The sequence below is a fragment of the Pelodiscus sinensis genome, chromosome 6 (genome assembly GCF_049634645.1).
Source record: "Pelodiscus sinensis isolate JC-2024 chromosome 6, ASM4963464v1, whole genome shotgun sequence".
Lineage (NCBI taxonomy): Eukaryota > Metazoa > Chordata > Testudines > Trionychidae > Pelodiscus > Pelodiscus sinensis.
The window spans coordinates 30,315,488-30,529,840 of NC_134716.1; the positions used below are offsets into that span (position 1 = coordinate 30,315,488).

At 43.4% G+C, this 214,353-nt stretch overlaps 1 protein-coding gene and 2 long non-coding RNA genes across 12 annotated transcripts; 1 reads left to right on the forward strand and 2 right to left on the reverse strand.

Annotated features, from left to right (window-relative positions):
* Positions 1-3,935: 3,935 nt before the first annotated feature.
* LOC142829831 (uncharacterized) lies at positions 3,936-35,749 on the reverse strand. The gene is made up of 3 exons (XR_012904650.1): positions 32,489-35,749; positions 27,075-27,202; positions 3,936-4,003 (listed from the first exon to the last, which is right to left on the reverse strand). It is a non-coding gene; the product is annotated as an uncharacterized LOC142829831 (long non-coding RNA).
* Positions 35,750-42,337: 6,588 nt separating this feature from the next.
* Positions 42,338-63,972, reverse strand: VLDLR (very low density lipoprotein receptor). 2 transcript variants are annotated; one of them, XM_075931658.1, is made up of 19 exons: positions 63,754-63,972; positions 55,707-55,826; positions 53,214-53,336; positions 52,300-52,422; positions 50,878-51,249; positions 50,595-50,717; positions 50,378-50,500; positions 49,811-49,930; positions 49,613-49,738; positions 49,099-49,270; positions 48,474-48,698; positions 48,084-48,202; positions 47,352-47,491; positions 46,885-47,026; positions 46,385-46,531; positions 45,019-45,108; positions 44,339-44,416; positions 43,670-43,842; positions 42,338-42,932 (listed from the first exon to the last, which is right to left on the reverse strand). In XM_075931658.1, exons 1-19 carry the CDS (start codon positions 63,830-63,832, stop codon positions 42,897-42,899), a joined length of 2,631 nt encoding a protein of 876 aa, XP_075787773.1. In that variant the 5' UTR covers positions 63,833-63,972; the 3' UTR covers positions 42,338-42,896. The 2 variants fall into 2 exon arrangements, with proteins under 2 accessions (XP_075787773.1, XP_075787774.1); XM_075931659.1 differs by lacking the exon at positions 45,019-45,108.
* Positions 63,973-64,127: 155 nt separating this feature from the next.
* LOC112546919 (uncharacterized) lies at positions 64,128-119,880 on the forward strand. 9 transcript variants are annotated; one of them, XR_012904656.1, is made up of 11 exons: positions 64,130-64,269; positions 65,949-66,029; positions 68,613-77,225; positions 77,332-77,369; positions 85,755-85,842; positions 93,476-93,529; positions 95,203-95,267; positions 95,584-95,770; positions 114,349-114,402; positions 114,798-114,864; positions 119,192-119,880. It is a non-coding gene; the product is annotated as an uncharacterized LOC112546919 (long non-coding RNA). The 9 variants fall into 9 exon arrangements; XR_012904657.1 differs by lacking the exons at positions 114,798-114,864; positions 119,192-119,880 and adding an exon at positions 115,100-115,284; XR_012904659.1 differs by lacking the exons at positions 114,349-114,402; positions 114,798-114,864; positions 119,192-119,880 and adding an exon at positions 100,128-102,786 and having other exon boundaries at positions 93,476-93,580.
* Positions 119,881-214,353: the final 94,473 nt, after the last annotated feature.

Consider the following 214,353-nt stretch of genomic DNA (forward strand, 5'->3'; position numbering starts at 1 on the left):
CTTATAAAATTTCTGTTCCCCTAGCAGGTACTGTGATTAACTGTGATTATATAACCCTGTAGCCTTCTCTTTGTATAACTGAATAGACTGAGCTCCTTGAATCTATCACTAGAAAGTATGTTTTCTCTCTATATATGGAGATATAGATATAGATATAGTTTTTATAATTATGTAGCAGTAAAGCAGAAAGGAGGGAGACTAGGGAATATACTAACTAGGGTAAAGTGAGATGATGGGGCAGAGAGAATAGTGTTAAGAGTGGCACTGTTTTCCTTATTCAAATAAAGATCCTCATTCAGTGTTAGAAAGAAAATAACTTTCAGAGATGCTTTACCACAGTCATATGACATAAACATGCAGGGTTTTAACTACTCAGCTATTTGCTGGGCAACGTAGTCAACAAAACTGTTAGAAAAGAAACAGGCAGATGGAGTAACAGGGCACCTTTATTGCTGATACTCATTACGTCTCAGATCCCTCCTACTTGGGATGCGAGTGAGCCACGAATTTACCCAAGTAGGCCTTTTATCTTTTTAACTATGTAAATACATCTAGCAAGTACATCACTCTCTAGGCCCTAATTTAGTAGTGTGAACGCCCATGTAATGCATAATCATAACTATGTGGTGAATATAATTGTATCTTCCCCTGTTTGCAGCTTTTTAGGTGTTGTCTACAGGTTTTACACCATAAAACTCCTAGCATTAGCAACTTACAAAGGGTATAGGCAGGGGCAGATGATGGTTTTACGGGGCCCCGGGCAGCATACTTCTGCGGGGCCCCCCCTTTGCCACGGCGCATACGCAGTGATGCCACGGCGCATGCACAGCGGCGCCACGGCGCATGCGCGGGGCTTTCTGAAGCGCGGGGCCCGGGGCAGCCGCCCCGTTCGCCCTGCCGTATATCCGCCCCTGGGTATAGGATATGTGTCCCTGAATGTATAATTCACAGTGGATAAGGGGTAGGGAAGATAGAATTGTTAACACATTCATTCATTAAAAAGTTACATCTTGAGTACAGCTGCATTCTATCTATCTGAAGCAAGCAGGGAAAAAAAAACCCTCAAGCAAGGCTATAAATCAGTAGAAACATTGTCTGCCCATTTCATGCCCCCTACCATAGTCATAGTTAACCAGATCCCTTGTTTAACCATTACATACCTCAACAAAAACATCGACTAGAGGGAGAAACTTTATAATCTGAGAAGTAGAGAGCAAAGTCACAAAACAAGCCTTCTGTGGTCTACTTCCTTCTTGATAGGGTCCAGAAGTTTAATGTGGATAAGTGTAAAGTAATGCACATCGGGAAAAATAACCCCAACTATGCGTACAGTATGATGGGGGCTAATTTGGCTACGACAAATCAGGAAAGAGATCTTGGAGTTATCGTGGACAGTTCTCTGAAAACGTCCACACACTGTGCTGCGGCGGTCAAAAAGGCAAATAGAATGTTAGGAATTATTAAGAAAGGGATAGAAAATAACACACAGACTATCTTACTGCCCCTGTATAAAACTACGGTACGCCCATATCTTGAGTACTATGTACAGATGTGGTCTCCTCACCTCAAAAAAGTTATCTTGGCCTTGGAAAGTGTTCAGAAAAGGGCAACTAAAATGATCAGGGGTTTGGAACAGGTCCCACGTGATAGAGGTATATAAAATCATGAGTGGCATGGAGAGGGTGAATAAAGAAAAATTATTCATTAGTTCCCATAATGTAAGGACTAGAGGACACCAAATTAAATTAATGGGTAGCAGGTTTAAAACCAATAAGCGAAAGTTCTTCTTCACATAGCGCATAGTCAACCTGTGGAACTCCTTGCTAGAGGAGGCTGTGAAGGCTAGAACTATAACAGAGTTTAAAGAGAAGCTAGATAAATTCATGGAGGTTAGGTCCATAAAAGGCTATTAGACAGGGGGTAGGAATGGTGTCCCTCGCCTCTGTTTGTCAGAGCTGGAGATGGATGGCATGAAGCAAATCGCATGATCATTGTCTTCGGTCCATTCCCTCTGGGGCACCTAGCGTTGGGACTGTCTGTAGACAGGCTACTGGGCTAGGTGGGCCTTTGGTCTGACCCAGTACGGCCATTCTTATGTTCAGTAGGCTACAAAGAATAGGGAAACCTGGAACCAGACTGTGAACGACTTGTATTCAGTATAGTTGGGAATTTGTTTACAAAATGTAACAATACAAGAGTTCCAGAGTTCAGGAAAGCAGACAAAGAATTAAAGAACTGTTGAATATGAAGTAATGGGAGGAAGTATTGAAGTCAGTTTGTGTCAAAGGAGGTTGGGCAATACTAAAAATGACTATAATAAGGCACCAACCCAGAAGAGAGTATTATCTATGTTTGAGACAGGTAGATAGGACAAACCAATGGGCAAAGCACAAGGTAACAATGTAATAATTGTGAACACCCTGTTAAGCAGCAGTCGGAGCTCACCAGCTGCCTAAACACTGATGTTTTTTTGTAGACATTACAGAAGAGGTGGGTTTTAAAGAGAAGCACACAGTTCAAAAAACAATGATGTAATATAGCAATCAGATACTCATTTCTACTGCCCCATTCTCAGAAATAGAAAATTCATCTGTTATCCTCTGAAAGTTCTTTATCACCAAAATCTGGAAAACATTTCAACAAATATTGTGTTGTTCACCCTACCCTTCTGAGCACAGCAAGTCTGTGTCTACACTGGCGCGTTCTTGTGTGAAAAAGGCCGTTCTTGCGCAAGTAAACTGACGTTGTACTGTAGAAAATCAGGGCTTCTTGCGCGAGAACTCTGACGCTCCCTCTCAGGAAGAAGCCCTCTTCCTGTGCAAGAGCTCTTCCAGAAGAGGCCACTGTAGACAGGCAACATGAATTTCTTGTGCAAGAAGCTCCTATGGATAAAATAGCCATCAGAGCTTTCTTGTGGAAGAGAGCATCTACACTGCCATGGATGCTCTTGCGCAAAAGCACATATCAGTGTAGACGCTCTCTTATGGAAGAGTTTTTGCACAAGAACTCTTCCGCAAAAGAGTTCTTGTGCAAGAAGCGGCCAGTGTAGATGTAGCCTTGCAAGTATATAGAATTCCCTCTTACATATTCTCTACTTCATTAGACCACCTTGATTTGCACAATTGAAGACTGGTGATTAAGACTTCATTAATTACTGGTACGCTGATCATATGTATATTCGTGTGTGCACATGTGTTTATATATTATATACACCAAAGGACATCTAACAGTTGGCTGAAAAAAACAAAATTAAAAGGTTACTGATGAACAGCTCCCAATTAATATCTTCTGAGCTTGCACAATTGTCAGTGCAAGGGCAGGAATTCACATACATGATTTTCACTGTAAAATTGGCTTTCAGACTGGCAGAATTCTCTGTTTACCACTAATGCTGTTTTCTGAAAACTTTCTTCATTCTTTCAACTTGAAAGAATATAGGTCAGCCATTTTCACTTTTGGCCCTAGTCATTATAATTTTCAGACTGCCCAAAATTCTGCAATGTCTGTGTTGCAAAGTATGTAGGGCTAGCTGCACCTCTTCCCTGTCAGGTTTCCCTTAACAAGCCCCTATAGGTGTCAGAACTTGTGCCTTGTGCTCTCAACACAGATTTTCACAATGTTCTTACTCTTAGACTAGGCCCTGGGCCTGAACTAAAGTATCCAGTGCATCAGTTGTACTTATCCTGCAAGTCTGAGTTTAGGCTTTTGTGGCTTTTCCTTTGGAGAACTTGTAGCCAATGGTATTCAGTGATCAGACAGCCTACTCAAAACAACAGGAACAAAGGATGAGAGAAAACATCTTTAAAGATTGTACCATCCACACATACATCTTACCTAAAACCTTGCTATCCTTTGAGGGTACCCTTGGCAGGTCTTGCTTCTCCAGACATTCCTAACAGGTTATTGAATCTTCCTCTGATTTTCCCTGAAAGGCGGTCTTGAGAATGTTCCACTTCAGATATGGCTATCGTTATTGTTCTGTGTTTGTTGGCTTTTTCTATTCCTGATGTAAAGTAAGTTTGTAGATTTAGTTGGGGGGAGAGGGAGGAAGTGTCTGTCTCCAGCCAATCATCAAAGCTAATACTTCTGGCATTGTTTCTTAACAACCCCTGAGAGAACACCCTAATATCCAGGCCAACATACAATATTCAGAAATTGTTACAGAAGAGCTCCAATTCTGTCTCACAAGCATTACAACCAAATATTTGTTCATTTTAAAAAAATCCATAATTATTGGAATGACATTATTCAAAGACACAATTCTATTGACCTTAGAATTTTTTTTTGAAACTATGCTGTTACAAAAGCTAAGTTTTGATCTTAAATTGACCTGACACTGTCAGCTTCACTTAGAAATGTATTTATTTGTGGTTCCTTTTTTCATAATTATATTTTCAGAAAATGCAATATGAACAAATAAATACCCATCCTATAAAGGCATGACCACGTACAGATTAAATGGCAATGATTCTTTGTGAGACGTTATAATCTACTGGTTACTACAGAATACTTGTGACTTGACTGCAGTCTAATTTATAAAGGTATAATTGAAGAAACTTATTTTCTATCAACTCTCCCTGATTGCAATAACAGTACTTGGTACTTTTCAAGTCTGTGTCTCCTCATTTAAACTAGTGTCAATCATTATGCTATTATATGTTACCAAAATAGCATAGATTTCAATAGAACTACTACAGTTTACATCAGTTGAGGCTCTGGATCAATATATTTGTAGCCCCTATTTAAATAAAAATGGAGGCATTATACTTGCACACTATATATTTATAATAGATGAGTATTATTGACAATAAAGATAAATAATTATGAATCAGATCCCTTTTAGCTTTTTTTCCTCTGGCAAGATCCCATGGGAGTGTTTCCCCAAATAAAATAAAGTCCCTCAGGTCTTGACTCTTCATTTATCATTATTATGAGCCAACTCCTGCTCACGTAAGTCACAGAAGTAGCCCAATTGAAGCCATTGGGACTATTGCATTTGAATGGGCACTGTAAGCATTATCTGCCCCTGCAAGTGAACGATGGCCCTATGTATGTATCTACTCACTGACAAAAAGAGGTTTTCATTGGGACAAGATACCAGGATGACTGGGTGCAGAAAAAGACGGGTTAACACAATAGTGGCTTTCTATAGCATAAAGCGTCAGTTCCGCTAACAGCTCCCCTTTCCCTCTCCACTTTGCTAGCGAGCACCAGTACAGCATGTCCATTTCACTGGCAAGACATTGGAATTTTTATTTTTAATCAATTGGACCTGGCCTCCTGCCAACAAGCCTTGCCTGAGGGTTCTCAGTGGAAAGGCCATAAAAACATACCTGGACTATGACATATGGGAAAAAAGGTTCCTAATGAGATCCACGGAGAGGGGGATCTTTCTCTAAGCAGTTTGGAAGGAAGTGTGTAATGATTTGGGATTTGCTGATGGAAACTCAGCGCTTATTGGATGGAAATGTTACACTTGTCAGTTTTCATAAGTAACGCCCTGAAGGGAAGTTCCAGCTATCAGGCCTACTGGCAGGATAGTTTATGCCCTAGCCTATGAACTGAAAAAAATAGATTTGTTTCCGTATTTTAATTTGCAGTGTTGGCTGGAAAGTTAAATTATATTAATGGATTACTGTGCTTTTGAGAGCTGAAGTACTTAGGTAATTAATCACCCTGGAGTTAATATGCTGTGCACAGTGTGATTAGGTTAATATTTAGTATGTTGATGAGACCAGACAGAGTCTCACCTCTTCCCTGAATGAATATTGTGAGATGGTTAAGGAAAGAGACCTCACAATTTCCCTATCTGAGAGCAACATGTTAAGTAGTGAGTATAAGCATGGCTACATTTGAGATAGCTGTGTAGTAGCATTCCCAAGGAAATACAGGTTGAACTGCCTACACCGGGACTCTTTGGTCAGGCAACGTTCATGGTCTGGCAGCATCCATGCTCCAGCAGGACCACAGATGTTGCTGGACAAGTGAACCCTGGTGCCTGGGAGTGCAAGCGGGTCAGGACCCCAGCGGCAGGAAGCCCCACCATTGGGGCTGGCAGCCAGGGAGCTTTATCCCAAAAGAGCTGCAGCCGGGCAGGGCAGTAATGGGAATGGTGAGCCCCAGTCCTGGGGAGCTCCGCCCTGGCGGGGCAGTAGCGGGACCGGCGAACCCCAGACCTGGGAAGCCCCGGACAGGCAGGGCAGCAGCGGGACTGGTGAGCCCTATCCCAGCAGCGGGACTGGTGAGCCCTATCCCCAGGGAGTCCTGGCGGGATGCGGTAGAAGCTGGGCAGCCAGCAGCCAGTGGGCTCCGTCCCCAGGGAGCCACAGCTGGGCAGGACAGAATTGGGCCGCGGTGGCTGGAGAGCTCCATCCCCAGGGAGTGCCAGCCGACTGGCAGCAGCTGGCCAGAGCCCAAGCCTAAGCCCTGTGGCAGCAAGGCTGGAATCCAGTGGCAGTGGGGCCACAGCGGAGCCAGCCACAGGGAGGGCAGTGTCCTGGGAGGCCGGTGGCAGGGGACCTCCCCAGAGCTGGCAAATTCCCTCATTCAGGATAGGTAGGGTCCTGAGAGTGCTGGTCCAGGGAGATCCAACATGTGCTAGAAATTTCATAGCTCAAAAAGCACGAGTGATAATATGGTCTCAAATGCATAGTCAATTACTGACTACACCCACGGGCATCGTACAGTTCTGTTCTGGCTGCCGGACTCCTGGTCCTAGTGCCTTGCATCTTCTTGTTCTCTGCTGCTTCTAGTGGCTCTTCCTGCAGTAGTTTGAATATATATGGCTGCTCAGCTAGCTGTGACAAATAGGCCTGTAGGTACTCCCATGGGTGGAGGGCGAAGGGGAGACCAGCCACCAAACCCTGCCCTTTGTGCCTGAGACTCTACCCATTCCACACCCATTGGAGCTGGCCTTTGTCCCATTGTGCTGGAGAGCATGAGCGGGGGCACACCATGCCTACAATACCACCCCACATCAGTACTCCTGTGACTCCCACTGTCTCTGTTGGGTTTTGAGTACCTGCAGGAATATGGCCTGGAGCCACCCTTGCTGCTTTTAAGCATTCTTTCCACAGGGGCACCGACTCTGGAGCCCAGGATGGGAAGACTTATGAGCTCTCAGCAAAACATGCCTCCACTTATTGCAGCTCCATTGTCTCTTTCCCTGCATTCTGCAGTTTTTCCTCGGCCCCTCCTCTCAACCTTCTCTTGGATCGTGGCACTTGTCTTTCACCCTCCCTTGCGTCAGGGGTGATTGTATGCCTGCAGTCTCCACCACGATGTCATGGGGCGTGTCACGCACTGCTTCTTCCAGTGTCTCTTCCTGGTTATTGTGGGGATTAGCTAGAAGCCAACATCCTCCTCACCACGGTTTCCATGCCATTGCCCTGTCCCTGTTGTCTGCCTGCAGCCCATTTCGCAGCCTCAGGAACGGCAGCATCCTCTTCATGACTTAATTCCTCCAGCTGTGTCACCGTGTTCTCCCTTCCCCTTCCAGGGGCTAGAGTCTTAGTCCAATAATCATACCACTTCCATACTGGTGGGTGGGAGAGGACCTGGGCCCACCCACTATTTTGGGGCCCAGACCAGGGATCCTGTGGACAGCAGTTTCCTGCTGTGTCTCCGGTTCTTCTCACCACTGCTACAGTCCCCTGCACCTCTTCACCATGTCCTGAGCACCTTCTTTGTCCTTGCTTCAGGGCATTCAGCTGCTCAATCCCTGAAGCCCACCAGGGGCTCTCTTTCACTCCCCTCTTCCCGCCAACAACTGACCTGACCATGGGACTAACTTGCTTTCAACTTGCTAGGGACACACCATAGCCTCCCAGCAGCAACTAACTTTGACTCTGTCTGGCAGCTCCTCTTATGTAAACCTGGAGGACAAATTTAGGCTGCAAGGTAAGAGATTGAAATCCAGCATCTATACGGTAGCATTCTCTAAAATGCTTCCAGTTCCACAAACAGGATCAGTTAGCCAGGCAGAACTGCAGGGTCTCAATGCATGGATGAGACAATGGTGTAGAGAGGAGGGGCTTAGATTTATTAGGAACTGGGGAAGCTTTTTTGGACAGGGGGAGCGTAAACAGGAAGAATGGGCTCTATTTAAATCAGGCCTGGGAAAAATATGGCCCACAGGCCAGATCTGGTCCACCAAGCTACTGGATCCAGCCTGTGGATAGGGAGCCCCAGGCAGGCCCCTGCTTGCCTCACCCGCATGCCACTCAGAAATGTGGCTACAGGATGATTTTCCTTTAAAAACTGTGAGTCTGGAGGGGAGGGGAGAAAGCTTTAGAAGCTGCTCCTGCCCCCAGCACAATCTCTTTGGCCATCTTCTGGCCAGAAAGTGGCCAGTGGGAACTGCCTGTTTCAATAATAGGCAGCCACAAAGCACAAGGGGCTCCAAAGCACATGGCTGCAGTCTGTGCGTGGAGGGGCAGGCAGGGAGGCCGATTCAGGAACAGCTGATGGTTGGTAAATCTCCTGGCCAGAACCTGCCTCTAGCACCCCAGTCCCTCTCTTCCCCAACCCACTTTCTCCCCACTCCACATAGCCAAATCATCTGCCTCCCTCCTGTACCCATATCCCCTCCCAGCTCCCACACCCCAATCCCCCGCCCCAGATCAGTCCCCTTCTGCCCTAGTTCACAACCCAAATCCCTGCACCCCTCCTGTAGCCCAATTCCCTGCCCTAGGTCACAATCCAGCCCCCCTGCATTCCAGTCCAGTTCTCCAGGTCACAACTGCCTCCTTCACCCTCCCTTACCCCATGCTCCCTTCTGCACCCAACCTCCGTCCCAGATCCCGCATCTCCTCCATTAATATCATGGAAGACTGCGGCCCTTGACCCTTTACCAAATTCTTGGAGTGGCCCTACATCAAAAATTATTGCCCACCCCAATCTAAACCAAAATGGATCCAGGATTTCCATTTTCCAGATTTCTGGCTCTTTAAAATTAAAAAGTTTGCAGAGCAGTTTTTAAACTCAGAGCTGGGAAAAGCCAACAAATGCAGAAGAGCACATGATTCAGACAGAGCTATTCCTAAACAAAGGATCTATTAATGAAAATGCTGTATGTCCTAGTAAGGAGGTAAGGATGGAAAATGATAAAATACAGGTAGGGTCTGATCAGAAACATTCAAATGAAAAAGAGTCCCATTCAGTTATTTCATGTAGTGGCAGACAGCCAAAAAGTGACAAGTTTTAAAAGTTCTTGTATACCACTGCTAGATGTCTAAATAATAAGATGGATGAACTAGAGTCCTTCATATTGAATGAGGATATTGATATAATAGGCATCACAGAAACTTGGTGGAATTAGGATAACCAATGGAATACAGTAATATATTTCACCATCGTATATCAGAAGGACAGAACAGGTCATGCTGGTGAGGAAGTAGCACTAGATGTGAAACAAATCATAGGCCTATTCTGTCATTCCGATATAGTCTGTACAAACAGAATGGTGGGAATCCTAAAGAGAGATAGATAAGACAGAAAATACCATATTGCCCCTCTATAAATCTGCGATATATCCACATCTTGAAAATTATGCGCAGATGTGGTTGCCCAATCCCAAAAAAGAGATATCGGAATTGGAAAAGAGCAATACAATTATTAGGGGTTTGGAACAGGTGCCTGAAGAGAAATGAGTAAGACTGAAACTTATCAGCTTGGAAAAGAGATGACAAAGGAGGGGATCTGATTGAGATATATAAAATCATGACAGGAATAGAGAAAGTAGGTAAGAAAGTGCTTCATACTCTTCACAACACAAGTAGGGGCCACCATATGAAATTAATAGGCAGCAGGATTAAAGAAAATAAAAGGAAGCATTTCTTTACACAATGCACAGTCAGCCTGTAGAACTCTTTGCCAGGAGATGTTGTAAAGGCCAAGACTATATAACAGGGTTAAAAAAAAACCCTAGAGAAACTAATGGAGGATCATCAAAGCTATTAGCTAGGATGGGCAGGGATGGTGTCCTAGAAGCTGGGAATGAGTGATAGGAAATGAATCATTTGATGTTTACCTGTTCTGTTCATTCTCTCTGGGGCACCTGGCACTGGCCACTGTCAGAAGACAGGATACTGGGCTAGTTCTTATGTTTGCTGTCAGACTGAAAGGACATATCCCGTGGGTTTAACAAGGTTAGCCCTGGTTTTGGAACTAGTCAATATTTTCATCAATGGCTTGGATAAAGGAGTGGAGATTATGCTTATAAATTGCATTGATGACATTACAATAAGAGGAGTTGCAAGAAGGCAAGTCTTAGAATTTAGAATTATCTTGACAAATCGGAGAATGGGCCTGCAATCAAGAAGATGAAATTCAATATCGACAAGTGGAAAGTATGACACACAGAAAGGAAAAAAAATCAAATGCACAACTTCAAAGGGGGGAATAACTGGTGGTGCTCCTGCTGAAAAGAACGGGAGGTTAGAATGGATCACAAATTCAATATGAGTCAACAATGTGATGCAGTTGCAAAAACCACTAATATTATTTTGTGCTTTATTAACAGTAATGTCTATGTATCACATGGGAAGTAATTGTCTTATTCTACTCAGCACCGGTGAGGTCTCAGCTGGAGTATGTCTGGCACCCAGAATGAAACACATTTAGAAAAGATGTGAATAAATTGGAGAGAGACCAGAGACTGGGCATGTTTAGTCTTTAGAAAAGGAGGCTGAAGGGGGATTTAATAACAATCTTCAAATCTGCTGAAGGCTGTTCTCCATCTCAAGGTAGGACGTGAAGTAATGAGCTTAATCTGCACCAAGGGAGATTGAAGGTCAGAAGGCTGGAGTGGATTACCTCTCAAGGTCTCTTTCAGCCTTACATTTCTGTGATTCTAGGCATGAAGAATGTCATTACCTGAGCTGGGATTTGGCCAGTACGTATTGTGATTCAATCCCTTTTTTTAAAAAACAAAACTCCACAATGTACTTTAATCATTCTCTCTCCCCCTCCCCACAATCTGAAAACTGACATTTCCAAAGCATTGAATCTCATGTCACCATGCTGAAGCACCAATTCAGTACTGACTGCCACCTACTGTATCACTAACAGAACGTCCCATAGCATAGCTATTCTTGTCAAGTCTCCATACAAGTACTAACACGAGTTCTCTGCTGCATAGCTTGCGAAATTTCATTGCATCTCAGCTCAAGATACCATGGATCTGAATAAGAGTAAAATGCTACCTTTCATAAATATAAATAGAAGACATTGCACTAAGGAAAAACAGAATATTTGAAACTTACACTGAATGAGTCATGCAGAGTTTAATGGCCTTTGAGTTCTGCATAATTTTAAATACTACTTTCTTACATAGATTCATAATATAGTGATACCTATTCTCAGCAGAAGGGGGACCAGGCAGTTAAGCAATATTGATCTGACAATGCAAAGTCACTTCGTCATATGATTAGAATCCAGCTGAACAAGTCAGCAAAACCATAATCTGTACAAGACAGGTTTAAGACATGAAATAATATAACTGTCATGGATTGAGTCACAGGGGACCCTCTGGGACGGTCACTTGATGTGCAGATCATACCAATGAGCCCAGCCTACCTGACCTCTGGTGCACCCCGCCACCCTGTCCTGCTGGGACAGAAGCCCTGGTCTCGCCTAGCAAAGGCACAAATGTGGGGTAACAACCATCCAGCAGAGTAATGCAGATGCTGAAATAGCTCAGTTCTGGAAGGGCTCAGCTATAGGGCTTTGACAGGAACACGGTCCCAAAGAGGACCAAAACCCAATTACATCCATCTTCACTAGTATGGAAGTTTTATACAGAGAAGTATAAAAATGGGATGTAAGTGATTCCAAGGGAAAACAGACAGATGAAAGTAAATTACTAAGCCAAAATAAACATAACACACCAATTAAGCCTAATACACTAAGCAAAATTGTTTCAAGGTACATTCCTCACTCTTGTCCGTAAAATGCTTCAAGACAGAGTTGATTTTTTTCTCTCGCCTAAGCCTACAGATCTTTGTCTTTAGAGTTCTTCATTTTCACGTTTCTTCATGTGTATCTTCTCAGGGTGGGGAGGCAAGTTCAAAAGCCAGCTGAAGACAAAAGACTGACTACTTTCCATTCCTTAAATAGACTTTGGCAGGGTGGGAAACCTTTGTTTAGCTCCCCATGTTCATGGAAAAACAACAGATTTAAGACGGATTCCAGGACTGGGTGGCATGGTCACATTCCTTTCTAGGACCAGCCAGAGTTTGGGCATATAGGAAAGCAAACCCATTAATAGATCATTGTCTTGAGCACTGGGCATTAAGTTTCCTTAAATTTCCTAATGGCTTTCACTGGTAGACTTAGATTAATAAAACAGGTTTACACGTATTTCTAACTTTGCATAAAAGAATGATACATGCACAGAAATAAAATATGCACATTCAGCAGACTATAACTTTTAAAATGATATATCACATGATGCGATTGCCTAAAGCATCTGCAAGTTATGCACATTGAAATGGGGTGTCACAAGGAGGAGGGAGAAAAATTGTTCATCTTGGCCTCTGGGGATAAGACAAGAAACAATGGGCTTCAACTACAGTAAGGGAGGTTTAGGCTGGTGGTTAAACACTGGAATAAATTGCCCAGGGAGGTTCTGGAATCTCCATCTCTGGAGGTATTAAGAGCAGGTTAGATAGATGTCTATCAGGGATGGTCTAGATGGTACTTGGTCCCGTCGTGAGGGCAGGGGACTGGACTCAATGATCTCTCGAGGTCCCTTCCAGTTCTAGTGTTCTATGATTCATATTCATAAGCCAATTTTCATAAAGCATGAGGGGGCTGTCGCAATAATTATTGAGGCCATTCATAAATAAAAAGCCTCACTACAGTCTGTTTAAAAATCTTTAATGTAAAATGAGATTGGGGAATGACTGTCCAAAGCCATCTTTTAATTTGTGTGTTTTGTCTTTATCTAAATCTAAACTAGTATATATGCCTTTATGTCATGCTCATCACCGCTAACAAAACTATACATTTGACATTTCACATTTAATTTGTCTTGTCTAGACTCTTAGCCTAACACATAAACTCAGCAGCCTGAAAATCACATCTTGCCATATTTCTATATCATTCAGTACTAGGGATGCAAGTGAGTAGTTGTGTTGACTACTTGACTACTTGCATTTTCCCCTTGCTGCCTCTGTATCAGAGGCAGCAAGGGGGGCAGGAACTGGTGTTGGGAGGAACTGGCAGGCCCAGGCTCACTGAGAGCAGGGGCTGCTCTGCATCCCATGGAGCAGCCCGTGTTCATGGCCAGTCCCAGATAGGGACCCTCCCCATGGACAGGGGCTACTGGACCCGGCCCGAGCCAGGACTGAGCAAGCCCAGCTCAGTCCCTGTTTGCACTAGATCCAGGAGCTACTCCTGCTGTGTGTCTGCATTTTAAGTGTAATAAGAGCCAGTCCAGTCCCTAGTGGTCCTGGACTTGGCGCGAGCTGAGACTGAACCAAATTTGATCAGTCCGGATTTGCACCGGGCTAGGGACCTACTCCCACTGTAGGGAACCTGGCTCCTACTACATTTAAATTGCAAAGCTGCAGAAGGGGTAGTTCCTGGACCCAGCACGAGCCAGGACTGAGTGTCCTCCCTTCTTGACTAATCGTGCAGTCAATACAAATCAACTGCATGATTAGCCAATTACCCACCTCTTAACATCCTTACTCAGTACAATGAAGCGTTGATTTTTATAAAGGCCTTTGATCTATATCATAATATTAATAACAATTAATAATAATAGAATAATAGAATACTAGAACTGTAAGGACCCTTAAGAGGTCATCAAGTCCAGGCCTCTGCACTCACAGCAGGATCAAGCACCACCTAGATAATCCCTGGCAGATATTTGTCTAACCTGCTCTTAAATATCTCTAATGATGGAGATTCTACTACTTCTCTAGGCAACTTATTCCAGTGCTTAACCACCCGGACAGGAAGTTTTTCCTAATGTCCAACCTAAACCTCCCATACTGCAATTTAAGCCCATTGCTTCTTATCCTATCATCAGAGGGTAAGGAGAACTATAATAATTAATAATAATAATAATAATAATAATAATAATACAGAGGTTATTCATCATACCTTTGTCATACTTAGGGCCACAAGGAAGAAGCACAGGAACAAATCTTCAAAGACACACCCCAGAGTCCAAACCAGATATATTCTATCTGCTGCCTAAGATCTATAAACCTGGAAATCTTGGCTGGCCCACTCTCTCCTCGGGCCCTACACTACCAGCACTCTGCACTACCTTCAAGACACTATCTTCAACTTTCTGAAGAATCCATCGGTGATTTTCCAGAAAACACTATCCTTGCCACTCTGGATGTAGAAGCTCTCTACACCAACATTCCACACAAAGATGGACTAACACGCTCTCAGGAGCGTATCCCCAGTGAGGTAATGAGCTTTGTGACTTTGTTCTCACTTGCAATCATTTCAGATTTGAGGATGATTTATACCTTCAAGTCAGCAGCACTGCTATGGGTATCCATATGATCCCACACAATGTGTCATCATTTTTTATGGCTGATTTAGAACAACACTTCCCCAAGTGCCCCTCCTCTGCTTGTGCTACATTGATGACATCTTCATTTGGACCCATGAGAAGGAGAACCTTGAAGAATTCCACAGGGATTCAACAATTTATACACACACACACCCTCAATCTTAGCCTGGGCACTCCACACAAGAGATTCACTTCCTAGGCACTACAGTGTAAATAAGTGATGATCACATAAATACCAGTCTATACCAGAAACCTACTGACCTCTATACTTATCTACATGCCACCAACTTTCATCCAGAACATATTGCACAATCCGTTGTCTACAGCCAAGCCCTAAGATATAACCACGTTTGTTCCAATCCCTCAGAGACAAACGCCTACAGGATCAAGCATTTTTAAAACTGCAATATCTACCCGGAGAAGTGAAGAAACAGATTGACAAAGCCAGGTGGGTACCAAGAAGTCACCTACTATAGGACAGACCAAACAAAGAAAGCAAAAGAACGCCTCTGGCCATTACTAATAGCCGTCAACTAAATCTCTCCAATACATCAAGGATCTACAACTTATTCTAGATGATGATCCCTTGCTCTCATGGACCTTAGATGTCAGGCCAGTCCTTGCTTACAGACTGTCCCCCAATCTGAAACACATTCTCACCAACCACACACCCCATACCAGAAACACTAACCCAGTAACCAATTCCTGCAACAAATGCCACTGCCAACTCTGTCTAGACAGCTACCCGAGTGACACCATTATAGGACAAATCCACATTAGCTATACCATCAGAGGCTCATTCACCTGCACATCTATTAATGTGATATATGCCATCATGTGCCAGCAACTTACCCTGCATCTAGACTGCTGCCGCGTTCTTTCAAAAGTAAATCGAAAGAACGTGGCAGTTTTTTCGACCACGGAAAACCTCGTATTACAAGGAATAATGCCTATTTTCAAAAGTGCTCTTTTGAAAAAAGGTGCTATATATAATGCATACTGTGCTTTTTCAAAAGAGAGCATCCAGACTGCCTGAGTGCTCTCTTTCAAAAAAGTGGCTTGCTTTTTTGAAAATACTGGTTGTAGTCTAGACGCTTTTTTTCGAAAGAGGCTTGCAGTCTAGACGTAGCCACAGTTACAGACTTGAAAGTTGCCATCCTCAAGAAAAAAACAAAAACCTTCAAAAAGAGGTCACAATGTGAAACTGCTGAGCTGTAATTCAGATGTAAATTTGACATCAGAATGGATCTGAATAGGGACTGGGAATGGCTCTCATTACAGTAAGTCATTTTCCACTTTAGATATTCTCACCTTCTTATCCACATCCACTCTGGATGAATTAGCTCCAATGTAAGGGTGGGTCTACCCAGCAGGGCTTAACTCAAAATACGCTACACAAATTGAGCTACGTCAATTGCTTATTTTATTTCAAATTAGCTTATTTCAAATTAGGGAGCGTCTACACAGCACTTACTTTGAAATAGATCATTCTTCCTCTGACTTCCCTTACTCCTGGTCCAATGAGGGTTATAGGAGTCAGAGTAAGAAGTCCTCAAGCTTGACAGTATTTTGACACTATTTCAAAATAACTGCCTATTGTGTAGATGCAGATGAAGTTACTTTGGAATAATGCTACTTATTTCAAAATAGTCTTGTAGTGTAGATGTACCGATACACTCATCTCTCTATCACTACTATCTGTTTATTTTTCTTTCACTTCATGCATCTGATGAAGTGAGTTGCAACTCAGGAAAGCTTATGCCATAGTAAAATTGTTAGCCTTTAAGGTGCTATTGGACTCGTTGTTTTTGCCTAAACAGACTAATATGGCTACCTAAGAAACCTATACATAAACTCCCTACTAACAAGGATATTACATTAGCAGCCTGTCATATAGACATAATTATTGTTTATTGCATCATAGAATTATAAAGTATAAATATTCCCTAAACACCAGCTTGTTGCATCCCATGGGATGCAATAATGCATTCAATGCCAGGAAGTAAGGAAGAACACGCAACCAATTAAAGAAACAATGGGATTTATTTAGGTGGATTGTAATTACTCATCTTGAATTGGCTGAGACAGCTATTCCTATTTATTTGAAAAGTTTTATGGGATAGTTAATGAACAGTTCAACCACAGGAGTCTTTCAGCTCCACACAGTGCCTCTTCTCACTGTATGTGGTATTCTGGATAAATGCTGACCCTCAACGCAGGGATGGCATTCTGTTGAACCACTTCCTTCAGGAATGCACATTTTTTTCCCTTTGAGTTCCTGTTTTGTCCTGTGTAATTTCTGTCTGAGGAGCGAACAGCTAGAGTGGCAGAGAGGGAAAGAGAGCATTCACTTCCAGTTCTCCACTCCAGAGGAAAAGGGAAATTGTGCCATCAGCATCTGCTTCACTAGCCAGAATCCAAAGGAAACAGCATGGCCGTGTCAGATTCCTCTCTCCTCCTGGTAGCTCATAATAGGACATATAAACTTAATTCTTTATATAGTTCTAGACTCTATACTTGCATCTCCATGCACAGATGCACCCCCTTCCTCCCCACTATATGCACGCACCCTTTTTTGACTGGCTCATGGCCTGCTTAAAAACATAAACTCCTTTCAGATATGAACATTCTCTTGTGTACAGTCTCCTCCCTGTACTGTATTGCATCATATACAATAATGCAATGTCACTGCAGCACATGACACCCCCACCTCAGATGTCCCACAACCACCCAAATTGTACTTCCATTCCTACATTTAAAGGGACAGCACTCTTTATACAGATTTTGCAACATGTGTTTCTGAACTTTCTGGAGTGAACGGACTTTTCATGGTGTACAGCTTTGTGTTCATTGTTATAAGTGTATAAAATAAACTATAACACAGTTTTGAATATATAACTCTACACAAAGTCAAGTAGATTTTTTTGACCACTACAGTGCTTAGTTATAACGTGTTCATATAAATCAAAGGAATACAATGAAAAAAGTGGTCATGCCAATTCTCTTCCAGAATATGATCTGAGGAAGTGGGTCTGGCCCACGAATGCTCATTACCTATTAAACCAACTTGTTAGTCTTTAAAGTGCTACATAGTTTTTCCTTTTGTTTTAGCTATTGACATAGCAGTTCTACACATACACTGTATATTGTATCCTGCAGAACACCTAGCTGCTTAATAGCTTGTAAAATAAAGAAATACCAGGGCAGTATAAATATTTGTTTATTTTCTTTGGCAACCACAGACTATGACCTTTAAATTGATTGATGGTTAAACTGTAGAACTGTAAAATGAGGTTGCAGGATTACCTGAGGAAAAACAAGATTCACACCTGTCATTATATTTGTCTCATGCTGAATTACAGGTACTATTCTAACTTTCTGGAGGTGGGGTTGTGACGTAGTGGGGGTACCAGGCTGGTTTCTATGCTGCTGGCTCTGGGGTAACCCCCACTGGCTGCCGTGGGTACCACGACCCTGCAAAACAGGATGAGTCACAATGCAAAGGGACCTCTCAACCGGTATGGCCAGACAACCCCCATGGAGAGGAACAAAGGAAGGTGGAATGCTGCCCTGGCTGGGGGGCAGGGCTGGAAGAGGGTGAGTTAGTGGCTGTCTGGGAGCATGGAGGAGACAGCCTAGGGAAAGGGGCTGGAGTTTAGGGGCCCAGTCTCCCCCCATCTGAAGGGGGCCTGAGGCATCCTAGCCCAGCTCTGTGACCAGATTACATCTGTGCTGAGCTGCATCCTGGAGAGGCAATAAACTTCCTCTATTCCACCGGCTGGTGCAGTCTGTTTGTGCCATTTTGGGGTGCAGGAGACGGGGGAACCCCAATGCGCCATCACAGGGGTCATGTGGGCTGACATTGGGAAAGTATGTGCGGGATGTCGGTGATTACTCCGTGATTAAGTTGCTTGCAAGAGATCTCTTTATTTTATGTCCAACTGGCTCAGCATAACAATGATGAGACAGTGCCGGGTTCAGACTCACTGTGGGTATATCTACACTGCCACCCTAGTTCGAACTAGGGTGGCTAATGTAGTCATTTGAACTTGCAAATGAAGCCTGGGATTAAACTTTCCCGGGCTTTATTTGCATGTTCCCGGGCATCGCCATTTTTTAATACCCGGTAGTTCGAACTCCCTGCCCATGGCTACACGCAGCACAGGCTAGGTAGTTTGAACTAAAGCCCCTAATTTGGACTACCGTTTCTCCTCATTGCAGAGGAGTTGTCATAAAATTAATATTTCTCTAATTAGTGATGGATCAATAAACATGGGGGCAATTTCCACATGGGGATCTCTGTAGGATTATAACCTATAGGAAATGGAATAGTTCAGAGGAATACAACAGGAATTCAGGATGAGACTGGATTAATGCTTCAGACTCAGCTCTAGAGATGACCGACAGGCATTATTATTTGCTGGTTTATTGGTGATCCACGTGAAACTATTAGATGCCTTAGTCTGAAGTCTAGTGGTCTGGTATCTATAGTAAAAAAACCCACTAATTGGCATTGTTAGAAGAGATGACAAAGGCGGAAGGATCACTGAGACCAAACAACCGTGCTGCTAATGGGATGAAGCACACAGGCAGCCTGTGGGTGTATGAAGGACTCCTGTTTTTGGAAGATCAAGTCAGCAACTTTCCCCCTGCACTAAGTCTACTTTTACAGAAGTTGAAAACAATCTCCCTAATTAAAAGTGTAGCCTACAGAGTCTGAGGAGTTGCTTAACTAGAGATTGGATTCCCTGAAAGCAACTTTTATATCAGTCAAGCTAAAAATGAGATAATATAGAGAAGGGGCTGCCTGAGAGAGAGAAGTGTCCCCTGGACAGGAGTTGACAATGGAAGGACATTAAGTGTTCATTATAGAGATAATTAATGACCATAGGCAAAGTGTGGCAGGGGAAGAAAGGGGGGGGGCACTAGCCCTGACTTGCTTGGCCTTTGCTCCACCCCCTTCCCAACTGCTTCTTTTCAGCACTCCCCAAAGAGGCGAGTCCTGGGAGTAGCTCCTTGCAGGCTGGAGAGAGCTGCCCAGCCTGTGTCTTCCCCTCTGGACTCCTGCTGCCGGCGCTGGCAATGCTGCTGGTTGGACCTTCCCACCTTGGGGGTGCATGTGGACCCTACATGCACCCCTCCACGTCACCTATCTTAATGACAAAAAATTTCTGCAAAATAACAAGGAACATACAGAAAATCTGAATTTAAAAACAGGAGGGTAACTACAGGCTCAGTACTACTAATAAATTTCACCATCACAATTATTTTCATAAAGGAATAACTATTTTTATAATTACCCAGGGCCTAACCTCAATGAGCTTGTCAGATTTTCTATATATTTTTTCCCTCCACTAGATTACTTTCCAGGCAGGACAATGGAAGACCTACCTCTTCCCATATACAGGCATGTGGGTTATGTAGCCTGTAAATCTGTATATACTTTCTGAAACTTCTCACTGTCTTATCCTATTCTAGCAGTAATACAAGGACCTACAGGAATCTTATCCTGTAAGAAGTTGGCTTTAGCAGAAGCATAGATTGGTTATGATGGGGGCTCATTTGTCTATGACAAATCAGGAAAGAGATCTTGGAGTTATCGTGGACAGTTCTCTGAAAACGTCCACACAGAGTGCAGCGGCGGTCAAAAAGGCAAATAGAATGTTAGGAATTATTAAGAAAGGGATAGAAAATAAGACCCAGAATATCTTACTGCCCCTGTATAAAACTATGGTACGCCCACATCTTGAGCACTGTGTACAGATGTGGTCTCCTCACCTCAAAAAAAGATATTTTGGCCTTGGAAAGGGTTCAGAAAAGGGCAACTAAAATGATTAGGGGTTTGGAATGGGTGCCATATGAAGACAGGCTAAAGCAACTGGGACCTTTCAGTTTGGAAGAGGAGACTGAGGGGGGACACGATAGAGGTATATAAAATCATGAGTGGCATGGAGAGGGTGAATAAAGAAAAGTTATTCACTTGTTCCCATAATATAAGGACTAGAGGACACCAAATGAAATTAATGGGCAGCAGGTTTAAAACTAATAAGCAAAAGTTCTTCTTCACATAGCGCATAGTCAACCTGTGGAACTCCTTGCCAGAGGAGGCTGTGAAGGCTAGAACTATAACAGAGTTTAAAGAGAAGCTAGATAATTTCATGGAGATTAGGTCCATAAAAGGCTATTAGACAGGGGGTAGGAATGGCATCCCTGGCCTCTGTCAGAGGCTGGAGAAGGATGGCATGAGACAAATCGCTTGATCATTGTCTCGATTCCCCCCCCCCCCCCCCCGGGGCACCTGGTGCTGGCCACTGTTGGCAGACAGGCTACTGGGCTAGATGGACCTTTGGTCTGACCCAGTACAGCCATTCTTATGTTATAAATAAGAGGTGTGTATACACACACACACACGATTTATGAAAAGGAATTATAGTGTGTGGAAATTTCCAGCTAGGCCAGAGGTCAAACCACAAAAAGCCAGTGCTGTCACAGAATGAGTCATTATCTTGTGTGGTATCAAGAAGTCTCAAAATACAATCATCCTGCCAGACTGAACATCCTGATTTACCAAGAAAACAGGGACTTGTGGTATTTTTTGTAGCTCTGGGTATGTCTACACTAGCTTGTTAGTTCGAGCTAGGTAGGCAAATGAGGGCAACCGGAGTTGCAAATGAAGCCTGGGATTTAAATATCCCGGGCTTCAATTGCATGTTCCCAGGCGCTGCCATTTTTAAATCCCCCTTAGTCCGAACTAACTGCCCGTGGCTAGACACGGCAGTTGAGTTAGTTCAAATTAATGTTTAACTGCCGCAGGCAGTTAGTTCGGACTAAGGGGGATTTAAAAATGGTGGCACCTGGGAATATGCAAATGAAGCCCGGGATATTTAAATCCCAGGCTTCATTTGCAACTCCGGTTGCCCTCATTTGCCTACCTAGCTCGAACTAACGAGCTAGTGTAGACATATCCTAAGCTACAAATTCCCATTTTTGGAACTTGTCTACGAGAGCCTAATGTGATATTTCATGCATATTTAAAAGGATGTCTTAGTTTAATTCTCCAATCACATGGGAGTACCCTCAAATCTTAGAGAAAGCTGTTTTGGCCTTAAGAAGTTTGGCTATAGGTGATGCAAGAAGGCCTATAAGACCCCCATAGCAGCTGCTGTGCAGCAGGACTTTCTTCCTCAAACTCTCTCCCTTCATTTTCCTTTACATTACTAGTACTCTTTTAAGTTTATTCTGTTAAATTTCCTCCTCTACAATACTCTCTTCTCTCTCACTGGGCCCCCTCGCTCTACCAGCGGAGTGAAGCTGATCCTCCAACTCCTCAGGCTCTTCAGGAGGCTGTGTACATTTGGTGTTATACTAGGCAATTGCAACTGTATACTCAGGCTGCATTCATGATACCACCTGTGGTGATCGAATCAATTTATGCAGACATAACCATGGACATTTTTTTGCTTGGAATCTTAATACCTATTATAAGAACAATTGCTTTGATTTGGTACTACCCAAAGTGTAAGTGTGATTGCTGCAGTTCCTGAGACCTGTGTCTGAACATGGAGAGCTCTAGCTTTAACTTCTATGAGCATGGGTAGAGGACAAATCTAGAAACTTTCTGGTCAGATTATTGGCAACCCAAGCCATATTTCTAACCCCGGGCTACACTTGAAATATCCCTTTGTGCTAATCAAAAGATGACAAAGCAGCAGTGGTAAATCATGCATGCTTATAGTCCTCTGGCCTGGCATTGCCCCCTCATGGCTCTCTCCCCACTCTGGAATGATATATGCAGGAGTGGGGGCCAGCAAGTGTACCCCAAAACCTTGTCTACCAGGCTTTGGTATAAAACTCCCCCCCCCCCCAAATCTTAAAACCCTAGATTTTGGAGATTGAATTGCTGCTGCCACCACCCAAATTAATAAAGAAACCAGGGGAGAGACCATTTAGGGAAATCTCACCCCTAAAGTAAAAGCCCTAGGACACAAGTAACCAGTACCAGGTTAATAAAAAAAAATAAAAAAAAAAAAAAGAGAGAAAACTTTTATTATCACCGCAATCTTCCTGTTGCAAGCATAATGGCTAGATGGAAAAGTAACAAATAATATACTCATGGAGAAACTCCATGGGCCTAGAACTTAATTACAAAGAAAAACCAAAACAGCTTTTAAAAAGTGCACAGACAGCAGATCCCATACCCAAATCATAAAACAATGAAACCTAACGGATTCATTTAAACTTTACCCTACTTACAGAAAGTGGAGAAAGTCTTTTCTTGGAGGGAGACAGTGTCTGTCCCCCTCAATAGCTGGAGAGAACAAAGGAGGGAAAAAACAAAAATTCCTTTGTCCCAGTTTGAAATTCCTACCTACATTCCTATTGGCCACTCTACCTGGCTAGGTGCAGTTAACCCCTTAGTCCCCAGGCTGCTGGCTAACCCTCATAATCATGACACCCCCTCTCTCCCAGTTGCTAGGTGGGAGAGTGCAGAGCCCGGGGAGAGTGTGGGGCCTGGGCCCCACTCCCCTTCCCTTCCAGTGACTGGGTTGGGGGAGAAAGTGTGGAGCCTGGGGTTGGACCTGGAGAAAGCACACTAGGGGGAGAAATTAGGGCTTTTTGGGCTGGAAACATTCAGTGATGATTTTATGTTTACTTCCACGTTAGTACAGTAAAACTCCAATAGTCCAGCATCCAATAGTCCAGCACTCCTAATAGTCCGGCATCAAAATGGCAAGAGCCTAGTGAGTGAGCTTTGGCAAAAAATAAGTCACAAGGTAACAGTGGCAGCAGCTGAACTGAGCAAAAATGATAAAAAAGACTTAAAAAAACTAAAACATTACAGTATACTGTATACAGTATGTACAATAAAAAGGGTTAAGAACACTTTATACACAGTATATATAACCTGCTTATAGTACCTCCTGATAGTCCGGCATATTTGATAATCCGGCACCACCTAAGTCCCATAGGTTCTGGATTATCAGAAGTCTACTGTAATAATCATATTAAATAGTGCCAGGTAAAGAACTGATTTCTGTGGGACTCCACTAGAAATGTACCATTTGATGATGATTCCTGGTTTACAATTACATTTTGAGATCAGTTAAACAGCTTTTAATCCATTTAATGTGGGCCATGTTAATGTACGTCTTCCTAGCCTTTTAATCAAAATGTCATTTCATACCAAGTCTAAACATATCTCATCCAAAACTTTAGTGTCATGGGATCTATTTTCCATAAACCCATATTGATTTGTATTACCCTCCTTTAAATGTTGATTAATCAAGCTCACAGTCTGCTGTTCCATTATCTTGCTCGGGATTGACATCAGATGGTGAGGCCTGCAATTATCTTGGGCCATCCAATTTACCCTTTTAAATATTGGCAGAACATTAGCTTTTGTCTAGTCTTCTAGAATTTCCCTAGTGTTCCGAGTCTGATTGAAAATCAATACTAATGGTTCAGCAAGCTCCTCGGCCAGGTCTTTTAAAACTCTTGGATGCAAGTTATCTGGACCTGCTGATTTAAATTGTCTAACTTTATTAGCTGCTATTTTAACATCCTCTTGAGATACAAGTGAAGCCCCTTTGATATTGGAACCAGATGTGAGGGGTTCATAAAGAAGCACAAAAACCAAACAAAATATTTCTTTCAATCACTGAGATGATATACTAATTATCTGAGTCATCCATAGTATATTAGTGGGGCAAAATATTCCTTAGGAGGTACAGAGACCATAGGGGTCAAAAATGCTTTTTAGAACACTGACAAGAGCACCCACAGCTCCCCTTGGCTGCAAACCGTGAAACAAACTGGTGTCCTATTAGAAGTTCTCAAAGTGGGCCCACTTTGAGAAACATAGTGTTAGACTGTAGCTAAGGTTGCAGAAGAACTTCCTTTACAACCCTTCCCCTTACATTATTATGAAAATATTTCAAAACATTTCCATTTTGGGTCGAGAGCTTCCATTTTTGATTGATGCCACAAGGTGACTATTTCTATACAATTTGAGGAAAAACTTATTCAACCATATATGAGTTTAGAAAGGGTGAAAAACTATTTGAAACTTGCCCCAGTCATTGCTCTCACTGAGGACTAATGTATTTTCATGATTTGAGAAAAGTTTTTTTAATTTAAATACCAGAAAATCAAATAACGTGCAGTAGAATATTTCCACACAGGCTACGTCGACACTGCAGGATTCTTGTGCAAGAAGCTTTTTGCTCAAGATCTTCCGCAAAAGCGTCTTGCACAACAGTGCATCCACACTGCAAAAGCGCATTGGAAAAGCAATGCACTTTTGTGCAAGAGAGTGAGTGTCCAGACTGCATGGATGCTTTCTTGCAAGAAAGCTCTGATTGTCATTCACAGAATGGACACTAGGGCACCTGTACGCCTTCTGACATGCTGTTTTTGTGCAAAAAAAACCCCGTTTCCTGTCCCCACACACCTTTTTGCGCAAGAGCTCTTGAGCACAAAGGAGTTATTCCTCGTAGAAAGGGAATACCTATACTGCATTTTTTTGCTTGTAATCTTAATAACTATTGTAAGAACAATTGCTGAACACCTCTGTTCTGTTGATTCACTGTAAATTCACCTCAAGCAAAAATGCACTTGAGGTGAAGACGCTCTGCGGGTTTTTGTGCAAAAACCCTGTGGTGTAGAAGTAGCCTAAGTGTGCCCCAGAGCCAAAGTTTGTATATCTGGCTCAAACAATTAAGTCCTAAACATAGGCATGGGAAGTAGGTGCCAGGAATGCTGCTTTTGCCAGTCCTGGGTCCTGGCCTTTGGGTGGCCCCTGCAGGGTCCTGCCAGCCACACTGGTTTCACTGTTGCCCACCACCCTCATACGCTCTCCTGGCCCTTGAGTCCTTGCGGGATCCACAGCCCACTGGCCCTGCCTGCACGAGGGTTGAAATTTGCAATGGCACCACTTTGATTGTCCCGAGTCCTTTATAATAGGATTTTACTACCAGAAACTCAAGCATGTGATCCCCTATGCAGCAGAATGTCCGTGAAACAGAGGATGCTAACAATAGGTTGCTAAACCTATAAAACCAGTCAGACACTAAGATATTACCTCACCTACCCTGTTGCTCACATTTTTAATAATTCACTTTATTAGTAAGAGAACTCAAGCTATTGTGTGTGTCTTGGAAATTCAGCTCATAACATGTATTCCACTGGACTTCATTTAATTATTATACAGCAATTGTTTGTATTGTTTAGCAGCCATATTGTCCTAGATGTTTAAACAAAGTAGTGGCCCCATTATTCTAGACACTATACAAACATACAAGAAATGGCAGTACCTGGCCCAATATGACTGATTTGGTTTCATCTATGTTGCTACAAAAACATATGCCCCATTGTGTTGGAATTTACACCACACACATTACTATAATAATCTTACTACAAAATATGCCTTGTGAAGAAGTATGATTTGAAAACTAATAACTCTTTGGGACAGGAATTGTCATTTTTTGTATGTTTGCATAGTGCTTGCAATAATGGGGATGCTACTTTGTTGAAGTTTCTAGGTGCCTTGGTCAATAGCATCATGGTGAAATAATCAAAATCATACCCTCAACATTATAGCCCCCACTCAGGTAGAACTGGTTAAGCAAGCCTGTCTTAAACAAAGGAAAGTGTGTTTACCTCATTTTGCAGAGTCTTCAGAGAACAGGGCTGCTTTGCCAGACTATTTGCATTTCAGAAAACACAGGTGAAAAGCAAGAGCATAACACCTTGTTTCTACCCTACACTACGTCTCTTTGCTCTCAGCTGGAAAGAACTTTATCGAGGGGTCACTGTCAGGAAAATGTATTTCAAAGGGTGATCAAACTATAAGTGTGATTTGCAAAACACCACTTGAAGTTCTCTCCCTCAACCAGGCCTTTTTTTGCCACCTCAGATGACAAAGGAAAAGGCCTGCAGCTGGGGTTAATTAAGCACCTGCTGCCAATTAAGGCAGGGTGGGGGGGTCGGGGATGGGGGGGTGTTCTTATAAAAGGATTCCAGGGGAGGTGAGGGGTTGGCAGGTTCACAGAGCAAGGAAATGCTGAATCCTAAGGACTGGTCTGTGATATGAGTGACTAAGCAGGGACAGTTGCCTCTAGGGAAATCCTGGGGCAACAAAGGGGGCTCCATGAGTCTGAGGCACTCAAGTAACTGCCAAGAAGTGCAGAACCCCCAGGGAGCTACCAAGGGACTTTGTCATAACAGCCACAAATAGTCAGATTTTTCCTGTTAAAAAAATGAAAAATGTGTGGTTTTCCATGAAAATGTGTAGGCATTTTTTAAATTTTGCTTCCTCCTCCCCCACCCCCAATATTCCTTGAAAATACCATTTTCTCCCCACCTACTACAGAGGTGCTCCCTCCCTCTGTTCTGTCTGGTTAGACTTGTGCAAAGACTTTCTACTAGAAGTGTGAGTCTTTAATTTTCTCAATTATTGGGGGCTATTGCAGTAATTTTTGTATTAGTGTTCTTTTTTTTAAAAGTTCCCTTTCAGTTAAGTATTTACTGTACTTACTAGATTGGAATATGGAGGGTTGGAGCAATTGTAATCTTGTATATCCGGCACTGTCAGGCCCTTACACACCATGTTAGGATACACGTCCCCCCCATCTTGCCTTGTGCACCATCTATAGCCACTTTCACCTGTACAAAGCAAATGCGAAAGGTGAATTCTACTTAAATGACTACTGAAAGTTTAAGACAGTGGAGAACCAGGCCGCCAATTCTGTATTTTGGCTGCATAACTGCATCTTGAAGTTTGAAAACAACCCAACAAATCCCAATAAGTTATCTGGATTCCTGGGGAACTGGAATCCACAGCCCCACTTAGGTGGGGATGAACATAGCAGCATTGATCCTTGGGACTAGCTGGGCTGTGCCTGGCATGTGACCCAACTGTGGAGAAAGCAAACATGACCTTTATGCTCCCTGACTTCTGGGGACTAGTTATTCCTCCATTGGCTTTCCCTAAACTGGTGATGCCCCAAATTTGGCTTTGGCCATATGTTCCCCAGCCACATGATCTTCTATGCATGCCTTTAATACTGAGGATGCCTCCACTACCCCGTCAGTGCAGCAGATGTGTCTCTTTTGCATAACTGGAGCAGGGCAGTGAGACCTAGGCCAGAACCTGGCTCGCTGTTTGCAAGGGGGCAATTAATTGTAAACCTTTTGTTTCCAAAATATGATTTAACCTAAATAACCAAAACCACCGGAAAGCCCATGGTTGGTTTCATTATACAAAGTTCGCTGGTTTCAGCAATTTTTGGCTATTTTAAGCAGTGCATGCTTGACCTACCATCTGATAGGAGGTTGCTTTCTGTTTCATAAAAAGTTAATTATCCCGGAATGTGCACTATTGTGAATGATTTAAGAGGCCTGTTGAGAGGTGAAGTGGCACTCGGGAAATTAAAAATGAAAGAGCCATGGAAGCAATGCAAACACCAGAGCAAACACATTTGAAAGGAAACCATTCCATTGGACTTTTTTAAAGATTATCAATTAGTGCCCAAATCCTGCTTGACCTTAGTGGGATGCTAACTGTGGGAGTAAGTTAGTGATAGATTTGGCCTGTGCCTGGTAAAGTGAAAATTAAAGCCTTCTTAAATCGGGAAGCCAGGCATCTATTCAACATTAGCCAGGGTATAGCAAATTGCTGGTGGTTTTAAAATACCCAATAGTTTTCTGACATAAGATTTTACTCTAGTTGCACTTTTAATGTAGCAACAGATGGTCAGGCAGGTACGGTTTATTCAGTTTCAGTACCTGTGTCTTTGTTAATATGACAAAACAGTTTAGCAATTGTAGTGGAAATGTGGAAGATGATTGTGAGGTCGAGGAAATTAGGTGGTGTACCACAATCGTTCCTTTTGTGCCTGTGTTTTCTTACAGGCCTGGATACTCTAGGCAGCCATTTGTGCTTTTTGCTTCTTCTTTTGTTATTCTCAAAGGCTGTGTCTAGACTGGCCCGTTTTTCCAGAAAATCAGCCGCTTTTCCAGGAAAAACTTGCCAGCTGTCTACACTGGCCGTTTGAATTTTTGCAAAAGCACTGACTTCCTACTGTAAGAAATCAGTGCTTTTTGCGGAAATACTATGCTGCTCCCATTCAGGCAAAAGTCCCTTTTGTGCAAAGCTTTTGTGCAAAAGGGCCAATGTAGACAGCTGAGACTTGTTTTGCGCAAAAAAGCTCCGATCACGAAAATGGCGATCGGGGCTTTTTTGCGGAAAAGTGCATCTAGATTGGCATGGATGCTTTTCCGCAAAAAGTGCTTTTGCGGGAAAGCGTCCATGCCAATCTAGACACTCTGTTCCGAAAATGCTTTTAACGGAAAACTTTTCCGTTAAAAGCATTTCTGGAAAATCATGCCAGTCTAGACGTAGCCAAAGAGTATAGCCGTTTGCTCAAGACGGTACAGCGTAGGAATGCACTGTTGACTTTCAACCAGTTCTGGGACAGGTCTGTTGAAGCAAAAGCCTCACTCAGTTTACGTGGCTAAACAGACAGCTTTATTGATCAGTAAAGCAAAGTGAGCCAAACGTGGCCCCAGCAGAGCCAGGCGCAGTAAGGCTGCTAATACAATCAATCCTAGTATCTTTATACCCTTAGCCAAACAGTCTGACGTCAGGGCATTCAATTACAGAAATCCTCAATTAAACTTGGAAAAACAAAGCCTTATCAGCAAGATGGCGGACAGGTAGGAGGGAGTACATCTCCTGTCCCAACCAGCCCAATTAACACATTCCAATAGCCCATTCTGTAGGCCTCTTCTCACGGGGTGACAGAAAGTTCACTCTGGTCTACGTGCCAAAGAGAAAAGCTGAAATGGTTTCTGTTATACAAGATGGCTTCTAGCTAAATATGAAATGGCTTCTACAGGTCCCAAGGACATGCACCTGGTATAGGAGTGCAGGAGGGCTTGGGAAGATCACAACTATTTTTGCTGAATGTTTCCCACCTGATAATGCTAATTATTTGGCCTGGGAAAATATGCACTGTATCAACGATCTTGTTAGGTTCTCAAAACAGGGGGTGATTACTGTAGATCCAACTGTATACAAGTGCCAGGGATATTCCTAACATTGGAACCTTGGTGTAGATCAAAGCCGCAGGAGGTGCTGCCCACTGGGGTCCGTCTGCTATCCTTCAGGGGGTTCCCGGCAGCAGAAGGGATGTAGGCATTGCATTTTATTCTGAGGTTTGCTTAGGCTTAATGAGTATTGTATTTTCTTAATAAGTATTGTATTTTATTCTAAGATTTGTTTCAGTGTACTGTACTCTAATAAGCATTGTATTTTACCTTAATATTTGCTTAGTAAAATCTTTAAGCCTTCACCCAATGTGTGCGCTTATTGCCTCCGAATCCCTTAAGGGAAGAACCATTGCCTCTTGGCAATACAGAAATTCAAGCCATAATCATTTAATTTCACTAACTGGTGAATAAGCTCATTAGCCCATCACACATTTCCTTTTTCCATTGTCTCCTACAGTTTTTCAAAGTTCTTTTCTCTGTTTCTCTTTCCCTTTAGTCCTTAAAGACAAGAGATTTTTGCAATGTGATCAGTTAGTCATGACCCCAAGGCTGTATTGTTTTGCTGTTTTAAATTTCTCAGTGCCAAAGACTAGAACACGAATATCCAGAGATCAGCAGCTTTACTGTTTTATATCATTCTTGGCTGGCTGCTTTGGGAATTGCTCTGAAGCAGTAAGAGATCAATCTATAATAAATCAAGTATGGGTATGTATGAGTGACTTGCAGACAACACAAGGAAAGTCTGTATTATTTTTGAGCTTCCTACTTATCCTGAGCAAATTTAACAAGCCATTCCAGGGCCAATTCAGCAAAGCACTCAAGTCAATGGGATTTATGCATATGCTACAGTAGTTTACTGAATAGGGACTAACTGAAGCATATACTTAAGAATTTTGGTCCTGAAGTATTATTTACAATGTTAAAAACCTAAAGTCAGCAGCCAAAATATATATTAAAAATAAATCAAGAGACTGCCTCATTTTAATTAATGACTTACCACTCTAGACACATCCTAAGTTTTGAAAAGGATGATTTAAAAACTAATTTAACAGCATAATCCTATGCTTTTATGGTATTTTAAATACTGTATACAGAGAATGCTAATATTTGCACATGGGGAAAAGATTTTCATTTGAGTTTAAAAGAAGGCAAATTAAAAATTACATTCTCAAAAATATTTATTTTAGACAGAAAAACAATCTTATAAAATATGCTTTTGTGTAATTGATAGATTCTCTTGAAAGTAAGCAGATGAGATAATAAAGCTGTACAATGTAGGTATTTGTAAGCTATAAAGTACTGAGGTAGAACCACTGAAAGACTTGAGTTTGAGGGAACATATGCAATTTTTATACATTTGTTTTTAGTTCAGAGATTATGCTCCAGAAGTTTTCACCAGAATTCTTGTAAATTTCAGTTTTCTTCCATTTATCCCTTAGTTTGTGTGTCAGCCTTGGGTCTACACTATAGCTTTTTCCAATTGCTTTTCTGGAAGAGCCTTCTCTTTCAGCAGAGCCCTTATTCCTTGTATAACGAGGTACACAGGGCTCACTGAGAGCACGCATTTGCTCTTGCACCTCCCCCCCCCCAAAAAAGTGAACGAGCAAACACTTCCTGGACATGGCAGTTTTTCCGGGATACCTCTGGGATCCTGGAAACCCCCCTGCATTGTAGATGTACTTTCAGGCTACATCTACACTGGTGTAAACTTACACAAAAACTCTTTAGCGCAAGAGTTCTTGCGTTAAAGTAGTTGCGCAAGAGAGCATCTACACTGGTGTGTGCTTTTGCACAAGAGCATCCTTGCCAGTGTAGATGCTCTCTTGCGCAAGAAAGCTCTGATGGCCATTTTAACCACAGGACTATCGTGCGCAAGAAATTCATGTTGCCTGTCTACACTGGCCTCTTGCGCAAGAACAGTTGCGCAAAAGGGCTTATTCCTGTGCGGGTGTGTCAGTTCTGGAGCAAGAAGCTCTGATTTCGTACATTAGAACGTCAGCGTATTTGCACAAGAATTCACGGCCAGTGTAGACAGGAAGCAAGTTTTTGCTCAAGAGCAGCCGCATGGGCGCAAAAATCACGCCAATATAGATGTAGCCTTAGAGTGGCAAAATGCCATTTCTGAGGAGTCGAGGGGTTAAAAAAAGTCCTGGATACAGAGTCCTAGCACTGGGATAAAATAACCGGACACTTTTCAATTTATTAATTTCTCTCTTCTTCAAAACCTAATGCCATGAACAGTCTGTTTCTTCTCCTCCTCTTAACCCACATCACCATCTTCTCCCAGAAACTAACAGCAATGACCCCCTGAAAGCTTTCAAATGTGCCTGAAACCGCCCTTTCTCCCCAAGAACAAATGGAACTGAATCTGCCAACAAGAGAAGCAAGGTCCTTCTTTGATTCAAGCTTTGAAAAAAAAAAAAAAAAAAAAGTGCAAAATCCAGTAGCCAGAAAAAAAATGAAGAGAAAGGAATGATAGAATCCTTGTCTCCCAGAGACACCAATAGAGTAACTTTATGTCCTTATATGAATAAATATCAATTTTTAAAATCATCTAAGTATTTTGTGTCTCATTCTTGTTTATACTAAGGCCAGTTTACATCACATTGGCCGTATAAAGGGCCTTAATGTGAGTAAGGCCTATGACAGTGTCTAAGTAGTATACTGCATTAGTGTAAATAAGAATTAGGACATCTATTTTTGATTGATTATGACTGACTGTGGTTCATAAAAAAAGATTCAAAGGAAGATAAAAAAAATCTGTTGCTCTAAGTCTGAACTGATTTAAATAAAACCCATGCTGAATTCAACTCTATATAGACCAATTAATGCGAGCCAAAGGTTAGCTATGCATTTTGCATATCTGGATAATATATTGTAGCGGGTTGACTCACTTACAGCATGGCTTCTTCCCTCAGGGTGGCTTGTGGGGAAGTAACTGGCTGCTCCAACACCAACACCTTTGGGTGAGGTGATATTCTTCAGGGCACTGCCCTCTGGCAGTGACCACTCCAGTCTTGGTCCACACCCCCTTCTGGGGAATCATTGTTCTTCCTCCACTCCTCCTCCAGGGTCCTCCCTAGGTCCCCTAGTTCTTCTCCCACTCTGCCTGCCCAGTTGCCTCCAGCAACCCCGCCTTGCAAACTTATGGCCTGGGGCTTCCCTGGCTCAAACTCCCCCAGCCTACCACAACTGCCTCCTTGCAGCCCAGACTTTTAGGGCCACCTCCATGTGAGCCTTGCCCTCCATGACTGCCTCTTTGTAGCCCTAGGCCTCAGGTTAGGTAGCCTGGGTTTGCTAGGCCAAAGCCTCTCTCACTGTAGGCAGGCAGGTCTCTCTCCTCTGCCTTCCAGGAGCTGCTCTTATATGGCCTCCAACTGGACCCTCATTAGCTGCCTCAGCTGGGATTCCTCCTGACTCCAGGTCTCAGCCCCTTAAAGGGCCAGTACAGGGCAACACCCTGCCACACCATCTTAAGCCAGCCTGCCTGGTCTACTATAGACCAGGCCTCAGAGATAAGTGCCTAAGTGTAGGTCACACAGAGATGCTTTGCTCTGTTTAGGCTTCTCAACAGCAAACCCTCTCATGGCATTTTTTTTGTGATGGGAAAATCCACAGGACGGGGTACTCAGCTGAGCCATGGGAGACCCTTGAATTTGAGTCCCCCTACGCCAGAGGGGAGAAGAGATTTGAACAGAGCTCTGCCACCTCTCAGATGAGTGCCCCGGTGTCCTATAAACACTGGGCTATAGGATAGTCTGATGTGGGGCTCCCTCAGTCTGCCCTGTTCAAGCTGTTGCACTGTGGATACATAACCAAAAATGCACTGTAAGAGGGTCCTGGTCTCCCACCTCTAGGGAAGTGCTCTAACCATCTGTCCCCGCCCCCACCCCAACACCTTTTCTGTTAAAAGCATTTCTGGAAAATCATGCCAGTCTAGACGTAGCCAAGAAGTCATTCTTCCACTCTATGCTGATTAGGCCTCAATTGGAGTACTGTGTCCAGTTCTGGGTATCGCATTTCAAGAAAGATGTGGAGAAATTGGAGAATGTCCAGAGAAGAACAACAAGAATGATTAAAGGTTTAGAGAACATGAGCTGTGAGGGAATACTGAAAGAACTGGATTTGTTTAGTTTGGAAAGGAGAAGATTGAGAGGGGACGTGATAGCAGTTTTCAAGTATCTAAAAGGGTGTCACAAGAAAGAGGGAGAAAAGTTGTTCTTCTGGGGCTCTGAGGATCGGACAAGAAGCAATGGGCTTAAATTAAAGCAAGGGAGGTTTAGGTTGGACATTAGAACAGACTTCCTAATTGTCAGGATGGTTAAACACTGGAATAAGTTGCCTAGGGAGGTTGTGGAATCTCCATCTCTGGAGATATTTAAGAGCAGGTTAGATAGATGTCTATCAGGGAGGGTCTAGACCAAGGCTACTCAACTTTGGAAGCACTGGGAGCCACAATGATACTCACAGCACATGCTTAAGTGTGGTTGCATATACATGCAAATATATATGTGAATACATGCAAATAGTTTCTTTCACATTGATGGGCATGAATTACAAAGATTAAGGCAAGACTACACAACACACAAGCCCCATTTAAGTCAGTTCTGCTAATATTAATAAAATGCAATATTTACCCATTTCCACCCGTATGACAGCACTGTGCAATGACAGTCCAGGAATTTAACTACTGAAATGCATATCAACAGAAGACCATTATACTAACTACTTTTTTGGTTTGGCTCCCACCCGCGGGCTGTGTGTTGAGCCCCGCGTAAACCCAAACTGCACTGTGGGGCCGCAAACAAATGGGCCGAAGACCAAGTGTTGAGTAGCCCTGATGTAGACAGTGCTTGGTCCCTGCCATGAGGGCAGCGGACTGGACTCGATGACCTTTTGAGGTCCCTTCCAGTTCTAGTGTTCTATGATTCAGCAACTACTGAGTGGGAGCTTTGTGAATTCCAATGGCGGCTGATTCTGGGATTTATAGTGGCAGCAAGGCACCTAAGTGTTTTCACGAATCTATCCCAAAATCTTTACTATGAAGTAGTCAGGATATGCCCAGTATGCCCAAGCTAAAAAACAAAGAGTTAGTACTCTGAACTTTCAAATGTACTGATCAATAAAAATAACTGTGTAATCTTCAATTTTGTATTTAAGATTTTGCTGCTGCTGTACGTAAAGGTTTCCCCCCCCCCCCCAAAAAAAGCTGTATTGCTCAATTTTTTGACAATGGAAAAAGATGGCAACTAACCAGTCTAACACAAAACAGAGCATTCTCTCAGCTTGGTGGAACATTAGACAGAGGAGAAGGCATTACACTTTAGCAATCCTTAGGGATTGGGCAAGATATGGCCCACAGGCCAGATCTGTTCTGCCACGCCATTTGATCCAGTTTGCAGCCCACCCTGCTGCACCCCCGCCACCAGGCCAATCAAGACCCAGGAGTAGGGGAGCGTGTGAAGTCTCCTCCCCCTGCCAGGGGTCCACAGTACCAGAGAGAACCACTAGCTGTTCAAAACAACTGGCAGTTCCCTCTAGATGTCGCACACCCTGGCAGGGTGAGGGTGGGAGACTTTGTGCGCTCCTCCACCCCCCGGCCAAGTAGAACAGCCAGGAGTGTGCGGTGCCAGAAAGGCTGGTGTTTCCCTCTGGGTGCTGTACGCCCTGGGTGGGTTGTGGGGGCAAAGAGACCACCCATGCTCTCCCACCCCATGGAGGAGTGTGCAAAGGCTCCTCTCTCCTGCACACAGTGCCTAAAGGGAACCGCTCCTTGAGCCCAAGGCCCCACCCCTTTGGAGGCTGGCCCGTGACCACTACCAACATTGAAGTGGCCCCCCAACAAAAAATTATTGCTCACCCTTGCCTTAGCTGATGGAATGGCCCCTTGGAGACTACTGCAGTTGGTACAACTTAATTAGGGGAGGAGGGATAACTCAGTGGTTTGAGCATTGGCCTGCTAAACCCAGGATTATGAGTTCAATCCTTGCAGAAGGGAGTTGGGGCAAAACTTGTCAGGGATAGTACTTGGTCCTGCTGTGAAGGCAGGGGACTGGACTTGATGACCGTCAAGGTCCCTTCCAGTTCTAGGAGATAGGCAATCTCCATTTTATATATACAGGCAGTCCCCGAGTTACACAGATCCGCACTTACAAAAGGGGCTCTCTCGCCCTGGAGCTCGCAGGCAGTGGGACCGCCCAGAGCGCAGCAGTCCCGCCACCTCGACCTCTGGGGCGAGAAAAGCTGCTCCAGGTGCCCCTGGTCTGCTGGGGACCGTCTCCAGCAGACCAGGGACACCTGGAGCAAAGCTGGGGAGGCGGAGGGGTCCCGCGCCTCTGAGGCTTTGCTCTGGCTCCCGGTGTCCCTGGCTCTGAGGCTTTGCTCCCGGTGTCCCTGGTCTGCTGGAGACGGTCCCCAGCAAAGCCTCAGAGGCGTGGGACCCCTCCGCCTCCCTGGCTTTGCTGGCTATGTCTACACTTGAGGGTTCTTGCACAAGAACATCTTGTGGAGGGTTCTTGTGCAAGAATTCTTGTGCAAGAACACGTCCACACAGCCATGTGCTTTTGCGCAAGAGAATCCGTGGCAGTGTGGATGCTGTCTTGCGCAAGAAAGCTTTGATGGCCATTTTAGCCATAGGGCTTTCTTGCACAAGAAACCCCTGCCGTGTGTCCACACTGCCCTCTTGCGCAAGAGAGCTTACATATGTTAGAAAAGAGCGTAGCTCTTGTGCAAGAAGCCCTCTCTTCCCACGCTTTACTGTAAATCTTCTTGCGCAAGAGCTGGCGGGCAGTGTGGACACTCTGTGGAAGAACAGCCGTTCTTGCACAAGAACCCGCCAGTGTATACATAGCCTCTTTGTGCTGTGCTTTCTAGATTGAGAGGCATGAAACCCGTCGAAAACACAGAATGCCCTTATAGACTAGCACTACAAGAAATAAGCATACCTCTAATTATTACCCAAGGGAATGTGAGGGAATTGCAACAGACTAAACTGAACTAGTGCCAGCCAAGAAAACAATTGAGAAATGGAGAATCATAGGTTTTGGAACACTGGACAACATGGAACATGGGCTTTTGGCTTAGCTAGCCTCTGTTTGAGGGCTAGCATGGGGGCTGAACAGTGTTGCAGAAAGGCCATGAAAATGTGCCAATCCATTAACAGAGTCAGTTCTTACTCACTTGCGAAAAAAGGCAGTCACTGCATCCAGTGGGGAGAATTGACTTTTGCAAAGCTGGATCAAACCCTTATGGGCTCAAGTTTTGAAGCCCAGATGACAAATCTCACCTTGAATGCTTAAATCAGCACTTAGCCACTTAAGTTCCCCATGCAAGTTCCAAAGTTCCCCATGCAAGTTCCAAAGTGCCAGTGTGTTCCTATACCAGCTTCCTGTTTAGACAGACATTTTACATTGGGCTCATAGGCTGAGGTTTTCAGCCCTGGTGAAGGGATATGAATGCCTAGTTCACATTCAAATTAATGGGACTCAGGTGTCCAAATCCCCTAAATGGCTTTGAAAATCTCATCCACAGCATGTATGTGATGGCTGCCAAATCATTGGATAACTTTCTTGTATTAGAAAAGAAAGACATACAAGAACTCACCTGTTAACACATAAGGAAGGAAACAGTGTGTGTGTGGGGTGCGCACGCGCAGTGGAAGGCCAATCAATCAGAAATGTGTTTGCAGCGTGATACCAGACTTACACCAATTCCCATCAGCCAAGGATAAACCCAACAAAATATACTCAGGATTTAAAAAAAAAAAAAAAACACACACACACACCACACCCTCAGATATATTTTACTAAACTTTGTGAGCAATTCAGAACTAGGCGTTGATTATATAAATGACATTTGCCACACTGGCATTGAGATGTGTGCACGGACAGCACAAATGAGATTTCAATCTACCAAATGAACATCCCATGCACATTGTGCAGTACTGAAATTTTAACTGAATTCCCTTTTCCCAGGACCACTGATGATTCAAGTTAGGAACAGGTAAGCAGGGTACTCCAAAATAAGAGCTTGCACTAACACCCAATATCATTTCTGCACAATAAAGTCCTTTTTTCAAGAACCTAGATTTTTCTCAGCATCCTGAACCTTTGCACCATTAACATATGTGTCTGTGGTCCACCAAGCCTTACAAAATGAACAAAGAAGTGGCCTTTTCAGTTCATACACTCCCAATACTTTGCTGACCACGAGGGATATGGGTGCCACCGCTGGCTTCTGTAACATTCAGAATCAACTCCCTCTCAAATCTAGCTGTTATTTCTGGACCTTTTCATATTGCAACCACCCATAGCTAATCAGCATTCACTGACAGACAAGCCAGCACAACCAGAACCCTGTCCATGGACTTACCCACTCCTAAGTGGCTTGGAATGGATATTATAAAAACTAATGACTTAAGCTTCATTGTGTTTCAAAAAGGCATTAGGTGGAAGAAAATGGAGTTCTACCCTACCCGTAGATAAATGTTATTCTAAATCTGAGGGATGTGAAAAAAAGGAAGTTAACTTAAAATCCCTTTACATATTTTGCACTTTTTAAAATGTTTCTATATCAGCAGGATTTTTGCTTTAGCTTAATGAAGAGAAAAACCAGAAGGCAGCATCTGTTCCTGGCAACCAGCCTGAATGCTCTTAGAGTGAGAAATTGAAACAGAGGGAGAGAAATCAGAGTGGTGAGATGTGTATTTATAGTATACTGGTGAAATAACCAATGGTTATGCAAACCTGTGTATTCTCATTGGCTTAGTTGTCAGTATATAGGGATTTGTAATCACACAGGAGCAGAAATTACACAAATAATCATTCAGAATCAGAAAGCTCAGACTGTAAAAGGGGGAAAAAAATAGTTAATTCTATATATCCCTGCACTGGCTGGTTGAAATCGATCCACCTCTGTATAACAAATGAACATGAAATCAAAAAGGATGAGGAAAGTAACATTTGCAAGGCGTTACTAAGTGAGAAGTAACTTCTTGCTGCTGAGGAAGTATATGCTATAAGTAGGGAATGAGGGAACTGATGAATGATAATCAGAATGCTGCTAGATTCCAATTATTCCAAAAAAATTCTAACCCAGCTGGCTGTACTTTTTTTGCAACCCTTTTACCTTTGCTCTGCTACTACAACTCTTAGCAACAGCATACAGTAGACTTACTGACTGTTTTAAAACCAGTTTAGCTAAGATTGCATAGATGCGATCAGGATGAAAGTGTTAAGGACCTTAACATTCTTGCCATGGGCAATAGCAGCACTTCTATGGTAGATTTTCAGGAGGTTCTGTATTTTAGCAAATATAACCCATGGGGTATATTTGTTTTTACAAACCTCGCACACTTTTTTTTTAAAGTCACGTGGTGGTGAGCACTCCCCCCCCCTTCTGCTGCTGCACAGCCACCAGCCTCCAGGCAGGGGAGCACTTATCTCCCGGTTCCTGTGCAGAAGCACTCCCCCTGCCCCTTCCTGAGGCTGCGCAGGAACCAGATGAGCGCTTCCCTGCCTGGAGGCTAGAGGATGTACAGCTGCAGAAAGGGGTGGGGAAGCACTCTCATTTCACTGCCCAGAAGTTGTATAGCTGCACAGGACCCAGGCAGGCTGAGTGCTCCCATGTCCTGGATGTGGCTAATTCCCCATCCTCCCTTGCACCCTTTGGAAAAAAAAAGGTTGTATACCCTGTGCACAAGTATAAGCTGCAGGGTATACAAGTTTTTTTTTTATTATTCAAACTGCAAAAACCATAGAGTATATTTAGGTGTGGAGTATATTTGCTAAAAGACAGTAGGCCATTTTGAAGCATTGTGCTACAGGTGCACAAGGTTCCAGAGCTATTTTTCAACTTCCCTGCCTTCTGAGTACAGGCAGTCCCTGGGTTACATACAAGATAGGGACTGTAGGTTTGTTAAGCTGAATTTGTTTGTAAGTCGGAACTGGCATCCAGATTCAGCTGCTGCTGAAACTGACCAGTGGCTGACTACAGGAAGCCTGAGGCAGAGTTTCAGGAAGCCTGGGGCCCCCCCAGCAGACCAGGGAGACATGGAGCAAAGCTGTGGAGGATGCAGGCGGGGGGAGGGGGGGGGAAGAGGACCGGGGCACATCTGGGCAGTCCTGCTGCTTGTGTCCTCCAGGGTGAGAAGCCCTGTTCGTAAGTACGGATCCGCCTAACCTGGATCTGCATAACCTGGGGACTGCCTGTACTTAATTTTTCAAAAATTGCCATTATCAGATTTCTAGAAGATAGTTTGTAACTAATTTAACTGGCATGGGATTTTGCAAGGGGTTTACATAAGCATGTTGTTTCTGCCAACACTCTGGTGAACAATCTTGGCCAGGGGGCTCTATGTATCGTTCAAGTGACTTACCAATTAAAAACCTGTTCCTTGAATGGAAGGCAAATACTGTCAGATTCTGCAGCCTAATAACACTGGTATTTTTTTGTGTGAAAGGAAGTTAAAAAAGAAACAATACTTGGTCTTGTTATAAAAAAGGCAGTTTTTTCTAGTAGAGGAATCTTGGGCTACATGCTGGTCTTTCAAAGAAGTGATAGTACAGTCAAAGGGAAAGTTGCAGAATCAAAATAAAGTTGAATAGATTGTTAGTCTAGTTTCTTGATGCCTGAAGAGAGATGTAAAATATCAGGGCCTAATGAGCAACAGGAACCAATACTCCAACTGTTGATCTCCAACTTCAATGGAAAAATATGGATTAACTGGGATGCTTCCCTGGTAGAAGTGGGGAATTCTGCAGCTGCTGACCAGGACACATGGAGAACTTACCCAAAACTAAGTAATTCTTGCATTCCAGTATTGCCCTCTGCCATTCCCCCTCCCTGAGATCAAGTTAACATCTAATCCAGGGATTAGCCTGCTTATCTGAGTGGCCCATGCTTCCTGTGAAGGTTCCTCCCCTCCCCCCCATACACACACCCTTCTAAAATGAGTGGTTAATGAGCCTTACTCATCAACAATTTGAGTTACATACATTCCTCTACTAGACAATGTTATTTGGTTGCAACTATCCACTTTGAGTCTGAGCCTGTGGATGACAAGACCTGCCTGGCCCCTGCTAATTCCTTTCCCAAGCATTTAAACTGATTTAGCAATATAGTATTCTGAAGGGGCAGAGTGTTAAGTGCCTGAAGATGAAGAAATCTGACCTTTTACTTGGCCTAAGGAATGTAGTAGTGCAAGCTTAGCACAAACTAAGTTTGCTAGTGACAAGTGACTAAGGCCAAGTCTCAGGCAGGCAAGTGACAAATCCACCTCAAACTTTCTAGGCAGTCTGAGCAATACTTATGGCTAGATAAGATTGCTGAATTTCACCTCCAGAAGAAGGTGAAGCTGATGTAGCACTTCCAGTGAAGATACTCTAGCAACTTTGCCACTGGAAGAGGGTAGTCCTGAACTACCCTGAAAACAGTCATTCACCTTTGAATTTAATATTAAGGCCAGTTTGACATTTCAAAAGAGGGTGGTGAGACATCTACAGTCAGAATGGCCTCTTGTGGCCTATGATGCTATAGTGGCAGGGAATATGGGAGCACAATTAAGTAGTTCCATGCAGGGTTCTACAAAGACTTCCATTCAGTTAGTGGAACATAACGCTCCCATTTCAGGGCCAGTTCTGAGTAGAGCACTTTAAAAAAAGCTTGGTCTAGACACAGGCTTTTGAGTAAGAGCCCTGACCAAAGCTGTACAATCTTACTGGAAAGAGTCAGTCCAAGACTAGTACAGGAAGTCATTCAGCTCCATGCCATAGGTCTTAGGCATCTAGATGCCATCCTTAATCTAGAAGGGCAGCCTACTGAATATGTTCTGAAACTAGGGCTATCACTGAAGTTACACTTGCACCAGTGTGCAAGACACCCCTTATAGGCTAGGTTCCAAGCTCAGTTACTTAGTGAAGCTAGATTTAAATTGAGCCTGGCTGAACTATTGTGGCAAGAAAGCCAGTTTTAAGGGATGCTACTCAGTGCCTTACGGAGGTCAGACTACTGAAGCAAAAGTTTCAGGTTGACCTTCACATCAGATTTGCCCATGTTTCCAGCTGCTCTTAGACCAAATCATTTTAAATGATTAGGGACTCTCAATGCTACTTTTAGATACTTCTACTGCTATAGGAAAACTTCCCTATCAGTAGGGAAAGGCATGGCAGCACCTCATTTAAATAGCTTTAATCTGAAGTTGTAAGATAGTAAATTAAAATTGATGCTCTGCCTACCAAAAATAAAGCTCAGTCTTGCACTATTTATATCAAGTGTTCATTTTTTCCCCCCTCAAGGTTATCAAGCACAGTGAGTGTTTCTGGTACAAGCCTCACCTGTACCATAGGACCTTTTACATCTCAGACCAAGTGTAATTTGAATGCACTAGCTGCAAGACAAGTGTGCTACCATCTGCAATGCTAGGCTACTAATGAAAGCTCTTAACATGATCTCTAGATTTGTTGGAGCTAGTAGAACTGACTTCTGGGAAACTTAACTGTGTCCTTTCAATCCATGCTTACATTGCAATCAATTCCATACATCTAGGAGGTGCCCCAGATGTTTGGGGTACTGCCAAACAGATTAGATGTTTTCTAGTACATTACTAGATCTGTCACTTGGATCTTGGCATCTGCCTTGGGATCCTCAGGCAAGAAAGTCTTAATTTTCTACCCTTAACTCAAGTTGTAAGTCAGACTGCCAAAACCACACCACTTCCATTGTTAGAAAAAAAAAAAAGGAGTTCACTGATCACTTAAGACTGTTTAATTTTAGCATTAAACTTTACAGTGGTTTGATAGAGCATTCATCCTCTGAATACCACTAAAGGTATCACAGCAAAAGAGTCAAATTCATCCATACAAAATTACTTGTTTACAAATATTTGGCAATTTATCTGAATAACCCGTTTTCTCCTATTGCCATTGACCCAACCATTGAAAAAAGACAGTGTACAATTATTTACATTGAACTATTTCAAAGTGCTTAATAGTGATTTCTCAGGAATATTTACAAGTGGCCTATACAAATATGTACAGGTGGTACACTATAGCACAAGTTGTTCCTGAAATATGGCTTTCTATGGAAAGTGCTTTAAATAGTTGGTCAGTGGTAGTACTGACAGTCAAGGGTTACAGATAACTAGTAACCACCAAAAAGCTGAATTGGACAGATTTACAAGATTCAGTAAGCTGTATAAGATATTTACACAAGCTTGCTCCACAGGTTTCTTCATTCTTCTGACTGAAGGATCTTCAGCCACTTGCCAGTTACCATCCAAAAGAGTGTAGAACAAGTAGATTGTCAGTATTCAAGCTAGGTCGTCATCTGTGCTTACAACAGATATCTGCATAGAAGGAGCAAATGTGTTAAGTCTTGAAATGCAAGAAAAGTCTAGTCACAGTGCAAGAGCATCTGCTCACATGCCATCATTTGCAAAATATGATCTGTCTAGAGACTTGTTCAAGTTGTGCCTTTTGGAAAAGGCAAGACAGCTGCATTACATACCAAAAAACATTCCTACAGCTGATCTAAAGCTTACTGTAGTGCTAGTACACAAGTGTTATGAAAGTGATGAAACCAGACTTGTAGCTCTCCATGTTGCTAGAACCACTGAATCACTTGCCTTTCCATACCCTTAACTGTAAGGTACTGGCCTTGCTTCACCTGCCAATAAATAGTACAAGACATTTTGGAGGCTGCCCCAGCTTATAGCAACTAGTTTAAGCCATTCAAATGTATGGCAAAGATCCCAGTTGCCACCTTAGATTTGAGTCTCATCTGGAAGCCAGCCCAGTGCCCCAAGTATCTGTTAGGAACTCTACATGCCATCTGGCCATGGGGGCTCCAAGGGGAGTCATCTGTCTTATTCAGCCCAATGCTTGGGCATTCCTTTCATCACCTATTTGATTACAGAAAGGAGATGGTCTGAGTGTGCAGATTGTGCCTTTTGACCTGTTACAGTTGAGTTGACCAAGTTTGTCAAGAGCTGCCACTTCAGAAGCCAAGCTGATTTTAGCATCTTGAAACCAACACTAAACATGACCCCCAACTGCCACTTTAAAACCAAGTATTTGTACTTACTGCAGGGTAAGTGTGTCCTACTGAACTGCTGTGTCTCCCAATATCAAGATTGATGTCTTCTTCAGTGGTTTTCAAGTAGACAGGATTGTCAAAATTCATGCTTTTCATGTTCTTGTTTTGCCAGTTACGCCACATGAAGTAACCACCTGCCATCGCTGCCACTGCCAGTAACACTTCAATAGAGAAGGAGAGATCCAAGCTGTTGGACTTAAAGCCTGACAACCTATGGAAGCAGCCACTCCCAGCCAGAAGCTAGCTTGACTCAGATTTAGGCCAGATGATATCCATCTGTCCTAGCTGCATCCCTTCCCTATAATTGGGTCATGCAACTGTTAGTGCTGATGGAATAAGGCCACAGCACATAAAATAGGTGGAGGCCACCACTGATGAAGACTACACTGGAGTCTTCAGAATGCTCTTGTCATTAATGCTCACATGGTTCCTTTGCATAAGCTGTCAGAACAGGGAAGATTAGTTTTAGGTTGCCTTAGTTTCAAACACCAGCAGAGTTAGTGCTGATCTTAGGACAGTACCTCCCAGTGTGTTAGGTCCTGCTTGAGACCTTCTGTTTTTATGGTTGCTTTACTCAGCCTGGTCAATCCCTTGGAAAGAGGCATTGTTCCCAGCCACTGAGATAAGGCCTTACTCTGGGCACCTTAATGTACTTACACAGAGGAAGAACAGCCCATGCAGCTGAAGTTCCTTTGGCAGAACTGACTTCTGATACCGCACTGCTGAAGTTGTGTCCTAGAAGGATAAAGTGACAATCCCATTTATTATTTACAGCTAGGGTGGCAGAGAGCTTTAGTCAGAGCCTAGAGTTCTCCCCTCCACCCGATCAGAGCTAAAAGGTCATTTCTCTTCATTGTTTTAAGCTAAGTAACAGAGGTAGCTGTGTTTAGTCTGATCTTGGTAAAAGAAAAAAAGCAGTCATGTAGCACTTTAAAGACTAACAAGATGGTTTATTAGGTGATGAGCTTGTGGGGCAGACCCACTTCAAATCATATTCTGAAAGTCTTAAGTTAAAGCTAGAGAGAGTGCATACTAGAGCATGTAGCCCTCCAGGTACTCTTCCTTCCAATTCCTGCAGTTGGAAGAGTGGTTTCCTTGGGGAAAGTCTGAACTTCCAGGGCCAATATGAGCTGCTAGGCCATATGCTATGGATTAATTCTCTTAAAGCATCACAGCACATGTAACCCTATTTGCCATCTGAGATGTGAAAGATGGCCAATGATGTCCCCTGGCTGCATGCACAAGTTTGGCATGTTGTACTAGGTGTCTGAGGCCAGTTTGCGTGCACTGGTCCGTCTTTGTAATGCACGTTTGAAGTGTGTTACGGGGACCAATACCTCCAGGACCTGGTCCAACAGTTGGTGGTTTTTCTGTTGTGCTTGTATCTTTTGTCTCAATGTAAGCCACAGTAGTTTCAGCACCTGAAACTAATTATAAAGCAAGAACCCAGTTACTCCTGAAGTTCTGCAGTAGCAGGCTATTAAGCTGTGGTTGGTGAGCATTTAGCAGATGGTAGAATGGTCATGCAGCTTTTAGCTTCTACTGGACCTAGTTCCTGGCCGCTTAGGTTTACTCTGCTAGCAAGTTGTGATCTCAGCAGCTAGGTTTATTGCTCAGAAGTCTGGTACTTCCCAAATCACGTTTAAACTGTCTGAACTGTTTTTACAGTTGCCTGTGTGTAATGAGTTTCAAATGCTAAGTTTTCAGAAGCCATCATTTTCACTTAAGTCTTTAATGCAAGTGAAACAAATTTCTGGTGTTGCACTAAACACAACAAGTTTGTTTCTGGGGCCTGCTGGTCACTATCCAGACTTGTAAGAGGTAAAGCAAGTTAGTCCTGTCAAACTCAGTGCCATTGCATTTGTTATGCCTCGTGATTCCTGTTTAGCCATCTTATGCAAAGATGGCTTTGGAGCTCCTGATCACGAACTCCAGTGGAGTGTTAGAGTAGCCATGCTCACATTTTACAGTGTAAGCGTCAAGCTAGTTTGAGTTCCTCTGGTCATTTAAGATGTTCTGCAGGAATTCCTGTAGGAGAGCTTTGCCTGGCATGTATCTTCAGTCTGAGGGCCAAATGAATTACTGCTAGCAGGAGATTAAGCCATTTAACTTTGGCACCAGTCCCCACTGTCCCCTCCCAAAAAAAGAATCATCTCTACTTAAGATATGCTGGATCTCCAGCCAAGTCAATATCCATAGAGTACTTCTAGAAGTTAGAAGTTAAGTCAGTGGTTCTCAAAGCATACAAGTACTCTGTGGAAGACCCTGCCATAGCCCCACGGGCACATCAGCTCATCTAGACCACTGACTACCTAAGAGCACTAGCAGAGTCAGTACAAGCTAAAATTTTAGAGAAAATGAGAAAGCAAGCAATTTTAGTAGTGCTATGCTTTTGGGTCTGGTTTTGTAAGCAAGCAGTTTAAAGAGATGTGAAACATGCAGCATACAACACAAGTTACTCTTGGAAGGGGGTACAGTAATCTGGAAAGTTAAAGCTCAGATTCCCCACCTCCCCATAGACTGATCTTGTAACCTGCACAGTGGGTATGAGGATGAACATGCAGAAGCCAGGTAGATACACTAGTTCTTGCTATATTTGCACTTGTTAGAATGCCAGTTTCAATCCTACTCATATAGCAACAGTGGAGCTGCAAGTCTGACAGCATGAGACCCCACTATTGTAAGTTAGTTGTGTCACTATACCTTTACACCTGAAGCCATCCTCTTGTAGGCTGTATCCAGTAGGACATGTGCAGGCATACTTTGGAGAGTTCTCATTCATCTGGGGAGCAGGTAGGCAGAGATACTCACAGCCACCATTGTTCATGGTCTCATCACACCAGTTCGTGCCTGTTGGCACAATTCAAACAGCGCGTTAGTCTTGCAGACTGAGAAATATGACTATCCATATACGACCAGGGAGTCCCTAGGCCACAGAAAGGAAGCCTTGTTGCAAGAGCAGTTTAGTATACTAGCTCTTTACTGAGACCTCTAAAATAGAAGTAGCTGCCCTAAGCAGTCCCCAGCACCACCACCAAAAAAATTTTAAAAAAATTTGAGAGCTCTACAGTTAAGTGGACAGATTTGAGCTCTCCCACCTAGGGAAGAGATTTTCTAGGGTTCTCCCAATACCTGATTTAATACTGGCAAGGCAGAGGCTTACAATAAACCTGGACTGTGTAGCAGAGTTAGATATCTGGTACCTGATGGCTGAACAAGCTCGTGATACACAATGATATCCTGAGCATCATTCAGGTTGTTCACTAGTGTAGCCAATTCAGATCCTGTAAATTTATTGGCACCATAGATTGCCTCATTCTCTCCATCAATCCAGTAGACACGGTCCTAGGAGATAAAGTTATTGCATCCCATTATGACTGGGCTAGTGTAGTTTGTCCATAGCCATGGATTAAGTCGCCCCATATGGACATCTGATTTAAGTACAAAAACTGATGCTAATCTAGCAGAACTGCACTGATGCAGCAAGGAGATTGATAGTTTAAGGCTGACAGCTAAGTGTTCAATACCCAATTGCTCTGCTCACTATATGGAGGGTACAGTAATCCCTTTGTGGTAACATCTTGCATGTAAATTTTACATAAGTTTCCTTTTTGTACCTTCTCCCTCCAAGCTGGCTTTGCTACAGTTCTGGAAGTTTGAGAAAACTCACCTCAAATATTGTGAGCGCAAGAGGATGAGGAAGGAACTCCTGAGACTTCAACACAATCCTACGATCCTGGCCATTCAGATCCACACTGGACAGCGTATGCAGCTTTGAATCAACCCAGTAGAGTCGGCTTTTTATAAGATCTAGGAGGGATGTTGCATTTTAGCACACTGAATCTGATTAGAAGCACTTGTTACCTTAAGCGCCTCACCATTTCCATTGGCTTTGGTATATCACCATTTAAAAGCTGGCCATCTAGAATGCAGGTGCACTTTGCTTCCCTCACGAAGTGAGTGCACTAGCTTACATATTAGGGCAGCTGCAGCACCTGACTGATGTTTCCCAATTAGAAACTGTAGGACAGACCAGTCTGTCACCAGTACTCCAGGTGTTGGAGCTACCTCAGGAGTAGTGTAGCATGTTGCCTGCCATCTATTATGATCAAATGGTCATTAATAGGAGAGGAAACCCCTTACTAAGAAGGGCCAATGCTTTGGGTAAGAACAGGTCATTTTAGAGTTGAAGCTTGAATGCTCAGTGCTTTTAGGTCATAGACCTTGTGCAGCTTGGCCTCCTGTTGACACCTTTGCATAGTTACCAAATTAAGCCACTGTACTAGTTAGGTTCTCCCCACACCCCCCATGATGTCCTTTAGAGGGAATCTTAGTTTGCAGGTTTAGTGACCTAAGCATTTTGGGCTTGCAGGGAGGTTAGCCTTGTAAGAACATTAGATACCTAGTGCAATTCCATTAGGCCACTGGATCTCTGTTGTCACCAGCTGCTGTCTACCAAGTCCATTCATTCCTGCCTTTTCTATTTTGGCTGGTTCACCCCAGTCAGACCAGTACATAAAGCTGAAAAAGAGTCAAGTTGTTAGGCATCCTGTAGTTTAGTGTACTTTACATAAACAGCCATACTAGCTTGAGTTGCAGTTACAGGAAGGCCTCAAATGAATCTATACACTGGCTTGATAGAAGACTGAGCCCACTGGCTCAAAGCATCACCTCTGAAGGGATAGCAGGCTTGCAGAACTGAACCAATAGCTTACTCTACTCAACCTAGACACTTTCTAGGTTTTGTACCAAGGTGACTTGGCATGCATCTGTTCTACTGTATAATGCTCACCCAGAGAGAGGATCCACAGCTATGGAGGCTGGTTCTCTTAAGTCTGTATTAAACAAAGTCTTCCTTTTGGCACCATCAAGGCTAGCCACCGAGATACTCTTTAAAGCTGAATCAGTCCAGTAGATGTTCTTGTACACCCAGTCAACAGCAATTGCTGCAGGACTGTGTACATTGCTTATGGTTTTTATGTGTTTGCCCACCTTGTCACGAGTATCAAGTGAGGCACTGGAATAGAGAAGTGAAAATTTAGTCTTTGTTGCAAACACTGAGGAGCTGCTGGAGTTGAGCTAGTTGCTGTCTGAGGTATGTACAGTGTACAAAATCCTTGCCACAAGTCTTGTAGAGTTAGATTTGAGGCTAAGCTAAAGCCAAGAGTCAGTCATTTGTCCAAAGTTCTAGTTTGACTCTAGCCATCAGTGCAGTTGGCCTCACACTTTACTTAAGGTTTGAGTTGGTCTTAAGAGTAACCCACTATGTGGCTGCAAGGCTTTGGCTAAGGAAGTTAGGCATTAGATTAAATCTGTATACAAGCTACTTGTCTGCCTTCAGCTAGTAATTCTATTGCCTAGAGTTAAGACTCAACTTAGAGTTATGGATGCTGAAAGTTTGAAGCAGGCATATTTACCTGAAAATTGCTTTTAAGCTGAAGTCAGCCCAAAAGAGTCTTTGCTCAGCAATGTCAGCATCTAAAGCTACGGTGTTTCTTAACTGTTCTACTAACTGGATGTATTCTTTCCTTTCAAGGCCAATCTTCCTGATGTCCCGACGATTAGTGAAAATCAGACATGGTTCCTTCCCTGCAGGAGGATTTAGAGGTTAGTCATCTTGCATTTCTAGTAGACAAGTCATTCCTATCATCCTGTGTCATCTCAGGAGTCAACTTTCCATCTCATTTGTATGGTACACCTGATCTGTTGCAATGGTCTGTGCCCTCATGACCATGCAGGCCAAGTTTAACAAATCTTGGAATTCAATTTGTTGGGCAAAGTTTAATTGGTCCCTCCAATGTAACTGTCATTGAGAGTTATCCTGTAAGTCACTGGCCCAGTACAATTGCGGGGGTGTACTTTTGTCAGCCTCTGTGAGGCTCTTATCTCCCCCCCCCCCAATAATATTGAGAAATTGCTAGTTGTGCTTACCTACTGCCTTGCATACTCCAGTAGCTAGATCCATTTGATAGCCACGGCTGCATTCACATTTGTAGCCTCCTTTTAAGTTAATACAGATTTGACTGCAGATCCCAGGATTCTGACACTCGTCAATATCTAGGAGAAGACTGTAAAATAAGTTGCATGGTCCCCTAGATGAGGGGGAATACTGAAAAATGAGATACTTGCCTCCACATGTTTTCCTGTCTATCAATTCAAATCCAGCTGGGCAGTCACATTCATACCCAATAATTAGGTCTCTGCAGATATGAGAGCATCCACCATTGTTCACCAGGCATTCATTCACATCTGGAATAAAGTTAAGACCCAGAAACAGTTGAGGCAACTAAACCAAGCATGAAAATTCAGTTAATTCAGAAGGCTACCAGATACTTTGAAGTATTGGACAAGCTTCCCTTTACAAAACACAATTGTTATGGTCTATAGGATAGGTTGGGGTTGCTCAGGTTGACATTTGGGTAGTTGAATACATTAAGTGAACCACCTACAGCTAGCATGCTTGGCAATATCTAGGGTTAGAGTTTGTACTGGTTTTATAGTTCTTAGGAATCTGGTCATGAAACTGCATACATGTACAAGCTTATGGAGTTTGATTCAGGCATGCCACTGTTGGAACGAATCTTCAACTGGAGTCCCCTAAGCTCCTAGCCATGGAAAGTTAGACTATAAGTCACTTGCAGACAAGACCCCATCTCAAGCCTGTTGAGTGACATGTCAAGCAGGTAGCTCACTTACTGCATTCCCTGAGGGGTTCATCACTCCAGTCCGGGCAGTCCTGCTGCTGATTACAGACTTTGCTGATGTCTATGCATTCCCCACTCCTGCACTTGAATTTGCCAGATCCAGAGCACTGATTTACTGTTAAGAAAGATTGGGGGAGGGTAAAGGGTCATTAGGGCTTGCTAGACTCTCAATTAGAGAAAACATTTCACAACTTAAGTTGTTTACTTGCCATTTTTACAGTTGACTTCATCAGTTCCATCTAGACAGTCTCTGACACCATTACATTGCCTGCTACCATGGATACAATTCCCATCTTCACATTTAAACTGGTCTGGCCTACAAGTTCGGGAAGCTGAAGAGAAAGGTACTACAGAGTTAGAATCCGGAAGGCCTTGGCGATTGTTACAGAAGTAAACCAAAACCTATTACGGCTTTGAGAGATCGCCCTCAATCACTGGTGGAGGTAAGGAGTTGGAATCCCTACCCCCGTAGGGATTGTAAGAGTTACTTACGGCAGTTTATTTCATCACTTCCATCCTTGCAGTCTGAATCTCCATCACATCTCCACCTCTTGTGAATACATTCTCCTGAGCCACACTGTATTTCACTACGAGAACACTTCACAGGAGGGGGAGGCTGGCGGCCACATTGCTCTAGAGATTCATCTGACTGGTCTGAACAGTCTGCATCATCATCACATACCCAGTTAATAGGGATGCAGGTAGAACTTTTACACTGAAATTCATGTGCTCCACAAGTAGGTGGTGTGCAATCCAGTTCGTCACTACCATCACTGCAGTCATCTTGGCCATTACAGACAAAGTTTTTGGAGATGCATTGGCCATTGGAGCAAGTGAACTCTGCTGGGCTACAAGTTACATTGCCTGGTAATAGAGTAAGATTCAGTTAGTGTAATGATTAGAACTAGGAATTAGTGCACCATATGGCAGGTCTAGCATTTGACCAGGGTCAATGAAGTTAACCCTTTTGTAGCAGGCCAGATCACTTATGGAAATATTTACAACTGCAGTCCATACAATGCCAATGGCCATAATGTTAGAATATTCATCTATACCTTCACAAGCCCTTTCAAAATTTAGATGCTATATCCCCTATATTGAAATATCCCCTATATTGAAATTGGTTAGAGACTCTGGATCAATTCATGACATTTTTTAGAAGGAACTGTTGATTCTTGTTCATTTATTTCCACTGTGTGCATTTTGTTGCATTCTGCATGTGCTGGAGAGACACTAGGTTAGACCAGGAAGTTCTGCTCAGCACAGTTTTTGGAAAGTGCAGTCTATGGGAAAGCTAGATTTTAGTACTCTTTGGTAAGCTGCTGTTTAAAAATCTAGCAATATATCCATTTTAGGAGGTGGGGGGGATTTGTAGATGGCTTTGCCATGCTAACAAAGACTCTGTAAGAACAGCAGCTTTACGGAAGTCCAAATGACAGGATGAGCCACATAGTGGTGGTCCACTCAGTGGTGTAATACTCCTAAGCAAGTGAGTTCTGCTCTAATGAGCTGTGTAACGGAATGGACCAACAAGTCCTCAAGGCTCAAAAGCAGAACTTGTTTTGCTTGAGAGAACAGTTACAGCTTAGGCTCCCCCTGCAAACATCAAATCTGAACTATCGTTAAGTGCCCCTAAACAAGGACACCGCCTCTTAGCAGTATTTACACAAGTTTAATGCTATAGGTCCAATAAGTGTAGTACTCACCATGGAAACTCAAGGTCACTTATGACCAGTTTACCTGGACAGAACCAGGAAGAGCAGAGTTTGATTGTACTGACTACTATTAGATGCTCTAGTTGAGTTGACAGAAGTCACTGTCAAGAGCACCAGTTGGGCTATTCCACACAGCCCAACAGTGAGCTAGCTGAGTGAATTTAAGAGCTGAACAGGCATCATTTGTTTCTTCCCTTACCACAATTCTCTTCATCTTCACCACTGTCACAGTCCTTTTCACCATCACATTTCCAGGATGCAGGAATACACTGAGCTGATCGAGGACCACAGCTGATGTCATTGACACGGCATGTTCTCATGTCTATTGTGAAGTGAATTAGGGAGAGATCAGTTTGAGTACTATTAATTCTAGAGAAGGTTTGAGAACTTGTCTTAATCCTGTTTTCAATAAGTGTTTAAATCCAGATTTCTGCAAAAGTGTCTTGTATGAATGAATACCTAAAGTGTCAAACACTTTGATACAGTATTACTAAGGGCTGAACAGTGTGCACAAGCCAACTCAGTGCAGCCAGAGCCATGTAGTACCCTTGAGAACAGTGTTCACTGTCAAGAGGGTGAGAAACTGGGTCAGTTTTCTACTCTGGTTCCCATAACTAGACTGGAGTCTACAGAAGGCTAAGGCAGGAGGATGAGGCAATTCCAGGACATGCTCAAACATCTTAAGATATCATTCTAGATATCCTGGTCATGTTTCCACATGAAAAGGGAATGTGATCAGCCTCAAAAGCCCATAGGTTGGGCTAGGACTGCAAAGGTCACTTCAATATCTTCATGAAGTCCCAATTAATTTCAGACAGAAGTTCCTCCTCTGTTCTTGAGAAGCCTTCAAAGTTAGATTTTGATGGGGCTTGCAAGGTGAAACTGAGAATAGCCTCATGACTTGAAGATTCTAGACCATTACAGTAACTTTGAGTGGGGGAGGGGAGGGTTAAACTTGAATAGCAGGTATATGTAACCAATCACTTATACCAGGGCTAGTTTTAAGCCTTGCTGCTTGGTATTATTGACAAGATTGAAATCTCTTAACTGAAATGTGTTGTGTCCTGCTCAGAGGAGTTTAATTTGACTGCCAGCACAGTGATAGTCACTTACGGCACAGTTCAGGGCTTTCATCAGATTCGTCTTCACAGTCTGGGTCCCCATCACACTGCCACCTGCTGGGGACACACTGACCACTATTGCACACAAAGTCAGACTCAGCACATGTCTTCTTCTCTGCAAGAGGAAAAATGCCAGTAGCTTTAATTGCAAACTAGGTCTTGCAACAATTGGCAGCTGCTAGAGGGGAAAAAAAACAACTTCTTAACAGCTGATCTAAGACTAGCATGAACCCAAGTTCTTAAATGCTAGACGTGTTCTCTACTGCAAGCCTCAGGGGATGTTTTAGGTCACTCATCTATGTCAGTGAACTTCTGGACAGTTGCATCAATACACACTTGGGCTGTGATCAGAGATATTATGGCTGTCAAAACTTCACTTAACTCCAGAGGCATTATAAATCACTAGCAGTCTGATTATACAGGATGCAAAGCAAGTCATCTTTTCCAAGTCTAAGCTACTAAAATCAACATTGGGTTCAGGCAGATGTTTGCCTTAGTGTATCTGCCTTCTGTAGCCAAGAATTCATGAGATCTGAGTTGGTTGCTAGTGCACATCTTGGCCATGTCTAGACTACAGGGTTTTCACAAAAGAGTGGCTTAAGAAAGTGTCACCTGTGTCTACACTACCGCTGAGTTTTTGAAATTAAAGAATGCAGTGGTTGACAGCAGTAGACCTCATTTTGAGGAAGAATGTCTTTTCAAAAGAGCTCTTTCCAAAAAAGAAAAAAGCATTCTTGACTGCAATAGGGCTTCTTTGAAAGTTCATCCAGATTGCCTGGGTGCTCTTTCAAAAGAGCAGGTTGCTTTTTTTTTTTTTAAAGCAGTGTCTAGAGGATCTTTTGAAAGAAGCTTTTTCAAAAGAAGTGTAGTCTAGATGTACCCTTTAGGTTTATGTCTGAAGTTTTAGTCTTAACAGGCAAGTCATCCAAGTTGCACACAAGGGAGACCTCCTCAATAAGGTCTGACTAAATTAGAGCAAGGTCCACCTCCACATATACACAAACCACTCTCAAACTAAGTGAGTAGTAGCTTGGGTAGAAAGGAACAGCTCTTCGCTTTAACAGCAAAAGCTGACAAGAGGTCAGTTTCATTCCGGTAAGTATACAGTTTAAGTGAAGCAGTTGCCTTTGAACATCAGTTCTCAAAGATGAGGGAAGGGGAAGTTACAATGTGCTATTCAGATGTATCCTCTCACTTGAGACACTATTGAGGATAATCCATTTACAATGATTGTTACCTGCTGTTTGTAGCAGAGCTACATCCAATGTTGGTTACATGTTTGCTGTCAGATAGTACCACACGAGGTAGAATGACTGACTTACTGTCAACACTTCCTTTGGAATAACTAGGCCCAATAGATTACTGTTCCTGTTTTTGCACAGGAAATTCAATTCAGTGTTTTAACAAATGTGAATATTGTATTTGTTAGCCAATATCTAAGTTCCACCATGTCTTAGTGACCAAGGGAATTTCCTACCACCTGATGTAGTATAGGAAGGAAGGGAGGCTGTAATCCATAACTCACCAATACTAATCTGCTATATTCTTTAGCAGAGTTATATTTAACATTTAAGCATGTTGCACTACAGTGGTAAAAACTATTATCATTCCTGCTTAAAACAAGTAACTGTTGGACTTGAGGTCCTGCTAAGCCACACTAAGGTCCTGCCCAGCCTGTCAGCTCCTCCATGGATGGGCTGTTCTCTCCCAGTAACCAGCCATGCTGTGCCAGTTCACCAGAATGGGCTGATTACTAGTTAAGCATGCATTTTAAGCAAAACTATATAGCTAGATTCTGCAGAGTCCCTCTGAACAAGCAAGAAAAACTAGCTAGAAAGCTGCTATCTCCACATGCAAGAAGGGGATTGTGAAACACCTGTCTAGGACTGACCAGACAGCTGGCAAGGAGTTCAGTACAGAAGAAAGCTAACTAATTTTCCTTGTACAATCCTCTTCTCTAGAGGAGGATGTCCCTGGATAAAACATGAATGCTATGGACTTCCACTGCAGACAGCATTGGGAGTCATACACCTCTTTCCAAATGAGGCCTCAGAGCAGCTAGTGAAGTACTTTGCTGGTTGATTTTAGTTGTTCAGTTATCTAGGTTGTTGAGTTTCAACTTGGATAAGGCTATTATGTTTTTCTATCTTACGTGATGCCTTTATAGGCATAGGAGGGGTCAGGTAACGGACTACAAAGAACAGGCTGCTTGAAATTGGGCTGGAGGGGAGTCTAGTTGCCTGGACTCAGTCCTGCAGAAGCCTCAATGCAAGCTTTAAAGCTACCTGTGTGAGAATGCACAATTCTTGACTAAGACCCAGAGATGGCATTTGATATCAATCTAAAGCCAGGGATTTGAGAGCCTACTCCCTGGCTCCCCACAGGCCAGATATTGCTTTGGAGAAGAATTCCATTAATGCTATACTTTGTTATTCCCACCAATGGGGTGGTTACTTGAAGACTTTGCATTTGTTCAAGGGCTTACCACAGGAGCTTTCATCACTGCCATCAGAACAATCTTCATCTCCATCACACTTCCATAACAGAGTTATACAGCGTCCATTACTGCACTGGAATTGAGATTCTTCACATTTTGCTCTTGCACCTTGAATTAAGTGAGTTTAATAAATTAGTAAGATGTTGCTATAGTAATTGGACTACTTAGATTAAGATAGAAGATTTTGATCAAGCCATATTGGACAAGCACTGGCTGCTTTGTTTCAGAGATACAGCATTTTAGGCCTTCATATGATATTATTAGAGATCAGTGGTTCTAGCAGGGCACCTGTACCCTGGGGCAAAGGTCTTCTGGGGGTACATTTAGTTATTTGCCTATTTTACATTAGCCAACTCAGTACAAGCTAAAATTTTAGACAGAATACAATCTCTTTTCCAATTGATTTTATAATTAAAAGGGGAAGCAAACTATTGTCAGTAATAGTGTGCTGTGACATTATGTTGGATTTTGTAATTCGTGAGGTGACGTTTGGCATAGCAAGACTCCTGAAAGGCACAGTAGACTGAAAAAATGTTGAACCACTGATTCATCACCAATAGTGCACTTGTGTCTGTTGCTAGTTATGGTTCAGGCTACTGAAGAGTCATGACAAGGTTGACACATTTTGAGTTAGGAATTCAATGGAGAAGTTCATTGTGTCAGTGTTGTCAAAAGGCCAGATTTACAGTGGTGCAGAGGCTAAACGACTGAAGTCTTTGTCTTGACATTTGGAAGTAATATCAAAAAGTTGTTCTTATGTACAGCTTTAGCAATGGGATAAGGACAATTTGAAAGGATAGCTTCTGAACTAATGCAGTCATTTGACTGTCAGGGCAAAACAAAACAAAAAAAAACAAAGACAACTTGACCATTAAGAAAAACCTTCCTAGTTAAACCCCTGGTAAATCTTAAAGGTAGCCTTTCCAGTTAAGTGTTCACTTTGAACCTGTGTAATAGTAGCTTGAATTGTTCTGGCACCTGAAATACTACAATCTGATTCCCTATAGAGTGGAAATGTTGTCAGTGTCATTTTTAGAAAGCCCAAAACAGTTATCCAAGTAGCATCCAAATTTGTGGATTACAGCATCTTTGCCAATCTACAAGACCTACATTGATAAGCTTTACTGTCTTGCCAGGTGCCTTTAAGACCTATGGTCTTAGTTTTCTTCATTAATATTGAGGCCAATTACAACTTCAATATTGAAGTTTCACTGTGGCATGCAGCTAGGTTACATCAAGTTAGTTACAATAACTAAGACAGTAAGTGGCTGACAGATGGTTTTGGAATGCATGACATACAGGACACTTCTGTAGAATTAGAGTCTGTATATATTACAGTGACAAAAGTAAGCCTCTTTTTACGTGCCTTTTCTACTTAGAAGCAAAGTTAAGAGTGTGAGAAACTGTACCCCCTGACTTCAGATGCAAGTATTTCTGCATCACTGAACTATAAAGATTTGACAGTTCTGGATAATATTTATTAAGTCTGTTTGTTGGCATGTGATTAGTTGTACTCCATTAAGCTCAAGAAGCTACAAGGATGACTTGTCACATCCAGTTATATTCTCCATGCCAGTTCTCATGTTACCTCATTCTGAGGCAGAAATAGACACTGTCGACACCACACTGGCCCTTGCAGTGAGACTGACAGCTGTGGCAATTCAAGAACTGGTGTACAAGTTAGTTGGAGCTGGGCTCTTTCTAGAGCACTTATTTGAAAGCTAGTTCATGGGGGAAGGTTTGCTTTCAGATCTGTTGTGGAAGCTTTAAGGGTTTCTACTCTAGGGAAGAAAGTCTGGCAATATAGTAGCATACAGCTTACATTCGGCTAGTCAAAAGCGCTTCAAATTGAGGAGACAATGTCCCTAGCTCACCCAACTGGTGAGCCAGAGGTACCACCACAATGCTTTACGTAAAGCCAGATAAGGTGTTGACAGCAATTAGAGAGGTGACCTTCTTTACCAGGGCCCTATAAGTTACAGGGCATTTGCCTAACAACCTCACTATGTTAATAGCATTCCCATATCTAGTACTAAATCCCTGAAGACCCAAGTTCAGTTTTGCATGCATTTGTTACCAAGGAACCAGTTCAAGTCCTTCTGCCAAGACTACTCAGTGCTTAAGGTTGAGATGGGAACTTAAGACTGCTGTAACCCAGTATAACCATAAGCATAGTTCAGGATTAAAGGATTCTTGTTGTGCCTCATGTATACTTTACCTCAGTGTACCAGAGGAAAAAACATTTAGGATTGTTTTAAGATGCTTGTATTTATCAATAGACTTGAAGGCAGCACTTGAAAAAAGCCACTGAGAGGCCACTACAGTTATTTTATGTACTTAAGTTGTTTGCCAAGTAACTGGTCTATAGGAAACAGATTCAAGTGTCTCAGATTGGTACAAATGTTTACAGCTGTTGCACTATGAATACATTAAAGATTGTATTGTTGGCAAGCTGGAGTCAACTACCGCTTTCTATACAAGTACATGTGCTTTCCAAGACAAGTTGTTCTTTCTTGTTAAGCTCAGTGACCTTATTCCTTATAGAAGGGTCACCTCCAGAGGATACCACACCAGTATCAGCTTCAGTACAGCAGCTGTCTGACTTGTCCTGTGCTTACACGACCAGTGTTTGTTGTAAGGTGTAGCAGAGTTAGCTATAGCATGATGCAAGATTCCTGCTTCTCCTTTGTTTGTTGCATCATTTGATTAGTTACTTCTCAGCATTACAGCATCTATTTTTAGCTTTTACAAATAGCACCATCTACTCTAGTAAGTCTCACACAAGCTAGCATGTCAAGTCTCTTCAGACTAAGTCACCAGTAAGTTGACTGTGCCCTTATGACTGGAGTAAGTCTTCTGCCTAACAAATTGGGTTGCCATCTATTTGCCACCAGATGGTCCCAGAAGTACTGGCAGAATAAATTGGACAAAGGTCAGTGCCATCTTGACTATGTTAGATCTTCCACAGGTTACATATGCTGTGCTGCCCAATGCCAGTCTACTTTAAGTAGCAACTGTATTTCAGGTTTTATATGCAAGTTGTCTAACATTTTAAAGATTATCACTGCTACCATGTCTGACAAGCAGACAAAACAGCTCGATTACTGTTTGACTAAATCTGTCAAGACAAACATCTCATTTTATAGCAGATCAGTGAGATACTAGTTAAAATGAACCTACTTAATATACAGATCTTGTTATGATTATCTACTCCAAGCTTGTATGTTCTGCAGAAAGTTCAGTCATGTATATTCACTCCGTCTCATGGTGACCATTAAGGATATTTAACTCAGTTTGCCAGGAACCTAAAGTGTTTCTTTTGCAAGGTTCACCTATTTTATTAGGTCAAAACTATCACTTTAGTCAGTCAAATGCTATCTTTAAAGTACATTTAGAGGCAGTCAGAATTCTGCCAGCAGTCTTGTGATAGTCAGTACTAAATTACCAGAAAGTATTCCTTATTGCTAGTGTTTTAGCTTTTTGAAGCCTTTTCCTTGGCCTGCATCAGGCCATTCTTAAATTTGAAGACCCTCATCCCTCCACTATCATTTAGACAGGAGGTTTTATATACACAGTGAGAATCAGTTTCCTTGCACATGCCAATATTGCTTTTAAGTGTAGAGAAGGTGCAGCCTTTATATGTAGAGAGGAAAAAGATTGCCAACATGCTTATTTTGCTAGGGAGAACTGGTATTGTCTATACTGGTGAAAGGCCTTTGGGAGGCGATACCAGCATAATGTATTTGAGAATGTCAGAACCTTCCCTTTGCACCCCCACCTCAAAAAGGAAATGCTATACTGACCAGCCTTATACTTGTTCTAAATTCACAAGACATCCAGAATCAGTGTATAACAAAGATCACGCCAAAGAAGTTTAGACTGATAGTTTTAGATGTCTAGCATGACTACTTAGATTTTGGTAACATTCAGTTACTGGCAGAAGAATGCCAGCTGTGAAGCTGCTTTCCAGTTACTGCAATATTCATCTAATTTTAGTTTGATATTTCAGACTGTCTCAATATCATCTTCAGCCCTGGTTTATCACCTGCAGGGTAGAAAGGGCAGGTAGTCAGAAAATGACTTGCTATTGTTTAGGGTAGATAAGGATGAGTGACAAGTCTAATCTAGCATGATAGGGCCATAATTTTGGGACCTGTTCCCATGCCAAAGAACAGCAAGCTTTTAGTACAGGTGCCACATTCAGAAGGCATGCCTAGTTGTCATTTATGTAGCTGTTACACCTATATCATTGCAATTCAAGATACAAATAAGTTATTCTACATAAGGCTGCATTTAAGTATTAAGTCCATGGAAATTTAATCATGGGATACTTCAGTTTAATCAGTGCTTTAGGAATGGAGTTCAGGGTTGCAAGAGCATCCTTAAACAGCACTACTATTCTGTAGGAAGAAGTTAAAAATAGTGAAGGCTTAAGTGTTTTGTTCCACAGGACTATTACTTTAGGCTCGGAAAGAGTTAAGCATCAAGTAATTTAGTCTAGCAATTTTTAAACCAATAAAATAGGAATGACTACACTGCACAGGAGCTGGTGATGGGTGGAGCCAGCTTAAAGCTGGTTCCCTGCAGCACTGTCTCTGCACTGCAGGGGAAGGCGACAGAGGCAGCCAAGGTACAGTTGTCCAAGACCCAGTGGAAGCTGGAACTGCCCAGTCCCAGCTAACGCTGGGTCCCAGACCAATCCCTGCTGCAGCTCTGCAGTTTAAGTGTATAAGAGCCAGGATATCTGTGCACCCAGGATACCTGTGTCCAGTTTCTACTACAGCTGCTCCCCAAGCTCTGAACAGTTGAGTTACAACCAGTCGCACTTACAACCAGAGCTCCCATGGAGCAGTTGTGAAGGCTGCCTGAGTTACGAAAGTGACCCACACTTCTGAACAGGGTGGTTGCGTGTAACTCAACAGGGTCCAAGTTACAAACAGAGCAAGTTACAGCCAAGTGTTTGGTTCGTAACTCAGAGGCTGTACAATTAGTCAAGAAGGGGCACTGCTGCAGTTGATACAAATTGTAGCAACTACATGATTAGTCAATTACCTGCTTCTTAACATAGGTAGTGTTACAAGTAGATAGCAGTAGCCTAGAAGCAGAAGTCAGTGATTATTTTGGGACATATGGGTATCAGAGGGTTAGGCCACCTCTTTAGTGTTTTGAGCACTTACAAAGATTACTACCATGACTGAATCTGGATGCATGTGTCCCTTTCTGCAGATCTACACTGACTATATTCCTGTACCTCCTGTTTCCATGAATCAAAACTACATCTCTTCAGCAGCACAGTTTCTCACTAGCTTCATGCTACAAGGATGATCTGCCTGTTATGTACAAACCATGCAAGTAAGTCTCTATTGCATCTTATACATACAAGACATCATGGTTAGACTGTTGGCAATATCTAATCCTATACTCCAAGACTATATGTATTGCTAGTATCACAAGCTGAAATAGCTATAAATTGTTCTGTGCAAGTTGCTTTTTCTGTTCCCGCTTAAGGGGCTGTATGACCAGAGACTATGTCATTGGTAAAAGCTATGTTGGAAAAGCAGAGCCAGTTTCATCTGAGGCTAAGATGTCGCTGATAGTATACGAGTGACTGACCAGTGCAGTAAATACTGCAGATTGCTGTGGAGAATGGAGCTCAAAAGCAGGAGCTTGTTGACCTTCAAGGACACAGGAAAGTTGTCACTAAGTAGTGACAATCAAGGGCCACAGATTACAGAAAGAGTTAGAACTGGAGGACCTACTAAAGTAGGCTTAAAGTCAGGGGTTCTCAAACTTTGAGATACCACAACTCCTCCTCCCCACAAGCTGCTTGCAACCCCCAGTTTGAGAAATGCAGCTTTAAGTAATGGATAATTCCTGTCAGGGCAGTTCTTAAATACATACATAGTTTCAGTTATACATAGCTAAGCCCCTTCTTTTTTATAGAAAGTTACCAGTTCTCCAAACAGGAGTTGGAGTTGAACAGAAATGCCACTTAAGGTTGAGACTGTCCGCAACAGCAAGCCTGCAACCATTGAATGCTGACCATCTGCCCCTACCCAAAAGGGGACAGTCTACTCCTGAACCCAGCCCTTCAGCAGGGGAAGCTGAGAGGTCCGAGCTGAAGGATTTCCACACAAAATTTGGCTCTAACCCATCAAACACATTCCTATTTGCTTCCTCTGCAGTGGGCCAGGAAGACTTCCAGAACCTCCTTCCCACCCCAAAGCCTGTTGCTGTAGCAATAGGAAGTCCAGAGTGTGGATGGATTCTATTATATTGCATTCCCCTCCCCCCACCCCCAAGATTGTCAGGCATGGCTGTCCGCCTCCCCCACTCCCTTTTGGGGGTAAACTATGACCCAATCCCAACAGCCTGCTAAAAACAGAGGGAAGACAATGCTTTTGATAGGGCTATGCCATGTTGTAGCACTGGCTACACCACTACCCCTGCCCCAAGATTGCTTCTTTCCACCACTTGGTAGTTTGCATGTGGTGGAGAGAACATTATAGGCTCTTGTCTTCATCTATCCCTGGATACTGAGAGCAGATGTAGCTATTGAGTGTATTCTCAAGTGCACAGACTGATTAAAGAGATCAGAAGAGGGGCATAATCTATACCCCCAAGCAGAGGTAAGGAGTAGTTAACTGTCAGAGGCCTTGTTACATTTGTAATTCTTGCTCTCCTTCAATTGAGGCACCATTTCCAGATCCTAGAAGTCCTAGCTAGTAAGTGCAGCAGTTACCAGACAGTAACAAATGCTGTCATCATAAAGAGGTCTGGAGAACCCTAGTGGCCAGTTAGCATCTTGACCTGTAAGCAATTGGTCAGTCAACTAGAAAAAGGTGCAAGTGTTAGCTTTTTTGGCTTAGGCAAAATGAGGTTTGGCAGCTGTAGGTGGAACAGTTGGGGGGTTTATTTAAGCCAGAGAGGCTTATCCACATGTCCTGAATGTTTAAGCCCATCATTAAACATAAGCTGTTCTTTGATGTTTGTGATTAGAACGATGAAGTTCACCCCATCTTTCCCCTTCCCCCCCCCCCCCCCAGCCTAACTGAAAGAGCCATTACACACAGAAAAAACCAGAAGCAGCAGTTACCTGGGCTAGAGTCACTGACTGCAGGAGACAACTCCTAAAAGTTAGGTAGGCCATATTGGACTGTCTTACCTGACACCCCACTCCTCCCAACACCCCACATTGTGCAAGCCATTCAGCCTCTCCCCCCCACCCCAACAGCCTCCTATGACTGGAATTAGGAGGCATCCAAGTATAATTGGCCCCAATTTAGACACGGCACTTATTAGTTTTAGCATGCTGCTTGCAGGGATTGCAAGGAGGAGGAAATATTGTAGGAGACTTACTGAAACGCGAGCTATTTCCCTCCACATCTATTGGCTTGCCCTCCGAACAATAAAACGCGTGTAATCGATAGGGATTGATTCCCCCTCCCCTCCTCTCTCGCACACCTGAGCCACTGCAAGGCGAGCAGGCACACGCTTGCAGGCCCCGGTCTGCCAAGCTAGCATTCCTCACCCAGGTAGTGCAGGAGGGCGCCTCCCTCAGCGAGCGCTCGTTGTGTCTTCAGGCCACAGGCAGGACCCCGCGTTTCCCAGGCGCTGCATGCTCAGGGAGCGAGCCGAGCCGCGTGCTGGCTGCTCAGATAAGGAGGCGCCGCTCCTCCCCCACACGCCTTCCCCTGCGCGGGGGGCGGGGGGGACGGACCCCGAGAAGGCGCCTCACACAAGCCTGCCCGAGAAGCGCTCGCGCCCCTCCCGGGGGGACCCCGCTGCACGTAGCTGCTCAGGCGCCTGCTGGCGGCTCGGTTGCAGGAGCGATTCCCCAGCACACGCGGGGGGGGGGGGGGGGGCGCAGGGGGAGGGGAAATAAATGCCTATTGTCCCCCCGCAGAGATGCCTGGCGTGGAACCAGGCTCGGCTAATTCCCCCTCCCCCCCCACCCCACCCCTACCGAGGGAGTGGGGGGGGGAGAGAAGGACACGACCTGCTGGCGGCCCCCCCCGCCAAGTAGGCTACTCACCGCGCACAGAGCCGCGCTCGGCCAGCAGGCAGCAGAGCGCCGCAAGCAGGCAGAGCCCGCGCAGCGCGGACGTGCCCATCGTGCGGCAACACAACAAGTTGGCAGGCTCCCCGCGGGGAGAAGGCTGGCGGGAGGGAGGGAGGGGCTCCCCTCGTCCGGCACCTGGAAGGCAGGAGGGCGCGCACGGGCTGGGGCGCAGCCAGCCGGAGACATGCACAGGGGGAGGGTGTCCCCGCGTCGCTCTTATACGAACCGCCCAGCTCCTCTGTGCGGCGGCGGCAGCCGCCGGTGACTCACGGGGGCCCCCGCCGGCCGCTGGTTGGCTCGCGAGCGCCTCCAATCCCTGCCGCCTGCCCTAATTTCCTGATCCACGCAACCTGCCGAGTGCAGCTGGGCGCGCTCCTCCGTCTCGCCCGCCGGCCGGGCGCCCGGGCCCCACCGACCGGCCACACAGGTGAAGCCGCTAATGGCTCCGGGGCGCGCGGAAGCAGTACCTGTGGCACCTGTGGCTGGACAGTAAGTAGTCACCTCCTGTCAGGGATCTCCTCCAGGGGGCGGGGGCGAGCCCCGGGGGTACCTGTACTGCTGCCTGATAGACTACACTGGATGGAAAGTGATAGGCACGGAATGTATCCCCCTTGGACTCTGTGTGCATGCCTGTGCCTTGCCTTGCCTTGCCTTCTACGCTCGTTAGCAATACACAGCGCTAGTGATCGCTCATCCACGTTTCTAGTTGGTGTATGCAAAGCTTGCATGGAAGCATATGCTCTAGTGAAACTGTCTTCTGAACATGCACGTCGCTTAGTGTGTGTGTGTGTTTGCATCCATGTAATTCATCCCCTGCAACCGAAAGCCGCCCAAAATAACAGATATCAGAGGGAAAATGCTGCTTCTGCATTCTCTCATCCACCATTTTCATTGGCATATTAAGATGGCATATCGGAATTCACTTTGCAAACCGATTTTTCTCAAATAATTGTTTTTTACACTTCTGTCCATGCATGTATGTGTGCATGCATGTGATTTTCCTTCTGTGACAGGCTATGACTTAAAATAGCACGGCCCTGCTATTGGGCAAGAAAATTGCTACTTCGGCATTCCCTCATCAAGGATTATAGTTAATTGCTAATTATACAAAATTATATGTTGAGGTCCTAGAATTAAAATCTTACCCTTTTATTTAAGGGGGAAGAATTGGTGGGTTTATTCTTCTTTGGTAGACTTTCTAACATTCAGTCTTTGTGAAAGAAAAGATCCTTGTAAAACGTATTTGTTTTTATGCTACTTTTAGGATTTATAATTGTTAGTGCTGCTTTGTTTTCTCATCCACGTATTTTAGTATATGTTATTTTATGTTAATATTACATACCAGGCTATTAATACATTGTTGTAGGCAGAAAGTTTCTCAGCTGCTGAATCCTAAAAACAATGGAAAGAGGTAGTTGCTGTTTCAGTCTTTTGACATTAAATGCCATGCTAAACCATTCTTAGGTTTAGCATGGCATTTAAAAATAGCATCCAAATGCATGTGTTTAGAGGTGTACCTATGAGTCCACTGGTGAACCAGTATCTCTTAGTTTCTAGATATTTTGGATATTGTAACATTTCCCTGTCTGCTGTTCTCAGAGTAATGCTCTTCTTGGATCATATCAAGTTGTGGCATCTTACACGATGCTATGAATGATATACTGTACTAACACATTGGAATGGACCCTGTTCTTTCAATTGATATAGTGAACATATCTAGGCACATAGTCATTAGGCTGGGTACCTTCTGCAAGAGGCAAAGTTTAATTTCCCATATCGGAATGAATCTAGCAATCACATCTCTAATAGCAATGTGTGTATAAGGCATGAATGCCCACTGTCCATCACTACCGAACACCCATGCCTTTTGGGGTTCAGAACTCCCAACACAGCCCATGTGCTATAGCAACAGATACTACAGAACAATCTAATCTCTTGGATACAAATACATTTTATTGGGGTTTTCATAAGACTTTACTGGCAAATTCTCACCACTTCAAAACAGATGTATGCATTGGACGGGTGGTTGACATTGTCAGGAGGATGGATAAATCACAGTCTAAGTGCCTAGATTTTAAGTATAAAGTATTTCCTTGGGTTATATGCATGATGGTAAATGGTCTGCTTTATTTAAATTGAACAGCCTTGTAAATCTTTTCTCTTTATAGACATATCTTACATGTAAACTCACTGCAGCAACACATCATTCGATCCTGCAAAGACTCAAGAATGCACATACTTTTATTTATGTGAGTAGTCCCTTTGAAGTCAATGGGCTTGCTCAAATGTATACATTTAAGCAGCCTTGGAGTCCAGAATGTATCTTCAGTTTAAACAAAGAAACAAAACAACAGCAATTCACCTAACCTAAGCCACAGAAAACAATTGCAGTACTATTAGCCTAGATCCATGGGCTGTGTCTACACTGGCATGAATTTCCGGAAATGCTTAAAACGGAATACTATTCCGATTTTAGTTTTTCCGGAAAAGGAGCGTCTACATTGGCAGGCTGCTTTTCTGGAAAAGCCCTTTTTCTGGAAAAGCATCTGTGGCCAATGTAGACGTGCTTTTCCGGAAAATAGCCCCGATCGCCATTTTTGTGATCGGGGCTTTTTTCCGGAAAGGACTACTGGGCTGTCTACACTGGCCCTTTTCCGGAACAGTGTTCCGGAATAAGGACTTATGCCCGAGTGGGAGCAGAATAGTTTTTCCAGAATAGTGGCTGATTTTGTACAGTAGAGCATTGTTGCTTTTCCGGAAATTCAAGGGCCAGTGTAGACAGCTCGCAGCTTATTACGGAAAAGCGGCTGATTTTCCGGAATAAGTGCCCAGTGTAGACACAGCCAGGGTGTCCAACATGCTAGCCACTAGCTGGATGTGGCTATTGGCTGGTCGAGTATGGCTATTTGGCTTGAAGAATGTGGCTATTTGGCTGGTTGAGGGTGTCTAATTTGTTATACTATAGTGTCTACTGCTTCAGAACCGGTTGGACACCATGGGTCTAGATCATCCCCTCCTAGACTGATACCCAAAAGGAGTTTAGGGGGAGATAAAACCTTAATGAGGACATCCTAGTGAAGAGCCCTCCATCACCCACACATCATCCTGTTTGGTTTTGTGCTTTATGAGAAAAAGGTTGTGTGGCCTGCCCCCAAAATTGGAATCCTTGGAGGTCTATGGGAATCCACGGTCATCTGCATGAGATTCTTGTGCCTTTGCACCAGTTTTGGTCTCTGTTGGCCGCATTTCATATGGAAGTGGAGAGATTCACTGGCAAAGGGGAATGCAGAAGTAGGGATTCTGATCTGAACCATGTATCTTCTGAATTAAAATATTAATGTTAATTGTAAACTATCAAGTATACAGAATATGTGTTAGAGCTGAGCTGCTTTTTTGTAGCATGTGGGCATTAACCTTGCTTGATTTCTGAGATCTCACAAGATCTGATACCTGGGAAAAAAGTCTAATCCTGGTTCTTTTGATGAGGTAACAACTTGACTGTAGTTACAGCAGGTACAAATTTGACTTTTAGATTCCTTATTTGTAAACTGGGTCTGAAAATACTTACCTTGCTCATATGGCTGTTGTGATGATTAATTAGTGTACAAAGTAGGAATGTTAAATATTGTTGAATAGTCAATTAACCTCATGAATTCTTTACTGGTTACGTGACTATTTTAAAGGCCCTTGGGGTGGGGCCAGTAGCCTGTGCACTCTGGCCCCACTCCCAGGATGTCCCCTGCTACTCTCAGCAACACGGGGTGCCAGGTGGGAGCTCGTCTGCAAGGGGAGCGAGTTTAAAAACCAGCTCCCATCGCAGTCCGGCTGCCTGTCACCCCACACTGCTGCCTCTGAGCTCCCAGACCCGGTGCAAAGCAGAACAGAGTAAGGCTGCCTGGCTGCCTGGTTCCTAATACACTTTAAATGCAGAGCTGCAGCAGGGGGAGGTCTTGGATCCGACATCAGCCAGGACTGAGGTGGGCCTATTTGAAATCATGGGATGGTGGGCGGGCGAAGCCCGCCCACCTTCTAAAAGCCCCTCCCCAACCTTATGGGAGGGACACTGGACCCATGTTCAATTGATTGCTTGGGACAAATAATGACTAAAGGATCAAGAAGTGCGGGCTAGAGGTTCAAAATAAGGGAGCCGGATGGGGACACCGAGCAGAGAACCCCGGACAGCGCCCACTGCTCCTCAGGACTGAGGTGGGCTGCTGGCCAGCCTAATAAAAATTTACTGGTGGGAGGGAAGGGGAGGAAGTGCATGTAGTCTACAGCATTAACCTATAAGCTTTTGCTTATCGGTTAATTGGTTAATTGACTACACCAGGGTGGCCACATGCGGCTCTTCAAAGGAAAAATTGCAGCTCCCGCACCCATGGCTGTTCTGCGTTCCTCTGCTTTGACCTTTTTTCCTTTTCTGGTCAGAGTGCCTTTTGGGGCAGTGAGATCTGACGCTGCGGCTGACAGAAGCCTTTTTGGGCCACATGCAGCTCTTAAAGGGGCAGCTCTTTTTTTTTTCCTCAACAATTTCTTTCCCTCTGCTCTTTGCGCTGTATCTACCACTACTTTGGCTCTTTGTCTGTAATTGGCTGGCCACCCTTGGACTACATTATTACATTTCTAGTACAAAGTGCTACACTATTACATCTCTAGTACAAAGTGCTTTCAAATCTGAAGTGCTACGTGGTGCAAAATATGAAACAACTAGTACTATAATTATGTATTATTTATTTTTATTATTAGTGAACTCTCCAAGGAAAATCCTGTTTTACATATGTTTTCACCCCTAACTGAAACCCTATATTTGGGTTTTTGTCTTGAATATTTAGTGAAATTCTATTGAAGAAGCTGCAAGAGATGGAAGTTCCAAAAATCAAGATGAACCTGCCAACCACAGTCCTGGTCGTGGAAAGTAACTTGGGGAAAAACAAACAGCATCCCCAGGGAACATACGCTCATCACTAACTTCGCCATCTTCTGGATTTGTGGTGGATCCTGGGCTGAAGAGGCTTTCAGAGGGCCTCTGACCCAGCAATGAAGATTTTAACAATTTACCTGAACAAAAGTTTAAGACTGTTACTCTCAGAGTTTCTGTTTTGGAGGATAAAGTCTCAGCATTAGAGGCTTGTTGTAGTACTTAGTGAAGTTACGAAAGAAAATAAAGAAGTAAAGAACAGGATGGACCTCTTGGAATACATGCAGTGTGCAAGAAATCTAAGTAGAGTTGGTGTTCCTGTGTTCTTTTGGCTTGAAAGATCCTACAGCATCCTTTTCCAAACGGGTGCCTGCAACACTGGGATTGACTTCCCTTGAGATTTTTCTTCTAAAATCAGTGAGATTTTTGATTCTCTTATACCTCTGGGTGCTTGCTGTAAGGATAATTCTCATTACACATTCTACGCCTAACAGAGGAAGTAGGATTTTGAAAGCTTCCTTGACCTTGGGTGAAGTAAGGCATCAAGGAAAGCAAGCAAGGTTATATTCACAGTGAAGATAACAAATGCTTTTGTGGATGTGAAGAAAAAACTGCACAGCATGGAATAGCACTTTGCCTTACTGTCACCTGCAAAACTGAGGAGTCCCTGTGGCTGCAATAAATGCTTATTTTCACTTGTGGCTGATATTAACCATTTCATCGGTCAGCGTGTGGCTGAACTAACAGATTCAGATGCTGTCCATTGAATGTTTAGGGCCATCTTCTGCTCTATCTTAACCAAGTGAAATGTCATTGACATACAGTAGAATTTCACAATACGAGTCAGAACAGAATTTGTCCTTTTAGAATAATTACAGATGTGTGCTATTTATCAGTGGTGTGTTTATGGGTGTCTGAGGGATTAATCTGCCCCATAGGCTTTTTGGCTCTGAAAAATCAGTGAATTGCTTTTAAAGCGCCTCCCTGCAGATTGTTTGGAAGTTTCTATATTGAAGCACAGAGCATGATTCACACATTCATGCTGCCGTGATTTGCTTTCTAGACATCTTTTAGCACCCCAGTGGGTTACATATGGTCTCCAGGTTGACCGTTAGTGGTCTAGATGTGCTGGGCCAAACTACCATGTGAAGATTGTGGATTGTGCTTGTTTTGGCCACCACCCCTGCAGTCACGGCTGCAGTTTGATTACATGTCACTGCCTATTTGAGATAGAGATGGAATGTCTGTGTCCCAGGATAGTTCCGCCAAGTTGTTAAGCTCACATCCAGTTTACTTGGTCTTTTCTTTTCCAGTATTTTGCTCAATGAAGGTCTGCTCTAAAAGAATTTGTCAGAGGAATCATCAAGGTGATGTTTTGAAATAAACAGGCAGATTTAAAGACCTAGATAACAGCACTTCTTTTAACTTTTAAAAGACATTAAAATTGATCAGTGCTGATGTCTTTAAATATGTATGGGAATTACTCTTTTTTTATGGGTGATATACTGAAGTGCTGTTATGCTTTGATTACCAAGGGATTCCTGTGGGTAGGATAAAATAATCTCATTACATTCAATTCCTTTATCTGTTTTCATGTACATAAAAACACAGCCATTTATTTAACCTAACCACATAGCTCCAACATTTTATTTTTCTGGTATATAAAATAAGCTTGTATAAGGGGCTAGAATGTGTTGGACTATATATATATGCTATAGATATAAATATGATTGTGTTCTGAGTGCGGCAGTATTTTTTCTCTGAGTTTTCACAGAGAAGGGTTTTGTGTAGCACTTAATATTACTTGTTTAACTGCTTATACAGCACCTTGAGGCAAACAGATAAATCTAATTTGTACATTATGAGTAATGCTGTAAATTCTACAAATCTACCTGCAGCTATAACAGTTTGCATTTTAAACAGACAAGTACTATGTCTTCATGTGAAAGGATGGTCTTGTGGTAGGGAAAGATGGTCTTACATTTAAGATACTGTATAAAGATGCAGGAGATCTAGGTTCAGTTCATGACTCTGCTAGTGACTTTCTGTGCATTCTTGGGCACATCACTAAATTTTTCTATGCTTCAGTTCCATGTCCAATCAGTGTAATACAGGTGGTACCTCCCTAAACTGGGACTCTCTCTGGCAACATCTGTGATCTGGCAGGACCATGGATGTTGATGAACAAGAGAGCCCCTCGGCAGGAGGGCCAGCAGCTGAGAGCCTCGTGAAAGGTGAGGCTGGTGGTAGTGGGGCCCCGGCCTCAGCAGCCCGGCAGCGGTAGCAGGGCCATAGTAGTGGGGCAGGGGCAGCCTGGCATCCCAGATGGGGCTGGAGCAGTGCATGCGTGCTGGCCTGATAGCGGGGCTGTGCCACAGCAGCCTGAGTGGGGGCTGCGTGCCAGCCTGGCAGTGAGAACAGAGCTACGGGAGTCTGGCTGGCAGTAAGGCCAGGCTGCAGCAGCTTAGCAGAGGAAGCCTTAGCAGAGGGACCACGGCAGCTGAGCTGGGACCATGACAACCGAGCCAGGGCTGCAGCAGGTCGGCAGTCTGATGGGGGCTGTGTACTGGCTGGCAGTGGGGCTGGTGCCGTGGCAGTGTGGCCAGTGCTGCGTGCTACTGTGCCAGCAGTTGGGCTAGAGCAGAAGTTATGGCAGAGGGGCTGAGGCAGCTGTGTTGGCTGGCGGGCAGCATGGTCCAAGGAGCCGGTGGTGGGACGGGGTGGCAGGCTGAGGGGGCCAGTAGCAGGGCACTTTCCCTGGTCTGGCAAATTCCCTCATCTGGGGCAGCTCAGGTCCTGAGGGTGCCGGTGTAATGCCATCCCTCCTAATTTGCAACCCCTGGACCAGATAGCAAGTACTGAGCAGTAGCCCAGAAGGTCATGTTTGCCTGGCGGAAACCGCAATTAGCAGCAAAAAAGGAGGGTTTCTTTTTCTGTCGTTACACCTGTAACCTGACCAGTGAGGTCAAACCTGTATTATTTCTCTGCTTTATATTTCTCAATGACTATTAAATGCACAAATACTTCAGTAGTGGGCATTGTACAACTACATAGAAAGTCTGTAGCCTGTAATTAGATTTGGTCCAATTAAAAACACATTGACACACTTTGAGCTTTATATTATTGTCAATAATTCACAAACAAATGCTAACATTATACGAACAAATTTCATGCTATGGAATAACTTAAAAAACATCTGAAGTTGGTTGTGCCCACAAAAGCTCGTGATACCATCAACAGTTTTTGTTAGTCTCTCAGGTGCTGCAGAACTATTAGTTGTTTTTTAAGTTATTCCAGTTACTAAATACAGCGGCTATCCCTCTGAAACTTTTGGACATGCTATGGGTTGTTTGCAAATTATCCACTGTCCCTTTTTCTTGGAGAATTTCTGGCTGTGAATTCAGTTCTTAGATGTTACAATAATACAAATAAATAATAATAATCTATGATAATAGAATTAAATTATTAGTTTCTGTTACCACATTACTCAAGATTTAGAACTAGTAGTAATCCTACTTTCTTACATTTTTATTCAGCGATTGGAAGAGAAACAGTTTCTCTTCTGTCCCCCACCCTCCAAAACTCCCAATCAGTAACTTAACGTGGAATTAGCGGTAGTCATTGTACTGACCTAGATGTATAAACTTAAACAAATAAAAATTATTGTCTGTTCCTTCAGAAAAGCAACCGTAATCAAAAGTTAGTGTAGCACTTCAACAGCTCTGGTTCCAGGTGCTTAGCCAGTGTCTTCCAGTGGTTTGAATATCGTTAAAACTTTGGCAGAAAACATATATTGCTTAATGTTAGTTTTAGTCTAATTTCAAGTATTTTGATAGATTATAGTAACTTTAGATCTCAAAATTTGTCCCGTTTTTAAAAAGAAAAGTGTAACTAAGAAATTAATTTTAAATCCGTTTTTATTCACCTGGCAGTAATTCTGCTTTGTGTAGCCCTGATGCAGCCACATATGGACAATTGCATGCAGTTAAGGGTGGTATAAGAAGACAAGAAATGGTATAAAACTGGCAACCGATAGTGAACCACGACAAAGAGATATGGTATGAAGAGACACCAGAGGTAACAGTATTAAAGAGAAGACAGAGGATTTATGATAATAGAGTATATCCTTTCAAGATAATGGTATGAAATAAGGGAATTATTCACACTCTTGGAAGATGGAAGAACAAAGTGCAATGGCCTGAAGCTAAAGAAGGAAAATGTTAGTCGTTAGAAATGGGTTCTTAACAATCAGAGCAATTGGGCAGTGAAACAGATAGTTGAATAACAGTCACTGCAGATGTAATGTTAATGAGAATAATGTAGTTCAGTTTTTTTGCAGAGTGCAGTTGGTCAGGTTAGATGGCCTATGTGGCCTCTTCCATCTGTCTACATGTGAACTTACAAATGCCACTTCAACCAAGGCTCAGTGCATCATCCTTATTATATGCTCCCTCAACAGTTGGTCATATTTGGAAATCATCTTGGAATCAGTCCTACTCTCAGAAGCAGAATTCCCAGTGACTTCAGTAGTGATTTCTCTTTGTGTTTTCTATTTACACATTTTTTTTAATCTTAGACTACATCTAGACTGAAGGCTTTTTTCAGAAGAAGCTTTTCCAGAAGAGATCTTCCGAAAAAAATTATTCTGAAAGAGATCGTTCACACTGCCAAAGTGCATCGAAAAAGCGTTCTGCTTTTTCGAAAGATAGCATCTCGCATTTACGCTGTGATTATTATGGATGGAGTGGCTACCAGGGCACCTGTGTTTTTTCTGCTTTCCTCTTCTTTCAAAAGAACTCCCTCTTCCCTGTCCACATATGTCTTTTTCTGAAAAACCTCTTTCGGAAAAAGGCTTCTTCCTCATAGAAAGAGGATTACTGCTGCCAGAAAAACTCCTCTGTTCCTTCGATTTTTTTTTTTTAAAAAAAAATGTGATTGCGGTGTGGACATAAGTGAAGTTTTTTCAGAAAAATAGCCATTTTTCTGAAAAAGCTCTGTAGCGTAGACATAGCCTTAGAGAGATAATTTGCCCAGTAGTGCTTAGAAATGACTGAATAGTAACAGCTAGTCTCTCCTCTGGATTTTCCAGTATATCCTGTCTTCTTTCTCTGCTTTTGGTAAACTCTCTGGTGACAGGGTTTCCGTGTTTTATACAACACCAGGTGCATTGTTAGTGCTTATCTATAGAGCCCTACAAATCTGTGGATATGCACTTTCTATCCATGAATGTTAATGTTGCGGAGGCTCATTTTTGCGGATACAAATTTTGTATTTGTTCAGGGCTCTACTTCTTTATACAATAAAATGGAGTATATAGAGAGCAAGATATTAGAGATGTAGCAAAACTAATATTTAATTGACGTGCTGTATACTAAAGACTGCTCGTGGCATAATATTAGTTATTTCAGAAAAAATACCATTATTTTTTGTCCTATAAATGTTATACTTTATAACAGTTAGGTATGTTTCTCAACTTATTTTTCATAACCAGATATGCAACTGTAATGTGTATTCTTTTATAAATGGCATTTTAATTATATTGGCATTACTGTAATTTACTACTAGACTTCACTGATAATGGAAACTGTCTGTTTAACTACAGAATAGGCACATCACAAGCAGTGACATTGCATACTTCCCCATACTGTACTACTGTACTTTCTATAAGAACCCCTACCAGGGGTGTAGGGTAGTGCATTGCCGCTCAGTCTTCCGGCGCCTTGCTGAGAAGGATGGCAGTTAGTGTCCATTGGATGCTAGTGTTATTAATCTGATGTGGTGACATTTTGGTGGTGCCCATGACCAAATCACCAACATCAGTGAATTAAGCCTCACAAGTCTCTTGTGTCTAGATAGGGAACTGAGCAACGGACATCCCTGAAGGTGTGTTGGTTCTGAGGGAACAGGGTCTTGGTGCTAGCCTGGGGTGAAAGGTGGTCCCTTTCTGCTGCATCACTGCTGTTCAAATCTCTTCAGGTTGATATTGGAGCAGCTGCTGGCACAAACTCCTTAGGGAGCAGGCCTGGGAAGCTGAATGAAGAAATGGGTCTTTCTACAATGCCCCAAGTTGCAATGGATGCCCTGAAATGTGTGATGCTACCCTGCCAATCACAGGGTATCTGTGAATGTTGAGGACCATGCCCAGTGCCTGCTTGTGAGGTGGTCAGAGGAAACTCAGACTTAATCCCCTATGTTGCCACCATGTTAAGAAACCTTGCTGTACACAGCCAACAGCTTGATTTTTGCTGCTGAAACATTTAACAAACATAAAACCAAAACACAGTAGCATTTTGACAGGCGTGAGGCAAAGGTGGGAGCAAGGTGAGAGACACTGTGGTCAGAAAGTCAGTTTGCTGTGGCTAAAGCCTAAGATCTGGGTCTGTGAAAGAATTTTGGGGTAGATTTTGGGAGATGCTAGGAGGAAAACAGTATCACTGGGGGTGGGCAAGCATCTAAACTTCCTTAGTCATGAAAGGAAGCTGCAAATTTTGCAATTACCGATGTTTACCTGGAATTTGCATTAATTTCTGAGTTTGATTGGGTCACAAGAATAACTTGGTCAACAATAATAACTTTTCTAACCCCGGTTCTGAATTTCTGCTTCCTTTGTATGCCTGAAATCAGGAAGCACACAAACACACACAGTATTTTTTAAAAAGCTACTGAAACTTTTTGACCCTAAAAAACCATTCATTTTAGAAGAGGGATGTTGTTACAAATTAGGGTGAAGATTCAGATTTTAGTAGCACCAGTTTGTTCATCGTTTGTATGAATCAGATGTAGAGTACAGGAAACATTTGCCCATCCCTTTTCTGAATCAAATATAGAGAATAGGAAACATTCTGAGGTCCTCACTCCACTGTTAGTCAACTCCAGTCAACTTGTCGGTACATTTGGATTCTTCTCTCAGTGCAGCCTGAGGTGAGCTCTTTGGGATACAGACTCTTATCTTCCCATGTGTGGACACATTGCCCTGGTCTACACTAGGGCTTTATTTCAAAATAACTCCCCCCTTCCAGGTCAAATTTGTAAGCAGAGTGTCCCTACTACCAAGCCCGTTATTTCGAAATCTGTATTCCGGCTTTTCTTGGGGAATAATGCTAATTTTGAAATAGTTGTTTCAAAATAGCAGTAGTGCGGATGCTCCAGTGCTGCTATTTTGAAATAACTACTCCCCAGAGTAATTCGAACTAATTACTCCCCAGTGCTTCCTGGGGCTCTAGGTTGAGGTAGCGTCTCCACATTAACAGAGCCTGCCTCGGACTAATTTCGAGGCTTCCTCGTAGTGAGGACATGTTATTTTGATTTTGTAAAATCAGGAGTTATTAAGTTAAATTTAGTTATTTCGAAATAGTTTCCTAGTGTAGACATGGCTACAGCAGGCTCTGTGTGAATTAACATGTGGTAGATAGGGATGTGAAAGGTTAACTGGTAAACATCTTTGTGGGGGCTGTTTGTGACAGTCCTGGGCATCCTGCAGGCAAGGGGGCTGCAGGCAGAGGCTGCTCGGGCTGGTCTGGAGGAACCCCTGCCTGCAGCGGGAGGGGCTCTGCTCCAGCGCATCAGTGGATGGGGCAGCCCCTCTGCCCACCCCCCTTTTAATCAGCCAATTAAACAGAATTATATCCCTAGTGGTAGATACTGTGTTGTTGTATCAGTTGTGTAACCATAAGGTAAATCCTGGATAGGATGCACTGGGTGTAGTTTGCAAGTTTAAATTACATTCCTGTTCATGGTTAAATATGCCTGCTGCTGCTTAAAGCCCTTATCTTTGTGTATGGAAAATTTTCAAGGACACTTTAACAGAGTTCAAATCTTCAGCCCTAGCTGTTGTGTGAGGCAGAAGAATATAAGGCTTCCACACAGTTTCCTTTTATGCATTAAAGTGCATTTCTTCTCTGAAAAGTGACTGCAAAAAATGTCATATTTTAATTCTACAGATTTACTCCCACTGCATTATGCTGGTAAAATGCACAGAAGGCATAGGGGTGAGAAATCTACCACCCACACACAGCCTGGGGCCAGGTTGCTGTGCAGTGTGTTGGAATAGCAATCTGCCTGCCTGTGCGTGTGTACTATTATGCATGTGTGTGTACTATTATGCATGTAACACCTGTAGTGTGTGCATGGTATTAGGGGCCTCTCTGCACTTGTGTCACCTGCAGCGAGTGAGCTGAATTGTATTCATTGTTAGCAGATTTCAGTTACAGGGTAGAATTTGCCATTCCATTACACCCGTGCCATTGTAGCAGCAGCAGCAACAAAGTCACGTGCCAGTTGCTGTTGCAGGAAACTTGCCAGCTGCTATATCACCATTTTTGAAGAGCAGGGTGGCACCTACATAGTCACAGATATATTGCCCACATCCAACGCCACCACAAATCTCCTGCTGCACAGGACACCTCCCAGGTGAGGTGCAGACCTCTTTGACATTCCCCAAATCCCTTCTTTCCACAAGCAGTAAACTGCCTCAGTGCCAGTGGGTTCAAGGTCCTCGTGGGGAGAGGATTCCTGAACTTGCTCAAATGTGAGTATCCAAAATTGCATGAGCAGCTGTTTGGCTGCATGGGTTTAAAGGCTCCATTCCAAGGTCTCTAAGATGTAGTCCAATATGTTTTCTTTTTTTTTTCCAGAACGACTCGTGAGTCTTTACTTTGGATGGCTAGTTGTGGTAAGTTAGGTCCTAGAAATCCATATGCCTGCCCAAAGTTTTGCTTCCCAAATTCATCCCTTAATTGTAGATTTCACAGTTACTATGAATATTTTCATACTAGAAGGGAAATATTTCTCTCAGCACTTGACATTTTAAAAATATGTGTTGTGTTTACACTTTCCTTTATGAGATAATTAGATGTAACAGTATTGCATTCTCTTTCAACCTGAATTCCACAGACTGCATTATCAGTAGTAGAATTGCACTGGAATGTACATGGTATCAGAACAATAGCTCCATTATGATCTACTAACATGCTAATCTAGTTTGAGTTAAAAAGAAAGCTTGTATATGCAGCACACTGAAATAGCTGAATTGGAGTTGAATTAGTTTCTGTAATACTGTACCAATAACTGTGATCCATTTTTTTCCTTTAAAGTCACTGAATTCCAAAGTATATCTATTGCCATTTCTAATTAGTACAGATTTTCAGTATATGACTTATTTTTACATGCATTGCTTAGCTATCACTTTTAAAAATAGCCCGTTCAAGAATATTCCCTCCCCCCCCCAAACATTGAGGACAATTGTTATGATATACTAGTACCACCCTATTTATGTTTAGGAAATTTATTGCAAATACAGTAATTCCTCATTTAACACTATAGATGTGTTTCTAAAAATGTTCGTGCTAAGTGAAAACGTGCTTAGCGGGGTCACTTTTCCCATTAAAAATAATGGAAAAGGTGGGGGTTGCGTTTCAGGTGGTGATGGCAAAGTCAATTTTTTGTTGTGCTGGGTCGTCAACGACAACATTAGATATCTAGCAACACAAGATAACTAGCAACACAAGTCACTGCGAATTGTTAAAACAAAGATAAACACATGAATGAGAGGAGGAGTGCTGTGACCACGTGTATGCATCTGCTCATGCATATTAGAACTGTTTTCACCAACTTACACCGCCGCACAAAGTAGTCCACCACTTGATAATTTTTGTGTTATTTCGGGGACAGTCGTGTTACTCGAAAGACTTTCCCTAAAAAAAAATCGTGCTATTGCAAAAATGTGTTAAGGGGACACGTGTTAAACAAGTAATTACTGTACATGGATCTGTGGGTCCTGATCACTGGGGAATCAGAGCACATCATAATTTTTAATGCATTTATCCTATCCTCTAAGGTAGGAAAATGCTATCATTCAGGTTTCACAGCTGGGGAACTGACTAACTTGCCCAAGATCATCTGTAGCAGAGCAAGGTTTTACACCTGGATCTCTTTCTGCTGAATTACTGCCGTTCAAATCTCTTCAGGTTAAAATTGGGGCAGCTGCTGGCACAAACTCCTTAAGGCAGGCAAGGGAAGCTGAGTAAAGAAATGAGCCTTTCTACAGTGTGACAGGTTGCAATGGATTCACTGAAATTTTTGATGCTTCCCCGCCAATCACAGGGTATCTGTGAGTGTTGAGGACCAAGTCCAGTACCTGCTTGTGAGGTGGTCAGAGGAAATTCAGACTTAATCCCCCATGTAATTTTTCCCCCCAAATCTATGTTACAACCATGTTAAGAAACCTTGCTGTACACAGTCAACAGCTTAATTTTTGCTGCTGATACAAAAAGCAAAACACGCAAGCCAAAACCCCAGACTGGTCAAAATTTTCAAAGCTAGGTACTTAGTTAGGCTTCACATTTCTTAATTACCATTCCCAGGAAAAGTGTCCTGTGGTTCACAATGAAGGCTAACTAGGTTTAGGAAGCTAACACTTTGACAAATGTGTCCATATTCCCTATCCACCCTGATAGTAACTCAGCTCGCTACAACTCTGTTCACAATTGTCTGTCATACTATTTTTCCAGGCTCATGCTTGACAACTGAACGTAGCTAGCAAGCAGGGTTCTGCTCCAAGTTTGGTCAAGGCTTAAGTGGCTGAAGGCTTTCTTCTTTGGGAAGCTTCAGTTATTTGCCAAAGGAATGTTCATCATCATCATGGCTTGACTTCGCGAACGAAGATTTAGGAAGGGGTTTGTCCACGTCTGATGCAAGCTCGCTGGTGACTGACGAGTCCAATGCGGGACAGGCAGATTCGGCCACAGTGGCAGCAAGGGAAATTCTGTTCTGAGTTTAGTGCTGCAGTGTCACGATTCTTCCTCCATGTCCTTTTGTCCTCAAGACCAGCCCTATGTGTATTATTGAAGGAGGAGACAGCCTGGTGAATGGTGCGTCTCCAGGCCTCTCATTCCGAGGCTAAAGCAGACCAATGGCAGTGGTCAATATGACAGACGCCAAGGGATTTCTTCAGAGAGTCCTTGTACCTCTTCTTCGGTGCTCCTCTGTCACAGTGGCCAATGGCGAGTTCGCCATACAGCACAATCTTGGGCAGGCGATGATCCTCCATCCTACAGATGTGCCCTGCCCAACGCAGCTGTGTCTTCAATAGGATGGCCTCGATGCTGGTAACCTCCGCCTGTTCGAGGACTTCAATGTTGGTGATGAAGTCATTCCAGTGGATGTTAAGGATGGTGCGGAGGCAGCGTTGATGGAAGCACTCAAGGAGACACAGGTGATGCCGGTAGGTGACCCATGACTCAGAACTGTACAAGAGGCTACTCAGTACAACAGCTCTGTACACACCAATCTTCGTGCCTTTCTTCAAATGCTTGTTGTTCCAGACTCTTTTATACAGCCTACTGAATGCACAGTTTGCTGTTGCCAGTCTGTTATCAATCTCTTTATCGACCTTGGCATCCGAGGAGATGATACACCCCAAGTAGCTGAACTGATGAACTGTCTTCAGCTCTGACTCGCCAATGGTGATGCAGGGAGGGCGGTAATCTTCCCGAGGCGCGGGCTGATAAAGAACTTCCGTTTTCTTCAAGCTGATTTCTAGTCCAAAGAGTTCGGCAGCCTCTGCAAAGCAGGATGTTATGCGCTGCAGCGCTGTCACCGTGTGAGAAACAAGGGCAGCATCATCAGCGAAGAGTAATTCTCGGATGAGTTGCCGCACTGTCTTAGTATGGGCCTTTAGTCGCCTCAGGTTGAACAGACTGTCATCAGTACGGTATCGGATATACACACCGTCACCGTCTTCATCATCAAGTTCTACTGCGGCTCTTTGGAAGATCGTGAAGAGAGTCAGCGTGAGGACACAGCCTTGCTTTACACCGTTGCATATTGAGAAGGGCTCTGAGAAGTCAGTGACATGTCTGACTTGGCCCGCTGGTCTTTATGTAGCTGGATAATCATGTTGAGGAACTTTGGGGAACACCCTACTCACTCCATGATTAGCCACAGACTTTTTCTGCTCACAGTGTCGAACGCTTTGGTAAGGTCGACAAAAGTCATGTACAATCCCTTGTTCTGTTTTCTATATTTCTCTTGTAGCTGTCTAAGAACGAATACCATATCGATGGTGCTCCTATTAGCTCTGAAGCCACATTGGCTCTCTGGAAGGAGTTCTTCTACAATGGTGGGCACCAATCTGTTGAGAAGTACTCTTGCAAGAATTTTTCCCGCGACAGAGAGCAGAGTTATCCCCCTTGTTATCCCAGAGTCTGACTTATCCCCCTTGTTTTTGTACAGAGTGACGATGACTGAGTCATGGAGGTCCTGTGGTAGTTTGCCTTGTTCCCAGCAACAGACAAAGAGCTCGTGGAGTTTGGCGTGCAGCGCTGGGCCCCCATTCTTCCAATCCTCTGGTGGAATTCCATCAACTCCTGCTGCCTTGCCACTTTCAGCTGTTTAATGGCCTTGACAGTCTCCTCGGGTATGTCTACACTACCCTCCTAGTTCGAACTAGGAGGGTAATGTATGCATACCGCACTTGCTAATGAAGCCCGGGATTTGAATTTCCCGGGCTTCATTAGCATAAGCGGGGAGCCGCCATTTTTAAATCCCCGCTGCTTCGAACCCCGTGTAGCGCGGCTACACGGGGCTCGAACTAGGTAGTTCGGACTAGGGTCCTATTCCGAACTACCGTTACTCCTCGTGAAACGAGGTGTACCGGTAGTTCGGAATAGGCACCCTAGTCCGAACTACCTAGTTCGAGCCCCGTGTAGCCGCGCTACACGGGGTTCGAAGCAGCGGGGATTTAAAAATGGCGGCTCCCCGCTTATGCTAATGAAGCCCGGGAAATTCAAATCCCGGGCTTCATTAGCAAGTGCGGTATGCATACATTACCCCGCTAGTTCGAACTAGCGGGGTAGTGTAGACATACCCCTCTAGAGTAGGAATCTCATCCAGGTCTATTTTCTCTGGCAGTTGTGGGATATGATGGATTGCTGAGTCTTGGACCATGCGGTTAGTGCTAAAGAGAGTCTGGAAATGTTCTGACCACCGGTTCAGGACAGACACCTTGTCTGTGAAGAGCACTTGGCCATCTGCAGAGCGCAAGGGACTCTTGATGTAATGCGAAGGGCCGTACACCGCCTTCAGGGCTTCATAAAACCCTCTGTAGTCACCAGTATCCGCACAAAGCTGAGTTCTCTCTGCAAGTTTGGTCCACCATTTGTTTTGAATCTCTCGAAGCTTGCACTGGAGATTGCTGCATATAAGGCGGAAGGCTGCCTTCTTATCAGGACAGGACGGCTGAGCAAGATGCACTCGATGGGCGGATCTCTTCCTCGTCAGCAATTCTTGAATTTCCTGATTGTTTTCATCAAACCAGTCTTTGTTCTTCTTAGAGAAAAACCCTAGGACATCTTCAGAGGTCTGCAAGATGGTGGTTTTGAGGTGTTTCCAAAGAGCTTCTGAAGAGGGGTTTGCGGGACAGCTGGGATCCTCAAGCCTCGATTGAAGATTCGCCTGGAAGTTAGCTTTCACTTCAATTGATTGGAGTTTGCCAACATGGAACTTCTTCCTTGGGGTGCTTTCCCTTTTTGGCTTGGCTTTGAAATGGAGACGGAGTTTACAGCGCACAAGGCGATGGTCCATATGACACTCTGCAGTGGGCATTACTCGGGTGAGTAAAACATCTTGAAGATCTCTCTGGTGCACCAAGATATAGTCTATGAGATGCCAACGCTTAGACCGAGGGTGCATCCAGGTTGTCTTCAGGCTGTCTTTCTGTTGGAACATGGTGTTGGTGATGGCAAGTTGCTGCTCCGCACAGAATTCTAACAGGAGGCACCCATTGTCATTACAGTTTCTGACACCATGCTTGCCAGCACTCCTTTCCAGGCTTTTGAATCTTTGCCAACTCGGGCATTGAAGTCACCAAGGACGATGACCTTGTCGTCTACGGAAGCGTTCTGAATGAGGTTGCGCCGATCACTATAGAACTTGTCCTTTTCTGCTGGATCCGTTTGAAGAGTTGGGGCATACACGCTGAACGGTGTGGCATGCTGCTTGTTTCTAAGTGGGAGGCGCATGGAGATGATGCAATCTGAATGGCCCATTGGCAAGTTTGCAAGTTTGGATGCAATGGAGTTCCTGACCATAAAGCCAATGCCAGAAAGGCGTTTATCGGACTCTGGCTTGCCTGACCAGTAGAGGATGTAACCTGTACCATGTTATTGAAGGCTGCCTTCCTCGGAGAGGTGGACTTCACTAAGAGCAGCAAAGTCGACATTCAGTCTTGAAAGTTCGTGGGCAACTAGAGCGGAGCGCCGTTCTGAGCGATCACTATCTGTTGTATCAATCATGGTTCAAATGTTCCAGCAAGCAAGCTTCAGTCTTGTCACACCTTGTGAGGCAGGTGTGTACCTTATCTTTCTCTTTGTAGTTTAACCGCTTTTGAAGATGCCCGTTGACCGCGGCTAACCAACTGGGGGAAATGAAAACGAGCTTTGGTTGGGCCACCTTTTCTAGGCCCCTCTCCGTCTGGAGCAAGCCGTGCTATCCCTAGAGAAGGCTGCTTGGTCGTTCAGGATACTGCTGAATTATGTCGTCATTTCCAGGGTCAACATCAGATGACCCTTACACCTGAACCTCCTGCATGCAAGATCGGAACTGCGGCTTCCAGTGTCATCTTCCACCTGCCATTTCGCCCCTTTCCCATTGCTGCAGGGCTTGATGATGGTGTTGTTGTCGCTCGTAGACATGAGCGTGCCCTTCGAACCTGCGCAATGGAGTTTTTAGGTGGAGTGCAGTGTGCACAGTACTGGTCCCACCCTTTACACCTGGGGTTCATCTGCCATGGCCTAGCAAGCAGGGACAATGACAGCGAGGTCCCTGGGTCGTAGGTGTTATGTCGGAGTGTCCTTCTCCTAGATGAGTGGCCTGACAGGGCTAACGAGCTCCATCTGCCCGGGTTTGAAATCAGAGTTTTCCTTCTCTTAGGCTGGCTGCCACCAAGGCTAACAAGCCCAACCTGCTCTGTACACACCAATCGTCGTGCCTTTCTTCAAATGCTTGTTGTTCCAGACTCTTTCATACAGCCAAAGGAATGTTAGTAAGAGGAGAAATAATCAAGCTGTCATTTTGTTAGCTGATTACAATTTTACAGTAAACTTTAAAGATGGTTAGTGGTTAACTTTAAAAACGTTTTTCAGTAAACTTTAAAGGAGGCTATCAATGGCTCCAGACTATTATTTAAACAACAAACTTGTAAGTATCAGTAACTTTGAATTTTTGTCTAGGAGTACAGCAATTACAGTGGGTCGTACCATTCTCATCAAATGATATAATATCAACTATGTAGTTTGATCAGGAGATGGAGCAGCTAGAATGACTCCATCTTTGAAGGGGATACTTCTAGTTATTACTTTGTAATATCTTTTTCTTCATTGTTTATAGTATTTTCTGAGAGTTTACATCCCCATATTAATTATATTTTTTTGCAATTGGAAAACATTATTTCCTGTGTTTCAGTGGAGCTCAGAAACAAATATGCAAATGAGACTTATGTTACAGGCAGTCCCCGGGTTATGTACAAGATAGGGACTGTAGGTTTGTTCTTAAGTTGAATCTGTATGTAAGTCGGAACTGGCGTCCAGATTCAGCCGCTGCTGAAACTGATCAGTTTCAACAGCGGCTGAATCTGGACGCCAGTTCTTACTTACATACAGATTCAACTTAAGAACCCCAGGCATCCCCAAGTCAGCTGCTGCTGAAACTGATCAGCGGCTGATTCCAGGAAGCCCGGGGTAGGGGCTTCCTGTAGTCAGCCACTGGTCAGTTTCAGCAGCGGCTGACTTGGGGACGCCTGGGGCAGAGCAGCTGGGGTGCTGCTGGGTTGGTCCAGTAGCGCTGCCGCTCCTCGGCGCTACTGGACCAACCCAGCAGCACCCAAGCTGCTCTGCCCCAGGTGTCCTGATTCAGCCGCTGCTGAAACTGACCAGCAGTGGCTGAATCAGGACGCCTGGGGCAGAGCAGCTGGGGTGCTGCAGGGTTGGTCCAGTAGCGACCAGAGCGGCGCTACGGGACCAACCGGCAGCGCCCCAGCTGCTGGAACACAGGCGTCCGGAGCAAAGCCGCAGAGCACGGGGGCAGCGGGACAGCCCAGACGCGCCGTGGCTGTCCTGCTGCCCTCGGGCTCCGCGGCTTTGCTCTGCTTTGCTCCCCCTCTCCCTGGTCTGCAGACCAGGGGGATGGGGAGCAAAGCCGCAGAACACGCAGGCAGCGGACAGCCCAGATGCGTCTGGGCTGTCCGCTGCCCGCGTGCTCCTTGGCTTTGCTCTGCTTTGCTCCCCGTCTCCCTGGTCTGCAGACCAGGGAGACGGGGAGCAAAGCAGAGCAAAGCTGCGGAGCACGCGGGCAGCGGACAGCCCAGACACGTCTGGGCTGTCCGCTGCCCGCGTGTTCCGTCGCTTTGCTCCCCGTTCCCCGGTCTGCAGACCAGGGAGATGGGGAGCAAAGCAGAGCAAAGCCGCGGAGCACGCGGGCAGCGGACAGCCCACACGCGTCTGGGCTGTCCGCTGCCCGCGTGCTCCGCTGCTTTGCTTCCTCTCTCTGGTCTGCTGGAGACTAGGGAGACGGCCCCGTTCGTAACTGCGGATCCGACTTAAGTCAGATCCGCGTAACTCGGGGACTGCCTGTATTTGTTTTTACTTGCTTATTTATTTGTTGTCTCTGTGGTGACAAAGCACAAAATATACAGGTTCAAAAGTGAAACTCAGATGTCTCTGCATAAAAATAAATATTCTTATAAACAATGCAGTTTTGCACACATTGTTTAGTTGCACCAGATGTTATTAGTAAGGAATCTGAATACCATTTTTGTTACCATATCCTGGGTTTTGAGGGGGTCTTTGCTTCTCATAACTGGTTTTCCTTAATTTGCTCTCCATCAGGGGAATTCTTGGACTTGGCTCTAATTTGAACTTGTCCTCTAAATTGAGGACAATTGTTATGACATACTAGTAACACCCTATTTATTTTAAGGAAATGTATTGTAAATAAGTGGGTCCCCATCACTGAGGAATCAGAGCACGTCACAATTTTTAATGCTTTTATCCTATCCTCTCAGGTAGGAAAATGCTATCATTCACGTTTCATAGCTGAGGAATTGAAACACCGAAAGACTGACTTGTCCAAGTTATCTGTGGAAAAGCAAGGTATTGCACTTGGGTCTACAAAGTTTCAGGCTAGTACCCTAACCACTGGACTACCTTTCCTTTGTCAAGAAGGTTGCTAAAATGGCACCCAAAAGATTTACATCGGAGCAGTTTATTTTGGCATGTTAGCAGATGAACTACACTTCCATAAATCCTGTTTGTGCTAATGCAGTGTATCTACATTAGGGATTGGCACAGGTGTAACTATATTGGTGTACTTGCACTGACCTGAATTTCCTTACTGTAGACAAGGCCTAAGAATGCCTCTAACTTAAAAAAGCAATGGGACCATGTGAACCTTGCAAGCAATTTAAAGGAGTTGGCATAACATACATGCACACTCAGGATCTGATTTGCAGTCCATTGACTTAAGTGGGGCTTAGATGAAGTCCACGCTGTCCTAAGGCTTGATCCTTTTCCCACTGAAGTCATTTGCCCCTTTATCATAAACGTTTCAAAGGTATTTCCGTGCCTAATGATGCAGATAGGTGTGTAGTAGGGGTATCAAAAGCATCTTAGCAGATTAGCTTGGCTCTCTGAAGTCACTTAAACAGTTTTAAAAATTTACCCCTTGTCTGTTTTAGTGAAAACTTAATGTCTTTTCTTGCTAATTTAGTGTAAACAGTTTTTCAGTAGTACATCTAATGCGTCAGCTGCTGCTATCTAATATGTTATTTCCACTGTCAGAGAGAAAAAGATATTGATTGTTTCCTTTCCTTTCCTGGATCCTGTGTAACCGAGCTGTCTCCTTCACTGCATGGAAACCTCATTTACTCATTAAGTTGAGCTGCTTAATTAAATCAGTAGAAGGTTGCTAATTTCATTGTGTCCATTCAAATGCTTAAGTACATTTATTGTGCCAGTAGAATTGTTCCAGTTGTTTAAGGAGACATTAGTACAGGCATCTCTTTAAAGGAGCTTTTGCTTAGTACATCTAGTTTGTCACACTTTCCAACTCAATTAAAAATAATCAGCATCATGTTAAAAAAGTAAGCATCTCTTAATATTGTACTGGCACTGTAGAGTTAAGGCTGTGAGTCATTCACAGAAGGCATGGGTTCTATGACTTTTGGGGTATGTCTAGACTGCATCCCTCTGTCGGCAAAAGGATGCAGACTAGGCAGATCGACATTGCAAATGAGGCAGGAATTTAAATATCCTGTGTCTAATTTGCATAAAAATGGCCACCGCGTTTTGCCGACTCAGCACTTTGTCTGCAAAAAGTGGCAGTCTAGAGGGGGATCTGTCGAGAAAGAAAGCCTTTTTCGACAGATCCTGTAAACCTCCTTGCAGGAGGCATAAGGGATCTATCGAAAAAGGCTTTCTTTCTCGACAGATCCCTCTCTAGACTGCCACCTTTTGCCGACAAAGTGCTGAGTTGGCAAAACGGGGTGGCCATTTTTATGCAAATAAGGCACGGGATATTTAAATCTCTGCCTCATTTGCAATGTCGACCAGCCTAATCTGCATCCCTCTGCCGACAGAGGGATGCAATCTAGACATACCCTTGGGAATTTCTGTGAGTTCTGCAGTGGCCTGTGTGCTGTGCATAGGGCCACCTGAGCAGCTAGGTACCAGGCTGCCTAGTAGCTGGGATCCAGGAGCAGCAGTGGTGGCCTGGACTGCCCCCACCTGGAGAGGCAGTGTCAGAGCCCTGGAGCAGCAGCAGTGACAGCAGGGTCCTACCTCACCCTCAAGTGGAGTGGCAGCAGTGGGATCTTGGGGCAACACCCTCCCACCCCCGCCTTTAGCAGTGGTGGGGCCCAGGACACTGCCCACTCTCTGCAGAAGCAGGACCCCAAACCTCTCCCAGTCCCAGCCAAGAGCAGCAGTACCTATGAGAGTGACCTACCCCAGAACCTAAGATTTAGTTTTATGTTTTACTTAAAGCCCTGGACAGGTCAGTCTGTGACTTTTTTGTTTATTGCCCTTGATCTACTTTTACTAAACTTTTACTAAAAATATCCATGACTAAATTGTAGCCTTGATAATACTATATGTATAGTGTGGATCCATAAATCCAGTGGAAAGGTTTTTGAATATCATGAGGATATACCTGACAGGTATCTGATAAATATACTTTGCACTCAAGAACAAAGATATTATCATAGGAGTGTCAAGAAAAACACAAGATCATAAGAACTGTAAGATACTGTATCAAACAGATGCTACAGGTTTGTACCAGCCTATAAAAACAATGGCCCTTGTTTATCACTGCCTTGCATCTTCTGTACGCATGTAAGTTCCGTGCACAGGAGATGCTTTCAACATATGTTGCTCTCTCAGTTTGCACAAGCACAAATGTCTGCACAGATGTTGAAGAATAAGACCTTATCAGCTGAGCTGGGAAGTAGAGAGACAGGGAGGTTTTCAATCATACATAAAAAAATATAAATAATAAAAATACCCTTAGTCTTGAACACCAAGAATGCTAGATTAACAATAAAGTGTTAAAATATATACTAGAAAGTATGGTAATGCATGTTTAAAATTCTTCTCATCTTCCATGTACTCCATAGGACAGTCATAGATTGTCAAAGATTTTTTAAAATTACCCATCTCCACTTTTCTAAAATGTGCTCAGCAGAGAATGTAAGTCATCTCTCAAAATACCTGAAAAAACTAAACTTGAAGTTGACCAATTCATTTTGACATGACATTCTAAAAAAAAGTTAGAAGCATTTAACGTCAGTCAAAATTCTCTAACTTTCCTAACGCTCATATCTCATGAATGCCTTTTCTTATAATCCGTAGACTTCCCACCCACACCCAGATTCCTTTGGCAGAAGACCAAGTATGAGAAATATCGGTCAGCTGCATTTTGCTCCTAGGAAAAAGGGATTGTATGTCAAAATCAGTTAACATAGTTCATGGGTATGCAAAGTGATATGCCAACCAGGCACCATATACTGTTACAATTACTATTACAATTAATGTGCTAGAATTTAGTTCAATAAAAAAACTCCTTGAGAAGTAGAAGATGAAGCAAAGCTAGAATTTGTGGAGACTTTAGCTATATTTTTTTTGTAAATTGACTAATGATTAAAATGGAAAAAGCACATATTAAAGCTGCCATTCATGTCAGTGGGAACATAAATGGATCAAGTTCTGTATAAATTCAAAAGGGAATGACATTTGCAACACATAGTAGCATCAGCAGAATGCCCAAGAATCCACATCAGGCTCTTTTTCTAACTAGGTTTGAAGTTCTACAATTCTCAATCTATCATCATGTATATTTATGAAACAGAGAAGCAAAAAAGCATAATTGTGTATATGGATATTGATTTGTCTCAAGTAGCAAATCTGTTTGACTCCAACAACCCACGACATGACCATATACAAAGAAATGCATGGGCCTGATTTTCATTTACATTAAGGTTAAGTCTCCACTGCAAAGAAAAATCTGTGTCGCAAAGTCTCAGAGTCTAGGTCAACTGACTTGGGTTGATGTGTGTCCGGCCCACTAAATTCACAGCCATGAAAAATGCATCACAGATTGTGAAATCTGGTCTTTTGTGTGCTTTTACCCTATGCTATACAGATTTCATAGCAGAGACCAGAATTTCTCAAATCGGGGGTTCTGACTCAAAAGGTAGTTGCATGGGGAGTGTGGTATTGCCACCCTTACTTTTGCACATCCTTTAGAGCTGGGTGGCTGGAGAAAAGCAGCTGTTGGCTAGGTGCCCAGGTTGAAGGCAGCATCTCACCATCAGCAGCACAGAAGTAAGGGTGGCAATACCATACTATGCCATACTTACTTCTGGGTTGCTGCTGGCGGTGGTTCTGCCTTCAGAGCTGGGTTCCCAGCCAGCAGTCACCATTCTCCAGCTGCCCAGCTCTGAAGTCTGAGCCTCCTACAAGCAACAGCACAGAAGTAAGGGTAGCAATATTGCAGCCTCTTCCCCCCACTGCAGCCCCCTCTTTACAACTCCTTTTTGGATCTGGGCCCCTATAATTGCAACACAATGATATTTCAGACTGAAATAACTGAAATCCTGACATTTATTGTTTTTTAAATCCTATGACTGTGAAATTGACCAAAATGTGCTGAGAATTTGGTAGGGCCTCACTCATGCAGCTCGGGCTGTGGGGCTAAAAATAGCAATGTAGATATGCTTGCTCAGGCTGGAGCCCTGACTCTGAGACTCGGTGCTGCGGATTTTTCTTTGTCATGTAGACATACATGAACCACTGTGGCAGTGTAAAGGAAGTGTACATTACAGTTAAAGTTAATTAAATTACATTTACACCCATTTTAAGATACATTTATGATTCCACAGCAGTGTAAAGAGGTCTTGGAGTGAAGAAGAGTAAGGTCTCACGGAGGCCTTGTCTATACTAGGTGCTGGATTGATGCTGCAGCAATCGTTCCACTGCCTGTCAATTTATCATGTCTACTGTAGACATGATATATCAATCTCCGAGAGTACTCCTGTCAATGCTGGTACTCCACTAAGATGAGAAGAGTAGCTAGCGTAGCTGAAGTATTTGCATAACTGAAGTAGATCGACAGTGCAGGTAAAGGTAGACAAGGGCTGAGAAGAAATAAAATGCCCCAAAAGAAGAGGAGTAGAATGGGAGGCATATTAATAATTCCCCATAGCAACTACAATACTAATTAACTTAGCAATTAGGCATTTGATCAACACCTGAAATATGGACTGCCTTGAAGTGCATACTGACCAATAGTGAGTTCATTATCAAGGTAAACTTTTATTTGTAAATAGACATAGAAAGTTATTACCACAAACAGTAAACGTTAATTCTAGTATCAAACTCTATTGAAAAATCAGAAAGGAGAAGGCAGAAGACTTTTTTAAATTGAAGTGTTTTTATCACAACATTTTGTCCCAGTATAGATTAATCAGAAAATATTTTGTGCCAACCTAAAGTGCAGGTTATGTTTCCTACACAAACAAATCAGCACTGAAATTATGTCTAGCCTGCATATTCTATTAGGACAAAATGACTAAAGTCCAAAATGCTGACGTTCTCTGCTGGTTGAACATTTTTATTAAGATTAATGTGAGTTATGAAAGGCCATCGTGAATGATGATGAGGTAGTAAATATACGCAGAACTCCAGAGATCACTGGGGATACCTTCAGACTGCATCCCTCTGCCGACAGAGGGATGCAAATCAAGCACTTCAAAAGTGCAAATGAGCCCAGGATTTAAATATCCCGGGCTTCATTTGCATACTCACGTTCGGGCGCTGTATAGGATGAGGAGTATAGAATCTGCCGAAAAAGCTCTCCACTGTCAGAAGAGCTGAAGCTAGACTTTACTTTAACTTTCGAAAGGATGTGTGCTCAGCCAGAGCCCGAATGTGAATATGCAAATGAAGCCCAGGATATTTAAATCCCAGTCTCATTTGCATTTTCGAAGCGCTTTATTTGCATCCCTCTGTTTGCAGAGGGATGCAGTCTGGAGGAAGCCTGGTTGTCATGACTGCAAGGCAGGAAAAGGCACCTGTAAATAAACTCAAAGAATGCACAACATCAAAGAAAGCTTGGAAAATAACTATTTAGAATAAGCATGTATGATATAATGTTACTAGCCTGTATGTAGGCATGTCACTCAATGATGCCTGATTTGATGTTCCACATTAGAATATTGGTTCAAATCTAGGGCCCAGCATTCAGCAATGCTCAATGGCTGTTCTAACCATATTGGCCTGCCAAAATGCATCTAGTTAATTGGGCAATATGTGTATGTAGGAGGAAATATTAATTAATTTTCACAATTAATTATGTGAAGCAAAGGATTTTTATCACCCTCATCATCATTTTAGCTTGCACAAACAAGTTAGATATTACAATTTGGTTTTATCTCTGGATGGGTGAGACAGCTTAATTCCCTGGAAAGGAGAAATAAGCCAAAGTAGCTTTATTACTATTCTTTAGTATCCACATAGGAATAGAAAATACCTCACTAAATAAGGAGCCTAATTCAAGCTGAGTTAAAGTTTGTCTTTCCATCAAAATATCACATTAGATGTTCTAACAGGAGGTGCTAAATGGTCCACCATCTCTGGCAATTAGATTGAGCTTCATAACTAAAATAATTATGACTATTTTAATAGACAAATATAAAATACATTATTTTTGTGCTTAAGAATTCCATGCAATCTACCCACCTCTCATCTTCACACAGGAAAAATACAGAGCATATCAATTGTTTTTAATTCATGATCCCTTTTTTCTAAGTTGACTCCATATTAGTTTTTAACTGTTCAAGATTTAGGGAAAGTAATAAAGAGAATGTATTCAATAGATAATTTTCCCCAGTTGTGGATGGTTTGAATAATGAAAATATACCAGGGCAAGGAAACACTACAAAAATGTAGAATGATTACTAAACTAGAAAACAGAGGAGTGAAAGCAAACACTGTTTTCGTTACTTTGGACTGGCAATATGGTGACCATCTTGCTACAAGGAACCCACAATTAGTCAGGAGATTGGCTTAGTGACCTAAGCATCAAGTTTGAAATACTTGCATTTAAAGAAACTCCAGATTTGAATGTTCCATAATCTTTCATTCTCTCAAGGTGATAGAATCACAAAGTTTACTTTGTTGAATCTTTTGGAAGGGATGTTATAAAACAGATTTTTACTTGCTGTCTTCTTGGACATTAAAAATCCAAGGTATTCTTAGTAAAAGCAGTAGCTTATCCTCATATCCTTGTTCAAGAAGTTCACTTTCTACTTATTGTCCGCTTGTCTTGGTGGGCATTGGATGTCCACCTATCTGCCTTTCTCTGTCCCAATGGTGACTTCCTCGTAGTGATGTAGTGCTTCCACCCTGTTCACATTCTGTCAGTTTGCTTGAAAATCCATGTATGTTGGGAGAGAATTAGGGTAAAAGTATCCATCCCATTTCTGACTCTCATCAAAACCTACAAAGAGGCTGCTCCAAAGGTCATCTACCACAGGGACTGAGAGAGAATATGTCTGGTAGGATTCTAAGACTTAAAGGGTGTTGTCCACATGTTTGTATATGCACTTCTCTGGGAATAGAACTGATGCATGCTGCCACTCAAGCTGATGTTTCATGTCCTGAGAAGGAGTCATGTACCTAGTGACCTATCTGAATTCCTTCACATTATATACATTCACATCTTCTGGTTACTTTTGCAGTCTCTGGTGGCACTAATGCATTAGGCTGACACTTGGTTCATGCTTGTTATTTTTACACCAATGTTTCTCAGATTGGTCCATGAACCCACCCTGAGAAAGCTGCTACTCGACCACTCCAGCTTGTTTACTTACTGGCTCCACCGCCCCAGAGCCTTGTGACTCCATTAGTTTGCTGTTTACAGCCAGAGGGAGCCGTGGGAAGTAGCATGACCCAGGCCGCTGCTTCCTACAGTGCCCATTGACTGCAAACGGCATACTACATCCAATGGGAGCTGCAAGGCTCCATGGCTGTGTAGCCGGCAAGTAAACAAACTGGAGTGGCCCAGGAGCAGCCTTCTCAGAGTGGATCTGTGGACCACTCTGAGAAACACTGTTTTAGGGTAAAGGATGCTATGTACATTTAAGATTCTATCAGTACTGTTTATTACATGGAGCTTGAATTCTTGGTATTTTTTTTCTTATGCCAGTTCTCTCTTTTCACCATGTCTCAGGGATCCAGAAGCTGTCAAAGTAGCTGACACCAAAAAAGAGGGAGAGTAATTCAGGTGAGAATTACCAGAGTCATTCAGGTGAGAAATTCAGAGCTCTCATTGCAGGTGAGTAATAATAGTTTCTGTCACTAGCTGCACTAAGCACAGTGCATGACAAAGCAAGATAAAATACGGGTGCATGCTATGAATACATGTGACTCTCTACTCAACCCTTTAGTGAAGTATACCAAACTGGATCATTCAGCAACATAAAATTATAATTTACTCATGTCTCTGAGTCACTGAAGGGGCAATGAATATACTCTCCACTAGCAGACTTTGGAGCCATTATGGTCTATAAAGTGAATACTAGTATGAAAATCAAAGTTTTCCTGATGTCAGACTATGGCAAGATGAAAATCTTGGCGCTAAATTCAGCCCAGATCTATGAAATTTGAAAGTAAATGCACATAACTTAAATGTAGTTCTCCAATGGCAGTGTACGTGACTTTTGGGTGAATAAAGGTTTGTTCAGAAATATTTATGCATGGGCTGAAAGACATAGGGTGAAATCCTGGCCCCCAAAAGCTCAATGGGAGCTTTGCTATCAAATTCAATAGGGCCAGGATTTCACCTTTGATCACATAGAAAAGGGGAATAATTGTCCTAAAAATGACCAGCAGACACATGCAAGTTGCTGTGAGAGAAGCTGCAGGGACTAGCATTGTGATGAGTGATGTGATGAGCCAGCCCAACTCATGTGATCTTAGCCTATGACAACAGAATTTCTACTGCCCTGAATATAGCTAATAAAAAATCAAAGTACATGTTGCTACCTGCACCAAACAGGCTTTAAGAGATATTGCCAGGATTTGGTGAGTAGCTGAGAGAGTTGCATATTTAGTAGGGACTTTAGGAAGGTACTTGGTGCTCACATCTCCCTCATTTAGGCCCAATCCATTTAAGTGCTTAAGCACAAACTTAACTTTTATCTTTGTTGAATAGGGATGAGACTACTCAAGTGCTTTAAGTCATGCAGATGCCCTACTTAGGGTACGTCTAGACTACAGACTTTTGTCGACAGAAGTTTTGTCGACAGATACTGTCGACAAAGCTTCTGTCGACAAAGAGCGTCTAGACTACATTCAGTTCTGTCGACGAAGAGCGTCTAGACTACATTCAGTTCTGTCGACAAAGCAAGCTGCTTTGTCAACATGGCAGTGTAGATGCAAAGGACAGTTTAGATGCAATAATGCCTTCTGTTGACAGAACTCTGTCGACAAAAGGCATTATTCCTTGTAAAATGAGGTTTACCAGTGTCGACAAAACTGCTGAGTTCTGTCGACGTTATGTCGACAGAACTCAGCGGTAGTGTAGACGCAGGTTTAGCTTTGTCGATAAAAGTCCACTTTTGTTGACAAAACCCTGTAGTCTAGACACACCCTCTGTCAATAAGGTCTTCGGGGCAGGAATTGTCTTTTTGTCCTGTGTTTGTACAGTACCTAACACAGTGGAGTCCGGGGCCAGGACTAGGGTTTCTAGGCACTAAGGTAATAAAATAATAAAGAATAACAAGTGCTTTCTCAGGGCCCTATGCAGCTCTAGCTGAAGCATTCCATGGGGATAGAATTCCCAGGCAACAGGTCCCTACAGCAAGGGATAGGAGAGTCATCAGCATTGCCATAATTGAAATTAACTGTGTGTTGTTTCAATTAATTGTTCCAATTAGTCTCTCCGTTTCTTTTCAGTTATGCCTTTCTACAACAATGCCACCCGGGATGCTGCTGGAAATTGAAAATACTCTAATGGCCAGGTGCTCTTCAATTAAAAAGCTTTACTATTTCTAATTAGCTTTCTGCCATGTTTTCATTGTAATAGTGAGAAGTTTCATCGGTGGAATGGATGGGGAGTTGTCATTACAAGAATGGCGTTGCATTAGAGATTCCATTATTAGAGTGTGTGTGGGGTGGGGGGAGGAAATAATAGAAAAAAAAAGAACTAAACTGGTGTGTTTTTAGCTGGTGAAACTTTCTAGTTCACTTTTATTAACTCAGCACAATGGTATGATATATGGGTTGCAAACGATAAGGAAGAACTTTAAACTCTTGTTCCCTCTACCAAACAACCAGCCAAACAAACCAAGTCCAAACACTCATCTCGGTAGGCCAGATCCTGATCCAGGAAGGAGGACAGCTTAGAAGAGATGGTGTCCATCTCACCAAGAAAGAGGGGAGCATCTTTACATACTGACTCACCAACCTAATGAGGACTGTTTTCAACTAGGATCAATGAGGGGCAGATGATAAAAATCCACAGGTAAGCATAAAAACAGTGACCCGAAGAGAGTGCTAAATATTGGAGAGGACATGGAAAATTCCAGTGAGGTCAAAGGAACAACAAGAGAAAAATCAGTGGGAGAATCTGCTCAAATGCAGATGTCTATGCACAAGTGCAAGAAGTATGGGGAACAAACTGGAAGTACAAATACATGAGCTAAACTGGTGACTTAACTGGTATTACAAAGATTTGGTGGGATAAATCTCCTGACTGTAATATTGGTGTAGGAGGGTATAGCTTGTTCAGGAAGACAGGCAGGGAAAAGAAGAGGTGTGTATAGTAAAAGCTATGTTATCCAGCATGTTGGGTAAATGGAGGGAGGGAGTTTCAGTTAATCAAATATGCTGGTTAACTGAGAGTTGTATGTTCCCGATGGAATACTAATGTTCAAAGCACTAGCATACAATAAAATGAATAAAATATAAAATAGTATACAGGCACTTCATTTGCACTTTTTAAGTGCTTCATTTACATCCTTCTGCTGACAGAGGGGTGCAGTCTAGACACACTCTAGGGCTACGTCTACACTGGCCCCTTCTCCGGAAGAGGCATGCTAATTTCGAACTTTGGAATAGGGAAATCCGCGGGGGATTTAAATATCCCCCACGGGATTTAATTAAACATGGCCGCCGCTTTTTTCCCGGCTTGGGGAAAAGCCGGAAAAGAGCGTCTAGACTGGCGCGATCCTCCGGAATAAAGCCCTTTTCCAGAGGATCTCTTATTCCTACTTGAAAGTAGGATCTCTTGAAAGTAGGAATAAGAGATCCTCCGGAAAAGGGCTTTATTCCGGAGGATCGCGCCAGTCTAGACGCTCTTTTCCGGCTTTTCCCCAAGCCGGGAAAAAAGCGGCGGCCATGTTTATTTAAATCCCGCGGGGGATATTTAAATCCCCCGCAGATTTCCCTATTCCAAAGTTCGAAATTAGCATGCCTCTTCCGGAGAAGGGGCCAGTGTAGACGTAGCCTAGTGGTGTGCACTGCACTGCAGAGTGTTTGGGTTTTCTGAAGAACTTAAGTGTATACAGGTAATGTTTTCTATGCAGTAGGTTATCATCATTTTATACACATGGGGTGCATCTAGACTGGCAAGATTTTGCGCAAAAGCAGCTGCTTTTGCGCAAAAACTTGCCAGCTGTCTACACTGGCCGCTTGAATTTGTGCAAGAGCACTGACTTTGTAATGTACAAAATCAGTGCTTCTTGCGCAAATACTTTCACGCTCCTGCTCAAGAAAAAGCCCTCTTGCACAAGAATACTTGCTCAAGAGGGCCAGTGTAGACAGGGAAGAACTGTTTTGCGCAAAAAAGCTCCAATGGCTAAAATGGCAATCAGGGCTTTCTTGCACAAAATTGTGTCTCAAAAAAAATTGCACTTTTTGCGCAAAAGCATCCATGCCAATCTAGACGCGCTTTTGCGGAAATACTTTTAACAGAAAAACTTTTCTGTTAAAAGTATTTCCGTAAAATCATGCCAGTCTAGATGCAGCCATGGTGTACACCCCAATCACTAAAAATACACAACACTAAAACTATACTGAACTTAACGTAATCTTTCTTTGATGACTCGTAAAGCACTTTAGGATCTTGAAGTGCCTCAGGGTCATTGTTATCAACATAAGTTATCATTATAGATGTAGAAGATTTAGGAGATTGGTCTGAATTTGTAATGACTTTATGACACAGCCTGGAAGCTGCTTTTTTAAATAAATCTTGGATTTGAAGCTTGTTTCTTTGTCTTCTGCCTCTTTTGCAGTAGAATGCAGAGTGTGCAGTTGCACAATGTGCTGAGCAGTATACTAGCCTTGGTTAATAGACCAAAGATTTGTATGGGGAGGTCTCAGGAATTCCGGGTAACTGGTTAACTGATTGCTGGATAACACAGCTTTTACTGTAATATATTCTTGATCTATAACACATCTTATTCTGAGGTCCAGCAGGAGGTGAGAGGCAGGCTAATTGAAAATTTCTACGTAAAGACAAAAGGGGGGAAAGTAGGTGTTATATAATGGTAAAGCTCTACTATAGACCATTAAATCAGAAAAAGGAGGTGGCTGGGGTATTTCTAGAACAAATAACAGAAATTTCAAGAATAGACCTGGTAGTAATGTGAAACCTTAACCAGACATCAGTTAGAAAAGGAATATGTCAAAATATAATGTCACCAACACATTCCAAACATTTAATAGACAGTGTTTTGTGTCAGAAAGTGGAGGCGGTAACCAAGGGGACAGCCATTTTAGACTTGATTCAGACTAGAAGGGAGGCATGCTAATCTGAAGGTAATTTGGGTGAATGTGATCATGAAATTATAGATCTCATGATTCTAAGAAAAAGGAAGGGAGAGCAACAAAATATAGAGTACAGAAAATTAAAAAAAAGACTTTAACAAATCCAAAAAACTAAAGGAAAACATTAGGAGGCTGATATGGCAGCATTAGGAGCTGATCTGTAAATCAAAAAGGAATCCTACAATATGTGGAAACATGGACGAGTTACTAAGGAGGTGTACAAATGAATAGCATAAGTATGTAGGGACAGAATCAGAAAGGTCAAGGCACAAAGCTGAGTTACATAAAGGGGACATAAAAAAAGAGATTCTTTAAATGCATTAGATGACAAATGAAGGAAAATATAGAGCTACTTAGTGAGGAAGGAGAACTAATAACCAATGACATCAAGAAGGTGTTGAATGCTTATTTTTGCTTCAGTTTTCACTGAAAAAGTTAATGGTCACAGGATACTCAACACAATATTAAAAAGAGGGAAGGAATAGGTTAAAGACTATTTAAGTAAGTTTGATGTTTTCAAGTCAGCAGGCCTTGATGAAATTCATCCTAGTTTCCTTTGGAACAGGTAGCAATTCTCTTTGGGCACATCTAAACTGCGGCATTATTTTGAAATAACAGGGTGTAAGTCCACACATCAAGCCTGTTATTTCGAAATAATGGGCTTCTTATTCTGATTTCCGTAACCCTCATTTCAGGAGGAGTAAGGGAAGTTGAAGGAAGAGTGTTCTTCCTTTGACTTTCTGCCATGTAGACAGGACCAAAAGCTGAGTTTAGCTACTTCGATTTCAGCTTTGCAATTAACGTAACTGAAGTTGTGTGTCTTAATTTGATGTTAGCCCTCAGTTTAGATGTACCCTGAGGTCCTGGAAGAATGGAGAAGGGAAAACATAGACCTATCTTTTAAAAAGGGAACATAGAGGATGTAGGGAATTATGGACCCATCAGCCTAACTTCACTACCTGTCAAGATATTGGAACAGATTATTAAACAATCAATTTGAATGCACCTAAAAGATAAAATGATTATCAGGAATAGCCAGCATGGAATTGTCATGAACAAATCATGCCAAGCCAACCTAATTTCCTTCCTTTCTTGACTTTTAGTAAAGGCTTATCTGCACTTTACACCTCTACAGAAATATAGCTGCATGCACTGCTGTAGCTCTTCAGTGTAGACACTGTCTATGTCAATGAGAGGAGTTCTCTCATCAGTGTAGGTAATACACCTCCCTGACATACAAGGGTACTGAAACAATTTGTATAGTGGGGGTGCTGAGAGCCATTGAAACAAACTGTACACTCTGTGTATGGTGAAAACCACTTCAAGCCAGGGGGTTCTGCTACACCCCCTATCAGTCCTAGTTCCAGCATCTATGCTGAGAGGCAGTAGCACCGTCAGTTCGAGGATTTAGGTTGGCTTAACTACACTGCACAGGATGTGGACTTTTCACACTGCTGACCAACTGAGGTAATTTTCTAGGGACGAGGCCTTAGACTTAGTATTTATTTAGGTTTAGACACAGTGCCTCAAGACATTTTCGTAAGTGAACTAGGACAATATGGCACAGATTAAATTACTACGAAGTGGACACACACCTACTTGAAAGACCATACTCAGAGAGTAGGAATTATTGGTTCTCTGTCAAGCCGAGGATGTATCTTGTGGGATCTTGCAGTGGTAAGCCCTGGGTCCAGAACTATTCAATATTTTCATTATTGACTTGGATAATGGACTGGAGAGTCTGCTTAAAGAATCTGCTGATGTCATCACGTGGGGGGAAGGTGTTGCAGACACTTTGGAGGACAATGTGAGAATTCAAAATGACCTAGACAAATTAGATAATTGGTCTGAAATCGACAACAGGGAATGAAATAAAGATAAGTGCAAAGTGCTAAGGAAAGAAAAATGCATACCTATAACATGGGGGATAACTGGGTAGGTGGTAGTACTGCTGACACGGAATTTAGGATTATTGTGTGACACAATCTGAGTATGAGCCAACAATGTGATGCAGTTCTCTAAAAGGCTAATGGTCTGTCGTGTGTTAACAGGAGTGTTATATGTAAGACCTCAGAGATAATTGTCCTGTCCTGCTTGGCACTGATGAGGCCTCAGGTGGAGTACTGTCTTCAATTCTGGCTGCCACACTTCAGGGAAGAGGAGGCTATTGGAAAGAGTACAAAGCAGAGCAACAAAAAATAATAAAAGTTTAGAAAATCTAATCTCTGAACAAAGGTTAAACACACTGGGCATGTTGCATCTTGAAAAAAGACAGAGGGTGGAGATGAAAACAACTGTCAAATGTCAAGGGCTTTTATAAAGAGGACTGATCAGTGATTCTCCATGCCCACTGTATGCAAGACAAGTAACAATGGACTTTATCGGCAGCAAAGGAGATTTACAGTGATATTAGGAAAAGCTTTCTAACTATTATGCCAGTAAAGCTCTGGAATAGGTTTACAAGGGATTTGTGGAATCCCTATCATTGAAGGTTTATCAAAGAGATGGGACAAACACCTGTTGGAAGTATTCTGTGTTTATTTCATGCCACCTCAGTGTAGTAGTTGAGCTAGATGACCTTTTGAGGCCCCTCCCAGCTGTGTATTTGTATTATTTACTAGTTACTCATTTATGAATTAAACTAGAATTTGTACTGACATTGTTCATTCACCACATGCACTGTTAAAAATGTCCCTCCTGAGAAGGACTACCTCTGATTCCAAGGAGGAGTGACATGATTTTGAAGTCAGGGCATGGCCATGTGGATTTCACACCCTTAGATTGAAGTATACCACTCCAGTCAGCAAAACTCTTTCTGGAGATGGAGTCACCACCTTGCACTTCACTCAAGGCCAGTGGGCTGCTTGCAAGTTGTGGAGCAGGGCAGGGCTTGTGATCTCTCCCACTCAGTAGCTGTTTATGTGACTCACTGCAGGCTGGGATGCTCAGGTATGCTGTTGTGCAGATCTTCAGAAATGATAGGAACAGGACCCTTTGTTATCCTTTCTTCTCATTCTCTGGTCATCGATGCCAACAACAGCCAAAACATATTGAAACCCAAAGGAAGAACAACATTGGTTAAATAGGCATATTATTTTAATTAAAACAGAGAAAGTTTCTCTCTGAGTCATTGCTTATGCTACTGTATCATAGCAACATTGTTTTGGTGTTTATATAAATCCCAGTTAATCAACCTTTAATTAGCCCAAATTCCCGGTGAACTAAGGATCAATCATGCTTCTCTATCCTAAACCTTATTTTCCTAAAGGGTTCTTAAGTCTCTGAAACTCTTAAGAAAAACAGGCTTATACGTTGCTTGAAATAAACAATTTTTGCAGTGGATCAGACATCTGATCTTTGCCTTGGTGTTTAATGAGCTTCAAGTACTGTTTATTGTTCTGTTTGTTTCAGTGCGATCCAAGAAATGGCATCAATCACTGATAAAATAGGAAGATCAAAAAGCACCTTTTTGGTGTATTATCACAGTAAACAAGACTCCTTTTTTATCTTGTTCATATTTCCAACACACTGCCAAAATATTTTGTTTCTTTCATCCACTGAGATAAAAAGAGCCTGTAGACAAAAATGCTCCAAAGATTGAATGCCATAATGGGAATTTCCTGAGAGGAGGAGCTCTCCTGTTGGTGAGGATATTTTTAGGGGGATACCTCTTGAGTCATGTAGAAGACAACCCCTTCACCCACTGGTCCAACATATACACGCATCACTTAATAATTTTCTTGTCTTTGAGGGAAAAGGCTGCCCAGGAAAAGGCAATATTTGATAAATTATATATGCTACCTGTACTCAAAAACATTGTCAGGACCCTATCCATTTGCTTACTCCTACATGACTCCTGGAAATCCAGTACAGTGGTCCCATCAATAATTAGTGATAAAGATTAACAAAATGAAAACCTACCAGCAGATAGAGCCCACTCTTTACTCATCTTCTGTATTTGTACTGTTTTCCATTCTCCCACCATGCTGGAGAGTAGATATTGAAAAAAAAAAAAAAAAAAGCTCTGTACACAGGGGTTCTGATGTCCTTCCCATTCCATTTCCTTCCCTAACAATTCCTCATTGGATCCCATTGCCAGTGCTACTCCCACTGTGTGCAGAGATTCTTTAACTGATCTTGCCGTCTGTTTCCTCTATGGCATTCTGTCCACATACTAAAGCTCTGATGGCTTCAGTTACTCCAGGCTTCCCTCGTTTCCTTCCTTCCTGGCCCGGAAATGTCTTTGCTTCCTACTCCATCTACAGCTTGCATCCTAAACGGAACCTATTGCATGAAGTGGGATGTGCCCAACAGTCATCGTCCGCAATGGAGAAAAGGTGGGGTAAAACTTTTACAAAACAGCATTCTGTGTTCAGGTGGGGGATGGGAAACAAAGGTTTCATGTAATGCTGAACTTCAAAACCTTAGCTCTGCAAGTATTATAGATGAATATCCAAAGTGAATACTAGGACATGAGTGAAAGGGCAGAGATAACATCATTTACAACAATAGTTTCTAGATACTTTGTTAAATTTATTTAACATTGGGGGTCTCCTTAAATGTTTGTGTATGCCTCGTTTAGAGAGTTCAAAGAATTAAAAATAAGATATTTCTCAAGGTAAAGCTGTTTGTTCTGTTTTGTACATGAGCTAGAGACCTTGCAATGTGTACATTTTAAGAAGTCATTAAATAAATACTATTTCAAAAACATTCATTGCTCATTTCTGGCAAAACTTTCAGTATGGTGTGTCGTGATCCAAAACACTGTAAACGAAAGCTCAGATCCTCAGTGATATTTAGATACCTAACTCCTATTTAAATCATTGGGAGTTAGGTGCCTGAATATTTTTCATGATCCTGGCCTAAACTTTCAAAGGACTCTCCAAACTCCACACTCATAGAACAGTTCAGTGTTTGGATAATGCTTGTTTGTGTTCACTGAGGAGATCTTTGCGTGTACAAATGCAATACCATCCATGCCTTTCTCATGGTTCTTTGTCCCAGGTTGCTGGTGATTTTGGTGTGCTAGGACACACTCCTTACTTTTAAAATTCAAGGATATTTGGTTTCCCTTTGAGGCTCTGCATTGAGTAAGCTCTTTAAGGGAACATGATCTTTCCATGAGACTTCTGGGGGCACAAAATGGTTTTGCAGGCTGAACCACTTCCATGTTGACTGGGACTATCACTCTGCCTCCTAAATCCTTTTGGGAGTGATTTAGGGTAAATGTAGGGAACAGTCCCTATGCTCCTGTGGGTCAGACACTGCAATGGTAACTAGCCTGGTGCAGAACATATGAAAACAGGAGGCGCCAAGCACCTTCCTATGCACACATACTGATTGAAAATAAAAACCTGAGATATTTTAAAAATGAAAGCGAATTAAATTTGTAATACACTGTAATGAATATGGCCCAGTGCGGAATACAATCCCAACACTAGCAACTTGTGTTAATAACTGAATTCTAACAGGATTAACAAATAAGCTGACTCTAAATGCCTTTCCATGGGCTTTACAATGAAAGGGCCAAAGCCAGATATGGGTGCCACCTAACAGCTTTTGCTGAGCAGCAGTACCATGTGGCTTCTTATTCCAAAGCATGTGGGCCCAAATTCTGCTCTCGGTTATATTGGTATCATTGAGATTGGTTTTGCTTATAGAAAAGCCACTCTGCAGACCTTCTGTGAAAGGAAATCTTAGTTCTAATTCTAATTACATTTTAATTAATTGAGTGCAGGGGACTGGACTAGCTGACCTCTTACGATTCTGTGATTCTTGGGGGGAATTTGAATGATGGACAAAAGGGAATGTCTCTGGACTAAGCACCAGTCTGTGGATACATCCAGCATAGATTATCCCTGTGTGTGTGGTGGGGAAAGGATGGGCTATGTGTGGGGCTGGAGTTGGCCAGGGTATGGGACACACACTAATGCTGTTTTCACCAAATATTGTTTGTGTTGCTTGTTGTTTTGGGACCCCTTCATGTAGTTCCAGAAATGCCTATGAATCAAAATACAAAAGTTAGCAAGTGATTATAATGTATTCTAACATCTCTGAATATTTCAGCAGGAAGCAGCAGCCACGTTTTATTATTAATTGTTATTATTATTATTATTGTATCCATAATCTCAAGAAAAAGTACATAATTACAGGTAATGCCTGATAATACCTGTCTCAGTTACCCCAGGTATTTCACTACAGCTGTCTCTTTTCACATCATAACTTTTTGAAATACTCTCCTTCTTGGCTGGAATTGTGTATGTTTGGAGTCATCCCAAAAGAGAAGTTGATGTTTTGGAACATATTTCTTAAGGATTTCAAGTCAGAAGACTTGGTATGGAGACACACACTCATATTCACTGGACATGCTATACTCCAACGAGTCAGAGTTACAAGATCAACAATTCTTTGTTCAGGAAATGGCAAAATAAGGATTTGAATGTAGTAGCAAAGCAGAAAGCAAATATTCTAATTAAATTTTACACTATATACCTACCTCAAAACGGCAAAGGAATCTGCACCAATTATATGTTCCTGTGCATTTCAGACTTCAGGTTGAATCTCCCTAGTCCGGTGCACTCTAGTCTGGCAACATCCTTGGTCTGACATGATTTCAGTTTGCTGGAGTCCACCTATATCATGGGTGTGGCTAAGTTTTCCACAGTTCCATAAAGTTTGTTTACAGCCACCAGTCCTGGCTCTCAGTGTGCTGTGATGTTATTTAGCTCTAATTTACCCCAAGGCTACGTCTACACTGGCAGCTTCTTGTGCAAGAACTGTTTTGCAGAAGAGTTCTTGTGCAAAAAGTCTTCCACAAGAGCGCGTCTACTCTGGCATGTGCTTTTGCGCAAGAGATGTACTTTTGCGCAAGAGCATCTATGGCAGTATGGACGCTCTCTTGTGCAAGAAAGCTCTGATGGCCATTTTAATCACAGGGGTTTCTTTTGCAAGAAATTCATGTTGCCTGTCTACACTGCCTTCTTGTGGAAGAGCTCTTGTGCAAGACGGCTTATTCCTCGTGGGGAGAGGAATAACTCTTCCAGAAGAAGGCCTGTTTTACAATGCTATACTATAAATTTACTTGCACAAGAATGCGCGTTTTTGCGAAAAATGGCTGTTCTTCCACAAGAAGCTGCCAGTGTAGACATAGCCCAAATGTCTTCTAAGAGCCCAGTAAGCAATGGAAGTGTTGGCAGGCTCTCTCAGAGAATGACAGAGGCCCAGATCATGTACAGTATGATGCGGGCTAATTTGGCTACGACAAATCAGGAAAGAGATCTTGGAGTTATCATGGACAGTTCTCTGAAAACTTCCACACAGAGTGCAGTGGTGGTCAAAAAGGCAAATAGGATGCTAGGAATTATTAGGAAAGGGATAGAAAATAAGACCCAGAATATCTTACTGCTCCTGTATAAAACTATGGTATGCCCACATCTTGAATACTGTGTACGGATGTGGTCTCCTCACCTCCAAAAAGATATTTTGGCCTTGGAAAGGGTTCAGAAAAGGGCAACTAAAATGATTAGGGGTTTGGAACGGGTCCCATATGAGGAGAGGTTAAAGAGACTGGGACTTTTCTGTTTAGAAAAGAGGAGACTGAGGGGGGATATGATAGAGGTCTATAAAATCATGAGTGGTGTGGAGAGGGCTGATAAAGAAAAGTTATGTATTAGATCCCATAATAGAAGAACTAGAGGACACCAAATGAAATTAATGGGTAGCAGGTTTAAAACTAATAAAAGAAAGTTCTTCTTCACACAGCGTGTAGTCAACCTGTGGAACTCCTTGCCAGAGGAGGCTGTGAAGGCTAGGACTATAATAGAGTTTAAAGAGAAGCTGGATAAATTCATGGAGGTTAGGTCCATAAAAGGCTATTAGCCAGGGGATAAAATGGTGTCCTTGGCCTCTGTTTGTCAGAGGCTGGAGAAGGATGGCAGGAGACAAATCACTTGATCATTGTCTTCGTTCCACCCTCTCTGGGGCACCTGGTGCTGGCCACTGTTGGTAGACAGGATACTGGGCTAGATGGACCTTTGGTTTGACCCAGTACGGCCATTCTTATGTTCTTATCATGTTGATTTTAGAGGCCCCTGCCCAGCCCCAGGCCTCCAATGTATGTAACTTCTCATCCACAGAGTCATATTAAAACCAAAAGAATATATGAAAATGAACATTTGAGACATTTATTTAACAACAATTAAGCCATTATACCAATAGCATGTCTATTAAAATATAACTTTAATTGTGAGTTCCTGCTGCAAAAAAACCTCTTTATTTTAGGAATGCTCTTCTGACTTTGTTGTGTGCAAACTCATTTATAATTTAAGAAAAATCTAATTTATGTGCAACATCACTATTAATTTTAAGCATTGTGAGCCCATTCATACGCTCTTGTCCCACTGTAGAATGATGATAGTTCTTTACTTGTTTTAATTTGTTGAATGTGTAGTCACTTGAAGCCGCTGATGCAGGGAAACTGGCAAAAATATGTAATACAATTGTGATATTAGGAAATACAGTCAACAGGCCGAGATCAAAATTTATTGCGGTGACTCGAATCAATGTGTAACACCAGATTTGATGGAGTCAATAATAACAAATTGACTCAATAGTGCCATGAGATGTTAGGCTGCGATTGGTGGAAAACTCAGATGAAATGTCAATATCCTGTGCTACTGATTTGGACTCAGAAAAAATTGCATCTCCTTGATCAGAAATCTTTTGAATATCTTTAAGAAGTCATTTAATGTTATCTCTCTCAACTTCTATTGCAACATTATATGTTTCAATTACAAGATTAGTTTCATAGATCATTTTTAGCACCTTCATCCACATGGACAAGATTAAAATACATACAAATTTGGATGTATACTTCTGAATTGATTTAAGCTCAGTGCAAACCCGTGAAGTGAAAGTAAGAGATTCAAACTCACTTAAAGCCTTTCTCACAGAGTCCAAATGGTGTGCAACTGGCTTAATGCCATCAATTCAAGCTGACCATCTCGTTGTTGACAAGCTGTGAAGGGAAACAGGGAGATGCTGCTTCAGAATTTCCCACTTTTGAGGACTGTCACTGAAGAGATTGTACAATTGTTGGATTGTTCCCAAGTATATGATTGCTTCCTTGCATGATTCAGCACAATGCAGGCTTGAAAATATAATTTGAAGCCTTCCAGAATATCTAATGCATGAGCAGCGATTTCTTTTTCCAGTTTTTTTCATGAAATTATCTAACAAAAATGAATCATCCTTCAACTGAAACCTTTGAACTTCCTGCAATTTTAACATATTGAACAACCAAAGTCATCTGTTCTTTATGAGAGCAGTCTGGAATTGCATCAATAATAATTGAAAAGTACTTCACATGTTGTACCTCTTCAAGAATTGTTATTTGCACAACTGTCCCACACAGATCACTACACTTGTTTTGTATTCTGGTAGACAGATAATGGGCTTGCATGTGTTTTCCGCTCTCTTGTGATTCACAAAAATGCTTAAAATGGCTTGATAAAAGTGGGTCATACTTGCTAAGGAGTATATCAAGAAAGTTTCTGTTTATAGAATCACCAATACATTGACTGGAACCAAACAAAGCCATCCCCATTCAGAAAGAAAAAGAATGACATTCAATATGTGTTCAAGGAGTTTTTTCCAGTTATCAGTTTCTGTGTTTATTTCACACAGGAGTAAGTTTTCAATTGAACTGTCAGCTAGTGCGGCTCTACTAGCTGATTCCCATGTAACATACTTATTTTCAGGGCTCGACAAACCGTGGCAAAATCCACTTGCCAGCCCTGTATTGCACATGCACCAGACCCACATTGCGCATGCACGTACCGCCGGTGAACAGGGCGACCGGCTGAAATCTATTATGCAATACTGAAGTTTCATGTGCAGGTATTTGGTCTTTCAACTTCCTCCATCCTCTACTGATGCTCCAACTGGATGGATAAGACGGTACTGATGCATTTGAAGTATTAGTGTTAAAAATGAAACAGTGTATGCAGCAGAGAGCCTGTTTTTCCATGCTCCAGCAGAGCCAGTCTCTTGTGTAGATTTCTCCATTTGGAAGAGTTTTTGTCAGCAGACGAGTGGGAAAAGCATGATTTTCAGCATCTTTCCGTATGGTACTTGGAATCTGAAAACAACTAAGCTTGAGAAATGACTGCATTTGAGCAACATTGTTCTTATCAAGAAGTCCAATATCAGATTCTGATGCCACTGTTGTTACACTGTGTCCTGTGCCAGTCAAAGTTCTTGCTCTTGCTGCACAGCATCTCCAAGGTTCTCATTTTCTGCTTGCACAGTCTCTAAATTGAGTATAGATTCTGCATCTATTGCTACTATTGGCATTTCTGCATCTTGATTAACGACCTCCTCATTTTGAGGCAGTGGCATTGAAATGTCATTTGTGGGTACAAGGTTTTCATCATCAGAGCTGGAAGTGTCATTGTCAGTATGATCACTGTCTAATGGCTGAGGCATATTTTCTATGAAAAATGATGTTACTGACTTTAAACGCTTAACTGATGCTTCACTTTTGCTTTCACTGTCTCTTCCTTGCAGTACTTTCAAATCTTCGCTTCATTTTTATAAAGTGTTTCTTTTAAAACACAGTAAATTAATTAATTAATGTGCAAAAGGCTATTGGTTATACAAAATGTTAATTGTACATGCTTCACAACGAATATTATATAATAATGGTTTGGGGGTGTTATTTACAATGACCCTTCTAGCCTTATTTCAAAATCTTGAAATTTCATCTAACGTTTTCCCATTATTAAATTCCTCTAATAACTTATCTAATTTCCTTATCCTCTAATCATAACTCCGGTCATCTGAAGAAATGGGCTGTGCCCACAAAAGCTTATGATACCATCTACATGTTTTGTTAGTCTATAAAGTGCTACCAGACCATTGCTGTTTTTTTCTAATAACTGGTGTGTTATTATGAATATGAACATGAGGTGATTGCCTGATTAGATATCAAGTTTATTAAACAACTAGAATTCAAAGATTATTATCACAAAAAATCCTTTAAAAGTAAATCTAAAACCGAACGAAGAGTTAGTGTATATTGTATGGTTATTGCATATGAAGACACATAAGAAAAAACAGGAATATGAAAATCTCCTGTGCAGAGAAAAACATCTAATTTTAAAGATTAAACTCACCCTCAGATCAAGCCAAATCACGTTATAGTAACAGAATTAATTACGACTTTCAAACCTCTAAACTATGTAAATACTATAAACTGCATTTCATAACGTAGAATCACGAATCCAGTCACGGAGATGAAAATTCGAATGTGGCCAATAAATTGGCGAAGGCACAAGGTCCCACAATGATTTAAATCAATGTTTTCCAGGTTTATACAGCTTCTTTTGTTGTCTCTGTTATAACTGAAGGTGTATAAAAAATGGAAATGACTTGGTAGAAAAATGTCAACATTTGAGCCTCTTTGTCTCCTGAGACCCAGGTCAAATGGCTCCCTCTGATATATGGGTATGTCTACACTTGCTCCCTAGTTGCTAATGAAGTGTGGGATTTAAATATCCCATGCTTGATTAGAATATTCGCAGCCAGTCACCATTTTAAAAAGCTGGTAGCCCGAATTAACTCTCTGCGTGTAGACGCGGTACTCCGATCCAAAACCCTTCCCTCGAATGAACTGTTACTCCTTGTGCAATGAGGCGTCACAGTTAATTCAAGGGAAGGGTTTTGGATCGGACTACCGCATCTACACACGGCTAGTTAATTCGGGCTACCGGCTTTTTAAAATGGCGACAGGCCACAAATATGCTAATCAAGCGCGGAATATTTAAATCCCACGCTTCATTAGCAACTTCGGTATGCTTCATTTGCCTCCCTAGTTCGAACTAGGGGGCATGTATAGACATACCCATAGAGCCTGAGTGTGGGTAGTGCTGCTAAACAATACTGAACTCCCATGGTTAGGCAAATTCTCTGGCTTGGCAGTGGTCAGGCCTTGAGAATGCCACATGAGAGAGGTTCAACCTACATAAACATAGGCTGCCTGCATATCCAGTTTGGCCATATCGGCCACAGATTAAATGTTTTTTCTGAACTTGTTCCTCTTTTTAGAAATACCGTAGAACTGCATCCGTAGAACTTGCACCCTTAGCCCAAGATTGTGAAATCACCTGTTTTTTAAAATGGGATCAGTCATACACATCTCCAACTAAGGAGGAAGGGATGCCACAACTGCAGGAGCAATTACCACCTTGGTTCTCTTAGCAGCACTGCTGAACCAAGCCCCAACCTCTTTGCCTCAAAACCTGCCCATTTTCCACACTCCCAATTGTAGCTAGTGCATTTACTCAGCTTGTGCTCAGACACTAGGATTTGGCCCCGACTCAGGATCGTACTAAAACGACAAAAGACAGAGGAGGGTGGACTTGGACCTTTGCAGAGGTTATGGTAAAGTAAGACAGAGTTTGATGGAGAATGTATTGTGTGTGTGATCTTAGAGGCCTCTACTCTCAAGTTGATGAACACACTGGGGGTATGTCTACACTACCCCGCTAGGTCGAACTAGCGGGGGTAATGTAGTCATCCGCAGTTGCAAATGAAGCCCGGGATTTGAATTTCCCGGGCTTCATTTGCATGAAGCCGGCCGGCGCCATTTTTAAATGCCGGCTAGTTCGGACCCCGTGCCGCGCGGCTACATGCGGCACGGACTAGCTAGTTCGGATTAGGTTTCTAATCCGAACTAGCTGTACACCTCGTGGAACTAGCTAGTCCGTGCCGCGTGTAGCCGCGCGGCACGGGGTCCGAACTAGCCGGCATTTAAAAATGGCGCCGGCCGGCTTCATGCAAATGAAGCCCGGGAAATTCAAATCCCGGGCTTCATTTGCAACTGCGGATGACTACATTACCCCCGCTAGTTCGAACTAGCAGGGTAGTGTAGACATACCCTGGGTTATACCCACCACTGATTTTGCTGTTTTAATATTGGATACAACTGTAGCAGGCTACTGAGAGCAAACTGGCCATTTCTTTGCACTACTGTCTGAAGAAGAGAATGCACCTCCTAATCGGTTGGTTTAAATATTCTTATCTCTATCAGACAAACCTCTGCAAGAGTTCGGCACTAAGCACGATGAATCATTAACTTGTGAAAAAGCTGGAAGACTATCCTCTCAAGCAGTTGGTCAAACTTGAAAATATGCACAGCACTCACATAGGCCATTAGTGAAGCCATTATTTGCAGATTCACATTTTTAATGTCCTGGCTGAAGAGCTAAACATTTTGCACTAGTTCCTCGGACACAGCTCCAGCCCCTTCATGCTGCTCCCATGATGCAAGGGGTACAGAGAGATGACCAAATAGAAGTAAAGACTCTCCTTGCCGAGGATAATCTCTGGCTTGGGTATCACTGTGCTGGCCTCTATATCCCGTGTTTTTAGCCTCCCTGGACTTTCGGGTGTTCTCGGGAAGGAGGAGACTGGCCAGAACATGTTGTGCTTTAGCTGTCATAGGCCAGCAGATGAGCACAAGTTAGGGAGCCCTCAGGCTGCTTTAACTTGCATTGGGGATGGCAGTGATCCACAGTGGGCCCCAGCTGCCCTCAGGATAGGGGTAGGAGGAGAGTCCAGGAAAAAATCAACTATACTCTCTCCTCAAGTGCTCCAAGTGGAACACGTGTGCATTTGATCCATAGATCCAGATTCTCCTATGTCTCCTGGGCTAAATCCAGAATTAAGTTCATGAAGATTGAGTTACAGTGGCACAAAATTGCTTTGTCTGAAAGGAGAATCAGGCCCAGACTCTTCACACTATACTGAATACATTACTCTGTGTACATGGAAATATACGATAGTGGTGCTATCGCAGCCCTCCATTATACAGTAAACTTCCGATAATCCGGCACCTTTGGGACCCAGATATGCCGAACTATTGGAAGGGGGGACTATGAGGGGCCTGGAGTATAGGGGGGGGATGCCACCCTAGACCCCTCATAGCCCCCCCTTCCGATAGTCCGGCTCTGCCCCAGGCGTCCCTGATTCAGCCGCTGCTGAAACTGACCAGCAGTGGCTGAATCGGACACGCCTGGGGCAGAGCAGTTGGGGTGCTGCCGGGTTGGTCCGGTAGTGCCGACCCTTGGCGTGGCGGGACCAACCCGGCAGCACCCCAGCTGCTTTTGGGGATGCCTGGGGCAAAGCAGCTGGGGTGCTGCTGGGTTGGTCCCGGAGCACCGCTCCTCGGCACTACTGGACCAACCCGGCAGCATCCCATCTGCTCTGCCCCAGGTGTCCCCAAGTCAGACGCTGCTGATACTGATCAGTGGCTGACTCCAGGAAGCCCGAGGCAGAGCTGCTCTGTCCCAGGCTTCCTGGAATCAGCCGCTGATCAGTTTCAGCAGCAGCTGACTTGGGGACACTTGGGGTAGAGCAGCTGGGGTGCTGCCAGGTTGGTCCCCGCAGCGCCGAGGTGCAGCGCTGTGGGGACCAACCCGGCAGCACCCCAGCTGCTCTACCCCAGGCATCCTGATTCAGCCGCTGCTGAAACTGACCAGCGGCTGACTCCAGGAAGCCCGGGGCAGAGCAGCTCTGCCTCGGGCTTCCTGGAGTCAGCCGCTGGTCAGTTTCAGCAGCGGCTGAATCGGGGGCACCTGAGGTGCTGTCCGGTTGGTCCCGCAGCCCCAAGAGGCAGTGCTAGGGGACCTACCTGGCAGCGCCCCAGTTGCTCTGCCTCCGGCTTCCCCGATTCAGCCCTGGTCAGTTTTAGCAGCGGCTGAATCGGGGAAGCTGGGGGCAGAGCAGCTCCAATGGTCTGGCTGCGGAGCACTTCCGGGTTCCTGATGGTGCCGGACCATCAGGAGTGCTGGACCATCAGATGCTGGACCATCGGAGTTTTACTGTATACTGCTTTCTGGGTGGTATAACAGGTAAAGATACATATTTCAGCTTGCAAATTATTCATCCTGCAAGTTTTGGCTCCAGCATTTTGGTTTCAATTTTACTGAAGTCAGTTGGGTGTGGTTTTGTTTGTATTTTATTTTAAATTAGAAGTCATCTTTAAAATTAAAATATTAATTTTTTAAAAAAGAGCTTTGCTGTCAAGTTATGAAAATCAGAGACTGCAAAAATAGTGACTTTTTCATGACATTATTCTATGTGTAATGCATTGATATAATACACCGTATAGGCTACAGCTCTTGCTAGAGTAGAAGATGGGCAGGATGAGAGAGTTTATAAAACAATACTGGAAGCCCATGGGGTAAAAATAATGTACAGAAAAAATTCAACACAAAATAAAAATAGAAAGAAATGTTTTAGAAATTCTTGCTGAAAGGAGGTAGATTTGAAAGAATTGAAAATTTAATTGGAAATAGAAGAGAGGGGAGATCGGAAGGACTATGCATAGGCCAACCACCAAGGAATACAAGCATTCAAAAACCAAAGGAAATAATGCTAGCTAAGGAGTGAAAGGCAAAAAAGAAAGGTAAAGCATTCAGCTCCTGCACATTCTGCTTCTGGAAGACATAAAACCAAAGTCCTGACTACCCATGGCCATCAAAGATATTACTTAAGAACAGGGATCTGGTACAATATACCGCACAAGAGTTGGCTGACCCTTAGGACAGGTCTATACTATGGTGGAAGGTTGGCTTAAGGTACACAACTCCAGCTATGAAAATAACATAGTTGTAGTCGATGTACCTTAAGCTGAGCTTGGGCACTGTCCTCACTGCAGGAGGTCAATGGGAGAAATTCTTCCATCAACTTGCCTTACTCCTCATGACAGTGAGGAATGCCAGCATCCATGGAGGCACCCTCAGCAGTCAATTTATCAGGTCTCCACTAGACCTGTGTAATTGAATGCTGAAAGTTCAACCACCATAGTGTCAATCTTCCTGGTAATGTAGCCATTCTCTTGCTCTCTATTACCCTTAAAAGGGATGGCTCACCCCTGTCACAGTGAGATAAAATGGTCAGTGCCTATGAGTTACTAAGACTCCTGCATGTCTGCAAGCTCCTCAGGCTAGGAACTCTAAAAACCCAGATTATTTTTGTGAAGAACAGGCTGTGTGTTGCCAGTGCATCCACTGTAAGGTGTACAGGGGGGGTGATCCTTGCAAACGTTGTGTTTTAAGGAGAGAGAGTCCACTGTACAGCTCAGATCACTGACATTCTGCAGCTGTTACAGCATGTATGGCACCTTCTGCATCTGGCTAGTACTGCAATACATTATTGTTCAGCATATTTTTAATAGTGATCTTCATAGCCCTGTTTCCTGTTTTGGAGGTGGAGAGCTAGAAATGAAAATACCGGAAAGGGGGAAGATTTTCTCAGTTCCAGGTAATATCCTATTTATTGTCATAGCACGTGCATGGCTGCTGGACAAAGAACTGATTCTAGCATGCAGAAAACAAAGGCTCTGAATGAAATCTTAGGCATGGGAATGAAAGAATTCTTCACCTAATAACATCAGACTGTTTTAAAAGTCTTCGTTAAATTCTGTCTTTAAAAGTAGCAAACGTATTCTGTAGCAAGTGGATGCCCTTTAATTAAATACATGCTATTCTTTCTGAAGCATTTAACAAACCCCTAAAACATGCAATCAATATGTCTTAGACAGGATTTTTCTATTTTACTGAGAAGGTGGCATTTACTCATGTCTTTCAGCTGTAACCAGTGAATCAAATACATGAAACAAATTCTCTGGTTTTAGCACAATGTATTGATTCTTGCAGGTCTTGTATCCTTGGAAGAAGTGCATTGTTTTATTTTCCATACAGATGCTTCCTACTGCATGTTACTGTAAGTCAGCACAAGCATCTTATGTATACGCCGTGACTGCACTGCAGAAAATGTCTCAAGGGTTTAAAAAGGATGGGAGGATTTCTGTTTTTTCCAAATATAGAAAAATAACCAGGTCTCAAAATGTTCACATTACACAACAAATGGACTCCAAAAGGAAATTGGACAGAAGTATCTTTTCTATGTTGTAATACAATAAGGTGCCATGTAAGTAACATTCTTTTTCTCTCTCTAGCAATGTCACATACAAAACAAAGAATCTACAGTCCCCCACTTTATGTATCACCACATGTTTGGTAAGAATTGGACCTCATATGAACGAGTTCAAAGATAATGAAAAATAACACAGCATTGACAGGATAGATACATTTCTAAAATACTTCAATCCGGGACTTTCTCCCTTTAATTATTGTGGTTTATTTCAGAGAGGAGAGTGTTCATTATTGCTTCACAATTATCAATGATTTTCCCATCTACGCAATGGGAGGGAATCACCACAGGGAAATCTTTATGGAGATTTCTTCACCGAAAGTCCCTCTTGCAACTTTTAACACAGGAGGCAACATTGTAGCCTATACAATAATTGTCCTCCTGTTACGTTTTTTCAGCTGAAACTTCTAATTAAAAGGAAGAATATATCTCAAGGGAGTTGAATTTGGGTAATTCTTTATACAGGAGAGGCCACATGATAAATTATAATAAAGCTCCATTAATATGTAAAAAGATACCAATATTAATACAATTATACCAACATTTATTGGAAGCCAAATCAAATATATTCTGAATGGAATCAAATTCATAGCTACATAAATGTATAGTTGCTTTTCTGAATTAAAAAAGAGATTGCTTTTCTTCATAAAATCCATTGCATATCTAATAATGGGGTTTTTAATCTGTGTATCCCATATATTAATATGTTTATCTTTGTGGATAATAAAGCCTTAGTGTATATGACAATAGTATATTGTATCTTTAAGAAATTATTTTCTGCTAACTGGATTGAGAATCAACAAAGTTTCAAAAGCAAAGAGACTTCTCCTGGCTCATAAACACATTTTAGGAGCTGATTATGATGAAAGATTTTGGCTTAACTTTTGCAATTCAAGTGACTGTGGGTGCACAATTTAAGACATCTTAAACTAGTATTTTCAGACAGTAGGGCTGTGTCTAGACTGGCAAGTTTTTCCGCAAAAGCGGTCGCTTTTGTGGAAAAACTCACCAGCTGTCTACACTGGCCGCTTTGAATTTGTGCAAGAACACTGATGATCTAATGTAAGATTGTCAGTGTTCTTCTGCAAATACAATGACTCTCCCGTTCGGGAAAAAGCCCTCTTGCGCAAAAGCATTTGCGCAAGAAGGCCAGTGCAGACAGCTGAGAACCGTTTTGTGCAAAAAAGCCCCGATGGTAAAAATGGCAATCGGGGCTTTCTTGCGCAAAACCACGTCTAGATTGGCACGGACGCTTTTCCGCAAAAAGTGCTTTTGCGCAAAAGTGTCCGTGCCAATCTAGACGCTCTTTTCCACAAATGCTTTTAATGGAAAAACTTTTCCGTTAAAAGCATTTGCGGAAAATCATGCCAGTCTAGACATAGCCTAGGTAATTAGCATTTTCTAAAAATCAAGCTGTGACTCTGTTTCCCCATATTTTTATGGAAATATATTTTGAATATGAATATGCATAATTTGAAGATGCTTTTGCAAAATGGGGGCAAATAATCTGTCGTGTATATTCTATTTCTGTGCATGTATCATTCTTGTATGTGAAGTTAAAAATAATAAATAGAAACCTGTTTTATTTATCTAGGTCTTTGAGTAAAAGCCATTCAGAGCCTTTAAAGAGCTTAAAGGTCAGGAGCTCAAAACAATGATCTGTGAATGGTTTAATTTTTCTTGTAAGCCTAAACTGTGGTTGGTCCTACAAAGACATGTGATCATGCCGCCTGGTTCTGTTATCCATCTTGAATTTGGTATTTTTCCAGGAGAGGGGTAGAATTGAACAAAGGATTCCTGCCATAGGGAAACTCTAAGAGGCGGAAAGCAAAGCATGATTGTCTTCAACTCGTTTTTTAAACTGTTTCCCCACCCTAAGGGCATATCCATACTTACTGGGAGATAGACACTCTGGAGGTTGATCTTCTGGTGTTCGATTTAGTGGGTCTAGTATAGACCCTTAAACTGAATGCTGAGGGAAGCTCCCACTGGTGTCCGCTACACCTTTTTTGCGAGGAGTAAGGGAAATTATTGGGAGCGATTGCTCCCATCAGCCTCCCACGGTGTAGACACCACCAAGGCTTGGCTTTTTGCAGCAGCTTAAGCTGACCTTCCTAGTCTAGTAGACCAGGCCTAAGTGGATACACAGGAACTCCTGGAAAAAAGAACTGTAACAAAAGGGGTGGAGGAGCATTGCTGGGGCCAGGTCAGAGAAAAAGATCAGCTCTGGCTTGTGAAGAACTACACCAGAAATAAACACTCATGGGGTGGGAAATATAATTTGTAACAATTTATCTTAGCATATTCGGCTTAACTGGTGTGTTTTGTTTATTTTTGCTTACTGACTTACTTTGATCTGTCTGTTTTCACTTGCAATCACTTAAATCCTAATTTTTATACTTAATAGAATCAATTTCATTTATTATCAAACCCAGTGTAAGTAATTGTTATCTGGGCAACAACCATTGTGCATCTCTCTCTTTCATTGCTAAAGAGAGCGAACTTTATGAGATTTATTAACTTTATGAGATGGATTTATTTGGGGCTTTAGTCCTATTTGAGGCAGTGGCCCGGGGAGTTGACAAGTTCCTGTAACTGAGTTCTCCCAAACATGAGCTGTTATCAGTCTGGGTGTGTCTATACTACAGGGTTTTGTCGACAAAAGTGGCCTTTTGTCAACAAAACTATACCTGCATCTACAGTACCGCCGAGTTCTGTCGACACAACGTCAACAGAACTCGGCATTGTCAATGGTGGTAAACCTCATTCTACGAGGAATAACACCTCGTAGAAGGTGTTATTGCATCTACACTGTCCTTTGCATCTACACTCTCATGTTGACAAAGCAACTTGTTTTGTCGACAGAACTGGATATAGTCTAGATGCTCTTTGTCAACAGAAGCTTTGTCAACAGTATCTGTTGATAAAGCCTCTGTCGACAAAAGCTTGTAGTCTAGATGTACCCTCAGTGTCTGTGTTGCTCTGCTGAGGGGGCTGGGCCTTTGCTGGGGGAGACCAGAGCTTCTGGCTCAGCAGGACCAGGTGGTGGGGCACCCCGGAAGACAAGTAGGTGGGCTCACAGATGTAAGCAACACCTCAAGAGACAGTCTCAAGGGGATTTCTGTGATCCAGCCCATCACACAAGCCTCATGAACTTGTCTCAGATTGGGCAACCAAAAAACCAAGGCATCCAAAATCATTAGTGACTGTTGTTAAATATTGATTAGGTCTTCAAATCCAGAAAGGGAATTATAATTTTAATAATTTCCTGAGGTGCAGGAAATCGTGAATTTACTAAAAAGATTTCCCTTGATTTAGTTGTACCCTTTCCCAGTATTTTTTTAAATATTCAGCTCCTTTATTAAAATAGGAAGTGAGGGAAAGATGAAACATGGCTCCATCTCATAATACTCTTGGTAACTCATTTAACCCTATTGTGGAAGCTTTACTGTGAATGAGGTGTATTCTGAAAACCCTTAGGCCTGGTCTAGGCACACCTTTTATAACAGCATAACTATTTAAAACAGCAGTATGATTTATTTTAAAATCAAAATAGTTATACTGTACAATCTGTAGTGTGGATTTATATTGGTATAAAGGTGCCTTACACCAGTATATCTTATTCCCATTCCCATAGAGGAATAGATATACTGATATAAAAGCTCCTTTCTACCAATATAACTGTATCCATACTAAATGGGTTGTGCCACTTTAACTGAACTAATGTCATTAAAGGAGTGTACCTTTTTTGTGGGTATAAGCCCTTACTTAATTTGATTAGTGTGAAAGAAAAAAAGGAAATGTAGTGATTATATTTATCCCATTGGAAGCCTGACTCAGATCAATGTTTGTGTATACAATGAAGAGACTTGTGGCTTTTTAGGAGCACAAATTAAAGAATGTAAAGAAAAATCAGCTAAGACATTATGCTCCATCTAAACCCAGAGAATTTTACCTCCTGCCACAGAAAATTTTGTAGAGTTGGTCCTGGGGGGAAGAAAACTCTGAAAGTTCCATTTGGTGGATGTGTTCTTTGTGTAAAAGTGCCTATTACATGTGATATGTGCACTGGATGCAGGGACATAATTTGCCTCTCTCTGTCTGTTTGCTCCTCCAGTCTAGCCAGTCGACTGCTTTCTGACCTGTTTATCACTTACATGAGCCAGGCTGTTGTCTCAGGTCCCCACTTCTGAAGCTGAATGAACTTACTGAATAAAAGAAGAACTGGCTTGAACTTCTGCCTGAAATGAACCTGAGCCTCGATTGTTTGAGCACTGAAAAAATGAGTGTAAATTTTAATTATTTCTGTTTTCATTGACAACACATTGCACTTACAGGAACGTCTCAATGAACGGTGGGATTTGCAGCTGTTGTTTAAAGTCATTATTGTAAGGAAAGGAAAGCAGGGTACTTAATTAACCATAGAAGCTTGACATTTCAAGAGAACAGTCCTCCATACCTATCTCAGGGGGTGATTGAGAAACTGGGAAATCTGATAAAAAAGAGACAAATAAATACTCCCCCCCTCCCCTTTCTGATTCATTAAAGGGTGAATAGGCCAGTTAGTGATTAGGTAAATATTACTCACTGAAGTAAAACCTATTTGAGACTGTATATCAGCATGATGTGTATTGAAGAGAGTGGAGATGGTGGTGGGGACTGTAGGGTCTGTAAAAGAAATGATTAATTATGTATCCTCTTGCTGTCTGGTGATATGACCTGGGAGATGAACCAAATTATTAAATCAAGTGATGTCACACTAGAAAGAAAATTGAAAATAAAACATACTGGCTCAGATCAACCTCTCGTGTGGAAAGAAATGCAGCAGGGAAACCACAACAATCATCCCATTCCCCGAGTTCTCCACAGAGCTTCCTTGTCAGGGGCTACAGAGCTGTCCTCTCAAAGAATTGGCCTCAGGGCCTGTTCACTAAATGGGAGTTCCCCTGGATTTGTGGGATGCCAAGACCATCTACATGGAGGCTCTGCACCTCTGCAGCAGCTTTGGCATCCAATAGGCCTCCAGTCCTAAGCACCAGTGCTCCTGTGTCTACCTCTTGGACAGTGGGGGGCTCTTCAGAGAATACAACAAAGGCTGCGGATCTGCAGTGGCTATCCACTCTATCATCTGAACTCTTCTGGACTGGGTCAGATCTGAGCTGTGCTTTGGCTCCTTGTGCCATGTTGCATCACCACACACACAATTCTTAAATGGCGGGGGAAGTGGATGTAACACTCATAGGCCAGGGAGGACAGGCTGTAGCTGGAATGGACACGCATCTCATGGGGAAGAGATGCGTCAGGTAATGGCAGGGATGCTGACAGCCTCCACGGGCCCCTTGGCAAGGTGGGGGGGGGGACTGATTTTATGCTCCTGGAAGGAGTGGGGCCTCAGGCATAAAGGGCATGGCCAGGGCAGCCAGCCTTCTGCACCATCCAGAGTGCACCACACTGGTCCCCCCAGTCCTTAGAGCCACCTGGAGCATGGGGCGTGGCATTCTGTGGCAATTTAAAGGGCCTAGTGCTCCAGCCACCATCACTGCCACAGTAGCAGGTGGTGGCCAGGAGCCCCAAGCTCCTTTGAATCACTATGCCCCAGAACAACTGCCCCCCTTCTCCCCCCGCCTCCCATCGGCAGGCATGGATGATGGTGAGGCATATCTGCGCCCCTCACTCATTTTAAATGGTGTTCTGCAGCCCTTGAACAGTATTAGCCCTGGCTGTGTTATCATCTGGGAGGATTCTTCATAGCAGCAGAGGGAAGCCAGTGTGCACCAGCCTCTCCTATACCTGCCCTATATCTCTTTCCTCCCCATAGACCGGGAGAGTACAGCTTACCTCACAGAGCAGGGTATTGTATTTACCAACTAATTTTCCAAGTGCCATAGTGAAGTCTAGCTGAGCACAGATGAGGAATGGAGTGGAAATGTTGTACCTATAATAAGAAGGTGGTAGGACAGATTTTGTACTAGTATAGTTATTTCAGATAATGGTATGATTTTTTTTTACCAAAATAGTTAATCTGGTGGAATCCATATAGTGAATGCAATGTAAGATATAAAGGTACCTTATTCTGCAATGATTATCCCCTTTCCCATTTGGAAATAGCTGTACCAATTTAAAAGACTTTTATACAGCATAGCTGCATCCCACACATGGGATTGTTATATCACTTTATACCAATATAGTTAAGCTGGTACAACTTTTGGGTATTGACAAAATCTGAGATAGCACATCTGTACTTTTTGGCCAGGTTTTGGTGCAGAAAGTGAACAGGTAACCACATTAGCACGATTGCACAAGCAAAAGAGTAAGTAAAGACCCACAAAAGAATAAGATGTTCAAGATGTATATGTATGGCGGGGAGTGGGAGAAGGCAAAATACCACTGCATTTTCTGAGTGTGACTGTATAACTACAGCAGTCATGAACCAAGACGTTTCTGGAAGCTGTGTCAGAAAACAAAATGGATTGGTTGTTAGAGGCTTTGGATGTAGAACTGCTTGCAACATTCTAAAGTGAGTGCAGGAGAAACAGTGAGGAAACTGTAGGCAGCTAATTGCTGTTAATTATAAGGGAAGTAGAGAGGACAGATTTGAAGTATCTAGTGAATAGAAGTGGAGGAGGAGCTACCAAAGTAATGGCCCCAAACCTGAGGGAACAAGAAATGTTTAGGAATATGGGTAGTAAACAGAGGAACTGGAAATCTTAGTACACGAGCAAAATTACACTGCAATTGCCATCACAGAGATTTGATGGGATATATCTTATAACTGAAATGTCGGTATAGAGTTCGCTGAAAAAAAGACAGGCAAGGCAAAAAGGGAGGAGGTATAAAAATGAATGTAAAAAAATGTATACACAGGAGCTGTGTCTACACTACAACTTTTTTTTAAAAGGGCCGAAATTTGCAGGTCGCAATTTGCGTACCTTTTTCTGATTGTTTTTTCAGAAAAGGCTTTTCCAAAATTTGGCCTGTCTTCACTGGGCCAAACTTTGGAAAAAAAAAAAACCTCTTTCAGAAGATACCTTCTTCTTCGTGGAATGAGGAAAACAGGGCTTCCAAAAGAGCGTGTCTGCTCTTCCGCAAAAAAAGCAGAAGAGCAAACGCGTTCCCTGGACGTGTCGTAGTTTTTTCAGGATACTGGAACCCCGAAAAACCCTCACAGTCTAGACGTATCCTTTGTGAGATTCAGAAAGAGATTTCAGACAGATCATTGAAAGTCTCAGTGTAAAGATAAAAGCAAAGGAGAAAAAGAGTTATTGCATCATGATAGGGATCAGATGGTAGTGGAAGCATCACCAGATGGTATTTTAGTTTTTATTAGATTAAAAGAAAAAATTGGTTGCAAATTTGAAGGTGGAAGGCAATTTTGGTGAAAGTCATCAGGAAATTTTAGATTCCGTGATTCTAAGGAAAGGAAGGAGTGAGAGCAGTAGAATTAGGAAAATGGACTTCATTGAAGGGGGAAATTGAAAGGGAAAAGGAATTTTAGAGAGCTGGCACTTTTTCTGAGAGACAAAATTAAAAGCACAAAAAACCCTATCCCAGCATGAAGAAAAGTAAGAGGCTGATATGGCTTCCTCAGGAGCTCTTTAATGAGCTGAAAACCAAAAAGGAATCCTACAAAAAATGGAAACATGGATAAATTGCTAAGAATGAGAACAAAGGAATAGCACAAGCCAGAAGGGACAAAGTCAGAAAGGCAAAAGAGCCAACTAAGGGGAGATATGATAGAGTTGTATAAAATCATGAATGGCACGAAGAACGCGAAATGTTATTTACCTCTTCACATAGCACAAAAAGTAGGTGTCACACAATTAATTGAATAAGCAACAGGTTTAAAACTCAAACAAAAGGAAGTATTTCTGCACACAACACACAGTTAGCCTGTGGAAATCGTTGCCATGGGATGCTGCAAAGGCTGAAAGACTAACTGGGTTCAAAAAGAATGAGATGAGTCCACGGATAATAGGTCCATCAATGGGTATTAACCAAGCAGGTCAGGGAAGCAATACCATACTCCAGGTGTCCCTAAGACTAAAACTACCAGAAGCTGTGACTGGATGAAAAGGGATGGATCACTTGAAATTGCCCTGTTCTGTTCATTTTGTCTGAAGTACCTGGCACCAGCCACCATCAGAAGACAGAATACTGGGCTAGATGGATCATTGGTCTGATGCAGAATGACTTTTCTTATGTTCTTACAAATGTGTTATAGCTAGGAAGGGACATAAAGGACAAGACAAGGATGTTCTTTAAATATAGTAGGAGCAAGAGAAAGACAAAGGAAAGTGTAAGTCCACTGCTTGGTGGGGAAGGATATCTAATAATAGATGAGCCCAAAATGGCTGAGGTGTTTAATGCCTATTTTTCTTCAGTCTTCCTGAAATTAATTGTGATCAAATGCTTAACAGCAAGAGGAAAGGAACACAAGTAGAATAAGGAAAGAACTGGTTAAATAATGTGCAGTGTAGCTGTAGCCAGGTTAGTCCTAGGATATTAGAAAGACAAGGTGGATGAGGTAATATATTTTATTTTTAATCTATAAGGGTATGTCTACACTACCACCCTAGTTCGAACTAGGGTGGTAATGTAGTCAAATGGAGTTGCAAATGAAGCCCGGGATTTGAATTTCTCGGGCTTCATTTGCATGTTGCCGGGCGCCGCCATTTTTAAATGTCCGCTAGTTCGGACTCGGTGCCCTGCGGCTACACGCGACACGAACTAGGTAGTTCGGACTAGGCTTCCTATTCCGAACTACCTGTACTCCTCGTTCCACTAGGGTGGTAGTGTAGACATACCCTTGTTCGAACTAGGGTGGTAGTGTAGACATACCCTTTGAGATACCACCTCACCTACCCTGTCTTCAGGTTAAATAATATGTAGATAAGTTAAATGTATAGTTAGCAGGGCCTAATGAAATTCAGCTTCATATACTTGAAGAACAAGTAATCTTGAAACCATTAGAAACTATCTGTGAGAACTCATGGGAGATGAGTGAGGTTTCAGAGGACCAGGGAAGGTTAAATATTGTATTTTTTAAAGGCAGCCTATCTTTTAAAAGGCAAACAAAGAAGGCCTGGGGAATTACAGACCAATCAGCCTAACTTTGCTTCCTGGAAATATACTGGAACAAATGATAAAACTACCAGTTTGCAAGCTCATGGAAGATAGCAAGACGACAAATAAGGCTGCAGATTTACTCCAGCATTTTTAAATAAAAAAATAATGGAACAGTCACAGTAAATTTAATAAAAGCGAAAGGTTTCATGGTTTTTTATAAAAATGCCGTGACAAATGAAATTCAGCTATACCTCATTAAAATCATAGACCAGCGTTGTCACCATCTTCAGCTGCTGACTTGTTCTTGCCCTGCCAACGGGGCATGGATTACATCTCCTGGCATCCAACCTGATGATGAGGAGATGCCGTGAGGGTGGGGTGTAAGCCCACCCTACACTCATCTCACAGCAGAGGGGGTTTCCCCAGCTCTCCCATTTCAGACATTGCAACCTGGCTCATCAAGATGCAGTGCTGCTCAGGTGACTGGGCTCAATAGGACTGAGCAGTGCTGTGATCGAAGTCACATCTCCACTCATTCAGATTTGTCCTGGCTGCTCCCTTCGATCTTTACAACATGACGTCACGGACAAACGAAGAAGTCACAGTATCCCTCACACTTTTCACCCCTGCAGCCCTAATGACAATAGTCTAGAATAAATCATGGCTAAGCAGCCTAATTTCCTTCTTTGATGGGGCCAATGTTCCCTCTAATCTTTTCTATCCACGTGAGGATTTTTCCCATCCATGTGAGGAATAATTTTTATGTGCACCAAGGAATGTGCATGTGCCCCACCAGGAGAATTAAAAGCCTAGCTGAAGGCGCTCTGCTAGTCAGCCAGGTGGCATTTGAATCTCTCCTGAGTGTGTCCGCAGAAGCACACAGCTTACAGGGAATGCTGTTACTGATCAAGTGGATAGAGGAGAAAGTGCCTTACAAGAGAAGACTTAAGGAGTGTGGCTTATTTAGCCCAGTGAAGGCTAAGGGAATATGATTGTTTCTATAAATATATCAGAGGAGGGAGAGAAGTTATTTAAGGGTATGTCTACACTATGAAATTAGGTCAAAATTATTGAGGTCAACATTTAGTATCTGATTTTATAAAGTCGAGGTGAATGTCTTCACTTAGCACAGCTACTCAGCTATGGCTAATATCAATTCTAACAGTGATGCATTGTGGGTAGCTATCCCACAGATCACACTGCCCATCCGAATTCTGGACAAGGCTCCCAATGCCCGATGGGACAAAAACATTGTCATGAGTGATTCTGGATACTTCTTGTGGGCCTTCCATAATGCATTTATCTCTTCCCTCTCTCCCTGCTCGAAAGCAAACAATCATTTTGTCCCCTTTTATCCCTGATTATCCATGCAGATGCCACACCATGGCAAGCATGGACACCGCCCTTTTCCCTGAACCTCAACCAGGCACCTCATCAGCTCTGTTTGCTCCATGCATTTAGTTGAGCCCTATCAATCCAGGTGGCTTGCAGGAGCTTGTTAAACATTCCATCCCATGCAAGTTTTGTTTTGTTTTGTTTTGTTTTGTTTTGCCTTCTAATCTGTGACAGCTGAAGTGTGGGAGAAGCAGGGGGAGCAGGTAACAGACTCACTATTCCAGCTGCTTTGGGGAAAAAATAAGGCTAAACTTCAGAAGAGACACATGGTAAAAGAGTTAACCTTTGGTTTTTACAATGAATGAAGCACTCTATAGCACAGAGGATGTTATGTACAAGGCCAAAGTTTGCATTTAAATTTTGCATTTTCCTACCAGTAAGGTATAACACAAGACACAACATTGGAAGGGCTGAACTCATTGTTCAGGCAAGCATGGTAAGCAACATGTCTCTTTTGCTTCCACTTTGAAAACCTGTGAGAAAGAGTGCTTGTAAATTGCAGCCCTTGTTGTTGTTTGCATGTTTTCATTTGTAAAGGGCGAGGCATTTGCAAGCCTCCCACCCAACCCAGGAAGCTTGCAGACTGCTGCCCTCCTTTGCCACATTGACATGGATCAGGGGATGAAGTGGATTGGGGGTGTAGGGGCTCAAGCACATGGCCTCCCCCATTCCTCACAGTCTGGTGGTTCTCTGTGATGACCCCTTCAAGCCTATCGCAAACAGGGCAGCAAACCTGGGGATGAGCAAAGAGAGGTGGATTGCCTCAGTGCTTACAATTACAGAACTTCTCCCATTCCACCCAGGTCACTGTGCGCGATATCAGTCTCCTCTGAAACACAGAGCATGATGGGGAGCAGATGCTGACTCAATGTGGCCAGAAACCTGGACCTTGTGCTGCTATGCTTTGTGCTGCAATGATGGCAGATCACTTTCTGCTGGCTTAGCATGGGAAGACTAAAGTAGCCCTCCCCAGAAACCTTCTGAGGATTGCAGACTACCTCAGTGAGAGCTTTGTTGAGACATGCAGGGAGGATTCCTGTACCACCTCCAGACACACTAACAGACTTTTCCAGTCACTCCCACTGAGCAGGCAGACTGGTCGCCACAGTGTCTCAATTGCTCAGGGCAGATCAAAAATTAAACCCAATTACATTTAACTACTGTAGCGTGCTTACAAATGTGAACTCACCAAAAGTGCCTCTCCGGCCATCAGGATTCAGCAACAATAGATCCTGGGAGGGGATTGGCTCCTGAATTAGAAAAAGGTCCGATCTGCCAGTGAGATTGGTTCCTCCGCTTGCCTGCTGACCATTCTCCTCCTCTTCCTCACCTTCAGTGTCCTCCTTATTGTTGCCAGAGATGCCTGAAGAGTTGCTTGGGAAGTATCCACGGACAGTTTTGGGACCGTTGTTGGGTCCCTTTCTAGAATCCCATGCAGCTGCTCATAGAAGCAACATATTTAAGGCTCTGACCGGGACCAACTCTTTGCCTCCTTTTCCTTCTTGTATGCTTGCCTGAGCTCCTTTATTTTCACTTGGCACAGCTGGGTGTCCCTGCTGTCTCCTTTCTCCACCATGCCCCGTGCAATTTTGGCATAGATCTCAGCATTTTGTCTGCTGCCTGCACAGATTCTTCTCACACAGCAAACGGATCCAGTATCTTCTCCAGGTTTCATGATGGAGCTCATGTGGAACCCTGGACACTCATGGCCAGGTGTGCTGCTGGACTTGCCATTCTGATCAAACAGGAAATGAAATATAAAAGTTCGAGGGATTTTCCTGAGTGCAGCAGAGTTGAAGCCCCCGGCCAGAGAAGTCACAATGGGGCACAGCGGACACCTCCTTGAGTCCAAGAACATCAAATGGAGCAGAGATGTGTCTGCACTACCCCAAACTCAACTCCAGAATTTAGTGGTACTCCTCTTGTCAAGGTGGAGTACTGAAGTCAAGTTTAAAAGTCTTTCAGGTCAGTGGAAGGGGCGTGGTGGTGTAGATACATTCATTATAAAAATCAACCTAATGCCACTAACTTTGACCTAACCTCACAGTGTAGTCCAGGCCTACTTTTAAGGGCCAACATTGGCACAAAAAGAAATGGAGAGAAACTGGCCATTAACAAGTTTAGGCTTGAAACTAGAGAAAATTTTCTGACCCTCGGAGGAGCGGAATTCTAGAAGAGCTGTCCAAGTGGAGTAATGGAGGCAAAAAATCTAACTTGTTTTAAGACTGAGCTTGATAAGTTTACGGAATGGGTGGTATGATGAAATTTCCTGTAGTGGGATATGGCCTATCTGCAACTGCTATTAGCAAATATCTTCAGTGACTAGAGATGAGACACTAAATGGGGAGGGCTCAGAGTTACTACAGAGCATTCTTTCCCAGGTATTTGGTTGTTAGGTCTTGCCCACTTGTTCAAGATCTAACTGATTGTCATATTTGGGCTGGGAAGGAATTTTCCCTCGGGTCAGATTAGCAGAGATCCTGGGTGGTTTTTTTGGTGGTTTTTTTGCCTTCTGCAGTGTGTGGTACAGGTCACTGTTGGTTTGAACTGGAATAAATGGTGGAAGCTCTGTAACTTGAAGTATTTAAATCAAGATTTTAGGACTTCAGAGGCTAAAGGCCTACCACTGTCTGTCTCCCCAGCGCTCCAGGACGATGCGGTCCCACCAGTTGCTGCTGGTGTCCAGACGCCAGATGCGGCGGGGCACGCTGGAGTCCGGGCGCTGCTGCGGCTTCTCCACGGCCCCCAGGGAGGCCAGGCGGAGAGGTAGGGGGCTGACGTGCACCAGGTGGTGCCAGGCAGCATCCAGCCATTGCTGGCAGGCTTGCAGCAGCAAGTCCAAAAACTGCACCAGAAAGCCCAGGGTGAGCTCTGGCTCCATGTTGCCAACTGCGGCGGCGTCCCCAAAGGGAACCACCGATACAGACAGGCGCAGAGAAAAATGCTTTGCTGTTCCTCGACGAGGTAGGCAAGCAAGCAGAAAAGCTGAGAACCGGCTGTCTAGGGTGGTCCCTTCAAGCATGAGCCTCAGATAGCCTCAGACAGCAGCCACATAAAGCAACTACTGACCTGATGCCCTGCCAGAACCAGTTTCAGCTGCCCTTAAATGCGCCCCAGCATCCAATCGGTGTGGACGCACTAGTTTGAATTAGCAAAACGCTCATTTGAACTAGTTTTTAAGTCTAGATGTGCTAATTCGAATTAGCGCTGTAGTGTAGACATACCCTCTCAGAACTCAGACCCTCACCCCTTCTAAACCTAAGCTCTCTCCCAGGGACTGTATCCTGCATCCCCTTTTGTACTTCAATCTCCTGCCCCAGCACAGAGCCTGTAACCAGCACCCAGTCTCCATCCCAGAGCCTACACCACTTTCTCTCTTCCCGCATCTAAATTCCATCCCAGAGCCTGCTGCACCCCTCGCCTCCTCCTGCACCCAATTCCTTCCCAGAGCCCAATTCCTCCCGCATCCTAGACTATTCCCCCTTCCAAATTCCCTCCCAGAGCCTTAGGCAGGTGTATGTGTGGGGAAGGGAGATGGACCCATTCTGGGCACCAACAAAATGTACAAACCTGCTGCCCCTGCTGGTGTAGACATGGTCTAAATCAGACACGGGAAGTAATTGTTCCACTCTACTTGTCTCTGGTGAGGTCTCATCTGGATTATTGTATCCAGTTTTGGGCACCAGGCATTCAGAAAAATGTGGACAAATTGGAGAAAGTCCAGAGGAGATCAATAGCAATGAGAAATGGTTTATATAACCCGACCTATGAGGAAAGGTTAAAAAACTGGATATGCTGAGTCTTGGAAAAAAAGACTGAAGCAGGTACCTGATAACTGTCTTTAAGTAAGATTTGCAGAATGTATTTAAATTATCTTGATTATGCAAACTTATGGGGGGTGGGGGGGAGATCCAATTATAATTATGTAGTGACAGTTGACATTTCGATGCAAGAAAGATTTTTAGCACTTAAAACACAAATTGTCAACATCCCAACATGTTTTATACACATTCAGGTGAACTCTAACTTCTCAAGCAGCATTTTTCTTACTTTGCTTGTCTGTAAATGCTTATCATCAGTGAAAATATTTGTCATTGATTTGTGTGTGTACAGTGAAATCAACTTTTACCAGTAAAAATCAAATCCTTCTAAGCCTATCTTTAAATATGTTTAAGGCTCTCATAAAAAGGACAATCAATGGTTCTCCATGTCTACTGAAGGTTACACAGACTTAATTTATAGCACGGAAGAGTTAGGTTAGATATTAAGAAACACTTTCTAAATATAGCAAAATGCAGGACAATGTAGCACTTTAAAGACTAACAAGATGGTTTATTAGATGATGAGCTTTCGAGGGCCAGACCCACTTCCTCAGATCAAATAGTGGAAGAAAATAGTCACAACCATATATACCTGAGGAAGTGGGTCTGGCCCACGAAAGCTCATCATCTAATAAACCATCTTGTTAGTCTTTAAAGTGCTACATTGTCCTGGATTTTGCTTCAGCTACCCCAGACTAACATGGCTACATTTCTATCACTTTTCTAAATATAGATAGCTAAATGCTGGAAGAAGTTACCAAGGGAGGTTGTATAATCTCTGTTAGAAATTTCTAAGAACAGATTAGACAAACACCAATCAGGGGCGGTTTTAGTACACTTAGTCCTGCCACAATGCAGAAAAATTGACATGATTACCTCTTAAGGTCCTGTCCTGTCCTACATTTCTATTATTCTGTGATTCCACTAAACCAACCCTACTTTACAAAATAAAATGAAGATTCGGTCACTGATGGACAAGTGGTGAAATACTCATATATTGGGAAGGCAACTGAAGGACCCAAATCCCAAGGCATATCCATATGTAGAGCCCTGCTCAGATACAAAATTTGTACCTGCATATGATTCACAGAAGTGGTTCATGGCTAACTGCGTCAGAGAATCCAGAGATCCATAGATGTATAGTAGATATCCACAGATTTCCAGGGCTCTAGATTCACAATCTGAATCTCCATCAATCTGCAATTCACAAAAATTATCTATGGATATAAAGCAGATATCCACAGATTTGCAGGGCTTTATCACATCCAGCTTCCACATCCAGCTAAACTCAGGCAGGAAGCCCAATGCAAACAAAACTCTAAGGAATTGGAAAATAAGTAAGGGGAGACCAGCAAGAAAGAGTCCTGAGAAATGGAAACAGGGAGTTGCAGGAGCTAGTTAAAACCACTTGTAAATCAGAAGACCATGGGCTAGTATGCAAACGTGAGACTAACAGTCTGCCAAAAGGCAATGTAAAATCATATTTGACTTTAATATGTATGTCCATGTCCTAATTGCTAAAAATAATATTGTGATTTAATATATAGTGAGTTAATTTCACAAAGGAGAATTTAAAAAAAATGTGAGAGGAAAATACCCAGGGGAGAGTGATAATTATGTAAGGAAAACTATAAAAGAAGAAAATCTTAAAAAGGGACAACTTGAAAAATCAAACACTTTAAAACAAATTACAAACCCGTATAACTAAAAAGAACATAGATTTATTGCTTTTTATTTTTAATCCAATTTACTTTTCATCACTAGTGCAGTTTGATATTTTTTTATCCTTCACTCAACTCAGAAAAAGGAAAACGGATTAACCATATTCAGTTTTATAGACAAGAGTTTTCAGTATCGCTTTCCAGTTCAGATGCATTAGCAGAGTCTTGTTTTGGTACATGTAAAACCCAAACGTGGTTAAGCTAAATGAGCAGCTAGATTTGTGCTCTTCACAGAAAAGAGAAAAGTGGAAAAATGGTTCCCAGTGTTGTTTGTATTGTCTTTGCATACTTAAGTCTAAAGGGAAGCAAATAATCCAGTTAAAAAAAAATAAAAATGCATCAGCTTTATGGGAAATAATAAAATAAACGTCCTGCACCAGAGTTCGAAACAAATGCACTACCCTCTTTTCTCCTTTGTTGCCTTCTGGACTTGCATGCATAGCACTAACAAATACTGAGCCCAACTTTCAGACATGACATGACTTGTCCGACTTGATTACAGTTTCACATGCAGCCTGGCACTTCAGGAAGGTAAAATCTGTAATTACTTGCCTGAGTGCCCAGTTGTATACAAAAACTAAGATTTGCATAATTTAGGCATCTGCTTGGGAGAATAGGGCCAATTATGCACATCCTAAATACAGATCTAAACATCTAAGCAGGTGGGTATAAATTTGGGTGGTTGACATTTTACACACTGGAGGATGGCACAAGAAACTTCCATGTTCCATGCAGTCTATGCAAGGGCAGTGTAAGTGGGGGAATTGCAAAGACAGCTATTTTCGTTTGTTCCTCGGTGCACACATTTGCCCTTCTGGGGCAAGGTGAGGATGAGGACCCATTCCTCCTAGTGTTGGAGATGGGGAGGAACAGTCTGCATCATAAAGGTTATATCTCCCCAAATGCCTTATTATGGTCCATACTAACCCTACATGAACAGCAATTAGGTTTAGCTTCTGGGACTTTTTCTTTGAGACTCAGACTTACAGAAGAGGCATCTCCACACAAAAAAAGGGCACCTGATGCTTGCAAGTTTGTTGGGTGCTTCTTATCACTCATTCCTGCCATTCTCATGGGTGTAGAGAAGGGACCAAATCCTGCAGCATACTGAGCACTATTGGTGACTCGTGGCAGCACTCAGGAGGTACACTGCCCACGTATGTCCCCACTAAATGGAGTGCCCCCTCATACCCGCTCCTCGTTCCTCTCTGTGGGCCTCCCTGCACACCCCCTCCACAGGCATCAGTCGCCTATGCTGAGCACCCTAAGTCTTGGTCTACCCTGGGGAGTTATTTCAAAATAACTCCCCTTAGTTCAGAACATCCACAACTACCAAGCTGTTTATTTCAAACTAAGAACTCCTACTTTCCTTGGGAAATAAGCTTATTATGAAATAGTTATTTCGGAAGCTATTATTTCAAAATAATTTCCTAGTGTAGACATTGCCCTAAGTTCCCATCGCCATTAAGGGGAGTTGCAGCTGGTGTGCAGTATTTTACAGGATCGTGTTCCGAATGCATTCGGTGGGGCTTGTGGCTGAAGATGGTTGGTATATGTGCAATAGGAGACCACCAAGGATTTCCCTCTTGTATCAGACTCAGTGCTGGTGCCAGCAGCTCTGATACCAATCACTAAACCCAAAGGCGGAGTGATCTCGTCCTCCAGCGCCTGCATTAGTAGATAAGAGCGTTGTTTACTTCAGTTTAATATCTTTAATTAGCCTGCATTGTTACAGAACTGTTACTGTGGATTGCATTACATTAGTTCTCCAAAGTGGGCAAGTGAATACATTTTCTTCAAGTGTTGACTGCTTTCTGTGCTTTGCATTATATTCACATCTCCTGGGGCTTGGCACAAAAATAACAGTCACAGTCACAAATGAAGCTGTAGAATATTGGGCTTTTACTGGGATAAGGCACTTAGTTTCCATGACCAGTTTTGATCCATTGCCTTCCCCCCACTCTGACCCTCTGTCCTCTTTCCACTACCGCATTTCAGTTACAGCTCACAAAAACAACTGCTTCGAGCAATTTTGTGTTAATAATAAATTGAAAGGCACATCCACATCTGAGATTATAAACTTTGAGCATCCCTTTGATTCCGCTAGTTTTTATAGTGATCAGGGACCCATTAGACGTACAACCAAGACTTATAGGAATGTACCAGCATTTTCTACTCCTTCTATGAACCCCAAAGGAGTCCAGAAAATATTGCTTTTATCTACAAAGCAAGCTGTACTTAAAAATGAAATGCCTTGCACGGTGACAAATCTCAGAGAAGTAGCCATGTTAGTCTGTATCTGTAAAAATATAATGAGTCTAGGAAAGCAACATGGCCTCCCTTTGACCCGGAAGAGGAAGGGCCCTCTAAGACCCCTTGGTGGGCGGGTTCAGGCTCACCCAGCCCCACTCACAGCAAGGCCGAAGGTGGGACCAGGAGTATAAGAGCTCAGAGCTCACTTGGAGCCCAGCTGCTGAACAGGCCAGATGCTTGGCCCCAGCGCCCATGGAGAAAGGCCCAGCTGTGCCATGCTTGATAGGAGGACTGAGTTGGGCTTCCAGGACCCCTGCCAGCTCCCAATGACTGGTCTGGGCTACTGAGACTGCTGCCATGGCCTGAAAATTTGCCGAGGCCTCCAGGCCCCTTGCCAGGCCCCATTGACTGGACTGGTCCACCTGGGCTCCTGCCTGAGTTGGACCCAGAACCTATGGACACACTGCTAGCACCTCCATCTCCAGCTGACCCCTAGGAGCAGCACCGGAGCCAGGTAGGCCCCCAGGGAGAACTGGGAAGCGGCCCAGGAACAGCTGGCCTTGGGACGGATGAGGAGATGGAGGTTGGTTGGGCAGCGTGTTGCAGCTTAGATCCCCACAGATCTGGTTGACGTGTTGCGGTCTGCATCCCTGCCAACCCATTGGCCGTCGCATTGCCACTGTCAGGGCCCGGGGCTGGGATGTAGTGAAGCAGATGGGCCTGCATCCCCCTTGCCATCACTCCCCTTGGGAGGTAGACTTCCCCGCTATGGGGGAAAACCACTGGCTTGTTGGCTCTCCACCAGTGAGGAGACCCAACCCCTGCCTGGCTGGGAACCAGCTGGAGCTTTAAAATGTTATTGAACTGCTTGGTGAACATTTGTCTGTCTGCCCCACCCTGACCCAGGGCTGGTCCTTATAAACTGCTTGTTCAGGCTGTGACCTGGGTGGGGCACTTGAATGTTGATATGTGGCTCTGCCTGAACTGAAGGCCGGGCCTTATAAACTGTGTCTCAGCCAACTGACTGAGAGGCTTGAGTCCCTGAGGGTACGTCTACACTACAGCGCTAGTTCGAACTAACTTAGTTCGAATTAGTTAATTCGAACTAAGCTAATTCGAACTAACGCGTCTAGAACTAAAAACTAGTTCGAATTAGCGTTTTGCTAATTCGAACTAGCAAGTCCACATTGAGCGGACCCTGAACAGGGCTTAAGGATGGCCGGAAGCAGTGCCGGCAGGGCATAAAAGGAGGACTGAGAGCGTGGAGATGCTGTCTCAGGCTAGCCGAGGGCTGCGCTTAAAGGGTCCCGACCCCCACCCCGGACACACAGTTCTAAGGGGTGCCCCGCTTGCAAAGAAGTTCTGGCTTGGAGTGCCCGGAGTACCCACACCGGGCACATCACACCACTCGGCCATCAGCCCAGCTGCACTTGCCGCAGACTGCCATCTGGGGAGAGGGGGCAATCGGGGGGCTGCAGGAGAGCTTCCACCCCCAGAAGCCCGCAGAGCCAGCCCAGTCCTCCCCATCGGGGGCTCGTACCCCATTCCTCCCTCACCTCCTTCCACTTACCCTTCCCTAGCCCCCCTTCTTATTGATGTACAAAATAAAGATAACGTTTCTTCCAACATTGACTCTGTCTTTATTGAACAAAACTGGGGGGAGACTGGGAAAAGGAGGTGGGAGAGGGGAAGAGAAAGGCTGGGAGAAGGGAGGGCAACTAACATGATCAGGGGTTGGGAACAGGTCCCAGATGAAGAAAGGCTACAGAGACTGGTACTGTTCAGCTTAGAAAAGAGGAGACGGAGGGGGGACAGGATAGAGGTCTCTAAAAGCAGGGGTTGGGTGGAGAGGGTGCATTCATAAAAGTTCTTCCTGAGTTCCCATAAAGAAGGACTAGAGGACACCAAAGGAAAGGAATGGGTAGCAGGCTTGAAACTAGTAAGAGCAAGTTGTTCTTCTTCCCAAAGCAAATAGTTAACCTGCGGAACTCCTTGCTGCAGGAGGCTGTGAAGGCTACAACTAGAACAGAGTTGAAAGGGAAGTGAGATCAAGTCATGGAGGTTGGGTCCATGGAGTGCTATTAGCCAGGGGTTAGGAGTGGTGTCCCTGCCCAAGGTTTGTGGAAGGCTGGAGAGGGATGGCACGAAACAAATGGCTTGGTCACTGTCTTCGGTCCATCCCCTCCAGGGTCCCTAGGGTTGGCCGCTGTCGGCAGACAGGCTACTGGGCTAGATGGACCTTTGGTCTGACCCAGGACGGCCATTGTAAGCTCAGGGCTCAGGGCCGGGGGTCTCAGTGGACCCCCTTGATTTTCATGCACACCTGCTCCTGGGTGGCCAGGCTGGCAGCTCTCCTGCCCTAGCCGGCCACTTTCCTGTGCCTAGTGCGGAGATCGTGGACGAGGTCCACGATGTCCGCACTAGCCCAGGAAGGTGCCCGCCTCTTGCGGTCCAGGGCAAGCTCCCGGGAGCCGCCAGCCTGGTCCCGGCAAGAGGGGGTGGGCTGGGGGGCATCGGGTGGGTGGCTCTGTGCCGTGCCAGGTGCAGGGTCTGCTGGCTGGGTGCTGGCAGGCTTGCACCTGGCACGGGCACCGTAGCCAGCCCGTGCCCCTTTAAGGGGTCCGGGGCCGGGAGGGGGGCATAGAGTTTCCCTGGTGTTGGCCAGAGTGGCCACCAGGGAAACCTGGGGAGGGCTAGCCTCCCACTAGTTCGAACTAAAGGGCTACACAGCCCTTAGTTCGAACTAGCTAGTTCGAACTAGGCGTTAGTCCTCGTAAAATGAGGTTTACCTAGTTCGAACTAAGCGCTCCGTTAGTTCGAATTAAGTTCGAACTAACGGAGCGCTAGTGTAGTGCCTAGGAAAGTTAGTTCGAACTAACGTCCGTTAGTTCGAACTAACTTTGTAGTGTAGACATACCCTGAGTATTTAAACTGCTTATTTGGTGCCTGCCCTGGCCAAGGGCATGGCCACTATAAACAGTTGCTTGGCCTGCAGCTAGGCCCAAGAGGTGCTGGGCAAACTGTTTATAGGCTGCGACACTGCAATTGTCCTTTAACTGGGCATTATAGGGAGTCAGCACGGCCTCCAGTTGACATTGACCTCTTACAAAAATCAAGGAGTCCTGAGGCACTTTAAATACTATGGGCACATCTACGTGCCAGGGCAAAAGTCGAATTAAGCTACGCAACTTCAGCTACATCAATTGGGTAGCGGAAGTCGAAATAGCTTAATTCAGCTTTTGGCACTGTCTACACAGCAGGAAGTCGAAGGAAGAAAACTCTTCTTTCAACTTCCCTTACTCCTCATGAAATGAGGGTTACAGGAGTTGGAGTAAGAAGTCCTTCAGCTCGCCATTATTTTGAAATAATGGCTTGCTGTATAGACTTGCACTTTATTTCGATATAATGTCAGTTATTCCAAAATAACACCGCTGTGTAGACAAAGACTAAAAGATTTATTTGGGCAGAAGCTTTTGTGGGTAAAAACCACTTCATCAAGTGCATCCGATGAAATGATTTTTACCCACAAATGCTTACACCAAATTGATCTGTTAGTCATTAAGGTGCTACAGGACTCCTAATTGTTTAAAAAATTAGTTTCCAGAATGACATGCTAGTCAGTATGTTAAAGAGGGAAATGTCCTTTTAGGGTTAAGCAATTTAGGCCAATGCATTATTGTTCATTGCAATGTACTTTTCGGCTTTTTCCCCTAGTCCAAATGGGGATGGAGCATCTACACTTCTTTTGGGAGATTATTCCACAGTCAAGGAGGTCTCATCTTTGTGGATATCCAGCCCTATAGATAGGCTCTGGTCTTAACCCTATTTGTTGTTGTTTGAATTCCATCTCAGCGGGTGAGCCTCTTTCTGGCACTCAGCTGCTCAGAACTGAGCACATTATTCTAGATTTGTGTATCCTTCAGCTGTATACAAAGAGGGACACTATTTGAGGAGATGCTTGGCCTATGCATTCCCAGGTCTTTTGTTGTTGTCATAACCCATTGCAAACTTGCACCTAACTCAGTATAGCCACCCTTAGATCTCTTTAGCATTACTGCATTCCAGTTGCTTCCTAACAAACTCAGTACCTGTATTCCAGATTATTTTTATCCTAATGAGTACTATTCACTTCAATTTCTCCAAACTGGATCTCATTTTATTTCCTGCCTGCATTGCTAATCTCTCTTGGTCCCTTACGTTATTTTCTCTATCCTCACCGGTGTTCACAACAGCCGTCAATTTAGCATCATCTGTGAACTCTTCTCTCTTTTTTCTGGTCCATTAATGCAAATGCGAAATGAGACCGCTGGGTCTGACATTATCCCAGTTATATCTGACTGTCCACCTCTCCATAAGACGATACACTGACATTTATCATTATTCTGGGTTTACTATACTTCAGCCAGTTTGCAATCCATTTGACAGCACTCATTTCCAAGCCAATTTGAATTAATTAATGTGTCTGTGTAGAGATGCATCGTGATACTTAATACACAATTATCAAAATCAAAATGAGAGCTCCTAAGGCTGGTAAACGCTCATCTTACAAGGGGAAAAAAAAGCAGGATGGGGCAGTTAATTATTTATAACAACTCTTGAGACCTCAGAGACTAACCCTTCACACCTGGTGTGAGAGGCTGAAAATTAGAAGCTAGGGAACTGGTAAACAATTTAGGTCTGCATCAAAGGAATAAATAGGCCACATTTACTGGTAATATAAATCTGCTATCTGCACTCAGGTGTGAGGTTGTATTCTGAGAAAGCATCTGCCTGTAAACTCCATTACGCGCTGAAGATATATTTGTAAGCAAAGAGGTAAGGAATCTCTTCTGAAGTTCAGAGATTTAACAGTCAATTCCTAATATTCATGCAGAATAGTGATAGAAATGTAGCCGTGTTAGTCTGGTGTAGCTGAAACTGTGTGTTTGACTAAGGCAAATGGTCTGATGTCCTGCATATTGGCAGTTTAGGTAGCGAACAACTATAGCCATTTTAGAACTGTAGGTGAAATTTACACCAGGACTTAGCTGTTGCAATGCTAAATGTCAAATGCTTCTAGAAAAATCACAGGAATAGCACTATGATCCACAAAGCTTAGGCAGAAGGAATGAAGGAGGAGCAAACAGATTAGGGGATCTTTAGAGGAATAGCCGAGTTACTCTGTAACCAGAAAAACTTAAAATACAATTAATAGACTGGCAGCACCTTAGAGACTAACAAAACATGTAGATGGTATCATGAGCTTTCGTGGGCACAACCAACTTCAGATGAATGGAATTATTAAAGGTCCAGTTCCTAAATAAATAGGAGAGGGGGAAGGAAGGGGAAGAGAAGGAAAAAAAGAGAGAAAAGGGGGAAGAATAGTCAGAGGGTCCATGCTACATGATGCTAATAGAGAAGGTACTAACTCTTCTTAAGTATGAAGCAGAGGTTAGGCCCTGTGGTACCTCAACCCAGTGGGGCTATTGGACATTTCAAGAGGAAGCTGTGCAGGGAGCACAGGACCAGTGCCCTGTTGGCCCAGCACTCCCTCCCAGGGCTCTTGTACATTTCAAAAGCAGAATTGCAGCAGTCCCCGCTTCAGTCCCCACTCGTGCTGTTTCCTGCTGTGCCTCTACCTCCCCTGCGGAGACAGTGCTGGGGGGAACCAGTTTTTTAGCTGGCTCCCCCCAGCACCGGCTCCTGTTCCTCTCCTGCCCCTTTGCTGCCTCTCTTACATCCCTAGAGAGAAGACAGTGAAAGTGTGTTTGGCAGAGTGAGGGATTCTTGTGGGGAAGGACAGAGCAGGGGAAAAATTAATAGATGGCTTTATAATAACCAAACCAAGAGGTTTTTGTAAACTATAAGCACCAGACAAAAATCTGCTGCTGCGGAAGCCCAGAGGAGTGACTGGGGGTACACAGAAGGGAATCTATCCAAAGATGCTTGGGAAGCCAGAAGGGGACCTAAACCAAACTAAGGGTATGTCTACACTACAAAGTTAATTCGAACTAACGGATGTTAGTTCGAACTAACTTTGATAGGCGCTACACTAGCGCTCCGCTAGTTCAAACTTAATTCGAACTAGCGGAGCGCTTAGCTCGAACTAGGTAAACCTCATTGTACGAGGACTAAGCCTAGTTTGAACTTACTAGTTCGAATTAAGAGCTGTGTAGCCCCTTAATTCGAACTAGTGGGAGGCTAGCCCTCCCTAGATTTCCCTGGTGGCCACTCTGGCCAACACCAGGGAAACTCTATTGCCCCCCTCCCGGCCCTGGACCCTTTAAAGGGGCACGGGCTGGCTACGGTGCCCGTGCCAGGTGCAAGCCTGCCAGCACCCAGCCAGCAGACCCTGCACCTGGCATGGCTCGAGTCAGCCACCCGATGCCCCCAGCTCACTCCCTCTTCCCGGGACCAGGCTGGCGGCTCCCGGGAGCTTGCCTGGGACCGCAAGAGGCGGGCACCCGCCTGGGCTAGTGCAGACATCGTGGACCTCGTCCATGACCTCTGCACTAGGCACAGGAAAGCGGCCGTCTAGGGCAGGAGAGCTGCCAGCCTGGCCACCCAGGAGCAGGTTTGCATGAAAATCAAGGTGGTCCACTGAGACCCCCGACCCTGAGCCCTGAGCTTAGAATGGCCGTACTGGGTCAGACCAAAGGTCCATCTAGCCCAGTAGCCTGTCTGCCGACAGCGGCCAACCCTAGAGACCCTGGAGGGGAAGGACCAAAGACAGTGACCAAGCCATTTGTCTCATGCCACCCCTCTCCAGCCTTCCACAAACTGCGGGCAGGGACACCATTCCTACCCCCTGGCTAATACCACTCCATGGACCCAACCTCCATGAATTGATCTCACTTCTCTTTAAACTCTGTTCTAGTTCTAGCCTTCACAGCCTCCTGCAGCAAGGAGTTCTACAGGTTGACTATTTGCTTGGTGAAGAAGAACTTTCTGTTATTAGTTTGAAGCCTGCTACCCATTTCTTTCCTTTGGTGTCCTCTAGTCCTTCTATTATGGGAACTAATGAAGAACTTTTCTGTATGCACCCTCTCCACACCACTCGTGCTTTTATAGACCTCTATCATATCCCCCCTTCATCTCCTCTTTTCTAAGCTGAAAAGTTCCAGTCTCTTTAGCCTCTCTTCATATGGGACCTGTTCCAAACCCCTCATCATTGTAGTTGTCTTCCCCTCTCTCACTCTCTCTTCCCCTCTCCCACCTCCTTTTCCCAGTCTCCCCCAGTTTTGTTCAATAAAGAGAGATTCTATTTTTGAACACAATTGTCCTTTATTTTGTACATCAGGAAGGGGGGCTAGGGAAGGGTAAGTGGAAGGAGGTGAGGGAGGAATGGGGTACGAGCCCCCGATGGGGAGGACTGGGCTGGCTCTGCAGGCTTCTGGGGTTGGAACCTCTCCTGCAGCCCCCCAATTGCCCCCTCTCCCCAGATGGCAGCCTGCGGCAAGTGCAGCCGGGCTGATGGCCGAGTGCTGTGATGTGCCCAGTGTGGGTACTCCGGGCAATCCAAGCCAGGACTGCTTTGTAAGCGGGGCACCCCTGAGAACTGTCTGTCTGGGGTGGGGGTCGGGTCCCTTTAAGCACAGCCCTCGGCTAGCCTGAGACAGCATCTCCACGCTCTAAGTCCTCATCTGATGCCCTGCCGGCACTGCTTCTGGCCATCCTTAACCCCGGTTCAGGGTCCACTCTGTGTGGACATGCTAATTCGAACTAGTTTTTTAGTCTGGATGTGTTAGTTCGAATTAGCTTAGTTCGAATTAACTAATTCGAGCTACGTTAGTTCGAATTAGCGCTGTAGTGTAGACATACCATAGTCTCACCCACCCTTAACTTTAGATCAAAATGACTCTCCTTGGTGACTGTGCAGATAGTGCCCTACCCCTACCCTGTCTGACAAAGATACTGACATGGTTAGATTAATATAAACTATGAAACTACCCATCAGAGAAATGGGTATATTACTAGTGTTCCAACCCATTTGACTCCATTTGACTTTGGAGTCATAAGTCAAATCAAAAAGTTTCTGTCAGTGCTTGGAAAAAATTGTATTTCAAATGACACACTTAGGCTTTGAACTTGCTGTAGTTTTGGAAGAGTTCAAGTGTGACCATTCACAGAGTCACCTGTCAATACTGTAATCTGACAATTTTGGGATTTCTATTTTATTCAGATTTTTTAAGAGCCTGATCATATTTTACATTCCATTGATATGATAATTAAACTTGATTTCTACAAACAATTGTTCAACTGCCGATGTAGCCTGCTGTGTAAATGCATTATTTAGTGGTGTCAAAATAGTTTTTCAGGGGGAATCAGGGTTAAAGGACAATACAAGGGATTTCACTAAGTAAAACAAAATGTTCTGAAAGGAACCCTACATCAGCTTGTCACAATCAGAGCTCTTCTGTTGTGGAACTCAACTTTGTTCAGAGAATCAGCATAAGCCGATGCATCACTTAAATTCCATTTATACCCCACTCTGAAGATTTAAGGTGTGCTGTACCACTGCACAGAACTTTACCCTAAGGGCTTAACTGCACTTGAGTGATGTATGGGGACTGAAGCTAGCCTTCTGCACACGGATGAATTTAACATACTGATTTCTAGGGATCACAGCAAGGCATTTCCAAGAGCCTGGAGGTTCCATTGATAACCTGGGGTAAAGTTCACCCAGTTGGCTTCTGCAACAGAGTAAAAAGAGGTTTAACTCTTGCAAAATTTTAGTTTGTTTTAATTTCTAGGCATTTCGATACCAAGACAATGAATGTCATTTCTAAACCTTTAAATAAATAGGAAGTACATTTATCAGATTGCCTTTGGGAAGACAAAAATGTATAGCTGGGAGATTTAGTTTCTCTTGACACTTTCTTGCTAATAGCTGCAAAGTAGGTTATACAAATTGGTGCCAAAATCATTAGATATAGGGAGGTATTAGTCTCCTGTCTGGTCCCTTTTGCTGACTCTATTCTGTGTGACTTTGTACATCATTCCAGAGAGATTTCCCAATCTCTCTTAAAATGAAAAACTGGATCTGATAAGATTAAAGTAGATTCTGACTACAAAATTCATCGTGATTTATCCCTCCTGAGGCTTCTAATCCTTTTTAATAAAAAATTATTGTTAATTTGGTTAAAGGCAGTCCACCCTTCATATAATAGGGGAGCAACAGACGGGAAAAATGACACACACAGGAAAACAGCCTAGAATTAAAACGCCTGATAATTAAACAATAGAAATTAAGGCACTGATTCTGCAATTTGTTGCTTGTGAATGGATTATTGCACTTGTGCAGAGCTCTGTTTGCTATCCATGGGGCTTAGTGGGCATGTGGCAGACAGAAAGCATGCGAAACAAGCAGGACTGAGGTCTAATTTTGGTTCATGGAAATTGAATGAATTGGTTTGGTCTGAGAAATGTGGGAAGTTACTCCTGCTGTGGTGTGTTTTATAGGTATGACCTAAAAGGACTCAATCAAGAACCTGACTTGTGCATTTCAACCCGGAATGCCTGAGAGCAGATTGGCAGAGATGCGTAGTATTGCCTCGCATTTTGCCTTCTATTTTCAGTGTTCTGATCTCATCAATGGTATTTTCAGAAACAGATGCAGCCGTGAAATTGTTTGGAAGGCTACACTGTGGTTCTCAAAAACCACCCTGTACCACATGCATGAATGTCAGTGTGGAGACTTATTCTCTTCTATATCCCACTCATTTATTTCAAAAGAGAAGGGAAAATGGTGAACATTACTTCATCAAAATGAACAACTATTGTAAAATGCAACACAGGGAGCTCCCACTGTACATGCAGCCTGTCAGAATCTGCAGACGATTGCCAATATTTTAGAACACCTGTAACCATGGGAAACTAGCTTTGTTTTATTTGTAGCAGAGAGCTGGCAATGACACCAGATCTCTCTCAAAACTAACGTACACTTTTCCATTCCTCTCCATCTGCTCAGTAATCTGTAGCAAGCCAGGGAAGAGTCCAGTGAGATTCAGCTGCCACTGCTGTGGTATTTCAGGAAGGAAATAAAGGCCAAAATATATTCAGTGCAAAATCTATGTTAATGCAATACTATGATTGAAGACTTAAGCACACAAGGGCCTTATTCTCACTTACCCCAACCTCCTTTACACTCCCTAGAATGGTGCAAAAGAACCAAAGGTATCTTCAGTCAGGGAACTGAAAGTTATAATTCCCAATGCACGTCTGTCTCATTGTATTGTAACCAACTAAAAATGGCCATATTTGATCAGACTAAGGATGTTAAAATGTGATTATGTGGCTAATCGTATAGTCGATACAATTTGTATCGACTATACGATTAGTCGATAAGTGCCACTCTGCAGTGCCGCAGTGGAGGGCAGCTCCAGGAGCCAACTTGAGCTGGGATTGAGGAGTCCTGGCTCGTTCCAGCTCCGGAGTCACCACTGGGCTCTTACTATATTTAAAATGCTGAGGTGCAGTGATCAGTGCAAGCTGGGACTGCTCAGTCCCAGCTTGCACTGAATCCTGCAGCTCCTGTTTGCAGCAAACAGCCCTGTCCACCGTGAACAGGGCTGGTGCCAGAGCAGTCTGTTTGCAGCAGCCTGGGCTGGCTACAGGCAGGGGCTGTTCAGGCATCAGCCCCTGTTCATGGCAGTCAGCCCTCGCCACCCCAAACAGGGGTTGCTTGGCAGCAACAGCCCCTGTCTGTGGGGGGGAGGGGTGGCAGCTTCCTGTTGTGACCCCTGCAGACAGGGGCTGCTTTGCAGAAGTATCCCCTATCCCTGCCATCGCTGCCTCTGATAGAGGCAGTGGGAGGGTCAGGAGGCACCCCAGAGATGGTGCTGGGGGTAAAAGGCTTTTAAACCATCTTCCTCTAGCACCAGCGCCTGTCCCCCACTTGCTGCCTCTCATAGAGGCAGCAAGGGACGGAGGGCTCTGCAGAGAGCACAGGGTGAGCAGGAGTCCCTGCTTGAGTCCCTGCTCACCCTGTGCACCCCATGGCACTTGAACATTTCAAAAGCAGAAGTGCCCACAGTGGGAACTGGCGTGAGCGGGGACTGAAGCAGTCCCTGCTTGCGCCGTTCTCCACTCTGCCTCTGCCTCTGCCTCTACAGTCCCCTGAGGAGATGGTGCTAGAGGGAACTGGCTCTACCGGTTCTCCCCAGCACTGGCTCCTGCTCCCTGCCCTTGCTGCCTCTCTCTGATAGACTATAGTTGCTACTCGTCTAGCCAATAAGCATTTGCTAGATGTGTGAGCGGGAATGATACGAACAGGGCGATTATCAAGAGATCCATAACCTGTCATCCAGTCCCAGCTTCTGGTAATGAGATTTAGGGACACCCAGGCTATGTCTACACTGGCATGATTTTGCACAAATACTTTTAATGTAAGAGTTTTTGTTAAAGTATTTGCCCAAGAAAGCGTCTACACTGGCATGTGCCTTTGCGCAAGAGAAGTGCTTTTGTGCAAAAGCATCCATGCCAGTGTAGACGCTCTCTTGCATAAGAAAGCTCCGATGGCCATTTTAGCTATCGGGCTTTCTTACACAAGAAATTCATGTTGCCTGTCTACACTGGCCTCTTGCGCAAGAACAGTTGCGCAAGAGGGCTTATCTCTGAGTGGGAGCATCATAGTTCTTGCGCAAGAAGCAATGATTTCACACATTAGAACATCAAGAACTTCCCGCCAGTGTAGACAGGCAGCATGTTTTTGCACAAAGCGGCTGCTTTTGAGCAAAATCATGCCAATGTAGACACAGCCCCAGAGCATAGATGTATGTCCCTAAACCTCTTGGGTAATAGCCTTTGATGGATGTGCCTTCACTACATCCCCTGCTAACAAGTTCCACGGGTTGACTGCATGTTGCCTGAATTATTTCTTGTGCTTATTTTAAACTTTTTGTCTCAATTTTATTGGGTGCCCCCTGGTTTTTGTGTTATATAGTGAGGTAAATAACACTACCCTATTCACTCCCCCAATATCATTCATGATTTCATAGACCTCTATCTTCTCTCCCCTTAGTCATCTTTTTATCTAACTAGAACAGCATCAAGTCTTTTTAATCTCTCCCTATATGGAAGAGGTTCTATGCCTCTAATAATTTGTTATCCTTCTCTGTATCTTTTACCATTCTAATATATAATTTTAGATAGGGTGACCAGAACTGAATGCAATAGTCAAGATATGGGAATATCAGGGATTTATATAGGGGCATTATGATGTTTTCTGCCTTCTTATTTAATAGTTCCTAACTTGCTTTTTTGACTGACACTTCACATTGAGCAGATATTTCCATAGAACTATCCACAGTGACTCCAAAATCACTTTTTTGAGTGGCAACAGCTAATTTAGACCCATCGTTTTTATGGGTAGTTGGAATGTTTCCCAATGTGCGTTATTTTGTATTTATCAACCCTGAATTTCATCAGCCGTGTTGTTGGTGAGTCACTAATTTTGTGAGAACAATGTGTAAATCTTCTCAGTTAGTTTTCAACTTAATATCTTGAATAAATTCAGTATTGTCTGCAAACCATGTCACCTGTCTGTTTACTCCCTTTTTCCAGATAATTGATTAATATGCTGAACAGCAATTAATCACTGGAACAATTTACCAAGGGTCATGGAGGATTCTCCATCAATGACAATTTTAAAATCAAGATCGGTTGTTTTTCTGAAAGATGGCCTCTACGAATGATTAGGGGGAAGTTCTGTTGCTTGTGTTATACAGGAGGTCAGACTGAATGATCAGTGGTCCCTTCCAGCCTTGGAATCCACAAGAGAAACCAGGGTCAGCTCTTTAGCTGATGTAAATGGTCCTAGCTCCATACCTGGACCGGTCCCCAAGATACTGAAGAGTGCACGAACCGGCCACGAGAACCTACTTATGCAATATGTTCACTGCCCATTAGCATTTGTCAGAGCATCTATTTGTTTGTGCAAATACAAGCTGAGCTCTCAAGAGCTGCTGTTGTAGAATAGTCAGAGTTAATAGACAAAAACACATAGCAACAGTAGAAGTACTTGCTTGTCAAACTCCCTTTTCCAAAGACATGCCAAGCAAAGACCGAGGTTTTTAAAATCAGTCCTCAGTAAAGAAACAGAGAATAGTTTCCAGGTATTTAATTGTAGCTGAATAAATCAATGTTCCATTGTTACCATGCTTTGGTAAAAAGCTGGACATTCTAAAGTAAGCAGATTATAGTGGAGATCAAATTATTGGGGAGATTTTCAAAGGCACAAAGAGCAGGCAAGTGCCAAGTTCCCACTGAAAGTATCTTTGTGTTTTTACAATCCACATCCCCATCTCCCCGTTTTAACTTCTGTACTTTGAAACTGAAGGAAAAACCAGAATGGAATTTTATGGCTTACATTTTTTCTTTTGGCCTTTTTAAAGCATTTAACAAACTAGTAAGGTGCATACTAGTAGCATAGTAAGAAAATATGTAAGCCAGTGTGGCTCCTGATGGTGCACTCAGCAGTGGCTCATTAATAGCCACTGCTTTATTTTTGTGTGTTGCAATAGTAAATGCTAAGCAGATCAACATTCATCCTCCTGATGAGAAATTAAATGGAGGTCACTTCTGATTAGCTTTCACATGAAGTCAGAAAGACCATCAATGATGCATTCTGTAGAAATGAAAGGGATCCTTAACTTCCACCTGGAAAGCTACAGCTTAACAATACAAAGAAATAAAAACCAGTGTTAAAATACTAGGGAGAAAAAGATTTATTGAAATGCTATATAAAATACTGAAACATGAAGGGCCTTACATTTTTTCTGCCTTGACTGTATCTTGGTTTTATTCCTGTTCAAATACCTAGGATGTTACCCCTGTTGTTGTTGTATTTCTTTTTGTGTCAATGTTATACTAGTGGTAGGTGCTTTTAACCAGAGAAATGGGCGTTCACCTTACACTACAAAACTCAGATTGTAAAGACTGTACCCTTTTGGCAATGTTAGCACCAAGGGCAGGGCTTCACTATCAGCTGGATCAATGGGGTACTGATTGACCCAGTGGGGGAATCAATTTATTGCATCTAGTATAACCATGATAAATCAATCATTGATCACTCTCCCATTGACTCTGGTATTCCACCAGAATGAGAAGAGTAAGGGGAGTCAATGGAAGAGGTTTTTTCTGTTGAGCCAGTGTGGTGTGGACCCTGCAGTAAGTAGATCTAACCTATGTCCACTTGAGTTAATGCTACTACCACAACTCAAATTTCGTAACTTAGATCTATTCATCCCCATAGCATGGACTTGCCTTTAGTACAAGATCAAGGTCCAGAAGAGGCTATGACCTCTCACAGAATTTCCTGCCTCCCAGCTGATAATGCTACCAAAAAAACCCCACACCCACACTTAAAAAAAGTAAACCTTTTCCTGTGCTCTCCTGCTCCTCTCTGGAGAGAGACACGTCAGTCCAAGATTCTAGAAACCTATTTCCCAGTGCTTCTTTCAAGCTGAGTGTTGCTCCCTCATCTTTCTAAGGGTATATCTACACTACCAACTTTTGTCAAAACTTACATTAACACCCAAAAGTTAACAAAACAAAAAATTGCCACAGGGGTTCACACTTGCTCCCTCTGTCAACAGATCAGGGTACTGTAGACATACCCTAAGTGACTTGTTTCTGAGCCAGGCCAGCAGTGGATTGGAATACTTAGTCATGATGAACCTAGAAATCTCCCCCACTACCGCCAATACGCACACAAGGGTTGATCAAAAGAACTCTAGCAAGTCAAAAGTATAAGCAGCTTGCTGAAATTTTCTGTAGCTTGTATTTAAGGGGACCAGAAAGCGGTAGGGATTAAAGCTGGCATACAGACCCTTTGGCTCCATAATTCAACTCCAGCCTCTGTCACGAGTTGACATCAGATGGCTGCTCCAGGGCTTGTGTGAAATATTTGGTAGTTTTAGTCCAATTGCTAGTGGACAAGTATCTACACTGGAAAAGCTGCCATCACTACTAGGATCTGTGTTAAGAGGCCAAGGCGTGATTGGGAATGGCAAGTGAGCTACCCTATCACTCTTGGTGTAATTTATTCAAGTCAGGATTGACACTGATTGGCAGAACAATGTAGTAGGGAATCTTGTACTGCTTGTGTGTTACCTCTTCCATGGCTGAACAAAGGAATTTAGGTCTGTAAATCTAGCACTCTTCAGCCATACTAAATTTACTTAAAATAATAAAATCTCTCATTGCCACCAACCCATGTCTCAGCTTACATGTAACTCCTGGAACTCAGGAAGGATCATGCATATGGGGAAATAGATCAGACAACAGACAGCTGCCCATTGCTTTTCTATATAAATAAAAATAGGCCAGATAGTAGAGCCAGACTTGCACAAAATGACAGCCAGGGTCCCACAATATGGAACACTTAACACAACAAACTGAGTTCTTAAAGTAGGACTTTTTGGTTTGTACGATACCCCCAGCGACATCCTTACCTACTCACAAGTTTAGTACAGGTTCCTCCTCTAAAATGTGGGACTCCCTGGTCCAGCAACATCCGTGATCTGGAAGGACCATGGATATTGCTGGACCAGAGAGCCCTGGCTGGCTGGGTTCAGTGGCTGGGTTGGTGGTGGGATAAGCAGAGCTGGCATGGGGGGGAAAACAGCACCCACTAGTGCTGGTGGCAGGGAGCACAGCCCTAGCAGCAGTGGGGCCGGCACAGTGGGGAGAACAGCCTCACTCAGCCAAAGGCAGCAAGGGCTGGAAGCATAGCCCCAAACCTGGGCAAGAGGCAGTGGGGCTGGCATCTGGGAGTGCAACCCAGGCCAGCAGCTAGAATGCAGCTCCAGTCAAAGTCAGCATGCTGTGGAGCATAACCCTGGCCCTGGGCAAGAAGCGCAGTCCTATCAGGGTTGGGGGATAGTGGGTCTATGTTGGGAAACAGGGCCTACAGGAACCTTGACCTCCCCTGGGCCAGAAAACTCTGTTGTTCAGGACCACTCAGGTCCCTGCCGTGCCGGACCAGGGAGGTCCTCCTGTACAGTGTTTGATTTATATTTCAGTAGAGCCACTCAAAATCAGCACCCTCTTGTGCAAAGAGCTTTATGTATGCCAAAAAGTACTGTAAATGCTTTGGGATGAGGGCTATTTAAATAGACAAGATAAAGAAAGGTTAGAGAAAAGTATCATTCCCTTTTTACAGATGGGGAATCAAGGCTCAAAGCCAATAAGGCCCAGATTTTTTTTTAAGTGGGTCACTAAAATTGAACTATAAATCCTCCCTCTCCCCCCCCCCCCCTTTAGGTAACTAAATAAATGGTCTAATTTTCAAAAATACTGAGCTCCCAAGGGATACGTCTACACAATAGTGCTATTTCGGGATAACAATAGCGTTCTTCACATCTTAACAGCAAGCCCGTTATTTCGAAATACATTTGAAATAATGGGCTTGTTTTTCTGATATCCTGTAAACCTTGTTGCATAAGGATTAAGGGACTCATTGGAATAGCGCTTTGTTTAGTAATTAGCGCTGTTTAGACAGCATCAAATTTCAAAATAGGCTCTCTCGAAATAAGCTACATAACTTGCGTAGCTCAAATTGCGTAGCTTATTTCGAGCTGCATGTTACCCAAGGGGTCCCATTAAAGTCAATCAGACTTTTGAAAAACTGGCTGTTTATTTCAGTGCCTCAATAAAAACTAAACTTAGTACGGTAGCTTGATTTTTAGGGCCCAGTTTTGGATCGCAAACCCAAATGGACACACAGTCCATTCCAGAACTAAGCTTAGATATCCTATGCTGCAGATTAGCACCTTAACCACAAGACTGCCCTGTCATTTGTTTGGTCCATATTGCTTAGGCTATGAATAATATGATGTTTGTAAGCGTGATACGCTCAAGTTGTCAATCATCAATCCAGAGGAATGACAGTTGGAAATGAATTCTGAGGTCTAATGCTGGTGTCTTCAGGTATCAGACTGGGTAATCTACAAGACAATTAATTTCTAATTTAACATTTCCTATCAAAGAACATTCTTCTCTCTGTCCCTTTTACATTCCCCCAAACAAATTGCATTTAAAAATCTGGAGTTTAATAAATTTCGCCTTCCCTCACCAAACAGAAATCGCTGTCCTTGAATCTAGTGGGAAAACCGCACAGAAGACAGAACTTGTGTACATCAGCAGAAGATTTAAAGTAAAACATTATTCCTTTTTATGCCCTGCTCCCAAGACGGCTTCTTCTCACTCTTGTGAGCGAATTTTATGTTCTGGGATGAAGGCAATGCCCCCAAATAAGGACAGGACTTCCTGGAAATGGAAGTGAGAGTATGTTTGTCCTTTATGCTGTTGAAAATATAGTCATTTCATTCTTTGCAGCAGCAAGAGTCTGTTCTTCCTGCTGTTAGGCTAGCAACAGTCTGAGTTGTAATAAGTTTTGCCAAGGTAGTAATAATAATAAATGCTGCAATGTGCACAGACATCACTCAGAGGATTTCTTGGGAGGATTTCTGTCCATTACATTACCGATGTTGTTTAGAGATAAACAGTAGCCACAAGCTTACACTTTATTTATTTTTTTTAAAACACGCAATCTTATTTCAGCACAGGCAATTTAGGGAGGTAAATGCCAGCTCGGAGCAGGTAACTGGAGGCAGAAGTAGGTATGTGCAGAGCTGATTTGTAGTTACTATGAATGCCATTAGCATGGGCCTCCCCTGATATAGGGGGCTGCAATGCTAGGCTAAGCTCATCTTTCATCAAATGAAGAAGTCAGTTTGCAGTCCCTCCGCCACTCCCTGACCGTGGATAAGATGATCTGGTAAATGTAAATCTGATTTCTAGGTTTGCAAGCTTATCCTTGATTGAATTTTGCTGCTTGAGTTTCTCAACTTTCCCTTCCCTTGTACAATCTCTGGGAACCCACATAGATAGGTCCCCAGATTGATTTGTACCTGTGGGGAAACACAGCTGGACTAGAAGACTGGACACGGCATTGTGAACCATGGACTCCCATTCTGCTCCAGGCTGGGCTGACACTCCTTCCTTGGCCAAGGCACTTACACAGCAGTACCATTACCACTGAAATCAGTACTGACAGTACCTCCAAAATTAACTCTGGTGTGCTCTGTGGCTCATAGGGCCCTGTGGAAATAAGCCTTATACCATAAAGTTCTAAATCTAATCCTTATAATTTAGGCTAGCTAGGCAACTACAGATATTCTTATTTGTTTGTGTATTTCTTTTTTTGGCATCTTGCTAACCTGCTTTTTGCACAACATCTTGCAGAGGTGAGTTCCACAAGTTACTTATACAACTATTAGAAAACTATTTCATTTTAAAGTACTTGCCTCTTTAATTTAAATGAGAACACATAGGCGCTGTCCATAGGGTTGCCAGATACTTTCACCAAAAATCCCAAACAACATGGTGGGGAAAAAAATTGGTTGAGCAAAAAAAGTCTCTGTGCCTTTAAATTTGCATGCGCATGCTCCTGCTCCCTCTGCCCCTGCATGGCAGGGGAAAAATGTCCCCACCAGCCTTCCTATTTTCTGTTGTTTTTTTTACCAGACAGAAGCTGCAATTACTGGACTGCCCAGGCAAAAACCGGATACCTTGCAACCCTAGCTTGCCCACTGTCTAACAGTGGCCTCTGTCAGAGCTTCAGTGGGCGCAAACAAGGCAGTTATGGAGAAACCCACCCCTGTTTTCTACTCCCAGCTTCTGGTTGCCAGAGGTTTAAGGTTGAGACCTGACCACTGTGGCTAATACCCACTGATGTACACTGATTCTTAAATCAAGAAAGGCTATCCTTCATGGTCAAGCTAATACCCTCAGCATTAACAATTGTCGCTACAGAGCTGAAATGTTGTCGTCTGAAGACATCTTGCAGAAATACTGTACTAAACTCAATGATAACTCAGCCACTAGCGAATAAATCCTATTCCTCCTCAGTATCATTGGGAAAGAAAAGGAGCCTTTATTGGGGCTATAGCAGGGCCAGATCCCTGGCTCTTCTAAAGTCAATAGAGTTAAGCTAAGGACAAATGAGGATGTGGCCTGAGAACTGTCTCTAATTTTTATTACTAAAGAGCCACCAACATGAATAAGATTAATGCCTGTGAATATGAACTTGTCTGAGTTTTTGTAGCATGTGTAAGGGGACTGTTAGCGCCTTACTAAAACTCACTGGGAGTTTTTGGTTGGCCAGATTTCAGTACCAAAAGGGGAAGGGTCCATGAGACTGACAGACCCAGAGACAATGGGAAGAGGCCAACACTCCAGGTCAGCCTGACTGACAGGTTGGACAGGCCAATGTGGGAATTAGGAGGCTAGGTCTGGTCCTCCATGTGTGCTGGGATTTTTTGGGTCTGAATCAAAGTGGGAGAGAGCTAAGAAGTGTAGCAAGGGGTCCAGGCAGGGCCGGATTAAGGGGGGGGCTAGCCGGGCAGCTGCCTGGGGTACCAACCTATGGGGCGCCTGATGGTAGCTGTAAGGGGCATCACGCACCTGGCTGCACGGTGCCCGTTAGAGCTGCCATCAGGCGCCATGTGCCCAGGGCCGGAGGCCGCGCAGCACCCCTTAGAGCTGCAATCAGGTGCCATGCATCGTGCGCCCGCTGCCTGGGGTGCAGGAATGGCTTGAGCCAGCCCGGGGTCCAGGCTGTACTGACAGGCAGACCTGCAGTGACAGAGCCAGACACACACAGCCCAAGGAGTGCAAGCAGTGCTGAGGAGCAGACCTGCAGTGACCAGAGCCAAAGGGGAACTGGAGTCTGGCAAAGCAGCATAGCCTGGAGCTGGGTGTGGTGAGCAGCAGGGACTAGCAAAGGGTGAGGGGGAGAAGAGGCTCTGGGCAGGGAGACACCACCAGCCAAGATGTCCTGCAGGCCAGACTTGGAGAGGGATTATAACTCTAACTGGGAGAGGGGTCCTGCCATTTAGAGCATGAAGTTGTGTGGTCACTGCCAGAGCAAGCGTGTCCAACCTGCAGCCTCCCTGCAGCAAAACCAGGGCTTGAGAGTGAGCCCTGGGACCTATAAGGAACAGACTGTGAACTGTCCTTACATTCTGCAAACTGCTGTTTGTGATGTCCCCGTGCTACAGCGCAGGGCTATGTGTTCTCTTTTAACCTTTTTCATTTTTCCTTATTCTTTTCTTTTTAATCAGTTGCTGTTTCATAAATTGCATTTGCTTTGAACTGTATGTAATGATCAGTGGATCAAGAAAGCATCCAGTGTGAAGAGAGTACCCCAGAGTGGGGACACCTTAGCCCCTGCCCTAAGTAACTACAAGATTGGGGATTAAGCCCCAGAAAACCTGGGCCCAGCCTTGTTGGGATTTCAAGGACTCTGCTACTCAGGAGTGTGGAAGGGGAGCCCTCAGGGTCAGGGAGGCCTTTGGGTAAAAGAAGTGGGAGCGGGGCCTCAGATCCTTTCACTGGTCCATTTCACTGGGGTAGTATAGAAGCCAGGAAAGTTCCCCACAATAGCGGGGCCATTCCCCCGCTTACACGTGCACGGGGCTGTATGGCACAAGAAATATTCAACAACTTTATTTGCATAGCCTGCAGGAACCCATGTCTTGCCCCAATGAAGTGAAGTGTTCTGACTCAGGTGCCAGCTGGCAAGTTTGAATGAGACTCCTCACTAGAATTAGAAGAATTATTCATGGCATTTATCTTCACAAGCCATAAGCAGGTGGTCCTATAGCATACACAAAGCAATTACAGTGTAATCTCTCTTCTGAGACAGAGGATGAAAATAAACTGTCACTTGTAATGCAATTGGAGTTTTCCTCACTGTTTTGGGCGAAATGCTCATTAAACCCAAAATTGCAATATTAGAGGCTGCATGCAGATGTTAAAGAAACAGCCCCCCCAGGAGGCAATCCTAAAACAAGTATGTACAATGTGTCTTTCCATCTAGGTTTCATTCAGATACCCTAACTTCCCCTCTTGGCTGATCTCTATCATTGAAATCTCCCTCTTTAACTGTTAGACTTTGTGCCCAATTAATGTAGTTGGGGAGAATCCAGAAATTGCATTATCCCATTAAAAGCAAACCTTGGCAACTCACTTGAGCAATCTAGTGAAAACCCTGACTAAAAATTGTGAAACCATCCTGGTTCCGAATGGTGCTCTTCCGTTTCTATCTGCCCTGATTGAACATTAAACTCATGGGTGATGGGTAGCAGAGGCAAGGGAATGAATTGCCTTCCCAAACTGCCTCACTTGACCCCACCCATGCTCCACTGGAATCCCAGACTTTCTCCCCCCAGCCTACTATTCTGTGCCAGATACTGGGGGCCACACCACCTGTGGCCCCAGCACCAGGAGGGCTCTGGTGGCTTGGCTGTGGGAGGGCACCTCCCAGACAGGCACAGTCCAGGGAGGCTGGGGCCATGCCGTCTGGATCTCTTTTCCAGAGCTGTGGGGACACTCTCCTAGACCAGGGGCAAGGGCACTGGGGAAAGGGGCTGGGCAGGAGCCATCAATGGCCACAGTTGGGAGCACCGGGGGGGGGGGGGGGGACGATGACCAGGATCTGATGGGCACAGAAGAGACAGAGCTTCCGGTGGAAGGAGCGGGGCTGTGAGGACTTGCCTCCCCAAGCCATGGAGTCACCCACCACCTATGATTAGACTGGATTGTTCTGGTGTTAAAATCTCTCACTTAAATCTTAGACATTTGTTTTGTAGGGGGTTGTTTTAGCACCCCTGTGTCTTGTAGGAGTTTCACTCTCGCTGACATACTGAGCAATCTAGCACTTACCTGGATCTGAAGTGATGAAACTAAGGTAAAAAAAAAAGCAATCAAGCATGTGGTTCTGCTCTCAGAGTTTTACCATTGACTTCAATAGGACCAGTACTGAGCCTTAAGAATTCAGTCCTGCAAACAATATGCTGAGTAGAAGCTGTGGAGTGGGGCAGTTCATGGGAATAAGGTTATAAGCATAAAGGTTTTACAGTGTCAGGGCTTCATATACCTTTACTTTGTGCATCAGAGGCACCCTGGCCCTCTGCTGCTCTTCAGGTTGGCAACTGAATGGAAATCTGTATAAAAGCTTGTTTTTGAACTAACAAAGTCAGTATGTGCCAAGACTCAGGCTTTTGCTGAATGACCCGTTCTTCTAAATGACATTTTAACCCCTTTGGCCTCTCACAGAGACATAGGTCTGGTTAGTTCCAGACCACTCCATGCTACTGCATTACCAATCAGGATGGAAAGAGGAGGGGGGGTTCCTTTTTATCACCCGACCCCATTCCACAAATGGCAACTATGTTCTTCAGATAATTGGTTTACTTCTCTACTGCTGCACTATCCTGCTTACAGAAGAGGTCGAGAGAATACTCGGTCCAGCTAGATTTCCAGTCTGTGTACTACAGAAAAGACCTTCCCAGCAGGGGATCCTGGATAATATCCCTCAACTAAGTTCATTTCTATCATCAGTATATGCTATTGGGATGGGGTGAATGTGACAAAGGAACTAACAAAGCATTAAAATGAAAGTAATGAAAAGAATAGGAAATCCAAATTGAGACGTCCGTATGGTTGCTCAGTATTTTAGGCCATATCTACCAGCAGCTATGCCTCTGTAACCCTGCAGTGCAGACACAGACTACAGAGACCAAAAGGGTTTTTCCATTGCTACAGGAACTCCACCTCCCTACACAACTGTAGCTAGGTTGATGGAAGCATCTTCCAGTAGTCTAGCTGTGTCTACACTAGAGTTTAGGTCAGCAGAGCAGCAGCATTCTGGGGCAGGGCCTCAGGTGGAAGGGGCAGCCAGCCCTCAGCGCTGCCTGGACCGAGACATGCCATCTCCTCCCCCCAGCCCTCAGCACTGTCCAGAGCTCACTGCTTGGGGCTTTGGAACACAGTAGTCTGGTGGTGATTTAAGTGGGATTTTTTTCTGCCTCCAATAGACTGTTGTTTGCTCTCTGGATGCTATCAAAGTATTTCTGTTAGAACTTACTCTTGCTTCTGACTCAGAGATCCTAGGCTTCTAAAGAGCAATATTTTTGTACTTCAAGATCACAGATGATTTTTTTTTAAGATAAGCCAAAACATTTATAGTGAGAACCTGTTTTCCTGAGTAATGACTGCCGCATGTGTAAAGGGGATTAGGGTCCTTCCAGAGGGTAGGTATTAAAACTCTGCATTTACCTACAGCAAGACAAATGTGAAGACTTTTTTCACAAATATGCAGTCAAAACTAGAACTGCATTATCCCTCTGTGTTTTTCAAAAAATATCCCAGTGAATGCATTCACAAGCAGAAATTCACATCAACAGCAAGTTTTGACTGCATCAAAATTGGTTTGTGAACTTGTAAGTGTATTTTTCCAGAGTAACCCCCCCCCTCTCACAAATTAACAGGAAAACTCACATACAATCCATATGGCAAATTCAAATGCCAACTTTTTTCCATCTTGGATTTCTGATTGAAGTAATTATTCAATAAATTATTTCAAAATTACCTAAGGCATAAGTATCTACTGTTAGCCTCTCATTCTACTTGCAAGTTAATTCTTATAGGATTTACTTGCTCAGCTCTGGGGTACCATACGGTAGTACCTGAGATCTCAATGAAAGTTTTACATGAATAAAGACTGAAACATTTGGCCTTTAATATGTAGGAATTTGTCATTCACACTAAAATGCTGCCTTTTCTGGAAGGAAGTGCTGCATTTGTTTAACAGCACCTAGAAACATTACCCAGGAACATTACCCAGCAGATTAGAGTGGAAAGTAAAGAACAGGCAGCTTGATTCTGACCTCTGATGTAGGTCAATAGTAAGTCATCTGAAGTTATACCAGTGTAAAAGCAGAAGTGAGATCAGACTGGGAGCTATGGAATGTTGGTGCTCAGGTTCCAGCTTGCCTCTGTTATTGGCGTTAACAACCACTCTTGTAAAAAGAGGTGACTCATCAAAAAGAGGTGATTCACTGACTTCAGTTTTATCTCTCACTTTGATGTTGATGGGACCCCATGTTAGGAGAGGCCAGACAGGAGGCTGAAGCACAGACTAAGTACCAATTTAGAGAGAAGAGTGCCACCTACTGAGTCAACAATACCACAAAATAGATACAACATATACACATAGTGAAACAGGATAAAGTAGCAATATGAACTGTGGCCTCAGAAATGTACTTGCAGGCCCAATGGCCAGTAGCAGCTATGCTTGAAGATCTGAGGGATAGATTTAGCTCACACATCATGGCACTTACTGAAGCATGTCATTTGTTACACAAGGGATAACAAATCTATGTGCCTCCTTTCAGTTTCATAACTCTGATCTAATATTAGACATGTAGAGGTCAATTTTAAAAGGCTGAGGTTCATTTGTATGTGAAATAATTGCATTCAACTGCTGTGGATTAATAGATGTGAATTATACATACTCATTGGTTAAGTGCATGTGCAAATGAATATGCAGCAGGGGTGAAAGGAACTTTAATTTCTTTCAGCTACTGTCTTATCTCAACCCGGGTCCCTGCTAGCTTTTGCCATAGCTCAGCCAGTTCTTCCCAGAGCTGCCCCCATATTTTCACCAGGGATTTGTTCACACAGTTACCCGTTTTCCACATATTAATGGGGTAAATTTGTGTGCAGTTCAGGGACACTTATGCTGTCCACAGCTTTCACTTTTAAAACTATGATCTAGCAGCAATAGACTACTTCAGACATAAGTGCTATGTTACATTTTACTTCCATTGGGTAAAAATGTAATAGGCACTTGTGCTGAAAACCTTACTCTTGAGTAGTCTACCTGTGGCAGTATGAGCTGCTGACTACTCACGCCACTAAGGGTTGTTACATGGAGTTATAAATTCAATGCAGGGGTGTGGAACCTTTTTTCGGGGTGGGGGCCACTGACTCTTAGCAAAAAAAAAAAAAAAAAATCAGCCAGGGGCCGCCCCAAAGTAGCAGATTTTGTGTGCTCCAGCTGTGCCCCATGACGGGGCAGTGGGGAGGGCTGGAGCTCTGGCATGGGTTCCCCAATCCTGGGGGGAAGCCCCAAGCCTCGGGGGCCAGATCCAAGCAAACTGGGGGCCACATCCTCACCATTGGTTTAATACAAGACATTACAAAACTGGGCAGAGAGTCCATCCTTTTTTACTTCTCATGAGAGGCAGGGAATCTGAACATATTTTTTAAAAAAACATTATTCAATCCCACTTCTTTACAACTTGAATATCCAGCATGGAATTTAAACTTTAAAATCGTGCCCACTTGTTACAAGTGGCTGAAAAGAAAATGGGCACTTGGGTAAGGGAGCAATTTGCTCTCAACATGTCTGAGTGGTACCCTGGGTGTTCTCTCAGTAGTGTATAGGGCACAGGGTACAACTCAGCCATATGGAGAAACTTCAGCAAAGATTGCATTGTGTCTCTCGAGCCACTATCGCTCCAACTCTCATCCAGGGGTCACACAGTTCTAGAAGCTAGAGTGGTGTGTAAATTGCACAATCAACTTCATCGTTAGCAAATGGGTCACTCTTTGAAACATGCTTTCATAAAGGTTGTCATTTTTTACATATATGTATATACATCTCTCTCCCTACCTCTATCATATCCATTCCATGCATATGACAAAGTGTTTTTTACCCATGAAAACTTGTGCCCAAATAAATCTGTTGGTCTTTAAGGTGCCATAGGACTCCTCATTGTCATTTTATATGAATGTATAAAAATAACCAGTTGGTTTCAGGTATGAACCATTTTATATTAATATTTGTAGTCATCCAGAAAGTTCTTCACTAGTTAATCTAGTTCTGTCTTCTGAATTTTCCATACAGCCTCTCTCTGTGGTATGTAGGCGAGAAATAACATTTACAAAAGCCCAGAAAGGAGTGGTATCTTTCTCTTTCCATTCTTCCAAGGCACAAGTATACGCAAGTGTGTTCAATATTTCTCATAAAGGCCTTATTGAAAAGGTGCTTTGGATATATTTCACTAAACATTTAGGCTTTGTCCACACTGGCATGTTTTGTTGCCAAATCCTGCCTTTTGGTGATAAAAAAATGAAACTGTTTACACTAGAATTACTTTTGTTAGGGGAAAACATCTTGTTTTGGTGACAAAAAAAACTTCCACCCCAGGAGAGACTTTTGTCTTTTCCCCTCCCTTTATTGTTGACAAAGAGCCATTATGGATTCTGCTGTTTGTTCTGTCGAGAGAATTGGCTTTCACCAGTATCCTACAATGCCAGCCCTGATGGCTGTGTTCAGTGTTTTGTGATCTTTGCTGCCCTGTAGGCATGTATCCAACAGCTGAATAAGCTGCTCTGTTTGGGGAACAAACAAAAAGCACATCATTGGAATGCTTCTGTTCTACTGCTGCGGAGGGGTGAGGCGGACTGGAGAGACTGTCGTGCTGCTTTGACATTCCTTAGCACAGAGGGCTCACAGAGCTATGGGGGAATCCCAGAAGTACAAGGATCAGCTCTGCCTTCCCACAACACTGCACTGTGGGACGCTAACTCACATTACTTTGCTCTGCCGACAGGGGAGCTAGCAATGGCTATATCTACACTACAAGTTTTCTTGGCAAAAAATATAACGAGGGACTCATTTGCATGAGTTGCAAACTCATTTGCATATTTTCTGTCGATCCATTTTTGTGCTAGGGTTTTTTGTGCAAAAACTAGGGTTGCCAGGTGTCCGGTATTGACCCGGACAGTCCAGTATTTTTGCCTCCTGTCCGGTAAAAAAATTCAGAAAATACCAGACACCTAAAATGTCCATTATTTACTGATTTTTTTTCCCAGCTAGGAGGCGAAAATACTGGACACCTCGCAACCCTACAAATACCCAGCGCCCAGCCACCCCCCCTCAAGCCTCCAAAACTCCCAACCCCCAGCCCTCATGCTTACTTGGTTCAGCAGGGAAGCTAAGTTCTAAGAACACAAAATGGCTGCCGGCAAAAAGACCAAGGGGAAGCAATGCCTCCCCTGGGTCTTAGTGCTCACCCACTCCCCTGTTCCTATCTCTATTCTGACTGCACTCACTCTGAAAGGGGCCATGCTGTTTTAATGCTGTTATATTATTTAATTTTTTTTTTTTACTTAAGTCTTGGAGTCCTATTTTTTTTTTTTTACTTTTTTTGCTTAACAACTTTGGTCTCACTCCTTTTTTTTTTCTTCAACCAAATTTTTTCTCTGTTTTTTTTGGGGGGGGTGGGGGATGTTGGGTATTTTTTGTTTAACCATCTGGCAACCCTAGCAAAAACAAGCAGTATGGATGTTTTCTTTTTGCACAAAAAAAGGAGGTATACCGATCTTGCAGAAAAGGGGTTTTTGTGCAAAAATAAAGCATCCACACTGCTTGTTTTTGTGCAAAAACCCCTAGCACAAAAATGGATCAGCAGAAAATATGCAAATGAGATTGTGACTCATGCAAATGAGTCCCTCGTTAGCATATTTTTCTACTCGTAGTGTAGACTTAGCTAATGTGGTCATGAAATGTTGACAGTGAGAGGCAGAAAAACTGGTTTGACCAGTTTTTACTTTTGGCAACTTTTGTACATCGACAGCACTTTTGTCACCAAACCTTCCCGGTGTAGACACAGCCTAAGACTCAAAGAATTAATGATCAATAACTTAATGTTTTGTTTCAGCCCTGCACAGCCTATTTTCTGTTTATATATAAAGAAGAAATCTTTTAGACTATATCCAAAAAAATATGCAAGTGCCATGCAAGGCAAGTGACTCAGTACACTGCGCTTAGTTTCTCCACATCTAAGCAAGCAAAGAATTTCTAATTGTGCAGTGAACAAACACAGGAAAGAGGGCCTGAGAAAAATGAGGGAAGAAACCAAGAATGATTTTATAAGAAGATAAAGAGCATGAGGGATGAGAAAGGTACTAGATGGGAAGGAAGAGGATTAGAATAAGAAAGCCTAAGAAGTCTTAATTTCTCCTGTGCTTTGAAGTGTTCACAACAGTCAAGTGCTCATGTTTAAGTCATGTTTACTCATCAGGTGTTGTTTATATGATGGCATACAATATGCCTGTTCCCAAAGGGAAAAAGGGATTAAAGGGCTAGCTCTTCAGATCTAGCAGAGATTGATCCTTTTTGACAGGCGTGTCACAATCCCTTCAATGGAAGTAAACTCATCCCCCCTTCAGCTTGCTGTGACATCCTCTGGTAACCTGGCCTCAGAGCAGATAAATCTCTCCCAGTCTGTGTGAATAAAGATGTTTCTCAGTTCATAACTTAGTGGGCATGAAGGAAGAAGGAAACTAAGATGGCTGTGTTGCTGTTAACTCTTAGGGCTTGTGTACACTACAGAGAAGTTTGAAGCTGCCACAGTCGACTGTCCAGAGTTCGAATTAGCCAGTCTAGTGAAGACATGCTAATTTGAAGTGAGAGGGGGCTTCTGTGAGCACCGATCGTTCTGCTCCTTATGAGGAGTAAGGGAAGTCAATGGAAACATGTGCTCCTGTCAACCTCCCACTGTGTGGACAGCATCAAAACACAATTTAAGATACTTTGGCACCAGTTATGTAACTAACTTGCTGGAGCTGCATATCTTAAGTTGACTTTCTCCTTTAGTGTAGGCCTTTCCTTAGCCCAGCACAGATGTTTAACCATCTCATTCAGGGAGAAATTGAAGGTCACAGCATAGGACAGCTTAGTGGCGTTGTCTTTTAGCAGAATTAAAGATGACAACATATTTGAAGAGAAATTTTGTGAGTGACATCACTGAAAAATTGTACTTTTAGTTCACCCTCCCTAAAATGGGACTGGGGAGAATGGGCCATACATCTTGGAATGTATACCTAGGTAGGTCATGGAACCTCCGGCCAAGGTGGGTTGTGGAACTAGGATCCTCCCCTTCTCATTTTGCAGGTCTAGCTTTGTAGCAGCATGCCCTGTGCTGTGACATCCTTCTAGCTGAAAGCCTACTCTAGATATAGTTGTCCAATGCACTAAAACATTCAAAAATTGCATTAAAAAACTGTATGTTTTGGTGATGGAACTGAATTTATATTGTTTCCAAAATGTTGCCATTTGCAACTGCAAATGTTAACTGAAGAAGAGCATGGCAGATGCTCAAAACCATGTCTTTTTCACCAGCAGAGGTGGGTTCAGTAAAAGACATTACCTCGCCCACCTTGCTTTCCTATCCCTCAGGATCACAGCCTAAGGTGGTTTGGTAAGAAAAATACATTAACATGCAAACAGCAAGATAAACATTATAAACAAGCTTCTGAAAAATGGTTAGAATTTGAACACAATAAATGTGGTTTCTAAGCAATCAAACTACATTTAGCAACCCTCTTGTGAATTGCTAAGTGCGCTCTTTCTAAAAGATGTTTTCAAACTATTTAGTTTTAAAACTTTGATTATGAGTATATCAAGAACAATGGGGATGGAGGATTTGTTATGAAGATAGCACAAGCTTGCTGGACCAGTTCCTGCAAAGGCTGGCACTGACAGGGGAGGCTATCAAAGGCCACGTCTATACTTATATGCTGGAGATACATCTTCTGGCGTTTGATTCCTCCTGCAGTGAGGTTTACCAGCTAATTCGAATTAGGGGCTTTAAATCGGAATCCCATTTCACTGCCGCGTGTAGATGCGGGCAGTTACTTCTGGCTAGTCAATTTCTAAAATGGTGACAGGCCGGGAACATGCTAATGAAACACGGGATATTTAAATCTCACGCTTCATTTGCAATTTCGGTCACCCTCATTAGCCTCCCTAGATCAAACTAGGGCGGTAGTGTAGACATACCCTAAGAAACTTAAAAAATAACGGCTAGTCTGGTAGCACTTTAAAGACTAACAAAAGATGTAGATGGTATCATGAGCTTTCACAGGCACAGCCCACTTCTTCAGATGACTGGAGTGCTGGATGGTTTGGCATAGTGCTTACTGTCATGAGTACTGACAGTGAGTTCAACGACAGAAGTCCTGCTAATAAGAATTATGTCTAATGTTTACTGGATTGGACTCACTGATACTTAAAGTGCCTATAAACATGGTGTCTAATCACTAGTACTGCTGAAGTCAATACAATTTTGCAGTTGACTTGAGCGAGTACAAGATTTGACTCATTATGCGAGTTTAAATGCTATACAGACAGTTGTGCTGACTTGTCTAAGAAGAAATTTTCCAGAGATAGGAACGATTTTTTATCATCCTTATCAAACCATGCTTTCTACATTTAGAGCCTTGTTAGAATTATTCAACTGGGATGAGTAGACCTTGGAATAGAGAGAAACAAAAATGAAATTAAGCTGAAAAATTAAAAATTGCTCATGGCACACAGATTTGATGACTGGGGCACTTGGAACTGTGATGTCAACATCTGACCTCATGTAGCCTTTACATCTTTGTCTATGTCTGCAGGTCCCTTATTGGCACTACAAGTCAGTGGGGAAAGAGACTGCAGTACTACTTTATCTCTAGAGGCCTAGAAGCAACATTAAGGAACTTTCTCCATTTCACTTAATAGGGCAGCTCACAGAGAGGTACTACTCAGCATGAATGAAAATGGGAAGACTCTGGCTTGACATATAGTGCTCGATTGTGTCTTGGAGATCAGGCCCACAAAGGAAGCAAATCCCCATTTTATACCCCTGTGAAGTGCAGTATTCATTTCAATGGACTATATTGGCCTAAACAGCTAGAGATGTTAATGAGACCCCATCACTGTCCAACATTAAACAGTATTACACAAAGTTCAGGGTTTGGTATTCTGAGATCTCAGTCTGGCAAACACTGCATGAAATATTCTTTTAGTCTTATTAAAAACAAACAGAAAAACAATTAAATGCCTTGTATTTCAAATGCTTTTAAGTAAGGCTTCTACTGAAGCAGTCCTTGTTCCCTTTGATTGGAAAGATTCTTTAGAGGTTCGGTGCATGAGGAGTAACAGTTAATTCGAGGGAAGGGCTTCCGATTGAACTACCGTGTCTACATGCGGCAAGTTAAATCGGGCAACCGGCATTTTAAAATGGTGACCGGCCGCGATTATGCTAATCAAGCGTGGGATAGTTAAATCCCGTGCTTGATTTGCAACTTTGCTATGCTTCCTTTGCCTCCCTAGTTCGAACTAGGGGGCAAGTGTAGACATACCCTGAGACATGGCAAACTTGTACCGGCATTGGGCTGTGTAGGGAATTGCTTCTAGTTGCCTCTCTGGTCTTATGGCAAAGTTGCCAAATATACACTATTGCCCAACCAAGCCAGGCAGAAGGCAAAAGGAGAAGGATACGAAAGAGAAAAAGTGGGGGAAGAATTGAAAAAGGACACCTAAGGGGGAGGGTCATAAAAATCTCACATCCCAGCTGGTATTCAGGATTTAGCCAGAGCCAATGGAGATGGATCCAGATGATGCCTCTCACTGGCCAACCTCTCAGGATCAGGACAGAGAAGGCACAGTGGTGTCATGCTGGATTCCGAGTCCCAGGACAGTGGGGTTGGAGATGGCATCTATGATGAGGATGCCTGAGTCTTCCCCTTAGCCGGTATCATGAGGTACGTCTACACAGCAACATTATTCAAACCAACTAGCGTTATTTCGAAATAACTTAGTCCGCGTCTACACTGCAGGCAGTTATTTTGAAATAATGTCGAAATACTGTCAAGCTGGAGGACTTCTTACTCGATTTCAAAATAAACTACGCAATTGACATAGCTCAATTTGCATAGCTTATTTCTAGTTAAGCCCTGTTGTGTAGATGCACCCATGGTAGCCAGCTTTCCAATGCCCAAAGTCTCTTTTTGAGAACCCCAGAAAGGGACCAATGGACGGAATAGCTGGCCCTCTCATTTTGTCCACATTAGGCATATTTTAAACATGCCAATTTTGGTTCACTGATTTCCAAACCCAGACAGACCTTGAATTATATCTCTAAGACTTTTCATTTGGACTCATTTACTTTCTGTCACACCTTCCCTTACCCTGCCACCCTTCCAAATCAACATTTATCATATATATGATAGAGCATTCCATAAACTTTTATTCACGTCCCCTCCAGTTCAGATCATGCTTTGGGAAAATGTATAGGTCCAGTGATTACAACAGAGGAGGCCCAGATTTTGGAGTGTCCAGACACATAGCAGTAAGTTGGAGTTTGTGCACATGCTTACTTCTCCTTTTGGTATAAATCAATAGCTCCCAGAGACAATGGCCAGAACAGCTAAGCTGATATGGATGGGTATCATAATTTGCTGCTGGCATAATCCAGGCAGTCCCCGAGTTACGCGGATCCGACTTATGTCGGATCCGCACTTACGAACGGGGCTTTCTCGCCCCGGAGCTCTCAGGCAGCGGGACCACCCAGAGTGCAGCGGTCCCGCCACCTCGACCTCCGGGGCGAGAAAAGCTGCTCCGGGTGCCCCTGGTCTGCTGGGGACCGTCCCCAGCAGACCAGGGACACTCGGAGCAAAGCCGGGGAGGCGGAGGGGTCCCGCGCCTCTGAGGCTTTGCTGTGGCAAAGCCTCAGAGGCGCGGCACCCCGCCGCCGCTGCCGCTTTGCTCCCAGTGCCTCTGGTCTGCTGGGGACCATCTCCAGCAGACTAGGGACACCTGGAGCAAAGCTGGGGAGGCGGAGGGGTCCCGCGCCTCTGAGGCTTTGCTCTGGCAAAGCCGGGGAGGTGCGGGACTCCGCCGCCGCTGTGGCTTTGCTCCCCGTGTCCCTGGTCTGCTGGGGGAGGGGGGGTGCAGCTAGTGTGCCCCTCCCCCAGCAGACCAGGCTTTTGTTGTGGACCCTGGGGTAGAGCAGCTGGGGTGCTGCCAGGTTGGTCCTGCAGGGACCTACCTGGCAGCCCAGCTGTTCTGTCCCAGGCTCGAGATTCAGTCGCTGTTGAAACTGATCAGTGGCTGATTCCAGGAAGCTGGGGGCAGAGCAATTCTGCCTCCAGCTTCCTGAAGTCAGCCCCTGGTCAGTTTCAGCAGCAGCAGCTGAATCTGGAGCCAGTTCCGACTTACATACAAATTCAACTAAAAAACAAACCTATAGTCCCTATCTTGTACGTAACCCGGGGACTGCCTGTATGCAGCAAACTGCTAACCCCTCCCACCTCTCACTATCCTCCTGAAGCAAGGGGGAAGCAGAGAAGGAATTATGCTTCAAATATGGGCCTCTAAAGATGCATCTACATTTAATCTGGGGTGTGTAATATACAGCTAGAGCAGAACTAATGGAGTTACATCCACACCAGCTCACACCTAAAAATAGCAGAGTATCCATGTCAATATAGTTGGCATCTCAGGCTACCCACTCGAGGATGTAGGCAGGGATTGTATCCCAGCAGTTAGCTAGAGTAGACACCCATGCCACTGTGGACACACTTCGTTTTTTGGCTTTAGCCCAAGCAGAACTACAGCAGGCATGTCTGTGAATGGGAACCACATCTCTCAGCTTAACTGTAGACACATCATAGTCATAGTTCCCCCCTGAGTTATTCCTAGGTTGGTAGAACTCATTCACCGTCTTGTGCTCAGGACTGGCCCAGAGGCACAATCTGGTCCTTGTCACTTCCTTCTAGGTGTTTAATTTTGCATATTTGCATTATGAAAATCATTTTAAACATGACTAGAAATTGTTCAGAAGCATCTATATTAAAGTTAAATATTGCCACTTGGACCTGAAGCCTTTTTCATTATTGAAAGGCAGAGCAGTGTTTCTAGAAATCATGACTGGCTTGGAGAAAGTAAATGAGGAAAAGTTATTTACTTGCTCCCATAACACAAGAAGTAAGGGGTCACCACATGAAATTAATAGGTAGCAGGTTTAAAACCAGCAAAAGGAAATATTTATTCATACAACACAGTCAACCTGTGGAACTCCTCATCAGAGGATGTTGTAAAGACCAGGACTTTAACTGGGTTAAAAAAAGAACTAGATGAATTTATGGAGGATAGGTCCATCAATGGTTATTAGCCAGGATGGATAGGAATGGTACCTGTAGCCTCTGTTTGTCAGAAGCTGGGAATGGGTGACAGGGGAGGGACCTCTTGATTCCCTGTTCTGTTCACTCCCTCTGGTGCACTTGGCATTGCTCACTGTTGGAGGATAGGATACAGGGCTACAGGGACCTTTGGTCTGACTCAGTATGGCCATTTTTCTGGCTTCACCTTTTTTACTTATTCCTTTAGAAACTCTTTTTTAAAGATACTGAATGGCAGGTACTAGAAAATGACATGTGCGCTATCTTTTGTATTGCAGTCATTGTTCAATATCATTCATGTACAAATATGCTATCTTAAAAAGGAAACAAGCCACTTGGGAACTACACACCAACCTAAATCAGTGTAGTGAAAGACAACATGAAAAACAAGTTCATTTACAAGGACAGAAAGTGTGTCATAGGCTAGGCAACACAAACAAATCACCTTTCACTGTCAAACCCTATTATCCCTATTCTTTCACATTACCTCATTAGTTTAACAGATATTAACACTTTTTTGGTTCATCTATTAACAGGGCAAACATGTTGGGATTTGACTTACTTGATTACACTCTCAACTAGCTCAATCAATTTGCTAATGAGATATGGTGGGAAAAAGAAAAGCATAGATGTGTGTGTAATTTACACCATCACATGTGCAATTGGTAATTTGCACACCAATAAGTGGCACGTGCTGATAGCAGCTGATAAACTATTTCTGACAGTTATTTGAAGCAGATGATTTTCTGCATTAGAAACAAGTGGCTAGAAATTAAGTAACAAAGAGGGGAAGGTACTGCAATGGACTGACAGAAGGAGATAGTCATTCTTGTGGACCCACACATTGTATGCTATTGCCTTGATGGTATTCCAGATTTTGCCTCCAGAATTTTTAAAGTGTGGTTTAGCACAAAGCTGTCACAGATCATCCTGTTCATTATAAGAGGCCAGAAGTGAAATGAGGTCACACGTGATGAAAAGCAGACAACCCTCCTCCTCCCCAGTGCTTTAAGCCATCAAGAGCTGGGCTGTCAAATTTTCAAATAAAAAATGCTTCTGTCATGTTTATATAGCTCAGCCCCAAGGCTTCTCCAAAGCAGAAAGCCAGCTCTTCGTTCCCCTCCCACAACTCTGCCCATTGGCATGTGAACAATACTTTTAAGGCAAAATTAATGCCAACCCTACGTGCAGTGGCTGGATAGGAATTGTTGGCACAAGAAGTTTCCGTGCTACAGCTGTACTCTTATGTCAGACTGCAGATGCAATGAAAGTATGTGAGAGAATATTGCTGTCTCCCATAAACAGGGAAATTATATCCTTAATAAAACCACTACTGTCATTGTTGAGACTACTGTACTATAGATTGTAGCTAGTTGTGGTTGTACTGCCACTCTAGATTGCTGTAACAACAGTGTCTAGTTTCTAGTAGATAGGACTCTGTGCTAGGACTGAGACTGCCTCGCTGGCTGTGTCTAGACTGGCCAGTTTTTCCGGAAAATCAGCCGCTTTTCTGGAAAAACTTGCCAGCTGTCTTCACTGGCCGCTTGAATTTCCACAAAAGCACTGACTTCCTACTGTAAGAAATCAGTGCTTTTTGCGGAAATACTATGCTGCTCCCATTCGGGCAAAAGTCCCTTTTGCGCAAAACTTTTGCGCAAAAGGGACAGTGTAGACAGCTGAGATTTGTTTTGCGCAAAAATGCCCCGATCGCGAAAATGGCGATTGGGGCTTTTTTGCTCAAAAACGCATTTAGATTGGCCATGGACGCTTTTCCACAAAAAGTGCTTTTGCAGAAAAGCGTCCATGCCAGTCTAGATGCTCTTTTCCGCAAATGCTTTTAACGGAAAACTTTTCAGTTAAAAGCATTTCCGGAAAATCATGCCAGTCTAGACGCAGCCACTGTGTGTGTATGCTGATCTCTGTAGGGGCCTCTAGGAGCTCTTGAAATACAAATAGCTATTGACTGCAAAGAACAGTTAGTCTCATGAGGTTCACAGGAATGGCTAGGGGCAAACCCAAGGAAGCTTCTAGACCCTCCATAAAGAGGGATAGCCATATATGTCTCCTGACTTTAGAAATTCTCTTAGCACACAGAGCTGAAAGTCACTACAATGAAGACCTTTCTTTGGGGGGCAAAAATCTGTCCATCATTCCACTCCTCACCGAGCTTTTATATGTGAGCTGTGTGTGCAGATTCAGGTGTGTTATGATTCGTGTCAGCAGCATCTCAGTGGACAGTACACTCCTTTTTCTGTTGTTATAACCAGAGACTAACTGCTCTATTAACAGAAGATTCCCCGGCAGCCAAATATATACTATTGTTCTGCATAAAGGGGAACGATTTGAAGGGGACACGCACCTTCAACAGAGCCTGCAATATGCCCCTCTCTCACTGGGCCCATGCGCATCCATTCATTGATGGTGTGGAGACTGTCTTTTATTGCATGGTGTGCTACTGAAGTCAGTTTAAAACATGGGCATAATGAACCAGAGCTAAGGGGTAATGTAATATTGCTTTGACCACGTGAACGTTAAGATGCCCACTCTTTTTGGGTGTCTTACAGAGCACCCCAAATGGAGCTACCTGTAATTACTTTTGAAAATTTGGGCCCAAGTCTTTTCTGTATTATTGTGATTCAGCATCCTCACTGTCAACCTTGATTCACCAACAGGAGAGCCCTGTGACTAGTTTCACATTGGGCAAGCACTACAGTTAGGCTGTGAGTTCTATCTTATATTTCAAGGGGTTTAAATTCTGTGTTTGTCCAATGGAAGAGTAGGAGACAATTCCTTTTGCATTTGCAGGATAAAGGACAAGATAAGAAAGATCTCGAATATTAGCCTATTTCCAATTATCACTGGAAAAAACATTATTTTTGTTTACTGCCAATAACTGTAGCATGACCGTGCTTTATTTTAATTACTTAAAGGTTAGCTTGCCTCCTTTGATTAAGCATCTTCTAGAGGAACAATATGGGAGGAGGGGAACTGGATTCTCTTTATCCCTTTGTATCTCATTATTCTGGCTAGTGATCGGAAGCAGTATGATAGAGAGTAGCTGCTAACCTGTATTGCATCCTAATAGTCCCATGTCAAATGCACAGCCAAGTCCATGGAAATTAAAGGTCCTTTCATCAAACTGAATAATGCTTTCGCTAGTGTGGAGACAGTCATTCTCTAGAGTCCCCTAATGAAAAATAATATTCACACTGCAATCCAGAATAGTGGAGGTCATTTCCATTCTATCCAAGCTCTCATCATGCAAGATAGCGACACAACACAGTGGACTTACTTCTCCCTGTATGTGGCAATCCCTGTGCATGTACTTCCAGGCATCATAGGGATTTAACAGAAATTACTCCCCACTGAGCTTTTACCATGTGTGCTTTTCTGGGATTCTGGGGTGTTATGCTTTGTGTCAGCAGCATCTCCATGGACAACATAATGCTGTACACTTCTTTCTCCGTTATCATAACTGGACACTACCTGCTCTATTAACAGCACAGCCTCTGTGCCTCTCACATACCAATGCACCATCAGGATACAAATATGAGCAGCCAACCACCATGCTGGAGGCCTTTTTCCTCTCTCTCTCCTGTTCTTGGCTTTGCATTTGACTAGAAGAGTTGTAGGCTTACAACTGAGTCACATGCCCGTCTTCCTCTGTCCAGCTGGCAGGATAGAGGGAGAGCTTCCCAGACCCAGTGGTAAGTCCTATGCCAGCCAAATAACGGATGCCCCTTTAGCACTGTAAAAAACAACAACTGGGAGGAAGCAGCATAAGCAGCTAAGACCAGAATACTGATCGACACAGATGCCATGCGACTGCAGCATTGTGCTCATCAGGCCCACACAGTAAGATGCTTCAGTGAAGCGTAGGGAGGCCGGGGGATGAGAATACTCATCTTGTAATAATATGCTGGCTCCTAGACTTATGTGCAATGGAACAAGGATCACAGTCTTGTTCTGAGTGGCCAGATGGTACAGGTTGCCCCTCGCTGTCCTCCTTTGCTGGCAGTGTCAGCACAGAGACAAATGAATGAATCATCAAGGAGACTGAAATACCCTCTCAGCCACAGAGGTGCTCCCTCTAGGTGGCATCAAGATACTTGGTCAGGGAAACTGATGCTGCCAGCGCCCAGGCTCTCCCCAGGCCAGTCTTTCTAAAGTACAACATTTAATTTAAAAAATAAAGGGACTGTCATAAGCATCACTCACCACACTGGTGCCTCCTGCTGAGTGTTTTGGGGAGTAGGCCCAATGGGCGCACCCTCCCGCAGTGGTGGCTCTCCCATCCTCACCAGAGGTCTTCTTTCTCTCAGCAGCTGCTTTGTGGTACAACCTGCCAGCCACATCACCATCTGGTTCCCCCCCTTTTACAGGACTCTTCCAACAAGAGTGCAGCCACTCCTCACAGCAGCTTGACAGTCCATAGCTGGGCCACTCCATCAATTGCTGGGGGCGTGCCTATGCCCACCCATTACTCCGGGTCCTCTGCTTCTTTCTTCCAGCTCACTGTCTCTAGTCCCTGGGCCACTTCCCCACAGCCTCAGTTCTGCTCCTGCCTCTGGCTTCACCTCCCTTTTCCTTTCCCCAGGGCCTTGAGCCCGAAAGTCCTGGCAACCTGTCAGGAGCTCCCCCTGTGTTACCCTCAGTCCCACCTAACACCTGCCCTTTTCCAGAGGCTAGTCTCACTGAGCTCTCTAGAAAGCCTCTCTTTTCCCTAGGGCTCCCTGCAGCAGACTCCCCCACTCTGATCTGCAGCTTCCTTTTATACAGGCCAGCTGGGCCCTGGTTGGCTAGACCAGCCATCACCTTAACTGTTTCCCCTGCAGCCACTCCTTTGGCTGCTTGCCAACCAACCTCTCTAGGCTGGGTTTAACCCTCTCAGGGCCAGTGTGGAGTGGATGCCCTGTCAGGGACATTTTCAGATATATTTACTCTCCCCCTTGCAGGTAAATGTGTGGGTTTTTTTCAGTTTCTTAGTACGACTCTGCAAATGGAATCATGTGTGGACACCTGCAACAATGTGGGGACCCACAAACATCAGTGGAGATCCACAAAGGTGGATGTTTGCACTGATGTAGATCTGATGGCCCATGTCATGTGTCCCTTAGAAGCACAACCTTGTGTTGAGGGAAGTAGAAAGCTGCACTGGCAGGAGTTCTAGAAAAGTGCCCCTTGGAACCTCTCTGCATGCAGCAGAAGCACATCTACTGCTACATCTCTTATGGGGTTGTGGGATGGTCCTGATGTGGCCAACCAGCTCAGGGAGCCCAGCAGCAGCTTGTAGAATAGGGCCCTTAGTAAATTTACATATTCAGGTTCAACTCAGCTCAGTACACCTGTTTATATTCAATAGTCTGACTGGAAAGGGAACCTGTGCAAGATGCACAAGGGAACATTTTATCATTTTAGAAGACGTCCCTTTTCAGATCTCAATATAAATTTCATTGCTTGTAATTTGGCCTACATGTGTTTTATGACGTGCTTGTAACTAATTGATGAAGGAATTCTCATAAGGGAAAACCACAGAATGTACCTAAAATTATGCTGTCAAAATGTGTGTTACCATAACGCTTTCCGCCTACCTTCTACCCTCCTTTGGCTTTATTATTCTCCACTGCTGCTCATCTAAAAACAGAGTGTTCAAGAAGCTAAAGCTTTAAAATTAAATAGGTAAACAAACATATTTGTGACTCATGTTAGATCTCAATATGCACCCAAATCATATGCATGAATAGTTTGCAACTCCTATGCAAAAAGCCTATTCTTGTGGTACTTCTGGGTTGACCAGAAACATTTCAGAAAGAAAATCCCAGAGAGCTTCCTGTAATGAAATGTTTAAAACAGTGTTTCTCAACCAGTGGTACGAGTACCCTTAGGGGTACTTGAGAGAAGTCTGGGGGGTACGTCAACACAACTGAAATTTGAAGATCACTGAATTTTTGTTTTTAAGTTTTACAGCGCTTTATTATTTTTTTACTTTTTACATCCCAAAATTTCAGCACCTGCATGGGTACAATTAAGTTGTTTAAACAAATGTGTTGCAAGGGTAGAAAAAAATTACAATATACTGTGTGTGTGTGTGTGTGTGTGTGTGTGTGTGTATAGAGAGAGAGAGAGAGAGAGAGAGAGAGAGAAAAAGGGGGTACTTCATAAAAAAAGGTTGAAAAACACTGGTTTAAAACACAGGACCTGGAATCTAGTCCCAGCTCTGTCACAAACTTCCTTCGTGAACCCAAGAAAGGCATTGAACCTCCTGTACCTCTGTTTGCACATATGTAAACTGAAGCTGACACTTCACTCCTTTATGGGGATGTAGTGTAAGTTATGCAATTTTAGATGTGGCAGTGGAGTCCAGAGGAAGGACACTATTTGAGAGACTTCACTGCAGCAGCTGGCTCTGCTGTGTGATACAGGCACAGAGATTTGGCTAAAGTCTCTGTCTGTGTTCCCGCCAACATTCTTTCTATAAGTGTGTTATGGCCAGGGCTGTCTATAAATATGTGTCTCTACAGTGTCTTTCATAATAAGAGCCCCACTTGGTATCCCGAATTCCCCAGCCAGACTGAGGAATGGAGCAAACTGTGCACTTTTCCCCTTGCTCCCTGATGAAGGGGAACAGCCAGCAATGTTCCTGCATGAATGAAAGAGGGTGCAGCCCCCCTGCCCTCTCTAAATGATACCTGAATGGTGGAAGGATTGGGACTGGAGCAGTCCCAGATGGTGGGTGCGGGGAGCGTGGCCCCATGCAACCTCTTTTGCCTGCCTGGTGATTCTGTCTCTTCTGTATGGTTTTATGCATCTCTGTACAATCAAACCCTGACCTTCCTTTGGGTGTGTCTAGACTACACCTCTCTTTTGACAGAGAGATGTAGGTTAGGCACATTGAAATTGCTAATGAAGCAGGAATTTAAATATCCCACGCCTCATTAACATAAACATGGCCGCTTTTTTCGAAACTGAGTTTTTTACAAAATAAACCCTTTTTCGACAGATCCTGTAAACCTCATTTTTTTAGGAATACAGGATCTGACGAAAAAGGGGTTATTTTCAACAGATCCGCATCTAGACTGCCATTTTATTTTCGAAAAAACTCCACTTCGAAAAAAGCAGTGGCCATGTTTATGCTAATGAGGCACGGGATATTTAAATCCCTGCTTCATTAGCAATTTTGATGTGCTTGATTTGCATCCCTCTGTCAACAGAGGGATGCAATCTAGACGTAGTCTTTAAGTTATGATAAGAGGAAGCTGCATATCAAATTTGGTGGTCTTAGCTCTTACTATTTAGAAGGAGTTCTTGAATAAATGGACAGACACATAGACTCGCTCACTCACAAACTTTCTCAAATATATAGTAGACAAGGGAATATATAGTAGACAAGGCTAGAAAAGATACCACAGCTGTTCATTCAGAAATAGAGAAGGTGTGGGTAATTACAACCAAGGCTCAGTTCTAGCAATTTTTTTAAGAAACAGCTTTACAGATATTTTGTAAAACACCTCTGAAAGAGCTCAAACAGAGATTCAATGTTATATTATAAAGCATTCAAACAAAACAAAATCCAAACAAAATCAAAATTCAAAGAAAAAGATGCAGTTGCAGTGTTGTCTGGGAAGACCTCAGAAAAGAAAAGGGTGCACAATAGCCTTCACCCTCTATAATTATCCTTATTTGCCTTCACATTCAAGATTGAATATTTTCAATCTATCCATCACAGAAGACAATCGAGCATTGACCAAAAGTTTCTTTTTCAAATCGATTAAAAAAAAAAGAACAGCACGAGGAATTTATCATCAGTTACAGTGAATATTTTCTAATGATGTAATACCTGTACAATGTGAAGGGCCAACCCAATGGTTGGAAACCATTGTGAAAGTATAAAAGACAACAAAAGAATCTGTCATAAAGTCTTCATCAGTGGATGCATCAGGTGTTATTCAGCCACATCTGGAAGAGGAAGGAAGTGGTTGGTCAGAATCAAGAAAGAAGTTAGGACTTTTTTGCAATACTAATTGATAGATTTTATCTCACTAGAATGTGGATCTTTGTTGGAAGATTTTGCTATGTCTTACAGCAGCTTGTCTCAAATGATTTCATATTTAAACATTTGGGACCTAATCCAAAGTCCATTGAAGTTCAGGGAAAGACTCTGGATAAGAGCTTAGAAGTTGTGCCATCACATCATAGTTTGCCTAGAAGTGTTATGAAACATATGTACATGTGTCTTAAAAGACATGTGTCTTAAAATTCCCATCCTAATTCAACCAATATAAAGCTCTTCAGAGAGTTTGCCCCACCAATGAATCTGATGATCCTGTTGCATAGGTAAATACTGCGGAAAAGTGTTTGTTTTTATTGATGTCAGTCAACTGTGTTCACATCCCTTTTGCCTACATTTTGCACACCTATTCTAGTGAACGAGTTTGCTGTCTGAAAGTGTTTGTTGATACAGCACATTTTGAACAGATATTGCAGAATATTCTTTTAAAGTGAATTTCATATTCACATTAAAAACACAATACATTTGTCTTATCAGTATTAGACAACACAGGTGTGGAAAAAGGCTCTGGGCTCTGTACACTAGAGTCCCATGATTGATAGCATCTAGGAAGATGCATCAGTGATGATGCAATGGTAAGCAATTTATCTAAAATCGCCAAGAGAGAAAGCAAATTATGAGTAATGGACAGATTTTCAAAGGCATTTAGGAGACTAAAGAGGCAGCTCATAGTGGGTTTTTCAGAAGAACATTCTTCATCTTTAGATGGCCAAATTCTTCTGAAAATCTCACCCTTGGCCACTAAAGCTCAGGGGGCACATCTATACACTTACTGGAAGATCAGCACTCTGGAGGTCAATCTTCTAGCATTCGATTTAGCGGGTCTAGTATAGACCCGCTTAATCAAGTGTTGAGGGCAGCTTCTGCCAGCAGCTGATACTTCTCTTTCTGTGAGGAGTAAGGGAAGCTGACAGGAGCATTTCTCTCGTTGGCCTTCTGCACTGTAGATGCCACCCTAGCTCATCTTAAGGTAAGTCGACTCTAGCTACATATTTTATGTAGCTGGAGTTGCATACCTTAAGTCAACCTTCCTGGTCTAGTGTAGACCAGGCCAGTGTCCAACTCCAAAGCCAGGCTTTTCAAAAGAAAACTTTGACAAGGATACTTGATACACATGCACATATATTTTCAGAAACACACTTAGAAAAGGCCCCTTCTTCTTGGTTGTTCTATATACATAGAAGTGATGAAGTATAACTCAGTGGCTTTATGGATTCCAATAATTTTCTCATGCAGTGGGCAATTAATGAAGCTATTATAATTCAGCACTATAAGGAGCTTCCAAGGCCCAGACTGATGATAACTTGTGCATAAAGGAAGGGTAGGCTTGTGGATGAGACACTAGCTGGGGATCTGGTCTCTGTTTCTAGCTCTGCCACAGACTTCCCAGGTAACTTTGGCCATGTTGGCTGAATCCGTTTGTGCCTCCATTTCTTTTCATATGTGAAATGGTGATGATAACACATTCCTACCTTACATGAGTGATGTGAGGATAAATTTGTATTGCTTATGAGATACTCTGATATTTCAAGGATGGAGACCTTTGACGTACATAGTTAAGAGTGATAATTTGAAACGGATTTTCTAAGAAACAAGTGACTTTGTATGCATTCTTTATGCTGCAGTATCAGTTGAGTCACTGTTAAGCATAACAATGGTTTGCTGCTTGCTGTGTTCAGAGCTACTCATATTCAGAAACTTATAAACAGTTTGTGTTTCAGGTCCCTTTCCACTGGATAGTCACTAGACAGCCAATAGCCCCTAGTCAATTTTTGGATTACCAACGGTGCTGCAAATAACACTAGCAGTGAAAGTAACTTAAAATTTCTTACAGGCACTATCGTATTGCCACCCAGGTCCCCGTCAGCTCTTTAAATTGCTTCCTGATGGCTTTTGCTACAGCTCAGCCAGTTCTTGCCAAAACTGTACACTAGAGTGAACCCACTTACTTTCACTTCTAAACAACACATTCCTTTGCAGTCAGAACACAAGCAATCCTTGGACATTGTCTTCCTCAGAACCCTCCCAAAATAAAGAGGAGAAAATAATTAATTCCAACCAATATAGACTTTAAACCTTTTACTTCTTAAAGCCCAGCTGTGGGTTGGACCAGATTGTGACCGACCTGCATGGCCAGCGTAGGGTGGGATAAGGCAGAAGGACCCATCACAGATGCAGATACTATACTCATATGTCCCTATGCGAGCAAAATACATGATTTGTGTGTACAGTTTAGGAATACGTAAGCAAACACACAACTCAGAGTTTGACCCACTAATTATATTTATTAAATACAGACACTTGCATTCTGTAACACTGCAGAGCATTTACTAACTTTACATCACTTCTGTCACTGCTCCAGTTTAACTGGAAATGGGTGCAATTTTTGTAGCACCCTGCATTGCTACTGTACAGTTTAAGACAGGAAGTTAAATAGAATATTGCATGCATCTGTAATTGCACATAAATATTCCTAGTAAGTCAAAAGTTTTGTAGTTGTTTTATTGTGAAAAAATACGTTTCCATTGAAGTTGAAAAAAGGGTTCAGTTGTGAAATCACTTGGAGCTATGCACATAGTGAAATGTCTAATAATGTGATAAGCTGTTATAAAGAAAAGCTGGAAGAATATTGTGCAAATTGGGGGCATTTTAGAAAAAATAAACCACAATATGATATTTGTACAGCCATTCATAAATCTCTGCATGTGATTCCCAATGTAGGTCCTCAGTTCACACTGACCCCATACTAAGGGACTCTGCTTACGTTTTTAAAAAGCAGACAGAGCATCCAGAATCAGATATTAAACATCCCATTCAGATTGAATGTATCTAGCAAAGTTGAATGAGTTCATATTGTATTGATGCATAATGATGACACTGACTTCATCAGTAATATAGAGCTTAGTAATTATAAACTTTTTCAGCTTTGCTAACAAAACTCAGCTAATGACAGAAGTGACAAACTGAATAGCATTTATCATAAATCCTTTCAAGATAAGTTATACTGACTTGCTTCTAAGAGTTCCACCTATCTTGCATCACCTGTCTGTGTGATGGAAGTGGGTTGGAGCGGTGGTAAACATATTACTGAGAGACACCAAAAGGATAAATGAATCGGCTGAAATCTGTGCTTTCGGTACAAAATCAATTGTTTCCTCAATACATGAACATCAGGAGATGCTCTGTTTTCTGAAGAACTGAGCGGTGTATTGTCTTGTATATTTACAAAATAATGATGCTGGATTTATTCATCCCTGGACACAATTAATTTTTCATGATGAGATACCATGGTAGTTCAGTGAGAGGATAATTTTGTCTCGCTCTGAAGCTGGGAAGCCTTAAAAATACTCTCCTGTCAGTGGATGTCATCACGTTCACAGGAACTGCTTATGGCAAGTTGTGTCTCCTGCACATTAAAGCCCGTGGCTGTGTTTTGTTAATTGTGACATAAGCAGGATAGGAAAATCTCTAGTGTGATTTCCACCATGACTGTTTTCTCTGTTTTTAGTAGACTTCAATGATCCCCAAACTCATCTTCCCACCATTCGCCTCTCCCCCTCATGTCCTGGTGTCTTCTTTCACACCATCCCCTATTCATAGAAGAATCTGCCAATCCCAGTATGCCAAGCTCCTTCCATCCCTTCTCTGAAATCCTTCTCAAAAGGTCACTTCTGAAAATGCTAGCCTCTATCCCAGTTGAAAATAAAAGTACATCCTGGAAGGTGAAGTCCTGGCTTTATTGAAGTCAATGGGAACTTTGCCATTCATAGAGTCAGGATTTTGTTCTGTGCCTTTAATTGTGTCATATACAAAGCCCAGCATCAGCATTTAAATAATAGACATAGCTTTGCTTTCTCATCATTTCATTCAAGCTACTTTCCTAATCCTAACCTGTCCCATCATCCAGTTTTCCACCAAGTCACCCATTTCTGATTTTATGCCTCTTTCACACCGTGCCAGCTAGGCGCCCAGATGGACCTTTGGTACATGAAAAATACTGAATTCAGACACCCATTGGAAACTCTGACCCAACAGCAATGAAGACTAGCATCTTTCATCTAACAGGATCCCAAAGCCTGTCACAAACTTAACATATACCGGACTCTCTTCATCCTCTGTGAAAAATCAGATGTCCCCTGAATAGAAATTGACAAATCTTACTGGGTGCTATTGAAAATGACACAACAGTTCAGAACAGGAAGTGAATATTGTATCCAAATTAAAACACAGATATGTCTTGAGAGGCGGGCATTACCTTCTGACAGCCAATGAGAGCTGAAAATAATAGAAAGTGAAGGGTGCTAGTCTTTGCTACATGCAGGCCTGGGCCTCATTGATTTTATGAAGATCTATCTGTAAAGCCCTGTGGGTCTTAAACCCAGGCCAGCAGAGTAGACAAGTAACTAACATCCCCACACACCACCCAGCAGCAGCTGCAACTAGTTCATGTTCCCCTTCTCACAACTTGTTGTGGGCAAAGAATGTCCCATTTCAAGGAGTTCAACAAACTGTAGCTTTATAATGCCTGGTTGTCTCCCCTCCCTATGCAACAACACGGATCACTAGCTAGCTGCTACAACCATACTGCATTCTCTATACCTGAAATCCTGACCTTAGCTCTGACTTTGGGCTTGATTCCTACATGAACCCTGATATCCAGTTGATCCTTAATCTTATCCCCAACCTGCCTAGCTTCACCCTTCAGCCTGGCTGTTGCCCTGGATACTGACTTCAAACTCCGGCGGTTATTCCTCCCATTAGCCTCTTCTATAGTCATCCAGGATCCTGAGCTGGGCCCTAACACATTGAAGTCAAGGGCAAATCTCATAGACGTCAGTGTTTTCTGAATTCGGTCCTACATGAGGCTATGTCACTGATATCCACAGCAAAGCCTCAGGAAGGTTGTTTTACCTTAACATCAGGAACATGCAATAAGTGTACATGGAGGGCAATGAAGGATCATGAGATCCGCAACAACTTGCACTGTATTTTAAATAATGTGTAAATTCTAAAGTTTCATTTTAAAATAAAATTTGGTAAAATTTTCCAGAAGTGGCTATTGATTTGAGGATGTCTCTCCTTGGCCCTAAATCTCTGTCCTGCATTGTGAAGATGATGCTCTGGTAACACAAGTCAACCTCAAGTTGTCTCCAGCCAGATTTTAGTAATAAAGATGAGAACTCACGCCTCATTACCATCAACATCTCAGGGAAGTATGAATTTTGGTGAGCAAAAGCCATCTGAGATTTAACACTGCATTTGCCCTGACTCTCATCCCTGCATCTTCTACCAAAGAGGCAGTTCAGTTATTTAGAGCTGAACAAACTTGATCCCAAATTGGAAAATATTTTAAAATAAGAGACACTCACCTCTGCATATGAGGTGAGGCAGCCTGGATTTACGAGGCAATCTCCTACCTGGAACTGTTCTGCTGATTGATACTGCTATAACAGAAAAGAAAACTCTGCCTCCATCACAGCTATGGCATGTTAAACCAACCTTGCCTGGGATTAATTTGATCCCTGGCTCTGGCTGTCTTTTATATTAATGTCCCCATTAGGCCAAGAAAAGCTTCCATTTTAAAAAGCAGCAGACTAGTAGTTTTGGTTGTTTTCATTGGAACAACTTTCACTAGGAATCATCATGGCTTGGTTCAGTGGCAAAACATGCCAGGATTAGTTTCTCTTCCTCTGAGTAGTCAGCGGACCAGAACAACCAGATTTTTTTTTCTTGAGCCTGCCTCTTAGGTACAGAGTAGTGACTGGCTTTAGGACAAGAGCAGTCAAGGAGTGGATCTGTTAGCCATTCCTGTTTCCCTTCACAAGCATATTTCTCATTTTAAGTCTGTATGACAATCCTCTTCAGCCCTCAGGGTTTGAAGAGATTTTTTGCCCTCCAGTTTAAGGCAATGGTACATACAGAGATTAGCACAGTTTACTCTAGATATAATAAATAGCAACCGTTTACTTTCAAACTCTCCTGGATAGAGCCTATCATTGTATAATCAAAAAACTCTTTTGAGACATGCTACCCCAGTATTCTATTCAACCAAACAAGTGTTAAATTTCACTTAAACAGGTAGGTGTCTGGATCTGTCTTAGTACAGACTAGGTGTTCACATTCAAGATTGACAAAGGACTAGGATTTGGATTCAGGTTCAGCCATGAGCTACCTATTTTGGGAATTTTTTGTCTGCCTCAAAACCTGATCCAGGAAAGAGTCCCTTTTAGGATCCATCTGGGAAGTAAAACTGCTGGTGCAGGTTGAATCTGTGGATTTGGAGCCAAATTCCCTCCTTCCCCCGCTACCCCCCAACATACACAAATCCACAAATCAAAGGGGTTTGGATTAGAGATTTCAGTATTGGTCCATCTCTAATTACATATTATACAGAATGTTTCAATCCAACACTTTATTCCTCCCAGGCAAATTATTCAATGCAATCACTAACAAGAGAAACCACACACTAAACATGCTGTTTGCCAGCTGTGCAGGAGGTTGCTCTGCACAGAAATCAATGGGACTACTTGTAGAGTAAGTTGCAATCAAAGGCTATGTCTAAACTGCACATTTATTTCAGAGTGCGTGTATACACAGAAATAACAGAGTGTGTGTCTACACAGCAAGGTTGTTATTTCAAAATAATTTTGAAATAGCGGGCTTCTTACTCCAACATCTGTAACCCTCATTTCACAAGGCCTAAGAGAAGTTGAGGGAAGACTTCTTCCTTCAACTTCCTGCTGCGTAGACAGTGCCAAAAGCCGAGTTAAGCGACTTAGACTTCAGCTATGCAATTAACATAGATGAAGTTGAGTATCTTAATTCAACTTTTGCCCACAGGGCAGACATACTCAAAGTGAGCAGGTTTACCAGAACACATGGGATTATGTGTGGAGTCAAGCTAGAAACAAGGAAACAATAAGGGATCAGATAGTTAGCTGATGACACACATTAAGAGGACTGAGCTCCAGCCAGACATGGACAGTTGGAGAAAAAAGGTCCTGTCCTGTCAGATAGGAAGTTGGAGATGGAGCCTCAAGAAAGAGCAGGAAGTTCCATAGCTCTTTTTATTGATGTTCTGCATGTTTCTATTTAATGAACTGATTTGATTTGTACATTCATATAGAACCTGTTTTTTTTTCCAGATCCAGATCTCCAAAACATTCCCTTTGTCTTTGTCTGCAGCTTCCTGTGTCTTTGGATCATGGTCATCCCTATAGCAACCTACAGGGAACTTGGAGGGAGGAAAAGAGGCTTCAGAAGGTAAGACTGTGGAACAAGCACCACAAAGTGCATCGTCATACATATGGCTGGAATGCTGGCTCATAGGCACAGTGCCTTTGTAAATAGTTCACTTAATAAGAGGGCTAGTTTAGTTTTACAATCATGCAGGTCTCTTGTGTTATTACCCAGCACATGGTACATGAAACCTTCATGGACGACAATTGAGACATTTTAATATACATCATAACTCTGAAAGGAAATTTACCTAATCATTAAAATGATGGTTCTCAGGGATCTCACAGCTGCCTCCCAAATATCAAAAAGACTTTTTTTAAACATCAGGCATCTTTAAATGCTGCTTTCCATTTCCTTATTTCAGTTACACAGATTTTTCTGAAAGCATCAAAGGCAGTTGTAAAAATCACTGCAGTTTTCCTCCAGTAATGGCAAACATACCTCATAAGTAAAATTTACAGCAATTAAGATTTGAGCATTAACTATGATCTGCAAAGATCATATAGCTAAATAAATACGTGTTTTGTAGAAGCGGATAACATTTCCCCAAGTTGTGATTAAATTAATGTATTTTGCTAGGGTATGGAACAGCCCCCTAAGGGCTTTCTTGTAGGTAATATATTGAGGAAGACTGAAGTGCTTGGAATCAGACCCACCAACGGGATGGTGGGGGGGGGGGGGGGGAAGGAGGGAGAGCACAACTGCCTTTAGGCCTGGCAATTCAAATGGGCCCTTTAAATCATCGCTGGAACCCCGGCAGCACAGTAGGGCTGGATGGGGGAGGCTAGCCCTAGCCTTTCCCCTTCTGCCCAAAGCCCTGTATCTTCCAGGAACGTGGAGCCACCCCCATCCACCTTGCCCAGGGGCCTAGCAATTCCGTCTTCCTCCCCTACAATCTCACCAATGAAGCCTGCTGGTAAACAAAAGACCTCTAGTACTATACTTAATTCCGGGTAAAGAAGTATATATCCTGAGGCAAAGTCTTCCCCAAAATTCCACAGTCTGGCCACCCTGATCCATGAGTTAAAGCCATGAAAGAAATGGACAAGCCAATTTAGATCACTGAAGAAACCTTGAATATTAATCCTCCCAAGTCCTGGAGCAATGTATGGGGACAGAAGAACAGGAGAAAAGAGAGGCAGCATTGTCTATCAGTTAAAGTTGGGAGCTAGTGGTCAAGATGCCTGTAGCCTACCCAACTCCACTGGACTATGTCTCCGTTTACCCATCAGTAAAATGACTATTTTATCTATCTCACAGGGATGTGTTAGGGCTCCATTTATTAATGTTTATGAACTGCCCAGATCCTGAACACACTGGAGGAAGATATGAATGGAATACCATACCTTTTGTCAGTGTGTTACTGCACAGAAAATAATTGTAAGATGTAATGAGATATCAAGTCTCCTGATGCTTAGTAGAGGAACTATTGCTATTTTACCTCATACTTGTTCTCAATGAAAGTCTTTCTTGTCATTTCACTGCTGCTCAAAGTATGGCCAAAGCAGACAGCTTGAAAACCTGGCCTGTGCTCTGGGGAGATCTTTGGGGGAAAGAAGAAAGGAACCATTTCCTACTACAGCCTGTAGCAGCCCATCGGGCTGGTATGTCCCCTCTGCAGGCAGAGATGGTCAATAAAGTTATATGGTCACACACCAATCAAGCCTCAGCCTCTCCTACATACGTTCTTCTGTGCTGCATGCAGGAAATTCCTGAAGAATTAAGTGAGACAGACTTATCCACCAAATGATCAATGTCAAGCAAATATGTATGTGGCAAAGCACCTATAAGCAATGGGCAGATACTTCCAAGCGGGCAGCACATTACGATGAACTCACCACAGTCACCTTCAGCTTCAGCACTGAAAAATTCAGCTTCACTTTGCTATATATCTTTTTGTTATCTATTCTTATAAATATGTATTACTCTCTCATTTCCCTGTCAGTTCTCCACACCTACAATACAAGGTTTGTGCTAACTCTGTTCCTTCTTAGCTCTAGTTTCTTGCATTTTCTGTTTTCTTCAGAAACACGATTGCTCTGCATCTTCCTTACACATGTGCAGTGCTACTTATCCTTAAGCTATAGATCTGTTAGGCTTCTGTCAGGCCTAAATAGGCCTTTGCTCCTAAGCTATTGGACCCTATGGGCAGGCATCTCAAAGCTGTCCCATCCCATTTCCATGGTATACAGGACCCAGAGCACCTTGGAAGGGGAAGGATCAGAATTTACTCTTTAGAGGAGAGAGCTAGCTCACAGTAATCAGCGTTGGTATTGTTAATAACCTAGAATGAGGGGTACTTCCAAGAGCCTAATATACACTTGTAAGTTGCAGCTATCTGTTAGTGTTTCTCACAGGAAGGCATAGGAGACAGACTGGGCAGAAATACCAGCCACATCTGAGGCATTTCCACTCATCCCATCTGCTTTTTATTTCATCAGCTGAGAAAACACAGCCCTAGTCACCCCATTTTGTAGGGATTAGTGTGGATAATTTAGAATGGATAGGAGGGGGGAAATGAATCTTGCTTGGCCAAGTATTTTTAAAAGGGTTTGGTTGCAGTGTAAAAATGTTCTTAATGTAATTGATACGCATTACATTTAAGCATTCTGGCACCTATTTTATCAAAACCACGATACGTGTCACATTTAAGCATTCTGGTACCTATTTTATCAAAACCATTTTTAAGACCATGATATTAATAAACATTAACCAAACTCTTGATCACTGTAATGTGACCTGGGTCTAATTTCTTGCACTTCTACCACAGGCCAATGTCAGTGTCACTAGTAGATCGAGGAGGGAAGCCAGGAGGGAAGGTCTACTAAAAAACAGGTAGAGGTCAATGACATGCCTATTATTTTCCTATTTTATATGGTGATGCATAAAGCCTGTAAAATACTGAAGTCAACAACAGAGAGATTCTGACCCCCATAGTGCAAGCAGAAAGAAAAACACTGCTGATGAACAGGGGCAAAGAAAAGGTGCCCCTTGTCCATGGACCTGGCAGCCACCCCTCACTGGGAGAGCAGGAGGAAATACAGAGCAGAAGGGACATAGATTGGCACGATGAAAATCCTAAGGGGGTAAGCGGGTGGGACAAAGCATGTGGAAATTATGGCTTCACATTTTCTAAAGGAGATGTATTAGGTGTTCTGAGATTTCTAAAATATGAAATATAAAGATTAAATCACTAACCAAAGTTGGGATCTGAACTAATAGATGACGTTATTTACCTGTGGGGTGTTTTTTTTTTTTTTGTTCTTTTTTGTTTGTTTGCCTCAGTAAAGACTTGTTAAGCCCATCTGAGTGGTGAATTTCAGTCCAGCAGAGTGGGTCTAAGTATGGAAAATATAATAATTCCTACAAAATGTGTTATGGAATCTTTAGTGACCTGTTTTACATCACATTTGTTGGTACCTTGAAACAGCTTTTTGTCAATGAGTGGGAGTCCAGTGGGGGGCAGCCACCACAAAAAGTAGTTTGATTTGCTGATGTATTTGCTGATTGTTCTCACTGAGATTTTCAAAGCAACCTAAAGGTCTTTGCTGCTCAGTTCTCACTAGAAATTAGTGGGAATTTGACTCTCCAGGCAGCTTTGAAAATTCAACTCCATAACTTTTAACGAAAGCATATTGGCCCAACCAGTCCTGAAATGGCTGCACTTTTAAGAGCGCCACTTTCATGAAGTTTAGAGATTGATTTCATTGTAAACCAACTAATATGCAGAGTAGAGCTGGGAAAGTTGTTTGGACGAGCTGAAAGCCAGCGACTTCCTGAAGCACCAGCATTCTGGTGACTGAACCTAAACTGAGCACTACAGGGTTTGTTTGGTAGAGGCATATGTGGCCACGTGAGTGCGGCAGGATAAAGTGCTTACCAGCTGCATATACCCGGGCTCCACCCACCCAGTAGTGCTTCCCATCCTATAGCCAGCAGGAGACAATTGATTATGGGTCGGAGTAGGGAGCTGGGAGTGGACAGCAGAGAGGAAGATCTTGTGCGTAAGGCATTGAAATGCCACTTAGGATTTTTGGGTGCTGAATGTCCCCTTTGAGCCTGGGGTAAAGGGACTATAGGCATAGCATCTGTCTTCCTTCCCCTCAACCCCACACATTGGTACCAATGGTGCAGGGGGAATCTCCACTAGCTGCAGCTATAAACTTTCCTCACAGGATTCCCTATGGAGAGCATGGCCAGAGCATCTTTCCACCCCAATTATTCTTTGCTGCTGACTCACCAGCTCATTGATTGTGTAGAGGTCAACTCAGCTGCCTGTGTGACCTTGGGCATGTAATAATTTCTCGGTTACACAATGTAGTGGGTGGAAGTTGAAGCTAAACGCATTCAGACTAGAAAAAAAGGACATACATTTTCATGCCAAGAATAATTAGCACTGGAATGATTTACAGGGGCTAATGAAGATGCTCCATCACTGACATTTTTTAACTCAATATAGGATTTTTTTAAAAGAGCTGCTCTAGGAATTATTTTCGGGAAGCTGTATAGTCTGGGTTATATAGGAGATAAAATGAGACAATCACCCTGGTTCCTTCTGAATTTGGAGTCCATTCATCTACATCACTCAACTCCCAATCTGTAAAATAAGGATGATACTGAGCTCACTTGTGAAGTTAATTAGATTACGTCTACACTGCCTGTTTTGCCAGCAGTGGGTATGCAAATGAGGAGTGGATTAGCATATCACGGTGCCTCAATTGCATAATGTATTCACGCCATTTTTTCAGGAAAAAAATAGTGTGGACTTCTTCTTTTTTTTCAGAAAACCCCCTTTTTCTACAAGATCCTTATGCCTTGGAGGTATAACTGCAAAACTGACCTGCATACATTATGCAAATGAGGCAAGACTATATGCTAATCCATACCTCATTTGTATACTCACTGCCAGCAAAACCGGCAGTGTAGACAAAGCCTTACTGATGAGGAGTGCCATAGAAAAGGTTGTGACTAAAAACCGTTGCCTCTTTCCCATTCTTTTGAGGCTTCTCTCCTCTTACCAAGAGCCTGACTCTGGAACTCACATGGCAGAATGATGCTGGCCCCAGTCTGGGAAGCACTTGGAGGACAGGGAAGATTGCAGGCTTAGGCTCAGATTTACTGGATTTTAAAGTTAGCAGCCTAGTTTGTCTGAATTTCTCTACCAGTAATTCAGTGTCTTACCACTACTTCGCTTGCATAAACTCACTTGGTCCAAGTTAACTGTTAGGATGGAGGTTTTGAGAAAAGCTGATATGAATAGATCTTTTTTTTTTTTTTTTCCCCCAGTTTCAGTCTCTTTGTTTGTATGGTAGCTTTAAAAAAATGGGTTCAGTACGAACAGTGCAAAGTCCAAATAATATGTGGTCATTTTTAGAATTTAATACCATAGGCTCTGATCCTCGAAAAGTATTAGGCTCCTATCTTCCACTGAAATCAGCACTGAGTCATGGCCTAATTTTAAGGTGTCTGGAAATCTCTCTTCCCCCCCCCCCCCGTTCCCCAGGAATAACACTGCAATCCACAAAGCTGAGTTGGCACCTAGCACCTTGTCCGCAGTAGGAAAACACAGGTGTTGCGGAAGACAGGCCTACACTGCATGCTTTTTTCAGTGGTGCAGAGCATTCCAACCTGTGAAGCCTCTCTTGCATGGGTGTGAAACGGCAGTGTAGAACACGAGGTTCAGCTGATGACATGCTAGAAGGGTGTGGGTATGTATGAATGTGAGGAGTACCTAGCCTACTTATTTCTGTGTGTGCCCAGGCCAGGCCTCCCCATCCACCATGTTATTCTTAGCAGTGTAGGGTCCTCCTGCCTCCCTTACTGGTGCAGCCTTTCCCTGTTACATGAAAAGATTCCGGCAGCAAGGAGGCAGCAGAGAAAAGTTCCTTTAGCTCCTCGTTGCTGGAGTTCAGGGAAAGCTCCCAGCCAGAGTCTTTTCCACTGCTTTGAGCCTTTCACTGACATGTAGCCACACACTATGGTTGCAGCTTGCTTTTTCATTTGTGTGTTGCTACACAGTACAATGCATGCTGCTGACAATGATGCGTGGTGTTGGATTAGTCAGAGCATGATCCACAAAGTCAGCACCTGGTGTAGGAGCCACATAAGGTAGCCAATAGGACATCCCGATGAGAAAGGTCTTTGCTAAGCCCCTGCCCCTGCAGTGTCTAGTTGTCCCTTTTACCAGGCAAGCCAGCAAGCTAGCTCAGGACTCTAGGGCTATGTCTACACTCACAGCTTCTTGCGCAAGTACAGCCGTTCTTGTGCAAGAATCCGCAGAGCATCCACACTGCTCTTGCGCAAGGAAATTTACAGTACGGCGTGGTAAGAGAGGGCTTATTGCGCAAGAGCTTCACTCTTTTTTAACAGGTGTAAGCCCTCTTGCGCAGGAGCTCTTGTGCGAGAGGGCAGTGTGGATGCTCAGCAGGGATTTCTTGTGCAAGAAAGCCCTATGGCTAAAATGGCCATCAGAGCTTTCTTGCGCAAGAGAGCGTCCACACTGCCATGGATGCTCTTGTGCAAAAGCACAGCTCGCACATGGCAGTGTGGACATTTTCTTGCACAAGAGTTCTTACACAAGAAGCCGCCAGTGTAGACATAGCCTAGAGGTGTGTCTACACAGCAAAGTTATTCCAAAATAACTATGTGAGTGTCTACACAGCAATTCCATTCTTTCAATATAATTTTGAAATAACATATGGCTTATTCTAACTTCTGTGAACCTCATTCTATGAAGAATAATGCCTATTCCAAAATAGCTATTTCAAAATAAGGTGTGTGTAGACGCTCCACTGCTGCTATTTCGAAATAGCCCCTTACCAGGACCATTCTAAGTTATTCCTCCTGGGGCTCTAAATCGAGATAGCACATCTACATTAGGGAAGCCTGCCTCGGACTAATTTTGGGCTTCCCTGCAGTGTAGATGTGCTATTTCAAAATAAGTTATTTCGGAATAACTATTCTAGAATAGTTTATTCCGAAATAAATGTGGAGTGTAGATGTACCCTCGGAGTCAGCCAGAGGAGTCTCTCACATAAAGAGAAGCTGAACTCTGCTCTGCTTCTGGGCAGTTCTGAACTACACCTTTTAATCCCCTCTCCATGCCTGCTAGTTGCTGTAGTTGAGACAAATTGGGTCTGTACTCTTTCATTAACCTCCTCATTGCCAGTGTGGGGCCTATCACAGGGTTTTTCTGCACTGCCCCATAGAGTTTCATCAGAGACCTATATCCCAGCAACGATTCAAAAACTTTACAAAGATCACTCTCTGTTTATCAGTTCTCTTGGCCTTTTATATATAATTTTTAACAGATTCTTATTCAATGTCTGTAGAACATTATGGATTGCAGCCCTTTGGTATTGGATTTTCCCCATAAACAGCTGAGTTTCCAAACATGCCTAGTGAGCACTATGCCATTAGCTTTGTGAGATGGGACAGTGTTATGGATGCAGGAAGTAGCTTTCCTCCACTGCTAGTGATTTAGCTATGCTTGTGTATTTATACTTGGTGCTAATGCACTGATCATTATGCCTTCCCCCTATTGGGACACTGCGAAGAGTCTCTCCCAAAGAGTGCCTCCATGTCTCCACCCAATTGTCTACCATGAAACAGTCACTGGGCAGGAGACTCTATAATTCAGTGGTTAAGGGCACTGACCTGGGTCAGTTTCCTTGCCCCTTTCATTATGTATCCATAGTGGAATAGTTTCAACAGGCCAGGCTGAGGAAGCACCAGGATACAACCATAGCCCAATTATTAGACTCTCCTGAGAAGTGGGAGAATCTTGCTCAAATCGTTTCTCCTCCTCTAGCAGGGACAGCATAAGGGAATGGAACCTAGGTCTTTCCCACATCTAGGCCTGTAATCTAACTAATAGGCTACAAGTCATATGGTGGGGGGAAAAAAAGCCTCCTTCTGCTGGATTTCAAACAAGATCCTTGGCAATATGTGGCTTCTGAGCACTCACTGGATTAGGCTCTGCACAGAATTTAGGTAGCTCAAATAATTATTTTCCTTGGTTTGGGGATTGTTCTGGGTTTAGAGGGAAAATGAGCATCTGGATGGGTAGATGGAGGCAGGATGTGCCCAGAGGCAAAACATAAGCATCTAGGGCACTTTTACTTTGAAAAAACTAGGCAACGAGTGGGTGTAGGAGCCCACAGGGTTTGGAAAGAATTGTAAGTACCTTGTGGATCTGGGCCAGAGTTCACTTGCATGGGTTGTCTACTGCCCAGCTAATGATAGCAGCATGAATATACAACATTATATGCCGATGCACCCTTCAGGCTTTTGTCTACTTGGAGCAGACAGACAGAATAATTTCATCTTCTAAAAAAAATGGGGACAATTCCAAGAATTTTGTAAAATGCAAAGAAGTCTCAAATCAATGGGACGGTCAAAAGGAAGCTCCCCAAAAATTCTTTGCATTTTACAAAATTCTTGGAATTGTCCCCATTTTTTTTAGAAGATGAAATTATTCTGTCTGTCTGCTCCAAGTAGACAAAAGCCTGAAGGGCTAATTCAGAGTTTGCTGCAGGTAACCAATCCACCCATCAGATCCATATTTATGTAAACTTGTTTTAGTCATGAAATCACACTGACAATTTTGCAACATTTCTAGAACTGCCTTTTGAAGAAATCGCATGAGAGCATCTTTGCTTGGGAAACTTTACCATTTATGCTTCATGACCAGGCCAAAATTAAGGAGCGCAAAGGTTGGAAAGGAATGGACTAAATTTGTCAAAACTCAAAAAAATAAAAATGGTTTTGCTAATGGTTTGTGTAAAGGTTTAGGTGAGTTTTGTTATGGGTTGCTGATCCAATACAGGTAAAATAATAGTTTTATTCTCTTTAACATGGGTCATTGAAACTTTCGACATTAAAAAAAAACTATGTTGTGAAATGGGAACAATGTATACTAACCTGCATTTACACAGTGCCTTTCCAAATGCTTTACTTTATTTATATGATACCTTACCCATCACTGATATGTTACCACCTCTTGGGTACAACAAAGCATGCCACAAAGCAATTCACATGGGGTGCATCTACACAGTGCCCTAAACTTGAAATAAGATATGCAATTTGTGCTATGCAAATTGTGTATCTTATTTTGATTGAATTTTGAAATAGGCTATTTAGAAATTTGGCGCATCTACACAGTGCCAAATTTTGAAATAACACACTATTTCAAGACATCCCTTAACCCTTGTGGAACAACGGTTATCGAGATGCCGTAATAGCACGCCCATTATTTTGAAAAATATTTTGAAATAATGGGCGGTTTGTGAAGACTCAGGGTAACTATTTGGGGATATCCCTGGTATCCTGAACTAACCGTGCAGTGTAGACATACCCCATATGGAGAAAACTAGCTTCTCCACCTGAAAACACAAGGGGAATTAAGAGAGCCAGTATTGTTCACCCAAGTTGCGATATAGCTAGGTGCTAATCATTATTACTCTTGTTTGAAAAGGTTACCACATTTTGTAACCACAGGAAATTATGGCCTTGTATTTATATTTCTTCTGAAAGATGGCTAGGAAAAGTCTGCTGTCAGTTACACCAGAGTAATTCCATTGTGGTTTGGATGTAGACCAATGTAACTTGCAAATGGAATTTAGGTCTGAACCTTCTTCCTCAGAGCGCTGTAGCACAATGCTGGGACATTAAGTACCTGCTCAGAAAATAGTGCCATCAATCATCAAAACCATAGATCATTCCTATTTATATTCTGCTTGCCATCCAAGTGACCAAGCCTTGGCTTTGCTTATCTTGAGCACAAAAAGAGATCACAACCCAAACTGGAATAGCTGCAGGCCATATTTTGACTGTTACTAATTAATACCAAATTTCCATGCAATCATATGTGATAAAAATGTCTGTTTTACGAAATATTCAAAGTCAAATTTAAATTAATAGAATGCATGAGAAAAGGTCTTTGTTTCTCTTTATAATGTGTACTACATTCTGCTCCTTTACCCCTTCTGAAAAGCACATGGACAGATCCCTGTTACTTATGCTAGCTTTCACCTAACCCAGCAATTATAGTTTCTTCCTAGGCACCTGTGAGATTTTTGAGTTTCAGTTTACAACTTGTCATGATATTGAAGAAGAGAATGACCTGTATGTTTTTCAGTTGGTTCTATACAACAGTCGCTATCTTTACAGCTAAGAGACAGATTGGATGCGACGGAGAGTCCATGACCACTACTTTTCAACAACTGAAGGTCACTGTTAAATAACAGAAAGCCCTCCCTCATAGCAAAGGCCTAAATGTGCTGCTTCTTCAGTTCTCTCAAAAGCATTATTTTAAAAACCTTACAAAACATCAATAGGAGATCAAATTAGGGATACATGGATGAACTGGATAATTACAATATTTTGTGACAAATATATCAATTAGAAAATTAATTAATATCAATGGAACATTCAGTAAACAATCCAACGTGACTAGCCCAGCAGGAAATATTGCTAAAAAGGATGCAAAGATATCAAGCAAAAGATTTTTTTAAAAAAAGAAGGGTAAAAGAAAAGGCCAATGGTTTTATACATCACAGGCCAATGATCAGCCAACTAATTGCTCTATTGCATAATAGTTTAATGGAGTACTGAAAGACAAATTTTGCTGACCTTCACTATCTTTGCTGGCATTCAGAATCGTTTTTTCAATGTTTGTTGTCAGTTTATGGATGCCTCTGCCTCTATTCTTTCCTCCGCTGCTCCCCTCCTTTAGTGCCTGAAGAAACGGAAGCGAACACAAATAATGTCAATGCTAATGCATGGAAAAGATCACACAGAAAGCTGGCCCAGTTAACAGCATGACTTGACTTGCTAACTCTGACGGCTAAGCTCATAGGGAAGATACAGACCAGCATCCTTGTAGTCCTTTGGGCAATTGCTAGCTGAGCAAAAGAAAGTCTGACCTTGGCTGAGCCACTAGGTACTGTGTTCAGACATGCCTTTTCCGGTAAGAAACTGCTCTTTATTTTGTGCACGTGTGGAGGTATGTTTTCAGTTTGGAAAAAACAATTTGCCTTATTTACAAAACTAGTCCCATTAACTTTATTCACAGGATCCCATACCATGACTCCAAGTCACAAGAAAGCAAAGATTCAGGATCCCATTCCCTTCTAAATAGAAAGGAAAGGTGGCTGCAATCCTTGGAAGCCTGTTTATCACCAGTGAGGGTCATTGTCCCTAGGATGAAAAGCAATAGACAAGTAAAAGCAGGCATCAGGGCCCTCCATTCTCTTACAGAAACCCAACAGTGGTTGTGCCATTCAGTTCAGTGAGAGTCAGGACATTGGTCTGCAGACTGTCAGCTGCTAAGGGTAGAAGAAGATAATGTCCCTTGTAAACCTTTGTTGAGTGAGCCCCCTTAATCTCTCCATAGAAGCAGTAGCCACAAAGAAAGCAGTGGATGTAGCAGGTCCGGACAGTGATGTAGTAAATTCAGGATTCACATATTGACAGGTCTCCTGCTTCATTAGTGATGATAAATCTTCGGATGTGTGTGTTTTCATATGCTCCCTCAGTATATTATACCAGCTCTGAGCACATAGCTAGCACAGTAAACCTCAAGAGAACCTCCAAAGACCACAGACTTAGATAAGTTATGAAGACACCTGAGTCAGGTTTATTGTTGAATGAAGTACATTAATAGTCGGTGGTAGCCAGACAGCACCCTATCCTCTGTGCATTTGTACCCGTGACAATAGACATGGCTCCGTCAATATTATGGCTTCAATACTGCCCCCCTAGGCTGGACAAAGAGTTAAGCTGAGGTACCCCAACATTTACCGATGGACAAACAATCTTTGATACACACTTTACGTATCATCTTACACATTAATGACACGTTTGGTAACTCCACTTGAACTTTCCTCCAAAGCATTCCTATTCACCACCTGTTGTGGTGCCTTCACTCCTGTTGTTTCAAACTATTTTATCAGGTACTAAGTTGGGAAGTCCTTATGCTGTCTTGGAGGAATGTATTTACATATTTCATGTGCTTTTAGCAGTGCTAGCAGTTCTAGTGCTGAGTTCATATCCTGGACTTGCAGGCAAACATCTGCTTTTGACACGGCCTGTCTGTTACTCATAGTATAACTCTTGCTTACTTTGGTTCAGGCACCTGGCTCATGCTTCAGGCTCTTTCTTTCTCCTACAATGGATACATATTAAAACAGCATGTTCCCAACTTTCCTAGTTCCACCTATGGCACTCTGTGCTTAAAATAGCACTCTGGAACACTTCCCCTCCCCCATATTCACCACTGTCATATAAGCATGCTATGCTTTGCACAACATATGCCTTATGAAGTATCATTTTAAAAGTCTTGATCTGTGGAACATTAATATCTGGTTGGATTGTGTGTGCTATTACTGTCTGTGAAGTTATGAAGTTTTGCTCTGTGTGTGCGTGCGTGTGTGCGTGAGTGTGTGCGTGCGCGCAAACTACTGAAATACATTTTGAGGTTGGAAACACCCACAACCAGCCTTTCAGGTGTAGCAGTGGAAGAGCCAGATGCCCTGATGGCCATTAAAGGGATTCCACAGTCCCAAAGATTATGCTACACACTGGGTACAACAGAGACTCCTCAGAGATAGCAATGGAGACTGCTTGACTTACACCATAGCAAAGGATCTTTCCAGTAAGCTGGAAGTGGCATCATTACTCAGCTTCACTTTCCCCACAACTCAACACCTACAAACACATCTGGAGGACAAAGACTTTGAACTGGGAAGATGGTCCCAGACTGGGGGAGAGTTCCAGCCTGCATACTGAAGATCTATGACTTGTTTGTACTATTGTGGAGAGATACTGCTTGATTCAAAGCCTGTTTAGTTTACAGAACGTAGATTGTGAATTTATTTGATTTCTTAGGCAACCAACTTTGATCTCTACACTCGTGTGCAAGAACTGCCATCCTTTGTTCAAGGACTTGCTTGCACTCACAACCATGTAGGGTGGGAGAACAGAAGAGTCATCACTGTAGCAGTCAACACCTACCTGTTCCTGAGGTCCACTCCTTGCCTGTCAACTCCCCCTGGACAGAATTCAAAGTCTGTCCTGGTGGTGAGGTCCTCCTAAAGCTGCAAGATATGGTAAAGATCCTTTGATCATCCATTTCCTTTACCTGGGGCCAATCCTGGGAGGGAACATACCCTTGGTCAGTCAGCATCCCACTGGTTATAGCCACCACTTACCTTTGTACCATCCATGCTGGGAGTCCTTATAGTTTCACATGCACACCTGTTTATCTGACCTTAGTTAATGGTTGTTTAGTTAAATAAACACACTTGTTTGTTTTACATCCACACATCTTTGTCAATTTTGGCTTGGGGCAAGGTAAACCCTGATGATAGATGCAGGCTGGGAGATGAACCTCTAGACTAATTCTCTTTTAGCCAAGTAAAACCAGTCAACAACTGTTTATAGACACTTGCAAAGTTAATAAATCTGTTTTCTATTTTACCTAAATCAGTGTATTTTAGTTGAAGTGCTTGGAAAATCTGATCAGGTCACAAAGGCTGGCGCAGGTCCACTTGCCTTTGTAGAGGTGAAAAACAAGGAACTTAGTGGGCTCAGGCTTCTGACTAGTGCAAGATAGCAGAGCCCTTGACTGCAAGGCCAGGAAACTGGAGGTGGATGGGGGGGCACAGGGATTGGCTGGAGCCGCTCCATTGTTGGTTCCTGAGTGGTGGCTCCTATCTGCGTAAGTACAATTCCTGACAGATTTGGGGCTTAGCAACAGCATCACAGTGTGAGAGGGAGCCCAGGATGGTGGAACCGAAGCCTCTGCAGCCCCACTGTTCAGGCTGCACCCTGGGAAAACCCAGCACAACAGCTCTGTTTCAATCAACACAGTCCACTTGTGGGGAAGTGCTGTGCATCTGCGAAGGGGTACATTAAAGGAGCCTTGTACTGCTACACTCATTTCCCTGGGCAGACTTTCTGCTGCTGGGGCCCTTCGCTAATGCACTGGCATCAGCGCTAGGCTGCATTTGGCTCATCGGGGCTGCTGGAACAATTTTCCTTTTCATCAATGTAGGCACATTTCTAGGCCACGTCTACACTAGGCCTCCCAAAGTGACATTCAGCAATACAAATAGTATCCGTTACTGAGCAGTGCTGCAAATAATTTGCAGAATAAACTCTTCCCTTGACTATTAATGTTTTCAGTCACTAATTAAATACCGATCATTTCATTTAGGGGCATTCTGCCATTGTTCTGTGCACAGAATTCCCATTGAAATCAATGAACATTCTCATAGATCAATGGCACTACATGGCCTTCAGTGCTTGACCCGGTTAACAGAAAATGACTTCAGTGGTGCAGAAGCAGGCCCTCAGTCAGCAGTATAACCTGTTTGTGTGGGGCATTTATTGTCATCTTCTCTCGTTACAAATTCTAATGATTTTTTAAAAAAAGGCAAGCACAAAGACTAAGAATTCTAAAACATCTGAGGCAACGGAAAAACAAACTTACAGAGCAAATTAACTTTTTTTAAAAAAGTCTAATTTATCATTTCTAAATATATAGGCTTACACAATAGGCTGTAATCCACTTGTTAGAAGATATAAGACTTCAAGAATTGAAGAAAAAAATATAGAAACATATTTCCACGTCTTAGACGAAATACCCAAACATGGACACTAATAAAATAACTGGACTTATCCCATAGCCCACATATCAATACAAATACATTTAAAATACAATCAGTCCTCAGTCAAGCTGTGACTAGTTCAGAAATAAGGAAGACGTGAATATTTAGTGATTTCAGAATTATTTATCTGATCGAATGATTGTGGCACAACTGAAATCTGGGCTATGTCTAGACTGCAAGCCTCTTTCAAAAAAGAACATCTAGACTACAACCAGTACTTTCGAAAAAGCACAGTTTGCATTGAAAAATGCCTTTTTTCGAAAGAGCACTTTCAAAAAAGGCGTTCTTCTTCATAAAATGAGGTTTATCATGGTCGAACAAACCCGCCATGTTCTTTCGATTTAATTTTGAAAGAACTTGGTGGCAGTCTAAATGCAGGAGAAGTTTTTTTTGAAAAAAGGCCACTTTTTTCGAAAAAACTCTATAGTCTAGACACATCCTGAGAAAGTAGCTTAGAAGACAAAGAACTTCATCATGAGTGTGTGGCAAGTTGAGTGTATGTTTTTATATAATTTCTTTTCAAAGATTTAAATGGTATGGTGTCCTTGATAGAAATTGAATATTTTTGCAATCACCAAGAAAATGAATGCAAATCAGAAGAATCCTAGAGATGTCTTACTCTTGATGTGTCCCTGTCTGTAAAGGCTAGAAAGACACACAACTGAACATCTCTATGTATGGATAATTCAGGGTCAAACATTTCCACCTAACAAGTGGAATAATTTTAGCAATAAAATAAGAGGATTATCTCCCCCAGCAACCTCTTTTAAGCCTATTATTCAGAATTTGGAGGCACTGGATTTATTTTCCAGGATCTCCAAAGGGCATTGCAATATGCCTTTAACTTGTAATGTTATTTAATAATGAGTGCTTTTTAAATCCAGCTTCCGTTGATCTTGACTAATAATTATTTTTTATTCTTTTCCTTTTGTTCTACTGAAATGTCCATCTTTTCATATTTAGCACAAATAATATTCATCTTTTCAAAGACAGCTCACCTAACAAAATTTTGTGAAGAGCTAATATAAAGTATTGAGAATGTTCTCTACAGCTAACATAGTGAAACCAAACTTACAGATGAACTAGATATACATGGGGAAATCTATCTCATAGAGAATATTGGCCTCTGAGGAGTCTCTGCTTTCCTTGCTAATGCTAGGTTATATATATATGTCTAAGCTCCGTTTTGCAAGGTCTATCTGTGCATGGCCTAAGTGATATAGATGGCTAAGTCACAGTTTTAGAAGTGACTAAGGACTTGACTTCACTACATGGTGAATCAACCCTGTAGTGACTGATCCACCAGCAGTCCGTTTATCTCATCTGCTTATACATGATAATTCAACCTTGTGGGTGCAGGAATAAAGGGGGTCTCACTGCTGGATCTGACCTACGGGGAGCTGAACGCAGGATCCAGGCATAAGAGCCTGCCTCCATGTTTCTCCACAGAAACCCAGCTTGGAAGCAAGACGACCCTCAGCTGCATGGGGGGGCTCCGTGTAACAGGAAAAAGGGCAACTCAAAGATTACCTCAGGAGTAGCGTCCTCTTGTAAATTAAGCCACAAAGTTCCCTAATTTGGGGCCGTACTGTTAGGTAGGCCATCCAGGTACCCAATCTGCTGCCAGTAAAATAAGGCTTCAAAATGCACCATAAAAGGAATCAATAGGTAGGGTCCAGGGAAAGGTAGCCTCTCCATATTAGGAAGCAAAGAGGTCAGGTCCAGGAAGGGGTGATCCTCACCATATTAGGAAACAAAAGGATGATTCAGAAAGAAAGGGACAGGGCGGGTACCAAGAGAAGGGTAGGGATAAAAGATGCTGTAACCATAACTCAGGGCTCACTTCGTTGGTTGTGAGGTGAAGGGGAACGAGTGGTCTGGATGCTGTAACCGAATATATCGCCTCTTACCACTCCACCCGGCTTCGTCCATCATTCAGCCCTGCAACAAACCTCTGAGCACTCTCCTGTCAACTCCGGTACTCCACCAGGATGAGAAGAGGAGGTGGTGCTGATGTGAAAGCAACCCCCACCAACCTTACCACATAAAAGACACTGCGGTAAGTACACTGACTTCTGCTACACTAGTCACATAGCCAAAATTGCGTATCTTAGGGTATGTCTACACTGCAACACTATTTAGAAATAACTAGCGCTATTTTGAAATAACTTAGTCCGTGTCTACGCAGCAGGCAGTTATTTTGAAATAGTGTCAAAATACTGTCAAGCTGGAGAACTTCTTACTCTGACTCCTGTAACCTTCCTGTAGGAGGAATAAGAGAAGTCTGAGGAAGAGGGCTCTATTTCGAAATAGGTACTGTGGGGATGCTCCCTATTTCAAATAAGCTCTTTTGAAATAAGAAACACAATTGACGTAGCTCAATTTGCATAGCTTATTTCGAGTTAAGCCCTGCAGTGTAGATGCACCCTTAGATCGATGTAGGGAGGGTGTAGTGTAGACTCAGCCTCAGGTATGTAGAGACCTATGTCCCCTTGACTTTCTAAGGGGTCAGATTTTTAAAGGTATTTAGGCACCTAAAAATGCAGATAAGCACGTAGTGCAATTTTCACAAGCACCAAAACATATTAGGCATCTAAGACTCATTGGTTTCAGTCAGAGTTAGAAACCTAGCCCCCCTTGTCCTTCCTACGTACTTCTGAAAATCGCACAAGGCACCTGTCTGCATCTTTAGGTGCATAAATACTTTGGGAATCTCGCTCAAAATACCTAAGTCACTTTTGAAAATGGGACAGACTCAGATCCTCAAAAGAGATTGAAAATAGGAGTTAGGCACCTACCTACCTTTGAGGACCAAGGCCTTGCAAGGCAGCATAGAGCAATGCCTAAATGCATTTAGGAACCTTGGCCTAAATAATTTCTGATGTCTTGAGCAATCCACATTTCTTTGGGTCCATGATTTTACAGAATCCCAAACTGAAAAGCATCACCCAATAAGCTGCAAAACAATACCTGGATAGAACACTAACAAAAATAATGGAATAGACATATATTAAAGTAATATTTCCTAATAGTTACGCTATGGAGATTTAAAAACAAACAAACATGTAAACCAGAGAAGATATCATATATGTTACATTTTCAGTTTATTTTTATAGTATCCTCTCCTGCTGCCTTCATCAAAATCATTGTCATTATTCTCAAAGACAAGGCTCCAACCACAGACATCAGATTCCAGCTCTATATCTACTTTTTTGCAGTCTTTTTGCTTCCACAGGTGATGTCTGCCAGGGTGGGGGCCTCTGGAGCAGAGCTCCCAAGAAGCAGTCCAGATGAGAAGTGTAATCCTTGAGGATAAGCAATGTTTGCCAATGCTGGTGAATAATTTCATCAGTTTTACATAAGGAAGCTAAAAGAAGAGACTGGGAAAGAGGAAGAAAACTAAATAAGAAAAAATGGAATTAGCTGGTACAGGCAGTCCCTGAGTTACGCGGATCCGACTTACGTCGGATCCGCAGTTACGAACAGGGCCCTCCCTCTCCCTGGTCTCCAGCAGACCAGGGAGAGGAAGCAAAGCGGCGGAACACACGGGCAGCGGACAGCCCAGACGCGTCTGGGCTGTCAGCTGCCCGCGTGCTCCGCGGCTTTGCTCTGGTTTGCTCCCCGGACCAGGGGGACGGGGAGCAAAGCAGAGCAAAGCCGCGGAGCCTGGGGTTCTTAAGTTGAATCTGTATGTAAGTCAGAACTGGCGTCCAGATTCAGCTGCTGTTGAATCTGATCAGTTTCAGCAGCGGCTGAATCTGGACGCCAGTTCCGACTTACATACAGATTCAACTTAAGAACAAACCTACAGTCCCTATCTTGTACGTAACCCAGGGACTGCCTGTATATCTAAAACATGGACCCCAACTACTCTCAATTTAGTAATCTATATACGATTTTCTCATAGTTAGCTGTTTCTGTTAAGGGTATGACCCTTCTTTTTTTGCAGTCATTATTTCAAAGTTCTGAAGCCAAATTTATCCCTGATGTAACTATTAAAGGCAGCAGAGTTACTAAAGGGATTGATTTAGCCCTCAGTATCACAATAGCATTGCTTTATCAGACATTATACTTATTAACATCTATCCCTATATAATACAGCACATGGCTTTCCAGCTGTGGCTGTTTTCCCATCTCACTTCCAGTGACATATGGCTATACGGAGAAGCACCTCCTCTTCTTAGAAGTATCCTTCTCTGACCGTCTGCGGGAAATGTAGCAAGTACTTGCTTTTGGGTACTGTTCTACATTTGACCCTAACACCATTTCTGTCTCCTGGAATTGAACCAATGATATCTCACCAAAAGACAACATCAGTGACAACTGAAAGGACAAACAGGAAATGTATAGGGACCTGAGAAATCATTTGAAGAGAGGAGTTCAAAGAGGCCAGGTAAATACTTCTCTAGGCCTAATCTTAATTAAAGGTGGGGGGGAGGGGAAATGTATGTGGAGGTTTGCTTCTTTGTGATGTATCAAGTAAGCCTGTACATCTATTTTAATTCTGCTTCGTTCTCGTCTATTATCACCCTGAATCTCTTCTGAGGCTAAGAGAAAGTGAGGGCAGGAAAGATGACTTTAAAGCCAATTTTGCAGTCTCCTGAGCTCATGTTGGCTGTGTGCCAGTCCAGTTCCCTAGAGCAAGTTAGAGCTACTCCAAATGTTACTCCCATTACTCTAGTCCAGTGGTTCTCAACTCGTTTGAATCCCCGGACCACCAGGCCAATCAAAACATTTTCATGGACCACCTCCTTTTTGAGGTGGATGATGCACCATGTGCTTGTGAACAAGGAATAAAACAGCCTAACAGTGGCGCCTGCTCACGCCGTGTGCCTTTGGACAATGTTCCTGTGGACTACCGAAAAAGTCACCATGGACCACCAGTTGAGAACCACAGCTCTAGTCAAATAAAAGAGATACAGGGTCTTTAAGATCAAAAGGTAATATGTGCTTGATAACTTTTGTAAAGTAAATAAAAACAGAACAAGTTGAACCTCTCAACTCTGAGTCTCTCTGGTTTGGCAAAATCCATAGTCTGGCAGGACCACAGATGTTGCCAGACCATAGAGCCTGGGAGCCGGACCTGGGGCTGGGCAGCTGCAGCCATGGCTGGCGGCAAGGAGCTGACAGTGGCCAGAAGCCCTGGACCAGTGGCTGGGAATCTCTGGGCTTGGCTGATGGGCTGGCAGTGGCCAGGAAGTCGCAGCTGGGAGCCTTGGCCAAGGGCAGGAAGCGCAGCTCCGGTGGCAGGGGGTCCAGTGGCCAGGAGCACTGCCGAACCAGGAGCAGAGCCCAGTGTTCAGGGCTGGGAGTGGGCCAAGGACCTGGAAAGCAGCCTTGGAGTGATCTGGCAACCAGTAGCCAGCAGGAGATCATTGACCTCGCCTGGTCCGGCAAACTCTCTGGTTCGGGTCTACTCAGGAAGGTCCAACTTGTAATATCCAGAAATATGTATCCATGTTATTGATAAAGGCAGTAAAGGAGAGGTAATGCCTTTCTGGAATAGATTGTACCTTCTTATTTTCAGTACGATTTGGAAAATACAGCTATGGGCTTCTGTCAGGGGGAAAGTCTCCAAGACTCTCCTGGGTGACAGAGGCACCCTGGCCAGTGTGGTAAATGGCGTGTGTTTATGCCAGGTAGGGAAGAATTATATTAATAATCTATTGCACATGCTTCTTCTACTCACTGTTCGGTCTGACCTGCCCCCACTGTCAGCCTCCTCTTTGACTGGCCAGCACCCAGCATGCTACTGCACTGTGAGCTGTGGCAGGTGAATGACTCCTTACTTCCATCACCCCGTCTTAGTGCATCTCGCACCCATACGAAGAGGTGAGTGGGTGAGGGTCTCTAAAGTGAGAAGGACCTACATTATAGTTACATCTCTATAAAATCTACATCGAGGAGGAGGAAGATTTGTTGTTCAAGTTGGGGGCTCTGCATTGCAGAGAAGTCTGCACTAGGGAAGAGACACATCTGCTATGGTCTGTGCTTGTCACATCCGATTCTAATCTATAACCCACCCAGTCTGTTCCAGCAAAGGCATTTCATTAGCCTTTCATTATAGCTTTGGCTCCAACTCTTGAATGCAAACTCACCTCGTGGTGTTCTGCTCTACTCACTGAAAGGTCAGATTCTGCTTTTTTATTATTATTATTATTATTATTGGCAAGGTCCTTTCACAAGTTTATATCAGGTCATATATATTTTGCTGATTTTTGTAATAAGCAGCACTTCCACTGCACTTTTCATCTTAGCACTTTATAAAAGAGGTCACAATCATCCCCATTTTACAACTGGGGAAACAGAGGCACAGACAGATGAAGTGCCTGGCTCGAGATCACCCAGCAATGGCGATAGAGATGTAGCCATGTTAGTCTGGGGTAGCTGAAGCAAAATGCAGGACAATGTAGCACTTTAATGACTAACAAGATGGTTTATTAGATGATGAGCTTTCGTGGGCCAGACCCACTTTGATCTGAGGAAGTGGGTCTGGCCCACAAAAGCCCAGCAATGGCAGAACTGGGACCAGAACCTTAGGTTTCCCGAGTCCCACCCAGTGCTTTATCCAGTAGGCAAAACTCTCTCCATTCAAAGTGTCCTCTTCCCATTTCAGCTGAACTGTTATAATCTCTCAACCAAATACCAAAAGGCCAGATTTTTCTTGTCGTGTGTTCAGTAGTACCTCATTCTGTATACAGTCCCTCTGACTTCATTAGAACTACTTATGGCATAAGGTACTGCTTGGTGCTAGAATGTAGCCCAAAGTTACTAACCCTCAGATACCAATCAGAAAACACGAAGGGCTAGATTGAAAGTTTACTTTTAGGCAGGTCTACACTAGACCCAGAAGCTCATCTTAAAGTATGCAACTCCAGCTACATAGATTACATAACTGGAGTTGGTTTACCTTGAGCCAAAAGCATGGCAGCATCCCCAAAGCAGGAGACTGACAGGAGCAAATGCTCCCATTGACTTTCCCCTTACTCCTTGCAAGAGCAGGAGTACTGGACGCTGGCAGGGACGCCCTGAGTTAGATTTAGCAAGTCTTGACTAGAGTCACTAAATTGAACTGCAAAAGATCGATCATGTCAGTGTTGATCTTCCATGGTGTGAAGACAAGGCTTCAGCCCTGTGTAAGGCGCAGCATGTAGTTGACCCAGTCTAGAAGGAGGAATAGTGACTCACAGACACCCCTGAGTAAAAACCCCGCTGGAGTGCTTGTTTTATGGAAGAGGGGGCTGGGCTGGTATATTGCATTGGCCCATTAACGGATATAACCCCTTCCTGCTCACGTTCAGACACTCTGCTGGATTATCCATGGCTCTGCTGGATGGAGCCGTGGCTTTCCCAACTCCTTGCTGTCTCAGACATCTGTCCCCTCACTTGATTAAATGAGTGGGGTATCAGGAACCACGCCCTTCCTGCTCTTCCCCATCCCTTCTGTTCAAAGTCATGGGTCAGGATGCTGCTCCATTGATTCATAGTTTCATAGACTGATGCTCCACTGTGTGTCTGTTACTAGCCAAAGAGGACTTTCAGATATTAAGGGCATGTCTACACTACAATCTTAAGGTTAGATTGACATACAGCTACCACAGTAATGGCTGTGGTTACTGATGTCCACACCACTCTCCTCTACCGGTGGTGCACGCTCTCTCCAGGAGCACCTCCACCAATTGAATGGGGCAGTGTGGGGGATGGAGAGCCAAGGCTCTGCACAATTTCCTGATGGGATTTCAGCTTCCCCCCAGGCTTCTCGCCTTCCTGCTCCCAGGTGGGAGCAGAGGGAAGCCACCTCACCCAGTGGGGAACTGAGAGTCCACGGTGAAGCAGCCAGGTTTTGAGTTGGGAGCCTCAGTGCAGCCAGGTTCCTTGCCTGGAGCTGGGACACCAGAGGGCTGTAGGACTCCCAGCAGGGAGTCCAGGTGACAGCCCAAGCTGAGAGCTTGTGTCCATGCCAGCCAGGCTGGTAATAGAGACCTAACAGCGGCCTGACTAGAGAGCTGGGCTTTCTTGTTAATTTCATAATACAAGTGGTCCTGTTGCTTTCTCAGTCTCCGAGTAGCCAAAGGGTTAAATATTTATTTTCCTGTAACAATTATCAAGAAACCCTAGAAACTGCATGCCCATCTGGAATCAATTCTTTACCAGACGTTTTAAATAGAAGCAAGCAGTCTAAAAAACCACAACCTCTTCTGTAAAAAGTTCTGCAGCAAAGAAAGTACAAGGATATACTAGCTAGAGCTAGTAAAAAAAAATAATTCCTGATGGAACTTTTCCTGTCAGAAGAATTCAGTTTTTGAAACTTTCTGCAAGAAAGTGTTACTTCTGAGGAAACTTCATTTAGAAATAAAATGAAAAAGCATTTTTGTTATGTTTGGAACAGAACATTGATTTTTCCTTTTGAAAGGACTTTTGTTTCCAAGTGCATTTTATATAATACATTCACAAAATATTTAGATTTTAGCAAAACAGAACATTTTGATTAACTTGAAATAAAAAAATCAGAAGTTTAATTTAGCAGGAAACCGTGGAAGTTTTAATTCTCTTTCTGATTTGGAAAGAAAAACAAAAATTTGAAAAGACAGAATTACCCATCGTATGGAAATTCTGAGTTTCAATCAGCTCTAATACTAGTATATTATTCACTTTGCCATTCAAACAAGTGTGATGGGTCTGGTCTTCATTCACTTAGGGCATGTCTACACTACAGCATTATTTTGAAATATCTTATTTTGAAATAGTTAATTCAAAATAAGTTATTTCAAAATAAAGTGTCTACACATAAAATGCATTTCAAAATAGTGTTTTGCTATTTTGAAATAGTGCGTCCACGCTGATTGGATGCTGAATCACATTTAAGGGCAGCTGAAACCTAACCTGATGCCCTGCTGGTACTGTAGTTGCTTTGTGTGGCTGCTGTCTGAGGTTATCTGAGGCTTGTGCTTAAAGGGACCCCCCCTGGACAGTCGGTTCTCAGGTTTTCCTGCTTGCTTGCCTACCTCGCTGAAGGACAGCAAAGCATTTTTTTTTCTCTGATTGCTTTGGTTACCCTGACTCGGGACACCACAGCACTCGGCACCATGGAGCCAGAGCTGCTCCTGGACACTCTGGTGCTCATTTTGGATGTCTTGCTGCAAGCTGGCAGCAAGTGCTGGAGACTGCCTGGCAGCTTCTGTGGCAGCCCAACCCCCAGGTCCTCTTCCAGACCCCCCTGGGGGCCATGGAGGAGCAGCGGCTGGATGCCAGCGTGCCCCGCCGCATCTGGCGCCTGGAAACCAGCAGCAACTGGTAGGACCACATTGTCCTGGAGCGCTGGGGAGACCAACAGTGGACCCAGAACTTCAGGATGAAGGAGGACACCTTCCTTGAGCTCTGGGAGTGGCTTGCCCCTGCTTTGCAGTGACAGGACACGCACATGAGGCCCGCCATTCCCCTCCACAAGCTTGTGGCCATCGCCCTATGGAGGCTATCCACGCCGGATAGCTACTGATCCGTGTGGAACCAGTTTGACGTGGGGAGATCCATCATCAGAGCAGTGCTCATGCAGGTATGGAAGTCTTTGGCCACTGTGGCCGGGGGAAGGTTGGGAGGGGGGGGGTTAAAGAGTCCAAGGAAGGGATGGGCTGCCCTAGGGAAAAGAGGGGGAGGGAGTGCAAGTCTCCTCCACGGGAGGGTTTGTTCTGTCCGAGCCACACTACAGACTGCCCACAGTGGCCAGGATTGCAGGGAGGTTGCTCCTGGGGAGGGGGCACGGGGCAGTGGTGGGGAAGGAGCACTCTCAGCCACCCTGGCACCCCAGTGACTATCGGTGGTTTTGTGTGTCCCTCTGCAGGTGGTTAAGGCCATCAACAGAGTGCTGCTCTGCAGAGTCATCCGCCTCACCAATGTGGACACGGTCATCGAGGGGTTTGTTGCCCTGGGCTTCCCCAACTGCGGGGGGGGGGGAGGGAATTGATGGGATGCACGTCCCCATCCATGTCCCGGAACACCAGGCCTCCCTGTACATCAACTGGAAGGAATACTTCACGGTCATCCTGCAGGCTGTGTCTGACCAGTGGAGCCAGTTCGTGGACATTAATGTGGGCTGGTCTGGCAAAGCACATGACGCAACTCCTCCATGTGCCAGAGGCTGCACGCTTGGACCTTCTTCCCTGACCACCACATCAGGGTTGGGGACATGGACATGCCTGTCTGCCTGGTGGGGGATGCAGCCTACCCATGACAACCCTGGCTCATGAAGCCCTACACCGGACACCTCATTCCCTCCTGGCAGGCCTTTAATGCCAGGCTCAGCAGAGCCCGCATTGTGGTGGAGGGGATGTTTGGCCATCTGAAGGCCAGATTTAGATGCCTCCACACCCACCTCGACCTCTCAGAGAGGAAATTCCACACGTGGTGGCAGCATGCTGTGTGCTGCACAATTTGTGTGAACAGAAGGGGGAGGCTTTCCTGCCAGGCTGGATGGCAGAGGCCGACCGCTTGACTGGCCTGTATGTGCAGCCCCGCATGGCTGCCAGCTGCGAGGCCCATCGGGGGGCTACTGGTATCTGGGAGGCCCTGCAGGAGAGCTTCCAGACAGAGGAGGAGTGAAGTCTCCCTGGTGAGCCCCACTGGGGCCTTGTGCCTTATTCCACCCTCACATCCTTCCATTTTCCCCTCCCTAAGCCCCCTTTCTGCTGGCAAATAAAAACACGTGTTGCCAAAACCAAACTCTGTTTATTGACCACAACTGGGGGGGGGGGGGAGGGATGAGGCTGGGAGAGGGGAGGGGGAAACCTGGGAGGAGGGAGCTGGAAGGGGAAGGCAAGGGGAGGAAGGGGGAGGAGAAGCTCATGGTTGGGGGTCTTGCTGGCCCACCTGTCTCCCAGCACTGCGGGTGCAGGGGCCTTGGTGTCCCCAGAAGGAAGGGGGTATGAAGGGTGGGAGGGGGAGAGGAAGAAGTGGGAAGGGGAGCAGGAGTGGGAGGAGGAGCAATAGCTGGGGCGGCTGCAGGGGCTGGAGTGGTAGCAGAGAGCAATCTCTTCACCATGGTCTGCAGATGGTCACAGATGGCACAGCCCTAGTCACGCAGCTCCCGCAAGTTCTCCTGCTGCAGCTGGAGGTCTTCCGACACCCAGTGCTCCCGGCTGTGGACCTGCCTTTTCAGTAACCCCAGGTGCTGCTGCTGGTATCTCTCCTGGTTCCAGGTGAGCCTGCTGGACTGAGTGCGGGAGGATGTCCTGGGCGGGTGGTGTGCCCTGCAGTCACAGCTAGTGCAGCTGTGGAGAAACCAAAACCAGAGAGGTGGTCAGGTATCCCTGGGGACACAGTGGGTGAAGCCCAGACCCCCTCTGCGAGGTGAGGACAGCAGGTCTCTGCATCATCATGTCCTGCTATCCCCAGGAGTGTGAGCTGGCTTGGGACTGTACCCATGCCCCTGTGCTGTATATAATGTGGGTGGGGGGGGGGGGGGGAGATGTGCCCTGCCTCTGTATAGAGGGGGCTTGTGGAGGGATATTGTGCAGTGTCCCTCCCCGGGGTTTGGAGCACGTCATGTGCCTTCATACATACATGTGTGCAGGTAATGGGCCAGGGCCCCTGTGTGGCAGCCAGCCAGGGCCACATGCCCCGGCTGGCATGGCACATGCACAGATTACTATGTGATCCGTGCTCAGCAAGGCCCTGGGCTCTCCCTTCCCCCGCCCCGCCCCGCATAAAGGGATAGCGATGGCACTCACATGTCGAGGCCTCCCCAGTCTCGGAAGACAGTGGTGATATTGCTGCTGGTATGCCTCGGGGGTCCAGGGTGAGTGCCACACTCCCTCCAGGCTCCTGTGACTCCTGGCCGTCCTCCTCCTCTTCCTCCTCTGTGCCCTGGTCAGGTTCCTCTGCCCCAGGGTCGATGACCACCTGGGGGGCACGGACCATCTGGCCCCCCCAAGATGCACGGGCCTCAAAGTAGGGGAAAGGGTCTGGGTCTGCCCCTGGTTGGGAGCTGCCCCCTGTGGCTCTGGCATAGGCCTGCCTCAGCTCCTTAATTTTCATGCACACCTGCTCCTGATTGCGCATGTGGCCTTTGGTGGCCAGGCTGTCAGCCATCCATCTGTAGACGGCTGTGTTCCTACGTCTAGTGCGGAGATCATGGACATTGGAGGCCTCCCCCCAAACCTCGATCGGGTCCATGATCTCCACACTAGACCAGGAAGCCGCCTGCCTTTTGCAGCCCCTGGCAGGCTCCTAGGAGCTGCCAGACTGCTCCTGGGGAGCAGTGGAGGGCTGGCTGTCACTGGCTGGCTGGCTCATGCTGGCAGCTGGGTCAGGGGAGCACCTGAGGGCTCTGGGCTGGCAGGCCTAGAGCTGGCACAGGCCCTGTGGCCAAACTGAATCTACCCCTTTAAAGGCTCCAGGGTTGGAGGGGGAGCAGAGGAGTTTTCCTGGTTCGGCCCAGAATGGCCACCAGGGCACCCTGGGAAGGGTTGGAGGCCCCCTATTTCGAAAAAGTGTCGACACAGCACTTATTTCCATTTAGCTATTTTGAATTTGGCATTATTCCTCGTAGAATGAGGTTTACCAAATTCTAAATAAGCGCTTCGCTATTTCGAATTTATTTCGAAATAGCGGTTTGCCTGTGTAGACACTATTAAAGTTAATTCAAAATAACGGCTGTTATTTCAACTTAACTTTGATGTGTAGACATACCCTTACACTGGTATAAATCAGCTGTATGTGGCCAATAGGAAAAATCAGGGCCATGGAGCCTTATTGGTATTATAGCTTTCAGTTGAAATGGGCTCAAACATGGAACTGTGTTGTAGTGATTTATAATGAGGGATGATAACTACAAGAGTGGCCATGGTTCTCAGGGCACATCTACATGGCAGGGATAAAGCTACACAACTTGAGCTACGTCAATTGCACAGTTTAAGTTGAAATAGCTTATTTTGGCTTTCGGTGCTGTCTACACAGCAGGAAGTCCGAGTTAGAGCACTCTTCCTCCGACTTCCCTTACTCCTCATATGATTGTTACAGAAGTCAGCGTAAGAAGTCCTCCAGTTCGACATTATGTCGAAATAACTGCTTGTGTGTAGACACGGACTATGTTATTTCTGAATAACGTCTGTTATTCCAAAATACTGCTGCTGCGTAGACATAGCCTTAGAGAAGTAGGGCCTGATCCAGTTCCCACTGAAGTAATTTTGAGGCTATGTCTACACTACTAGGTTATTTCAAAATAAGTTTTTTTGAAAATAATAACTCATGAAAAAACTATTTCAAAATAAACTCTTTTCTCTTCACAAGCAGGAGTTATTATTTTGAAATAACAAGCCCATAATTTTGAAATAATAGGCTTGGTAGTGTGGATGCTTGCCTTGTTATTTTGAAATAAGAGGAGTTATTTCAAAATAACTCCTCAGCGTAGACATGCCCTGAGAGTCCATTGACCTTAAAGGAATTGAATTAGGCCCTTAGTTGAGGAGAAAGAAAACTGGACAGTGTTCTTTCAACACGTCTAGCTGCTCTACATTGCATACTTATTAGCCTCAGAGGACACTCATTTTAATTAGACCAGATTAACTGGACTTTCCCAGCATCTGCTTTTCTAACAAGATGAGTACCATTTGTACTGCTTTGGATGTTGAGTGTTTGTATTGTATTGCCAGCCAGAGAGGTATGAAGCTAAATGCTTTGCATCTGATGGGTGAAAGCACCTTCATCCATATTCATATCTTATAGCTGGGGTGCTCAACTGGGATTTACAGAGATCTCCTGTTTGCAAGCACTTGAATTCTGGCAAAGGATGAATCCTGCAGTGAATAAATAAGGGCTGGAATGGGGATTGGGAAAGAAACTCTCAAAGCAGAGAGAACTCATTTGGCTAGTTTGTACAGTGCTTGTGGAGAACTGATATAGCCACGTTTTAGCCAACTACAGTGGTCATAAAGAAAAAAGAAAAGAAAAGAAAAGAAAAGAAAAAGTTTTAAAAATTCCTTCATTCATGAGCATAATTTACAGAAATGGTTTTTCTTCTAATATGTGAATTAGAAGCCAAGCAAGTACACAAAATCAGAGAGAAGGGTGGTCTTGTCATGAAAGCACAGGACTAGAATATAGAAATTTTGGATTCTGTTCCCAGCTCTATTAGGGTACGTCTAGACAGCAGCGCTGTTTCGAGATATATCTGGTATCCCGAAATAGTGTTTTCCGTGTCTTAACAGCACACATTATTTCGAAATACAATCGAAATAATGGGCTTGCTATTCCCACATAACGATAAACCTCCTTCCATGAGGATTAAGGGATTTGTTGGAATAGTGGTCTATTTTGAAATTTGTCACCATGTAAACAGTGCCAAATTTCAAAATAGACTATCTCGAAATAAGCTCGAAATAAGCTATGCAATTTGCAGGTGCTGTGTAGACACATCTACAGATTTCCTTAGCACCTTTAGCCAGGCCACTTTGGCTATGTTTACACAGCAGCTTTTTCTTGGAATAACTGATACTATTCTGAAATAACATAGTGCGTGTCTACACTACAAGCCTTTATTTTGAAATCATTTCAAGCTGGAGGACTTCTGACTCCAACTTCTGTAACCCTGATTTCATGAGGAGTAAGGGAAGTCAAAGGAAGAGTGTTCTTCCTTTGACTTCCTGCTGTGTAGACAGCGCCAAAAGCTGAATTAAACTATTTTGACCCCAGATATGTAATTGACATAACTGAAGTTGTGTAGTTTAATTCAGTTTTAGCCCTGCTGTGTAGACATGCCCTTAGAGCTTGATTGTGATGTGAACTAAATACACATGAAAGTGAATAAGAATCTCCTTCCTTAGACCTTGGATTCAGACATTCCCACTTCTCCCCCCTGTCCCTAGTGGGGGACTAAGAGAGTCAAGGAATAAGTGAAGTTTTACTCCCTATCCCTATCTCTCCAGGCCAGCCAACATGCTGGAGCCATAACCAACAAAAAATTGCAGACCAAGAAGAAGCAGAGGGTATGTCTACACTACCACCCTAGTTTGAACTAGAGTGGTTAATGTAGGCAACTGAAGTTGCAAATGAAGCCCGGGATTTGAATTTCCCGGGCTTCATTTACATCTTGCCGGGCGCCGCCATTTTTAAATCCCCGCTAGTTCGGACTCCGTGCCCGCAGCTACACGCGGCACAGAGTAGGTAGTTCGGATTAGGCTTCCTATTCTAAACTACCATTACTCCTCATGGAATGAGGTGTACCAGTAGTTCGGAATAGGAAGCCTAATCCAAACTACCTACTCCGTGCTGCGTGTAGCCGCGGGCACGGAGTCCAAACTAGCGGGGATTTAAAAATGGTGGCGCCCGGCAAGATGAAAATGAAGCCCAGGAAATTCAAATCCAGGGTTTCATTTGCAACTTCGGTAGCCTACATTAACCACCCTAGTTCGAACTAGGGTGGTAGTGTAGACATACCCAGAGAGGGGATTGTGCCTCAAAAAGTTGTTGCATACTGTACTGTCTCAGAGGCCTACTTTTACCATCATGTAACTTACACTCCTTGACATGCTCAGTGTTGTGTCTAAAGACATGACCTAGCCCTCAGCCAAGATCCCACAGAATAAAGGGGGGATTGCGATTTGCTCAGGCTTTCAGCAAATCAGGCCATTTATTTAGGAGTGTAAACTTAGACTAAAATTTAGAAACCTAGGTGACTTAGACTACCGTGTCATAATTTCTCCATAGGGTGCATCTACACTGCATCCTTAGCTCGAAATTGTGTAGCTTATTTCAAGTAAATTTTGAACTAGCTTATTTAGTAATTTGGTGCTGTCTACACAGTGCCAAATTTCTTAATTTACCACTATTTCAAAATGTCCCTTACTCCTCATGGAATGAGGTTTACAGGGACATCAGAATAGTGAGCCCATTGTATTTCAAAATAATGGGCTTGCTTCAAAGACCCAGAATAGCTATTTCATGATACCAGAAGTATCCCAAAATAGCACTGCAGTGTAGACATACTCCATGTGTAAAAGGGGAATAATACTGTGGAGAACATTTGACCAGTACTTGTGCTCCCTCCCATACCTCTCCTCTCCATGGAGTGGAGAACTTGGTCCCATGAAGACAAAAGGGAATTGGCATGTAAGATGACACACCACAGGTAAGTGTGTAGCACTCCAATTCCTTCATCATTTCAAGGAAGAGAAAGCAGGAGGGAGGGATCAACAGGACAGTGAAAAATGTAGCTTCTAGCTAATATTTCACATCTGATATGCTTCTGTCAACTGTGTGGATAACACCAAACAGCTCCATTTTTCCAAGCACACATCATCTGTCCTTTATCAAACTTCAGTCAAATTTAACAATCCCATGAGTTCATGGTGTGTCATTTTTAACAATACAACCCAGTCATCTGAGACAGACAACTTCATGGGAATTCAGTGGCTTTGTTAAGATAAAGAAAACAGGAGTATCTGCATTGGCAGAAGGAGATTCTATTCAACACTATGCCTCTAAAACAATAAAAACAGTGTGTTTAAGTAGCATTCGAGTTGCTGCTGGCACCAGATAGCCAGAGCAAAAAACTCTACACACTGTTAATGTGCTGTTATTGATTCTCCATTTTGGAGTCAGAGATTACTGCACATGACCTATTATAACATCATCCATCCACTCAGCTCCAGCTTTAGAAGCAAGTAACAGTTTGAATAATGGGTGGAATTTTGATGACAGTCTTAAGGTTACTTAATGGTTTTAATTTCCCTTCCCTTTGTTTGAACTGTAGAGCAAACAGAACACAATTAGTGCCCTCTCTGGTTAGCTTGCAGCCAAATATCCTCTTGGCCAGGAAGGGGGTACCCAGAGAAGGGTCAGTGGTGCAATCTTTATTGTGCACAGCAGAGCTAGCTGGAATATTTTTGACCAGACATTCTTTGTTTGATCTAAATATGTGGTTTGTTCTAAGCCTAACCAAGTCACAGATGCATACGTTTTGACAGAGTTTTCAATGGGAAGGTTTCTGAGGTCTAAAGGTGACACTCTGGTCACTGGAAGACCTGAATCAATAGCGACGTTGCTTCCATCCTTTCCCTTTCACGCTGATCTGCAGGGCATGTAGCAACAGGGCCATGGTCTCTCACTTTAACGTCACCTTTTGGAATTACTTGCTTCCTGCTGACCAATCTCTGCTCAAAAGGGGTTGCTATTGTAACTCTTGTACCAGGTAGCACCAGCAG

Excerpts from the sequence above, each read along its gene's own strand:
- VLDLR (XM_075931658.1), bottom strand. The coding sequence starts at position 63,832 with ATGGGCACGTCCGCGCTGCGCGGGCTCTGCCTGCTTGCGGCGCTCTGC. Across the intron at positions 52,423-53,213 it reads TGAAAGCCCTGAACTGTGCC|ACATGAGAACATGCCGTGTC; the intron begins GTAAGTGACTAT and ends ACTTCACAATAG. Across the intron at positions 42,933-43,669 it reads TAGGACACACTTACCCTGCA|ATATCTGTTGTAAGCACAGA; the intron begins GTAAGTACAAAT and ends CCTTCTATGCAG.